This window comes from Amblyomma americanum, chromosome 4 (assembly GCF_052857255.1).
Source record: "Amblyomma americanum isolate KBUSLIRL-KWMA chromosome 4, ASM5285725v1, whole genome shotgun sequence".
NCBI lineage: Eukaryota > Metazoa > Arthropoda > Arachnida > Ixodida > Ixodidae > Amblyomma > Amblyomma americanum.
In genome coordinates, this window is record NC_135500.1 from 215,737,975 (window position 1) to 215,981,767 (window position 243,793).

The 243,793-nt window shown below is 48.9% G+C and overlaps 5 protein-coding genes and 1 non-coding gene across 11 annotated transcripts; 4 read left to right on the top strand and 2 right to left on the bottom strand.

The window, feature by feature from the left end:
- The first annotated feature begins 46,906 nt into the window (after positions 1–46,906).
- On the top strand, positions 46,907–53,302 carry LOC144130016 (uncharacterized). The gene is made up of 2 exons (XM_077664059.1): positions 46,907–47,198; positions 52,389–53,302. The coding sequence occupies exons 1-2, from the start codon at positions 46,907–46,909 to the stop codon at positions 53,300–53,302; spliced, it is 1,206 nt and encodes a 401-aa protein (XP_077520185.1).
- A 15,380-nt stretch (positions 53,303–68,682) lies between these two features.
- brat (tripartite motif-containing protein brain tumor) lies at positions 68,683–185,434 on the bottom strand. Of its 5 annotated transcripts, XM_077663359.1 has the most exons (7): positions 185,186–185,434; positions 129,638–129,805; positions 102,892–103,125; positions 94,020–94,220; positions 88,084–88,350; positions 78,226–78,516; positions 68,683–76,467 (listed from the first exon to the last, which is right to left on the bottom strand). In XM_077663359.1, the coding sequence occupies exons 2-7, from the start codon at positions 129,665–129,667 to the stop codon at positions 74,995–74,997; spliced, it is 2,496 nt and encodes an 831-aa protein (XP_077519485.1). In that variant the 5' UTR covers positions 129,668–129,805; positions 185,186–185,434; the 3' UTR covers positions 68,683–74,994. The 5 variants fall into 5 exon arrangements, with proteins under 5 accessions (XP_077519485.1, XP_077519483.1, XP_077519486.1 ...); XM_077663357.1 differs by lacking the exons at positions 129,638–129,805; positions 185,186–185,434 and adding an exon at positions 124,855–125,037; XM_077663360.1 differs by lacking the exons at positions 129,638–129,805; positions 185,186–185,434 and adding an exon at positions 123,600–123,923.
- Positions 114,183–200,687, top strand: LOC144129319 (uncharacterized). 2 transcript variants are annotated; one of them, XR_013313906.1, is made up of 2 exons: positions 114,183–116,063; positions 131,905–132,213. XR_013313906.1 is itself a non-coding variant. In XM_077663362.1 (2 exons), the coding sequence occupies exons 1-2, from the start codon at positions 115,918–115,920 to the stop codon at positions 197,234–197,236; spliced, it is 642 nt and encodes a 213-aa protein (XP_077519488.1). In that variant the 5' UTR covers positions 114,183–115,917; the 3' UTR covers positions 197,237–200,687. The 2 variants fall into 2 exon arrangements, 1 of the variants encoding a protein (XP_077519488.1); XM_077663362.1 differs by lacking the exon at positions 131,905–132,213 and adding an exon at positions 196,741–200,687.
- Positions 200,241–227,932, bottom strand: LOC144129318 (solute carrier organic anion transporter family member 4A1-like). The gene is made up of 12 exons (XM_077663361.1): positions 227,840–227,932; positions 226,451–227,478; positions 223,703–223,917; positions 222,127–222,223; positions 220,522–220,643; positions 212,502–212,663; positions 208,862–208,951; positions 208,100–208,292; positions 207,564–207,723; positions 202,220–202,419; positions 200,786–200,850; positions 200,241–200,455 (listed from the first exon to the last, which is right to left on the bottom strand). Exons 2-12 carry the CDS (start codon positions 227,473–227,475, stop codon positions 200,241–200,243), a joined length of 2,544 nt encoding a protein of 847 aa, XP_077519487.1. The 5' UTR covers positions 227,476–227,478; positions 227,840–227,932.
- Positions 223,352–223,424, top strand: TRNAT-GGU (transfer RNA threonine (anticodon GGU)). The gene has a single exon. It is a non-coding gene; the product is annotated as a tRNA-Thr (tRNA).
- A 1,521-nt stretch (positions 227,933–229,453) lies between the features above and the next one.
- Positions 229,454–243,496, top strand: LOC144127582 (beta-1,4-N-acetylgalactosaminyltransferase bre-4-like). The gene is made up of 7 exons (XM_077660564.1): positions 229,454–229,575; positions 230,670–230,997; positions 233,037–233,269; positions 234,324–234,511; positions 236,213–236,335; positions 237,521–237,616; positions 243,016–243,496. Exons 2-7 carry the CDS (start codon positions 230,700–230,702, stop codon positions 243,173–243,175), a joined length of 1,098 nt encoding a protein of 365 aa, XP_077516690.1. The 5' UTR covers positions 229,454–229,575; positions 230,670–230,699; the 3' UTR covers positions 243,176–243,496.
- Positions 243,497–243,793: the final 297 nt, after the last annotated feature.

Here is a 243,793-nt window from a genome sequence, read left to right on the forward strand (position 1 = left end):
CCATGCCAAACGTACCAGAGTTTTCGCTCGGCCTCCTCCCATCTTTTCAAAAAAATCTGCGGCTCTTTAATGAACCGTCTGAAGTAATAACCCTTTATACCTTCGGGGAAAAAAAACCTGGTCATGTGACAGCACTTTGAATTTCTCAGAAGAGCGCAAAAATTGGTCCCTCTAAGAAAATTACAAAACATCAAATATTTCAGTTCTGCGCTTGAAAAGTCTTTGGAGATAATGCATATGCATTGTGGTTTGTTTTTTTTTTTTTGTCGCGCAGCAAAGAAATTTTTAGCTCAAAGCTTTTCTGCTGTTTTAATGCATTATTTTTCCCAAGAAGCGCTTTTTTTACACTTTTTTCACACTCTTTCGCTGCACTGGTGAGCAGTATCATATGTTGCAGCCCTTATCTATAATATTTACTATCTCATTACATGGTTTAAACTATATTACAACACACCTTGTTCCAGGAAAAAAACCTCGAACTTAGAAATAAATGTGTTGTGCCGCGTTTTCGGCCGTAAATTTCGTACATAGGCATCCCTAATTAAAATATGGAATGTAGCCAGCCTAATTAACAGCTAGTTTATTGAAATTTCCCTCTGCGATTTTTATCGCAGCCTTTTTTTTTTAGCGAGAAAAAGAAATGTTGAAGTTCAGGGCCGCATCTCGAGCCATGGTTGCTCCGTACTGCCACTGCACTGCAGAACACGGCCGCGGCGCCACTCAAGAGTTCTATGTTGGGCTTAAACTAGCAATGGTATGGAAGAGAAGCATCAGATGATTCGAGGGTGCCTCAGCAATTCGCCTCCATCGAAATGCGACCACTCGAGGATCGAAACCGCGTCAGTCGGGTCAGCCGCTGAGCACCATAACCACTGAGCCACCGCGGCGGCAAGTGAAAAGAGAATATTGTGGCCTACATCTCGATCAGTTATTAATAGTATCAGCACCATAAAGTAGTGTTTACCGCAACTGCGGTCGTGTATTATCAAAGGGGGATTTTTCGTCATCGTTTTTTACCAATCCTTATAGTGCTTAGACAAAGATTGGTGACTAGCGGAGTCATACGCTGTTGATAACACGAGGCGACTGAATGTTGAAGCGGTAGCAACGGATGCTGCAATGAAAACACGCTGTTCTCTAGCCAAGGTTCTTCGCTTCGTGGCGTGTGGCAGCGGCACACCCGCACCATCGTACGTCGCGTCGCGACGAACACAGCCTCATGCAATTACCGTTTCATCTGTGGTCTCAATTACTTTTACAGCCGCAGGGTAACTGAAATATAGTGGCTCACCTCCGTGACTATTTTCAAAGGCCGCAGATTGACTTGTTTGCATAGGTTCTTGTGTTGTCTTCCATAACCACGGCCGAAGTCACGGAGTAGCTGCGTGTCTCACGGACAGCGCGCAGCCTACTAAAGCCGCCTTGCTGCCGCTATCAGAACGCCGCTTCTGAGCTGCCTATAGCGATCGGCCTGTGTAGCTGCGGTGACGACACAACTTCGTTCCCCTACGTCGTGCGTACTCTGCAGCCACTGTGACTATATAAGCCGTCGCGACGGCAGTCGTGGCGCTGTGGACCGATTTTTATTTTTCAGCCGGCCCACACACATGCTACGCTGACGACACAGAGCCCCCTGGAGCACTCTTATCTCTTTAATGCTTGCTTTGAGCGCGCTTCCAGGGCAGCGCATGACTCTCGGGAACCGGCGAAAGCATACCGAGCAGTGAAGTGGCCGTACGGGGCAACCATGGCTCGAGGTGCGGCGATGAACTTCAATTTTTTTTCCTCGCTTAAAACAAAAAAGGCTCCAAAAAATTGCTGAGCAAGAGAGAGAGAGAAATACAGAAAGGCAGGGAGGTTAACTAGGCAGCGCCCGGTATGCTACCCTACACGTGGGAAGGAGAACGGAGGGAGAGATAGAAAGGAAGAGAACAAATGGAGATGATCACTTTTCCACGTGTCCGTTGGTCATTACTTGCAGGGTACTTGCAAAATTTTTATGAAACTAGCAATCAATCGGGCCACATTTCATATCTTTACTAGGAAGGCCTCTGTGCGAAATTTATGGCAGAAAATGCGGCACAACATGCATTTTCTAAGTTCGACATTTTTTTTTTCTGGAATAAGTTGCGATGTAATATAGTTTAAAACCATCTAATGAGATAACCCATATTATAGAGAAACGCCGCAACATATGATGTTACTCACCAATCTCGTGAAAGAGCGTAAAAAAATAGCAAATACGCTGTTCCTTGGGGGAAAATAATCAATAACCAAATAAACAATAAATAATAAAATTATAACACTTTCCGGGTAGAAAACTATAATATTTGATTTTTTGTTAATGTTTTAGTGAGACCAGCTTTTGCACTTATTTGAGAAATTGGAAGGACTGTCACATCACGAGGAAATTTTTTCCCCAAAGTCAATAAGGCTAATTACTTTAGACCCTTCAATAAAGAGACACAAATTTTATGAACAAGATCTGGAGGGGGGGGGGGGGGGGGGGGGCATTTGTCATAGAATGACCCCTTAGTAATCTGCGATTCGCTGATGATATTGTCTTGCTAAGTAACTCAGGATACGAATTATAAAGCACAGTCAAGGACCTAGACAGAACGCTGGGTCTAAAAGTAAATATGCAGAAAGCTAAACTTAATATTCAACAGTCTTGAAAAAGAGTAGCTATTTACGCTAGGCAGAGAAGTGGTAAATATTCTAAGGGAATATAACTTCTTGGGACAAGCAGTGACCACAAATGTTATTCACGACAGATTAGTACCATCACGAAAATCACAAGAAGTATATTCACGAGAAATAAGTACCGTCACATAATTACTGGCGTCCCTGGGGCAGAAACGTCGCAGAACCAGGGGCAGAAACGTGGAAGCTAACGAAAACTGTTTAACTTTAAATTGAGGACAGCGGAGAGTTGTGAAAATAAAAATAATTGATGTTAAGAGACAGGAAGAAAGCGGGCTGGGTCAGGGAACAAACATGATCTAATGACATTCTAGCCGCAATCAAGAAGAAGTGGGCAGAACTTGTAATGCGAAGCCAAGATAACCGTAGGAGTCTAGATTCCTAGGTAAGGCAAGCGCAGCAGGAGACGGCAGATCAGCTTCGGAAGCTTGCGGAGATAAAGTGTCCGCAGCTGCACAGGACAGGGCTAATCGGAGAGATATGGGCAACGCATTTGTCCTTCATAGGCTGGTGATGATAATGCTAACAATTTCCGAAGCGGGTGGCTATCATATGATTATTCCGCCCTCTATTTAGCACTCTGTTTTTCGATAGCCAAGCTTACTGCATATTCGCTGTGCTCAATTTCACGCCTAGCCTGCTCTTATTTTTTTCTCTAGAAATAACGCACTTCACCCTTGCTACGTTCTAAATTGAAACTATGCCCATATTCTGCGTAGAAGTGAACATTTCAATAAAATAATGCCTTTTTTATCAGATGTGGGTGCCCGCATAAAAAAAACATGCAATAAACGACGCGAGGGAACGTACGCTGGGTTATAAGGTGTGGTTATAGGAGACCTAACTTAGCTGTTTCTTTGTTTATTTATTTATTTATTTATTCACGTTGCCTCAAAGGCTCCAAGCATGGAGTATTGTGTGAGGGGGGGATTACATAAATAGGGGTAATAACAGGAGCATGAATGACATGATTATATAATGCTGATTGACTGTTAGTACTCATTAAACAGTAAGAACATCATTATACAATAGTTATTGACGCGTCAGTATTTAGAAAAAATGGCTGTTATTTCGGTCCTAAAAGAAGCTGGATCATGAATGAGCATGAATGACATGATTATATAATGCTGATTGACTGTTAGTACTCATTAAACAGTAAGAACATCATTATACAATAGTTATTGACGCGTCAGTAATTAGAAAAAATGGCTGTTATTTCGGTCCTAAAAGAAGCTGGATCACGAATATTGACGATGTGTTCCGGAAGACCATTCCAGTGAACAATAGCCTGCGGCAAAGCGGATGAATTGAATGCAACGGTTTTACCTGAAAGGCGTTTGAAGCTGAGATGGTTGTTTAAACGGCGCGAGGTGCGGTGAGGTTGGGCAAGAGGGAGAGTCGAAAGATTAGTGCTATAGACTATCTTGTGAAATAAGCAGATTAGGGCAATTAATCTTCGTGATTGCAAGGTACAAAGAGAGAGCGATAATTTAATGTTTGTGACGCTTGAGTGACGGTCATAGTTTCTGGAGATGAAACGCGCAGCACGATTTTGGACTGATTCAAGGGAGTTAATTAAATAAGCCTGGTGAGGTGACCAAATGGATGATGCATACTCGAGTTGCGGACGAACAAATGTTTGATAGGCGAGCTTACGGGTAGTAGCAGGACTTCCATGAAGATTCCGTGCGACGCAATTGGAGTTGCGTTGATCGTGGAAATCGCCGACTTAAGATGCGAAGTCTGCACGGATTTTATCGCGCTACCTCCTCGCTATAGTTACTTAAAGCAATAAAGTCGGCGGTGCCCCGGTAACGCTTTTAGGGTCTTTTTTTCCCCGCATCCTTTGCGCAGGGATGGGAGCCCCGTATTTAAGACAGAAAAAAAATTTAAACCCGAAAGTGAAGAAACCGAAGGCGTAATCGTGCGAGAGTTTGAACTTAAACATTTCACTCGTGCATAAAATGTGTCCTTCCCGCGAGTCCATTTGCCTTCGATAAAAGGACTCCTCGGTGCAAAAGCAGAACGCCCAATGTGCACAATCAAGAGATTCTGCACCATTAAAGCCTACACCTGAACGGTCACTTCAGAGCATAATACGCCGCGCTTCTTGGCGCTGTCAATAAAGCAGCGCTCACTTTATTTTCAAAGACTTCCAACCGGGTCAAGCTGTAAAAAAGAAATGGCTGAAGCGAACGTGCCCTGCCTTGCGATGAGCTTCAGAGTTTAGACTGAGCACGGAGCTCTCGGTGAATAGTAGGTTGCGTGGAGACCCAGAAAGCGTGATGAGAAGCCGTCGCAAAAAGTCGCCCGAAGCCACGAATTCACTGCACCAGGTGCTGCTACGAAAATGTCATTCTCTATTTCGATTCTCAGCGCTTCCTTCTGTTACCTCCGCTTTTAGGCGATGATGCCTGGAACGAAATAAACAACGACCCTCAGCCAAACAGAGGTGTTTTGTGCTCAGTGCGGGGCTTGGCGGCATTACGATGTGTTTATGCGAACAAACGATTTTATAAGCAGCATTGTTAGCACTAACAACGCGCTCATCCTTAATAATAATTATGTCGAGCGTATATTTGGCATGACAGAAGACTTTCGGTTATTGATGTTCTCCATTTCATTCTCGATTCAGAGCATTGCTTATTCAGTGCTCTTGCATCGTGAGTCCTTTCGTGAGTTTCTTGATATCACAGTACAAGAGGAAGGGGAAGGTGACAACCTTGTTCTTCTCATGAATGGGAGTCTATTAAAAAAAGCTATAGACAAAAGGTCTTTTTGGTTCTTTTCCTAGTTTTACTGCGAAAGCAGTGCTAGCGTTAGACTTCCGATAATCTAACATCTAATGAAGTGAAGCCTCCAGCCCAAGCGAGAGGCTTCCACCCTCCAGAAGCGCCGCCCACCAGCTACCCTACCTACCGAGCACCTAGCTGGTGGGCTGCCCACCCTTCCACCGCCACCCTGGATCCATCGACCTACTCCACCCCCGGCCACCTTGACCCCTCCAGAAGCTTCATCCATCCCCCATCCACCTGCTTCGACCCTCCGCAGGGCTTCCACTATGTGCCCACACAGCAGCATAGCAAGAAAGCGACGGCCAATTAGAATTCAACGGCTCAGTGGGAAAGACAGTTGCACCCACCGCCACCCTCGACCCATTTCGGTCACCTTCACCCTCCAGATAAACTTTGTTGCGTGTGTCAAGCCTCGGCTAAGATTAAAACCATCAAATTAATAATCGAGTGTAAATCCAACTGCATTCGCAGAATTGCCGCATCTGATGTATCAGTTTCCCTTGATTTCTTGTTTTGTTTTTGCCACGAATGGTTGCACGCCCTCTTAAAGAGTCGCCAGTGAATATTCCCTTGCTTCGGTTCTCCATCGAAATGGTTCGTTCAAAAGCCAACACCGCAGATCCACCACAGCACCCCTTGCCCGAGGCCAAAGCAAAGTGCACGAGGTAATCGCATGCCATTCGCGTCAGCACAGGTATTGTGCCAGCTAACCGCTGATCTGTTGTCGCGAAGGGTTCGGAGTCTAACCTTCCCCAGCTCCAGTAGATGATTTAGGCTCACTTTCTCGAGGAGCGATTCGCTTTCAGTGGCGCAAAGCATGTTCGAAGCACTCCGTGTGTCAGCGACCTTCGAGAACTCTTTTTCTCGGCCATCACGACCGAACGCGTCGGCATCGCGAAACATCAATCACACGCAGCCAGCTCGTAGTCCAGCGCACAAAAAAAGAGGAAAAGAGAAAAGGAGAGCTCGACCGCAGCAAAAGAAACTCGTGTTCGGACTGACCAGAAAGTGCAGCAGCGCCAGCTCCACAAAAGGAACCCGGCGAGTGGCGCATAAACTCTCCTCGAGTCTTCGCCGCGCATTCAGGAGAGGTTGTGACGGAGGCTGAAGACCACCAACGCGCGAGCCATTTTACAGGATCACAAAAGCGTTCCCTCACCGTACTTCTCCATTCCGAGCCAAGGAGGGACTCATCTCTTTTTCTTTTCGGCGTCAGCCTGCCACAGCGCGTTGCTTCCTCGTCATGCATACGATGATATTTCCCGGGCCGGCAAGGCGCGCATAGAAGAACTGCCGTTCACCCGTCGGCACCGCGCTGTAGTTCGAGCCTTATTGGCGCTCGCACACATGCACACACCCGGCTGGGTATTTTTAGCGTACGCGCGGGGCATCTCCGGGAATGCCACGGAACACGCATAGCGCACGCTCTCCGGTCAGCGGCGACGATTAGCGAGATTAGCGGCGACCTTGAGGCAGCAGGGGTGGCGGAGAAGGGTACGGTGGCCTCTTCCTGCTTGAACCTCCTCGGAACAGAGCAAACGTGCTGCACGAGGGAGGAGATGCTTTTGCACCTCTTTATTTCCAACCCACTGCCGGGAAGGTCAGATTGCTTGTTGTGAGTCAGCCACCTGTGGTTTCGCCTCACCCCACTCCCTTGCAAAGTAGCGTACGCAGCAGCTGCGTTTTGCGTGCCAATGAAAGCGTGAGTGCAGCGCTCCACTGCTGTTCGTGACCACGTCGCACTTCCCATACGCATTCCTTTGATGCTGCTGCTGCTGCCGCCGCCGCTGTTGTTCCCAGCGTCGTCTCCCGAAGCACGTGAGGAAGAAGACGCTCTTCTCCAGTGACAGCAGCAGGAACGACGACGAACTACGAACGCAGAGAAAGCGTGCCATTGCAGCACGCACTGGGGCCCGTTTCTTTAAAATGTTTAAAGCGGCGCCACACGACGACAGTGCGCTCATCCTTTTCTGCCGTGCGTGTTTTTTTCTCTTCTTCTTCTTGCGCGCACCCCAAAAACACTCGCACAAGAATAGTTGCGAGAAAGGCACGATCGAAGCAAGCTGTCCGCGAGCAACGTAACGAGCGTACAGAAAAAGTGAGGACACGAGTTTTGAGGAAGAGAAGGGCAACTCTATTTGAGGCCAGCACTATACGAGTCTCGAGAAACGTTTCCTCGCCGTTTTGTGTACGTTAGTATATCCGTTTGAGTGTTCCGTTTGTTTGACTGTTCGCGTTCGGTGCACTTCTTGGGAGTCACTATCCGCTTGCTTTCGCTACGGGCCACGCGGAAGAGTTCTTGAACCGTGCTCGACAACTATCGGCACAGAGGTCTGTTATCAATACTTGCTGTGCAGTTTTCCAACAAGTGCGCTCAGTCGCTCACAGGCATGGTTCGATGTTTATTTTTTCTGCCAGTTTTCTTCGTGTTTGCAAAGGAACACTTATGCGGACAAGATGAGCGGGGCTGCGCAGTCAATCTGGGAACGTTTGCTGTGAAATAAGCCGATTAGAGGCAAAACGGAAGAAAATAAACGACCCTGTGACGCAGCTGAAAAAGCCATAAACCTTGGCATCGGGCGAAGTACATGTCGAAACGCCTCGTTCGTGGACTGTAGCCAACCGGTTCCGGCGCCGCTACCACAGTGCTAGCGCCTGGCGCACCCAACAGTCCAGCAAGCAGTATGGCGACGTCCAGGAAGCCCTTATTGCTAAGGTCTATAGAATCCTGTCGCTAACTGCCTGTTGTGAAAAGTCTTCGCAGTAAAAGATCACTTTTAAAGACGTCTCTTCATCTGCCTTCAACCAGTACCGCCTTTTAGTAAAGTGCCGGCAGCGTCGCGCAGCTCGCACAGTTTTGCGACTGTCGGTTTGACTGGGGGACTGTGTTGCATCCCGAGCCTGTTACCCCACCCCGTAAGCTTCACTTTCTTTCGTCGATAGAAATTGCGCACATCTCTTCAAAGCAGTAGAAGCGTCTGTTAAGGGTTAGTTCGGTGCCGTGGACGCGAAGCGGTGCTACGCTATTACTCAATTTGGGAAAGGGAACACTAGAGAATCATGCGACCACACAGGCTGCCGACGTATACGCTGCAGGCACTGCACTCAAGGCGGTACTGCTTCAACTCAAGTTGTGGTTCAGAGAATTATTTTCAGCATTTTACTTATTTATTTTCTGCGCTTTCAAATCTAAGAAATCAAATCATGGTACAGAGAAAGCTCATAAACTTGAGAGGAATAAAATTAAAAACAGAAAAAAATACAAGCAAATTTGAACGTTTCTTTGGTAAGACTAGGTGCGAAATGTACGTCCCTTAATCGAAAAATCGCTGACGGTTCAGGTTATCGGCATTTCTTTACAAAATTTTGGCAAAAGGCACAGACTTTGTGAGGCCAACAGCTTTACGCCAACGGAAACTGTACCCCTTCGGGGTTCGCATTTATATATTCTAACCTTAAGCAAAAAACCCGTGTCTTTCCATTTCTTTTTTTTTACATCCGTACAAGTTATATTAGCGCTAGCTGTATTAACTAAGTCGTGTACTCATAGTAAATATTCAGGTTTCTGGGCTGTTAAGTTTCGACGGAAGCGGTTTTTATTGAACGGTCACGCAAGAGTTAGGACTATCGGGCAAATGAGTGCATGCATTTCTTTCAGATAATTTAATTTTTGTATCGCTTAGTCCTTGCAGGCATGTAACAATCAGTTTATTTTTAGAGTTCGTTTCTTCATTCCTACTTTGCGGAGAGTTGTTTTCTGGTCATCGAACTTGCTTATTCTATCGTCAGCTGATAACAAGTGCACTGGTGTTGACGAGGAATTTTTTTAGATAAATTATTATTTGCACGTCCGTTGTGCCTATTTCTGCAAACCAGTAATACGTTTGATATATGGCAAAAAAAAACAGCATGAAAAGGATAGAGAGAGTAAAAGACATATAAAAACTATTGGGCTCTCATGAATGACCGACAAGAACAATACGAAAGCAACAAATATAAAGCATGAAAGAACATGAAAGACATGAAAAGATCCGGCTTCAAAAAAGATGTGCCACAGATATGTCCTTGTCTGCGCTGAAGTCTAATTATGAAGCCACTCCAATTCACCTAGTTCTGCATCCTCTTGTTTACGTCACAGATCGGTGTCGGTCTATAGCTAGGAACGCGGAAGAGAGTTCCCAGTGTTCTCTTCCTGCATCGTGACCAGCTTCAGAGGGGAGTTGGCAATATCTATCTACGTCGACCGCGTGGCTGCTCACTGCGCACACGGGGCAGCCAAGGTGCGGAGCAAACGTGCACTACATTGCACTGGGTTTAATGTGCTCCAACTGCAAGCGTACGCTTCGGTGCACACCACCTGTCAGTACCTTCGTTACTGAAGAATAAAGTCATTCTGCCAAATATGATAAATAAATATGGCGATATCTCGATCGAAACATGCAAGACGCAGCAATATCTGTGTGTGTCGATTGTCAGAGGAAAAGAAGTAGAAATTTCGCCAACAAAACTCCAGTTTCTGTCACTTATTCATCTTCTCATTTTCGACGTTGTTTAGAAACTCCAAACATTCTCACAAACAGGCAGTGTGAGCGGTAAATCCATCTCATATGTGGAAGAAGATCCATGCAGAACTTTAATTCTGCATGTAAAGAACAAAACCTTATTGTTATCATCTGACAAGAAATGCGCATTGCTTTACATATCGAGCACTCATTTTTCTTTATTGTCGATCCCGCGCTATTCACTGTTCTAGCTTTCATACCCTTTAATATGACGCTGGCGACGTCGATCCAGTGTCCAAAATGAAGGCGTTGTCTACAAGAAAAGCTCCATTTTGATTTTCAGATAACCGCGTGAAATTAAAAATCAAGCTAGTGGCTGCGGGCGTTGAGCGGCTTTTATTTATTTTACTCATTTCAGAATACTTTCAATCCCTTTTCGCGGATTTTACAGGAAGGGACAAGAACATATGGTACACACAAGTACAGCTTCATTGGCTACAGTTTGAAGCTTCAGCAATATCATGATCACATGCAACACGTGTGGTATAGACAAAGAACGAATCGTCATAAAACAAGAATGGAACTTGCATGTCATAAATGTGTTGGAAGAAAACGCTGGAATAAAGAAAGATAAAAATCAGATTCATGCCGAAGTAAACGTATACAATAACAGAGCTCTCAGCAAGCTCGATAAATTGGTCCATGGTTCACTGAGCTGTAATTTATGGGTCTAATTTATTCTAATATCGGACAGCTTCTGGAAAAAAATGAGCATCGGAAGGTATTATTGAAAAGAAATTTTGTTAAAGAGTGACAGCATGCTTGTGTTGAGCAACTCTTTAATTGTTAATATGAACGAAGTCTGTAGAGAACATCGTTATTGAGAATTGTTAAGCATTAAATACAAAAAATTGGGGCGGAGTAATTTAGTACGACTGAATAACGTATGAAGGACTGCGGGTTGTAAAATCACTGTGAGTGAATCTTTACGATGATAGCAGTTGAAGATAAACCACACGGTTTTTGTTTGCACCGTTTCGAGTGTTCTAACATTAAGTTTAGTCTAAGGAAACCAGGCTATTTTCGCGTATTACAAGACTGGTCGTGTAAGCGTGACATCAGTCAAAGGTTCGCATCACTTGTGGATTGTTGCAGGGCCCTTTTAAGGAAAAACAACTTGGTTATTGCTTTGCTGGTGCTGCTTTGAACACGCCCAGTTCACTTTAAGTGAGAAGTGATCAAAACACCCAAGTCACATTATTAAAAGAGTACACATAATTTAATTTGGACGTTTTCCTCGTAATCAACACAAAAATAGTTACCGAACTTGTCATCTGTCATTTTTTCCACCACTCTGCGGTTTTCCTACTGCACTGCTTAGCTTTGTTTGTTTTTTTTCTGGTGATTAGCGTCCTTTATTTATTGGTATAGCACGCAACTAGAAGCGAAGAGCCATATTTTTACTTCACTCTCGTCTGATATGTGGTTTAAAAAAGATGAAGAGCAGGAACTTCAGCGGAGCTGAAACTGTACCTTGAGGGACTCATGAAAGAACAGGAACTAAGTTTCAGGCGTGATGATCATATTAGACAAATTGATGGCAGTCATAGAGGAAATTATACTTTCACCGCAATAGTGGTCCGTCGCCAAATTAATTTAAGAGCTTAAACTGGACTTTTACATGAGAGATGCGATCTGAGGCCATAGGTAGATCTTAAAAAATGGCATCTATTTGGGACTTGAGATTTGAAACTTGAGATACTGCGCAAAATCGTGAATAATTTCTGCTAGTTATGTAGTCGTCGACAAGCCACTACGAAGTCCGTGTTCGCTTCAATGAAGTATGTTATTGGCTTCCACAAAAATTTTCATTAGTTTTAAAATAATGTGCTGCAGATGCCGCGGATGAAATACTGCCTGTCTTATGCACCGGAACTGTCTTATGCACTGTCTTATGCGACTTTTCACTCAGCAGGAAGGCGGCAGTCATCGACTGATTTTTTATATATTAGGCAGGCGTATTTACTGATAGATCGTCATACCGTTTCTTTACATTTCCTGTCATTAATGTTTAACAATATCGCAAGCACTCCAGCTTCTGATATTGTTGGTCTGTCCGTGCGTTTTCAGATACCCTTGCTTTGGTAATGTTAGTATAGTCAGTGTCAGTGTAAGCACCGTCTGGCAGTGTCTGTTAAACGTGTCTGCACCAATTTCTTTAGTGAGTTTTGTCTTACCGCCAAAGCGTTGGGAACCTATATATCTCCAGAACTATTCGGACGAGGTTTGAATGGACCAACTCCGTGTGGTAGTATACAATGGTGTAGTTTAGCAGCCTTTATTTTACTTCTTAGTGATTGGTTTAGAGCCCATAGAGAGAGTGCGACGGACCGAAATTGAGTGTGTCTTGTTCGATTTCCTTAATTGTTTGAGTTTACGTTTTATGTGAACCGCATCGCGTGTAATACAGGGTTTCCGTTTCATAGGGCACTTTTTTTTTTGTTACAATGGGGATATAGTTATCAATGCAAGTCTGACATAAGCCTTAAACTGCACCCATATCTGATAAATGGTTCATGATTCATTACATCACAGTTCAAAAGAGCTGGCGTATTCACGAACAAGAGATGTCATAATGGCTGCAACATTTGCCTCTCCAAATTCAACTATCTGTGTTCTGTCGCGTTTTGTTTTTTAAGGAACAGTGAAAGGCAATGTGCACAATATAAGTTTGTGGGCTGACAATCCTTCTAGCATTTCAACATCTATTGAGGCTGAGGAAAAATAATCGCTAATAAAACCCAGATCAAGCATCCAGCGGAAGGGACCTTGAACACGAATGGGTGTGCGGAAGAGCTGATTAAAGTTAAATGTGAATGTAATGTCTGACAGAGCAATATTATAAAGTGTTCTCGGGATTTGAAAGTTCCAGTCTAGCTTAAGAAAATTAAAGTCGCCGGACATAATTGTTTTGTTGCCTGATATGTGCCTCTGTACGTAATCAAGTACGGAATCCAGGTACTCTGCACCAACGTTTGGGGGCCTATAAACAGCGCCTACGTGTCCAGTGCATCCATTTATATTTTTTTACCCCAAATGCTTTCGACATTCGCTACATCAGGCAAAACCATGAAGTATATGCCAGTCCTGAAGAAAATAGCGACTGCACCACCTCTCGACGCTCTGTCTTTGCGCAGAATTACATAACCTGGCGGGTTAGTATCTTCTAATAAATGTCCTTAAAACTGGAAGGAGATAGTATTATCCGCTTCATATACGCCTTATCCTCATTAGGTTAACATGATTATTAGAAAGCTACATGTATCAACATACTTAACTTCGTTCCCTGTGTAAATCTTCTTTTCCAGTTTTTTCCTTTCTTCGTTTTTGTGTTTTGTACAAACTCCTTTCGGCAATACCTTTACGCCTTGTGCGGTTTGTGCCGCACAAAAGGAGAAATTTTTCCAAGCTAGTAATGCCCCACGACTGCTTCCGCTCGTCTTTAGACATAAAACTTCCTGATCACTGAAGGTCTTGAACCGCAGCATGAAGGCACATCTACTGGCGTGGCTTTCTTTAGACAAGTCACGAGTGACCGTGCGCAGCTACTCACGACGTGCGTTTCTTATTCTCCATCAAAAGCTCGCAAAACATCGCTCTGTTGACAACCTCCACAAAATGCGCAACGAAAAAGAAATAACGACACAAACAGAAGCAACCGAACGCCACACGCACAAAGCTCGAACAACTGACCCGGCCGGCCGCTTTTTTACGGCGCTTCAGTACTCGACCCCAAGTCCGGCGGAACTGGCAGTCGTGGGAACGGGGGGACTGCTCGTCTTCCCGGCACAGATTGGAGGAAAATGCGGGGGTCTTTGCTGTCAGACGCAGCCGGCCAAGTTTCAGTGAGGCGGCGTGGAGTCAACTGGCTTTTCCACGACACCGAGGGCCCCCATTGGACGTCGAACCGAGCCGGGAAGCCGGCGTGGCTAAGGCCAGCGGTGCTAGTTTCAGCCGACGGGAACCAATTGCACTCTTTTTATTTCTTTTACGTATTTCGTTTCATTCGCGCCGCTATGGTAGGCTCCACTTTTTAGTGTTGCAGAAAACTGGCAGTGTTCAAACCAGACTGCATGTCATCGCCTGGATAGAAATTACGTAATTCAAAAATATCTGAGAGGCGGATTGCGGTTAGGACGAGGGAAGCAAATTCTCACAGAGCCCAGGTTCATATTTACAGCGCGTGCTGCTGAACGTTTGTTGAAACCAAGTGGTACAATTCTACACGTAACAAGCCGCAGCGATTATCCTGAAACAATTTACGGGTCTCTGATCGCCTTGTAAAAACGAAAACACAGAGGCTGTAGGCAAACTTTGTAGCACTTCTACTAATTTCTATCATACAGATCCTTTTCCACCGATTTTGCCGTACTCTATTGGATTCCAGATTTGACGTGACAGATCGATATTTCGTAATGCCGACTACATGGCCAGATGAGGAAAAGGAACGGGGGATGTGTATTTCATTGCGCTACACATGTTCGGGGATAATGCAGACATTATGTCGGGTGGGCAACAATCACACATATCTAAAATTAAAAGGCAAGCTGCTTGCACAGTTTTTGCTTATTTGTTTTAAATGTTCCAGAAGAAACGTCACAGCTGCAGAAAGGGAGGTTGGTGGGCGTCATGGCCAATAATTTTATAGTCAGTAGTCGGACACCAGTAATCAGTCAATAATAATCTAACGATATTATAATAATATCACTCAGTTCGCGTCAATAGTGTTCTGGTAAACTTATGACCAAGCAACTTGGCACCATTTGTCATTCTATCCCGCGTATTTGGATTGAAGTCTTGTTCGCTATCATTTTCTACGTATACAGCATAGAACGCTGACCCATGTCACAGTGCGCTGCGTCATGACAACCTATCTTAAAGTGTCGATCAAGAGACAGACTATGACGTCCGGCTTTCTAACGTCGAAAGAGTGCGGGTAGTCTGCGAGAACTCAACACCACACCGTTGCCATAGCGTTGGCCGAAATTTCCGCGTGTTCTTGCTGACGCCTCACGCACAGTGTCTCCCTTAACATATACCAGAGTTCCATGTGACAAACTACGACTAAGCAGAGCGGAAGGACACATCCCTCTCTTCTGTACAAATCGCGGCTCTGTCGTGCATTTCCGACAGCCGGAGTGAAAGGGTCTCGCGAAAGGTCCGAGCTCCGCTTTGAGCAAGTCCCGATACATTCGATCCGCACAAAGGTCACGCGAGGCAGACAAGCAGCAACACGTGCGCTGTGACGCTTCCTCCGTCCCCGATTAGGTACAGCTCCAAAACATACGCCTTTTCCTACTACGTGCATCTCTCCCGCAAGAAATGCGCACGGGAATCGATTGTGAAAGGCGGCTATGTATGTGCCAGGCTCACCTAAACATGCACGCACGCACGCACACGCAGACTGGAGCGCTTTGTCGTCGTTGTAAGCGTCGATCGAGGAAAGGAAAAGCTTGTGGGTCGCTTACGGCAGCATCAAGCGCCGCCTGTTCGATGCCCATGCTCCCGCGATAGAGAGAGATGCAAGAGCAGGTCTGGCGTTTTCAGAAGCACGCTCGACGTAGTACGGAGAACAAGCGCCCATCCGCTCCATAGCTGCTCTCTCCGGATGCGGGTCGTTAGCTCCGAAGCCGCACTCCTCGTATACCTGTCATTGTCGCGTTACGCGAGCGTTCAAATACGGGGGAGCCCCCCTGCAGCTCGGCCGCGTCCGATTCGGACTGCGCGCAGTCACGGAGAGCGCGGCGGAAAAAGAAGCTGACAGCGCAGGCCAATCTTCCCCCGGCTGAGCGAGTCCCGCGCACGCAGCGCTTCGCTCTCTATCCCTCACCCACAACTGAGGCCGCAACCCCCGCTCTCCGGAAAGGCGCTCCTCCCGGAGAGCAACACCGGGGTGAGGGACCGGGGATGGCTTACGTCCCACAACGCCGCTGATCACCGTGATTACGCATCTTCTTCCTTCTCGCGTCTTCGTGCGCGAGTCCCAGCTCGTCTCGTGTGTGCCCGGGTAAATAAATCTTCATTGGGCGTGCGTAGAAAACAATGGAACGGGTCGACTGTTGGCTCACTCGCTCGCGCGCGCGCCAGCTCGGCCCGTCGGAGCGGACAGAATTGGGTTCCCTCTGCGACCGGGGTAGTATACTGCATAGAGAGCCCGCCGAATTCTGCGGTTATTTACGTGTTCTCGCGCCATCCCTTTACTCATTGTCTTGCGGTGTGTACCCTTCGATGGCGGCTTCCTCGGGAAAAGGAGACCGAAGAAAAAATGTTACATGGTCGGCACCAGCCAAGAAATGTTTTTTTTTTTTGCTGCGTTCTTTCTGGACGAAGCTAACGACGGCAAACGAGGCACGGTATATTGTGGGCACATATATTTGCGTGCACTTATTCGATATTCTCCTGTGGATATATAAACGCTAGGCGGGCACTGCTGTCGAAGCTTACCCTGTGGAACTACAGCACGGAGTGCGCGGGGAGACATTGTGTCGCCACGTCTCGGAGACGTTTTATGTGTTTGGAAGTTTCTTTGTTTCTGAATTACTTTCATAGCGCGTTTGTTTCCCTAGCATGCGTTATAATAAGCAACAACGATGTAGTCTGCCTGACCCCGATGCGGCTTTTGTTCACATACACGGGAGACCTCCTGGTAGCGAACATTCTCACTTATATAGTTGGCTTGTGGACCAGCGCGACTGAAATGTGTTTCGAGGATATTCTTCAGAAAATTCCTGTCACTCTGCACGTATTTTAAGCACGGTCATAATCAACTTGTGCGCGAGATATGCTTTCTCAAAGCGCAATGCGCGTCAACTTCGGTGCTTCGCTATCAAAGCAGATGCGCATTGTCGGACTAGTGTTACACCGCGATTGTTACGTGCCAGCACGCAAACGTGAGGTTGTAGCAGGTACTGCCACGAACAGCGCCGCAATGCCATGCAAACGATAGATGACGAAACGAAAGGCGTGAGATTAGGGTTCTCTGTTCCTTGGCCATGTGGAATCAGCCTGACATGCAGGGAGAAACGTCTCTCTCAAAAACTTATATAAATACTAAACCAACGTACAACAATCTGGGATGGAAAAACATTTTACTATGTGCAGCGAGGTTTCGCAAGGGGTAGAGAGAAATAGAAAACTTAGCAGCGAGGCAGCATTTAGAGCCGAAAACTTCCTGCGCCAGAGCCGCCAGGGTCAGATTGTCCGACGTACAGCTGCCTTTGACGAGAGTGTGTCATAACCCGGACCATGAGACAGAAATTGGAATAAGAAAGGATTGGGGTGCTCTCAGGTTACGAAACAACTTGTCAAAGCCCCTCGAAAGAAAAACGTTTGACCATAGTATTCCGCCAGCAGTCGTCTATGATGGCGAAACTTAAAAGGCTGACGGGAAAGGCTCGCAAATAAAACTAAGGACAGTGCAGCGCACTATGGAAAGGAAAATAGGGGTGACGTTAATGGTATGCAGAGAGCAACGCGGATGAGAAAGAAACTCGAGCGATCGAAATCCAGGCGGAAACGAACAGGAGGAAATATATATACTTAGCGGGACATGTGGTGCGGAGGGCAGATAAGCGATGGTCATCTGGGGTAACGGACTGGATTCCAGAGAGATTTTCTTGAACAAGGTAGGCATGGATGGGGCAGGACAGGGCCAGTCAGAGATAAGTCGGAGAAGCCTTTGTCAGGGAACGGAGTTCTTTGTGTCCATTGGAGTTAGCGTTGACAATGCTCTAGACCCCTATGATTTTGAGGAAGAGAAGGCGCATAACTGACTCCCTGGGGCAGTGGACGCCTAAATCGCGCTTTGAGGTACGCGGCGGTTGGGAGAGAGAGGTGTGGGCTTCATGCATTCGCGCTGACAACGTTGTGGTGGACACGCGCCACTGCAGCAATAAGCCGCAGCGTGCATTGGGTGACCAACCTCTCGTCATCAACCTTTAATTTAACTGCCACCTGGCAAGGTGGGCGCAATATTTATCCAGTGTGCGAAACGCACTCCACGATACAGAGGCCAAGCCGCGTCTGCGATACACCACAGCTTTCGCTCTCTCACTAGGTTCAGCAGTAGTTGAACCGCAGTAAATTTAAGGCGAAAGCCTATAATGGCCCATACTCGCGGCCATGGATCTGTCCGGCGTGCATTACATCCACCAACTCAATAAGAAAAGAAATATTTGTGCACGGCGGGATTCAAACCACCATCCTTTCGCTCCGCAGCCGAGCGTGCTAACGACTACGCTACTTGCTGCCAACGCATGTAGTTCTCCTTGTCCAGGACGCTGGAGAGTGTTTGCGGAAAGGCATCGAACCAGACGGATGCCTTAATCAGACGGATGTACTTAACCAATATCTTAGCCACACATCAGTGACACAAGCATCAACACCGCGCTAAAGGCTTTCGCCTCACCGCCTTTTGGGTCAACAAAGAGCGCCCCTGAATTTTTTTCTTTCTAATTACACACACTCGTCGGCTTTCATGAGTAGGAATAGTATACAAGGTGATGCACCATAAGGCACACAATTAGGGCCGCCTTTAATTAAGTCGAAAAGACGTGTCGAGGGGTAGCGCGCGTATGACTAGAAACACAAGGATCGTATGCTCGATTCCCAACTACTTGCGCCAGAAGTCCAACCTCTGGTCATAGCCATTCTGGTAGGGGACAGCAAGCACGTTTTAGTAAAAGGCATTCTTTCGACTAGAGTCGTCCTATTGTTTCGAAACTCCTTAACACAGTGGGAGTAAACGCAACCAAGGTTGAGTTGCGGCTCATTGTATACCGAGATACTGCATGCTAATCTCGGAAACGGGCTTCGTGTTCTCAAAACGCGATCACAAGAAAGTCCGACCCACGCATGACTGGTGGCTCTGATTTACAGGTAATGCCTACGACTCCGAACATTCAGGATACAGCCATTCACGAACTTATGGTCCCACAAGAATACGGTATCCTGACCACTTCCAGTTTGTCCTGACCTCCGCTGTCCCCCTGAAACAACGCTCTTTGAGCTGCGCCGAAAAACTGTGCGGCTGCTGTTGGCTGCAAATCTTTCCCGTAATGTACACTCCACCTTCTCTCCTGGTGCTATCTTCGTTGCCCTGCGGGCAGGAGAACGACAGTGAGGTCTCTCGAGATTTAAAGGTTTGTTCTGCATTTTTCAGATCGCCTCTAAGAAGTCACCAGATTCTTAGCCCTCTCTGATTATTTCGCCTCTTATTGGGTTCGTCCTGTGGCTTGTCAAAAACAGGTGCTTCCTAATTTTGTCTCGGAAGTAAAAAAAAAATTGGGAACTGCTTCAGATACCTGTGCAAAAAGCTCGAAATCGATAGAGCGGAAGATTCGAAGCTGACTTCTTAGGCGGAACAGACATCAACCGTCTTAATTTGTTGTGTGGACTTCACATGGTATTTGCAGACACACAAAAAAAGCAATAAGTAATTAGTCACTGACATCTACACAAGCGCAGCCATACGGCTACATAGGAATGCTACACAGCTTTCACAGAAACTTCGCAGTTGAAGAAAAATTTGTCCCGGTCCACAGTTCGAACCCTGGACCACCACCTCATCGGAGTAGTCACTCTACCAACTGAGCTAACCAGGAAGACTACGAAGCTTCTGTGGAAGCTGCATAGCTTTCCTTTCAAAGGTGTATGGCTGCTCTTGGGTGGATGTCAGTGAGTAATTGCTCCCTTATTACAAATCTACTCCACCTTGGGGCACTACCCTAAAGCATTAGACAACACAAAAAAATTTACGCTATACACACGTAGCTATAATAAGTGAGCCTGCGAATTACTTTCCCAGTCACTGGACTGACTGCGCGAACGACAGTAAACGTTTATTCTTGGTCGTGAAACCGTTGCGTACACAAGCTCCATTCCTCTTAAGTCTAGGCCAGCCATCATCTCTCAGTAAAGATTCTTCCTATGCCTCCTCGTTCGTAACTTGGTACGAACACTCAACCTCCCTTTTCCCGCATGATAACGTCATGTACGCTTGACTGGAAGCAGGGAGCTGCAGGCAGTTAATGCCTCACGCATTATTTCAGCCTATTCAGACAGATTTCTAAGACCGTGCGGTCCTCACGAATTCCGTGTGCAACCTCCGAATTACCCGCGGCTACTTGCGCCTCCGCATGCACAACATTGTTTTAGGTTGTCATTTTTTTTAACTTCTTGCGAATGTTTAACATCCGCGTTCCCGTCGCATAGTGCGTTCCCCAATTTTTTCTTGCACACGGCGCTCGAATATATAATGCTCACACTGTATCGATGCTGCAAAATGCGTTTTATTATGCCTAAACCTACACTCACACACCACACAAATGTTAAAGCCTTAAATAGGCAAGGTGATGCATTGAAAGGCTGGAATTATTTGTTACCACATTCACATCTATGAATTCTAAAACGGTAAACTATTTCCTGTAAGTTTGGCCAATTTGCGAAATCGTATGCACTTACTGATTGCCTCATGCCCTTCAGTTTACGCTCGTTTGATGATAGGCATGCCACGCTTTAGTTGCCAATAAGTAATGTAGTGAGTTGGTATATAATGCGCCCCCATGCATACAGCATCAACCGTCGCCATCTCAGGGCATGTGTTCCTACATAAGCAATGATCTGCGATAGCGCTTATCGCAGGTTCAACACAAAACTGCGGCCTCTTCATGCGTGTTTACGCGCGACAACTACGTATAGTTCCCCGCAACCTTGCACTGACAAGCGCGGCTGCGAGCGCTCGCGGTTCAAACCCGACGTTGAGCAGCGGCGAATAAACGTCCCTGTCGTTCGCTATCCCGCTTCCATGATTTTTCTTTACTGCCCCATCCTTCAACGCTTAAATAATCTGGCGTGCGCGTTCACTGCTCCGAAAGGCGCTCATAAAGTCCACAACGACGCCTTCCTCATTCTTCATCCTCGCGGTATCTCCGCACCCAGGCCGAAGAGCAGCAGCTCGTATGTAACTTTTTCCCAAGCGACAAATAACGGGAAAAAAGAATAAAACAATAAAGGGAAAAGCTAACAGCAGGCTCTAAAGGGAGGAGGAGGGGGTGCACGCGCGCGCGCGCTCCGTTTTTTTTTTTTTTTTTTTGTACGGCGCGTACTTGTGTCGAAAAGATCAATAGTGAGTGTCATTACGCCGCAAACCTCTCCCCCCTGCCTTCACCGCTGACCCTGTTCTCGCGGCGTTGTATTATTGGTGCTCGTCGGGCGGCTCAACCTATGCAGCATCATCGGTGCATGGCTGAGCCGTTGCGAGATCCCCTTCTTGCTTCGATTTCTTCCAGCGCTGCTCTGTTTTGGTCCTTGTCGGCGAGCGTCTGTACGTACCGTGAGGCCGGAGCCCTTCTCCTTCCCAGCGCGCAGGGTCGGAAAAACGCCAGTGTGACGGTGTGTCCGCGTGGCGGAAAAACAAAGCGAGTACATCGTGTGCAACGACATCAGCCATGCGTTTTATGTGGACGCCGCCGGTTGTTCGCCGACTGCGCGTATATAGTATTAGGAAGCACAGCTGACCCAGCGCTTGCCGGTGGAGATGCCTATGGATGTCATTTCGACGCACTAAGGAAGTGTTTCGGCCCCCATATAGTAGTAGGCAGGCAGTTTTGCTCATGTAAGGTTATCATCGCGACTGGGAATGAAAGGATGGCGAATGAGAAGAACTATCGTTTACAACGATAGCTCCAAAGGTAGTTTACAGCGATAGTTGCAATGTTTGGCAGTTTTTTTCTTCTTGCTGTCTACTGGAAGCACTTTAGAAAGAAAGAGAGAGAGAGAAAGAGAGAAAGAAAGGAAGGAAGAAAGAAAGAAGGAAAGAAAGAAAGAAGGAAAGAAAGAAAGAACGAGAGATAGAAAGAAAGAAAGAAAGAAAGAAAGAAAGAAAGAAAGAAAGAAAGAAAGAAAGAAAGAAAGAAAGAAAGAAAGAAAGAAAGAAAGAAAGAAAGAAAGAAAGAAAGAAAGAAAGAAAGAAAGAAAGAAAGAAAGAAAGAAAGGAGGGCGTTACGCTCCCTCGCTTAGGCTATCGGCGCCAGTCGTCATTAATGTAAATGTCGGATGCGGTCCAACATTTAGCGGTGATACGAAGCTGGACATGTCGGATACCAGTAAATGATTCGTGCCTACGAAAACTCTTCCAGGTCCATCAACACAGTGAGGGCTGAACCACATTTGCACACGGCGGCCACAAGTCAAAGTTTCTCATCGCTTATCGTACTCCTGAAGAAAAACTTTAACCGAACCAAAAAATTGGCAGGGCGGTTACCACTTTTGAACGCGATATTCAGTGACAGCTTCTAAAAGGATCCGGAAATTATTTCGATGGGCATATTCCAATGCAACATATCTATAGAGGTGGTCTTTGCTGATATTCGAGTCAAGTTTAAAGCTCTGCGTGGACCCTGTAATTTAGATTTTTTTTTTAAATTGAGCCCAGACTGCCAACTGACATCATCAGGGGGGGGGGGGGGTTCACCGTAATCGATTGCGAGCTATTGTAAGCGTCGATTTTTTCAAATTATATTTAAATCATAGGGTCCACGCAGAGCCTTCAAACTTGATTCGAATACCCGCAAAAACCATCTCTACAGATCTGTTGCACCAGAATATGCCTATCGAAATCATTCCAGGGTCCCTTTAAGGCGTTTATATTTCACGATATGTTGAGGCAGAGGCTAAGAGAGCGACTTCATACCTTTACAGCTCTGGGGCGCTATTTTCAGTTTTCTACGCATACTAGTTTTCGACTAGCTCTCCTCTCCATCCCGCTGCTCTAGGCGCGCAGTGCCACCCATGACCCTTTCCTCGGACGTCGCTTTTCTCAGAAGCTGTCGCAGATGGACCGAGCTACATTCCTCCGTTCTGGCCATACTCTCATTCCCCCTTCCGCGGTGACCACCTTCCGAATGGTTCCTGTGGCAACCAGCCTCCGGTTACGTATGCCAGTGCTCTCGCCATATCATATTTCCTCCACGGTAGCCGTCCTTCATCTCGTCCTTCCAGAGTAAGTACCCTATGTGCGGTCCCCGTGGCAACCACCCACTGGTTGCGCCTTTTTGCGCCCTCGCCGTACCCTCCTCCTTCCGTGGTAACCACCCTCCGGTCGGCGATTCTTCCGCTGACGCCACATGCAGCCCCTTCCGCGGTGACCGCCTTCCGAAAGGTTCTTGTGGTAACCAACCTCCGGCTGCGCCTTCCTACGGTCTCGCCATACCCTCCTACTTCGACAGTAACCGTCCTCCGAGTGGTTCACATATGGCAATGCACCAACCGGTTGCGCCGACGACTACGACATGCTACGACCATATTGCTACTACTACTACTACTACTACTACTACTACTACTACTACTACTACTACTACTACTACTACTACTACTACTACTACTGCTGCTGCTGCTGCTACTGCTACTACTACTGCTGCTGCTACTACTGCTACTACTGCTGCTACTACTCTTACGGCTACTGCTACTGCTACTACTACTGCTGCTGCTGCTACTGCTACTACTGCTGCTACTACTACTACTACTACTACTACTACTACTACTACTACTACTACTACTACTACTGCTGCTGCTACTACTGCTACTACTCCTACGGCTACTGCTACTACTACTTTCTATCGGTGCTGTGACGACAACGACGCGAAATCCAGGAACGGGCGTTTTACAGCTGTCGCTGTAAACTGCACATTCTCTAATTTTCCCATAGCAGGCTCAAAGTCACCGTTTAAATCTTTTTTTTTATATGACACAAATTCGCCTTTCGGTATGAAGTAAATGAAAAGGTACGGGTGGTTTTGTTGATGTATGCTCGCAGGAGTCTGTGCTGATGTCAATGTGTAGTTAATATATAACTATATTCTTGTCTCCTGAGATAAGGGCGACACTCTTATATGATCGAGTTTGTGCCGTTGTGGAATGATTCCCAGAATTTTATCCCTCAGTATGCATGCTTTCGCGATGAGCGCGGGACTTGCTGTGCAACCTGAGGATGTGGACGGTGATACTAAAAATCATCACTCGCGTTGTGTTCCCGGAAAAGTCCACGAACTGAGAGGCGAGAGTACTTTTGTTGTTTTTAGCTGGCGCTGGCCTTCTGAGGCAGTGTTAGGAGGTGGATTCATCTTCTGCTATGAAAATTGTCGCCATCCTCATTGTTGGGTTAATCCGGCCTGTATCTTGCCATCTTCACCGCGACCACGACAAGTTAACATATGAATCTAAAAGCTGGTGAAGTACAGTCTAACATATTGGCCAAAAAGCGACCCTGAGTCAGGGCAATCGTATCCATATCATCCCCAAAGCAAACACGAGTACAAATCGCCTACCCTTTGCCCTATCTGCATTCAAATCTTGTAAACGCTTCGCTCAAACAACCGATGGCCACGACATTCTCCCGGGCAGAGACCCGGCAAGGCCATTTCTGGCAAGCTGCCTTCGGGCTCCATTTGCATCGACAACCCCGATCCCCGTCTACTCCACCTCATCCAGGCAATACGCCCGCAGCACTGGCCCCTCCCTCCGACGCTTCCTCTGGCGGGAAGCGCAGACCAACACCGACCGACGCTGGTCGGCACACGGGGAAAGGTCACGGGTCCTGTTCCGTGTGCACAAAATATGCAATCACGCACCTCCCGCGTATGCGGGCTGCGTGAACGCGTACACCGAAACACGGACAACTCCACTCGCACACGTGCATTATACGGGGATGCCAGATTAAAGGTTCGCGGCTGGCACTCGCGGCCGCTGCGAGCGACTTTCGCCGACAGGTCTTCACCCGCGGTCGCCTCGTTGACCTCCGCCACCACTGGCCCCCTCCTCCTCTGGCCCGCCCGCCGACACAGCGCAACACTTCCCTCGCCAGCCACTTCCTCGTCGAGGGAGAGGCTACCGCTGAGTACGACGCGGGCTGACCCGAATTGCACCTCCTATAAGAGCACGGTGCGGCCGTGAAAGTGCTCCGACGGAGCGGACAGCCGAGGGAGTTCGGCGGTGTGGACGGAGAGCCCGACGGATCTTACGCACGCGCACGCAGGGAGAGATGGCTAGAGGCGGCGAACACGTGAGTGTGCAGACTGCGAAAGCGATCCGTCCTTCCGCGCTTATCTTAGCACACTTTGTTTGTTGAGAACAGGAATATCGAAGAATATTGCAGCACTGAAGGGACAGGGAATGCGTAATGTGCCTACGGTCGCAAAGACAACTGCGTGTACGCGAGGTTTAGTAAATAAAAACAGCGCAAAAGTATTTATTTATTCACGTTGCCTCACAGGCTCCAAGCATGGAGTATTGTGTGAGGGGGGGATTACATAAATTGGGGTAATAACAGGAGCATGAATGACACGATTATATAATGCTGATTGACTGTTAGTACTCATTAAACAGTAAGAACATCATTATACAATAGTTATTGACGCGTCAGTAATTAGAAAAAATGGCTGTTATTTCGGTCCTAAAAGAAGCTGGATCACGAATATTGACGATGTGTTCCGGAAGACCATTCCAGTGAACAATAGCCTGCGGCAAAGCGGATGAATTGAATGCAACGGTTTTACCTGAAAGGCGTTTGAAGCTGAGATGGTTGTTTAAACGGCGCGAGGTGCGGTGAGGTTGGGCAAGAGGGAGAGTCGAAATATTAGTGCTATAGACTATCTTGTGAAATAAGCAGATTAGGGCAATTAATCTTCGTGATTGCAAGGTACAAAGAGAGAGCGATAATTTAATGTTTGTGACGCTTGAGTGACGGTCATAGTTTCTGGAGATGAAACGCGCAGCACGATTTTGGACTGATTCAAGGGAGTTAATTAAATAAGCCTGGTGAGGTGACCAAATGGATGATGCATACTCGAGTTGCGGACGAACAAATGTTTGATAGGCGAGCTTACGGGTAGTAGCAGGAGTTCCATGAAGATTCCGTTTTAGGTATCCTAAGGTCCGGGATGCTTTAGCTGTTATTTTCTGTATATGAGTGGACCAGGACAAGTTACATGAAAAATGGACACCGAGGTATTTGTAAGAAGAAACCTGAGAGACTAAGCTGTTATCGAGCATGTAATTGAACGATGAGTTAGATTTTTTGCGGCTGAATGTCATTAACTTGCATTTTTCAGTGTTAAGTGACATTTGCCATGATGAACACCAAGCGGTTACATGATCGAGGTCCCTTTGAAGTGCAAGAAGGTCTGCAGGTGATCGGATTTTGCGGTAAATTATGCAGTCATCTGCGAACAAGCGAATGGTTGATGTAATGTTAGATGGCAGATCATTAATGTAAATCAGGAACAGCAACGGGCCCAGGACGCTTCCTTGAGGAACACCAGATAGAACATCGCTAAACGGAGATGAGTGGCCGTTAACAACCGTGAACTGTTTACGAAAAGACAAGAAATTCCTTAGCCATGAGGCTGTTAGTGAGTCTAGGTTGAGGGAAGTAATTTTACCTATTAAGCGTGAGTGCGCAACGCGGTCGAATGCTTTGGAGAAATCTAAGAATATGCAGTCTGTTTGGAAGTTCTCGTCCATGTTGTGTAGTAGCTCGTTAGTAAATTCCAGTAGTTGAGTCTCACAAGAGAAGCCTTTCCTGAACCCGTGCTGGTTAGAAAAAAAGAAATTATTACTATCTAGATGCTGCGCCACTGCTGATACGATGATGTGTTCGAGGATCTTACATGGGACAGATGTCAATGATATGGGGCGATAATTTTGCGCATTCGTTTTATCACCTGATTTGAAGATGGGGATAATTTTACCAATTTTCCAATCCCTTGGAATTTCACCAGTTGATAGCGACTGACGAAATATATGGAAGAGAATATTGCTTGAATGGATCACTGTGCTTTTGAGAATTTTTGTATTAATATCATCAATGCCAGCAGAAGTCGAAATCTTAAGATTGTTTATTAATGCTACAATACCGGAGACACTTATTTCTATGGGACTCATGTACTGGTAATCGGCATCTACTAATGGTGGAGTAGTGGAATGGTCTTCCTGTGTGAACACTGAAGAAAAATAATTATTAAATATAAGTGGGCATTCTTCTTCTATAACTGGAGCACCAGTGTTATCCAACAACGAAACAAGAACCGGAGTGTCAATAGGTGATATCGTTTTCCAAAATTTTTTAGGGTTGTGTGTCATAAGGGATTGAAGGTCATAGGAATAATATTTAAGCTTTGCTTTGCGGATGGCACTACAATATGTTTTTTCGGCGGTTTTGTGTTTCTGCCATGAAGCCGGTGTGCCAAGGCGTTTGGCAGCTTTGAATAGTCGCTTTTTCTTGTTTTTTAATGCATGTAACATCCTGTTGAACCATGGTTTAGACGCGTTCGTGCGGAGGGTGAGCAGTGGTATATGACGGTGTACTAATTCCAGTAAACTATTTTTGAACAAAACCCAGTTATCGTTGGCCGAACGCTGAGAAAAAGTCGGAAGATATGTGTCACAAAAGGATTGTAACCCGATATTAATGGCATTGTAGTCAGCGCGGTTATAATCAAAAATACGTTTATGTGTTTGTGCACGTGCGCATGAAGGCATGGAAATCGTGAAATTAAGCAGTTCGTGATCACTGAAGCCATCAGAATAAGAGATAGGGCTTATATTGTCTGGGACTGACGAGAAGACGAGGTCAAGCTTATTGTTTCCTCGGGTAGGTTTTTCGACTAATTGGACCAAAGAGAAATCGAGAGTTAGTTGAACAAAATTAGTGCCATCACGTGTTCTCGAACTTAAGCTCGGCCAGTCAATTTCGGGAAAGTTGAAGTCACCAAGTAGACAAATACTTGCTTTTGGAAATTTAGCTTTTGCTTCAGTTAGGTTATCATGTAGATCAGAGACGAATGATTGCGGACTATCTGGTGGTCTGTAACAAACAGCAAGAAGATGCTTGGAAGATGGCGATGTGATGCAAACCCACAAAATTTCTAATTTGCTAGGAATATCAACGGGAAAAGAAGTTATATGCTTTTTAGCAGCAATCAACACCCCTCCTCCCCTTCTGTCGCTCCTATCGTTTCTGTAGATAGTGAAACTGTTCACATCAGGCAAGACTTCATCGTTCCTAATATCTTTATGGAGCCACGTTTCGGTTAGTATTAAAATGTCGCATTCACAATTGTCAAGGTATGAACAAAGTTCGATGCGCTTAGGAAGAATGCTGCGTATGTTAGTGAAAAGTAAGGAGAGCTGCGATTGCGCGGTGTTATTGCGGTAAGATGTTTGTTCTTTCCTGATGACACGTGTAGCCGAGCAACACCTTACCTATGCGGAAGATAGTTTTACGGTGTCAGTAGCGGCGTCGTACACGTAAACACTATCGTTTATTCTCAGCTTATCGACATTTAGCTTGTACGGAACTTTTTGTGGTTTGGCAAATTCGATCAACTTCTTTCTAGCCAGTCGTGTCTGAAAGGAAAAATCTTCGCGCACAGCATAGTTAGTTCCTTTCAGCTTGATGCCGTTCCCAATGATCTGTTGCTTGTCCTTAAACAATGTGAATTTTACCATCACTGGCCTGCACTTTTCCGGGTCGTATTTACCAATGCGGTGTGCCCGTTCTATTTGCGATGAATCTACTGTAATGTCCAATTCCTTCTTGCACAGGTCAATCACTTTTGTTTCAGCACTTGGCCATGTCTCAGATATGTCATCGGAAAGGCCGAAAAAAAGCAAGTTGCAGCGTCTCAGCCTGTTTTCCGCGTCATTACAACGCGATTCAATAATTCTGAGCTGGTCAGAGATGACGTTGGAAACTGCACCCGGAGTATCAGCCGAAGACGCAGCGGGATTGTTTTTTAGATCTGAAACGTCCACTTCAACACTGCGAAGTCTAGAAGACAACTGCTTCAGTTCAATGTCTACTGACGCTTGCCACTGCTTCAACTCTCTCAAATCACTTCGAATTCCATCTTGGCCGGATTCGATCCTTTGTACAGTCTCCAGCACAGTAGCCAGGATGTCATTAGAATCAGGTCCGGGGTTTGTTTCCACATCCCCGGAAAGAATTAAGAATAAACTACTTAAGCAATGTTGCACAGTTTCCTCGCATGCTTCTAGGGCAAATAACCACTCTCTGGGGCACGACACCAAAAACAAGCAGCGATTCTTGCTTCTTAGGCAAGTGCAATGATCAAGGTAACTCACCTGGAACAGTGTGAAAGGTAAGTGCTCCATTGCCAATACGGCGTCGTGCCCCAGAGGGGCAGCAAGATGGTTATTCCTTCGGTGTTTGCACAGCCTTGTTCTAAATTTTTCATCACATGCAATCGCAAAGGCAGTCTGCGCTAAGCGCCAGAAAGGAACTGGTCCGCCAGCTGATGCACATTTCAGACATTTCTGAGTGAGTGGAACGAATGAAACCGAAAGAAAGACCAACGAAGGCGAAAATATCGAGCACCACAGCAGACTACACATCCTCCTATGTATGTGTGTGTTTTGTTTCGGCTGGTTCCAGTCTTGGCGGTTCCAGCCGTGAGACCATATCTTCCCAAGCATGGTTAAGGACGTTTTGGTGATTTGGTATCCAAGCACTTCTTACACTTTGCAAAAAAAAAAGTTAGGTACGCGCGAAAGAAAATAGAAATCAAGAGCGTCTGGCAACAGAGAACGACAGTAAAGAGCGCCGACTGCATATATAGTCAGTCAGCGATGCAATAAATAAAATGTGCAAAGCAGTAATGGTTATTCTGATGCAGAGCGACCGCAGATTGCTGTAACAGACTTACTCAGTGTGCTGCTGGTCATTATCCATACAGCAACGGAGTATTTCAATTGCGCATGATTTCCATAGAAAACTAGCTTTCTACATTAAAAAAAGAGTGGCACTGTGAACTTGCGCCCAACTAGATTATAGTTCAGCTATTTGCTTCACCAGTTGCGAGAGCACCAATTTGCCAAAGTGGATTATACCTTTTTGAAAAAAAAAAATGAGAATATCGCAGCAATGCTCCAGGGATTACAAGCAGTTTCCACTATGGAAGTGATTACAGTGATTAAATGTCATTTGCGATAGCTTCAACTTGTGGACAAAACTATTGCCTTGCATCGATATACGCAAGATTTTTTTTATTTACTTCGCGCAACCAGTCGCTCATTCGCGCAACCAGTCGCATCGGCTTTCCTGCATATCACTTCACTGTGCGCGCATGACAACGCGGTCAAAAAATACATTGCCGATTTGCAAGTGGCCGCTCCTACTATAGTTGAGCTATCACTCATATATATCATGAAAAAATATGAGTGTCAGTTTCTTCTTACTGTTTAATGTTATGCCTAAAATAATTATGCTACTCGGGTCATGTACTTCAGTTTAGCAATAAGTTGCGTTACTCTTTTCACCGTTCTTAATTATTATACGCATTTAAAACATTAAACTTAACGAAGAACGAGTTCTGTTAGTTTTCTGCTGCTCGTTGAAGCTGCTCGCATATCAGGTGGTGTTGATTTCATTTTATTGCTATTTTCTTTACGTAACTCATTTTGTATTGTACGTATAAGTGTACTTTTATTTTACAGTTGTTTATTAATGGTGCGCGGTTACGTTATTTCGTGTACTTATTGCGTGGGACCCAACGAGCCGCAAAATTAGCCCAGGTGAAATTTTCGCCCATTTGTTTGTTTGTTTGTTTGTTTTTGTTTACATTCTAAAACATGCAAAATGAAATGGCTTTGCAATTATCATTATGATGAACCACAAGAGATGAGTACGCAGCAGAACATAGTCCTCTCCCAAGGACACCCCAAAATATGTCTGCTTTGCGCCAGCCACTGCCCCGTTATTCCTAAAATTTCCTTAACTCGCAGAGGAGGAGGGGGGGGGGGGAATAGCCCTGAGTTCTAAAATAAAAAAATAAAGCAAACATTAGTTATTCTGGTTTATTCTAGTTCGCCCACGGGATGGAAACGCTGCCGTCATACGCGCCTCCGACGCTCAGCTGCGAGTCACAAATCGCGGGATGCGGCCACACCTATGACCTGGTGTGCGTGCATGTTTTGTGCGTGAGCCTGTATATCCCTGGTGTGAATGTAGCAGCCGGGAAACGAAAAACAAGAAGGGAGAAGTAATCGTGTTTTTTCCCGTGAAAGATATTCACCCCAAATCGCCTCGGGAGCCACGACAGCAGTGGCGCAGGCAACGACGGCTCATTTTATAGTTCCTATGCGCCCTCTCTATCGACCCTAAATCGAGTAATGTGCGGACTTCGCTTTATTTTGACGTGGTTGTATGTTTTCAGAAAGGCGGGCTTGGCCTACATGAATATTCGCAGCGTTATTGTAAACGAAGGCCGCTAGTGCAAAACACGCGAATATCGACAACTGCCTACCATTCGATAATCTTTAATGCAAGACACTAGGATTGATCTGCCTTATTTTCTTTCCTGAGTCCATGTCCTTAGCACGTAATGGTGCTATGTTATGTTTTTTTAAAGAAAGTAAATAAATGTTTACTTGCTTTCGAATTTTTGGAGAACCGACGTTTATGAAAGTTCTTCCTACTGCGCGAGCGAAGAGCCTGCTCGCCTATCTGCACGGAGTTAAATCCTCGCCGGTTGTTAACTGAGGTGTCCATTGCCGAGGTTCGTGTAGCAGCGCTGGCGGTTATTTGAATACGGCAACTCAATAGTGTGCTTCACTTCCCTACAGCGCACAAAAACGAACACGGGTGGTCAGAAAGCCAACACAAAACGCTGACTGCGACAAAATGCCGATCCTAGCAAGAGAACAATAAACGATGTGTGGCAGGTATTCAGGCTCTCTCACACGTCTGAAATTAGCAGGTGCACTTCGGAAGGTGTGGACCTTAGCGTTTCTCGGTGTCTTTCTGCCCGTATGTGTTCGTTTTGTTCGCTGTAGTGAAGTGAACCATCTGGAAACAACTCGCCCATTAATTCATTTTCAGTGGGGTGGTTATGTAGCGGCGCTGGCATCTCCACTACCTAACCACCCCATAAGCTACATAAGTTGGCGCGACCTGCCTCGCGCAAACCAGAAGCTCTCGCTCGTGCAACAGAGAACGTTTTCCCCAACCGGACAGGCCAGGAACGTCAACAGCCCCTTCCGCCGGCTCACCAGCCGCGGCTACCGAGACTCCAATTAAATGTGGACTTCCTACCACAGTTACATTACGTATAATGACATCGATAACACTGGTAACCAGCTAACGCACGGGGCAGTGACTCCTCCGAAAATCTGACATCGAGTGAATCTGGCGGAATCCAAGAGTCATCGGTTCGCCCCTCCCTTTTCGTTGCAACAATTTTTTCTCACCTTCAAAAATGCTCGAGTGCCCCACTGGCACTTTTCCGGGCGACATATCCTGAAAGCACCCGGTAATTGCAGCACGGCTAGCTACCTTCTTTTTTATTATTATTACACCGAGGATGGTTTATGAACACGTTGCTTTTTCATTCCTCACGGACGATGCTAAATTATTTGACTCTTGTCCATTCTGATTTCCATCAGTCACTCAGTCGCTTCTTCTGCATCATTATCATCACCCTGGCCGTCATCATCAGCCTTTTTGCGCTCACTGTAGGATATCATTCATATCCAGTTATCCCTGTCAGCTGTGACGACTCTATCTCAAACGTATTTCAAAATTGCATCTCCAACCTAACACTTTGCAGCAACCTGCAACGTCTCTCTTATCTATTCGGTTGTCCTAACCACACAGTTAGCCCTCCCTTCCCCTCCTGCATTACATATGCTAACCGAGCCAATTTCCTGCTCTTTATTACCGCTCATCATTATCAGCAGCAGCCGTCTAAAGTGCGTCCACTGCAGGACAAAGGCCTGTTCCACTGGCCTCCAATTGACCCACCCCTGCCCTCTCTTGTAACCCTCTCTGTTGCCCTATAGGGGACCATCGGTTATCTCGCATTTGCATTACTAAGCTAGGATATGGTTTGGTTTATGGAGGTTTAACGTCCCAAAGCGACTCCGGCTATGAGGGACGCCGTAGTGAAGGTCTCCGGAAATTTTGATCACCTAGGGTTCTTTAACGTGCACTGACATCGCACAGCACACGGGCCTCTAGAATTTCGCCTCCATCGAAATTCGACCGCCGCGGCCAGGATCGAACCCGCGTCTTTCGGGTCAGCAGCCGAGCGCCGTAGCCACTGAGCCATCGCTGCGGCCAAGCTAGGATATCATTAACTAGCTAGAATTTCCGCTAAAATAAACATTAGCTGGAGTTCGCTCTCGACGCTACCCCTGTCGTTTTCCTTTCGTCACATCTCTGCGCTGTCCTCAGTCTATCTTCAAGCCCTTTCTTTAATCCCCCAGTTCGAGAGCATCAGGGATGAATACATTAGGTTCTCATACACACTAAGGTTGCCCTACACAATAAGGTTATGTACCATGACATCAAGTGGATAGGTAAGTTTCTCCTGTGCACAATAAAACACACACACATTCACTTTGCCAATCATTTCTCGGCAGCACAATGAAAGCTTGCAAATCATGCGGCAGTGCTGTCACACACGTGGTGGCATCCATTCCCTAATCTTGTTTGATTCATCTGCTCCACTTATAACTCGGTACATTTACTACGAATTAGGCGCTGCTCTTTTTGACTGATCAATCAGAACGGCTCGCCACTGCATCAGCGCCTTGTTGCGAAGACTCGTACTTCCTTACAGTTAACTAAAATTGTAGTTTTGAAGCGCTACGCTTTCTGCTAGTTAAGCAAACCAGGCACGAGGGGTTGTAGCTGAGCTTATTTCTGGCTATGTTAGACTGCGCGCTCTGATATATATGTGAACAGGTTCAGTTATTTTCCTTCTGCACCCAGCACTTCCACCGGTGCCCTGCAAGGACGACTACCTGCGTCCGTTCAGCAAGTCCACGTGCCCACTCGCACACGCCATTGGCGTTCATGGCGGCTGACGCCGAGAGTAACTCGGGATAACGTACACAGAGCGAGCACCTAAGCACAGAAAGCTGCGACATGACGCCGCTTCAATAACAAGCAAACGATGAGGCAGACTATATTGCGCGCCGCCCGTCCCACTTTCACTGAATCGAGCGCTCGGGGAACGCGAAATAAATAGATGCGATAAATTAATAACAATAACAAAGTTCCCGACGTCTTTGAGTGCAGAAAAGTGGCGGCGTAGAAGCGCGCGCTCTCCGCCACCAATAGCTCCCGCGAGCAGCCGCGTGTTCGTGATCATCAATTTCGCAGTTTGACGTGCGCGTCAAAAACGAAGAAACAAGTCAAGATGTCCGATATAGCGAGCGGGCAGGCCTCGCTGTTTGTACAAGAAGAAGCCGTCAAGTCGGCAGCCAGGCCTAAATGTAGCCTTCCAGACGCAAGGAGGCACGACGTCCGACGCTTTCGCTGCCAAAGCGCTCCTCCCGCTCCCTCCAGTCCCCCCTAGCGCGCCGTTTTGTGCAACTCCAATCTTTTCTCCCTACTTTCGCCGCCAGGCCTGGACGAGAGGCGGCGGGACTCACTTAGGGGCCAGCTGTCGATTCATAATGAAGCTCCCTCCTCCCCGTCCTTCCGCGAGCTGTCGAACGCGGCAAGACAAACTCTTCGCTACACGCACGACGGTCAGCATCCTTATTGCGTTTCTCCGCTGTCGAAAAACAGAGGCAAGCAGACAGCGAGATGGACGTTGTAGGAAACCAGGAAGAAGGAATCCGTGACGAAAGAAAGCAACCCATTGACCCCGTGTCACACTCCGCCCACTTGTAGCTTTTAGCGAATGCGCTCGGCGGCGGCGGCCGCAGGTCAGAAGAACAAGCGTACAAATGAAAACAGCAGGGGAAATAGTGTGTCGGGACACGCAACATGCGTGAGCGACTGAAAGCCGACAGTCTGTTTCGGTTCCTCCACTCCGTGGGTATACATATTTGCATAGGGTAATAGCTTCGTAAGGCTATTTCGCTATATATGTTGAGAAGTTACGCAAAACAGCGTATACGCCTGAGTTCAAATTATATATAAACAACCCAAGTCCCACTTATATAAACAAGCCAATTTGGGTGTATATAAACAACCCAAGTCCCACTGGTGGCAGCGGCAGCACCTGCCATAGAAGGGCAGAGGCGCATCGCTTGACCTCCGCACCACTGCGCCCGGAGTGGCAGGAAGAACTCCAGAGATCTAAGAATGGAGATAATTACCAGTTCCGCATATATGGACATTAACCCACTATCGCCATCCGAACAACTGCCATCCGTAAACACTGTATATGAACGCCGAAACCGAACTGCTAGCGCACTTAATTCGCATTTGGCGTAACTATGCCAAAGGGATCGTAATTTTTTGTTTATTCACTTTCGTTTTCCGGGATGAATACTGCAACTTTTGACCGCCCCCCAGTTTCTGGACATTTTGCGAGTAGGTCTGAAAACGCAACACGCATTAGTCAGTTGACTGAATGATTGCCACTTTTTTATAGCAGCCAACAAAATGAATTAACTGCGAATGTAAGCAACCCAGACGCAGCAATTAGTCTCAGTTTCTATAGCTCAGCGATTGCGCTGTGAAGAATCACTTAGGCCTCAGTTGAATTCCAAGTGCAGTAGCATTGAAGGGCGCAGTTCTCCGAACTACGTGCGGTAGAATTTCGCTGAACGTCATCACTCGTCGGGCAGCATTCGGAATGAATGGCCGTCATGGCAACGGCAGAAAGGATAGCAGCAACGAGCGCTGGGAAGTACGAGATGCAGCACAGGTCCGCGAACCTGCTTTTAAGAGCCTAGGATTCGGCCCGTAACAGGGCAGCATTGTGAAAGTGCACATTCGTTTTTCTGTGTGCATTACGCTTATCAGTGGCTAGTTATTCAAATGAGACCAGTAGTCGAGCCAAAGAGCGAAGCCTAAGCGGATACAAGTTTGCACTGCATCCCACGCGGTTCATCCGAGGCGCAACTGGAGGACTACATCTGCAGGAAGGCCTTGTTTCCCATCCTTTCCCTTCTTCCTTCTCTATGTGCCCTTATCTTCCGTTCTTCTTTTCTCTCCATGAGTCATACCAGCCGAGTAGAGAAGGTGTCGCAGTAAACATACTTCTATGCCATATCCCGACTGCGTAGTTGTTTACGGCGAGATTGACATGCATGGCCACGCTGTGTCTGCTGGCTACCGCTGTGCGGCGCTGTAGTTGCTGGCTGTGCTCGAGAAGGTCGATAATAGGTTGCTTCTATCGGTAATCACACACTGCGCTCCACTGCACCGGCTGAGGGGGTGAACCACTTGCCCAGTCGTGGTCCATCTTTCTGTCTTCTTTATTTCTTGAAGAAAACGCTGTGGCTGTAAATAGTAAGTTAAAGGCATAGGCACTACTTACCATGTATTTTGAAGTATATGTAAAACTTCGTTTTCTCGGCAATTAATACACATTACTCATTCGGCATTGCTTCATTTTATTATTAATTGGTTTTTTGGGGGAAAGGAAATGGCGCAGTATCTGTCTCATATATCGTCGGACACCTGAACCGCGCCGTAAGGGAAGGGATAAAGGAGGGAGTGAAAGAAGAAAGGAAGGAGAGGTGCCGTAGTGGAGGGCTCCGGAATAATTTCGACCACCTGGGGATCTTTAACGTGCACTGACATCGCACAGCACACGGGAGCCTTAGCGTTTTTCCTCCATAAAAACGTAGCCGCCGCGGTCGGGTTCGAACCCGGGAACTCCGGATCAGTAGTCGAGCGTCAAATTAAATCTTGTGTTACCTGAACTAAAATTATTTTTGCAGCAATAATTGGCAGTTTCGTTATTTTTTCCCAAAAGCGGTAAGTGTTTTTCTATCTTTTTAGCATAAAATCTCTTCTAGAACAAAAACTGCAGAGTAGGCGTGTATCATTGTAGTTCTTTGGATGTCTCTGGGATGTAGTTCTTTAGATTATAGTGCTTTCAATGTCGTCGTCTTCATCAAGTTTAATATTGCGTGCAATGTATCGAGAAGACACCGCTAACGTGTTGCCCTCTTAAACCGAGCCCCGAATCGAAACCGAAGTAAAATTCGAAGTGCTAACGCACGTAATTCACATTTGATCTACCCACGCTAAATCCTTCGTTTTTTATTTGTTATGCGAAAGCATTACTAGTCCCACTGACAGAAAAGCCGCCGGCCTGTGTTATTGTGTGTAGTCGCAGATGGTACAGAAAATCCCATCGATGGCAACAAAAAATAGGGTGACGTCATCAAGGGGTCATAGGACGCACACGGCAACCCGAGCACCGTCATTTGAGACATTCACATGCATGTTGTTCTTATATATATATATATATATATATATATATATATATATATATATATATATATATATATATATATATATATATATATATATATATATATATATATATATATATATATATATAAGCAGATAAGTTAAATGAAATGAGGGGCCCGTTTGACAAACTTATGAAGGGAGCTAACAGTCACCGAAACCAAGGTGCATAGGGGAATTTTTTTTTACGTGCTGTGCTTATCAGTGGGATATTATAGTACTTAGATTAATAAATCGCTTAAAGAAAATTACTTATATATATATATATATATATATATATATATATATATATATATATATATATAAGAGCAGTCAATGGGGGTATGCATATATATATATATATATATATATTCTCCCCGGACACAGAAATGCACACACACACACATACACACACACCTGGGCAGGTTGTCACCTTCCAAAGGAAAAATGTTTTTTTTTTCATGAATGTGGGCTTGAGTGCTAGCCCACTAAAAATAGCGGTACGGCTACGAGCGTATAACTCGAATTTTTCAACTTTACCTGTAGTGTGACACCAAATAATTTTTAGCAGACATGTTCTGTTTCTTTCTCGCAAAGGCTGACAGCCGGACGCGAATTCGGACTTGCCAACAGCTGCAGTGATGCCCTGAAGTAAACTCCTTTCGAAAGATCGCTTGCAGCAATGACAGTTAACCTGTTCGTCTGTTTACACTGCTGCTTAGAGCGTACGAACTTGAACTTGAAGAACCGTGCGAACATGGTAACACGGAACACATTTGCAGGCTGAAGTGTTCAAAACTGGGTTTGCCTCTAAAAGGGCGCAGCGGGGTTTGGGAAGCCGGGCAACGGGCTGAGGGACGCTTGTGCCCATCCTGTAGTCCGGCGGTGGGTTTTGAATCAAGCACCTCCCGCAGCCGAGGCGGACGCTCAGGCCACTAGGCCCACCCGTCACCTTCCATCCGTTCTCTTCCCTAAAAGTAGAGGCAGATATTTTCCTCTCGCCCCTTTTCCACCTGCCAACGGGGACAGGTGGCGCTGCGGACACTGATGACGACGGCGGCGCGAAACTGAGGAGCGAGCTAACAGAACTAACACTCGAAAACAAAAAAAAAAAGAAAGCATAAAAAATATCTCCTCCTATAGACAGTGGGAAAAAGCGTTCAAGGTATTTTATTTCCTGCTCGCCGGTTCCGGCAACGCGCGCGAAGGCAAACCCACACATGCGTTGTTATGACAGGGCTTCTGCATTACAGTTTTCAGCGCAGTCGTTTCCTCTTGCCTGGACGAAAGATGCGTTTCTTTCTGCGCAGTTTACAGTTTCCTGCACGACATTCAGCTGCAACATATGCCATGCGAGTCGAGCACAGGAAGGAAGAAGACAGGTGCCAAGCTTTTTCTTTTCCGTTTCCTCTCATCTCGACAGCCCCCTCTCACTGCCTCTTTCTCTGTTCGACTGCAGGGCCATGCGAAAGTGACGAGACGCATCCGCTACCTTTTTGTCTCTCAAGGAACGAGCGTGGCACTCTCATTTCGTTTGAGACAGCGCGGCAGTACAAAGAACAGCACATCAAACGCAGCCTGAAGCGCGCGCCGTGTTGTGTGCCGCGGTTTATAAATAGGTGCACCTTGCCCACGGCGCGTGTCTGCGCGCGCTCTATTCACGTGGCATACAAGCAGGAAGCTGACCCCCGAGGTCCGGTCGCCGGCCGACGTCCGCTCCCTTCTCACGACGCGCCCACACGTTGCGCGAAGCACGCCACTGTCATTTGGACACACTCCGGCGGCAGCGGACCTCCCCGCGACCTCTCCCACGGAGGGAACCCGCCTTCGGGAGAAAGTTCATGCCTGCCGTCACCTCTCGGAGCTGTCCTCCTCGGCTATATTGCGCCGGAGCACAACATACCCGCAGTCGATCCGTTTCTGTCCGGCTGGGAAACTCGGAGTACAGCAGCCTACAGGGCATGCGAGAAACAGAACTCTCTTCCTTGTGGTTACGGGGCCGTCTGTTTAAAGTGAGCTCGCGAACGTTCATCGCAGATGTCTGGCGTCCACTCGGGAATCGCAGAGGCTCAAGAAATGCGGAAGCACCGGCATGACAAATTTAGAACATGAAAATTTGGCATTGAGGAAAGGAGAGGTGCAGTGACTGTCTCACTCTCGGTGGACCCCTCGACCGTCAAGGGAGAGATAGAGGGATTAAGAGAAGAGAGAAGCCTCACATTTAGCCGCGTCACCTTAGCCAGAAATGCTGCAGTGAAGAATCGGAGTCGCGAAAAGTGAGCAGGTGTTCTAGCTCGTGGCTCTTTGAACTCCAGAAACGAGGATCGAGTTTGCGAAGGATCAAAAGGAATTAGGAGGAAGAGGGGAGCACATTCATTGGCTGTCTCGATTTCAACATCCAGGATGTCGATAGCAAGCCGGGCCATGGCTGGCTGTAGGTCATCGTTGGTGACCCAAGTAGGGGGAAGGGAGTCAGCATAGTGGAGGGAGGTGAGAGCGACAAGATTACAGAGGGGGCAGTGTCCCAGGTCGGCATTAGGGAAGGTGGTGGAGGAAAACATTTATTTAAGGCTCTTTACAGGAGAGAGGGCCGACTGGCGTTAAGGGCCAGCCCCTTACAGATTCTAGGAGGTGTCCCTAGTCTGGGACCTCTTTAGCTTCCGCGGCAGCTCGGGTCCTAGCCACGAGAGCTCATTGGCTCTCTAAGGTAGAGCAGGCGAGCAAGACCTCCCAGCTCTCTCGGGTAGGTGAGGAGAAAGGGGAGTAAGCGGGGTTAGAGGGGCATGCCCACACCATGTGGTACATGTCCGAGAACGCGCACCCACAATGCAGTTCGGGCAGTGGGGCTAGCCTGGCGAGGGTAAAGAGTAATTTGATTTGTATCCTGTGCTACATGCGAGCTTCTTCGGATCGTGAGGGACGGGTGCAGCGGGATAAAATTAAATAGCTATAATCGCATACGTGTAGCTTCATTACCATCTCGATACCACTCCTTCGTCCACCGTCGGTTGGCTTCACTATGGGATCACTGATTTCGCTGGTGAGCTGATGTACCAGCTCATTAAGAGCGATTCCATATGGACGCAGGAATCCACCGATGGGTTTCAGGGCGCGGTTGCCATTGCACGATTGTATCATCTAGAACCGCGCGGTGGTGTAACGGAACGGTTCTACAGTGGAGAGCTCTGAGGGCCTCCTGAGTAAAGTCACTGGAACCGGAAAAGTACCGCATTCGTTTTCTCTCGCCGCCGCGCCGGCGGGCCAGCGCGCGCGCCCTCCCGATTCATTTTTCGCGGTGACGTGGTCATTCCCCGCCACAAATGATCCGCTCGCTTCTTTCTCGCGGCCGCCGGCACACCGATCGTCCGGAGCATTACGTAGCACTTGCTCTTGTGGGCCGAGATAAGCGTGCACAGCATTTCCAGTCGCGCAGTGACGCTTGTGCATTCATGCCTGCGTAGAGACTGCGCGCGGCCGTCGCTTCAGCGGCGCTGGACCAAATATGGCGGCTGGTTGCGGTACTTTTCCCGTTCCAGTGACTTTACTCCTAAGAGTCCATGCAGACTGTAGACTACATAGGTCGGGAAAGGGGAAAGGAAAAGACAAGATTAGATAGTGTGGATAATGACTAGGATTTCTAGCTGGAGGACATCAGGGGGTTCCGAGAGCGGGCCCCAAGAGGATCTGAGGGGACCGAATGATGAGGGGTGGTAGGGGACTGCTGCCCCAGGTCCACTGGCTATTGTGTGAAAGGCATTAGTGTAGGGCACCGTTGCTGCGCACACTGGCAGACGATAGTTGTATGTTTATGCCGTCCGAGGATGGTCGAGGACATGTTTCGCGGAATCGGGGCGATGCACAGGTTGGACATATGCGGGAAGGAGGGGACCTGCATGGGTTCTAGATGGGTTTATGGGGATTGTGGGACAATATCCGCCGGACTTGGTACATTGTGGAAAGTCGAGCTATCTACGGCCCCGTATATAGATTGGTGAGGGTTGTTGAAGTGTGAAAGAGACCGGTGTCGAAGAGACATTGCGTACATAAGCTTGTGGGGGGAGGTTGAAAATATATTGGTATTAAGTGTGTAGAGCTGAGCAAGGTTTGTCGTGCTGGGTTTATGTGAGTGATATGTATGAAATCTAGGTATTATTTTTCCAGCCATTCCAAATACTAACGAATAATATGCCATACAAAGACTACGGTCATCACGTGTAGGCAGCCTTTTGTCAGCCTGTGCTTGCACAGAAAGAAACACTGCATTCTCATCACGGGATCTCATCCTTCCCTATCTTTATCGGGACCAGCGCGATTTGAGCCAGGCCGTGCAGACGTCTGTCCCAGACAGTTTCCAAAGAAGAGCGTGTCTCTCTCGATCCCTCTCTTGAAAAAGAGAAAAAGTCAGCACAACTACATCAGCACTGAAATGCATTTCGGCAATAAAAATTATTTCCGCTTCATTTTCTTTACGCGCGATGTGCTTGCTATCATATTTGTGATTCGCTCGAGTCGTATCATTCCGTCGCTTGAAACTCGTGGGAATTGGAAGTTGACACGCAAACCTCCGAAACGACTCAGAGGCACACCAGCTTCTGCATCTCCATTGATCCGCAGCTCAGTTTCGTGTGCCTCATTCGCACGAACGCATCGGGTCGGTGCGCATCGCATCAGTGCAGCCAAACGCGGCGTGCTGCCCCCAGGGGTCTCCCCCGCGCTTTCTAGGCCCGCTGCTTGTCCCCGCTCTGTTTTTCTTTTCGCTTTTCGGTGGGCGGCGCGCAGTAGCCACCCCAGGAGGCCTTCCAACAATACGTCGACCCAATCAGCGTCGGCGATGTTGTGGAGGAGAGTGGCTATATATGGAAGCCAACTTTGAGGCCGCAGCGAGCGGAGCAGGGCTGACCTTCGCCCCCGTCGGCCACAATGGGACGAGCGGACGGCGGGACCTCCTCAGCGGTCACGACGCTCAACTCGCCGGTGGCAGCACAGAGTTCGGAAAGAATACCGCCTAGCGGGGAGTGGGAGCGACGGCTCCGGTCGAAGCTTAAGCGTGACTTTCTTTTTAGCCTCCCTCAGCGTTGAGCCTCCATGGCCCGGTGTTCTTCGTCATTAGGGGTAATGAGTTGCAGTAATTCACAGGCCCTGCCCGCTTTTGCCTCCAATGAAGATAGCGTGACACAGCTATAAAACCTGCCAAAATTCGCATGCGTTAAACTGCTACTAAGGTGATTTTTTTTTAGCGGTGGGGGGGCGGGGGGGGGGGGGGGCACGTAGATATGTTTATATCCCTGATGAAAGAGATGCTTATACTAAATAACAAACTGCCAAAACTGTAAACAGTTTGCGTGACCGACGAGAAATAACCACTGAATGCAAAAAGCGTCATCGCCGAACTGGGGATAGATACGGTCTTTGTCAGCAATATACAGCCCAACGGGTTTGCGTCTAGGTCGTGCGCGCATCAGGGAACGTCTTCTACCATGAGCGTTCCAAATCTCTCGAAGAAATGATTTCTTCGCGCGACCTCCTTCTGGCAAGACAGAACCGCATGCGTATGCACTCCATCGCCACTCTTCGCGAACTTTTTCTAGGGCTTCGTTATATGCTAGCCTGCTATTAGGCGTTAATGAAACGGGCGGAATAACAGAATTGGTGATGATGACGATGGAAACAAAGCTGAACCGACAAAAAGATGACGTCCAGTAGACGATCAATAATCAGGCAAGAATCTGCGCTTTCCCATAATAAATCTCTCTATTTATACTGTCCTAGCTAAAAGTAATAAAGGTCTTCAAAAAAGTTCGCGCAGGCACTTAAGACTGCTTACGCATGAGAAGGCGTAAGCCCGCCCGCTCACTGTGTGAACGCAGTCGCCGCGCGCTTTGCGGCGTGGTGTTACCCGATGCCACGCAGCTGGCAATTCTACCTCTGCATGGATCTACGTAGCCTCCGCCGTGACGCCGTCGCATCCCTTCTGATCTGCGCGCTAACTTCGCGAAGGTAGGCTACCGCTATACCGTGGCCCACACAAAAAAAAAAAGACACGGTAACTGTTGTTTCCAATTATCGACCGATTTCAATCACTTCTTGTTGCAAGTTTCTGGTGATCTGAACTCCTTTCTGGCTGACAATAACATCGTAATACCCGTGAAACATGAGTTCCGAAAGAGCACGTCCACTAAGACGCAGTTAATTACGTCAGTTGATGAATTTGCAACTGCACTCGATACATCAAGGCAGGTTGATGTACTTATTTTTACTTTCGTAAAGCATTTGATACAGTTCCACACAGTAAACTCATTTGTGAGCTTGAAAGCATTGGCGTCTCGGCTTACCTTGTTAAATGGATAAATGCCTACTTAAAACACAGGACACAGTACGTAGACACTAATGGCTGCAAATCTAAGGCACTTCCAATTACGTCAGGTGCACCCCAATGGCGAGTATTAAGGCCTCTGCTTTTTCTCATTTATGTTAATGATCTTCCGGCTGTGATTTCCGAGAATGTCTCTGTTAGGCTGTATGCAGATGACTGCATATTGTTTATGACCAAAAATGAAAATAATGTTGACTACATGTTACAAAATTCTCTTTTAGCTGTTCATACATGGTGCGTTAAATGGGATATGCAATCGAACCTAGATAAAACTGTCCTTTTGAGAATATCGCGTAAAGTATTTGAGTTCCTCCTAATACCGCCTACTAAATCATTCCATTACGGAAGCTACACATCATAAATATTTAGGCGCCAACTTAACAAACGATTTAAGGGGGCAGCCCATATTTCTGACATTTGTTCCTCCGCATTCTCCAACTTATTCTCCAACTTGTTCCTCCAGTTTATAGGTGCTCCAAGTAAGGCGAAACTTCTTGCATACAGAACATTTGTTAGATCACAATTATAGTACGCTGCGGTCCTATGGGATGCCGTTCATAAAAAAACATTTACAGACTTGAGATAGTCGAAACAAAAGCGATAAGGTTTACTTATAACAATTACAGGAGGCTAGACTCACTTATAACACTAATGAAAGCCAACAAAATCCCACCACTTGAAGTACGCAGACAGATGTACCGTTTATTGTTTCTGCATAACATTTTAACACACTAACTAATCATACCTGATCCCTAAATTCTGAAACAGCCATCGTCAACACGAACCCACCAGTCTGGAAGCCATTTGCTTGAACCAATTTTTGCGAGGACTAAGGCATTCTGCATAATTTTTTCGCGTGAACCGTGTCCGACTGCAACTCTCTCCCGGGTACCATATTCCAGTCCTTTCGTTTTAGTAAAGATCTAGAAAAGCATTTGTTGGTTGGAGTGACTGAGTATTGCTGTATTATTGATTGCAACCTTGTGAACTGCTTTTTCTTGTGCGATTATTTGTATACTGATTTACTTGCCCCCTGCATAGGTCATAAATGTTGTCCAGCAGTGTTTTGAAATAAATAAAAAGAAAACTCACAGGACGGTTACTGCTTTGTAACGCGAGATTCAGCGATAGCTGTGTAGGCATTTAGTTTTGGCACGCGGCGGTTCCAAAAACAGCAACCCGCAGGCACCCGCCGCGGTGGCTCAGTGGTTAGGGCGCTCGACTACTGATCCGGAGTTCCCGGGTTCGAACCCGACCGCGGCGGCTGCGTTTTTATGGAGGAAAAACGCTAAGGCGCCCGTGTGCTGTGCGATGTCAGTGCACGTTAAAGATCCCCAGGTGGTCGAAATTATTCCGGAGCCCTCCACTACGGCGCCTATTACTTCCTTTCTTCTTTCACTCCCTCTCTTATCCCTTCCCTTACGGCGCGGTTCAGGTGTCCAACGATATATGAGACAGATACTGCGCCATTTCCTTTCCCCCAAAAACCAATTATTAACCCGCAGGCTTATGCGACCCAGGTTGACCGTGATATAAGGTGAGTACGTTTATGAGCTCTGGGTGCGTTGATGACATCCACCCGGTGGGTGTCCCGGTAGGTGGATGTCACCCGGTGTCACCCACAATGACATCCACCCACCCGGTGGGTGAATGTCATTAACGCACCCACCGGTTACGCCGACGGCGACGACACGCAAGCCAGGGATGGGCTGTAAAAGGCCGCGATAGCTGATGGATTAATACCCATATATGCAGAATTGGTCTTTCTCTACTTAACATTCATAGATCCCTAAGTCCTCATACCACTCCTGACACAGTGGTGAAGCGGTTGCCCCGGGATGGCAGGTGCTGCCGCCGGTGGAATTTGTGCGATCCGGGTTGCTCTCCCCGAGCAACCTCGAGAGAGGTCCAATCACAATCGCCAGCTGCCAGGTTGCATGAGGACGTCATCTTTTATTAGCAGCACCGAGTGTTAACACACACACGCAGACGGGTTTTCGCTCAATGGGGCAAGTAAGGCTTAGGCCTTAAAAGACGGCGTGTCCTATATAGAGAAGTGAAATCAGCTGAGTGTTGTTGAGAGTCGCGTGGCCTCATCTGCAGTATTTCTTGTTCTCCAAACTTAATTAATAAAGCTAGCAACCCAATTATAAATACTGGTTTCGGAAATAAAGTGTTGATCCAGAAGCATTAGATCGTCTTGAAAAACAGCTGGCCGAATGCTTGAACCATGGCATCATTTCCAAACCTTTGTTTACTGGACTTAATTGAACAGCCCGCAAATACAAAAGCAGGCACGTGACAGCCGCTGACGTGTACCTTTCGCCCAGTGCGCACGGAAAGCCCCGTCGGTGCACTGTCATCGCACAGCACACGGGCGCCTTAGCGTTTTTCCTCCATAAAAACGCAGCGGCGGCTGCGTTTTTATGGAGGAAAAACGCTAAGGCGCCCGTGTGCTGTGCGATGACAGTGCACGTTAAAGATCCCCAGGTGGTCGAAATTATTCCGGAGCCCTCCACTACGGCACCTCTCTCTTCCTTTCTTCTTTCACTCCCTCCTTTATCCTTTCCTTTACGGCGCGGTTCAGGTGTCCAACGATATATGAGACAGATACTGCGCCATTTCCTTTCCCCAAAAAACCAATTATTATTATTACTATTAAACGCCGCGGAGAAAAGTGGGTTTTGTTCTCTGGACTCATCTTGGGGCACCGCTTGGGGCGTGGTAGGCTTTGTATAAACGCGGTAGCGTTAAGTCCCCCGTTTCCGTTTTGCAGAAAATCCGGCGGCGTCGTTGGCGTTGTTAGCCTTGTGAGTGAAAAATCACGAGTGAAGCAACCTAAATGGGCCACCTAGGTCACATGACCTTGTGGCGTCATCACAACTTACGCACCGGATAACTCGGATTCTACAAAGCGCATTAAAAAATTCTTGCTGGAGGATATTCGTGAAGCAGATTCCTTTAACATCCCAGGTATACCGCAACTTTAAGGCCTGTAAAAGTGTGTGTAAATGATACCTTGGCGCAAACATTTCAGCCGGCTGTTTGCCAAGGCGATCAAGAACATCCTTGACACTTAATTTGTGACGCCAATATTTAAGTTTCCAGGACGAAGAACTGGTCCATGCGTCTCTCAATAGCACTGGGCTGGGGCACCCGTGATCGCGCCACGAGGCGCTCTCTGTGAAATTCAGTCTGTAAATTTCCAACAGAAGCCTAAGTGTGGAAAGATCGCTAAGGAGTCCGTACTTTGATGACATTGCGGTTGCACTCTTCGGCCCCGCAGCAGTGCGCCGGCGCGACGCTGGGGGCGCTCCTGTGGCTGGTGTTGCTGAGCGGCGGCTGCGACGGCTATCCGGGGCCGTCATCGTGGCAGGTGCTGGCGCCCGGCGCGGTTCCCGCCGAGCCCAAGATGGCCAAGGCGTTCGTGGTGCACCTGCCCATCCACACGACACAGCTGGAGCCCGTCGAAGAGAGGCGGCCGCCGCCGTCGACTGCGGCCGTGACGGCACCGGCGGGTTTCCAGACGTACGGCCAGAACCAGGGTTCGTTGAAGAAGCGCTGGCGCCGGCGCCGCAGGAGGAAGTACCGAGCGCGCGGTCCCGTGCAGCCCGGTGCCGTGCGAACGACTCGAACGCGAATGAGGAACGCGGGAGGCAGCGATGGTTTAACTAGGCAGCCCGCGGAGCTCTAGACGCGTTCCCTTGCGGACGAAAATTTTGCTGCTGACTCACGGCGCGCTGCTTGTTTCGTTAGCCTACTTTCGCTTAATGATGTCGTTTCGCATGCTGAGCCGAAGAACACTATACTTGTCGGCATAGGCGTCTCTTGGGACAGCCAGCGATAGTTACGGGTGTGGCATGTGTCGCCCAGACGTTCCCACTGGCGTTTAACCAAGCTGTGTTGATTCGGGTGTAAGAGTGGTTGCTATAAGGAGCGAAGAAAATTTGTGCTTAAAATTCCCTTGCTAGTTGCTAATGTACCTGCCAAACAATGGCCCGCACGTAATTTTTAAGTGCTGACACTCTGTTCACGTCAGGACGATGATTCATTTGTGGAAGAGAAAGCCTTATTACACCAGACGTTAAGCAGTAAGACAAGGGACGTCAAGAAGAATTCTAACGCCAACAAGCCTGTACATGTCGTGCAGTCGCCGATATTTGCTAACGTTGCTATAGCTGTACCGATCACATTCATGCTTTACGGATGGTAAAAGAGTGCGCTAACCTTACCCTTCGCAACGTTGTCATAGAAGTGATTTATTGTGATCGTTTCCTGTCTACTTTTGCTATGATTATCTTTTCTCATGTCCGACAACATCTGACAGTATTTGGATGCACATTTACCCGTGTTGATCAAAGAGCGTGCTCTTTACTGTACGCACGGCGAATACAGAAATGATCCTTACCTTGCCCCGTATTTTCAGTGTTATCTTTTAGCAGGCATTTACCGTTCCTTACTTTGTTTAGTTATCCTGAAGCCTAATCGCGACATCGTAAATATCTTGTGCTGAACAATCATAGAGGCGTCACTGTGACATAGCGAAACATTTTTTCGCCCGTTAGCTGTAAATGTGTTTGCAATGGAGGCGAAATTCTAGAGGCCCGTGCGCTATGCGATGTCAGCGCACGTTAAAGAACCCCAGGTGGTCGAAATTCCCGGAGCCCTTCACTACGGCGCCCCTCGTAGCCTGAGACGCTTTGGGAGGTTAAACCCCCATAAGCAATAAACAATCAAACTTCTCCTGCAAGGCACAAAAATATCACAAAACGTCAATGATGAATGGCATAGTTTGCGCTTTTGCTCGGAGTGCAGTCCTTGAACTACCTCTTAGTACTAGGAAGCATAGATGCCTGGCCAAAGATTAATACATCAATAAAACTGCCATAAGCAATAGAGCATAATGCTTGGAATGTGGCCATGAGGGGGTGTTTGCGTGTGAGACCAGATCGTATCCACAGTTAGTTTTATTGCGCAGTTATTCATTAAATTTGCAATTGAATTGGCTGTTGGGGAAAGGAAATGGCGCAGCATCTTTCTCACATATCGGCGGACACCTGAACCGCGCTTAAGGGAAGGGATAATGGAGGGAGTGAGAGAAAAGGGAAGAAAGAGGTGCCGTAGTAGAGGGCTCCGGAATAATTTCGACCACCTGGGGATATTTAATGTGCACTGACATCGCACAGCACGCGAGCGCCTTCGCGTTTCACCTCCATCGAAACACAGCCGCCGCGAATTCGACCGCCGCGGCCGGGATCGAACCCACGTCTTTCGGGTCAGCGGCGGAGCACCACAACCACTGAGCCACCGCGGCGGCTCTTTCAGAAGAAGTCTTGATGGCTTGCGCTGAACTTAATTTAGAACTAAACTCTCCCGTCATACGAAGCATGCCACGACAAAAATCGCCGTAGAACCAGGCATTCGCATCATAGCATATCCCCGAAAGTATGCTGTACTGCTGCTCCATAACGACCTCGGTAAATGAACGAAAGGAAGTGCATTCATGCATTACATGCCTACACAAAATGCAATGTTCAGTCTGTGAAAACTGCCCCTGCGTTTATATTCAGCTAGGAAAGCTGGAGGGTAACTCAAAATGAAAATACATTTTAATCTGAACGATGAAAACAATATACTTGGCAAGGAAGAGATTTATGGAATAGTGACAAAATAAAAGAAAAAAGTGTACATACAGGAGTTCTCTGACGCGTCGTCCATTGGTGTAACAGTTCTATCCATATCACATGTAGATGGTGTGATGAGCCTAGGCCTCTACCACCGAGCGAAAACAGCAATAACTTCGTAGCGTACTGGAGTTACAGCTCTGGCCAGTACCAGACACACAAATGGTGTGGCCAATATCAACCTCTATCATCGAAAGAGTGTCATAAAGGCAATAATTTCGCAGCTCACTGGTATAACAGTTCGGCCGAGTACCAGACGCGCAAATGATATGGTCAACATTAGCCTCTACCACCCAAAGAAAGTGAGAAAAGCAGTTCTTTTTTAGCCTATTTCCACAACACCTCTTTCAAGTATCAGGCGCCCAAATGTTGGGGCCAACCTATATCTCTACCATCGACAGAGAGAAAACCAATAATTTCGTAGCCCACTGGTGAAACAGCTGTGCCCAGTACCAGGCGCAATACGGTGTGTGGTCAACTTTGGTCTCTACCATCGAAAGACAATGAGAAAGACAATTTCGTAGCCCACTGGTATAGCTCGACCCAGTACCAGGCGCACAAATAGTGCGGTCAGCATCGGCCTCTACAGTCGAAAGAGAGTGAGAAAGGCAGTTATTTCTTAGCCTAGTGCTGCAACACATCTGTCCAGTATCAGGTGCCCCAATATTGGGGTCAACCTATACCTCTGCCGTCGAAAGGGAGAAGAGCAATAATTTCGTAGCCCATTGGTATAACAGCTCTTTCCAATACTTGGCACATAAATGTTGTCAAACTCGGCCTCAGCTACCGAAATGGAGTGAGAAAAACAGCACTTTCGAAGCCTATTGCCGTAGCAGCTGTGTCCAGTATAAGGCGCCCTAAAGCTGTGGTCACCCTAGACCTATACCATCGAAAGCGAGTGACAAATGCAATCCCATTGGTGTAACAGCTCTGTCCAGTATCAGGCGCCCTAATGTTGTGGTCAACCTCTGACTCTACCACTCAGTGAGAAAAACAATGCCTTCATTGACCATTGGTGTAACAGCTCTGTGCAAACCCGGGCGCATAAGTGCTGCGATCAGCCTCGGCCTCTACCATAGAAACAGTGCGAAAGGCAACAGTTTTGTGGCTCACTGATACAGCAGCTCTATCCAGCACCTGGAGAACAAATGGTGTGGTCAACCTCGGTTTCTACCGTCGAAAGAGAGTGAGAAAGGAGATAATTTCGTAGCACTGTGGTGTAGCAGCTCTGAACAGTGTCAGGCGCCCTAATGCTGCGGTCAACCTAGACCACAACCACCCAGAGTGAGAAAATACTTTCGCAGTCCACTGATGTAACAGCTCTGACCAGTATGAGGCGTACAAATGGCGTTATAGACCTCGTCCACTACCTCCGAAACAAAGTGAGAAAATCAATACTTTCGTAGTTTATTGGTGCAACAGCTCTGACCAGTACAAGGCGCTCCAAGGCAGTGGTCAGCCAAGGTCTCTGCCATCGAAAGAGCGAGAAAAACAATACTTTTCTATCGGAATTGTGTAAAAGCTCTGTGTAGTACCAGCCAAGCGCACAAATGGTGTGGTCAACCTCTGCCACTACCATCGACAGTGAGGAAAGCAATACTTTCGCTATCGACTCGTGTACGCATAACCCCTGGGATTAAGCTGTTCCCTTCAGGACCAAAGAATCGCACGCTGGTGGCCTGCTGTCCAAAGGACGAGTGACAGGGGCCTCCAGGTGAGTTGATGCAGGTGGCAGTCGAGGTGAAGCAGAAACTCTCAATTCTCACTGCTTTTACTGCACACTCTGTGTTAAAGCCGAGTAACTGCGCGGAAGGTACTCCAGATTCTCCCATCATCTCCGTCGTATGAAAAAAAAAAAACTGGTCGCAGGTCGGTAATGTGCACATGAAGCTACCAAACAAGCTTGGCGGAGAACGCGTGCAAAAAACTTGTGCATATACTACACTCGAATCTCAACGTGGAAAAGATGCACAAGCAAGCATTTACCCACCAAGCAGAGAGGAGTCGGACTGATTGAATCCTTTGTGTCGATTTGAATTATATGCAATATGTGACCATCTTTTCTTCAAAAGTTTTTGCAGCATATTTGTTTTGTTGCAAAAATTAGTTTTTACTTATTTCTAAGTTACAAAAAATGTGCATAATGAAACACGCGTTTTGGTTTATTTTTCCAACGTTTCTTATTTTTGTTTAAAAAACAGGAAAACAATTTTTTCCTTGAGGCTAACAAGAAAATAAACAAGAAAGTGCGGCCTTGATATTAATGTCGCCGCTCTTGAAAGCAAGGAAAAGGAAGTGAATTGCAAGCCGAGCTTTATATTGGGCCGCTACAATGGTCCAGACCGAAAATCACGTGAAATGCGGAGCACGTTGAGGTACACGCAACTGAGAGAAAACACGCCTTCCGATTACCAAAGCTCGGTTATGATAACTTGTGCCGAAGGGGTGGTGTCATGGGGCAGCAGTACACGATAGTTGCGTCTCAGCACAGAAAAAAAAATCTGGCCAGATTAAGCTTTCCTGTATCTGTGTTAACACCTGCAATTCATGAATACCGTCCCGAAGTGCATGACACATGTAAACGTGTTGCGCGTTATCGACGAGTTTTATTTACATATTAAACCATTTTGACGTCGCGATTACAAAAACTGGCAGATGAACAGAAGATAACGAAACTATAACAAAGCTAGTGTAGCACTAGGCATAATTCCATGAAAATTATTATATTAATTATTAAAGAATGTTATTAACCTGTTTTTCATTCTTACACTTAAGCTACATCTGTTGAACAGGAAATGTGAACTCGCGCAAATGAGTTTTCTTTTTAATCTCAAAACACGTCGGCCATTGCTTCTCATAAAGTTTAAGATCGCCTGCATGCCAAGATCCGTCTCCCCACGCCCTCTTGTCCAGCCCGTCTGCTCGTTTCTTTTTTTATTTTATTGCGACGAGTGCGCCATTAGGCATTTGTAGGTGCAACATCATAAAAGAATCACATGTCCTCGTAACTCGTAGTAATTTCACCGCTTTTTTCCCTCTTGGGGTGGACAGTTGGCCGTGAACAGCTGCAGACGTCCGAAGCGGAAGAGCTGAAGAAGCTGGTGATCCTCGTGCGAATACCCCAGGAGCAGCCGGCGGCCTTTCAGCCGCCGCCGCCACCACCCGAAGTCAAGCGGCAGCCCGAGCCAGACAAGAGCGGTTACGACATCCAGGTGGACCAGAAGTTGCCCATCATCCTGATCGCCCTCGACAAGCCACTCGCCTCTCACGCCAAGGTGCAGTCGGTGGCCGCGTGGAAGGAGCCACTGCAGAGGAGACCGGCCACTTCCAAAGAGGATCGCGGCAGCAGCGGCAACAGCAAGGAGTCCTGGAGGCCCGTCATTTACCCCAAGAGGAGGCAGCACAGCACGCCCCTTGCACAGCGCCAGTGGTCCCGCTGGGGCGGGAACTTGGACCGGCGGGCGCTGTGGAGCAAGGAGCAGCAGACCACGTGGAAGCCTCCCAGCGCCGCTGCCGACGACGCCCCCGCAGCAGCGGCCCCGGTCAAGGAGAGCAACGAAGGCGGCTCCAACGAAGCCAAGCTGCTGCTGCTGCTCGTCCACGAGAACGCCGCCGGTGGAAGCAAGAGCTGGGAGCCGGCTCAACAGAACATGGACGCGCCGACGTCTTCGCCGTGGCGACCGAACAGCAAGCACCAGCAGCTCACAGACACGATGCACAAGCGCTGGAGGCCCGCGACGCCCTCCCCCGCCTCCTGGTCACCACCGCAGCACAGGAACTGGCAACAGCAGCAGCAGCAGCAGCAGCAGCAGCAGCAGCAGCAGCAGCAGCAGCAGCAGCCTGCGCCGTTCAGGCCGCGACCAGCCGTGTGGCATTCGGGAGTGGCCAGCAGCATGCCGCGCGGACCTTTCAACGGCTACGTGCAGAAGAGAAGCTACGACCCCTACGCCCTCCATCGGTACTGAGCGCGTGTCTTGCGGTCTACGGCGTGCCATGAGGGGTTTCTACCGGTCGTTGTACTCAGAGTTACCTCTGTGTGCGGACGTGGCTGCTATACTGATCCGAGCGTAACGTAATGCAATAACTGATGCCGCAGTCTGGCCCAGCACAGTAATGCAGTGCATCAGTAGGCAGCTACGGCAACTTGCACGTGGTGGCGCTTCACTAAGCATTTGCAGGTTCCTTTGTACATATCGAAATCATATCTGGCGGTGCCGGATTCACCGCACATGGTTACTTAAGACGTGCGCACGCAGCGAGCTCACTCATTCATGGCGTGCGACACGAACATCTTCTGCCCCGGTGTAATGGCTGTCATGTCTTTTGTAAATGAATACTTCATTGTAGTAGCTGACATGTTCTCATTTGAATAAAACACGCTGCCAACACCGACGAGCTGCTTGTTTGTGGCTGCATGATTTGATGTCCTTTATCGCCATTTTTCCAGAACACGCATTTCGTACTCCCTCCAAACGAAAAAATTTAAACTGGTTTTTGAGGAAAGGAAATGGCGCAGTATCTGTCTCATATATCGTTGGACACCTGAACCGCGCCGTAAGGGAAGGGATAAAGGAGGGAGTGAAAGAAGAAAGGAATAAGAGGTGCCGTAGTGTAGGGCTCCGGAATAATTTCGACCACCTGGGGATCTTTAACGTGCACTGACATCGCACAGCACACGGGCGCCTTAGCGTTTTTCCTGCATAAAAACGCAGCCGCCGCGGTCGGGTTCGAACCCGGGTACTCCGGATCAGTAGTCGAGCGCCCTAACCACTGAGCCACCGCGGCGGGGGGCGAAAATGAAGATTGGTTTTTGGGGAAGGAAATGGCGCAGTATATGTCTCACATATCGGCCGGACACCTAAAACGCGCCGTAAGGGAAGGGATAAAGGAGGGACTGAAAGAAGAAAGGAAGAAAGAGGTGCTGTAGTGGAGGGCTTCGCAAAAATTTCGACCACCTGGGGATCTTTAACGTGCACTGACATCGCACAGCACACGCGCGCCTTAGCGTTTCGCCTCAATCGAAACGCAGCCGCCGCAGTGGCCTATGCATAACGGAACGGAAAAAGGATATGAGCGCGGCAGCCAATACAAAATTCTAAAACAAAAAAAGGAAAACAACGAAAATAAACTTATGATCTAAATTACTTATCTATATGTTCACTCGAAACGCAGCGCCCAGAAAATCTCGTCCTATCTGCCTTTCTGAATTAATACAGGACCCGCGCGCTTCTCAGGTATTCCTTAGAAAAAACGGCCTGACTTGCCCGTACCGCCCACGCCTATTACTGTTAAGGAGCAAAATAGAGAAGTGGACTTCTCAATATCTTTAACATTATGTACCGATAGCTACAATACGGTAGCATTTCGAGCCGTTAGCATGGCGGCGCAGTGGTGGTGGCGGCGCCGCCCCGCTGTCACGTGGTTGGTTACGTGTTGCGGAGCAGCTGCCGGCGGCCTGACGCCTTGGCTGGTCACGTGGTTCGTCACTTGGTTGGTCACGTGAGCAGCCACGTGGTGCGGAGCAGCTGCTGCTGCCGGCGGCGTGGCGCGCCGGCGAAACCGAGCCGCCACACCTGTGCGCATGCGCCGTGTCAAGTGGGAGGAGATGAAGGAACGCCCAGAGAAACGGAGCGGCGAAACACTGACTTTGCAGTTTGACTGAGCGAGTTCCACTCGGCCAGCTGTAGCTATCGCGTCACTCCAGGTTTAACCAGAGCTAACCACCGCCAATTTTTTGTTATGTACGCTACACTTCTTATAAAAGCTCGTTCAAAGAAAGATGCGCGGGGAGCTTAAGTATAGCCTAAAATACCGAACATCAACTTTTGGCACCTCATAACCAAACGCAGCTGAAATGAATGTGGTAACGCAGTGCATGAACTTGTAAAAATTGTGTGCTATGCAGAGTAAAACAAAAGTAAAGCATAAACGCAATCCACTCTCGTTTAGAGTTGCGAAAAGTAGAACTTCTTGCAAAACACTTGCTCAGCTGCTTCAATGTGGGGCTCGTTCTGTACGATATGACGATAATTCAGTAAAACCTGACGTTAAAACTCTGCTTATTTGGTATATTTATGGTTGTTTCTATGCGTGAAATTTTATTTGTTTACATGAAAGAGCATAAACGAAGAAATAAGGAAAACGTTGCGTGACATAGCCGACTGTCTGGATTGTTACCAGGGAAATCAAGTGACCAGAAACACTAACAGAGTCTAAATGCGTGAAAACGCTTTTATCGGCATGCGTATGAATTTTTTTCTTGTAAATCAAGTTTAAGTGAGAGACAAGCGGGTTTTGGTAGCCACCTAAAGGCTCGAGTGACAGCTGCAGCGACCACACTGCGGTAACCACCTCCCCGCGTCGCGGAAGGTGCTGCTCCTCTCAGAGCTGCACCTGCCTCAGGTTCCTTTATCAGAATGCGATGAATGCCGCAACGGAAAGCTACTGCGACTGAATCTAATGCCATTCAAAGCGCGAAGGAAAGGGCGCTGCCGCTACTGCCGCGCAGGCGGCGTCACGAAGGAGAATGCAGCTAAGATGGCGGCATGATCGATTCCGGTATGCGCGCGCATGCTCAGTGCGCTTTGCGAAATCGGTCTTTTGTCCGGTCATGTGACACTCCTTTGGATTTTCCAAAGTGCAAAACTATGTCTCATTCAAAAATTTAATAAAATTAGTTTTCTCTCTGCACTCGAATTGTATCCTGAACAATGTAGAAGTATTGTACTTTAATAACAGACAAGAATAAACTGCCAGTCCAGAATGTTTTATATATTTCAGTTCTTTATTTTAGCCCCGAAAGTGCTATTTTATCGTTATTTTTTTTTCACAAAACGTACGCGACACTCGTGGCCAGTATAAAACGTTTTGTCGACTGTTGCGGACTTATACGACTTGGCACAAATTTCTGAGCTGAAATGCGACAGAATAAGTAGTAAAAAAAGTTCTGGATTTGCAGTCTAGTGAGCCTTAAATTTTATACTGAGGCGGCTCAAGTAAAAATACAATTATAGGCTCATTACACAGCTGATATGATTGCAATTGGGAACATGGACCCCAACCTCCACCGAGGGAGAAGAGAAGCGAGGGCCGAATTGATCCAGAATATATACGCTCCTCACGACACGACCGTGTATGCATACGCGTCCTCAAAATTGCAGCGGCCACGGTGGTCAACTCGTCTCTGCGCGAAATAACCTGCGCGTCTATGCGAGACTGCACGGTAGCACAGACCGAGGAAGTAGCCGTTGCTCTAGCGGTGGCGGCGGGCTATAGAACCGGGCGGTCGCTAACAATACCCACAGACTCTCAAGCAGCCTGCCGAAATTACATGAATGGCAAGATAGGTCGTCACGCGCTCCGTATACTCCTCGCAGCGAGCGACATAATTAAAAAGAACACGAAAGCGAAAACGACAAGGCCACACACAAAACTGTGTGGGTGGCGGGACACACGGGGGTGACAGGGAACCAAGAGGCCGACAGGACAGCTCGAGGATACAATACTTTCCTATAGCATCGGAAGAGATCGCGGAACTCATGCCAGCACCCAAGGAATACTCGGCCATACTACAAAACTACAGAGGCAGAAGAATCCGACATCCCCCGCCGCACAAATCTCTCAGCAGAGAGGAAGCTGTCACCAGGAGACAATTAAAGACAGGTTCTTACCCAAATCTACACATACTAAACAAAATGCACTCTACGATATAGGCGGACAAATGTTCATACCTGGTGCTACGAAAAACCCACACTATTTCACATCACATGGGCCTGTCAAAACATAGATGTGGTGCCCAAAATACAAAACCCAAGTGCGGAGCAATGGGAGAGACTGCTGTCCACCGACCGCTGTGAAAACCAACAAGGCCTGGCACAGCGAGCTCAAGGGGCGGCAGTGGCCAACGGAGCCCTGGACTGAGCGCGACCGACCACTGAATAAAATTGGACGAGCTCGACAGAGAATACTCCTGGGGGTACAACCAAGGAAAGAACATCTCTGAAGATACCCTAAAACCGCAGAGTAGAATGAGGTTTTCTCCCCCTCCTCCTCCTCCTCCTCCTCCTCAGTGATTTTTGTCATTTAGACAGGGGGAGGAAAGCGCGAGCAACTTCCGTCCCGGCTAATTGGAGAAACCTCAGCTGAAGCCATAAGTGGTCCGCCTAACGAAGGAGGAATTCGCGCTAGCGTCTGTAGCAAAGAACAAGATCCAACCGCAAGAAGGTTCTGAAAGGAGAATAGATGTCTCTCCCTTTCTACCCCTTTTGAATTTCGGACCGGTGCGACCGTTGCAACCGTCGCGCATACTTTGCGTGTTTCGGGAGCTCCATTAGTGGCGTTATACCGGCCTCTGTCGCCTGCTTTGCGGCGCCGGTCAAAGAGATTTTGGTGTCGTGTTCCTTCATGTGTTAGTGATGTCGGTGCTGCGACAACTACGCTGGTGTTTGATATTGTGCTGTGCTGGTGGCCTTCGAAATTGCGAATAGTGCAGCAGACCCGCACGTATACGACGAGAACCGCTACTTGCGCTCGCTTTCTTGGGAGCCACAGCTCATTTCGGTGCCATGGATCATTGACTATGATTTATAGTCACTGCTGTTCACGAAGAAGTCACCGTGTTTGGTCCGCAGAAGAGTTGGCACGTCGTGGAAACTGATTATGCAATTCTATGTTAACTGAATTTTACTGATGTCGCATATAGAGTTGCATGGACAGTGAAGGCCATTACGTGATAGTGGTTTGCTTCCGCAGTTTTCACAAATATTAATTTTTTTTGGCAAACATATATGATTGTAAGGTACACCGTGCGGGCAATAAATTGCGTGCACTCATCATACACAGAATGATCCTTCTGTAATGCGTAGACAGTATGCACGGAATGATAGCACATGTATTGCGTGAATGATGCCTGAAATGATGTACTGAAAATGTCAGCTGCGCCGTTTGAGGTACTTAACATCTCCAGTACATCGACACACATTATCTGTTGTACGAAATGCTTTACCAACACCAATCTTTAACATGCCCGAACAGCACAGAACGGGTGTACGAAAACCCAAGAAATGCGCGGCGCGCGCCCGCGCGCAGAGCCAACACCTCCTATACTTAACAGTTGAGTTGAGTTGAGTGGTTGTAAACTACCGGCGGGATTAGCCTTGCAGTAGCTGCCGGCAATTGCTCCACCGTAGCGACACTTAAATAGAAATCACAGAAACACTGTCCGCAAAAAACACAAATAGACACTCCTGAGGTCACCATGTGGAGGCCAAATCCGTGTCCTGCAGGTAAAGTAGAAGAAGGCGAGAAGCATCCCTTCTACTCGACTGGCTCCCGCGCGGGAAAACAATGTCCTGAAGAGAACTGTGAGGAACTCCTGCCTTCTTGAGGGATCCGAATAACACAGCCCGTTCCGCGTTGTACAAAGTACAGCACAAGAGGTAATGTTCTATGTCACCAAACACACCACACGTTGAACACAATGGTGACAACGCTAGGCCAGTCTTATACATCCACGCCGGCGTACGAGCAGAATCCGTGCGAACGCGGTGCAGCAAAGTGGCTTGGTACCTTTTGAGACCCTTGGTCACACATGGCTGATGAGGAGAGCTCCACAAAGAACTGAAGTGGCACAACACCACATCTCTGAACATTTGCTTGACTTCATGAGGGACTCCATGTACTGGAATCCCGGAGAGAGCTGTATGGGCGAGGTTGTCTGCTATCTCGTTGCCTAAGACACCTATGTGCGAGGGCACACATTGAAAACGTATAGAGAAGCCTTTGCTATGTAGATTCTGCACCAAACGTAGGGATCTAAGACTCAAGGCATCAGTGGGGAACCCGTACTCTAACCTTTGAAGGGCAGATTTTGAATCCGTAATTATGACAGTAGGTTGAGGCGTACAAAACCGTAGCTTCTTTAGAGCTGCCTCAATGGCAACGCTTTCGGCCATTGTGGAGGACACGACTTTAGTAAGACGAACAGACCAATCATACTTCAAAGACGGAATATGAAAAGCAGCTGCACTAGATCCTCTGACCTTGTCCACAGAGCCGTCTGTAAAAATTTGAAGATGACTGGCATATTCGGTCTCAAGATGTTCCAGTACGAGCGAACGCATTGCCGCTAAAGGAGAATTCCGCTTAGCGCGAACGTGGGGAATTGTCAAGGAACAATCGAGGCTCGGAAAGGACCAAGGTGGCTTCAACGTATTAGGTCGATCTCGAAGGTCGAGACCCAGAGAACGAAGAGTATTTAAAGCCAAGTACGCCCGGGACTCAGATCTCTTTCGAAGGCGCTGTAGAAGCGCTCTCCCGGCAACAGTCTCTCTGAGGCGGCCAATTTGCAGTAAAAGTCTTTGTGAAGCGGCTAGCCGAAGAGGTTTCGATTGAGACTCATACAGTACTGCATTGTTTGGAGCAGCCTGCGGAACGCCGAGAGCCCTCCTTAGTCCCATTCTGTGCAAAACCTCAAGGCGTTCCAGCTGCGATACCGAGGGGGAAATTAACGGGAGCTGGCAGAGCAGGCGGACAACGATGCATCCATCTATACCTCCCCTAGCGGGCCTGATTTTGGACCAGTCCGGGCTTGATGCAGATGCCATGCGAACACCTCCCACACCCGCGTGTTTCGGCCGCACGTTGTCATGGCCGCCAACCGTTATGAACGTAATTGAAGGAGGAACTGGCGCTACCGTCTGTAATTCGTGGCCGCTGGGAGGTATACGAAGTTTACCCCCCTGTTTCAGACGAGAAAAAATGCTTGAAGTTGAATGCCATCACCGCCGGTGATTGCTGTTCTGTAATGCCGCTGCACTGCACAACGCGGTGGTGGCGCTGCTCGGAATCCTAATCTGCCGGGTACACAAAACGTTGGTGTGCAGCCATCTTCAGGCGTTCATGCTCCCACATTCTTGCTCGTAGCCGGAACTAGCGCTCTGCCTTCTCTTGCCCCTCCCACCCCTCGCCCAGAGCCGAAGCATTTCGTCAGGCTACCGAAATAAGTAACAGCAGACATTCGCCTAATACAAAAATGCAATAAGCCCTTATTCCAAATAAAGAAAAAATGCCAGAACTGTCAGACTGTACGAGAAGCTTGCGCGGTTCGCGGAAATACGCAGGGGATAGAGCTCCTTTTGGGGGCATGTCTGGCTTCACATCACAAATTTATCGCGGAGTTTTAAAAAAAATCGCTTCGAAATTACGTATGCCATCTTTGTCTCCTTCGAAGCATTCGAGAACTGTTAAAAAGCAGGCGCCTCCATGGGTACTGTGTGAAACGAGAAAAATATTTCTGAAAATTCTGCTCACGTGTGTTTCTACGGGGCGCGCGCCCGGCCCGTACCCCAGCCGGGAATCATGACCATGGGCACGTAACGCGGTGTTCAAAAATACATCGCTTTTGAAATGACGTTTAATGCTTTCATAGTCTGTTCTGGTTTGTCTTAGAGAACGGACGACAACGTACACGCACTGTGAAATCAGAAAACTACTTTAAAAACTTTCGTTTAGCCGTATTTCTATGCGTGCTAACCCTACTTTTCACTTCCAGTCGTCCCAGCCGGTGACAGCAGTGACAGCAGCGCCACCGCATACGTCAAAGATCGGTGCTGGTCACGGTGTAAGAATAAGAGTTCCATGAACGAGCGCTCCACAGGCGGCACAGAACCCCTCGAAGTCCTGGGCGCTCGGCCAGATGGCGCTACACGACTGCGACCCGTCGAAGAACTTGCCAGGACACGTTCAGTTTTGAAAAAGTAGAAACAAGTATGAGACAACTAGAGGCTTTGTGACGAATGTCAAGGAAGTAGTGTAGAAAGGGGAAGAAAAATGGCAGTTAATCCGAGTATACTCAGCACGGTGGGAATTAATGGCTAGGTGACACTTGCCACCACTGCGATACAAAGAAGAGGATAATTATTATCTCGATTCTGAAGCCCTATAGTTTAGGAACGGCAAAATAAACTGAGCAGTAATAGACGTAGTAACATTCCTGTAGAATACAACTCAAGTCTGCAGTAAAGCTCCGCCCACATTCAAGACAGCTGCACAGACTTTCTCCACGACAAACGGTAGTGCATGGTTAAAACTCTTTTTTGTTGCCTAAACAAGAAGCTATAATCACAACAAAAAATTTTGAGCCAGAGAGTTTTGATACCTGGCTTGTTTAGAATAGTCAAATATTAAAAATCTGATTTCGTATACTGTTTTGGTTGCCCAGGGCAATAATACAGGACGCCGCGGCACCCTAGCCGCGGATTGTGGCCCAGTGTTGACGACTGCTGCTGTTTTTTACACTGTTACTATAGTGTTTGTACTATAGTAGTAGTAGTATACTATATACTATACTTCTATAGTAATCGATGGTAGAGAGAGGTTGCTCAGATGGTTTTTGATAATCACAAAGTGAACAAGGGAGGGAAAACCTCAAGGTGCTTGCCAACACAATAGCCAAACGGGCGAGTTCGTGGTACATATTGGTACTTATTGTGTAAATAGTTTGTACATATTACTTCTCCCCCTGTCCTCTATTCCTGTCCCCTCACCTCTTTCATTTCATTTCTCCATTCTGCCTGCTGTCCTTTATTTCCGCTGCCCCAGCTCAGGTGCTTCAGTATCGATGGCAGATGCCGGGGCTAGCAAAAATCTTTTCCTTCCTTTTTACTATTATTTTTAATAAAACCACTACCACCACCACCACATATTGGTGGAAAACAGCGCAACGACGCGGACAGAGTGGAAGAAAATACAGGACAAGCGCTGACTCACAACTGAAATTTATTTAAGGAAAGCAGTACATTTTATAGACAAAGTGGCCAACTTATCAGCTAGTACCTAGACAAAACCCAAGTTTCTACGTGGCATCGAGGTATGCAACCTCACTGTCATATAATGAAATAGATGGCTTACTGACACATAACCTTGTTTTTTTCTTCATGTGATACGCTTCCATAATCTCACGTGTTAATCGGGACGGGTGTTTGTAGAGGATATCACAGTAAGGCAATGACGGAAAACAAAATTGGCAGTCTCGAACATGGTCAACTAGATGATTAGATTTGTTAGCTTCCAGATTATTTGCATGCTCTTTCAAACGTGTATTGATGCAACGCCCCGTCTGCCCGATATATATTTGTCCGCATGACATTGGGATTTTGTACACAACCTCTTCTGCGCATGGCACATACATTGTTTCGTGCTTAACCCCACAAGTTGTTTCAGATTCTTTTCGTTGTTCAGCCTTTCTTTCCAAAACAGCACAAACCCTTTTAAGTTTCTTGGGTGCTGAAAAAACCACCCCTACGCCATACTTTTTTGCCACATTTTTAAGATTATGTGACATACGGTGTACGTATGGGAGAATGGCAAACTTTTTCCTTTCCTTCTCTTTTCCCGGACTAGGGACCAAAGATGGATTCCTAAGCTTTTTGGCTACCTTGTTACAGCCCAATAACATAACACCATCCGGGTATCCAGCTTCCTTCAACCTTTTAATTTGTTCGTTGAAGCTGTTGGTTGCCCTATGGATACAAGATTTTGATAATGAGGACAAAAGAGATGAGACCAGAATTCCTGCTTTAACTGTTTTGGAATGATGCGATTTATAATTTAACAGCGGTTTTCCCATCCTTGGACGATATTCCCAACAGACGTGCCCCGTCGCAACCTTCAAACTCAGATCTAAAAATTGTAGCTTACTACCGACCGTGACCTCAGTGGTGAACTCTAGACCTAGAGCATTTTCTTTAAATACTTTTAGTACATCAGTCATACGCCTTGAAAAGTTAGTTTTTTCTACAAAAATAAAGAAGTCATCGACGTAACGAAAGATGCGTGACGCCATTCCCGACAGATTTTCCTGGATACCACGATCAACAAAGGACAAAAATATATCGCTAACCACTGGTGCCACCCTAGATCCAATGCAAACACCCGCTTTTTGGGTATATAGTTTACTGTCCCATTCAACGAACATTGACTTTAAATAAAAAGACAGCAGCTCAAGAAAGCTAGCCACAGAAATGCCACACCCTCTAATAAACTGTTCTTCATCACTGTCAATTGTTACACATTTTGAAACCGCGTTCATCAATTCATTGTGAGGGAAAGAATAGAACAGATCAACCACGTCAATACTGAACACTGTACATGAGCCTGGATTTTCATGTCGCAGAAAATTTACCACACTTTTAGAGTTGCGAACTCTGAAAGGGTCCTTAATAGCCAAAGTAGCCAAGAATTTCTGTAGATACCCTGAAATTTCATATTGCCAAGTGCTCCTCTCAGTTACAATAGCCCGAAATGGCATGCCATCTTTGTGCGACTTCGCTGAGAAAAAATCTTTAAACTAAGTCCTTTAGCTTTATTGACACTTGCTTTAAGCCGGTCCAGGTTCATACCCTCCAGCAAGCGCAGAGCTCTGGCTTTTACTTTTCCCGGTTTTGTCGAAACCGGGACGAAGTTTTTCTGCACAGCCTCCATCGCTTTTAAAGAAAACATTGTTTTCGGAAGGACCACAAAACATCCTTCCTTGTCAGCTGTCAGTAGCCTCAAATTATTTGAATGCAGGAAATTGACTAGAGAACCGTATCCCTCCCTATATTTGTCAGTCTGTGTTCTTGACAAAACCGCGGTACACTCCTCAACGCATCTCGGTTGGTAAACGTCCTGAGCGAGATGCGAAATCGACCGGGCGATAGTCACCTTATCCTCTTTTCGCAGATGCGGCTTCATGCAGAACTTTGGTCCCATTAGTAGCAGGCTCTCGTGCTGCTGTGGAATAGGTGTTTCACCCAGAATGATGACTTTTCCTGGTTGCTGCGGTGTCTTCTTCCTTTTTGGTAGTTGTGGTCGCACCTTGGCCCACAGGAACTCCGTATACTGGTCCACAGTTGCACACCAGTCCCGGAAAAAAACGCAGGTGGCTTTGACGGTCTCCGCTCCGCTCACAGGAAACACGAAGTCGGTCTTTGAAGAATCTACTTTGATGCCACCATTCTGATGATAATATTTTGCACATGTCTAGGTACTAGCTGATAAGTTGGCCACTTTGTCTATATAAATGTACTGCTTTCCTTAAAAAAATAATTTAAGTTGTGAGTCAGCGCTTGTCCTGTATTTTCTTCCACTCTGTCCGCGTCGTTGCGCTGTTTTCCACCAATATGCTTGCCAACGTTTCGACAAGAGGACTTGTCTTCGTCTGGGTAGCCAACATTCCGACAAGAGAACTTATCGTCTGGGCCCAGACGAAGACAAGTCCTCTTGTCGAAACGTTGGCAAGCACCCCGACGGTCTTCAGGTTAGGTAGCGAGTGAGATATGAGCTGAGCAGAAGCTGTTTCTACGTTACTGTTCCTGCCACGAAATCAATGACACTCTTTACATGCTTTGCCTGGCATGAAGAATTGTTTTCCTTGCAAAACGGCTAGATTTAAGACGCTTGGATATCACTTCGGCAGCTTAAATTGATCTAGCGTGATTTGCCGTAATAGTATAGCAATCTTCACTGCCATTTCGTCAGCAACGTCTGCAATACTTTTCGATGCGACTCGAGGAGAAGGGACTGCACTGTCGTGTGATCAGGGGCTTTGATGCGCCCAACTTTCAAAACGTGCACACCTAGTTCTAACTCCATCTAGTTCGAGTCGACAGCAGCCTCATGAGTTCGAATGTAAAACATTCGGCAAAACCTCGAACAAAGAGCTGAAGCGACACGATGTGCTATCCTAGGGTGATTCCTCCGGGCACTGCTCCGCAGATAGGCCCGATTCGCCTCCTCCTCTTGAACACCGTCGGGCGCGGCTCTTGGTGTACACGATCGACGTTCCTTTCGTACCGGAAAATCGTGCCTAACAGCAGGCCTTTTTCGTTCCTTGTTGTTCTTCGACAGGTGGCAGTTGGGAAACCTTGCTGGCACCTTTCGCAAGACATGGTCGCCGCGGTGTAAAAGTCCGAGTAGTACGTGACCCCTCTAAATGGTCCGCGCTTTCGACATGAGATGAGGCTCAAAATGCTTTTCGCATTAAGCAACGAAGGTTGCAGCAAACGGCATATACATGGGGTGGCTCTTCGTCCTTCAGTAAAGAAAACAGCGACGTTCGCAAACCCCATTCGGCGATGTGCCGTGCGTGCACAGTGGGTGCCCGGTCGCTGCAGCATCGCTGGCAACGAAGAAGCTGAGTACCTGGCGACCGCTGCGCACCAACTACCTCCCAGCGATCTGCCCCTTGCGCTGGAGGACGTGCGTGCGGCCATCCACGACCATTTCCGAAAGCAGCACACCGACCCACGCATCGCAGGAGGTGAGCGCATCGACAGTATCACCGGCTGTCGTGCACTTACACGGTCACAACGTGCAATGATCCTCCGCGCACGCATTGGCTGCGTATGGCCCGGGGAACGACGGGCGCGTCACGGAATCGCGACGAGTGATGTGTGTGACGGATGCGGTGCAGTGGAAACACTAGAACACCTGCTCCTTCACTGTGCCACGTTCGCCGATGCTCGTCGCGATATGCTCGCGGCCTATAGGGCGCTGGGCATACTACCAGACTCCATCAAGACGCTATAGTGGCCGCAGGGCAGTGCGCGCACTCCTGAGCGAACTTTGGTGAGCCTCTGTGCATTCTTCGAACACACGGGCTTGACGTCCCGTCTGTTCTCCGTCAGGTATTTACACGCAGTGACCGAACGCGCCGCGAGTTCTACCTTGAACTATTAATAACTGGACGCCCCACTCCAGTTGTAGCCAACACAGTGCTGTGCGCGTGTATTTTAATTCCTCTAAAATGAACTAATCTCGCGCACAACGTGGACACATTTCTTATTGTGTAAATAGTTTGTACATATTACCTCTCCCCCATCCTCTCTTCCTGTCCCCTCACCTCTTTCATTTCATTTCCCCATTGTGCCTGCTATCCTTTATTTCCGCTGCCCCAGCTCAGGTGCTTCGCTATCGATGGCAGATGCCGGGGCTAGCAATCTTTCCTTCCTTTTTACTATTATTTTAATAAAACCACTACCACCACCACCTGTTACGTGATGCGCTGCACCGCGGTGTCTAGCGATCCTCCTCTTTACCTCGTTCAACCACACTGCCCACCGCGCCAGTCGCCGCGGTTGATCAGCGGTTAAGGCACTCGTCTACTGATCCGGAGTACCCGCGGGCTCGAACCCGACCGCGGCGGCCGCGTTTCGATGGAAGCGGAATGCAAAGGCGCCCGTGTGCTGTGCGATGTCAGTGCACGTTAAAGATTCCCAGGTGGTCGAAATTATTCCGGCGACCTCCACTACGGCACCTCATCCTTCCTTTCTTCTTTCAGTCCATCCTTTTTCCCTTTCCTTACGGCGCAGTTCGAGTGTCCGCCGAGATAAGTTACTGCGCCATTCCCCCCCCCCCACGAAAAAAAATTTTCTCTCCCCCTCCCCTGCCTCCGCGACGAGCGAGCAGCCGGGGCAACGGCAAGCCCGGTCACCGCTTTCTCTTTTGCCCTAGCCATCACGTGCGCGGAGGCCCGGTGTATAGTCAGACTCGAAAACTGCCATACTAAGTTATGCTCGCGGGAGAGTCCACGTCCCAGAATTTCGCATACTGAGCTCCCTCGACGCACACCCGGCCCGCCAGGTAATCATATGGGTGCCTGCCTACTCCTGGAATCCCGGAAACGAGGCTGGCAGTGCTTAGCCGGAGGTTCTCTCAACCGGGCACCGGCGGCCTCCGATCTAGGGTTCTCACGGGAGCGCATGCATTCATTCAGTGAACTGACGCAGGCCTGCAAAGTCGAGCGCCGACTCTAACCCCACTTACACACACGCACACACCCCTCCCTTGATTATCATCAAACACATTGCAGGCGGCCCCAAACACGCACCTTAACCTATCCTTATATACGCTCGCGCTATTACCAAGTCCACACAAACCCCTCCCGTACCCTCTGCCACCGCTCCAAAGCCACTCTCGACCATATATCCTTTTCCTCTGCCCGGCGGATCCTCCCCCGCGGGGCCTGGAGCACTTTACCACTTGGGAGGCTTGGGGGACCCTACTGCGCTCCGAGGACCCGGCCAAGCAAGCCATCGCCGCACGCCGGGCTGCCGTCGTCACGAGCCTCGGGACATGAACGTTTGAGTGCAGTGGGGCCGCGCGGGGGCCCGAGGCCCTGCGTGTCCTAAACGCCCGTTTCAAATAGTTTTCACCACCATCTTCCAAACCTGGTGGCGTGGGAAAAAGGAATGCGGTACTTGCAGGTTGCAGTCTCCCGTCGGCGGGAGAGAGAAAACGTTACGGCTGCCAATGTACCCCCAACTGGCCTAACAGCTTTCGCTGCAGAAAATTAAATAATAATAATAATAATAATAATAATTGGTTTTGGGGGAAAGGAAATGGTGCAGTATCTGTCTCATATATCGCTGGACACCTGAACCGCGCCGCAAGGGAATGGATAAAGGAGGGAGTGAAAGAAGAAAGGAAGAGGTGCCGTAGTGGAGGGCTCCGGAATAATTTCGACCACCTGGGGATTTTTAACGTGCACTGACATCGCACAGCACACGGGCGCCTTAAGCCTGTTTCACATGGTGCGACGGGACCGAAAAATTACGGCCCGGTCGCACTGTCGTTGCGACGGTAATCGCAGCCGCCGTTTCACATGACAACGATGAATTCAGTCGGTGCCGTCAGCACCAGCGCCCTAGCGTCGGTGCGGCCTTTCAGTGGGCGAAAATTCTTCGGCTGCAATAAATGTCAAACATCGTGGCAGGCGTTGATTTCGTAATCATGGGTAATAATATTGAGCTGTGATGTATTATTAAGTTCAATAAAACGTTTTCGAGATTTTCCTGTCATGTCGCTGAGCTCCTATTGGCTGACTACTGTGGCCATCGCTGCGACAATGCGACCAACTTGTTGAAAGTCTGTCGCAGTGGCCCTGCGACGCGAACGACGCGCATTTCTGTCGCACAGCGGCAGAAATCGCACTGCGCTGCGGCAACAATCGCATCATGTGAAACGGCCTTTAGCGTTTTTCCTCCATAAAAACGCAGCCGCCGCGGTCGGGTTCGAACCCGGGAACTCCGGATCAGTAGTCGAGCGCCCTAACCACTGAGTCACCGCGGCGGGGAGAAAATTAGCCGACGATTACGCTTTTCAGTAATGCCATTTTTGAAAGCAGCTGCTGCCTATGAGCTGCGAGGATATTCGTGAAGCAGCATCCTTTAGCATCCCAGGTGTACTGCAACATCATTGTGCGGCCCTGAACCCTCAGACGCGGGAAGTGACAACGCTTTTCTAGCGCATCGGACTTGGCTTTGAGGTGACGCGGCTACATGAAAAGAAGACAGCAGTCATGTGCTCACCAAAACAAAAATATTTTATTGTTGACGCGTTACCCATACACTAAATCTCAACAAAAAATGGGAGTAGACATAAAAAGTACAAACAAAGTTGGTCTAATAAGTTAGTTACATCACACACACGTGAGAAAAAGTCGAGGCCTGCGAGAATCGTATTGAACCTTGTACCAGGAAACAAACATGTCGTTATCCTGTTAGATTATTTTCAGAGCAGCTCGCGGTGCTCATGGGAGATCCAGCCGACGACGACAAAGGGGGAAAGGAAAATACCAATTTCCAAAAAGTCTGCGCCCAATTTTCTCGTGCCTCCTTCTGCACAGCACGAGGAAGGCACCAAGAACACTATGCGTCCATCGGCCAGCACTGGGCAGGAACTCGCAGGTGACTACGCTACAGGACACACCAAAAACCAAACTTCGAAAACATTTTGTCTTGGAAAACTCCAGGTGAATGCGTGAACGCTCAGTGAATGATAACACCAACCGAAAGCCCAACCAGAAGCGCTAACATGTCCGCAGAAACTTTTTTTTTTTTAAGGTGCCACTCTGCTTTAACAACTGACTGCGCGGGTACGTGTAATGTGGGGGCCGCGAGACTTCGCTGAAAAAACACGCCGTTCAAAACGCTTACTTTGTTCACCTGCCACTGTGGCCATTTTTTTTTCCCTTTCTACTCGCGCTAACGCAGTTTTCATATAAATTGTGTTCTTTTCAGCACCAACATAACAAAAACACACAAGGCTTAGAACCGCCGTACTCGTTACATCGAAGACCTGCAACTATGCGTCCAATTTCGGGTTTTCATCGAAGAGCCGAGCGGACATCGCTTAGGACCAGGACGCCTGCTGTTCACATGACGCGGTCGGCGCCTCTGATAGTACGATTGTCGCGGTGGTGACAGGTTTTCAAACTGCACGCCAGAGAGATCTGATTCGGGCAAGTAGCGGACAGGTTTGGCAAACGCCCTCGCACCGAGCCCCAACATTTCCCCGACGTCCACAGAGACTGCGTTCATCGAGAAGACATGCAGGGTCAGCACAGTCGTTCTGGACGATTACCGGTCGGCCACCACTCAGAGCGTTTGCGTATAAAAAATACTAAAAGATGTCCTCAACGTTTACTCTAGAAAACACACGCTAGACACCATTCGTACAGTCAAAAGCAGCTGATCAGCTGTACACAACACACAAGTATTTTTTTCCTCCGTGAAGAAGAATAAAAAAAAAGAGGTGAACACTGTACGATATATTTTCCCCCTCCTGGAGAGCAACAAATGTTGGTGGCAGGCCTGAGAAGGTCCCCCATTCCACAAAATGGCTTGAGTGTGCAAGGTCTGCTAAAACAGACATGTCAATACAAAGAAATGAAACAAAAGAATGGAGGAAATGTAGACCACAGCTCAGCTCTTACACCACTGGGAAGGGGACGCATGTGACAGACCACACAAACACTTCACTAGAAACGCACAAAGATGATGAAAATTCACACCATGGAACTCTTCAGTAGAAAAACTGCTTAACGTCAATATGGAGTCATGTTGGCCTGCAGCCCATTAACAAAGAACTCAAAACCACTGCCATTGCAGCTTCAAAATGATGAGGAACAAATAAATAACAGCTCTGAACAAGTGTTTGAGCACATCTGCTGGAAACAGAGAAAGGATGCAGAGACAAACGAGGGAAGGTGACAAACAGGAGAGAAAAAACTGCAACCTGCAACTAGCCGGAGAAACAGCCGCCGGAAACAGAAGTCGAACGTGACGGGAATGTACGGGCATTCACACAAAACACGGCCGGACAATACGAACAGCACACAACTCGCACAACTGCGGCCCTACATAAAAAAATATCGGGGAGAGCAGGACAGCAATGATGCCACATTGCCTTCTTTAGCACTGGAGCCTTCTTTGACAGCGTGTGCAATGAAAGTGGCACTTGACTAGGCACGTACAACCAGGAACCCATGGCAAGGCAGCAGCGTTCGCGCTGCTCCACCTCGCTGCAAGGCTCAAACTCCAAGGCCAAAGTTGCATGCCACGACTGGGCTGTCACGCAACACCAAACACACTGGAGAGAAGTGCCAATGCCAGCTCCCAATGCAACGTCTCTTCTGCCCTACGGGAAGGGCAGCTACAGAGGCGTCCATCCTCTTGGGCTGCAGCAATCGAGGCTCCAAGATAGTGGGCTCATCATCGGTGCATCGCCTTACCATGTCGGCAGCAGGGATGCCAGTGCAACATACGCCCCATAGCATCATCTGTGCATGTGTGTGCCTACAGACTAAGAAACAGCGCCTAGCTATGAAGAGAGGGAAGTGTTCGCAAGAGAGAGACAATGAGGTGAGCAAGTAAAAACACCTTTGAATAGGGCCTCTAAAGCATCCCTCAAAGGTCGAGTGTCAAGAAACAAACACTTGAAGCAACCACCCTCATCCCAAACAGCCCTCCACTGCAATGATAAATGCACGTTCACACAAGTTTCAACATTTTTTTTCCCACATACACGGTATAAATATACGCACGCATGCACACACGTATACACTTATATATATGTATACGCCATGAACATGGAGATAATATATTAAGAACGAGAAACTTCATCTCATGGTTTTTTTTCCTTAAATAATAAACCTTCCAAAAATGTCAACGCAAAACAAAACACGCGCATACAAAACAAAAAATGCAAATGAACCCATGTAACTGCTGTAAAGACATGTAGTTTTGTACTATATGAAAAACCTTAAACTCTTTCGACAAGTTGGCATCGTAAACTGGAATATGCAATCAACTGTGTTCCTTGATGAACCTAACTGGGAAAAATGTTAACGAACCTTGTGGCTTGGTCTAGAGCGAAGCAGATTCACTCCCAGAAAAAGATCTGCAGCACATGAATAGCATTAGAAGGTGCACAGAAAGTCTGATCATGTCCTCCTCATGGCCATATTGCTCCAGACGATTTCCCAAGTCTGATGAGAGTAAGCCATTGCGATGAGTTCGCAACAAAACTTTCTCAAAAAGCCTTGGAAGCCCTAGGTGCACTGCAACTACAGATACTCAAAGATGCAAGAGGAAGAAAAAAAAAGAGGGTGCTGGAGTCAGTGGAAACAACTTCCGGAATGTGATGGCACCAGTGACTGCTGGCAGGAGCTTCAGAAGCAAGACCCGCAAAACAGTGAAAGCAAGACACGGAAGCTTTAAAGAGTGGCCAATTGAGCTTTGCGTCAAGGCACATGCACGTTTGCAAAAGCCTGGGTGAAGCACAGCCAAGTGAACAGTGCCAGCAGCAGAACAACCAAGACAACCAATGGCAGCAACTACAAGAATGGATACAGTGGTCATTCAGCTTTTTTCCCCATGCGTACTTGCATAGTCTGGAAGGAAGTAAATGGATTGGGTCGAGTCGGGAGCTCTCAGCTAGAGAAAGTCAAGCGACCTAAGAACACCCCAGGCTTTTCTTCGCACCTTTGCCGTTAGCAACGACTTTGTTGTGGATATGTATAGACGGGGCAGCAGGGGCTGGGTGAGGGGGGGCCCTCCCTCTCATTTAGGCGGAACACCACACGTCAGACAGCACACGACCACACACACAATGCACAGAGAAACGACAACTCGCACACAAGCACCACTCACCAAACTGCCCAAGCTTAGAAAAGGCAAGAGTGCTTCGGTCCACACAGTGGCGGAATCGGCCATTATAAAGCCTGCAGTGTTCATTGTGCGCATGCACTGCACCAGACCCTGCTCGAAAGCCTAGAACCAACAGCCTTCGTCATCTAACAGAAGCAAGAGAGATTCCCGAAATACGTGCCGCAAAGCACGCTTGCATGCTTGCCCATGCTGGCATCCACTCACTTATTGCTGAAACAACAAAAATAGTTTATTCAACAGAATACCTCTCGTGGCTTGAATTACAACTGCAATCCTGTCAGGTGCAGAAATAAGTTACAGGAGTAAACAACATAGCATTCACAAACCTGCTGCCGAGAGCAAAAATGCACACTGCTGTAAGGTGGTCAAGACCTTGAGCATAACACGTCACCTGCTGTTTTGCATGCCAAGCTACATTATGCTGCCGCCAGCTGCATTAGCATTGCTGCACAAGACCAATACATTTGCTTTTTTTTTCAAACTACAAAAACAAGTAAAAAAATTACAATTAAAACAATAGACGAGGAGGCCTCATCCATGGCTCTGTGAGACTCTGCATAATGCAAGCTATGTGAATGGCAGTAACACATAAATGCAAGGGACTTTCAAAAGGGTGGAAAAAAAGGCTTCCAGAATACATGAAAAGAGAAGCAGTAGCAGCAGCAACAGCAAGAACAGCTTGCTTCCTTTTCACATTAAAAACAGAATGGTGCAAACTAAAACATTCGTTTTAAACAACGCAACTCAATTAACAAAAACTTAACTCTCATAAAAGCTCCAGACCAGACAACGAGGAGAGAGCTCTCTTAGCTTTTGCATGATTCTCGTTATGTTTGGTTTAGCTCAGCCCCTCCCCACATAGCTCAGTTGCATGCTACAACTCTTCTTTAGTGAGAAACCTTCAAATGCGAAAGTCAGACAGGGGAGAAACAACCCCTCAGATGGCATGCAGCCCCTGATGACTAGCTGCGGAAGGAAGTAAAAAAGAACAGCCACAGATGATAACCTGGGAGAATTCTATCTGGTACAGCATTGCTTCTTCACATTCAACAAGCTACCCCACACCTGGATCGCAAGAAATATGTCAACTACATACGGGCCCGGTGTGAGAACTGTGTGAGAGAAACTGGTGGAGAGGAGGTGACCTTTGGCTACAACTGCCGAGGAGAGCGACAGGCAGCTAAGGGATGATGGCAGTATAAATTGCTTACAAATAGGGTTGGGGGAGGGAACAAGAAAGCCCCTAGACCTTCTGTGGATTGTTGAGAACAGGAGATCCAGTACTGGACAGCTGAAAAGAAGCTTTCCCAGCTGTGAAAAAAAAGTCTCACATACCAAAATGTAAAAAAAGCTAGGAGTTACAGAAAAGAAAACGATAACAACAAAGGCTCAAGAGAGGGGAGGGGGTCATGACACTTGGCACAATTGCCTTCCACACATGAGCACATACAAGGTAAAAGATAATCATCCAAACTTAGCAGTCAAATGCATCTATTAACTGAGCACGATGCTAACATCAGGGCGCGGCTCTTTTCCAAAGGAAAAAAATGCAGGAAAGATGCAGAAAAAAGTAAGACAAAAAATCAACTCCTGTATGAGACTGGCCCCTTTATATATGCACATACGCTGGCATATCACACCACTCACAGCTGCCTTTCAAAAAAAGAAGCTGGTTGATGCTGACAGACTCGGCCATTTACGGCAGTGCAGCTAGCTCCCCGACCCGCTTCCTTCGAGACACCTGCCCAGGACTCCTCTCTTTGGCATGACACTGCTGTCAAATCTCGTTCTGCAGCACCCCCCATATATTTAATCTTTTGTTTGCGTGTGTATATGTATCGACACAGTCTACACTGCGTCCAAACAACAGATTTTGCTTTTTTTTTTCTGCTTGCTGCACCATTCACGGTTTATGACTAGGACCGTACACAAAAAGCTTGTAACCTCAAAAGCTCTCCTAGGCAACCCAAACAAACAAGATCTAACAGAGAGCGTAAACATCAAAAACAAAATACTAAGGGGGTGGGAGAAAGAAGGCAACCAAACAAAGAATGCAATAAACAGCAAACAGACTTAACCGGACACAAAACTAAATAAAGGGGAGCTTTCAAACGAAAGAAATAATCGCATCGGTTGACGAAATCCCACAAACCAAACAGTATAAAAAAATGTTGGGAAATGTAAAGAAAACAGTACAACAACTATGCTACTCAACATAACAAGAGCCTCTGTGTGTAGATTACATGATTTAAATAAACAATGACACCGTACACACTAAAATCCCCAAATAACTTAAGTAGATCAGATCGAAGAAAAAAAAAAAAAACATGGGCCACAATGACACCAGCGACAGGAAGCCTGTTGCACAAGAAAAAAGCGTGTCTAAAAGGAACAGTCACTTGCTAAACATTGTAAAGTCGCTTTATGGACAATGGCGAGAAGAGGCGAGAATACTGCACTTCTCTAGTAATAATAATAATAATAATAAAAAGCTATACAAGCTCTTCCCATGTCGCACATTTTCCAACCTGCTTTAAAATAAAGAACAAGGGGCATGTAAAAAATGAGGTCATATGACGGTGACAAAAATGCAACGAAAAGGGAGGGTGGGAGAACGAGGGCCTGTGCAAAAAGGGCGCAGCAACAAGGGCAGCCCCCTTCTCCCATCAGAGGCCTCCAGGACCTCCAGGTGGAGCTGAAGATGCGGGCAGCTGCACGTAGCGATAGACGTACAAGCGGTAGTCCTTGCTGGCCAGCACCACCGAGCCATCATCCATGAGGGCCACGTCGAAGCACTGGGCATGCTTCACCTTGGATTCAAGCGCGTTCACCAGCTGTCCATCCTGGGTGAACACGGTTACGTTGAAGTTGTTGTGGTTGTCTGCTACCAGGATCTCGCCCCCCTGGTTCATGCAAACCCCGATGGGGTAGTTGGTCAGGCCCTCGCCGCCAATCTGCCTCAGGAACACCCCGTCATAGTTGAACACCTTCACGCAGTGCGCCCGGTTGTCCGAGATGAAGATCTCCTGCCGGTCATTCACCACCACGCCATTGGGGAATTCGAGGTGCTTGGAACAGCCAAACTTCTGTAGCACGTTGCCGCTCTGGTCGAAGATGATGACCCGCATCACCTTGCACTCGACGACCACTACGCGGCCCTTGGGGTCCACAGCCACGCCGCGAGGGTGCTGCAGGATCACAGCACCGAACTTGCGCACAAACTGCCCGTACTGATTGTAGATCTGGATCTGGTGCGTCGGCGAACGTTCAGTCACCACAATATCACCCGACTGGCGCACCACAGCCACCCGGTTGGGGTAGAGCAGCTGTCCGTCGCGCTTGCCGCACTCGCCAAACTGGAACTTGAACCGCCCCTCCCGGTCGAAGATCTGGATGCGGTGGTTGTTGGTGTCAGCGACCACAATGTCATTCTGCGCGTTCACCGCCACACCAGAAGGCTCCGTGAACTGCCCCTCCATGACACCAAACTCGCCAAACTTGCAGTGGTAAATCATCTTTTGCCGCTTGATCTGCGACTTGAGTGGGTACAGCCCTACACCAGTGCCAGCTAGGTACTTGGACGAGAGTTCGGCCAGAGCACTTGGTGGTGGAGGCGCTGGAGAATCCTGGGGAGCACCAAAGTCCGAGCCGTTGTGAAAGATGTCGGCACCACCACTCGACCACTTCTCATAAGGGCTGACATCGGCGAGGCTGGTGGAAAATGGACCTAGGCTGTTCGCAGAGCTGAAACGCTTGGACAGAAGGTTAGACTCGAAAGGGGATGTCGGAGGTGGCGGTGGATGATGGCCATTCTGGTGCAGTGTAGACCCGCGGTCAGCGGGACCCAGGACGACACCATTGGGCCGAGCGATGGGTGGTTGCCGCGGAGCACCTTCAGAAGCTCCGCCTTGCTTGATGTAGCCAAACGTGTTGCGCACTCCTACTTGGATTGCCTGATAGTTGGACACAAACTCGAGGTCCATGCCATGGAGCCCAGACTCTGGCCGAAACGAGAGGAATCCCTGGAACTTATTCTCTAGCAGTGGCTTGAAGACCAATGCCTCAGTGCTCGTGGAAAATCGAGTCAACCGTTCCACGAAGGCACACACCTGGTGGATCCTTTCAATGGTATCTTGAACCTGAAAAATGAGAAGATGCGCTCATCAAGAGTGTGCATGTTCTGAGACCCGGCATTTCTAATCCTTGAACACCTTTATGAGGCCATGACCATGTGCGGGAGTATGGCTTCATAAATTATTTGCAGTTACCAATTTTTCTGGAGAAAATTAAGGAATGCTTACTTTTGCACGTCCCTGTTTGCAGCAACTAAGATATTTGATACCTTACTAACCGCAGTTTATTTTCCAGGCTCCTGCACTGCAACGTGGGACATCACAGCCACAGTTGTGTGGAAAGGCAAAAAAGCCTAAACACTTTCGAGAAGTAGGCGTTGTAAACCGGAATATGCAATCAATTGTGTTCCTCGTTGAACCTAACGGAGCAAAATGCAAATGAACAAGCTCTTCCCATATTACACTTGCCAAACTGCTTTAAAATAAAGAACAAGAGGCTTGCCTTGTAAATATGCAGGGGAGCACAGTCAGTCAGCAGAAGAAAGCATTTGTCTTATCTATTTATCATTTAAGTCATCAAATAGTCTTGAAAGTAGCCTCCTCAACCCTTCCCACATGCTGATGAGTAGGCCCGTATTGCAAGTAGAGCAGCTAAATTTGCTTCAGAAGCTAATCAGTATGTGACCAAAGTACTGAGTGGTGAGTGGGAGGGTGAGGATGCCCTCTATAGTGCCAGACCAAAATGCAGAGCCTCAGGACCGCAGAAAAAGCACACACTACTGTCGGCGACAAATTTTCTTTTACTAATAACCCGGACTTAAAGGCAAGCATGTAAATATTTGGATACTGTAGAGCCTAAAGTTCAATTTTTTGGACTACAGTAAACTACCATATCTACACAATTGCAAGTGAACTTATTTTACAAAATTTGAAAATTCGAAGTGGGGAAAGGTCGACTTACAATCGAAACACTAGCATGGCACTATATATAAAGGCGAGACGAACGAGACATCAGGCATGCTACAGAGTGGTTGCATTTTTGCTGCGCAACTACGTCACATCATTCTACGTGCTGGCCTTGAGCAGCTGCTGTGTCAACGCACAGAACCAGCCTCCTCTCCACATGTGCGGAGGCCAATGGTGGCTGTCGATAAGCAGCAAACCCACACCTGGCCCATACCCCACACATGGCTGTGGATAAGCAGCTGCTGATAAGCAGTGTCAGTAAAAAGTATCCACAAATTTTGTCCACATGATTATGTCGTTTTGTGGAGATAAATGAGCAAAAGTTGGATTGTGTTAGGTAGCGCGTGAGTAGATCTTGAAATGAGAAAGTTTTATTGATGAATTGTAATTCGTTAATTCAATTGAATTAATGAAAATAAATGCTGCGTTTGAAGCAGGTTTTATGTCACTGATTCGATGAAAAATGATGTAAATGCGTGAGAAGGCTTACTCAGTATAAAAATAAAATAACAAAAAGGAAGAAATTGAGTAATGAAAAATCAAACATCAAATTTCAAATAATTAAAATAAATGAAAAATGGAGGGAGAAAGAGAGCAAAGGAAAATGCTTTTGCATTTCCGCTCTTAAGCAGACTTGAAGTGCAATCCTGTATTTTTTTTTCCTTGCCATTTCATCTGCTCGCACCTTAAATATTATAAATTCAATACCTCTTGTTTGCAAGCGAATTTCTGCATTTCTTTTTCAGACTGCCTCAGCGATGCTTGGAAACCAGCACAATGTGCCTTTGTAATGGAAACTTCAAGCTGCAGATCTTGAAGGTGCAAACGGGGCACGCCCAAGGGAGGAAGCCTACGTACCTTTTGTCCAAGTAGACCAAGGGACACCATCTTGGCATTGTAGACATTCTCAAGTTCGCGTAGAGTCTCCTGCCGGCGCTCCTCAAGCATGGAGCGGTAGAAGTGAAAAGTGTCAGCCACCTCCCCCTGGGCTCGTTGGTATTGAGCTTGGAGCCGGCTGGATACTTGCTCCAGGGTCTTGAGTGCTGCCCGGAGGTCGTGTGACCTCACCCTTCCGTCCTCCACCATGTGCGACAAGCCTTCCACGTGCCGAGGGGCAGCCTCGCTCAGTGGCTCTAGTTCGTGCATTGCCTGAAAAGTCAATGACAACACTTAGCCCTTGCCAGGTTAACCACTAACAAACGCAAACATTCGTGCTCTGCGTTTCCTAAACTTTTCTAGCAAAGCAAACAACATTGCTTTCCACATACAGTAAAAGCTCGTTATTTCAAACACGGTTAATTCGAACTGACGCCCAGGTCCCGGCACAGCCCTGTATATTTCGATGAGGGAATACTCCCGATAATTCGAACAAGTCGGCATCCCCTATAGTTAATTCGAACTAGGAGCCCCTGGCTTACACCGCTCCTCGTAGATAGAAGTTAGCCCATAGCGAGTACAACACACTGAAAATTTACTAGAGATCACGTGGTGTAAACAATGCAGTACGGCGGTTTGGGCGCCACCGTCATGCTTTTTGTTGGTGCCACGAGCTACATGGACAGCAGTGTGGAGACGTTGGAGCCCTTGAGTGACGCCGATATAATTGAGGCTGCACGCTGTCAGCAGACACTACACGGCTCACGTGCTGTGAGCACAGCCGACAGTAACAAGTCCAACTGCGGCGACGAGCCTATGCCACTGCCAAGTGCATGCGAAGTAGTGTCTGTGCTTAATGTTGCAGCATGCTACTTCTCTGCCGATGAGATCTCGGACGTTGCGCTGAAGCTCTCGGGCAAGCCGCAGATGATGCTGATGCGAGTCTTGACAGAAGAAACGCAAGCAAATGCTCATCCCTGATTACTTTTAATTTTGACAATCCTTCCCTGTAAATAAACTTGTTTTGGAGCATAAATAGTGTCCATATTCCAGCAATAGAGCTCGCTGCTCACGAGAGTGCATTCCAGTACTTGTTTCAGGCGCATAACTGGCCGATCAATTTATTTCATTTGCCATTAGGACTGCATGAATTTAATTCCCAGAATCACCCGCCACGAATGTGTACTAGCAACTAGTTCGCTATAACAAGTCTGGATGTGACTGGTTCGGGTACTGCCCGCGCGGCGGGGTGCAATGACCGTTCATTCTGGCGCCCTTTCGATAATTCGAACTTCACTTAATTTGAACAATTTTCCTGTTCCCATAGTGTTCGAATTAACGAGGTTTTACTGTGTAATATTTTTTTTTTTCCCACAGAAGGAAACCTTGCCTGCCATGTAAACAAAGCAGATAACTGCAACAATCCAGTGCCCTGAAAAAGATTTGTACATGTTAGCATAAGTGGAGTTTAATGTCCCAAATCTGCACATGGGCTATGAAAGAATGTATAGTGGAAGGCTACAGATTAATTTCAACCACAGCGCAGCAAAAGAGCACCATTGCCCCCACTGAAATGTGGCCACGAACGCCATGATCACCGAGGTAATGACTACATAATGCACATGTATTCTTGAAATTGAAGAGGACTTTGTTCTTAGGCACAAACAATAAAGGCCTGCAGCTTTACTTCCAGCTCCTCGACAAAGACTAGCTGCTCTAGAATTTTATGCCTCAGGCCTTTTATTATCAGTCCTCTCTGTGGACACAGTCACAACAAATTACAGTTTAACCCCATTATAAGAGACATGGATGTAGCAGACATTCGAGAATAATGGACATTTTTCACTCGCTTGGTTGGCTGCCCTTTCTCTCCCATTAAGCAGACTTCTTTTGCAACAGACAACAGGTATAGACATTACTCGGTAAAAAAGTCATCTAACCTTTGAATTTTGATCAAGACTCTCGCTTATAAGTGTCATTTTAACTTCACTTCCCCGCTCCACAGATGTGGCGCCATTTCTCACGAACTGCAGTCATGTCCGTGCGTCACCAAGAAAGCAAAGCGTTGTCACTCATGTGATGTCAACCAAAACAGAATGGGCCGGCTAGATTTAAAACACAAATGAATGCACATTAATTGAGAGTGCTGCGTGAAGAACGCCTTTCAAACTACCAGCAGGGATACGGGCGTGAGTGTGTGGCTGTCTGCCCGCGCAGAGAATCGCGGGAGCGCGCAACCTCGAAGCTATACTTCATCTCAGAAGCTGTTTGCAGCACAATGAAAGGTAGAGCTCTCTCGTCCAATCAGGGCCAAGGAGGACAACAAACAGTCCTTTGAATATTTTGGCAGTGCTATGACTTTCTTTAAAACTACTATTGCAGTAATTGAAAAGATCGTTTGAAATGGTGTTTTAAAAGCACAGCAAGAGTTTCATTTGTTGGTTAAATTAGATAAGTCCGCATGAACACAGCACTGCAGAGGCTTGCTGCAAAGTGGTGTGCTGCCATTAGTAGACATGATGTCCGTAGAGTCAGCACATTCTCCTGCACGCAGCAGCTGTACACTGGTGTTCTTTCCTTCCCAGGGATGGAGCCACCAGTCACGCTGGAACACGTTTAGCAACGAAAGGCATTCCGAGTGGCTCAAATCGCTACAGCCTTAACATAACTGCACACAACTTGTGAGATGGAGTATAGAGGTGTGCAAATAATGTTTTTTTTTTTTGTTTAAAGCGAATACTTCCAATACTTCTTGCATACAAAAAGGTTCGCCGAAACAATAAATGATGTATTTTTAACACACAAGGGCATTACACGAAAAAAAAAGGGAGAGAGCATTGAAGCTTTGCCAAACTAATCACTGAATTTCTCAAAAAATTTTTATTTGAAATTGAGAGAATCAACATTCATTCGTTCGTTACATGTGGTGCCAACGTATTCATTGCTACTCTTGATTGCGATTGTGTCGTTGCGCAGTTGTTGCTTTTAAGTGGTGACTCCATGACACCTGCTAGGCATATCCACGGAGCGCTCAGCGCCACCCTGCATCAGGCGTGGGAAAGAGGCACCCATCTCAACGTGTCTCATGCTAGCTCCTGTTCGTGCTCGCGCTGTCAAGCTTGATTAGCGAATTTCATGCACAGAAGAGCGGCTGTAGTCAGTTGAGACTCGTTTCACAGAAGTGCGGGCGCGGACATCGACAAGAACAGATCTGGGCGCCACGCTTGTTAGCACTTGCTGACGTCTGCAGCCATGCAAGTATGCGGACCGACTCCTGCATAAGCGTGGGTACGCAGGCACGCGGCACATATGCCTAGCAGGCGTTCATGAAGTCAGGGCTTTGGCTGCATGCGCAATGTGGTGCCATGCAAAAGGAGGTATGCTGAATCAAAACAACATGAAGCAAGCGTTCCAGAAACGTTATTTGTTCACAAATATCTTGATATTTTGAATATTCCCGTACCCCTACAGGTGAACCCAGAAGAAGGGCCATCAGTCAGCGGTCTGCTTGGCACACAGTTACGCCACAAACAACCGAGAAAGCTTCTTCCAGTGTGCCGCAATGGATGACCCTCTCCACTTTTCTGTACTTGGTAAGATTTCAGCACTGTACTGATAGCTGATGCACGGCACCTTTACTCCTGGCTTCGAATAGCGGTTAATTTATGAAGGGGACTGTTAGAAGCCAACAGCACCAGTGGCTCGTTTCCCCCTTCCACTGGGAGCTGCCAACTTCACGAGGAGTTGAGGGAGGTCAGAACAGTGACAGCGCGTCGCACGCACTTCGGACGCTGTCCAAGGAATTGGGGCCAAATGAGGAGTGAGGCTGCGAATGGCGTCATCAGGGTTGCAAAGGGCCGACGATTTTTTCTATTGAGGAGGGACGAGCTCTCAAATCGGGGTGTCATTAAAGTTGGCAACTTCTCAAATGACTCTGCTGACCAGCTAAGCCATGGGTTTCTTGTTACTATCAGCGGAGACAGTAAAGCCGATTCCGGGGCGCCTTGATGGGATGCCGATGAAGAAAGATGCATGCGTAAAACCCTGCATGTTTCAGGAGGTGTGGGGTCCACCGAGTCTGGCTCTGGCGAGCCGTGGGCTCCACCCACTTGCATCTATGGTGCCACTGCACTGTTATTGGCCGAAACTGGGAGAGAGAACAGTAAAGCTCCACCCAATTATCGAAGAGTTTAAAGGGGCCCCGAAACACATTTTCAGTGCATTGTTTTGTCTGTTGGTTGCATAGAATAAGTTATAGTGATGCTATTAGCATCGGTCGTACCACGTATACTGCTGTTTTTAGTATTTTAATTAGCCCACTAAAACAAACTCGTGACGCTGAAGGTGTCACCATACAGTGGCGGTTTTTAGCAGTGGATATGACATCACTTAGTGGGAGGAGCTTGATGATGGGACAAAGAGTAAATATACTGCAAATTGTGTTTACAACTAGAGATACGTTTTGTCAAGTTTTTGCGTTTTATGTCACATTAACAAAACCAACTTGTTTGCCCTAGATAAAAGCACTGCGAAGCAAGTAAAACAAAAACACACCACTCTGGCTACTTTTTGCACCGAGGGACTTTGCGCCTCTCTGTAAACATCCTACGAGCTAGCACTCAACACTTATGGCTACTCTCTGTGTACTTGAGAGCGGCTTTGCGGAATCGATCCAATCGAGCCACTGCACTCTATAAGCTTTCACATTTAGCAGGCAGTGCGCATTGTCAGCTTGTGGAGGATCATCGGGCGGCGGTGCCAGATGGCGCCACGTTCCCGTCAACAGCGCGCAGTCCTTGCTCGTCGTGACCAACCAGCGCGCTAGGAGCGACGGGCGATGGCAGGCAGTAAGCAGTGGCGGAACGCGCTATGCTAAATGTGTCTGATATCTTGCGCAGGCTGTCACACCATCGCAGTATCTCGCACTCGAGTTCAGATCCATAAGTAAGGGAACGTCACTGATCAGTGTTCCCTTCTGCACCGTCGACGTGACGGTGAAGCATCGCTGGGTCAGCTGGGCATTCACATGGTTGTTGTAACCATGCAAACGGCGCTGCCAGCCTTGGCATAATGAGTTACAAAGAACAGGCAACCATGGAGTGCAAACTTCCGCCACGTGCTCAGATAGGCTGTTTTGATTGGTCGCACTGAGTGTCGTCATTGGGAGAGTAAAATGGGAATGGGAAGCTGCGCGAAAATAGAGTTGAGGGCAGCATTTTGTTTGCTTGTATTCTGAAATTTCTTTAGTGAATAACTCTCGTTACTATGCATCGATTCTCGTAATTCTTTGAGTCAGCATCTGTGTGACCTAAAGAATCCATCTGAAGTGTAACCAGCATCCGTTCAAGCAGTGTTTCACAGCCCCTTTAAAAACTGCTGAAAACAAAGAAGTGAAAGAGCGCGCAGAGTCTCAGCCTCTGCTGCTTTTAAACAGCTTTTCTTTTAAACCATCTTTTTTTCCCTCAAACTGCCTTCTATTTTGGTCCTGTTCATAATACTAAATCAGTTTTGTTTGTTAAGTTGGAGTTACTGCCCCAACTGGCAACATGCCACTGGATCAGGTACAGCGCAAAAAAGACAGGACTAAAGGAGAGGAGAGACAAAGGCGTTTTTTTTTTAGTCTTGTCTTTTTTGCGCTGCATCTTTAAAAGTCCTGCAAAATGTACTGACTAGCCCAGACGAATACCCTTTTGTGTCACTGGATGGGTGGACGAAAACCCAAAGTGCTCTTCATACTGCTAATCACCGTGAATACGACCACCGGCCAATGTGCCATAGTCAATCGTCGCTCGCGACGAGCATCCGATTAGGCCAAATCCGGATACCCAACGTCTGAAAGTTTAACTGAGACCTTGTGGAATTCAAAGAGAGGTTTGAAGAGAGTCCATTTTCCACGGCAACAACAGGTGTGCTAACCCAAGAGGGGACACTCAGGAAGAAGTGCGCCTTCAATCTACCTCTCCTAAGATAGAAGCCGAGCACCACTATCAGATTGAGCATGAATGAGTGAATGAGTTCTGTGGAATCATGCCATCAACCAGAGCACATACGAAACCTTTCTGGCAGTGATGGGAACCACTGATATTTGAGTAGTATGGGCGAGATCTCTCTCCTTGGACCTCACACTACTACCTACCTACCTACCTCATGGGACACGTGACTGCACTGTGCAAAAGCCTGATATATCAAACAGGATCCAATTTTGCAGTACTTGAGGCTTTTAAAAGCAAATTTTTCTTTGCATATGCATTCGCTGAGCTCGTTATGGGTGATGTTGGCAGCGCCGTTGAAGCAGGTAAGCAACACACGCACACACTAACAGTACATGTACTAACAGTAGGTGGTAAAGGGCTGGAAAGCGGAACAGGAAGGGTTAAAATTTCATACATCATCTTTCTCATCACAAGTCGGGAGAAGGAACAAGGTTCAAGCCTCTTCGCATTTGCTGCAGCTTGCGTTTGCTGGAACAGTATTTTGACTCAGCTTTGGCCTGGTTTATAGCAGGATTAATGCAATGGCACAGGTTGGAGAAATTGGCACAGCATTCCCCCCTCTGCAGAAGCAGCATGCGGTTCTCATAACTGCATTGCGCTTATCACTTTGAGGGCTTCCTTACTGTGTCCAATTGAATAACAGGAAAAGGCAGAATGCAAGCTTCTGAACGTGATCAAAATGCCACCAACAGAGGGAGTGATTTGTTCCTAATGTCAATGGCCATGTAAATAAATTCACCTCTTAGGGACAACTGCACAGGCAGTATGGCTCAGCCAAAGTTCTGCAAGTTGCAGAAAGGTGTTGGTATCACTGCAGGGATGAAAATCTGACTGATTTACAGCCACAAAGGCCTTGGCTAAAAGCGCGGAAAAGTTAAAAGCACAGCCGACAACACATTTGCAAGCGTGGGATGGCCAAAATAGGTTTTGGAGCAGCTCTTGGAACAGAAGAATATGCGTTCTGGAGCAGTTGTGGAGCAGAAATATTGGGTTTGGAGCAGTAATGCCGTATAAATGCGTGTAAGGGCCGCACTTTTTTTTTTGCAGACTTGAGGGCAAATTTTTGGGGTGCGGCCTATACACGCGATTTACGAAAAAAAAATTCTTTTGAAGTAAAAACACGCCAATCAAGAAATCAGCGGCATTTATTCTACGTTCAATCGCCACTCGCGGTGTATTGCCACTCAGAGCTGGTGCTGTGCTCCGGTGCACGCTCATCCCACAAGAACTCGCGCAGCACATCCGCTGTCAATGCGTAGCCGTTGTTCCGCGCTTCCATTACTTAGCAGAGCAGCTCTTCTTCCAGTTCAGGAAGGAAACTTGCACAGCTTGCCTCGGAAAGCGCGCTTTTTGCAGCTTGTGTTCCTCAATGCACCCCTTTGGTTGCACCATCGTCAGATGCACCTCTCAGCCACGTCGAATTTTCTGCCCACCACACACTTGCTGTTCGACAGCAAACTCCCAGCCGTGTAGCTATTAAGGTGCTTGCCTTATCGTGCTAAAACTGCTAAAACTACAACGCTCCACGGCAGCATGCGAAAGCCACAACCGACACCCATGCCTTTGACAGCAACAAAACGCTAGAGCTGGTGATACTGATGCCGATATGAATAGTGGGAGCCCGCGGTGAAGGAAAAAGTTGACGATGGTAATGAGCCACGGCCTCTGGCACCATCCGTGGGCAGCCCCTGGAAGCTTCTGTGCACATGCGTCGCCTCCGCGATGAAGCGCGCCGTTGCTCGCAGCCAGAGCTGATCGCGGAGGCCACGGCACGTGCATTTCAAAGGCTATTCTAGCATGGGTCCCGTGGAAAGTATGGGTGCGGCCCTTACAGGGATATTATCTTTTTTCTAATATTTCCTTCTGGAAAACAGGGTGCGGCCCATACAGGGGTGCGGCCCTTACACCTGTTTATACCGTAACAGCTTTTTGGAGCAATCAGAGAGAGAACAAAGTAACTCTTTGTTAAAACAGCCAAAATCTGTATATGCTGGAGCTGTTAGAAGTTCTTCATTAAGAACAATAAACTTGCTGAAAAATTTGATATACTGTGTAAACGCCTGTAAGGGCAGCACCGGTACACGGGCCGCACCTCGTTTTCCTCAAATAAATATTAAAAAAAAAGGTCAGTGTAAGGGCCCGTGCAACAAACTTTCCGCAATCCACACGGGAATAGCCTTCGAAATGCATGTGCACGGGCGCTTCCAGGTGCCGCTTATGGATGGTGCCCAAGGCCGCGGGTCATCATCATCAGCTATTTCCTTCATCGCGTGCTCCCGCTACCCATATATCAGCATCAGTATCACCAGCTCCAGCTTTTTGCGGCTGTCAAAGGCACGGGAGTTGTGGCAGCGTGGTAGTTCACTGCAGTTGTGGCTTTCATGTGCTGCTGCCAAGCATTGCAATTTTAGCACGATGGACAAGCACGAAAATTTTATTTCATTCATTGTCGTCACAGAATCAATGGGCGAATGCGAATGGCCTACCGGGCATTAAATAAGAAAAAGGGGGAGATGAGAGCATTGGTAGTAATAAACGTTAATCTGCAGAGCAATAACTTGAAAACAATCTGTAGGATAACATTACTGTGTTCAATAAAAAAGTTAAGACACTTTCAATTAAAGCTCAAGGCTCAAAGCTTGAAGGCCATCGAAATTCAACCGCTGTGGCCGGAACTTTCTGGCGAGAGATGCATTAGTTATCGGAGATGTCATCAGCGAGCAGACGACGGCACCCACTACTCTACTCTTAGACTGTCACCCATGCAACCATTCACATTCTTCGCTGACACGGCCACTCACGGAGTGCGTCACGGCCTATGATCCATGTGGCGCTGCAGCTCATTTTCCGACCAATGCCACACCAACTGCACTGGTTCTAGACTGCCACCATTAGCCTCACCACGCATGCTGGTTGCAGGTTTCATGAGAGAAGAGCAGAATAACTCATGTAACAAATGGGAGATGCTGCATAGACAATGCCATCTGGAATACACGATGGCTGGTAAAGAGTTCAGATAAACTATAAATCTAGTAATACCAAGAATTCAAATGGGTAAAAAACTTCGAATAACATAAGTGCAATGCAGATCAAATAGCAAGCACAATTCACGAACTATTCAACGCATAGAAAAGAACTGTGTCTGGCTCGCTTGGTCTTTGGTGCAGCTTGGTGCAATTTCAGCCAATTTAATGCTTTTGCACAGCCCGGAGCAGAAAATCATATCTGTATCAAAATGGAACAACTGGCACAGATGTCCCACCCCTGCATAAGCAACACATGCACAAAAGTGCAATGCCTCAGCCATTAAGCCACTGTGGTAGCTCTAAGAATCTGGCCCCTCCCCAAAGATGGCCCTAAAAGCAAAAGTCCTCTGATAGCCGTTTGAAAAAATCCCAAGCTGCTACAATCCTTTGCGTTGCCGACAGCTTGCAGCCTGTGCTATATTCTTCTCAAAACAGCTCTCCAATGCTAGTGCACAGTCTGAAAGATTCCATACTTTCTGCAAGAGTGAAAAGCAAGCAAGACGCAGCAGCTATGTCTACCCATCTAAGCCTTAGCATGGCATGAATGGAGCTCACAGAAAATGGCAGATGCATGAGGAACTTTGTATGGTAACTGGTAAGTGGAGGGCTCCGGACTAATTTTGACTAGCTGGGGGTTCTTTAACACGCATCACACAACACATGCGTGTTTTTGCATTTCTTCTCCAGTGAAATGCGGCCACCACATTGCTGGGCTCAGCAGCCAAAGGGCCAAAGCCATCAAGTCACTATGGCGGGTACGAGGAGCTTCCTCCTTGCTAATGACAAGCCCGTCTAGGAACCCTACTAGAAGCCAGCCCAACCTTGGGGTGATCGAGCAAGGCGCACTCCTTGCAGACAGGCAGGTCACACGATCGGCAGAAGTAGCGCAGTGCCTCCGACCGGTGGCGCAGGCAGGCGACTGGCTTGTCCTGGGGTGCTCGCAGCCCATCGCGCGTGCTCTGCAGCTCTCCCAGCGTCAACACCCGGTGGCCCTCGAAGCAGTGCATGAACTGGTGCGCCATCACACAGTTGGGGCACAGGAAGTTGGCACAGTCGAAGCAGCGGGCAACCGCGCTCGACTCTTTGCCCTGAGCAAATGGACAAGGGCCACCACACCAAAGTCAGCTTGGAAAAGAGATGAGTGAACACTATAAAACATACTGACAGTTGAATCAATCAGAGAAAATCGAAAAAAAAATTATCTCTGCCTAACCACCCGCTTCTTTAAGCTCAAATTTTGCACAGAGGTAGAATTTGGCAGTCAGTTTTTTTTCTATTACGTTTGGGTGGAGTACTTGCCTGATTCGGTCAGAATTAATAGAAAATCTCCATCGCCTGCCATGATGGTGGGCCAGAACAGCAAGCTTTCAGAGCAGTGGTACCAGTAACGCCATCTGCGCCCACCGGAGGAACGAGCGCTCTGCCGTTAGCTATCGTTGAGGCTGCGACGAAACGCAAGGTGGAGAAATTGGTTGCGCAGTTGGTTTGCAAGCGCTTTCTCAAGTACCGTATCAAAATTTGGCGCAGAAACATTGCACGTGACTGCCCCCCTCCCCGTACATTGCATTTCTCCACAGCCTCTCCGAACAGTACAATGCTCATTCATCCAGAGGGTGCGTGATAGCGCTACCAGCATCTCTGCTGCGACAGCTTGCTGTTTCGGTTTTCAGTCACCCCACACAATGGAGATTTCTGATTAATTTTGACTGAATCAGGTAAGTGCTGCACCCAAACATAATAAAAAACAAAACCAACCGCCAAACGGCACTTCTGTGCAAAATATGAGTCCAAAGAAGCAGACGGTGAAGCCGAGAGAATGTTTTTTACAATTTTCTCTGATTCAACTGTCGTTACGTCACTCGACAAGAAGAAAGACGCAGCAAGTAGAAAGAATAATAGAAGAGCATGCTTCTAGTGGGTGGAACAGTGGAAGAGAACCAGGAGCCCAAAACACAGCTTTATTGCACACAAGTGACCTGGTCTAGCTCTTTACATTAGCGATCAATAAGTAGAGAATGGAGGCAGAATTAAGGACTGAAGGAGATGTGAATAAGTTACACACCGTGGTTGCGCAAATCTCATCAAACAGTTTTCACGGATTAAAGGTGACATTTTACAGTCACCAATTTAAGCCGGAAAAGAGAAGACTCAAGGAAGGTCAGACCGTCACGTCTGAACATACCGTATTTTCCGGGCTATATAGACAGCGGACTAAACATGCTTAAAAGCGAAATTTCAGAATTGTGCTGGCTATCCATGGGTGCGGACTATACAAGATTTACTTTTTAAGATTGCTTGGGAAAGCAAAAGAAGCCTAGCGTGGCAATCGAAGTAAACAAAAATATGTGGCCCAACTGCGCCTGCGACTTTTTACCCCGCTAAATCACAATAAAATCAGCTCCCATATGCAATCAGCTTCGATAGGCAAGCTAATGCTGCTCGTGATGGCTGCTTTTTGATCAGAGCTTATATATGCGAGCACAACTGCGAAACTTCAATGAATAATGCTAGGGACGAAAAAGTAGTTCATGAACGGCTGCACAAAAGCCAGACTAGAAACTGCTGCCGCAAAGGTGTCAGTTTCTGATGGCAATGACGACATAGACGAGGCTTTGTCAAATCCAACACGCTCGACTTATTCCGAGAGCCCTGGGGAATGTGATTTTGACAGGTTTTAGACCTGACTTCTATGCGGTCTACAAAAGGCTCAGAAGTTTACTGCTTGACAAATAAATTTTTGCTTATTGATTGTACATTGCATGCTGGCAATCTGAAGAAAACCTATTTTCAGCCAAAATTCGTCCCTGTGGACTTTACACCGGATGCGATCTGCCTAAACAAGAATTTTTACTTGAAGCCAAAATCTGCCCCCTGCTGCCTATGCACCGTGTGCGAACTAATTCGGAAAGTAAATACAGTAATCATACTGCAAGGTCACATCTTTTACAATGCCAAACTGCTGCACTTTTACAGAAACCATTTCGTACACTATAAAACTGGTCAGAGAAGCAGAACACTGGAATCTACGCTGCACTATGGCCCAGAGGTGGGATGGACTTCAAGCATGTGCCCAGCAGCAGAAAATGTCTTTGCAGCTGTAATAGCGGTACCTGCTTTTTTTCAGCACGGTTCTATTTGTGTATGGGATAAGAATCTTGCAGTGTAAAGGGGTGAGAGCACATCATAACTGTGTTTTTGAATAATTCCAGAATGTGCTGCCCCACGCACTGCCTCGCTTCATCAAGAACCCCCCTTGACTCGGATTTGCTTGACGTTTTTAAACGTATGCTAAGGACAACTCCAATTTAATAGCCAGGCATCCATGCAATGCACGATGAAGCTTGGACATAATCCACAATGCCATGTTCTGTGGCTACAATATGAACTTTTTGCTTAGCACTTCTGTCCTACAGGCAGTCAGCTTCTAATTTCAGTACCCTCCCAGAGTAGCTGTCCAAAAAGACTGACTCCTTGTTGCTCTGCCATGCAATAGTGCTACACAGAGGCGTCATAGCCCTCATAACAAGTCCCTGCATCCATGTATTCTCACTGCCCTATTGTTAAACACCATCTTCTACTCAGCACTCTAGGCAGCAGCTGCAAGTTATAATGCAGATGTTCTCTGTCACATTCGTACAAGTTGGCTAGCAGTCGGCAACTACACCAAGGTCGTGTCGGGGGTGCAAATGAAGCTAGTGGAGAGGTGAGCTTAAAATTGTATCCCAAGACACACATAACGTGTCTGGAAGTGCTCAAAGAAGTTTTGACAGCCTCAGGGGCTTCTAGCACTATTTCTAATGGTGCAAACTGAACCAGCCCGATTTATGACTCAAGTGACCCTGGATGACACCACAATATCTGTTTGCTCGTTATTGAATCATGTGCAGCAATAATGAAAAAAAAAAAATCAGAGGAGCGGTCTTTATAGGAAGAATAAGTAACACATTAGTATTAGACTACCATAAATTTCCAAGCAAGTCGAAATTATTGGCAAAGTAGTGGGGGGGGGGGCTATCCCGGAATGGCGCCAAAATTCAAGATGGCGGCAACATTTTCCTACCAGAAAAAAAAAAAAAAGAGCAGTGCACATGGATTTAAAACGTCCTGCCGGTCTTTCTCACTCGAAGAACTCGAACAGTGCATCATCCACGTATTCAATAAACACCGGCGTACCTTAACTCAACTTTCCTCAAAGTTTTGCTTTCCCGTAGCAACTTCTCGAAATTCTTGTCCCATTCCCGTATAGGTTTCCGGTCGAGCGTGAAGTGTTGAGTCGTTTGGTGCACGTTCCTGCATTTTTCCCGATGCCATTGTATGACCTCAATTTCCTTCGCCACTTGTACGAATGCACTGCCGACTTGGCAACGCCGAAACAAGGCAACAAATGGTGCGTGGCGAGCAAGTATGCGAATGGCTTGAAAAGCAGGATTAGATTGGATTAGATTCTTCGACTGGATAGTGTAGGCCAGTGTTGCCTGGGCGTGGTGCGTGATAAGGGCGCAGAGCGGCGGGCGGGGTGGGGGGCGCTTTCCCAGAACGGCGCGGAAATTTGAAATTAGCAGCGAAGTTAGGGGGGCCCTTGCATGGGTGGGGGGCGCTTGTTCAGAATTTTACGGTAGGTCGTGGAACTGATGTGACAAAGTAAATGCACTGTCCTGTCTATTCTTCCTACTTTATTATTGTTATTTATTTACATTTCTGGTGCCTGCCACCTTTAATTAAGTTCACCAGGGTGTTTTAAAATGCCAAGCATTGTGGACCGATCACACAGGTCTGCAAGCATCCTAATGCTGAGCAGCACAGCTGCAGACAGCAATGGGTTTTGCTTCCTCAACCAATAATGGCTGTCTACTCTGTATTACTTAAAAACTGCACTGAATAGATGAGCCAATCCCCCTGTTACAAGTCACACAACAGGCTTTTTATTTGGAGCAATGGCTGCAATCATGGCAGGCAAGATACCTGTCATAAACTTTTGACTGCCACAGCTTGCCTGAAGGGCAACTGCGGGGAATTTTCGATGATGATGTTGTTGCGAGTCATTCAATGTGTTATCTGCAATGCTGTCAGAACGACTGGGGCTAGCAGACCAGTCAAGTTGCCCTTTTTATAAACATTTGATTCGAAAAGTGACTCTGGCTATAAGGAATGTTGCAGTGGAGGGCTCCAGATAATTTTGACCACATAGGGCTCTGAACGTGCACTGACATCGCACAGTACACAAGTCTAGCATTTCGCCAGTATCAAAATGCACCCACTGAGGCCGAGATAGAACTCACATCTTTCAGGTCAGCAGATGAGCACCATAACTATTGCATCACTATAATGGCTATGCTCAGTTTTCATAGCAACAATCATCCCACAAGCAGAAACGAAAAGCCTTCAAAGTAACCCTTGCAGAAGGAGGCAATAGGTGCTAAAGATGACATAATCGACTGCTCAGCAGCATTTCCAAATTCCTGTGCCCGGCACAGGAATTATGTACCTAAAACAATCAGGCATCCAGCACCCTTTTTTCTTCCTTGGACAGAAAGCAGCCCTCATCTCATTGCTAAGGGAAAGTCTGTGGCTTAAGAAGACATCTGTGAAGATGAGTAATGTTCACCGCCACTGTAGTAACAGTTCACTTGGACCTCTCATAGGAAACACAGCCTTTTGCGTTACATTTGAAAACATTGCTGAAAGGGGCAGTTCATGCACTGCCCTTTACCTATTCTATTCCCTGCCAAATGTGAAGTCAAATGCCAAAACGTTGGACTATGTGTGCTCACTTTCACTACTGCTGCCTGGCACCAACAGAGCTGGCTCAAACCACCTCCCACACTCTACCTACTCACTTGAAATATCGGTTTATTCTGCATAAATACATGTACTCAATAACCTGAATCTTAACTGATCACTCATTGAGGTGTAATACATGTTCGCATCATCAATAACCCCACTCCACGGTGGCGAAATGATGGGGAGCATTTTCCACCTTAATCGTTTCAGATACCACTAAGCGTTATTTGTATTTAAAAAAAAAATTATTTCCCATTTAAGCACTTTATGCAGGCCTAAAAAAAAGTGAATCACTGTCTTGAATTATGAAACACTAGATGTTAAATTTCCTTTAGATGCACACAGAACTGTGTAAACTGTGTCAATAGAATTCACAGCTAAAGTATGGTTCTGAGAAATGAATGAAACAGGCACTCGATGGACCGTGCAATAATTTATTTCCCTCGCAGCAGAAAATGTAAGAAGAAAAAAAACTAAAATTATTTCATATGGCTATGTCGAAGCACTTGCTCCCAAGCTCGCTGTGCCGAGAAATATTTGATGATAGTGGCAGAAGGGCAGCTTGACCATGGCACAAGGTGTTTGCAGTCTACACAAGATGGGGTCAAAGACGCATTTCCCAAGCATTTCACTATACAAAATCCAAACACCGGGCAAAGGAAAAAGCTTGTACCTATTGTATAAACAGTGGTTACCTGGCAGCACTGGGGATCGAACCTCCCACCTCTTATATACTCAAACCTCTAGGCCACTGCTATGGTGGCTCCAAGAAATGTTCACTGCATTTGCTCGCTTATAAAAACATCCCTGTTATGAATTGTGCTAAAATCTTCCGAAACAAAGAAGTCACCACAAGATGTACCACACTTAGCAAATGCCGAGAGTTTGCTCTGTACACAAACTGTGCTTACAGCATATGAAAAAGTCAAGCAACACACGATCGCTTACAATGACTGTCAGTGGGCCGCTCACTCACCTTGCAACCTGTGCACCCAAGGCTGGCACCTTCGAGGGCCGCAGTTTCTAGGATGTTCGAGACAGCATAGTCTGATGGAAGGCCAGCTGTGCCTCCTGGCGGCAATGGCGTGTCTTGGCTGCACTGGGGGCAACGAATCTTGTCCCCTGTGCACTCCTTTTCCAGGCACGGCTGACAAAATGTGTGCAAGCAGTTTAACACCTGCAAAGAGACCACAGCAGCAGATTATAACAACGGGTTATAAGACAACCACAAACAAAATGATGCTTCTCAATCAGCATCAAAAAAAAAAGCTACTGTTCACTGACTGCTTCACCACAGCTGAATGAGCTCTAAAACCATTACATAGAAAGAGGTGCTGCAGATGCTGCGCCAGCCTGCTGCACAATACAGTGCTTTTAGTGGCTCAGTCTGCAAACAGCAGCGCATCACAGCGATGCTGTTCACAAGGCATCGTTTCACATGTGTCATCTCCGTGTGATTTCTGTTGCTGCAAAGCCTAACATGCACTAGCATTCCCGCACAATTTCTCTCCTCGTCACGTGGCTTTCCATTAAGCCAATATCAATGAGAAGCAATGCCATCACGCTGCTGCTGCCAAGAAATTACAACTGGTCCGAACCATGCCACCCTGGCCACTTGAGCCGCCGAGGCCACTCGAAATAATATTTTGCACCATAGCAGCAACTGCGAGCAATTTCGCTTGCACCTGTAACGGCCTTAAATACTGCTAATGCTAATGATCGTAGCTATAACCACTTATCTGGCTTTAGCGTTGCTTAATTTGCGACAAAATTTCACCCAAAGGCAACGATGCCAGATGCTATAAGCTATGATTCTATGCATCGTATATACGCGTGTAAGGGCTCCACTTTTTTTTTCCAGATTTGAGGGCCAATTTTCGGGCTGCGGCCTATACACATGATGAGCGGAAAAAAAAAAAATAAGAACACACCAATCAGGAAATGAGCGGCATTTATTCTACGTTCAATTGTCACTCGCGGAGTCTTCCGACTCTGAGCTGGTGCTGTGGTCTGGTGCACGCTCATCCCACAACTAGTGGCGCAACATGTCTGCTGTCAACGCGTAGTCGTTGTACTGCGCTTCCATCATTTACTGCGCTTCCATCACTTAGCAGAGCAGCTCTTCTTCCAGTTCAGCTCGAAAGCGCGCTTTTTGCAGCTTGTGTTCCTCAATGCATCCTTTTGGTTGCACCATCGTAGAATGCACTTCTTGGCCATGTTGAATTTCTGGCCCGCCGCACGCTTGCAGTGTTCGACAGCAAACTCCAAGCCATGTAGCTGTTGAGGTACTTGCCCATCGTGCTAAATCTGCAACGCTTAGTGGCAGCACGTGAAAGCCACAACTACGGCGGACTAACGTGCTGCTACGTGCCTTTGACAGCCACAAAAGGCTGGAGGTGGTGATACTGATGCCGATAAGGATAGCAGGAGCATAAGTCGCGGCATCAGGTGCCATCCATGGGTGGCACCTGGAAGCTCCTGTGAGCACGCGTCGCATCTGCGATCAAGCGCACCGCTGCTCGCAGTCGGAGCTGATCACAGTACGGCGAACTAACGTGCTACTACGTGCCTTTGACAGCCACAAAAGGCTGGAGGTGGTGATACTGATGCCGATAAGGATAGCAGGAGCATAAGTCGCGGCATCGGGTGCCATCCATGGGTGGCACCTGGAAGCTCCTGTGAGCACGCGTCGCATCTCCGATCAAGCGCACCGCTGCTCGCAGTCGGAGCTGATCACAGAGGCAATGATGCGTGCATTTCGAAGGCTATTCCCACATGGGTTGTGGAAAGTTTAGATGCGGCCCTTACGTAACTTTTTAAATATATATCTTTCGGAAAAACAGAGTGCAGCCCATACACCGGTGTGGCCCTTACAAGCGTTTATAGGGTATGCATATTTATGCACACTGCTGCTATATACAGTAAAAGCTCGTTGATTCAAACTTCACACGACCGGGAAAAAAGTTTGAATTATCTGATGTTAGAATTATCGAATGGCCTCGAAAAAACTGAAAAGAACCATTTGCATTACGGTATATGTACCGTATTTACTCGCGTAGCGAACCCACTCGCATAATGGACCCCCCTTCCCATTTTTGCCTCAGAATATGAAAAAAAAAAGCTCCCCTTCGTTTCGCACCATCACGGTTCACAACTTCACAACTCACTTCTTGGCAGTGCACCAAGGTGCTGTGCAGCGATAATATCACTATGTGTTTACCTTTTGATGTTAGCTCTAGCAAGGGGGAGAAGCGAACTTTGCAGAGTGCCAGCGCTTGTCCACTTGTGCAAGCTCGTTTTCAGTATGTTCGCCTTAAAGGCGACCCACATGGAGCAAACTTGCGCTGGGGATTCTGAGACCGCTGCAGCCAGGATTTAGAAATGACGTGTATCCATATGCTTAGTAAAATGCTGAAAAGAACAGCTGTGCATTTACAATTAGGCTATTATTTATTCAATGACGACAAAGAGGACGAATTATTCTTTGTGACCCCCTTCTGAACCCAAATAGTTAACCTGTTCGAACCTCCCGCGCTTTCTGATGTCAACCTACCCGTAGTGGCTAAGCTTAGAAGCTTTGAAAATCCAGAAAAATTTTGAAAATCTGGCGTGTTTCATCGCTAAAATTTTGTGCTGCGGGCATCTTCAGACCCGCCGTAGTGGCTCAGTGGTTAGGGTGCTCGACTACTGAACCGGAGTTCCCGGGTTCGAACGCGACCGCGGCGGCTTTTTTAGGGGGCTTTACCCACTCTTCCACGGCTTTATCTCATTCCATCTTCTGTCCTTGTTTAGGACGTGTGCAGCCTCTAACGATGCGGAGGTGCTTTTTTTTTGCCAAGCCACCCAGACGTGGCGGCGGGTAGTTCGAATTATCCGTAGTAGAACAGGCTCGCTTTCGAATTAACGGGCTTTTTTTATACACAGATCTCTAAGGAGCTTGGTCGGACCAAGTAGTGTACTTCGAATTATCTGAAAATTCAAATTAACAAGCTTTCACTGTAATACTAATTACACCTGCACAGTATTCAGTGAATCTTTAATACATTGTTTGAGAGCCTTGAACACTGATACAGAACAGCTTATGCAGCCAGAGCACAGCGTTAACTCAAACTCAGCTATCTTAAGATATCAGTGATGCTGAAATTTTTTCATGATGCACAATAAGCTTGTGTAGGTATCAAGTGCCTGTGACTACCCTCATGCAATTAAGTTTTCGCAGCAAAATTTGGATATCCTGAAATCTGTACTGTGAATACTCAACAAGGCATTAGCCAGTGTTTTGCATAGACCACAGATCATGCCATGATGAACCACACCATGAACCTAAGTATGATACTGCACTAGCGCACCACAATGCATGCCCCTTGCCAATGCTCTGGAGGCCCTGTACTTCACGAGATTCCAGCTGATGGGTGTTGCCTCTGCTCCTAACTCAAAAGCTTGGAGAACCATGGTGGTAACACGAGATGAGGACAGATTCCGTTTCCCACAGCACTGACAGCTGGACAAGACTCTGCGGGCCAAGTTTCTTGAACTGCCATGCCACTACAAGTAATTTGCATAATTACATTTGCAATGCAAAACAAGGCCAGGTAGGAGGCTTAAAGATACACCGAGGTCAACTCCATCCAATTTTTTTTGGTCTAAGAACTACTGTTAGGCTCTTTGGGGCTGTGCTGATGGCTTTTTTGGCAGCAAAAGACATCTGTTGGCAAGAAAATAGAAGGTCATAATGGGCATTTTTTTCTTCATGCCACTTGATTCAAACTTGTGACGTCAATGCCAAAAAAGAGCGCGTGACCGTTTCAAAATGAATGACAGTGTAACCTAGGCTAATAAAGTTGTGAAAAGAATTTTATTGACGTCACTGCAGTTTGCCTGTGAAAATGGGTGTTGCAATGATACCTGCATTTCACTTCTTTTGAAAATAGAAGGTCATAATGGGCATTTTTTTCTTTATGCCACTTGATTCAAACTTGTGACGTCAATGCCAAAAAAGAGCGCGTGACCGTTTCAAAATGAATGACAGTGTAACCTAGGCTAATAAAGTTGTGAAAAGAATTTTATTGACGTCACTGCAGTTTGCCTGTGAAAATGGGTGTTGCAATGATACCTGCATTTCACTTCTTTTGAAAATAGAAGGTCATAATGGGCATTTTTTTCTTTATGCCACTTGATTCAAACTTGTGACGTCAATGCCAAAAAAGAGCGCGTGACCGTTTCAAAATGAATGACAGTGTAACCTAGGCTAATAAAGTTGTGAAAAGAATTTTATTGACGTCACTGCAGTTTGCCTGTGAAAATGGGTGTTGCAATGATACCTGCATTTCACTTTTGAAAATAGAAGTTCATAATGGGCATTTTTTTCTTCATGCCACTTGATTCAAACTTGTGACGTCAATGCCAAAAAAGAGCGCGTGACCGTTTCAAAATGAATGACAGTGTAACCTAGGCTAATAAAGTTGTGAAAAGAATTTTATTGACGTCACTGCAGTTTGCCTGTGAAAATGGGTGTTGCAATGATACCTGCATTTCACTTCTTTTTTGGCCTCCTCTAGTTAATAAAAATTGTTTTCAGTGTATGCAGAATCTGCCATTACAATTAGAACGTGGTAGCCTATTGATAAAGGCTAACTTCAATTTGTCTTCAGTGTCCCTCCTACGATCCACAGTCAGTACACTGAATTTTGGTACTTAGCTTGTCTAGATACTACTTGTCAAAATTTTGATTATTTACAATGTTTCTGAACACAATTTTACTGAAGGCAATCTGGGGAGGAGGAAAATACTCTCCAACCCCATACACTGGGCGTTAACAGCCATTTCCGCAGCCAACAGCCGCATTCTTTACGAGTTTGGGTTTATGAGGGTTTAACGTCCCAAAGCGACTCAGGCTACGAGGGACGCCGTAGTGAAGGGCTCCATAAATTTCGACCCCCTGGGGTTCTTTAACGTGCGCTGACATCGCACTGTACATGGGCCTCTAGAATTTCCCCTCAATCGAAATTCGACCACCGCGACCGGGATCGAACCCGCGTGTTTCGGGTCAGCATCCAAACGCCATGACCACTCAGCCACTGCGGCTGCATGCATTATGAACTGCAGAGCAGCCTTTTTCGTCAAATTTTTGCTGTTTGAAAGATTTATATCCCTTTATCAATGCCTTTCTCAGTCACAAGGTTTTTGGGACAACACTTGTGATGGCGGACTACACAAGTAATCAAAGAAATCTGAAGCGGATCACCAAAAGCGCATGTGGGAAGCGTGTAAACACAGTACCAATGCGGTTGAGAGATATTTCTGCTACACTACTTTTCCGCCGAGCAGGAATTAAATTTCCAGTAAACGTCTTGTGTAAACAAGAACTTCTTCATAGAAATTACAAGCTCTCCGATATAGTCAACCAATTTCAAGCATGATAGGCTTATGGAAGAGAGTCTGATACTCATGTTGAACCTCAGGTACAAGCATAAGGCAAGTGGTTTTTTCTACTTTTATTGTTGCTTTGTTTAACAGTTGTTTTTGTTACCATGAAATGACTGAGACCCTGTCGTAACTGCAATGGTAAGTTTACCTCCGTTTTGTGTTAAATTTGACCTGGTTATCAGTGGTGTAACCACGGTGCCACACCAAGATTTTAACGCATTGTCGGCAGGTCCGCAAATGCGAACTCTGTTTGTATGTTGCAATAGCAATATCGTCACAATATGGGTACTACAAATTTCTGACCACTCCTTGACGTTACCCGCCAATTTGATGGCTTCCAGCGGACGTGTGTATGATGAGCGATCTTGGAAAAAAGTGATTAAAAGAAAGAAAATCATGCAGTGAAAATAGCAATGATTTTTTAAACAAAACAACACATCCAACATCTCGGCACAGTGAACATTCCCACAGTGCACTCAAACATTCATAGCCTGACTTCGCTACCCAATTACCCAATCGCATTGCTTGTTCTTCCCCAACGTCCGTTAAATGGGAGAGTTTCCGCGGCTGCCGCTTAGCGCGATCATAGATTTCTATCAGGAAGAGATGCGAAAATGCTCGTCAGCACACATTCAATACCCAGAGATGGGCAAGATAAATCAGTAGTCCAATGCCATGGCACAGCCCAGCAGATAAAAGGCACAACACGATTTTATGTCCACCGAGACAGGATATCAAACCCCATAACAACAGTGAACGATACGCATGTGACTTGATCTGCTTGACTTCAAATTCTTTTGTGACAGGCGCCATCAGGAGATATATCCATGTAACAGGCCGCACTGCGCGATGCAGGTGTACTGCGGAAAGCCATAGTACAACTGCATCATGCGATCGGTAGCTGCATATTCGGTTCCTTCACTGTGCTCTTGTGCGCAGAGTTGCAATTACAGTTAGTTACAAATCATAATTACAAATCATAACTGCAAATATGGGCACCGCAAGAGATAAAACATAGGCATCTCGGTAGTAAGCGGAGCGCGGCCCTTCGGCATCACTCTGGCCACTAGTGGTGCTTACAACTGCTTATGCCATACAGCAGTGACGATCTCTTACTCTGATTATGTAGTTTGTTGGCTCACTTAAACAATACCAGCCGTATTCTCCATTCAGGAACACTGCAAAACACCAAGCTGTCGGGCAGTGTTCACAAGCGCCACGCAGTAGCCGCTGCATCATCTCCATACGCACAGCTCGAGATGGCTCGCTGGTGCTGGCTTTTATAGGCTTGGTTCATACGGGGCACCACCAGCAGAGTAGGATGGAGGTGACCAGGCATCGAAACTAAAATCATCTATAGTTAACAAGGGTTTACTGTAATATATGTTCCGACCATATCACGCATGGTGGTGGGGACCCAAGATATTAAAAGTTTCCACAAGGGCAGCTGACAAAGCATAGAAGCCCTGCTTTGTCAGTCGAAGCAGATATGGGAAACAAATAGCTAAAGGTCACCTTACACTGACAATATATTGACAGGTGCACTGAAAACAATCGGCAAACAAGAACTGGTAAAAATACAGTGACAATTATGCTTGATGCTATAAATTGATACCAAACAAACGTTTAACACTGCAGATTTTCACACAGTATATAATCTGTGCCTCGAAAGTAACTGGCACTTGCGATCATATTGCCAGTGAGGTAATTCTGCCATGATCACAGACATTTTTAAATCAGCAGACCCATTCATAAGATAAAAACTTAAACACTGCAGAAATGTAAGGCATGGAAATCTTAATGAAAACAATGCAAGCACATATTGTAGTGTCCCAAATGTTGTGTTTAGTTTTAAGTGTTCTTTACATGTGGCAAAAGAAGTAAGCAGAATGAATGCAGCATTCACAAATTTGTCGTCCTCTACCATGTCTTCACATAGTGCACCAGCAGCACCATGCAGAAAAAATGATATTCAAATGTTCAACTGGGACCTTGATATGCTTTCCACAGCAAGAAATTAATATTTTTGTTAACCACTACTTATTAACGCCCCTAAATATTGATGACAGAGAGGCACCTACACCAAAAATTACCTTTTCAGGCTCAAACACTTTAGAACAGCATTTCTTCTTTAATCACCAGGTATGACCAAGTATGATGTTAATATCAGAAACAACAAAGGCTCTGCAAACAACCACCATGGTGATTTTTCTTAAAAGCAAAGCCAATTGACTATATTGCCGATTTCGCTAAGCTTGGGGAAAATAGTCTGCATGGGTCTCACAAACACTTTTGCATGTGTTAACTGGGATGGTGTAGACCTAAGCTTGTATTTGCAGACGAAGCATGAGGCAAAGTTGCATATTTCCCAATGAGCAAATTTCCTGCAAAAAAACAGCTACTACGTTCCTTTCCATGTCAAAAATTTCATCACTAAAAGTAACTGCACTGCCCTTAAGTGCACACAGCAAACTGTTTCATGATGCAGAATACAGAAGAGGAAGAAATGCTTTTCTGGCAAGGCACAACAATGTCAAAAGTGCCTCAAACTTCTCGAATCCAATTGCTCCTCAATGACTAGACCAGAAAAAAAAAAAAAAAACTGTCCCTGAGCACCTGTTGCATATTTGGAGTAAAATTTTACCCAGGAATTTATTAGTTATCAGCAAGCATCCAGCACACAATGGTAGTCTCTGGTTTTCATTAAAGGCAGGAAGCCTGAATTCTACACCTATAGAGAGTAGACCCTCAAAGTTTCTTGTGCGATTTTATCTGGCTGCCTTCTCGCAACTGTGCCAACAGAAGTGAAATCCAAAGTTTGACGAAAACTCGTCTGGTTGGGTAAAAGATTCATGTATAAAGAAGGGGAACGCCAAAAAAATGTAGTTGTCAATACGAAAATGTTTCGGCTTCCGTATGACGTTTCGGCTTCCGTATGGAAGCCAAAACGTCTTCGTATTGATATGGAAGCCGAAACATCTTCGTATTGACAACTACCTTTGGTCGGCGTTCCCCTTCTTTATACATGCCAGCAGCAGTAGGTGTTCTCAACATTTATAACCTCGGGAAACTCCAGCAAATCAAAAAAGGTGCTTAGGAACCTCTGATGTCTTATCTTTCATCTCTACTAGCCTAAAACATCCACAAAAAGAACATGCAGATGTGCAATTACCCAGAATGCCCTAATTTAATGCAATGATCGGCTGTGTCAAAAACACGTCTGGTGTAAGCAATTACAGTATGATTAGCAACAAAATAAAGTTGGTAAAAGAAAGGTGGGCACTGAGGTATGCATGCATGGACTTGGGCTAAGGGAACCTAAAAAAAAAGCACCCCAAGAAACCTTTCACTAGAACCCAGTTTGAGGAACCATGACCTACGGGGTACTTTCTCCCAAATCTTTCTAGAAACAAACGACGCACCTTGGGAATGGTGAAGGTGTCATGGCAGAGGCTGCACTTGGTGCTTAGTTGGGGCAGAGCTGCACTGCCCGCAGAACCGCCATCCGAGGGGCTGCCTCCGCTGCTGCCTTCTCCACCGGAACTAGGTGCCGTGAACGCCTCGGGCAGTGAAGTGGGCGAGCCCAGTTGAGAGCCCGCCGTCGTTCCAGACCCACTGAGCGTTGTTGGTGGGCTGCTGCCCAGGGACAGCTGAACCTACACACACAGACACGGAAAACAATTTCAAAACATGCAGCTCAAGATCGTAGCTGTACTAAGCACATTCAATGATACCCAGATGGCATTAAAGGGACAGTGAGGACAAGTTGAAGCTGGTTTGTATTAACAAATTACTAAATGAGAAAAATGCTACTTTCATTGAAAACAGCTTTTATAACTTAGAAGAAGTTAAACCAATAAAGTACAGTTGTCCTCATCACCAGCTAGTTTCAAAAGCAAACTGCGGTGAGTCAAGACTTGCTTTACGTGGACCCCTGGGGCTAGGCAACACCGCCATTCACTTCGATTCGGTCTTGACGTCATTAATTTTGATTGAATGACAAGAGGATTTTTAGATCAAATTTCCTTGGCAATAATGTGCTTGTCTAACCGGAAAATCACAAAACTGCCACAAAACAAATTTTTACTAAGAACAACACAGTTGGATGAAGGTGTAATTAGCATCCCTTGAACTTGTTACAATTGCAATTGAAGCGCAGCTTAAGTCAACGGTTCATGACAGCTAGCAATGGTCTTGCTAGGCGCAAGTAACCAGTTTTTCCCAATTCGTGGGCATGGAAGCCATTAGCAAAGTGTTTTTCAAAGAACTGAATGTCTCTACTGCACTAGGATTTTTCTGAAGAAAAAAAATGTTCCTACAGAAGAAAACTTCCACAGTGTGTTGAAATACTAAATTATCAATACCTTCGGACACTGTCAAAGATGGCAGTATGCATATATACTGTCGAGCATTTCCCTCAAATCATCGGAAACACCATGGGGCAGAGATAAGACTATCCAGGCTCAATGTAATGTGCTAAACTGCACCATTATATACAAACTGACAATCAATCCCCAGAACTGAGTTAACACACAGAAAAGCAATGCTGACTCGACATGTGGCACACTACAAAAGCCTGCGCTGTCATGCAGTGCTGTGTTGCAGAGAGATGTTGGCCTGGACGGCCGCAAGAAGTGAGTCGAGACTAAGCAGAACATGACGAATGACGTTTTATTAATGGCGGGATGGGTTTTTATATAGAACGATCACATGACAATCCAAAGTACAGATGCACATAGACAAGGCCAAATCCAATCAAAGTAGGATGAAACTGAAACCCAAGACACGCCTCTATTATGGTTGACCCATGAGCTGCCCACTCCTTTAGATTGTTCCCCTATAGTACATGCATATCCCAAACCCAAAGCTGGTGAAATTGAGAAAGACAATGCCAAAGCAGCCATAAAGGCACATTCGAGTGAAAACTAAACCTCAGCAAGGAATGCCTTCTTCCTGCAAGTGGAAACAGGATTTATCAGCCCCAATGATAAACAAGGCAGCCTTGTATGCTGCCAGGATTTATCAGGTATCGCCTAGATGTAGGCATGCACTTTTGTGTAACACATGTCCACATGTAGGCAATATTGAGTGCAATATTTCGAGAAGTTGATTAAAATGGCAAAAGGAAAGTGCTCGATATGTAAGATACATAGAGCAAAATGAAAAGCTCCTCAACTGGCCAAGTGTGCAATCAGCTGAAAGAATGACTGCACGAAGACGACAGCACTTCATGAAGCACACAAGGTCAACCACGACATGGTGTTTTGTTAGTACACTATCGCCCACCCAACTACACTCACTGCAGGATAAAAGACTCAGACTGATTGCCAATCAATTATGTCAAAGCGCTTCCAGCTACAGCCACCCTACACTGCTCAATTTCCTATTCCCATTTGTCCACCTGACTGTAGCCACTTGCTACTTTTGCCTTCCCTTGGAAATCCTAAGTTGTGGGCTTTAACGTCTCGAAGCGACCTGTGGGCTGCGAGAGACTGCACAGTCGAGGGCTGCAGATTAATTTAGACTACCTAGGATTCTTTAACTTGCGCTGACATCACATAGCACACGAGGGTTTTTGCATTTTGCTTCCATCAAAATATAGCCGCTGGGCCTAGGATCAAAACCACGATCTTCGGATCAGCAACTGAATGTGAAGTCACCGTGCCAATGTGGCGGCTCACATTCCCTTGGAATCCTCTCAGTTAACCCAAGAAACAATCAGTAGGAGCACTCTTTACAATGTACTAAAGACCACCTGCACGAAAACTTTTTATGCCATAAAAACTGCATCCAGTTAGCATTTCTATTAGAGAAAATGATCAGTATAAACTGCTTCGCCTGAAAAACAGTTGTCACAAAGACTAACAGTTCGAACATCAAAAACTAAAGCCATTACTCATCACTGCCAGTGAGAGCCTAGAAGCAGCCCAGCTGAATTCAGCCTGTGAACTCGATATGCACGCGTGACGCTGCCATGCTCTCTGCTACAGGGCTACTGTGCCTTCAAAAGATCATGAAAATGCCTTGTGATGTGTATATAGTTAAATACATGCATGAAAAAAGCACATTTATATCTAAATTACAAATCTCACAGTAAAGCCTGACAACTTGGGAGCAGTTTGGCCGCTGGGAGCAGAAAGCAGATTTAGACAAAACAATGGTGCCCCTATTGTTACAGTTCATAAAAAGCTGGCTCCGTAAGAGCAGAGAGTACCCTCAGACATCCAACAGCACATAGGCTACAGAAATGACGAGTTTATAAAAAATTCGGTAAAAGACAAATGTACACTATAATGTATGCGGCGTCTGATGAGGATATGGGACGGCTCCTTTTCATTTACCATGACGAGGGACACAGGAGCAATCCCTTGCTGCCAAGGTGGTGAAAGGCATGGCAGTAACTAACCTGCTGTAAAGCCACAATGCATTAAGGATGATACAAGCCCAAAAACGACATGATACAGCGATAATACAGAAACACTACCAACATGCTACTCCCCCTTCAAGGTCAATTATGTGATGTTTTTCCAAAACAGTTGAAGACATGAACAAAGCAACATTAAGCCATAAATGTTATATAACTGCAAGACCAGAAAGAAAGATGTCTACAGTTTATTTTAACGAGATGACTCTAAATGCACTGGGCCATAATCAGGAGATAAATATTAATTCCAAGCAAATAATCCTGCATACCAGCAGCCCAACAAAGTCCGAACCCAGAAATTCACTACCGAGTGTTTTCCATCAACATAAAATTTATGCTGAAATTACTAGTAGTTCTTCACTCTTTCTACTACCCCAAGGCAAGATCTACAAGAATAAACCATAATTTTTTTCCCATCTCCAACAGCCGAACTGACCCATTAAAATGTGCCTCACGAAAAGCAACAGCCATTTGCATTCCTACCAAGCAACTTGACAGCCTTTTGAACATACGACAATGCATACTTTCCAGTGCCAGCAGCAAAGGGTACAAGCAAAAGCAGAGTTGTAAACTGATAACCATTACACGGCGGCAAATCAAATAAGACTGCAAAGTGAATAACGGCAATGACACGATTCTGGAGAGGAATAGGCCTAGTATGAGCGCAGTTTCGCACCACTGCCCGAATCGTCCTCTTCTGTATCGCAGCAATCCCGGGTGTTCAGAGACCATCCCGATCGATGATGGCAAGCATGGAACAGATGGTGGTAAGGATGACATGACGGTGGACATGAGCAAAGAAGAGAAGAGGGAAAAATGGCTTGCCACCATGATGGATGAGATGGCTCTGGTGAATTTTGGCCCAAGGAGCTTCAGGTCAACCGGTCACTAACCGCAGAGTGACAAGCAATGCAAGCAGGGGCTGTCTTCTTGCATGCCTTCTCAAGGTATCGGCACCACGTCATAGTGGTCTGGTCGCTGAAGTGGGCTTGTCTTCATATGGACGCCAGGCCTTATAGTCTGTGATGATGACCAACTCCAGAACTTCCACCAAGCGTTACACAGCAGCAAGTCAAAGAAGGTCCCGCATTGAAAGATGGGAATGAGACGATATAGCCCGCAAGTGCTTGCTCCCACGTCTTAATCGCAAACAGTATTCAGGTATAGAGATTACGGAAAACGAGTGAAAGCAAACAAACTATGTTTATGCCTATTACCTTACCAGTCCTCATTCAAGGTAAGCGTTTTGCTCGAGCCAGGTCAGTGTAAAATGACTACCACGGGAACATCAAGTATCCACCTAGTAACCATTGTCCTCACACATAATGCAGTGCAATATGCTTGTGCTCTGAACAGCTGACAGTTTTTCCCACTACAATAAATAATACAAGCCAGTTCTATGTGCATCGATAGCTGGCACAAGATGGAAAACAACTTAAGGAAACCAAGTGCCAGTTACTGAATGCCATTCCTGATTAATACACTGGAGTGCCAGACAGTGGGATAGTGGGAATGAATAATAGCTCTCAAGGATTGTTATGAATATGTTGCAAACAAGTCCACAAAAGGTTACAGGAGGCTCCTTGAAAGAAATGAAATGCCCCTCCGTTCTTGGGTTAAACCAAGTACGAAGAGTGCTGCAGTCTGCTACCTTGCACCAATGCCACATCATCAGATATCACATTGCACAGCCCATGTCAGACGCTATTACAATTTGCAGCGGTAATTAGGCACTTGACACGCATCAAAGCCCTCCCAAGTTACACACGCTCAGGATGTCAAGGTAAGTATCATTCAAAGTCAAAAGCATGAGAGTATCTTCAAAACGTTGGCTGCCGGTGTTCCATTGTCTGCATTTTGGACTGAGCTTGATCTAAAAACCTGCTGCGCAAATTCCACACGTAACATCATGAACTAACTGCCAGTGCCGGCAATGGCACAAATGGCACACCTGAACACAACATACATCATGTGTAAACACACCTCATCACTGTGCAAAAGTAACAAGTTTACAATAGCCATTTCAAGCCCCTCATTACCTGCTCCATGATGATGAAATGAGTCAAACAAGGCTCAACATCTGTGAAAATATAAACCCGCTGTTAAAAGTTCTTGGTGCGCAAATTTGAATAAGAATTCTTGAATAAAAAGCAAAGTGCATCATCTGATTTATAACAATGCAGTGGGTAAATGACCACTCAGAATTGCGCTGCATACAGGATGTTTCACCTAAGACTTTACACAATTTTTAAAAATAGGTTTTTTGAGTTAGAAAAGCACTTTTTTCGGCATAGCATTGATTGTCAGCAGTGTAGTAGATCAGAATACAGCTAAAGTGTGCCATCTAGAAGCCTGGTTAACTAATAATGAATAGCTAACTTATAACTATTCCTTTTAGACTCCTTAATTACTTAGAAGCATGTGATCCACCATAACTGATATCCATATCAGTTTTAGAATTTCGAAAACGCGGTTACCCTCGGCGCTGTGGTCCAACAAATTCTGGCTATTTCAACGAGTTACGTGCACTAGAGAGGTTCCTTTGCCTGCAAGTTTCTCAAAAGCCTGTGTATTTTGGCACAATGTAGCGAATATTTGTTGCATCACAGTACCGAGAAACACTGAGTTTTAGAAATTCTAAAAACTGATATGAATATTAGTTGCAGTGAGCTACACACTTCGAAAAAAATTAAGGAGCCTAAAAGTAATAGTTAAAAAGTTGACTATTCACGATTAGTTAACCCGCCTGCTAGTGTTAGCACGTCTTAGCTGTATTCTGATGTACTACATCGCTGACAATATTATGCCGAAAAAAATGCTCTTCTAACTCAAAAAGTCTATTTTTAAAAATTGTGTAAATTCTTAGGTAAAACACCCTGTATGTCTATTCTAGGCTGTGTGCAAAGATGGCAATGAGATTTGTTTTTTCGTTACTCCTGCATTGCATAAAATTCTTACCGCAGGTGCACATATTCATATCTAATATTCTGTGCAGAACATGCAACAATTGTGAACGTTACAAAGCAGTACTGTCAATCTATAATATGAGAGGCAAATTCGACTACACTACATGGAAAATGCACATATTTAACTGTCCACTCTCCCTTCCAAGACCTAAATAAAGGACACAACCAATGCATAGGGCAGAGTAAGTTAATGCAGGACTTGATGCTATCAATACCTGTTCCAGTTTACTTCCAGCGAATGCCAGCAAGGCCCAGAGTCCCCCCCCCCCCCCCCCCCCCCCCCCAAAAAAAAAACAGTATCTAAAGCATACTGGCGTTTGTGTACCCAAAGGCTGTGCGACATCTTGGCAATGTGCCAATAACGGGTGCAAAAAGCTCACACAAGATATTTTAAAATGCGAAGCCTCAGCCAGACAGCATGCACTAAAGGGACAGAGGGATGGCTTGCACTAACTGAAGACGATTCCAATACTGACATGACATCCACAAAGGAAATGCTAAAACTGCAAGGTGCATATTACACGGTCTATGCTCTTATAAATTCCTTTGGTAGGGAAATTGCATGCCTAAAACCCGTGCCATACGGACAAATTTAATACCATTAACTGCCTTCTGCTTTAAGTTTTGATGCCATTCGTACGATGCCATACTCGGATTTAATGGCATTAGCCTTAGTGTCATCCGCAACCTACTGAGTTCACCACAACTCATTCGCCCAAGCAATGCATACTCTCGTCTCCATCCCACATGCAGAGAAGCATGCAACTTTTTAGTAACAACTTCCTATCCAGTAGAAAATGGTTTGTTCATAACTTTCAGTCATCTAAGGCACCTTTAATCCATTTTCAATACGAAGGGCACAATTTTTAATGGCACTTCTGCCATACATTTGGCTTGTGTGCTCACATGCAACGTTTATGGCGACTGTTTCGACTTAAGCAAGAACAGCATCGTTTTCTGCAAGATCATTTTTGCATTAATTTGAACAAGATTTTTGAGACATAGTGCTCATTCATCATCATCGTAATCAGCCTGACTACGTCCACTGCAGGGCAAAGGCCTCTCTCATGTCCCTCCAATTAACCTTTGCCAGCTGCCGCCACCGTATCCATGCAAACTTCTTAACCTCACCCGCCCACCTAACTTTCTGCCGCCCCTGCTACGTTTGCCTTCTCTTGGAATCCACTCTGTCACACTCAAGGACCAGAAGTAAGCTTGCCTTCGCATTACATGCCCTGCCCAAGCCCATTTCTCCCTCTTGATTATGACTAAAATGTCATTAACCTGAGTTTGTTCCCTCACCCACTCTGCCTGCTTCAGGTCTCTTAACCTATCACTTTTCTTTCCATAGCTCTCTGCATTGTCCTTAACTGCGTTGCTGTCCTTTTCGTTAGCCTCCACGCTTGTGCTCCATAGGTGAGTACCAGTAAGGTACAGCTGTTGCATACTTTTCTCTTGTGGGATATAGGTAAAACTGCCATTAATGATCTGAAAGAACCTGTCATATGCACTCCACCCCATTCTTATTCTTTAGATATCGCCCTGTCATGATCCGGATCAGCTGTCACTACCTGCCTTAAGTAGACAATCCCCTACCATTTCCAGCACATCGCTACCAACTGTGACCTGCTGTTCCCTTGAGAGACTGTTCAACATTACTTTGGTTTTCTGCATGTAAATTTTAAGACCTAGTATTCTGCTCTGCCTGTCTAACTTCATTGATCATGCTTTGCAGCTTATCTTCTGAGTGACTCCGCAAGGCAACACCATCAGCGAATTGCAAATTACTTAAGTATTCCCCATTAACTCTTATCCCCAACCCAAGCATCTGAGCGCCTCCTGTAAACAGGTGGTGAATAGTATTAAGACTTTATACAGAGGTAAAATTTCTGACTTCCTTGCAGTAGCTATCACCATGACCTTCGTAACAAGGCATTAAATCTGGACATGTAGCACAAACACCAAAAATAATGGCATTAACAAGAATTTGCAACCATTTCTTGTGCATGTGTGGCACGGGTATTAGAGCGCTGCATTTTTATGCTAACATAACACTTACATGCCTATGGGATGAACTCCTGCAAGGGCCCCACTTTTTTTTTTAATCGGGGTGTAAATTTCGAGGTGTACCCCATAGAGGAATTTTAAAAAAGTGTAGTACCATATTTTTTTTCTCAATTATAGAGTACAAACCAAAGGGTGTGGCCTATACACAGGTGCGGCCCTTACACAAGACATGGCAACAGTTTTACGATTACAGCCAGTTATGCCCAAGTACTGCTGCAGATGGCCTACAAAGGATTAAAACCCCTAAAAGTCAAGACAAATGCCTCTGGGATGTGGATTCGTCTTAGTTTTCCTTCAGCTGACATCCTGCAAACTTCTGTCTATGACTGTGCAGGTTAATTCAATTCTACAGCCACCTCAAGACAACAGCAAGCAGAGACAGCATACATCATAAACTTTATAAATGACAACAGCATCTTACAATAAGTTGCTTGGTTGCAATGTACACCAACAATGGAAGAGGTAGGTCTACAACAAAGAAGCATAGATTTCTCTACTAATAATATGTTAAGACCAAAGTTTGCTGCTCCACAGAATGGGTGAGATACCATGGCACAGAAATGGTCAGAAATGTGACACAGTGAACATATGTAATGTGCACGGTACGTGCACATATTCTATTATGTCATGACCTTTTTCACCTAGTACAATCTGAAGCATCCACTGTCCACTGGTAACAAAAGTTATACAATGCGACCATAAAGTGGCCATGTGCTGCCAGTTATTCGATATGTTTTTGCTCAAACTCCCTAAGCCTGCCCCCACATACGACAGTTCGGAACGATATGCGCTGTCATACCTTTTTAAACGAGCGCGGCCCGAAACAGCGCGCCGACACCGACAAAGGATCAGTCTCGCGCCAAAATCTTGACCATGTCGAGTGCCGGCCGGAAAGCGCACCGACTGCGGCGGCACTCACGAAATGGGCGGAAATGTCCGCGGCGGGTCGGAGGCAGCCCCACATGGGCGGCCCCCCAGACGCACTTCTGGCGCGGACCAGAGGAGGATGCTGGCAGCCGGACCGCGCCAAGCTCGACGAGCGTGCGCGGTGACGGCAGTTGTCAGGCGCCCCGGGGGCCGTGGCGGACGGCGGGCGGGCTGGCTGCGCACGGGAGCCCGTTAGAAAGCTCCTCGAAAGCCATAGAAGCTCGGACAAAGCCGGTGTCGAACCAGAGGGCCATTTGAACGGCGCTGCCGATGGCGCGCCGGCCCAACGGGCACACCGGCAGCGCGAGCAGCCCCCTCGGCGCGAGACATGGCGCCGCCCGACGGCCGTTGGCAGAAACAGCGAAAATAGCGGCCACCGCGGGAAATTCAGATGCATAGGACGTCGACACCTGGACGAAATGGCGTACAAGTACACGCGATGGGAATCCACCATGGCGTGGTTTCCAGTCGTCACAGCGGTCCCATGCGGATTTCTCTGCCTCTCCAGGCAGCCCAAAAGACATCATTATCAGCACTCGCAGTCAGTTGAAGACAATCCAGGTTCGTAACCTCCGACCATCATTACAAAGGGACACCAATTGCCCCCTGGACAACCTGTTGCCCAACTCGAGTCCCACACTCCGCCTCACCGCATTAAACGAGTGCTTTTCGGCGGAAAGTTGCCGCCAGCAATGATTGTCTTTAGGTTGTTCGTAAGAGGGCCGCAGCTCAGCAGACCGATAAGCTATGAAGCTATCAATAAACCGACACGGTTTGGGAGCAGAGGTCGTGGGCGGTGTCAGTTGAAGCAACTGCAGCCCATGATCGAGTAAGAGAACGACGGCAAGGGAGATTTTAGGCAAAAGCACTTAATGCGCGAGCAGAACCTATCTGTGGATTATAAAAAAGCGCAAAGGAAAATATTTAATTAGTCGCCAAACGCAAGGCACGTACTGGCTCCCTGACGCCTCGCCATCGCCGTGCAAGCCGTTGTAAAATTAGTTGAGGAAACGAAAGGCGCAGTAACTGTCCATTCTTGTTGGACACGTGCGTGTAAACTGCGCCGCGAGGGAAGGTTCGGTTTGGTTTGGTTTATGGGGATTTAACGTCCCAAAGCGAGTCAGGCTACGAGGAACGCCCAAGTGAAGATTTCCGGATAATTTCGACCACATGGGGTTCTTTAACATGCATCGACATCGCTCGGTACACGAACTTCCAAGCATTTCGCCTACATCGAAATTTTCGGGTCAGCAGCCGAGAATCATAACCGTGAGCCACCGAAGGAGAAAGTGAATGAGATGAAAACGAAAATTGATTCTTTGGGGAAAGGAAATGGCGCAGTATCTGTCTCACATATCGGCGGACATCTCAACCGCGCCACGGAAGGGATAAAGAAGGGACCAAGAGAACAAAGAGGCGCCGCAGTGGAGGGCTCCGGAATGATTTCGACCAACCGGGGATCTTCTACGTGCACTGACACCGCACAGCACACAGGCGCCTTTGCGTCTCGCCTCCATCGAAACGCAGCCGCCGCGGTCCGGTTCGAAGGAAGATGGAAAGGGATGGCAGTAGTACCTTTATTTGTAGGAATGGTTTAGATGATAGAGCTTGAATGGTGTCCTGTCTGCTTGTCGCTCAGGCCTTAATGACAAGGTTCCTCTGGCTGTCGAGGTTATAGCTGGTCAGCACCTACTGTCACTGCTCATAATAATAATAATTGTTTTTTGGGGGGGAAAGGAAATGGCGCAGTATCTGTCTCATATATCGTTGGACACCTGAACCGCGCCGCAAGGAAACAGATAAAGGAGGGAGTGAAAGAAGAAAGGGAGAGAGGTGCCGTAGTGGAGGGCTCCGGAATAATTTCGACCACCTGGGGATCTTTAACGTGCACCGACATCGCACAGCACACGGGAGCCTTAGCGTTTTTCCTCCATAAAAACGCAGCCATGTGTCGAGTTCGGCATTTTCGGTATTGGTTTTTTTTTTCTTTTTTCGCATGACCAAACTGTGCTCCAGATAAATTTCAACCACCCGGGGTTCTTTTAAACTAACATCGCGTAGGCATTTGATCTCCATCGAAATGCGGACGCCGGGATTAAACCGGCTTCCTCGGGCCCAGCAGCCAAGCGACTTAAAAGGGGCACTGCGCAGGGTTTCTTATTTTCGAATATTCGGATCACGCCTGTCAGACCAGTGCGGGAAATTACACAAATCAGAATCTGCCACTGAAATGCTGCTGTCAAGCACGCGTGGGAGTCGCTCGCTGCAAGTGTGTAGAGAGACGGAGACTGGGTCCTCTACAAGCTAAACAGAGCGCGACGCAGACGAGGCTCAACCTCTTTATTCTCCCCGACTATAGTGTCCTGAGAAAAAGCGGCGCAGAGTCGATGACGGCCGCTGCAGGGCGACGTTCGCACAATTTCGTTTCGCAGCTCGCTGGCGTGCTTACGTGGACCTCGCTGGAACTAACGCCGCTGCATTCGAGTTTTTCTACATGCCTCGCGCGTAGTCTGCAACGCCTCCGTAAGGACAGGCGGCGCCCCCGTCCTGCAGGTAAATTTTTTTTTTCCGCCGTGAACAAACAACAATATGGTCTAGCTGGAGTTGGTACATGGTGAAAATACCACGCTGCTTGGAGAACACAACGGTACAAACGCTGAGGTTGGGACGAACGGCATGGTACTAGACACTAGACAAGGCGCGCTTCGCCTTCTTACGTGTTGTGTGGCATGCCGTCAGAGCAGTTTAGTTTTTCACCGCGTTTTCTTCATCGGATAACTTTTTCAGTGTACAAGCATCAAGCTGCGCACCACCATGCCACATGCTGATGACGCGAAAGTTAGGCGCTGCAAAGGTAGGAGATACACCGGTGCTCCTCCGAGTTCCTTGGCCTAACTTCTGAGAGTGCTGCCTTCACAGTGCCAGGACCTTGCCCTTTTTTTCTGCCACGCGAAAGTTGTCTGTGATGAAGTTTCCGACTTCGTCGCCTGCTCATGATCAAGAATTGTCTTCACAACTGCAAATATTTAAGCCACCTAGCTACTTCCATCAGGATTCTCTCAAGGTCCGCGACGGAGGCTGCAGTTTTCAACAGCTGCTTGTGCAGCTTGCAGCCATTGACGCCGCAGCTGCCGTCTTCTTGACAACAGTCTTCGGAATTATTAGACGGCCTGCAGCCACAACCACACACCTTCCCTGTCATTTCACCGTGTCCGTAGAGGGTATCGTCACAGGAAAGCGGCGCAAAGTCGTTCGGAATGAGTGCATACGAACGGCTCCCTTAAGACAACAACGCAGTACGTACTCTCGGTGCAAGGATCTCCGAACTTATATGGCTTTCGTCTGCAATGCACGTTTTCTGGTTTTCAGATTCGCTACAGAAGACAGGGAAGGAGTCCATGGACGGCACCGTGCAGCGCACAGGTCCCGCGAAGAAGTCGCACCTCTTGCTCGTTTAAAACGTGCTTGTCTCCTTGATAAATATCATCTTCAAAATGACGCACATATACGTTAGACGTGTGAGAGACAGCTGTTCTTGCGACGCAATATCTGCTCCCACCTTTTAAACTGGCTGTCATCGCGAGGCGGTGTGGAGAAATGATGACCGGTGGCCACTTGCACAGACAGGCGCAAAGCAGGATGGGTATGTGCAACACGCGCTTGAAGTGCACAAATTTCACATCAAAGAAGTTTTCACAATCACTACGAGCACCATTCACGCGAAGGCCAGCTTGAAAATCCGACCAGCTTGTCGTTGCTGCAGTCAACAAAACTCCCGCGACGACAGACGATGTCTATAGAAGTGCTCGACTACAGCGCCACAAGTTCTCGCGACCGCCACCACTTCATCCACCTCTCGGGCACAGCTGCGAAACTGAAGCTGTGTAAGGGCACGGCTGGCCGGCGAGCGGCCTGGCCAGCATCCGCTGCAGATCGGTCGGCAGCGCGGCGAAGAAGATGGCACGCTTTTTCAAAAGGCGACGCCGCTGATCGACCTCCATGACGGCCGGGCGAACCAGCCTCCGACGCTGCGTGGCCGGAGGAACTGCGGGATAGGTGGGTGGATGGACGACCCCGCGCTGCAGGGACCTGGACGCCAGAGTCGTGACGTCCGCATGGATCCCGTCCGGGTTCGCCACACTGTAGGACGACGAGGGAGACTGGGTCTCCTACAATCCAACCGGGACGAGGCGAACAGGCCGAGCACCAGGTAGTACCTCTTTATTCTCCCTGGCGCGTGTCGCGTCGCGAGCAGAGGCGGCGCAGCGCAGATGATGGCGATAGCGCGGCTTGAACCGCACTCTGCCAAAGCCAAACGACGCAAGTGGAGTGTCATTAGCAGGAAGAGCCTGGCACCTCTTTCGCTCCCACCTTCCCTCACGACGCGGTTGAGGTGTCCACCGGGAAGCGAGGCCGTTGCCGCACCTTTCGTCTCCTCAAAACCAATTTTCACGGAATGCATCTCGCTGGCTCGGCGTGTAGCCTATACAGCCTCGCCAGCAAGTTAATTTTACCTGTTGTAACACTGTTTATAAAAGATTTCTTTGTTTAGAACGAGGCGAAACAACACAACCATGAACTTCTCGGCACCCTGCTACAGTAACGCTTCCACTTTTGTTGCCAGATTTGTGGACGTGCGGGCTAGGAACTCAGCTTGGCTTTTCGTTGATTCGTTTTAGAGCGCAGCTCTTAGTTACTGCGTTCCACGTCGGAGTAACCGGTTGACCAAGCAGCAGAGCGAAACGCCACCTGGACAGCGGCTGCTACAGGAAGATCCCGAACGGTGGACAGCAGCGTACAGCTGGCGTGTGAAGGACTGCGCTCAAACTTCGCATCGCCGACTAGCGTAGTCGTCTCAATTTTTTTTTCTTGCTATCAATTACATTTTACGTGTGCTATCACGTCACAAAATCGATTTTCCAAAGTTCTTGCTTTTCCATCTACTTTAAAGCAATTCATTTCGTTGCCTGTCGCCATTTTTGTACCACTGACACTGCTTTCGCGTTTAGCACCGACGTTATTTCTCTGAAGTGTCAGTCGGTGTGACAAGACGATCAGAGCCGCGCCTTGCGCCCACGCAGCTGAAGCTTGCGTACCATTGTTGACTGCCCAAGACAGCGCACAACAGTGCATTCTGACGGCGCCGTTCCGCATACACACACAGCAGCAAGGCTTCCCGTCCCTGCGTGTCATCCCTTAGGCCTTAGTGTTGGAAAGGTATACCACCAATCCGCCCTCCTCCATGGAGGCAAAATACAAAATCGCCTTCGCGGTGAGCGACGTCGGCCGATATAAATTCAACTGGCCACTGCGACGTCCCCATAGCCCATGTGTAACCCCACAATTTGCAATTTATTTCTGTTGGAAGAAACTTCGCCTTAAAAGTTTCTTCTCGCAGCTAGCCACCTCTTGTCCAAGGTTCAACCCTAGTTTTTCATCCGTCCTTTAAAAAAAAAAATCGCACGGGCGCTAAGACACCCGTGTGCTGTGCGATGTCAGTGTTAGTTAAAGACCCCCCACGTGGTCGAAATTATTCCGGAGCCCTCCAACTACGGCACCTCTTTCTTCCTTTCTTCTTTCACTCCCTCCTTTATCCCTCCCCTTACGCAGCGCGGTTCGGGTGTTGGCCGATATGTGAGACACTGGCCGCGAGAGGTTGCTCCTCCCGAACAACCTGGGTCGCACAAGCCCCACCGGTGGGTCGGCACTAACTAGCCCGACAACTTGTCCTATTCAGGTTGTGATGACGCCACAAGGTAGCGTGACCTAGTTGGCCCATCTATCAGTAGTTCCTTGCAGCACTACCAAAGCTGCGATGAATGCACATGCGACGTTCCGACGCTGCAGCATGTAGTGCTATTATAAAATGGGATATGGGTATATCATATGGGATAGCGTGCTTTAAAGTGCGCCTGTGCAAAACGCTCTTTCATACAGAGCTTCAACGTACGCTTGCGTTAGGTACGCAATTTCCCGAGTTTAGCGGTGAGCGGCTTTCACGTACGTTCAAACATCGTTTCCAAAATGGCGGCCCCTTTCGAAGTAGGGCCCCTCCCCTCTGACTGAATTCGTCGGTGGTGGTTACTGCCGTTTTCAGCACGTTCAGTGGCCGTAAATGGGCCATCGGGCTAGTTTCGTCTCACCTTGCCTCTTAACAAAAGACATGAGCGATAAATTCTCTATTTTTGTATATAGACGGACGATTCAGCGGCTTTTAGTGCTAAGAAGAGAGTCGGTTTGTAGACAAAATGGTTTCCGTTCGAACAAACAGATGGCGCCACTAGTCCGAGCATATCGTCTCTGTTTGCATATGCTGAACTAAAGATACGATTGTGACAAATGGTATAACATCCCACAAAATGCTTGTGTTTAGCGTACGTAAGCGTGCATACGTTTACGGCACGTAAACTGCGTCGATTTAAGCTGCGTACGCCGCGAGAAGACGACGAATCGCGGAGGAACACATTTAACGCGCTCTCCTGATTGGCTGAAGAGGTCTCTACCCTCCACAGCGCTGCAAGGAACTTGTAGACAGAGTATAGGTTGCCGCAGAGGGCGGTTGCTCCGGCTGCGAGGGTTCAAACACGCGTACGACAGACGATTTTTTCCGACATGGGGGTATTAAGGCTCTCGCGTTAAAAATCCACATTTCACAGTAACAACGATGACGCTTCCAGATCACATTCGGGCCAGTGACATATGTCCATTAAAATGCTTATCACTTATGCAAATCTCAACAAAATCCATTGCAGTGACGCCCGCCCGACTGAGAGCGCATGTTTAATGCGAACCCGAAGCTCAAGCATAGACAACCTGCCCCGGCTTGTGTGAGCACAGTGTCAAGCGTGAGCGATGGCTAGTTGGTTCATCACGGAAAATGAAAGCACCGCAAACAAAACGACGACAGAGTCAGCGCGTTTTTGTCTTTCTTTCCCTGTCACCGTCGTTTTGTATGCTTTGCTTTGGTTCTCCGTAACGGTGGTAGTGGGTAGTGACGCTGATGAGGACGTGCGGTGTTGATACAAGCAGCTGCAGGAGGCGCTCCAAGCGTTCCCTGCAATTCCCTAGGTTCGCTTGCTCGGCACTGCCTAGGGAAAAAGCGGAGGGGCCTCCGTAATGCAGTATCGCACGCTTTCCGCCTATCTGCTCGGCGAGGCCGTATAGCAAGTTGAAAAACGGAAATCGAAGCAATGTGGACGAAATAAAAGCATGACGGGGGAAAACAAAAAAAGCAGCTGATTTTTGCAAGAAAGATGAAAAGAGTGCACCTCAGCAGCAGAGGAACGCGGAGAGTTGAGGAATACACGAGGAGAGGGGATGGATGGGTGAGAGAGTGCAAGCCCGCGACCACGCACTCTACCGTTGGAGCAGTCCAAGGTGGAGAGGAGGCGGCGAGAGAAAGAGCCGCGCTCGGCAGCTCTCCAAGTTCAAGGGCAAGCCGGGGAAAAGGAGAGCGCGAAAGACGCTCTCGAGAGCAAGGAGGCGCAGCCACTCTTGCGGAGGAGGAGAGACAATTTAAAGAGCCACAAAAGCGGAGACAGAGGAGAGGCGCCAAAGGACCAGCGGCGGCCAATGCCTAGCGGAAGAGAGGGCGAGAGCAGGAAAAAAATGCTTCCAGCGGAGCCTGAGAGGCAGGGACAAACGGCGAAGACAGAGCGGAGGACGAGGCGGGGGAGCGCGTTCCCCAGACTAGCGGAGAAACGCGGAGAGCGCGCGCTGGCTCGGCGGAGCGGGAGCGCCAGACGCCGATCGATACTCGCCGGTGCCGTCGACCCCGAGGGAGGCGCGAGGGCGAGGGAGGGACGTACGAGAATGAGGAGGAGCGCGCTGCGGGGAAGGCTCCTCGGCCGAGAAGGAGACGCGCTCCCGACTGAACCCTTCGCAGCGCGAGAAAATCGCCCCAGGAGCAGCGCTGACGGCTCGCTCAGGACCGACGTTGGCCCAGGAAGCGAGCCAGCCAAACCTGGCCCCGGTATCGCCGGCGGTCACCGCACGACGAGGGCCGGTCCCTCACCCCGCGCGCCTCGAGGGCATTGTTGCGCTAGCGGGACGAGACGACGCGCGCGCAGTCAAACAAAGCCGCTCCGGCAGCGGGGGCCATTACACAACGGCGCAGGCGGAAGCGCGTAACCACCAGTGCCACGCCTCGGGTTTGCGACATCGCGCCAAAGCGCGCGTTTCTGTTTTTAACCACGTAAGGAAGAGGAATTGACGTGTTGCGCAAGGAAACAAAACAAGGTCGTCAACGAATGCGTAACACGAGCTGCACTGTTCGTCTCGCGTAGACGACGGTCCGGAGCGAAACGGCGCGGGATAGCATATAGTGCTCGCCTTAGATTGGAAAGGAAAAAAAAAAAACGCTGACGTAACAGGTCACGCACACAAAAGTGCTCCCAGAATGACCATGCTTGCAGCCGTTGCATGCCACTCCGTTACACGTCTACTCAGTGCAATTTACACGAATAGGCTGATAATAGAAACCAGTCATTACGGCTTCAAGTGCAGATCAGGCGTAGCTTAGCAGCAGCACAATGAGAAACCACCGCAGTTAGAACTCGGGTGCCTAGCACAACGGGCGGGTGCACGGAGCAAGAGCCCACGCGGTCCCACACACTCAGAAAGGAATTACAAAACAAGACCGGCAAGCAGAAATTCCGAGAAGCAGTGAAAAGGATAGGAAATAATAAAAGTAAAGAAATAATCAAACTAAGGAAAGCGTACGCCGAAGGGAGGAGCAACGTTTTGGCAGCTGCGGCGGCGGGGCAAGAACCTGCAGAAAAACCTGAAGAAGTGGAAGCAGCGGCCGTCGTCCGGAGGGCTCGGGGTGAGAGGAGGAAGAGGGGGGGGGGGGCTTAAGCTGTGCGCGCAGCAGCGCCAGTTCCCAAAAAAGGTGCACGACCAGCAGGAGAGAGCAGTGTCAAGGTCAACCGAAGACGCTCCTCCCAGGCCCCGAGGGCATCCGCTCCCCTGCATGCTCGAGTTCCAGCGATCGCCGGCCCTCCGACCAAGACGCACAGCAGAGGAGGCCCCTCCGCCCGAAAGGGGGCGGCCGCGCTGTTTGCACTCGCCACGATAACGGGCCATTGCCGCAAGAGGAAAAGCCCCCCGCGCGTAATGGCAACCGAAATCGCGGTTGTGACCATTCTTCGAGCCCCGTGTTTCTGGGCGCGTGGCGCTCGGGACACAACCTAAAAACGAAGCTGCAAATGCCCCTTCGGCCAAAGGCGTCGACCGATTTGCATGATGTCGCGGTCAATCCCTTAGCACCTGCCAGCCTCCTGCGATGTCACGCTACCAGGTGCAAGGAGATTAACCACGATGTCACGAGACTCGGTCGACGCGAACAGCAGAAGGGCCTCCTCTGAGAGGAATTTCCGCTTGGTTTTTAGGTTGCATTCGCCTACAAGTCACTAAAGCAAACTAGCAGTGACCCAGACCAGCCATGCGGTGTCTCCTATCGTGTCCAAACAAGATGGCTGACAACGAAGCTAGCGAAGAGGCTAAAAGATAGGGATGCAAGCAATGCAAAGCACGTTTGAAGTCATGGGACGGCATAGGGCCAGTGCGGATTGGAGAACAAATGCGGGTTGATACCAGAGCAGCACCGAAACGGACTAGTGAACTTGGGCACATCGTGTAAATGCGCAGAATAGATAACTGCTCGCCGCTCAAGGGCGCATATCAAGGAAAGAGCCCGATGAAGTTGGGCAGTTTGCCGGCATACGGTGGCCGCAGCTGAAGCAAGGCGCAGTACCGGAGCTCACTTAAAAGGATCGTTGTTTTGTGAAGGGGCAACCTTGCCGAGGAAGATAGTTCTGACAGCCTGTTCAAAGGGGTCCGATCATAAATCACCAACGGCGTGTTCAGAGGGCGCCGAAATTTGTTTTTAGGCGAGACTTTCAAGCAGCAAAACACAACACAGAAAACTTGAGGCCGCAGCGATATCTACCTTCAGTGCATTTTGGCTAGCAAGATGCCACAGTGTTTTTGGCTGCACACGTGACATTACCTGTTCTGGCTACCAATCAATCTTTTTCATGTGTTTTTCAAGTAATATGTCTGTTTTGTATCTTTTTTTTCTCTGTATCCCGACTCCTGCATGGGCCCGAGATGGGCCTGAGGTATACGTAAACAAATATAGCATACCCACTTCAATCATATCCCTAGTGCGCGCGCGCACACACACAATAAAGGTTCCAGGAAAACAGCAGGCCCGACAGTGCAAAACGCTACACGACTCTGAACCGAAGGAGCTGGTGCAGCAAGGTGGCTATCTTGCCGAGCCGAAAATAATACAAAAAGGCAATTTATCCGCACACCCTCCGCCCTCGTTCCTCGACCACCCCGAATGATCCGCGACGGCTGCGCAGTGGAAACCGGGCGCGCGTGCTCCCAACTGGGGCGGCCGGGGGAGTGACCGCGAAGGCGGCGGCGGATCCTGAGAGTTTTAGCGCCAACTCCTGCGCCCGAAACCTACGACGTACTGTGTGGCGCCAACACGACTGACGACAAACATGGCACCAATGCTCTCGCTCGCACCAAGTGGCGGAAGTTTTGCGCCCCAAAGTTGCACTGCCGGCTCTGGCTGAGACGGGGCTTGTAGTGGAGGGCTGCTCCCGTACACATTCCGGTCTCAGGGTACATACGTACGAGCGCGCCACTAAATTTCAATGCATAAAGACGCTCAAGAGCAACGGTGCCCTCAATATGCGACCAGGTATCGAGTAGGCCGTATTACTCCTGGCACCAGACGCCATCGGAGCGTGCGCGTCGAAGTGAAACGTGGCAGTGGTGAGCGAGATGTCGGCCGGGCTGGAACAACTCCCAGCAGAGTTCCCTGGATTCCAAATGCAAGGTTCTAGGCAAGCTTGTATGCTTTCTTGCGCACCCGGCAGACACTCAAGCATTACGTCTCAGACGAACACGCCTACGATTCGACACGTCATGCAGCTTCTTGCCCGCCATGGCAACCTTGTAACAGCAAGCACTCAGATGTGCACAAAATAAAAAAAGTGAGCACCCTCTCAGTTCAGAGACTCTGAAATCGAAGCTGCCACGGCGGCAGCAGGGTGACACATCTGCGATTCTCCAACCGCAACTGTAAAGAGCCTCAAAACCCGGCGGCTTCGTAAGGCCCAGCACACCAAGACCGGGCGTGTCCCCCTCCAAGCGACTGATGTAAACAAAGCTTGCGGGAGCGCCCCGCTATCGCCGGACAAAGCAGCAGGCGTGCGTACGACGGGCCAGTTCAGAAATCTAAACATCATGCGCGTTCTCCCTCTCTCCCCTAACCCCCTCGCCAACGGCGCGCCCTGCCTTCACGTCCCGGAAAATCGGGCAACAGCCGCGCAGTTCGTTGGGCCGCGCGCAACGGCGAGCGTCGACCTCGCGCGAGGGTCGACGAAGCCCGCGGCCGGCCAAGGTCACTGTTCCGCACAAGGTCACAATATCCTTGACCCGAGCCCGCGCGAGGTCAGCACACGGCAGCCGCCACTAGACACGTCCAGGCAGGCCGGCTGGTTTCCCAGTAGGCCCGCCCAGGTGGCGCAAGCCACCTCCAAACACGTCCCGACGGTCAGGTGGACCAATGCGGTCCGTCCGTTACGAACCGCGCGCGGACAAAGGGCTGTGACCGCCCGACGCCGGAAGCGTCGGCCGAGCCGAGAGCTCCAGAGGCGGACGCCGCCCCGGCACACAACAGACAGGATCAGCGCGAGGAGAGTTTCGGCACCGGCCGCGAACTTACCATGAGGTCGACCTCGGAGAGCATGTCCTCCGCGTCTCCGGCCTGGTCGCACAAAACGCACATACAGGGCAGAAGAAGCACACACGGTCTTGTGCGCGAGTCGCGGTGTCGTCGCCACCAGTCACCGCATCCGCGTCATCCTCTGCTCGCAGTGGCGGCGACACATCCTCGTCGACGCGAATGACAGCCAGACGGACTCCCCGTTCCAACTCTCGGGGGCGCGACACCACGTATGCGCGCGCGGGGACAAACAACGACACGGGGCCCTTCTTCCGCGCGGACGTGCACCTTCGAACTGCCACTCGGCCGGTTTCAACTCCCGCCGAGTGGAGAGGAGGCGGCCGCGCAAGCGCGTGGGGGGTGGACGACGCGCAGCACACGCACCGACAACGCCTCGCGCCGCATCTCTCCGCTCCGGCCGCGCGCAGGCGGGGGTCCTCCTCCTCTCCCTCTTCTCACAGGACCGCTGCGGTGGCGCCCTCTACCGGAAGCGTCCCTCGGCAAACACCGGTGGGCCACGAGATGGGAAGTGACGTATGTTGTGCTCGACCCTCCCCTCTCCTGTTCGCGCTCTGGCCGCTTCAACCGACCCCGCCACCAGAAGCTTCACCAGCGCACACAGTCACCGCTCGGTCCACGATTACGAATGCGAAAATCTCCCCTTCACTCCTAGTGTCTCTGATCTCTGCCTGCGCAAATTTGCCCTTGCAGCCGCCCGGTCGCAATGGGGCGTCGCCCCGTTCAATTTCTGCCCCGCCGTGCGAACGAAGTAAACAATGCGGCGTGTGCCTGAGCAAGCTCCAGATTAGAACGGCGCAGAACGGCCGCTCAAGTTTACTGAGAGCACCGCGCAACTTTTTTTTTCTTCAGGACGCCACGTCACTTCACCAACATGTATTACGCCTCGGACAGCATGTCAACAAGACCGCCAAAAGCCCAACCTGCACGCTTACCGCGCCACGCTTTACAAGTTCAATGGCACAAAGCTGCAACGACGTGCTGCGTAGATCTTCGCTCGTTAAGGTTACACGCATATTTTTTTCTTTCCGCCCATATCGCCTGCCTGTTAATGTACGCTGCAATGACAAGCGGGTGCCACAGGCGCTTCGTTACTAGGCAATTTCCGGCCACCTTGACAGCCGGACTAACGTGCAATCTTGCCATCATACCAATTCCACGCGGTTCATCTGGCACCCCGTTACGTGAGCAGCCCTAAGCAGTGCCAGCGCAAATGTGCGAGGCGAAGAGGACCCACCAACAACTGCTGCAGCCGACGCTCCGTCTCACGGTCCCAGTGGGGATGAGGATGATGAGGATGGCAGGCAAAGAAGCGTGTCATCCCTGTCGCTACGACACACCAGTCGCCGTCACTTCCGGTGCGCGCACAGCGCTGCTACGACGCCAAGCGCAGGAGAGATTTGAGAAAAGCTTTCTGAGCGCCACCCATGCAGGTGTACCTACAATGGATGCAGAACGAAAGAGAAATGTTCGCAAGTCGTAGAAAATTACAACTCGGGGTCTGATACACGAATATAATAGACAGCATCGGATACCCACGATAAGAGTACTCCATAGACGCGAGAAGAGAAACGCTCAATTTCCCCCCGCATTCTGGCTGGTCGCGCTAGCTAAGGTCGCTTTCTGTTTCGAATTTACAAAGCCCTAACACCAGGCTAAAACAAACAACGATAAGGCGTGACAGAAAGGCGCCAACTGCAGCGGAACTGAGCACGGCGTCACAATGCAGCCGTTGTAGCACATTTGCAAAGGGTGCAACGCAATAATCTCTAGTGACGCTCACTCTGGGCTCACGCTATCAATTACAGTTGCAAGGCACAGGAGTAATAGGTCTTGAGATCTTGTTCAGCGAACAGTTTCTGTTCGGAGTTTGGGGAACACGAAAAAGAGCGCAATGTCTGGCTGGTTACACAAGACGAAAAATTACAGCAACCACAACACCGAGTATTCACGACCTAACGAGAGAAAACGGCTTATCTCGCCGAGAACATGGCTGTGATGACAACTAAAACTGCACTCAGACAACCGGTAGACCAGGCGCATCGCTGACGGAGACTTCGTACTGTCTTTAAATCGTCACCCTACGTGGAAGCCATGAGGACAAGACGAAGACTAAAGGCTAAAAGCTAGGTATGGGATATACTGCAAGTTGTCTGAGCGAGGATGTGACGTGCCGACGACGGAAGCAACGACAGCCTACACGCTTGCCTGCGCATATTCGGGAACCAACGTTCGAGTGCGGACTCACAACTACAGCCAGAACGTACCCTAAAAGCACACCGCAGTCGTACATCTGTGCATCGATGATGCATCGAATAAGGGCCTCACCTGCATTTACAAACGCCCCGCGCTAACAGAGCCTGCGGCTATACGGCAAGACCGCTGCCACGACAGACTCATAGCACGCACATGTAGCGAGGGACGCTTTGCAAATCGCCAGTTCCGAATCGCCAAGCTGGGAAGGTCACTGGTGTAAATGATCTAGAAAGCAAAATGGGCACTTGCGTGCGAGCCCAGCCTTACCTCTCCGCACAGCGTCGTCGCGGGGGCTGAGAAGAAGAACGTGCGAGTAAAAAGGCGGGTGTTCGAAGACAACCCTCCAGCTGGAAAAAAAAAAAAAAGCGCGCGGCCTCGACACGCGATGTTTGCAGCAACGTCCGAGGGCGGTCGGCAGATACGAGCGCTGCCGACAGAGTCGAGCCGCATGTGTATGGGCGCGCGGCGGCGTCGGAACCCCTGGCGACTGACGCGCGAAGAGTCCGATGACGAGCACTCGGCCCGTCCGGGGGACTCGGGCCCTGAATCACCGCCGCAGCAAGCAGACCGCAGGCGCGGAGTTTTTTCCCCGCGTCACGCGTGGTGCGATCGAAGGCGCCTGGCCGGCAGCCTCCGCTTTCCTTTCGCGATCATAGCGGGCGCCGGAGGGCGGCCGAATATACGGAAACGCGGCGCTATCGATAAGACGGAACTTGAAATACTCGACCGGAGAAGTTTCAACAGCCGCACGTTCCAAGGTGAAAGTTACGCAAATGCGAATGTTTTATGCGGAAAGGGAAGGCCGCACTCTCGGAGGACGCCTCAAGCACGCCGTGGAGAAAGGGATGAGGGAAAGAAGAGCCGCCGTTGTAGGGAGGGTTCGGGAACAATTTCGACCACACGGCACTGCGCTCCATCGAAACGCGACCGGGATTCGAACCAGTGGCCTCGTTCGTGCTCGCCACAGCGCCAAAAATAAGCCCGTGCGCGACGACGACCGAGCGGCAGTTGCAAAGGGGACATGATGCCGCTCAGCCGAGGAGTATAGCAATGCCCGCGTAATACATCCACCAGCACACGGATCTAGTGGCGCATTCCAGTGGGCGAACAGGAGTAGTCAATAGTACTCGCGAGCGGGGATCTCCATCCAGTGGCAGAACATGAGCAGTTACACTGCAGAGAGCGCATTCGAGAGCAGTCCAGGTGTGCGCGGTGGTCATGCGACATTAAAATGTCATGTTCTTGCCTTCCGCAGGGTTCGTGTGCGCGATTTTGGGCGATTATGGAGAGCGAATTCACAAGTTTTACCCAATGCAAATGGTCATAGAGTATTGCTTTGACAATGACCTGAAATGTACAACCTCTTACACCGCAGGATGCACATGCCGGACGCGCCGTTGTGACACAGTCTGCCGAGAAATGCTTTAGAACGGCGGTAACAGCCGTCTTTGTCGTCGCTTGTGGACAATAAACTAAGCCGTTTCAGTTCATGTAACCGGTCACCGAACGTACTTCTGGGTTTTGTGGATAAAGTGACTAAATCAATTTAAAATCACTTTATCCAGAAAAAGCAGGTACAATTAGAGAGAAACGGCGGTGCTATGCGATGTCAGCAACCCGGCTAGCCAGCGTTTCCCACGAGGGCGATTGCATCGGCGGTCCCTAGAACTGTCGTACTGCGTAAACAAGCAAGGGTGCAACCGACACAAAAAAAAAGAGAATTAAGAGATTATTTAACGTAAGTAAAGCACAGCTTGCGTTTTATGTCATTCACACGAGTACTGGCTGCTTGCACACAGCAATGTAAAGAAAAGCACTGGTGTGCAGTCGTCGTCATCGGCTCATTCCCGGGGAAATTTCGTGCTCACGCGGTAATTTCTGAATGGCATGCTCTTATCTTGAAACATTCACTTAGCCAGTCGCTAAACAAGCAACAGAAAAAAAAATAGCGAGCAGCAGACATCGAAATCAACAGCCACGTACAGAGCCGAAGCAGTCGCGCGGCCGGATGAAGCGACGGCTATTAGTCGGCGCTCACTGTCGTCCTGTGTCTGCGTCCTTGCGCTGGTTTTATTTGTTCGAAATATGCACCAACTCGCTCAGCTCTCCGCTCTACTGTGTTCGCGTTTCGACTGAACCGAATGCCTTTGAAAAACTCCCCTGTAGCAGCGCAAGTTCGGCAGTCAAGTCGAATGTCATGCGGTTCGAAGTTATTTGAAACGCCCAGCAAACAGTGGGAACGCAAGCGTCGTCACGTGGCATACTGCTTTGCGCGATGACAATGTTCCATTTCTCAACGCGTTCTCATCACAGCCAGCAGTGCTGTCACGGAACGCACAGGGCAAGCCGGATGAATCCCCGAACGCTAGTCCAGCTGCTCGAACATTTACTTCTTTCTTTATTTTTTTTATTGAGAAAGCACTATTCCGATGGGTAAAGCCCGAGCAAGATCGTGCGATGTTTGTGGGTTTGTACCATCACTGCCGATGGTGCCGCCATCCCACAACATCGTTTACACTCCTTGCGCCCCCGTTATTCCGATACTCGCGCCCACACCGCGTCGCCGACGCGCGAGAGCCATCAGCGCCGGAATCACGCGGAGGCGATGGACGCGCGATGCTCGTGCCGTCTTTTCACGCGGTTGCCGCTGAGGCGGTGTTCCCTCAAGTGATTTCGCTCGTCCAACTCGGTTTAACGAAGTGTTAGAACCCTGTCATTTACTACACGAAAATCACTGAAGCGAACACTTCAATTTTCAACACTAGAAAACCAAGAGTAAAGTAACAAGACAAGCCAACGTTCATGCAGCTCTGCTTTCGCATGTTTATAGAATTTAGGCAAAAATTCTCAATTTTTTTCCTCTGGGGATAATGACATCATCAGAACCTTGCAACAATGATGATATAGTAGGAGATGAGACGGCGTAACCGACTATACGAATAGCTCATACGAAGATCAAGGAATCCACTACACGCTCCTTCGTGACAACTCAACGAACACGTCAACCACGAGCGACATTACAGCGCAATCGACTCCGCATAAACAGTGACGCTTCTCTCAAACGGGCTTGCCCGCAGCACTTGCTCCAATAGAAATGACGTCCAAGCAGATGAAGACACACAGATATAGTTTTTTTTTTTAACATCCGAGAGGGCATGATAACACAAAGAAAACCGAAGAACACGAGGTCTCTGAGATGTTAGAAACACCATGATTCAGAGCCGGCTAGCTCAGCTGCAACCCCTCGTGGAGACAGACACTACCGCCATTGCCCAGGTTTTCTTCGTCCCTTGTCGAATGGACAAATCACGTTGTTCCAAAGCGTCCGGAACGGTCGAGTCACACAATCCGTGTGCGCAGTCAGTTCAGGAGAGCCAGAAAAAGAGCGCCTTGGAGCCAGCTATACTGCGGGCAAAAAAATTGGCGGAGGGGAGGCAGGAACAGGCATCGGAAAGCGCCTGCCGATAATTCTATCGCCTAACGCTTGAGGACAACGCAGCAGTATCGTTCTGACGCACGCTGATTGGCCCAACAAACGTCGAACATGGGCACGGGGCGACCGGATTCGTGGATACCCCCGTCACCGGACAGTCTCCGATGCCCCGAGCGAGCGCGGTGACTCTTTCCTCGCATTCTGGCCGCTTTCCTTGATCGGGCGGACTCTCGCGATATCGTCAAAACCGAAAATGGTGGTGAACGTGAAACGGTCGTCACCAGAAGGGGGCCCTCGACCGTCGGGCTGCACCACGAGGAAGGAGACCCACCTCTCGGGAGGGCTCGAGCAGCGCCTCCATGAGCGCGTCGCTGGGACGGGAACCCGTGGCGCCACCTCCTCCTCCCCCACCGAGCTCGACGAGTGGCGCTCCTCCCTCCAGGTTCCTCCACCTCCTGCGCTGTGCTGCTGCTGATGCTGCTGCTGCTCACATTGGAACCTGCAGGGAAGGAAGAACATGATGGTGACCTCATCGGCATCCCCTTCTTTGCGGTGGCTAGCGTCAGATTGCCTAGCGAATATAAGCGTCGACCTTATTTAACTCATTTGGCAGCCGCCGGGGTGGCTCAGTGGTTACGGCGCTCGGCTGCTGACCCGAAAGACGCGGCTTCGATACCGGCAGTGTCGGTCCAATTTTGATGGACGCGAATGCGTGGTGGTCGAAATTATCCTGAGCCCTCCACTGCGGTGTCCCGGCATGCAAATAATTGAAGGTGCATACGTCGTCGGTTCGAATCCCTGTCGCAAGCTAGCCTCCAAATGAAAAGCACATGTAAGCTATATGCAAAGACATCGTATGAAACCATCCGGAACGCTGTATGACGAACGGTTCCTAAAAAACTGGAGAGGACACTTAAGCTCCGCCTTAAGAGTATGACGCGATAGCACAGGGGTTCCAGCGGCTTTCCATTCTGAGCAGTTTGACACCTTTGAACGCATTAATTTTTTTCAGTTGTTTCAATTATTAATTGATCAATTACACATTAACTTTTCTTGATTACCATCATCAAACATTTTCATTCTGAGCATTTCAACACCTTTCAACCCCCTTTTTCTTTTTCATTTAATCAATCAATTAATTACAATGATTCCATTAACTCGTCATCGCTTCACACACAAATTAATCATCAATCACTAAAAACACAAATTACCATGGCACGATTTTTTTTTTACGCAGCCCTCGATTATTTCCGACACGCGGTGCCGACTACTAGTATACGTCGACGGCTTTTCGACCGAATTTTGGTACGAATGTAGTCGGGAATGCTGCCACCACATTGAGGTCAGCTAGTGGTGGGTATACATGAAAAAAAAAAAATGATTGTCTGAAACTGCGGCGCTCGGCATGCTGTGTGCATCCTATGGCCGCTTGATGACGTTACCCCCTTTTGTTTTTGTTTTTTTTTGCGATCGTTATGATTTTCTGCACCATGGGGCTTGTAAGGCTTTCGCCTTAAATGGCGCCGCCACAAAAGCAATGCAACTGTGGCGGCGGCGAAGCACGACGTTCACGCACGTGCTACGTCATTAGATATGTGGTCTACGTTTCTGAACATCTAGGGTGCCTTGATGCCCGCTCAACTTCCGCCCTAGAACAACATAGGGAAGGGTGCCCTCCTCCGGACGCAAGCGTAGCGCGGCGTTAGATCACTTCCGCGTAAACTTCCGGCGGTTGCGTCAGATTCGCGCGACGAGGCACTATTTCCCGTCTGGGCCATCGGCAGGCTCCCGCCGTCCGCGCCTCAGACGAGACACCGCTCCTCCCAGAGAAACATCTCCTCTCTGGAGAACGCGACACCTGCAGCGATGGCGCGGAGGCGCAGCAGCACAGGAGGCAGAGGAAAGGACCACCGTGCACAAGTGCTGCGCCAAGGAGACGTCCTGCCAAGCGGCACGTCCACCAACTCAGGGGGCACACCCTCCGGAGGAAGCCCGCAAACGAGACCAGTGTGGGTCTCAAAGAGACAGGCTAGTTCTGTCGCGTGCAGCCAGCCTGGCAGACTGGGCGAGTTCTCCGTAATTATTTTTAAGGACAAAGAATCCGGGCCATGCACGTCCTTTTTATTCTTTGTCCTGTGCTCCGCGCCAGCAGCACAGGAGGCAGAGGAAAGGACCACCGTGCACAAGTGCTGCGCCAAGGATACGTCCTGCCAAGCGGCACGTCCACGAACTCGGGGGGCACACCCTCCGGAGGAAGCCCGCAAACGTGACCAGTGTGGATCTCAAAGAGACAGGCTAGTTCTGTCGCGTGCAGCCAGCCTGGCAGACTGGGCGAGTTCTCCGTAATTATTTTTAAGGACAAAGAATCCGGGCCATGCACGTCCTTTTTATTCTTTGTCCTGTGCCCGATATTTTAATTTAAAAAAAATGTGCTGCACAAGCGCCATGAGGGGACACCACAGATGACTCCGGAGTAACCCGGGGTTCACCGACACTGCACTGCGTTCCATCCAAATATGACAGGGCGAGCACTGATCGGTGCACTGATCACGCACAAGTAATGAGACTGATGCTTGGGTCTGTTGCGCTACTTTTCAGGAATACTCCTTCCTCCGCCATGAAAAACCAACGCTGTAGAAGCTAATGGGTAGAGCTGCGCACGGCCCGCAATTTCGAGCCCGGGCTCTACCCTACCGACAGGAGGCCTGGCCCGGCCCGACAATGAAGGACCCTGAGCCCGCCCGAGCCCGACACTGGTCTGGTCTCTGAGTTAAGGCCCGGCTCGGGCCCGGCCCGACCAGCAATAAGTGCAGTTGAAGCAACGACACAGAAAAAGATAACTTCAGGAAAATGAGTCTGTTTAGTTAGTTATATTGATTTTAATGGCGCAAAAACAACTGAGGCTATCATGCGCCAAACACACGGTTAGAGCTTTTGTTAAAGGTTACGCTTTTATATCTAAAGTTTGTTTAAAACATTGGCTTCTCTGAGAAACTTTAAAATGCTTGAAAAATCAACCAGTGCTTGATCTCCCAAAAGTAACATGGGGCGTAGTGGGATGTATTCACTGTAGAATGTTGCGAAATATTTTTTCCTCAGTTGTTCCAGTTTTGTGCATAAAATTAAAATGTGGTTTACCGTGAGTTCATCGGCACACATTTCACAGAGAGGTTTGTCTTTTTTTGTCAGTAAGAAGTTGTGTGTAAGGTGTGTGTGTGTGTCCAATGCGTAGTCGACACAAAATAACTTCTGTAAAACGTTCCTGATGTTTACATGATCTCCATTCTCCCAAAACGGGCTTTATAGAATGCAGTTTGTTGTTTGTCTGTTCGTCCCATGCACTTATTCCTGAGTTTACTGTGCAGTAATTTAGAAAAATCCCTCTGTGGTATGCTAACTTGTTTCATACGACCAATTCGAGTCTGTGCTGCGCAAGCATCTGCTCTCTCATTACCTAAAATTCCAACATGGCTAGGGACCCAGCAGAATATAATGTTACGTTTTTGCTTTGTGATTTTAACTATGTTATGTATGATTTTTCCTATTATGGGTTCAGCAGCATTTGTAGAGTGCAGCGCTTTGAGCATACTCAGTCTGTTTCAATGACATTTAAATTTTGACTTCGCATTCCAGACGAAACTTCGTGAATATAGACAGACATAGCGCATATAGGTATACAGTTATCACTCTAAGTTACTATGCAAGAACAACAAGTCGTCCATTAGTGATGGCTTGAGGCAAGTGCGGCGGCCCTGCGAACGCCGACGTCCCTGCTTCTGCTATTCAGAGGAAGGAAGGGTGCTGTGTTCACTTCGCTGACAAGCAACTATGGCGATTCGGCGAAACACCACAGCCAAGCCTGCACCGGAAAAGTACGAGCCGTGGCGGAGGCGCCACCAGTGGCATTCTTTTACCGCCATTCATGTGGTGGTGGAGGGAGAACCGCCTTGGCGCTCTTGCCCGCGACTGTTGTCAGCCTCCCCTGCCAGAACTGGAGGGAGTAGCTGCTGCAGGGTAGACGGACAAGAGAGGAGGCAGTGGGTGCTACGGTGCGTTTCGAAGAGTCTTTGGCAGAATGGCAGCACAAAACGTCCCATCGTTCCCTTCCGACATACCGACAGCGGTGAGTTGAAGTTCACCCTTTCCCTGTAGGCAGTGACGTATTCCTCTCTTCGACCTCGGTCAACGACCAGTCTTCAAGCAATACCGCAGTTTACTAGAAAAGATTCCCCCGCGTGCGCCGTATGCAGCCTTACCTTCGCTTCCCAAAAGCTTCCATTCTTCTTACCCTACCTTACTGCAAGGCACCCACAACCGGTGGTTTTCGCCCAACGTCGGTACTTGCTAGAACCGAAAACGCGTTTCGAGCCCCAACTAGCTTTCGTTTGCTTTTTTTTTAGCGTTCGTACTTTCCTTTTGTCCTTCTACATTCCCTCCTGGATGATCTAGACACAAAGCACTTCCTGCTGTGCATGCAAGACACACAGCGCAACATGGCCATATTCGCACTTCCGCATACCATACAGCCTTTGTCCAGTTTAGAGCCGTGCGGGTTTGGTTCTGAGGAACACTATGTGGCTCGTAATGCATTCCCAGAGTTACAAACCTCCTGAAGGTAAGATTTCTAATCCTTCCCCCTACAATGGGGCAGGACTTCCACGAATGCTACAGAAGCCCCACTACAACGCTTAGAAGCAAGCCCCCTGGGCTCTAATAAACTTTTGACCAAACGTGTACTCGCGACTGCGAAGCCCGGCCGGCCCGTCCAAGAGAAAATATACCGTGGCCCGGGCCCGACACGAGCCCGGGTCACAGGGCTTCCGAGGGGCCCCTGCCCGGCCCGCGGGTCGGGCCGGGGACGGGCTTTCGGTCCGGCCCGAGCCCATGCACAGCTCTAAGCTAGGGGGAGACAGGGAGACCGGCACAATGCCGAGCCGGCACGACCCCTGGAACATTCGAAAGGTTGACCCCACACGTAGGGGCACCGCCGGAGGGCGCGCGCAAAGCAGCAGCATCGTCAAGAACGTGCACAGCATTCTTGAGGCCCTAACGGAGGCCAGGATTGTGAATCCTTGGCCTCAACTATCAAGGCGGTCCCCAAACACCTGACACGGGCTTGATAGTCAGGCTGTACACTCAGCGTGGGCGTCCTGTGTTCGTCGCGGCCAGGTTCCACACTTCGGAATAAAACTATCTTTCACCCCTCTTCCTCTCACTCCCTTTATCCCCATTTCCCACGCGTGGGGTAGACAAACGGAAATGGCCTGGCAAACCTCCCCTTTTTCTTTCTCTCTATACAGGCAGCAACGGAGCGAGGCTGATGTCCAATGCAACAAAGAGAAACTTTCCTCAACAGCAAATTGCCGTCCCGCAGCAATGGACAAGCGTCCTCTCAGCCCAACATGCACGAGCAAGGCGCCGCGATCCTCAAAGAGCGTCTTGATGCGCATGCTCACGACTTGAACGCGCCTCTGTGCTTAGAGATTTAAAAAAATGGAACTGTAAACAAAGGCTTTATCTAAAGGACCTTCGGTACTGCGTAGCTGCACAGGGGTCAAGGACTGGAGGCTCGCTGTCGTCTTTGGCAAAACGACCCTCGTCGCTCTGTTCAGACAGCAAGGCCTTTCGCCCTCCACGCGAGGTGGAATTCGCCAACGCCAAGAGGTCTCGAAGGGTACGAAAAATGTCTTCGTACTTGGCGGCAACATACGTATACACCTCTAGTTAAAGCTCCCGAGTTCAGTTCAAATACGAGCAAAGCTTGCGTGATTCGCAAGAGGTACGTCTAATGAACACAGAGTGCATTAATCGGCTGAATGACCGCACAGTCACAACCCAGAAGAATTCTTCCACATAAAACTGCAACGAACGGCCATACAAAGAACCACGTGAAACAAGCAAGGCGTGCCAGCAGCTCCGCGTTACTAACCGAAATTTGCCTCGTAAGTCTCTTATAAAAAAAAATGTAAAGCACGTTTTCTGTACAATTTAACACATCGGCCAAGCTCGATCCTTCTTGACCTTTCATAATCCCTTTCTGCCTGCGCACCCAGCAAAGCGCCGATCACATCGGTCCATGATAACCCTTTCGTAACGTTTTAAACACGGATGCACGTTAACTCGACGCACAAAGGCTTCCGGACAGCGCATCAACGACGCGGCATAACCACCTAGAAGCTATAACATCAGCGCAGTATACACCGGCAGCGTCGAAATTGTTCCGTAATTTTCTCGCGCTAGCTAAACTCGATTGGATTCCCTGGCATGACAAGCCGGTGCACAAAAAGGGAAGCAGAACAACAACAACAACAAAAACGCGCGCCGAGCTGAAACAGCGAGCACGAAATTTTGTCCTCCCTAGTAGTTTCCATGCGATGTTTCGTAATCGAACGGAATTTCGTTGAATGAATTCGTGTGCTCCGACCGTCGATTCTTCGGAGCTGCGTGTATTGATTGATTTTTATTATTATTTGCGGCGATAGCTGCGCACGAGGGCTTCCTGTGGGATAAGCAGAGTCGCAGTCGCCGTCGTACGCTGAAAGGAAAACCTCTTAAACGCTGAGGAAAATTAGAGAAGTTCTCAAGACAACTCTAGAGATCAATTCTGATTAAATTTTTCGGAGCTTTCATGTTCCATATTTTCAGCTATAGAAAAAAAAATATACTGGCATCGCTACCACAGGTTGCTTTCACAAGCAAGCTGCGATGGCGTCAATGGATATTTATTTAGCTGTGGGTCTCTGCGGTTAAACCTGTTAGAAACTCACGGCTTGACGGACAGTTAATTGCACACGTGGAAAACCACAAAAGGCTATATTTACAAAGAAAACTTATTTCCAGACTAAAATGCACGCTGACAAATCCGCACATCTCGGTCGCGAACTCGAGCACCGCACACACACACTGCCTTTACTCTCTCGTTCACCCTGCAGGGAGGCCGTGCTGCTCAGTCCCCAGCCAAAGACCCTGGTACCTCGGGCAGTGGAGCGAGCCAAGGCCGCTGAGGACCAAGCGCTCTCGGCCATCTACTAGGCCGCAGTCTCTTTCTTGACTGACGAACGTCTTCTGGGCGCACGTGCAGGGGCGCACTTTCTGTGAAACCCCGGGGTCCGCGCTTCGGCGTTCAGACGAGATCGGACACCCGACTTTCAGGACCCAACGAGCGCGCCGCCGCACCGATCGCAAACCCCTCGGGGACGACACCCACGGAAACAATCACGTAAGCGAAAGGGGCGCTCGGCTACTGATCCGGAGTACCCGTGTTCGAACCCGACCGCGGCGGCTACGTTTAATAATAATAATAATAATAATAATAATAATAATAATAATAATAATAATAATAATAATAATAATAATAATAATAATAATAATAATAATAATAATAATAATAATAGGTTTTGGGGGAAAGGAAATGGCGCAGTATCTGTCCCATATATCGGCGGACACCTGAACCGCGCCGTAAGGGAAGGGATAAAGGAGGGAGTGAAAGAAGAAAGGAAGAATAGGTGCCGTAGTGGAATGCTCCGGAATAATTTCGACCACCTGGGGATCTTTAACGTGCACTGACATCGCACAGCACACGGGCGCCTTAGCGTTTTTCCTCCATAAAAACGCAGCCGCCGCGGTCGGGTTCGAACACGGGAACTCCGGATCAGTAGTCGAGCGCCCTAACCACTGAGCCACCGCGGCAGCGTTTCGACGGAGGTGAAACGCTAAGGCGCCCGGGTGCTGTGCGATGCCAGTGCACATTAAAGATCCCCAGGCGGTCGAAATTATTGCAGAGCCCTCCACTACGGCACCTCTTCCTTTCTTCTTCCACTCCCTCCTTTGTCCCTTCCCTTACGGCACGGTTCAGATGTCCGCTGATATGTGAGACAGATACTGCGCCATTTCCTTCCCCCCACCCAAAAAAAAAAAAACAATTTACCAATTTATATCACTCACAGAGCACATTATCCTCCCAACAGTGATCACGGAGTCATCAATGCACTCGATGTCACCAGCAAAGTCGGAAGTATGAACAAAAAAACAAAATGTTCCATGTTCAGTTCCAAATTTTTCGGTAATAAATACGACTTTCGCAGTCACAAAAAGGCCCAATCAATGAATTTTTGCGAAGAAAAACGATCGGATGGAGTTCTTCTCAGAGTGTCCCCGTAAAAATGTCGTTCCACTACGTCTGCCCCCCCAAGAAGTTTTCACGTGACCCACTCCAGGTAGTGCGCGATACGAAACACCTCTCGCTGAAGCTTCTGCGCAGGTTCGATGAAATTTCTGTGCCGCCAGTCGGTCTTGTGTTCGCGAGGAATGCCGCACCCGCAATGTCATCACTTCAACCAGCACCTTGGAATTGGCCAACGATCCTCAGTAATGATACCTTTTTGGACATTCAACTATCCCAGAGCTTGTTATGAACCTAAACAAACAGTACTATAGCGAAATCGTGTTCGTGTCTGGTGAATGTTTTTGCTCGGCGACCGATCTCGCGACGACACGGTCGGCAGACCGGTTTTGTCGGTGTCGCGGGCGTCAAAGCATGTCACACTACGGAGACATCTGGTCGTCGGACGAGTAGGTGTCGTTGTCGGCCTAGTGTGACAGCTTGGTCTGCCACAGACAATGTCTGCCGACCGGGTTGGCCGATCTTTCTTGTCTTTGTCGGGTCGGCGTCGGCGGCGTGTCGGGCTAGTGTGACAGGGCCCTTAGCCTCAGAGGGACACCCGATGGGGATTCGGCGGCGGCTGTATTGTGATCAGCGCGTCGCCAACAAAGGGACCCCTCCCGCCCCTGCCTCCCCTTCTTGCAGCGGATGCCTTTGCGTTCTTGCGTCGCCACGGGCATAAACCGTCTTGTGAAGAAGCATAGGCAGGTACAGCGATGACATTTGTGCGGCGTCAAGGAGTTGCCGAGAAATCGGGAATGCCCGAGATACGTCTGGGTGACCTTCATAAGCGCATTCTTCCCTTGACTTTTTTTTTTTTTCTAAAAGAGCCGAACTTGAGTGATCGTTCCTTCGGCGTACGTTTGTCTCGCGTGCACGTGTGCGAAACAAACAAATTAGGAATGTAGTAACTTCTTATAATAAACGGCACATCTCCAACCAAAAATGTTAAATTTAACCCAACGTTTGGAAGCCGACTCGGCTCCTTCATCAGGGGTGACTGAGGGCAGTAGCTAGCGTCTATTAAGTATGGAGGGGAGGGGGGGGGGGGGCGAACTTCCGTGCAGTGGGAAATGGTAGACGTGTATGTGCTGTTTGCAGTGTTATTCTTACACAGTCTCTGCTTGTGTGTTTGCAACCTCTCCTTTTCCAAATGTTTGGCTGGTCGAGGGAATTGCAGAGTTCTGGCTTTCTTTTCCCCCACCATTGTTTAGTTGATATTCTTTCCCCAAACTGTGATTAGTTGGCGGAAACCTTATTTTCCCTTCCCTATCCACTGATAGGTGAGGCGGGTCGCTTGTAATCTTATTGGTTGCTGTCCCCACTAAGGGCAGAGACAGAGGGGTTAAAAGTAAGCGCTCTGGGTTAAACCGGGCTGAATTCGTCTGATCAACGGTTTAGTCATGTTGTAAATAGTTTTCTCCTTGCTCGTTCCTTCTTGTTTATGTTGTAAATAAATAGTTAACCTTCTCCGTTCCTCGAGTAACGTGAATGTTTGCGAGTTAGAACCACCGGGTCATTAAGAAACCCCGATTCCATCATCAACAAGGTGTTCCCTCTCATCGCCACCTGAAAGGGATTGCGACTGGCGCAGTCTAAAGAGGGGAAACTCAAATTCATCTTTCGGTTTTGTTAATCCTCTTGTATACACTCACAGCTGGCGTATACGAAATTTTGCTGCTTTGTGTGGCCGTTTCGCTGCGTGTTGTAGGATATACTCTAATAAAAATATTTAAAGCGACACAAAAGACTAACTGAAGTTGGCCTGTATCGAAGGGTACCACCGTTCGATTTAGGAAGTAAAATGCACGCGTAGGCACCAAACTTTTGGCGCGAAGTTATGCTACACCACCATCCGCTTCCAAACGGTTGCGACCCGTTCTCTTCGACAAGGACGTCAAGAGTTTGACTCAACTTCTTTTTTATGCAGGTTTAACGTCCCAAAGCGGCTCAGGCTATGAGGGACGCCGTAGTGAAAGGCTCTGGAAATTTCGACCACCTGGGGTTCTTTAACGTACACTGACGTCGCACAGTGCACGGGCCTCTAGAATTTCGCCTCCATCGAAATGCGACCACCGCGGCCGGGATCGAACCCGGTGAGCCACCGCGGCGGCAGTTTGACTACACTGGCGGACAGATTTGTAAATCCAATCTTCTCAGCGATAAATGCACCTTTGCTATGTCTCGTGCCAATATTGCCCGAAGAGAACACTTTTTTTGCCCAGGACAATAACTGGATGCAGTTTTCCTCGGTGTCCCTTGTTCGCGCACAAACCTCCAGCTGCCTCTGCCCACCATCGGCCTACAAGACCGTAGGTGTCTTTGTCCATGAAAGGCGTCTCCGCTTGTACTCAGTAACCATTATTACTATTATATTTGATTATTTTATATTCTGTTATAGCGCCTTACTTATATATTATCCAGTCAAGTGTAATTAAAGGATTACAAACACCAAATGTTCGGTTTCGTGTTTTCTCCTTTCAGTGATAGACGTTAACATATCTGGTTCACCACGTGATATTCGACTACGACCGCTAAATAATTTATAACTGAATTTCTTCTTGATTCTGTTCCGGTTTCAGTTTCATCAGCCGAACGATGGTTTGGTTTATGGGGGGTTTAACGTCCCAAAGCGACTCAGGCTATGAGGGACGCCGTAGTGAAGGGCTCCGGAAATTTCGACCACCTGGGGTTCTTTAACGTTGTTCGTTTTTCAATGACGTACGGGAGAACGATACTGTTAAAAACAACGAACGAGGATTTATTTGCAACTACACAAAGAGAAAAGAAACACTGGCCAGAGAGCGTCGAAACAAGAGCCGCGCTTCTCCGGGGTCCCCTCGTCCCCTCCGCGCAACTGGCCGTCACACATCGACACCGCTCTCCCTCGGAGGGACTAATGGGCGCTTCCCAACTGTTCTTAGAAGCAGCCGAGGCCTCCTTCCCTCAGACACAGTGGGCGGCTCGCAATGTTGTGCCGTGAAGACATCTTGGGGAGGGGGGGGGGGGGGGGTCACTGTCTCAGAATATTTAACAAACGTGCACTGACATCGCACAGTACACGGGCCTCTAGAATTTCGCCTCCATCGAAATTCGACCGCCGCGGCCGGAATCGAACCCGCGTCTCTCGGGCCAGTAGCCGAGCGCCGTAACCACTCACCCACCGCGGCGGCTAACCGAACGATGGCTGTGACGTGCAGTTGACCTTCAGGTCACACAGGAACGAAAAAACCTGCGATATAAACGCTGATGCGTAGTTTTGATCTTAAACCAACCTGCTCCAAGAGCTCGAATGACAACAAGCAACCTAGTAGCAGTTATATTGCCGTTTTAACCCGATAGCATTAGGGAGCCCGTGTCGCAGAAAATCCGGCGTCGCCCTCGTGGGTCACGTGACATTGCGGCGTCATCACAGCCTACCCACCGGATTGTGAGAAAACTGCCCACCGTGGCTGGTGGCAGTTAAATTAATGATTGGTTGCTCGGGAAGAGCAACCTGGGTCGCACAAGGCCCACCGGTGGCAGCACCCACCAGGAAACGGCAGTGGCGCATCGCTTAACCGCTACGCCACTGTCCCAGGAATCGCATGAAGACTTCCAGCGATCTATGACTGTAGAGAGTGGCCAATCCAGTATATTTAGGCATAAACCGATTAAACTTAAGTATCCCCTTCAATTTTTTCTTTTGTGCCTTAGGTGTCCTAAAGGTCAACTACGCGTCACAGCCATCGTTCGGCTGATGAAACCGAAACAACATGAGAGAAGAAATTCAATTATAAATTATTTAGCTGTCATAGGCGAATATGACATAGTGATTAATGCGTAGTAGCGTCTTCCGCATTATTTAAGAGATGAAAACATGCCACCAAAATTAGGTGTCTATACTCCTTTAATATTCTCCTATACCATCCTTTATTTGTGAACATTTGAACACCGAATGCAACAATGCTACAATATGTTCGGTTCACCTTCGAGTCACGCAGGACTGTTCGACAAGTTCGGATAATTTCGATGCAATTAACCGTCCCGCCATGAAGAAACCTCACATCACAAGAAAAGGCGGAAACCCAAGTTCCAGCGATGGTCTGGATGGTGAAGGGACACTGCAACCAATTTTTGCTCGTAGTAAGAATTGATTCATGCCTCTTTCTGGCCATCTCGGTAACACGAACTCACTGCTGAAGAAATAGAGTTTGAAACTTTCCCCGCAAACGTGAAGACCGAAAACGACTAAGTGACCGCCGTCTGAAAGTGAATGGCGAAGTAGCCCAGCCTCTGTGATCCAAGCGCCAGAAACTGCCTTGACGCTCCGTAGTTTGAGCCGAAAACAGCAGGTGGTGACATCTGTATTTCATGCTTCGACCTTTTCCACAGCGTGAAAGTGGCCCCTATATCATCATCGATACAAGCCAACGAACACAACTGTCCGTGGTGCCATGAGAAAACCTACACTATATCACATAACATGGGCATGTCAAAAAGTCGACGTCGTTCCAATTATACCGAACCCAAGTGCGGAGCAGTGGGAGGGTATGCTCTCCAGCGACTGCCGCGATGACCAGATCGGTCTGATTCGGCGAGCTCAGCTGATGGCAGCATCCAGCGGAGCCCTGGAATAGGGGAAACCGACCGTTGCGGAGATGGACTCATCTGAACCGCATAAAAGCAGTTGCGCTAGAGCTAAATAAAGTTATCCTATCCTAGAGCTAAATAAAGTTATCGTATCCTATCATATATATGCTATCCTAGGATATGCTATGCTATCTTATCCCCTGTGTGAGGGATGTTAACCCGAAGGGTGTTGTGATTGGCTACCCTGCACTGGGGAAGAGGAATGACGGGACTGAGAAGGGAAAGGGCATGGCCAATTGGTCCAGTCGCTCTCAGGAGGCTAAGTGCCTTGTAGGCAGGCCACGGTCCTGGGATCTTATCCTTCCCCGGTGTCCCTTTAACAAAAAGCACGAGGCGTGCTTCAAGTGCCGTGCTTTACGAGTTCCTTTTTGTTTTCTCTCGCACTTAACTGCACTCGTGCGCAAGCAGTGGTGGGCAGAGAGCAAACAGTACACACCACTCGTGCAGATAGCCACGGTTCACGCGGCCTTCCACGACAATAACATGATAGCCCACTTCCAGCGCGCCCCATTCCAAAGCGCAACCCATTCTTGGGGGCCACAAAAAAACGACGACAATAACGTGGTTTCGATGTGATCGATAAACACGCACACTAAAAAGTTCACAAAAGTTGCACTACAAAGTTCGCAAACTAGTCTCCTGTACCGATCCCTAATGTACTTTGTGCCAGGTCATGTCCTAGAGGTGCGCTTTCAGTGGATACCAGGGCACGGTGGCATTACTTCAAATTCGATGGCCGATTCCTTAGCGAAATCAGCCATCAATGGGCCTGTTGCCCAAGTCGTTCCGAACATCACCCTTCTGACCACGTCCAATTATGAACGTTACCAAATACACCATTACCTGAGCCATGAGCCCATCCTTGGTACAGCGGATTTCAAACATTTGAAATTCCCATGGAACGTTCCTGCGCATCAAGACAATGTGAAGTTTCCATGACGCTGTTGCACTGCAGGATTCCTCGCCTTAATCTATATTTATGCCGTTCCGGGTTCACGCCGTCCAATCTATGTGCGTCATGCGGGGACGTTGAAACGATAGATCATTTCATCATCTACTGGCGGCGGTTTGCACGGCAGAGAATTCAGTTTTTGGAAAAATACTCTCGCTCAATTGGGGCTGCCGTTTACTCTTCCCGTCCTCCTCTCCTTCGGTGCAACCGTCAAAGAGCATGCCATTAGGCACGTGTGTCAGCTTCTTCACAAGTATATCATTGAAACCGGGAGATTTTTGTGTGAACTTCCCTATGCCTTTACTTTCCTCTCAAAATTATTTCCTTTCTGATTAATTCTTAAAATTTAGTTATTCTACTCGCACCGCTTTCTTTCCTTGATTTTCATTTCGATTTCCTCAAGCTCTCGATTTTCCTTTTCTCTCAGAGTCATCTCAATTTATGAGCCGCTTGAGACAAACCTGGATGAGAATTTTCCTGTTTGTATCTGCACCAAACCCTGGCCAATCCCCCACCGTGGGTATGTGCCATCGTATTTGAGGCAACAACAACAACAAACACGCACACATATCGCAGTGCTGCACTTGTACCGCCCTAAAAAGTACCAAACAGCACTGAAGAATATTGCTTGGCCAAGTTCATTTTCTATACAGATTGGAGTCCAATGTGTCGATTTTTTTCCCTTTCTCAGTTGACGACAGGGAGATATTCGAACGGAATACTCGCATTCACTTCGGAGTGCAAACCACTACTGGCATATACCGCCACGAAACAGCTTTTACAGAAACAATCTTATACCCCGGTCACACGGGCACCCTAAAGGCACTTTGAACTAATGCTCCTTTACGCTCCCAAAGGAACACTACTTCAAGGGAGTTCGTCTGTGCTACACGGTCGCGGAACGACCTTCGAAAGAAGTTTTTAGCGCCCTCATCGGCGAAAAGCGTTATCAGAATTGCAAACCTCACTGCACATGTAAATACAGAAATGTCACATTTTTTTTATTAAATTAGTTTTATAACCGTATTATGTTAAAGCAACGCAATTTTAACTGCAATAATGACATGATTTTCCAAGTACAGAGCATAACATCACAGTGCTGGCCAAACTGAGCCGTGGCTACCGTGACGCTCGTATATCTGGAACGAGAGTATGGCGTGGTGAGACTGCCGCAAAACAAATGATCTTATATTTTAAAACACCACTAATCTTATGAAGTGAATTTATAAAATTAAAATTGAACGTTTCTTTTCTCAATTTATTTATGCTGTTAACTCGCTGGGAGAGAGAGTACTCCCTTGAAGCCTCAAAGGACGAACTCGAGCTGCCTTGTTTCGAAGCTCCTTTGAGCTAGGTGTCCTTTGGCGCGTCCGTGTGGCAGCGCGCGTTCGTCCTTAGAGTAATGGAGCATTAGTTCAAAGTACCTTTACTGTGTCCGTGTGACAGGGATATTACAGCGCTCCCAGAGCGCCGAAAACTGCCACGTGACCCTGGCAGGCGAATGACTGCTCCTATCTTTCTCTGAGTCTGCTAATGTTGAACTTCAGAAAAAAATAATAATCTAGAAACTAAGGCCCTTTCCAGGGCCTCGTTAAATGAGTCGCCGACTTTACGACGGCCCTCGACATTGTCCAATATATCGAAAACTAGGACGAAGAAAAAGGATTGATTGATTGATTGATTGATTGATTGATTGATTTAAACAACTTTTATTTCCACCAGAAAAAAAGGCGCCTCCCTCCCCGACCCGCACATCCTGCACGTCGCAGACACGAGTCCATAACATTCCTATGACGCCACCAACGCCCGCTCCGCCGTGCACTCGACTGAACTCGAGGAACTGACCTTCATTAGCGCCAAACCCCTCTCGGCCAATCGTATTCTTCGTACGCATCCGCCAAGCCGCGGACTTTGAAGAGGACGCTGTAACGTGAGGCGCAAGCCAGCTGCAGGTGTCGTCAAACGGCTGAAAAGCAGCTCGTGACGCGCGAACGCTTTCTTCTTCCCGGTCGCCGAGAAGAAACGAGAGCAGCTGAGGCGATCTTCCGAAGGCAACGCAACGCCGACGAAACGTCGCTGTGCCCGAGGTTGCAACCGTGCCCGAAAGCGGATTCTGCGAAACTCGACGTCGTTAGTTTGCCGTGGCAGCGGGGTTGCTGGGCTGGCGCCACACGTCCCGCACCTGCGCGTGCCTCGTGCAGGTGGCGAGTGTTCGCGCACTCGGCCGCCCGAATCACGAGCGCGCCGTGACCTCCTCTGCTTTCAGGTTGCACATAAAATGGTCCTGACAGCGCGTGCGTTTCCAGACGGTCGCGCCCTGGCCGCCTTTTCTTCGCCTCTCCCGATAAAGGCCTTCGCTCGGCGACGCCGAAAGCGACTGAGTTCTTTTGCAGAGGTAGCTGCATGTGGATGATGCTGTTAAGCACGGCGCAAATGAAAAAAAAAATGAAAACTGGTTTTTGGGGAAAGGAAATGGCGCAGTATCTATCCCACATATCGGCGGACACCTGAACCGCGCCGTAAGGGAAGAGATAAATGAGGGAGTGACAGAAGAAAGGAAGAAAGAGGTGTCGTAGTGGAGGGCTCCGGAATAATTTCGACCACCTGGGGATCTTTGACGTGCACTGACATCGCACGGCACCCCGGCGCTTTAGTGTTTCGACTTCATCGAAACGCAGCCGCAGCGGTCAGGTTCGAACCCAGGAACTCCGGATCAGCAGCCTAGCGCCCTAACCACTGAGCCACCGCGGCGGGTAGCAGAGTAGAACTTCAGCGAAGGAGAATCGGAAAAGAATACAATACAAACCCCACCATGCATGATTGCCAAACGCACCAACATTACCGTCGTAATATATGGCGTAAAACCAAAACTCTCTCGCTCGCTTTCAGTCTGACGGTAACATTAACCGAGGTGGGCCTGGGACATGTGCTAACTGTGGTCGCGTGGTCCCGGTGACCTGGAATGAAGAGGTCTCAGGTCCAGCTGTGCAGCTGTCGCTCCAAGTTCGCCTACCCGGAAGGGTCGAGAGAGTCCAGGTGTTGTTCACTGCTTCGACAAAAAGGCCTTAGAAACAGTTCCTGTCGGATCGGCATGGCTGATTTGGGCACTGAGGCCGCTATACTCAATTTCCCAGGAAAAATCCAGCTATGCTCCATTAAAAAAAAAAAATATGCAACTGTCCCATGCGGCGGCTTTCGTACACAGCCTGGAGGCTGGGGCTCCGCTCTGTCCAATGGACTCAAGCACTCATCTTCAAGAAGCCGGTGAACAGAGCACCACTGAAGGAGGAAGCGGAAAATGCCCTTCAAAGGAGGCCCTCCAACCACAATGGCGTCGACCAGTTGTCATGACGATCCCTGCACTTGCTAGCCACCTGCGATGCACGTGCACAGCAGGTGCAAGGCAGTTGACGTCAAGACAACTGGCCGATGCCATTGTGGTTGGAGGGCCTCCTTTGAAGGGCATTTTCCGCTTCGTCCTTCAGTTGTGTCCTAGGGCCGGCCGAGGCGAGGCTGTTCCCTTCAGGACTGGCGAGCGAAGCGCTCTTGATCCTGAACGGCCGCACCGTGGACTTCCGCCTCGGCGTAGCTGCGCCGCAAAAGTGCAGAGGTTGGCTTTCAGCGATGTCCGCCCTATCGCCACTCTCCCTTCCGCACGGTTCACTTATTGGTTGTTCGGCAGCTGCTGGAAAGGAGCATTGACTGCACGACTTCGCGGGCACGTGGCGTCACGCGGCGGCCAACCCGTGTCCAGTCCAAAGTTCAAGTGCCTCTCCCCTCGCGGGAATTAGCGGCGGCCCGCGAAGATGCGCGTGCCAGCTCTGGCAACCACCGCTCTTGCCAGTATTTCGGCTGCCGCATTTCGCTGAGTGGCGTTGAGCTGGCGCGCTGTTTTGACAAGCTGCACTGCGTTCGCTAGCATGACCGTTCGCTAGCAATTGATCGACTCGGCTAGCAAGACGGCCCAGGCCATTGAGGAATTGGACGAAGGGCCGCACCTGCACCACTCAATCGCAGTCGTGGGTTGGCATGAACACGTGATGCGCGGGCCGCGGGCGTCGTGTGAATCGGCCAAAACTCGACCGCCACAGTAGCCACCATCACGAATGGGAATGCTCCACACGGTCAACACCGAACTCGTAGGATGCGGACCGGTAAGCTTCGCTGTTGCGCAACGCAGACCCCCCCCCCCCCCCGCCCCTCCATAAGGAGGAGGAGGAGAGGATCCTCCTCCATAGAGAGCCCCCTTCGTATAATAGATAGTAGTCTATTCAATAATAATGGCAACAATAAAAACACCCGGAGACTGCCGCATATTCATCGGCCAACTCAACCACAGCCGACGGAAATAAATGATAGGGAAAGGTGACAGGAATAAGAGAAAAATGGAAAAGACGGATAAAAAGAAAAGGAAATTAGGCCGAGGTTAAACAGAGTGAAAAACAGGTGATCATACGATGCGATGCTAGTAGTACTAGTTGTACACTTCGCTTTTACACTGACCGCCTTCGACCGACTTCGAATTCGCTTTTTCGTTCAACTGCTGCACGGACTTCTGGCGGGTCGAGGCTTCCAGAGGGTAAAGGTGGGTGGAGCTCGTAGGTGGAGTGTGCATTTTTACCGCTGGGCGCCCGGAGGTGCCCCATCGGAGGGTGCTCAGGAGGCGGCACCTTCAGTGGTGCTTTAGGTGCGCTGGGGCGGATGCTTCGCACACAGACAGGGACCACGGCAGTAACAAAAACGACATCCTCTACATGCGCTCGTACAAAACACGAACGAACAACGCAATGACACTCGCGGGTATAAGCGTCCCGACGAGCAACAAGGATGAAAGCGCCCTGTGACTCTTGTCGCACAGCCTTGCATGGGCGTTTTTCGGCCATCATGAGACACATAGAGGCCTTTCCATCGGCCGAGGAGAATGTCGATACGCATCCTCTCTGGGCTCTTTCAAACCGGTTCGGCTGCCGCTTCCACCGCACTAGCGCGGGGTGCAGCACGCAACAAACAGCCCTGCGATCAATGTGGCCAGGGAGCCCTCATTGGAAAGGTCTATATTGAGCACACATGCATTCTTGGCCACCAGCAGAAAATGGAGAGTTGTTGGCAATATTATGACGCCGACAACGGGCGAACACAGCCTCAAGAATGAAGCGCCAGGCGCCCCTCAAAGGATACCCTCCAGCCAATGGCGTCGGCCGATTCTAATGCAGTCGCGGGTAATGCGATTAAGCCGCGGTTAACACCCTTTCCCCCAGCAGAGTCACGCTAGCAGGTCCAAACGAATTAACCGCGACGTCGTGAGAACCGGTCGACGCCACTGGCTAGAAGGCCTGTGAGGGGCATATGACGCTTCGATCTTGAGTTGTACCCGACTATCGTATAGGTACCATCCGCTTCCTTAGAAACTAGCAGTCAAAAAGTCCAGCCAGCCAGAGTCGCGCGCACAGCCGGAAGATGGCCATTCGGTCGCGTATTGTCACCACTCCACTGCGGCAGGCCCCATGGGCTCGACTGGGACCGATGGAGAGGAACACGTGCTCGGCGTTGTTTGCAGCCACGTCGGAGATAGGGCCGCTAAAAAGCTCGCATAACTCACGCTTCGCGTGCGAGGTCGGACAGGGGGAAGAGAACGGCGGTGGAGGGGGGGGGGGGGGGGGCACACCAGCCGCCGCGGCGCAGCTGCCCGCCCTCTAAGCGCACTCGCGCAGGCCAATTACCGACAGCGAGCTCCCGTTCGACGACGACGCCAGATGGCCGACACGACGCGAGAGACGGGCCCAACGGCGCGGTCTGGACCAGGGGGCGGAACGAGGGACCGTTACGCGGTGCCCCCTCCAAGCCTCGATCGGCTTCTTTCATTTTTTATTTCAAAGGAACGGTAAGAACGCAGTGGTGGCAGGCGCACACAACGGGAGCGACTATAGCGTGCCTTTAAAAAGCCGCCACTGAACACCGAGAAATAGCAATAACGGGGAGTGTTGCCGCAGCCAGATACCGTTGTCCGACGCCATCCACGCGGGTGGCACACAATATGTAGCATGGGGAGCATGGTCTGGTTTCCTGTTTGTTGTTTTTCTTTTTCGACTGGTATTTCACTTCATTCAATACATATTAGAAAAAATAGGAAGTTAAGCAATGCGACGTAATTAATCAATTTCACGGATAATCTCCAACAAGGTATCAGGCTATAGCGCCCAATGACCCAACTTTAGGAGCGGCACTGTCTAGCTACTACAGCCATGTTCTTTCTGCAAGAAAACAGGATGCACTGATTACATTTAAGCACTCGTTGTGTGAGCAGTTAGCCGACTGCATCAGCAAAAAAAAAAAAGTACGTGCTGTGAAGTTACCTTTCCTATTTTTCTCTCTGCTATTCCTATTACAAGATGCATCAGCGATAATCGTTCCCTTAGAATTAAAGAAAAAGGAAACAGAAAAGGGGGGGGGGGGGTCGAGAGGCACGACGACAGACGGACAGACAATGCGCCGTAAGCACGGGCGCGCCGGTGACATCTCGAGACGCTTCCGCGATCGGACGTCACATTCACGTTTTTTTTTCTCATAATCATTTTTCTTCCCGCTCACGCCCGTCAACGGCAAAAAGTCACGAATGACATATACACACACGCGCGCGATCGCACAGTGCGTCGCGGTGGTTGTTCCTCGCGCAGACTGTCCGGCCAGGCCAGCCGCGCGGCGGCGGGGATCACGTCTGGCGAGTTTAATGACCTTCCTCGCCGGCGAGGCCCCGCCGAGCCGCCTACGCTCGCGCTTCCTCATCGGCGCGGCTCTCTCTCATTGGCGCACACCGCCGCCTCCGACGGCGGCTGGGCGTCGCGGCTTGCCTCGGCGCGCCGCTTTCGGATACCCGACGACGACCGGCGGACACACGTGTTTTGAGAAGCTACCGCGGCAGCTACGTGAAATGTGCACCCGAAGCGCTAATGCGTTTCGATTGTAATTAATTTAAAAAGTCCCGGGCGCTTAACGGTTGCATAACCTTGGGCAGAGTCGTTAAGGGTACTGGACAGCGCTGCGAGCTGTGGCAAGGAAAGCGATAGGTGCAACGATAAGCGGACATTGAGGAGAAATCCAAGTTGGCTTGTATCGATAGAATACCAGCTCTTGAACACAAAAGCGCCACCCTTTCTGAAAACAAAGCTCTTGTAAGGTAGAAGAGAGCAAGAACTAAAATACAGGTATCGACGCCACAGGCCAATCTCGCAACTACAAGCGCGATGATGAAATAGGAGAAAATAAACCACAGATCTCTGAGGCTAAAAAAATGTGCATGAAGTTTACGTGTCTGATCGATATTGAAGTACGTAAGTTTTGTTTTGAAACCACTAGTGCGCTTTTATCAAAGACGGAAAAAAGACGACCTTAATGTTGGAAGTTGAAAAAAAAATCCGCAATTGGCGGCGAAACAGGCAGCCAGCTGAGTTCCAGCATGTCTTTGGGTGCTTCGCGGCTATGTGTCCTGCGTGTCCGCATGGTTTCGTTATGCTCCTCGATTTACAAGGCCTGATCAGCAGAGCACCTCCAAGCGCGTCTCTAAGTGCTCCTCGGACGAAGTTCGTGCAACGGCACGCAACTGCGACGAGGAAATTGAGCTGTGTATACACTTTGATCTTAGCCAAAAGGCCGAGAAGCACCTCCTCTGCACGGACTTTGATCTTAGCCAAAAGGCCGAGAAGCACCCGTGCAGAGGAGGTGCTTCTCGGCCTTTTGGCTAAGATCAAAGTGTATACATACCCGTGCAGAGGAGGTTGCGCTTAGGAGGATCCGGGTCGCGGTTGCCCTCACACCAGCCATCACTCGGAAGTGGCCTCAGTACCGAGAATTGTTTCCTCGGCCAGGGTGTCCGGTATGTAAACACGAGGACATTGAGGCCGACATTCATCACTTACTGTGGGACTGCCCAGCTCTCAAGCCTACAAGGATCCGGCACCTGATGGTAGCAGGTCAAGCAACCCTTCTTCACACATTGCCTGGACGCAGGGACCGTACCATCGTTCTCTACTAGGACTTCATCAAATCAGCTAACCTTTTTCCCTTCATTTACATCATTCATCACACCTTCACCCATCATTGATGCCCTGGGGCAATAAATTTCGCTTTCAAAAAAAAAGATGTGTGTACGGCCAAAGTTCAACGCGCCTCCTCGTTAGCAAACGCAGCGCTCGGCGTGGTCGCTTCGGCAACGAACCAAGACGGTGGCCTGCATAACCAGCCCTACGAGAATTATTATTACAAAGTTCAAATATGCCCGTACGTACCAATCGTTACACACGAGTCGTGACGGTGGCTCGGCGGTGACAGCGACGCTGCCGACTCCTCGGCGCTAGGATTTCCTCACCAGACCAGCCGCCTCAGCCCTCAAAAGCATCCCACTCTGTGTGGGGTCGAGGTCGCAGAATGCGAGCCACAGTTCTTTACGAGAACTTCTTGTGCTGTTATCCTGACTCCACTTTAATTCTTAAGTTTAGACGATATATCTCAAACCGTCGAACAAATGACAATCAGCACAAGTATATAACACCGTAGTGCACGATAAAACCAACAAAATGCGCTCCTTTTCCAAACGCACACAACGCTGTACCATTACCACATTTACCATAGGAGACTAGCCCTAAACGCTTAGACCACCTTGGGGTCATTTGTGTATATCCCAACTGTAGCTTCAAAACCTTTCTCAAACCTACAAGGACCCATACGGACAATGAGGCAAGCAACATTCACACTAAGTTTACAGCCAGATAATTCCCCAGCCGAAACCTGGCATTCATCATTACACAAAGAAGGGGGGAGGGGGATCGACCGACTACAAAAGAAGGCATAAGGAAATAAGGAGAAAAGAAAGCAACAAATAGCGGTGAAAGAGAGTGAAAATGGGGAGGCGAAAGTAAGGAAAGAAGACGGAAAGGCAAAAAGGAAAACCCGGAGTAGACATCGGGAATGAAAGCGCGCACGCGAGCGCCCGCAGTAGCGGACGAAAAGGAAGACAGGGCCTCGCAAAGGCCGCCGCGTAAACAAGAGCTTACAGAAAAGGGAACGAGCGGTGGGAGCGAGGATGGGTGGTCGTGGGGAGCGGCAGGAAACAAGGGAGTCGGCGCGGAAGAGAGGAGGGGAAAACTTGGCCGCGCGACGGGAGGCGAAAGATCGAAGCCACGAGTGGCGGCAGGGGAGACCGGTTGCACAGCCGCGCCCCGGGAGTCGAGCGGTACAGAGAAGCTGCGGATCGGTCCGCGGCGCTGGCGTTCCGGGAACGCTGAGGGAAGGACCCAACGACGCTACGCGCGCACGCACAAAAGCCGCTCGCGCTTTTCGCACGAGGCTGGGAGAAACCCCGCATCTTCCGCCGCCCCCTCCCCGTCACCCCTGCACTTTTTCACCGCTTGCCGCCTTCTCCCCACGCACACCCAGGCAACCTTCAAAATTGGGCACGCGCCCCACACGCGCTCCCTTTCCCCACAACCCAACGGTTCGAGGGAAAGTACAGCTTCGAAAGGAGCACGCGCTTACCTTCTTTCCCTCTAAGTCCCCGCTGCCAGTCTGACGTGGCGCGGGAGAGGACAGGGAGAGGATGGGCGGCAAATGGTTACCCCCCCCCCCCCCCCGACCACCTCGCAACTGCCTCCAGCGAAAGGCGCCAAGTAAGAACAGACAACTGGGCTCCGACACGTGCGTTTACGCGAAGGAAAGGGAAAAGAATAGCGGGGGAAGGGCAACAATTGCGCGGGAGCATAAACCTCGCGCAAAGAGAATAACGCGAGGTAGCAGGCCAAAGGGCAGATGAACATGGCTTGCTGCCAGAGCACACGCATCCCCTCCTTTCTTTGTCTGAACAAGCTGCACTCCTTTTTTTTTTTTTGTTCTCAGAGCGCGGAGTGATCCCCATACCGGCCGTTATGGCACCTTGTTGTCCTTTCTTTTTTCTCTCTACACGGGGCAGTGCGGCCGAAACCGCCGCCGTCTCACATCTGCCGCAGCTGATGTGGCCTGGCGCTGAGAGGGGGCGAGAAAAGCGGCGGGGATTTCAGGGACCCCCCCTCCCGTCGCCCATCACAGAACCCCGATGTAGGCAAAACTCTACAAACGCTCCGGCGTATCGAGCACCAGACGACCCGCCGAATGCGCCGCACACGTGAACCAGCGGTCCCGAACGCGTGCATTCAACCGTCGAGTCCTTGGAAATCCATTAGGCACCGGAGCTGACCGAGGTGCAAATTTTCTCTCGCCGCTGAGTCCTGGCCGCAGTCGTGCGGGTTTCCAAAAAATACGTGCTCCTGTTTCGGATTCTGCAATAATTAAAACCTAGGCGAGGGGAAAAAAGCAACAGGTTGCTGGGCTAATCCGTACACACGTACGCAACTGACATCAACGAAAACTTGGACACAAGGCGAATCCAGGAAAGGGCTGCTGCCCACTACTTCTGTGCAGTGGCAGCCACCAAATTCGTAAGAGAAAAGCAAGGCATCTCCCCTGCCCGGTGTGGAACACGACTCGGTATAGATGAGCTCGTCTCGCCGTTCTCCCCTCGTGATCGCCCGTTCCCTTCAAAGCAGACGGGTCACCCCCTCGCTGGTTGCGCAAAGTAAGACTAGGGGGGTCAAGCCAATACCACCTAGACTAGCTAAGTTATCTAGGTAGTATTGGTCAAGCGCGACTACACAGCCGCTGCGACCGGAGCGTCCGAGCAGCGGCCCAGCATTGGCGAGACCGCCGCCTCTAACTTCGCCGAAAAGAGGTCGTCAACAGGATCGGCGGTCTGTGTCGTGACGACCTTGCGCGGCGCACGCCAGCAAGGGCGAAGGCGGCGTACCGCGAATCACTTCTTATCTAACGAAACAAGAGCTGGCGCGAAAAAAAAAAAGGGGGGGGGGGGGGGGGTGCCACCAGGCTCGAAGGAGCGGCATTCCCGGAAAGGCGCTGTCCTGCGTCGCCGGGGTCTGGCAAAGCAGGCGACTGTTGTGCCCCGTTATACGAACAACTGACCCCTACCAGGGACGAGGCGTCCGTCGGCCCTTCGGACGCGTACGTCCGGCGCGTGTGCTTTATCGGGCACACCCAACATAGTGAACTGTTCTCTTATCTGTGAAATGGTTGCTTGACTTCTGTTCCCGCTGTATGGCTGAGCAATTAATTTTCTTTTTAGTTCTTTGACTGCCCCTCCTCCTCCTTGCATTTAATGAACATTCCACAGACTATCTTACTTTTATCAATAGTTAAGTCAATAACAAATTACACATATACCTAAATGCACAAGTAAAGTAATTACGTCGTTTTAGCCAGGGAACACAAACACAGGCGCGCGCGCGCGCGCATACGCGCACACACAAGGAGCGATCGCTTACTACGGACAAAGGAGGTGCTGCTGTAAAAAGTATTTGGGCAATGGCGCTGTCTCTCAGATACAACGAGCAACCATGGCCGCGCCATTCGCACCAACTATGGCCCTACTGTATAGACTCAGAATACGATACTCTCCTACTGGGACCGTCGCGCTTACTCTCACGGATGAACCCTTTAAATCAGGCGGTGGCTCACGCCACCTAGTCATGACTCGCTAAATTTCACTCTTGTCTTGATTTTAGCCACCAATCAGATAACCTTCGCTTGGTTATTTTTAGCGGCTTAAAATCTACTTTTACTTCACTGTCCTTAAACCCCAATGCCTTGGATAAATCAGCCCCGCTGCTTTCCGCTGTCGAGTGAAGCCGTTTACAGAAATGTATCGACTGTTCAGCCGTTTCCTCCTCTTCACACGCACCGCACAATGTGTCTATCTCTTGGTACTCGTCGATATGTCTTCGTCCGCAGAACTCCAGTCCTGGCCTCGAACAACAAAGAGCTTCCCACAGAATTATCGTAGATATTTACTTTCGCGATTTCCTGCTTAAAGATACTGTATGTTCCCAGCGCCGATTTCGTCAGCATCCCTGTGATAATTGCTGATTTGACCCCAACTTGTCAGTTTTCTAGTTCGCTTTCTCCATTTTGTGCCGACATTCCTCATTGACAGGTATCAGAAAACTTTCCTAGCCCAATGATTTTCCCCCATTTTTCTCAATCGCTCCTCAAATTCTACCTTACTGCTAGCTTCTCTGTTCTCGAATGACGCCCATCCCACATCACCCTGTTCCCCCTGATTTGGTGTATCGCCATGTGCTCCCAAAGCAAACCTCCCTACTCCGCGTTGTTTTGATTTCTAACCTTGCTTGAACATCTGGTCTCATGCACAGGGCCGAATCACCGAAAGTCAGGCTAGGGACCATCACCCCTTTCCAGATCCCTCTTACCAGTTCATACCTATTGTAATTCCACAGTGCCATGTTTTTTTATGACAGCTGCATTCCTACTGCCTTTAGTCATTATTTTTCATGCTCCGTGAGATACTCCGCACCGCTATTTATCCACACACCCAGATACTTGTACTTATCCACTACCACTAGCGTGATCTCCTGTATTCTATGCTCACCGCCCTCATTATTAAATATCATGACTGCAGATTTGTCCTTACTAAACCTGAAATCTAATCTATCTCCCTCTGTAGCGCAGATGTCTATCAACCTCTGCAAATATTCCTTGTTGTCAGCCATTAGCACTATATCATCCGCGCACATCAGTCCCAGTAATTACTGTTCAATCCATTCGCCTTGCTTGAAAAAAAAAAAAAAAACGTCGAAGCCTAGTCCGCTCCTATCTAGAGTTTGGTCTCTGAACCTTGTAGGTACCACATGAACAACAAAGGTGACAGAGAACATCCTTGCCTAAACCACCGCAGTATCTCTATAGGCCCCAATACATTTTCCCCATTTCATAAGCACTTGGTTACTTTTTATAGATATATTTAAAAGATTGATTACTCCATCTTCCACATCCAATGTGCCCAGTACAACCCACAAATCCTCTTGAATAACGCTGTCGTAGGCTCCCTTGATATCCAGAAATGCTCGTCGTAGGGGCCAGTGCTCTTTTTCGGCAATCTCGATAACACTGCATCAATGAGAACAGATTGTCCTCCAACCTCCTTCGTTTCCGGAGCCCATTTTGCAGCCCCCCTGGTACCCCATCGTTGTTCTCTACCCATGCCTGCAGTCTGTCCTTTATAATCTCCCTCACCATCCTGTAAACCAGAGACGTCACTGTTATGGGACAGTAGTCGTTTATGTCAGCTTTGTCCCCCTTTTCCCTAATATGTAATGCTCACCCTGCTTAGTCGCCATACATCAGGGACTTTCCCATACATTATCCTCAAACCCAGGCATCAGCCGCCATCTTTCGCCGGGCTGTCAGAACGAAAGAAGCGGCGCGTTCCACGGCTGCCCATCCCGCGGTCAGCCGTCGACTCCGCGATGACAACCGTGACCGCCGCCCACATAGCAAGAAGACGTCGACCCTGGCCGCGCGTGGCAGCGGTAGCAGAGGCGCGACTTGACTTAATTCAAGCCAGGGCCGACGACAGCCGAGCTGTGCAATCAACGTCAGCACAGCGGCTAATGTCGAGCTACAGCCAGCCAGTCCGACGTCACGATCGTCGGGGCGGAAGGAGACCGCGACGCGCCGCGCCCCGCTCTGAGGAGGAGGCCAACCCGTTTCCTCGGGCCATCCAGCTCACAGGAAGGATGCTCGGAAGAACAACGAGGCGCGAGGGCAAAGAGAACAGAAAGCAGAGCCGGCGGACAGCGGCGCGTCCCGTGACCCAGCCGCGCGGAGGAAGGCAGACCGGCCGAGATGCCCCGATACGCGGAGGAGGAGGGGCCCAATGGACCGGGTTGTTCGGCCCCGATAAAGAAGGCGCAGCACCGGCCCGCCAGCTCGACCCTGTCGGTCGGACAGTCTGTTGTCGGCCGCAATGGACACTGCACTCTGCACCGATCTGCACGAAGCTCTCGCCCACCAAGGCCCGCGCCGACGGCGATGGTCGCGATTATCGCTCGAACAAGCAACAAACGGGAGGAGAGGTCAAGGGCTCACTCGGCGAGTCTGCTTTCCGGCCTCACAATTTTGGCCACAAGCAACTACAAAGCCTTGCGTGCAGAAACATCTGAGCTACGGGCAACAACTTGGCCGAAACAAAAATCGCGCCGCAAGGAAGCGAGAATAATGAGGGCGTCCTACCTCACGACACTGCACGCGTAAGGTGCGAAACTGCAAATAGTGGCTGGGGAAAATTGGAACCAAGTCCCGGCAGAAATGCGAGCTGGGACACTCAGCCACGATTAAATACCGCGGCGCCTTTGAGAACTAAGCCACCCAAACTGACGTGTCCAGACACCTTTCTGATAAGCTGCAGGAAACGTGCAGGAAATTCTGCAGGAAATGTGATCTTGTATTGCACTGGCATGATGCTAATCGTAGCCCTCGGGACGTAACTGCACTATTCGAAATGCATGCTATTTAATGACACGCAGTTATGTCCAAGCTTGTTCCCCAGTGTACCCCCGCCTGCGCTAATAGGTGGAAAACTGTATACGTTGCTCACACAAACGATGGCAGACAGACGCCTGCTCCGCCTCGTCCGTTTATGCGGGGAGGTTTTTCATCGCTTCAATGCGGCAATTTTTTCGACGAAGTTCGCGCAGCGGCCGGCTGGAGACACATGGAGCGAAGGCCGCTGCGTATTCCTCGACGCGAAAGCCACCACTGGCAAACACCATTGAGCGAGGAGGTTTTTGACGTATATAGCAGCGATGCTGACCTTTCTGTTAAAATCTCAAAAGTGCTCATTCCGACACCGCTGCACTAATTTTAGCACGCACGCACAGGTGTTCTCGAATGCATGAAGTACTCGCGTCCCTTGGCATGGCCGCTCAGCCCCGGATACCAACCAGCAGCGCCGTTTTAATGCGAAAGCATGATATGGCTCATGGGACGGAAAATCCGGCGCCGTCGTTGTCCACGTCAGACGGCCCGAAAGCCCACGTGACCTTACGACGTCATCGGCAGTGCCTACGTAACCAGGAAAGAAAAACAAAAATTGTTAAATAAAATTTTTCTCCCGCAGTGGGTTTCGAACCCAGGACGGCGCGAAAAGATCAGCTTAGCACACCATCGCCGCAACCGAACACCCTGAGTGCATGCTTTCGCATTCACAGCACGTAAGCAGTCTTAGGCGCCCTACTTAATTACTCTTCGACACCTCTCGTTTCAGCGAGGAAACACAGGTATTTCGATCCCCCCAACAATACGTAGTGTCCTCTCAACATAGCGATATATAACGCTTGATGAAGCGTTTATTTTCGCGACAATAACATTTCCGCGCCAAAATCACTGCGCAGCTCGCCGACCACGGCGGTCACGTTGGCGGCGGCAGGCGCAAGCAGTCAAACTGGAAGAGCGGGCTCTCTGGGCAGCTATACTGGCCGCGTCAGTCACCGCTTCCGGTCTCACCGGATGCCGCGTGTCAAATATCTGGCGGGTCCAGATCGACGCAGGCCGTCGCGCCCTTCAAGTCAAAATCGCCGACCTGCCGACCGTCGTAAAAACGCAGCTCCATGCATCCCAGGCCGGCCCCGCCGCGGTGGCTCAGTGGTTAGGGCGCTCGACTACTGATCCGGAGTTCCCGGGTACGAACCCGACCGCGGCGGCTGCGTTTTTTATGGAGGAAAAACGCTAAGGCGCCCGTGTTCTGTGCGATGTCAGTGCACGTTAAAGATCCCCAGGTGGTCGAAATTATTCCGGAGCCCTCCACTACGGCACCTCTCTCTTCCTTTCTTCTTTCACTCCCTCCTTTATCCCTTCCCTTACGGCGCGGTTCAGGTGTCCAAAGATATATGAGACAGATACTGCGCCATTTCATTTCCCCAAAAACAAATTATTAATCATTATTATCCCAGGCCGACATTACAGGCCGACCCACACAGAGCGATTTTCCTGCGAAAAACTCTCGAACGCCCGGCGGCGTCCGACCGGCGGCTGATCGCCGTCGATGTGTTCGCCGGGGTGGTCAGCCGCTCGGTGGAAGCAGCCAGTGCGGACTGGCAGCGCGGACCAACCAAGGCGCGGCCGCGACTGACTTCCGCCCGCCGCATTTGACTCGGCTAGCTGGCTAGGGTGAGCGCTGCGCGTACGATGATGTATCGGTAACAGCCGCGCAGATGTGAAAATTGGTTTTGGGGGAAAAGGAAATGGCGCAGTATCTGTCCCACATATCGGCGGACACCTGAACCGCGCCGTGAGGGAAGGGATAAAGGAGGGAGCGAAAGAAGACAGGAAGGAAGAGGTGCCGTAGTGGAGGGCTGGGGAATAATTTCGACCACCTGGGGATCCTTAACATGCCCTGACATCGCACAGCTCACGGGCGCTTTTGTGGCCGCCGCGGTCGGTCAGTAGACGAGCGCCCTAACCACTGAGGCACCACTGCTAAAGGAGAAAACAGAATACTGGAAACTCACAGCCCATGACGTGGCTGTTGTCTTCATTTATTTCACGAGCCATCCACGTAACACGCTGTGCCATGCCCACACTGCACCTGCTTCCCCACCTAAATAGCACCCACCGGAAGCAATCACAGAGAACGGCACTGACAGCCACACAAGGAAGAGTTGCCGCAATTCGAGCTGCGCAGCGCGTTACAAAACAACGCGGAGCTTCGAGGGTAAACACACACGTTCACCGAGGCTCGTAAACGACGTTGAGACAACAGGGGGCGCGCGCGAGGGCCAATATCTTAATTGTTATTTTTTCTCGGCAAGGTCGAAGCGCGAGCAAAGCCGTCATTCGCACAGCGCGAACGGATACGGAGCGTTTCCTTTTGCGTCCGTCTAGCGCCGGCAAAAAAAACGAAATCTCGAGAAAAATCCATTACGTAACAGTCGCAGCACCTACACCGTGTCCGCAACGCAATCACGCATGCGCGCGCACACACGCATAAAAGAAAACCGGGCAGGGAGGGAGAAGGAAGGAAAGGAGGCCGCGGTAAGCCTACACCGCGGCCAGTTTGTTAAGCCCCGACCGGCCGCCTTGCACAGGCAACAGCAGTGCACAGCCAATGTCAAGGTAGCGGCCCCGCGGAGTAAACGACCCGCTGCGGCCGCCGTGGCCTCGGGGCCGGACGGTGACAACATGACGCACGACCGCGATTGCAGCGGCCACGCAGCTCGGATTTCGAGCTGCCACCCAACACCCCCTCTCCCAGTGTGGAGAGCAGTGCGCCGGCAGGGACCGACTTCTCCGCGGTTAGGAGGGAAGTCGGCACTGCACAGGAGGAGATTGCCACACGGACACGCCGCTGTTGCACTGCTGTTGGTTAGCTGGGGGCCAACGCCCACCGAACACCCCCTCGACATCGAATGCCCCGGTTATGAACGCACGGTGCTGTGCCTCTCTCAACTAACAAACGATTTATTGACATTATTATTATTACTATTAGTTTAGCAGTATTAGAGCAAACAACACGATCCGAAAAAAAACAGCTTTGAGTGAGGTGGTGGAGAAGGAGGAACAAACTTTTATTTGTCAGATGACAAAGAGGGTAGGAGTTAGGGATAAGGTTCAGACAAGCGCGTGGGCCCGCGGGAAGGCGCTAGGTGGCTTGATGACCATGCTTCTTGACGACCACCAGGGCCCAGCCCACTATCCGGAGTTGTACCTCCGGGTCAGGGCTGAGCAATGCAGTCTCCCATTGGCTTATAACAATAATAATAGTTGGTTTTGGGGGAAAGGAAATGGCGCAGTATCTGTCTCATATATCGGCGGACACCTGAACCGCGCCGTAAGAAAAGGAATAGAGGAGGGAGTGAAAGAAGAAAGGAAGAAAGAGGTGCCGTAGTGAAGGGCTCCGGAATAATTTCGACAACCTGGGGATCTTTAACGTGCACCGACATCGCACAGCACACGGGCGCCTTTTGCGTTTCGCCTCCATAAAAACGCAGCCGCCGCGGTCGGGTTTGACTTTGGTTTGAAATTTGGAAGCGCAGAGGTGGTGGGTCCTCTGGGCACTTTGTAGGATGTGATTGCGTTAGAGTGACTGCAGAGCTTGATTTAATTTACTTTAAAAAATAATTGGCGCACGGTGCTTTTAACTGAATGCTTTAACTGAACATAAAAAATAGCTGGTACATGTTTTGGAGCACTCGATTAAGGTAAGTTCAAAGATAGTAATTGGAAATATTTCCGCTCCCTTCATAAAATCTAGCACTTTTTCATTTCAGTATATTTTCTGGCAATTGGAACAAAAAAACCTAAACACAGCATCCTACCTCTGCAAAAGGCATCGCTACATTGCTCTCTGGAATGTTCAGCACGCATCTTTCCACTTGCACGCGCTTTTGCCCGTAAACGCGGTTGCGAATGCTTTGACACCACTCAATAGACGACACAAACGGCAGATGTCGCAACAGGGCGACAACGGCTCGATCAACAGATGATAAACCGCGAACCAAGCGGTCAGCAAATCGCACATGCCAATAAACTGAAAATGCTACCCATCTAGCAGCATAAAAGGCATAAAAAGCACCTCGAACTGTTGAGTAGACGCTGTTTTTACTAACGTCGCGAAGGGTTAAAAGCATGAACTTTTTTTGGCAACAGTAGGCGACCGTACACTGCAGACGGACACTATGTTTGCATGAGCACAACTAACGAATGCGTTGACGCAACCTTCGCCACGGCATACAACGGATGGCCGCCACGCGAAACACCTAAGGGGCACATGTCGGCCCATGGTTCGTGCTCGTTTAGAGCTCGATATACAAGGTTTCCAAGGACCCGCCAATATTTTTGCAAAGACGAACAAACACAGCGGCTTATCAGAACAATATTTTCTACATATCAAGACTGTAAATCGAATCTCACAAGGAACTTCTACCAATGAAACCGGATGTAACTTTCATGAAAGCCGAGCTTGCTCTATTTTCGAGCTCAACTTTTATGCTCAGAATGCCTTACACTTTCTCTTTAACAGCGTTCCACAAAACCGTTTACCTTTGTCACCCAAGTCAAGCCATTAGTAGATTCTGTCTTGTTACTGAAGCCAATGAACTACACAACTCAGAAAAGCAAGCTGCTTTCCCACTTTTTTTTTTGTCGTATAACTTCAATTTCGTCACCAAGACAATGCTCTTTATGCATCTGCTTCTTAGCAATTTCAGCCTCCTGCTTGTTTCTAGCTTCCAAAAAAAAAGGAGGGGGGGGCACAATAATAATGCCTTCCCGAAGCCATAAACGGCAACAATTCCTCCCCTGTGATATGCAAGAAATTCCTTTCAAATTTTCCACGCTAAATTGCCGATTCATTCTCATCTCCAGCTCCCATTCCTTGGCTCAGGAAGAGCAACAGTTGATCTCCCAGCTGCGTTTGCCTTCCCTTGGAACCCATTTCGTTACCGACCACTGCTTGGTTATCTTCTCTGCTCATTGCATGCTTTGTCGATCCCCTTTTTTCTTCTTCTCGAATTGAGCTCAGATCAACAACTCGCATTTGTTACCTGACCTACTCCTGCTCTCTTCCTGTTTCATGACATTCATCATTAAATAAAAAATATACGTCATTTATACACAAGAAATTCAAGGGTTTTCAAAGATCCGCACAACTTCCAGGACTCTCAAGGCCCTTGAAAACACCTTTTACATATGCAAGGATTTTCAAGAACGAACCCGCATGGACCAAGCGGGCGCTCCTCCACGGCACGCGTTACGAACAGGGAGGGGCGTGAGTTAATTACGTAAACCCCACCGAGCCACTATCAGACCCTATCCATGCAAAAAAAAAAGAATAAAATAAAGTACTGCAAATGTGGCTTACGGTACACAAAGTTGTGTTTACGCGTGCCGAAACCCCGCCAGCATCCAGACATGACGGTCAAAGATCTAAAAAATGCCTCTACGATTACGCTTTCTCACTGCTGCGTTTGATCTACGCTGTTCGTGCTTTTGCAATCTGAAATGAAATCAAGAAACTCCCCAAACACCTGTGCGGAGAGCATTCGGACGGTTGGCTACCCGCTTCTGGCAACTTTACGGCTGCGCAAAGTCACGTGCCCATCTCATGGTCACGCCGACGACGCCGACGACGAAGCTATCGCCACAAGTGAGGCGCTAACAGCTGGGCTGAAAAGGTTTGAGCCCAGAGGCAATGCCCGGCTGTTTCGATGGGTGGATGCACTCCATACAGGCATCCCTTCTGAACCGGGCCGGTGACTGAACCCAACTTGCATAGCGAATTAATCCTATCCTATCTCCTATATCGTGAGCCATCACTGTGCCCAGCAAGAGCGGCGTGCTCGGTTCTAATATACTCCAAGCTATTTGTGATCTATTTTTTACGTAAGGGCTACAAGCAAGCGTCACCCAGTGTTGCCGCATTGCCCAGTTGGCTTTTCCCAGTTGTCGGATAAAAATTTCCCATTTTTTCCCACAAATATATATATTGGCGCTGAAGGGGAAGAAGAACAGCGGCTTCTGGTCGCCCAGGCGGTCGACATGCTCGGCCTATAAATTATGGTCGAATAAAAGTCTTTTACTACTACTACTACTACTATTTTTCAAAATATAGTAATTTTAGAGTGAATACAGCCAATGTAATAAATATAAGAATGAGTTAAATAAAATAAATACAATGCCCATTAATAATGAACATCACGGCTGGATTGTTCATCACATCCTCGTCAATCACCACTTCCTTTTTATTAGTTTTTGCGTTGGGACGGGGACCAGCTCGGCTACTTCCATTTCCTTTCTAGTCTCTCCTGTATAGGCAGTAGAAATTTTCAGGAATTCCTTTTCAACAACATGCGTACATAGGGGATTGTGTGACTATACAGCTGGGAGTGGTTGTCAGCAATTAATGGAAGGGTCACTGCCACTATAGCTGGATGAAATCCAAGGACGCAGCACTCGAAGCCTGAATGAACCTGAATGGGCCAGGGCTCTGTATCCAAGGCTAGGCAGCAAATTAAAGGGAAAATTCAAGCCAAATTTCTTCTCGCGACACTAGTCAGGCTGCCATGGTAACAGCATTTTCCCTTCAGACAGATACTGCGCCATTTCCTTTTCCCAAAAACCAATACAATCTCTGCACATTTTCCCGATAAACCACATTCAGAACACCGGTCTTTAGCGAAACCAAAATTCCCCACGTTTTCAGCGGGTTAGTAAACAAAATTCCCTTTTCCCCTCAGTGGCTTTATTTTCCCACGATTCGGCAACACTGCCGCCACCTTGCGCCAACGTACAGCAATTCACAAACAACGCCGCAAAGGCATTTCCATCCCTTCTATTCATTCCTTCCTCTCTCCTCCTATATTTCTAATTAAAGCACATGGAGCTTCCCCGCACCGAATATTACAGCGCGATTCCCCGTGTTTCACCAACTGAGGCTAGCGCCTTGGCACGCAAGCGTCACCGCAGTTACGGCAACGGTGGCAGCGACACACCAGAACGCGCAGCGCTTAGACGACGGTGACCACAAAAGGTGCAAACTCGTTCCTTTCCCACCGACTCAGCTTAAAAGCCCCCTCCCGCAAACAAAGCGCTCAAACATGCAAGCCAAGAAGCGCACACACACAGGGCACGTGCATGCACGTGAAAAGAGAGAGAGAGAAGGAAAAGAAATCGGACACGGCATTGTTCCGGCCGGCCGCTCAAGTTCGTTCACCTCGGAGCCGCTCGTCCGAGCGCCAAGAGATGTGCGCGATTCCTTCCTCCTCGTTGCCGTTCCCAGCAGCGCACCCCTTTTCTTTGCTCCGAGACGTAACAACCGGTCGGTCATCTATCGCGCAAACCGGTAGCCGGTTCACCGCGGCCCAACACGGGCACACCGGGGCCACGCCAAGAGACCGGGGCTATACACAGCTGTACCAAGTGCGAAAGGCGCGGAAAGGCGTCGACGACCCGGCCAAATTTAACGCCGAGAACATCGCACACAGGCGGGAAGGAGGCGGACAATAAAAGACCTCGGTCGTTATCATCTAAAAGCACACACCGCGAGTGTACAAACAGCAAGCGGACGCGACAAACAAGCAGCAGATTACTGCCGCCGAAACACATGCGCTGGGCGAAACGGATGTTCGGCCTGTCACTTTAGACAAAGCATGGCCTCCGAGACGTGCACCAACGCCTGGGTGGTGGTCTCGGAAGCCGTTAGCCAGCTTACCGCCACATACACATAAGTTGCATAATAAAGTGCATTTTCTCTTCCGCATCAGAGCGTTCAATTTCCGCACCCAAAGTTAACGGAAGTACGGCCTACGTTTGTGAATGCTGGCCGCACTTAAGCAAGTTTGATTGGTCACCGAGAGCACCGTACGTATACGCGTACGTTCCGACTGACAGTCATCCGCGAGTGTCGCCATGGTCGCTGATTCACGGACTTCTACTATCGTTGGATACAACTCAAGGACGCAGCGGCGTTTCCCTTTCAAAGGACCTGCTTGCAGCAAATAGCGTCGGCTGATTCTCATGACCCTGCTAGCGTGGCAACGCAGAGAACGGCGCCACAATGGAGATAGAAGTCTATCCCTGACTACAGAGAGAAGGGATTATCCCCTTTCATCTACCACTCCCCGATTTGTTACACGGGCAGGGTCACGAGAATCGGCCTACGCCATTGGCTGGAATGGGGTCCCTTGACGGGGAAAAGCCGCTGCGCTCTTGAGTTGTATCCGACTATATTAGTCAGCGAGCACGATGGATGCCGTCACGCGTTCGAGCTAGCGCGAACACGCCATACCACTTCTAGACGTGCCATAAGTTCGATCCGCTTATAGAATGCCCGTTTACTACCTCGACACACCCAGACAACACGGTAAGAAAATCTGCCCCTTTAAAGGGGCACTAAGGACAAACTGAACTTGGAAAAAAAAAACAGTCACAAAAGACAAGGGACATGAGAAGGAGTGTTCACGCCACAACGACTGGTGGTATCCCTTGTCCGTTGTCGTTTGTTACTCAGCCGCTGTTGGGGAATTAGGAGCGATGGGAGTCAGTCGGCCTCTTGTGCAGAACTGGAAGCAGGCCGCTCTCACTATCGTATGCCACGATGGCATGCTGTGTTGAGGTGCTAGACCGTATCTGGTGGTCTAGGGTGATCATGTCGTCACGTGGTACAAGTGCCGAATTTTGTGCATCCCTCGCGAGAAAGATGGGCAAGATGTAGATCCGCTTTACAGTGTTCCTGACAGCGGGTGTATTTGTTGTGTTTAAGTGTTTCGTCTCTGGCGAGAGGCCATGTGAAGTATGTGTGGGCTGTGCGCAGAGTTTGCTGTCTTTGTTTAAGATCTCTTCTGGACGAGTGAGCTCTCCCTTAGTGTCAAGCGCCAGCGCTGGTGTTCCGCTAACCGATGCCTGCGGTCTGCTTTCCCTTTGGTGCGAACGCAGTTCACATGTGCAACGCCCCACAACTCGACCTGCTGCAGAATCCGGCAGATCGAGGTCCCTATCGAAAACGGTTCAATGAAGGCTCCCCCAACACAGCACACACGCTCTACGTTCGCACCAAAATAAGAGCACTCAGCAGGCGTCGTTTATCAAAAGGAACATTAGCGCCGGTGGTTGACACTAAGGGAGAGCTCACTGAGCGGCAAGAGTTTTTAAACAAAAAAAGTTTTTTGAGGAAAGGAAATGGCACAGTAACTGCCTCACTTCTCGGTGGACACCTGAACCGCGCCGTAAGGGATGGTGTTGGTGAAAACTCTATTTGAAACAGGGGAGTTTAGGACACGCAGGTCCTTGGGCCCCCGCACGGCCCCACTGCACTCAAACGTTCATGTCCCGGAGGCTCATGACGCTTGCAGCCCGGCCTGTGGCGATGGTTGCTTGGCCGGGTCCTCGGAGCGCAGTAGGGTCCTCCAAGCCTCCCAAGTGGTAAGGTGTTCCAGGTCCCGCGGGGGAGGATCGGCCGGGCAGAGGAAAAGGATAATATGGTCGAGAGTGGCTTTGGGGCGGTGGCAGAGGGTACAGGAGGGGCCTGTGTGGACTCGGTGATAGCGCGAGCGTACATAAGGGGAGGGTAAGGTGCGTGTTTGGAGCCGCCTCCAGAGTGTTTGGCGATAATTAAGAGGAAGGTGGAAGCGAAGAGATAAGAGGTGCCGTTGTTGAGGGCTGCGGAAAAAAAATTACGGCGGGCACTAACGTACGTGCTGTGAATGCGAAAGAATGCACGCGGGGTGCTCGACTGCGGCGATGGCGTACTACTCTAATGCATTGGCCAGCAAAGCTGACCTGTTCGTGCCGCCCGAATGGATGACGGTGGTGAAAGACTTCTATTGCCTCGAAAAGAGCACGCGCAGGGAGGTATGACTGGACCGACACTTACGAAAGTTAGTGACGACGAGGATACCCAAACACAGCGCGAGTGGCAGTTCAGCGCGCGGGGTGTTGTGCTGCGGCGCGACGCGGTCTAGCTCTCTCTCACTATTTGCGCGAGAGTGTGTGCCAATACCGCAGCAAAAGCTTGTTTCTTCTATGGTCGGTTGACGGCCAAATATGCCGCAAGCCGGAAACCACAGACCACTTTTTTGAAGCGAAAAGCTTCACTAGGCTCGTCAACACCGGGCTTCGCGTAAGCCACACTACAGATTTGCCACAGCTGCGCATGCGCGAAACCGAGTGACGTCACGCGGAGCGCAGGTGGCCGCGTGCTGCCTCCGTCGTCTGACCTTTCGCCATGGAAGGAGGAGAAGAAGACCCAGACATGGTAGCGTGGGAGTTGGCTCAAAAGCAGCGAAGATATGAAAAGTGCAAGGCTAGACAAGCGGCTGAAACACCAGAATCACGAGGCACGCCTTGCTAAACGTTTTTCGCTTCGAGATATCCAGGCTTAACACTTTAGCTAAGCCTCAGCGCAACTTTTTTTTTTTCGTTCACTGCTGGAACGCAGTATTTCTCCGGGACGTCTAACAGCGGATTTAAAAGGGGGGGTCTGCCAGTAACGCCGTAGTAGTAAGTGGTTTTATTAAAAATAATAATCAACAAGGAAGGAACGGATTTTTTTCTAGCCCCGGCATCTGCCATCGATCCTGAAGCACTTGAGCTGGGGCAGCGGAAGTAAAGGATAGTAAGCAGAATGGAGAAATTAAATGAAAGAGGTGAGGGGACAGGAAGAGAGGATAGGGGGAGAGGTGATGTACATAAAAACTATTTACGCAATAAACCAGTCACACCGTATGGTATAGGTTTCTGTAGTTTCTGCCTGTCGATAATGACGGAGTTGTGCCATGCGACTTAAATATTTAAGTCCATCTGCCTCCACGGTGTATGGAAAAAGAGAATGGCTGCAAGACGCCCTAATGAGGACGCTCGCTCAACGAGGGAGTACTGCATCGAAAGTGCGGCTTATCAAAAAAAAAAAAGCGAGGAACCTCAATGGATGCCAGTGTTATCTGGTAAACTTGTATATATATATATATATATATATATATATATATATATATATATATATATATATATATATATATATATATATATATATATATATATATATATATAATTGGGTTTTTTTTTGGGAAAGGAAATGGCACAGTATCTGTCTCGTATATCGTTGGACACCTGAACCGCGCCGTAAGGGAAGGGATAAAGGAGGGCGTGAAAGAAGAAAGGAAAGAAGAGGTGCCGTAGTGGAGGGCTCCGGAATAATTTCGACCACCTGGGGATCATTAACGTGCACTGACATCGAACGGCACACGGGCGCCTTTTGCGTTTCGCCTCCATAAAAACGCAGCCGCCGCGGTCGGGTTCGAACCCGGGAACTCACGTTTTTGAATCACAGCGCAGCCTCAACTGCGGCTGCCCCTTTGAACACTATATTATTGTTATATTTCTCTGTCGCTGTTGTACCTTTTTTTTTGAGCATGCACAGAAAATAAAGAAAAAAAAGCGCTGATGGCGCAGTGCTCTATTGAAGTGGAAAGCGAAGCTCATCTGTTCGCGAGACGGCCTGGCTTCGAAACACACTTGGGGAGTAATTTCAGTTAAGATTTTCTTTTTCTTTCCTTCCTTATAATGTAGGTACTGCCGATGACGTCATGAGGCCACGCGGGTTTTCGGACATTCTGGTGCGGACAACGACCAACGCCGGATTTTCCGCTTCACGAGGCTGATAATGCTTTTGCAGTGATAATTTCGACCAACTGGGGATCTTTAACGCGCGCTGAGGTCGCACAGCACACGGACACCTTTTGCATTTCGCCTCCATCGAAACGCGACCGCCGCACCAGGGTTCGAAGCAAATAGCAAAGCAAGTATGCACGCTGCCACGATTCGACGGTGCTTGTGACGCGCGGTGCCCGCATGGCGGCGGCACCAAAAAGTGGCGACGATTTCGACGTACGCATGAAGAGCTCGCGGAGGTTAGTCAGGCGCCCTTTCAAATTCCTCATTTGCGTAGCGACGGCCTCCGAGGCTCCCTCGCCGCGCAGCCGGAGGCGGACTGTTCCCACGCGGCTCGAGAGGCGGCGCGCGGCAACCCTTTTGGCGTCAGCGCCGACGTGACGAGCTTGGCGGGCGGCGGGCGGCCAGCTGCTCGCGGCGAGAGGCCAAGGAACCCCGCGACTTCCGGGAGTCATTCACCAGCCGCCGGCGGGAGAGGAAAAAATGAGTCTTCTCTCGCACGCCGCGGGGACGACGAGTCAATGGGTCGACGCGCGCAAGTGTGACCCTGACCTCAGCCGCCAACGCACACAGCCAGCAGCACCTCGCCGGCGATCGGCAATGGGCTCGCTGGCGGTTGCGCACGCTGCGCACATGACCATCGCCACAGCAGGCCGCTTCCTCGACGCGGTCGCGGCCCCGAAAACCGGCCGCCGGCGGGACCGCTGACGTGTGCCTTTGTCCTCCGTCGTCGCCACGACACATTCGTTACCGCTGACTGTGCGCGCTGCAGAATGCATTTTGTCCAGATGAGCCGCCAGCAATGACGCTGATCAGTGGTGATGGCGTGAGGGATGATTACGATGGATGAGTCACTGCGTAACGAAGATCCAAACTAGCATTATTTTCACCTCACCTTAGCTATTATCATCCATGCCATTCAAGTGTAATCAGCGACTGAAAAGTGACATCTTCAGCAAGACTAGATTAAATTTACGAAGGTACCCCCAAGGTGCATTTATTACATTTATTAGGAGGACTCAAAGAGAAGGTACTTTTAGAAATTTCTCTTCGAAACAACCACCGCGGTACTCAGTGGTTAGGGCGCTCGGTTACTGAGACGGATGACCTGGGTTCGTACCCGGCCGCGTTTCGATGGAGGCGAAACGCAAAGGTGCCCGCCCGTGTGCTGTGCGATGGCAGTGCACGTTAAAGATCCGCAGGTCCTCCCACCACCTTCCCCTTCCCTTAAGACGTGGTTCGGGTGTCCACTGAGATTCGAGACAATTACTGCGCCATTTCCTCTCCTCAAAAACCAATTTTCAATTTTTTTTTTTTGCCTTTCTCCTCTCCCTGTCCTTTTCTTTATTCCCAGTGCTTGTCGCAGCTCAGGTGCTTCAGGTTTCGATGGCAGATGCCGCAGATAGCAACATCTTTTCCTTCTATTATTTTATTAATAAATAGCCACTAACAACAACAAAATGCATTTAACGATTTTCTGATTGACAAACGCTGCCTACGTCGGCTCGTGGCGTATCGTGCTTCCTGCGTCCGCTGCTTACGAGTGTTGGATGGAGACGCTTCACGAATGCTACGATAAGCAGCCCTCCAGTTGTTCTCATGGTAAACAAGTGCTACTTCGCTCCTGGGAACTGGGCAAACAGATGATGTAAAGGAAAAATCGGCCATAGCTGCGTTTGTTCATGAATACTAATTTATGGATATTATGCATGACTGCGAGTCTTTGCACTGCCATGAACGGAGTCAGATGAGATTGAACCAAGAAACGCGGGTGTTCCACGAAGCAAAACGCCGACACTGCGCGCGTGCGGTGCACCACCGACAGCGTCTGTGTGTCCCACTGTCGCGTTGCATTATTTCCGCGCACTGTTCGCGTCAGTTGCGGGAGGACGGCCGAAGGCGTTGGACGCCGCTTCGCTCAGTCGTGCGGTGTGTGAACGTACTGTGCAAAGGACCCACCCACCGAAGACCTGTGACAACACCTGGGAACGGCTGCATCACGGCAATAACGGCGCGTTTTCATTCAGGTCCGATCTTCCGAAGCGACGACGAACTGCCCCGTGTTTCCTGCCCGGAAAAGTATTGCCGTATGGTGAGACCATTCGCGGCTATATTTCCTTTTGCTGGTCTGATATGTGCCTTTACATGTGTAAAGGCACATCCTCCGGTTCTTAAAAGAGCACAGACACCCAACTTTTGGGTACGTGTTTTCTTCTTTGTAATGATGCATTATGTATACATGCATTAACCACGTGGTATTTTGGTTTATTGTGGTTTAACGTCCCAAATCAACTCAGGCTATGAGAGACGCCGTAGCGAAGGGCTCCGCAAATTTCGACCACCTGGGGTTCTTTAACGTGCACTGACATCGCACAGTACACGGACCTCCAGAATTTCGCCTCCATTGAAATTCGACCGCCGCGGTTAAAGGCTGGCTGGCAGTCCTTGACTGGTAGCGGCCTCTTCCGCCAGATGGATGGTGGTGCGCTGGAGCTCAGGGTCCTGGCTTCTTAGCAGGGTCTCCCAGGCTTCTATACTATCAATTTTTTCGCCCGCCCGGGAGAATTTGGGCACTCCCAAATTGTAATCGAGGGTGTGTGCATCGATCATCCTCGGCTCTGGGTACGCGAGGTAAGCACACACCGGTTCACAAATGTATTGGTTTGTAGCCGCTTCCACGCGGCAGCTTCTCTATTGTTTAATATTGGTCCTGGTGGGGGTACCAGCCTACATCCCGATTTGTAATGGTCAACAATTTCCCCGAAATTTTGCAGGCGCTCTTCTTTCCCCCAGTACTCGTAATGTAGAAGCAGAGATTATATCGCAGTTTTTCATGCCTCACGTGATCAATAAATAGACGTTGACGTCACAGTCATCATTCGGCTGTTGAAACCGAAACAGCATGACAGCAAAATTCGACTATAAAATATTTGGCGGCCGTAGGCGAGTACCACGTGGTGATTCATGCGTAGTGGTGGTAAAAGCATTTAATGGCCAAACAATGGACTGGAGGTATGCTTGGGTCAGCACGCAAGGGACCGGTCCTTACAAACACTAGGTGGAGGCCCCTAGTCTGGGATTTATAGTGTCGGTGGCCGCCGCTCGGGCGCGCCCGACCAAGGCTTCTTGGGCCTGTAAGTAGTGGCAGCTGAACAGGGTCGCCTCCCAGTCCTCCCGGGTTGGATTGGGGATAGGTGACCGAAGACACCGCACTACAGTGCGGGCAGCTGCCGCTAGAGGGGTCAAAATATTTAGTAGTGTCTTCCGCGTCACTGTAGAGAAAACATGCCACCAAAATGAGGTGCCTATGCTCCTTTAAGCCTAAGGCCAAGGATGCTTGTACAGTCGTCCACAGACATCTCTTGTAGAGCCACTGGACAAGTTATCCAGGGTTTATCCAGCGCGCGGTGGAGGCCGCGACATCCCAAGGGATCCCCTACGACCTCCTCTAAGCCAGAGCAACTGGTCCTTGGACTGGCCCCCTGGTTTGGGGGCGAAATAAAGAGTTCCCCACCACCAGGGATTCCACTGTCTTGTGCGCCGCGCTCCTCTGTGCTCTGTAGCGTGCGAGCGACGTGTGGTGGAAGCGCGTGGTTCGAGATACTGCATGTCTGGCGCTCAGAACATGCTCAGATATGCGCACGGCCGGTCTCGAGAGGAGCGCGCGTGCCCCCTTCGAGACCGGCCATGATATGCGCTATCTCGAACCAGGCGCCCCGCTAGACGTCGCTCACGTACTGTGGAGCACGGCGTCCGAGTGCTCTTGACTGTCTGTGGACGACTGTAATACGTGCGCAGCATGGTGGTTGGGAGGAAACCTACGACGATAAGCCGTCCTACCATGGAGCAAAAAAAAAATAAGACTAGGAGGGAGCGTGACTGACGTCACACGCTCAGCCTCCACAAGCCATCCTCTTCCGACGCCGCTTCCTTCTGTCGCCGAGGGCTCTTTCGACCAATGAATCTTCAAACTTCAAATTTCAAGCGCAGATATTACGGTGCGCAGCGAGCGAAAGCGAAACCCGACTAGGAGCTACCTCTGCCTTGTCACGTGAGGGGCTCTTTACCATGACGCTTTTCATTATATTTTTTTCAAAAAAATGGCTTCAAAAATGTCACGAAATGCTTCCTCCTAGTTTTCCCTCCATGCTTCCTACGCAGAACGAGACTGAATTTCAAGCTTCAAAGTCATATCCAAACTGACTGTGCCAAGGTTGTAATTAACGCAACTCAGTGAGCAACAATATACCTCACGCCACCTGTTGTCAATAATGTTATGCTTGCAAGAATTTTTCTCGACAAGTCGTACATGTCGTAAGGCGGAAAACATGCAGGTCGATCTCATGTAGTGCTAGAAACCAGAAGGGTGCTGCTGCGTAGCCATAACGAGGTGCCAGCGTAGACTGGCAGCAGCAAGCTGCCGCCCCACTGTCAAAGAACCCTTATATATGGAGAGGGATTGCTGTGTTAGCACTGTCGTGAAGGAAGCAATAGCTTAATAAAGTTGAGCATAGCACAGAATATAGTTTGGCAGCAGAGATCAATCTTATTTTTCAAACAGACAAGGCGTAATTCTGATAAATGTTCCGTAGTAGTTTTCCGCATTCTACGAGATAATGGTCAATGGCTAACGTGTTTGGTCCACTTCAGGTGGAGTCAAAGGCCCACTTACATGTGGTGCCTCGTGGCGAGGCACCCTACATTTCCTTAAGCATTTCGCTCCCGAGAAGCCAAGCATCAAAATCTTGTTCTTGCAGGAAAGCTGGCAGGTACTTAGCTGCACCAGGCGACCACTGTGGTGTTCTACAAAACGGCAAAAAAGTGAGTAGCTGTGTGTACTAAATTTCCAAACTGAAGGCTGTGCCCTTGATGTGATCACTCCAGGTGCCAGACCTAGATCTTACCAAGCTCTCTCACCACATTACACAGAAGTTTCAGGACCAGTAGGAAGGTATGAGAAGATTGTGGCAGTATACTGCGGTGCCACTGTTCTTGGGCTATACCTTGAGTTAGCAAATGCAGAAATCCACTGTAGTAGCAGATTACATGTTCTGAGCATTACATTGCAGGTCAAGTGATATGAGCGTATGTACAAGTACTAGGGCAGACCTGCCACAAGCTAGCATGCTCATGTAAATTAAAACTGATTACATCACAAGTATTTGTGCCCACATGGAAAAAGATTACGTTTGCAACACAAATGACCCATGCACCCACATGCAAATGGAGACATATCAGATTTGATTTATTACAGTGGATGCTCTAATATAGCACCACAGAAGTGGCCTAGTGGATATATAGCACACCCGCTTCATATTCGGCAAGTTCTGGTGTCTTATGTCAGAGCTGCATTTTTTAATTTTGTGAGTAGTGCCCAAAGGTGCAGTTTTACTCATGGGAGATACATTTTTTTACCAGTGGGTGCTGGGAGGTGTATTTTCACCAGAGGACTACGCGGACAGCGCCCCAACAGGCATTCCCGCCAGGCCATCACTTTTCAGCGACAATGATAGAAGCTCATATCCATCGTGTTCAATCATCAAAGGTCATCCTCACCATCCCAGTGATCACAAAGAAACCAAGGCATATTAGAGTTGATACATTAGTGTGCATGCTCTAACCACTCGGCCATCATACCGGAGGCCTTGGAGCATCCACCTCATACTCGAGAGGTGTGCGCAGCTTGGGGCTGGCTGCCGTCTGGGTGCCCGGCAGCAAGCTGTGCGAACATCGCTGCCACCACATTTCTGAGCAACGAGTTAACAGCTAAAGCTATTTCTATTTCTAAATTACACGGTCCATGCAGAGCCTTCAAATTTGATTCAAATACCCACGAAAACCACCTCCACAGATCTACTGCACTAGAATATGCCCATCGAAATCATTTCAGTGTCCCTTTAAGACTCCTTACGTGTGAGAAGGTGTAAGCTACCCGCTCACTTTGTGAATGCAATCGCCGCGCGCTGCCGCATGATGTAACCCTATGCAACGCAGCTGGTAATTCTACCTCTGCATGGCTTTATGTAGTCGCTGCAATGCACCTCTCCTGGTTTATATGCTGATCCACCTTAAAGGAGTATAGACACCTAATTCTGGTGCCATGTTTTCTTCTCTACAATGATGCGGAAGACACTGCTATGCAAGAATCACCATGTGGTATTCGTCCATGACCACTAAATAATTTATAATCGAATTTTTCTGTCATGCTGTTTCGGTTTCAAGAGCTGAATGATGACTGTGACGGCAAAGTGTAGTTATATGTCACGTGAGGCATGGAAAAGCGTCGATATAATTGCTGCTTCTTCGTCTTAATTCACTACAGAGCTGAAGTCAGCCTCCCTCAAGAGCCGGAATGACAACGGATATAAATGCAGCAATTATATTGAGGTTTTTTCATGCATCATGTGACCTATAACCACACAGTGACATCACAGTAATCTTTCGGCCGTTGAAACCGAAACAGCCTGCGAAAGAAATTCGATTACAAATTATTTAGCGGTCGTAGGAGAATGCCATGTGGTGATCCATGTATAATAATGCCTTACTCATCACTGCAAACAAAAAAACATGCACCTAACAGCTAGGTGTCTATACTCTTTAAGGGCATGATGCGATAGCTAATGGGTCAATTCTCATATATCCGGAATTGGTTTTTCTATATTTAACATTCATAGATCCCTAGAAGTCTTCATACCACTCCTGGCACAGCGGTGTAGTGGTTAAGCAGTGTGCCACTGCCCTGGGATGGCAGGCGCTGCCAGCAGTGGAATTTGTCCGTAAGGCCGTATAACTAGCAGGGAAATCTCAACTTGTAGTGGTAGGCGATTTCAACGCGCAACACCCGGCCTGGGGATACCGGATAGCGCATGTAAAAGGAACGGCGCTATGGCAGTCCATACAAGATGAGGGTATGACGATCCTTAACGATGTCAAAGCGCCTACTAGGATAGGCAATAGCGTCAGCATGGGCACAACCCCCGGTCTTGCCCATAGTAAAAACAACTCAGCCATGTGGACAAATAAAGGTCTCACGTTAGGAAGCGACCACTACATAGTGGAAACAACCTTCGAGACGCCCCATACAAACCTCCCCCGTTAAAAACGAGACTCACAGATTGGGACCGCTTCTGCAAAATTTGGGACAAAACCACTCCGAAAGAAATCGGCAACCTGAACGAGTGGACCCGCGCCTTGAAGGAAGATGTAAAAGCCGCCACAGAGGACACAGAGGCAATAACCTCGCAACACACAGCCGACCCCAAATTGAAACACATGTGGGAAGACACCTGAGCTTACAGCTGAAGTGGAAAAAACAAAAACGCAATCGCGCCCTCAGAAAGAGGATAACACAGCTGCAAAGGAAGATAGAAGCGTACGCGTTCGAGCTGGAAAGACAGCAGTGGGGACAGGTATACGACAGCATGAACGGGCACCTGGGTAAGAAAAACACGTGGCTTCTGCTGCGACACTTACTCGACCCCACACCGACCAAATCGGCTCAACGCAACAGACTTGCTCAAGTAGCACACAAACATGCAGGTAACACAGAAGACTTGATCAAAGAACTCAAGGGTAGATACCTAAACACCACGCAATCCACCAACCCCCTTCCCTGGTATAAGGGCGAGCCGAACCCAGAAGTAGACCAGGAATTCAGCACGGCGGAAGTATGGCAAGTCATGAGCCAACTAAAACATCAGCCGCAGGACCCGACAGCGTCACCAACAAAATGTTGAGAAATCTAGACCTTACGTCAGTGACTGCCCCAACTGACCTAATCAACAAACTTTGGCAGGAGGGTGAAATCCCTCAAGAATGGAAACACGCCAGAATCATCTTTATACCTAAACCAGGCAAGAAGCTAACGGCCGAAAACCTAAGACCCATCTCCCTTACATCTTGCTTAGGGAAACTAATGGAACACGTGGTTCTAAACAGACTCCAGGGATACGCGGAGGATAACGACTTCCTACCCCCCTCCACGCTAGGGTTTAGAGCCCAACTGTCCACGCAGGACGTCATGATTCAACTTAGTGAAGATGTAATCCCCAAAAGCAAGAACACAAGAGCTATCCTCGGATTAGACTTAAACAAGGCCTTTGACAACGTGTCACACGAGGCCATCCTCACTAACCTATCGAGGCTAAATCAAGGATTCAGAACCTTCAATTACATAAGATCGTTTCTGGACCAAAGGACGGCAGAGATATCGCTCGGTGGGGTGATCTCGGATCCCATACGCATGGGCTGTCGGGGGACCCCGCAGGGCTCGGTACTCTCGCCGTTCTTATTTAACCTGGCACTCGTAGAACTACCGAAACACGTCGAGGCCATCCCTAATCTCAGACACACTTTCTATGCCGACGATATTACCCTCTGGATTACGAAGGGAAATAATGGGCAGATAGAAGAGACCCTACAAAGGGCAGTCGATACCATGGAAGCCTACGTTAAAACGGTAGGACTAGAATGTTCTCATCCCAAATCGGAGCTCCTAATTAAAAAGAGACATTCCGAGAGGACAGAAATCCAGCCTCCCGTCAGCCAACATAAGCATACAAGTGCAAGACAAAGTAATTAGACAAGTGAGTTCCGTCTGAATCCTTGGAATGATAATACAAGAGAACCGCTAAAATACCGAAATAATCGAAAAATTAAGCGCCTCAGTTCACCAAACCATTAGACTGATCCAACGCATAGCGAACAGGAAAACAGGAGTTAAGGAAAAAGATCTATGTCGGTTGGTGCAAGCCTTTGTCATCACCAGGATGAATTACGCCCTCCCCTATCTACAGTTATACAACGCTGAGAAACTCAAAATTGAAGGTCTCATCACGCAGGCCTGCAAGGCAGCCCTAGGCCTACGGTACCAGTCAACACCTCCACTGAGAAGTTACTGCAACTCGGCCTACACAACACGCTAGACGGACTGACTGAGGCCCATCGTAGAATGCAAGAGCTCAGGCTCACTCGAACCAATATGGGTAGAGAAATCCTAGAAAGGCTCGGAATAAACGCGGATACTCAAAAAATCCCGTCCAGCCTCCGAAGGACAATCACGGTAAAACCATTACCGAAAAATATGCACCCCGTCCATCATGAAGGAAGATGCAAGGCCAGAGCAAAAGCCCTAGCTAAGAAACTTGAGGGTTGACAGGACGTAGTCTACGTAGATGCGGCAGCTTACCCAACACACGAGAAAGCATTCACGATAGCCGCGGTTACCGCGGAAGGCCAACTCATAGCAAACGCGACAGTACGCACCAACTCTTCAGAAACAGCCGAAGAAGCGGCAATCACCTTGGCGTTGACAAACCTGCGAGCAGAAATGATTGTCAGCGATTCAAAAGCAGCCATTGCCAATTTCGCCAAGGGCAGAATATCTCCCATCTCCTTGGGAATTCTCAGGAATTACCCGAAAGACAGGACAGACGTGGAACTGGTTTGGTTACCAGTTCACTCGTCAAACCCAGGGAACGAGGCAGACCACGATAAAGCTCGAGGATCTATCGGCCGAGCTGTGGATGCGAACTCGGACGTCGAAATGATGAGAGACGGCCTTAATACCTACCGTGAGATTACTCAGCATTACAGGCTAGAAAGGCTAACCTTCCCTGCTCCGCATAAAAGCCTAAACAAAGAACAGGAGGTACTGTGGAGACAACTTCAAACGAAAACTCTCCCTAATCCAGCTGTCCTAAGCCATGTGTACCCGGATATATTTAAGCCGGAGTGCAGAAAATGCGGTGGCAAAGCCAGCGTAGATCACATCTTCTGGGACTGTCCGAGATACCCCACCAATATCGCTTAAGAGGCTCGCGCCCCCAGGCCCGTGGGAGACCTTGTTGCTCAGCTCCGACCTGGAAACCCAATTACAGATGGTGACGAGAGCCGAAGAGGTTGCCGCCAGTCTCCACTGACGGCCGCCTAACAAGGTCAACAAACCCATTTATAGCTCAAGCCAATAATAAACGTTTTCCAATCCCAAAAAAATGTGCGATCCAGGCTGCTCTTCCCAAGCAACCTCGTGTGACCAATAATAAATTTAACTGTCATCTGCCAGGTTGCATGTGGACATCATCTTTTATGGATACCATCAAGTGTCACCCCACACATACACGTGCACACACAAGCGCGCGGATTTTCGCTTACTTGGGAAAGTAAGACCTACTACGCCTTAAAAAGTCAGCAGAGACACTTAAGACTGCTTATGTGCGGGAAGGCGTAAGCCCGCCCGCTCAGTTCGTGAACACAGTCACCGCGAATTGTGGCGTGATGTAACCCGATGCCATGCAGCTGGCAATTCTACCTCCGCATGGTTCTATGTAGCTACCACCGCAATGCCGCTACACCTCTCTCCTGGTCTGTGCGCTAACTTCGTGAAAGCAGTCACCACCGCACTGCACCCCGTGCTCTGCCTTAAGGGTATGAAGCAATAGCTAATGGGTTAATGCCCATATATGCAGAACTGGTCTTTATCTACTTAATATTCATAGATCCCTGGGAGTCCTCATACCACTTCTGGCGCAGTGGAACAGAGGTTAAGCAGTGCGCCACTGGTCGAATTTGTGCAATCTAAGTTGCTCTTCCCGGGCCATTGCCTTGGGACGGCAGATGCTGCCACCAGTGGAATTTGTGCAATCCAGGTTGCTCTGCCCAAGCAACCTTGCACGACCAATCATTAATTTGCACCTTGCACGACCAATCATTAGCATGCCCTCTTTTATTGAGTGTTAACACACACACAAAAACACACATAGACGGGTGTTCACTAAATGGGGAAAGTAAGGCTTACGCCTTAAAAACCTACTGGCAGTGATCAAAAGCATATTGGCTTAGTGTGGTCTATAGCTACACATCTCATGCACTCTAATTACAGCCCCGTGCAACTTTAAAATTCAGGGGCCCCAGAAGTGCCACCCAAACTCCAATTACTGTTGTCTACTGCTTCTCCACAACATGCAACCAGTAGCCTTTTATGCTAAGCTTAAGTATGACAAAGTTCACACCATGACAAGCACCAGAATCGCTTAAATGTGTGAGTTAAAAGGGCTTGCATTAAACATTTACAGTCAACAACAGATGCGCTGTACATTTGTAAGCACTTCACTGACTATCGTGGCTCCACTGCCAATCACCAGCAATGCAATTTACAGGCAAGGCATGTCCTCAAGCTTTCTTTCTCTTCTCTGCAATTGACCTTCCTCAAAAAAGATTTGATGCCACACTAAACAGTACTCAGGAAGTGAAATAAAAGCAGCGGAAAAGCAACACAGATCTCACCGTCAACAAGACTAAGAGGCACAACTGATTGGCCAGCAAGACGATACCACAACGCTCACTGGCATGTTTGTCAACTGTCAAAATGCATTTTCTCACATGCAGCTAGCTGTGGCTGCTAGCAGCACATATATATCTTTTTGGAAGAGCTACTGGAAACTGATTATGTGAAAAATCGGACTGCAAACTTCGAAATTCATGACAAACAATGTTCCAGGATGGGAGGTCACCACAGAAGCCTTTGTGGTTGAAAAAAGTGCTTGATGGTAGCATGAATACAATATCACAAAGAAACAACATGTTATTCACTGGCCTCACCATCACCATTCGTCATCAATCATTATACCCTTAAAGGCCCAGAGAATTAGATAAGGGGGTCATAACAGAACACAGGAGGTGGGACACAAATGTCACCCAATGTCACATGGTTCTTAAGAAGTTAATAAAAAAATATGTTAAAGAAAATGACAACTAGAAAGATTCAAGAAGGCTGCTGATCACAGACAACATAGCATTGATAACAGAACAGAATAAGCCAACCGCTGTATGCAGCAGCTTTCCAGACACCCCTCTCATTCTTTGACATGTCCACATTTTTCAACTATCCGCAACTCCTTCTGCTACTCCCTTCTTTCTCCCCACGCGATTCTTGAGGAGTAGTTACCAGGCTCATCCAACATCCACAGCCTGGTATGTCTCACCTTTGAATTGAAATTCCTTGGCCACTGCACCATCTCACTAACGGAAAGTTGGGCTATTTGGGGAAGATAGCACCTGCCTTGCCTTATTCTCTGTAGTCTTCGTTGTTTAGCGCTATGATGTATACATCATCTCACTGATCCCCCTCTATTAGAGCCCTGGATATGAAAATGGCCTATGAATTCATGTTTCTCTCTCTCTTTGAGTCACACACACAGACTTATTACCTGTGACAATTATGGAAGCATTAAGCTGAAGGACAAAGGGGAGCCATTTGCAACTATACTATTTGCCAAGCCTGAAATTAACGAGAACCATAGTCGCACATAGCTTGGACTCTACTTATGTTCTTAGATTAAGAAGTACTTTGGTTTGAGCTAGTTGGTGCATAGCTTTTTGAAGATGTCAGGACGGCACGAAAACAACAAGGACCAAAGAGGCACACGAACACAACAGGACAGGCGCCTGTCCTGTTGTGTTCGTGTGCCTCTTTGGTCCTTGTTTTCGCGCCGTCCTGACATATTCGATTAAGAGTGCAACTATTGATCAGATGTTCGAAATAAAGGCTAACACTTTAGCTCATAATGTTCTGTAGCATGTAGGAGTTGTAACCAGGCCACGCCACAATACGCCTGTCCCTTGCAGCCAGAGGTGGCGGCAAAGTTAATGCGAAAGATCTCTCCAAAAGTAGACTCAAAATGTTTAAAAATGTAGCTTAGCACCAAGCAAGTAACAAAAACTATGAAATGTGAAACAGGGTGTGGGGCTACCCACAAGTGACCCTGTGTCAATCTATTGGTTTCATTAAGAAGTCACAACCACAGGTATCATGCTGTCCCCACATAATGCTGTCCTTCTGCACTCAACCATTCCACTGGAATATAAAGAATAAATAGCCAAAACACCACATCTGCTTCACAGGCAACCATGATTCAATGCTTAAGTGGAAAACTATGATTAATTACCACCATGAAGACAAAAAGCAAAAGTAATAATTGCCGTTGCAAACTTTGACTGTCCACAGAAGTTTCCTATATATCCAGCTGTGTGGAAACAGTAATGGCACCTTCAAAATACAAGTTTTCATTATTAAACTTTACATCTGGAATTCAGCATTTGGAGGTTCACGCATGTCAATCCTATCAACAAAGTGGTTGGACACATGCAATAAGACCCTCATTCCGAATGCTATCGTAAATAGAAACTAAAAACTCTATTGCCACCAAAAGACGCAATGGCCCATTCAGAGCATTATTATGAAAAGATGCACTGAGCCACACCATGTGGGATTCTACATGTGCTTCATAAATGCTTCTTAATTGTTCAGTAATGAAATTTAACCCTTCACGGTGGCTTTGCCATTTGGCTGCTGATCCCAAGGTCGTGGTTTTGATCCCAGCTGCAGTGGCCATATTACGCTGGAGTCGAAATACAGACATACCCACATGCTATGCGATGTCAGTGCACATCCAAGAAGCCCAGGTGGTCTAAAAATTAATGCGGAGCCCTGCACTACTTCGAAATGTTAAAACCCCACAATCCGCAATACAGTCTAAAAACGAAATTTGTAATAACGTTAAGTATGTATTATGAAAGCGCAACTTTTTCAGTGATTAAGTCACAGCACGCCTTCTTGAAGCTTTCATGTTGTCAGAGAAGAAACATTAGAAACAAAGAAGAAACAGAGAAGAAAAAAAGTCATTGCAACTCCCGTAAAATGCAGCACAGTCTACTATGAACTGAGAAAGCATTACTAAGCCTTCCAGAAGACTCAACCTTCACACTTGCTTTCTGGTAATCAATGTAAGAAACAAACTGCAATATTTGCCTCCCTATGAACAGACTGCAACTGCAGGCATTAAGACAGTCATGCCTTTTGCAGACCAGGCACATGTTCAATCAGTATATACAGTTTTTTTTCAGCACGAAGAAAGCAAGGGACTGCTACACATTCCGACACACTGATCAGATGTGGTTGAGGTCCACCCATCAGGCATCACTACTGCAAAGCAGGGATACTGTGTACAAATATAGCAATGGTAGTAAAAAACAATAGAGGAGGCAATATTTTAACTAAAAATGCTACTTTATATTGAAACTGAGGTAAAGTTTAAAGCTTTGAATATGTGCAATTACAATGCCTACCTCTTAACTGACACAGCTGCGTGGTGTCCATACTGCAGACATACCTATGTTTGCAAATTCATCGATGACATGAAAGATGTCTCTGATTGTCAGAGTTTATGACTAGTTATAATCTTTTCAAGGTTAATTCCTCTTTTAAGCTTCTAATCCTCACTAGAAGAATGACGAAAATGATTATGTAGCAGTACTCCAGTCCCAAAGACCCAAACGCGACCAAAAAGGCCAACATAACAAGTGTTCGCGGCCAAGTGCATATTTTTTCTTGCTTTGTCTGCAAAATACATCTTAATCAGTGATGACACACATAATCTGTTTCTCAACCCAGATAGTGCTCATTGCAGATAATCGCATGGTGCAGGCAGACAGCTGACCCACAGGCGGCAAGTGTCAACTATGACGCGAGCAAGATCCCAATGGTTCGAGCTTCGCAGTATGTTACAAAACCACATGGCCTTCACGAGCAAACATACATGCAAGATTCAGGTGGAAATGACATGGGGACAGTTACAAAACACACTTACGTGCTACCAAGGAATGGCCCAGACGCACTGCTTGTGCAATCAGTTTTACGTTTATGCAATCAGCCAAGAATAGGCTGCACCTCCCAGTGACATAGGCAGATAGGCCCAGCAAAGAAGCGCCTGTTGCATGCCTGTGAACCCACTGTAGTGTGCAATAGGGCTGATGTTGCAAAAGCCAGGAACAGGCTAAGAACTTTTGGTTGCATTCCAGTAAATAAAAATTACCAGCTTGTAGTGATTCAACAGTGATGAAAGTGATGGTACTATTGGTGCTGGCAGAACCAGTTATCTGTATCATACATAAAGCGAAACCTGCGCCATTAGCCGAAATTCGCACTTGCATTCTGAACAGACTAGGATTTCGAGAATTGATGCATAACCATGAACAGAATAAAAGAAGGCGTGAAACTGAGAACTGGACTCAAGAGCGAAAAGCTGTTAAAAAGGTTGCAGATATTCACGATGGAGCTCCATAAAAATAAATTCAAGCAAAAACGTTTCTGCGAGCAGCATGGTGCCAGAATTAAGCGAAGCGCTGTACTCTGTATACAGATGTGCATGAATAGTCAGGAGGGTTTGCCACATTATTCCGCTCTAAGAAACATTGTGTCGATCGAGCTTGGCAAGAAACCTCGGCCCGCTACTCCGACGAAAGCGCCAAAGTCACAGTTTGATATGTCCGACGCTCTGCGGCCGGCGCTGAAAGAAATACCTAAACTGCAAGCGCAGTCGGCCACTGACCCTTGGCCAAGTGGAGTACCGCCGGTAAGATCGCGAGAAGCCGCGAACGGAACACCCAACCGAAAACGAAGCGGCAGCGGAGGAAATGTCTAGAAGCACGAAAAGAGGTCTCGGCAGCCGCCGGCCAACATCTGGAAAACAACTACGCACGTACGGACTCAGTGGCCGGCAAACAATGGTGCCGCGGTCGCTCCGTCCGCGCGGCACGGATGCGCGGAATTAGTTCGCGAACCGTGCCAAATGTCAACAACCGCAGTCCTGGAAATGAAACAAGCTCGTCGGTGACGCCATACGAACAGCGAGCGGCAAGGGAAACGCAGTGGAGAGAGATTGTTGTCAGACGCCGCGCGCCGTCAAAAATATTCCCGCGGGTGCGAGGCTCGCGATGCCGCCCGACGCCACCGCAAATGACGCTGGTCGCCACCAAAGTTACCATCACCGCCGCTACGAACGTGCGCGAAAGGCACGACAGAAATACGGCCGGTCCAAGTCCTACGGCACAACGCCGGCGAACGCCATATTGGCGAACGACGCTCCCACAAAACTGACAAAGGGCGGGCACACGCCGGAGATTGGGCGTGCGGCGCCGACGGTTCGTAAAACCATCGTTAGCTCGATAGCACGTGACAATCAGACCCGCCGTTCGCGCAGACAGTGCCGCTCTTCGGAAAAATGTCGAAAACACGTACTCACCTGTCCGGACCGAAGAAATCCGCGCGTTCTCACGCTGGCAACGCACATGTGCGTCTGCTCGCAACCGCCATGTTTGAAGATGACAGCCCGCGTCGGGCGGCGGCAGGGCACCCAAACGGCGGTTGCTACCGGCGAGAGAAAAAAAAAGCTGCGCGCGCGCGGAAAGTCGGTAGAACTTTGTCGCTTCAAAGACGCGTGGAGAGTCTGTTTTCAGTGACGCCTCGTACAAGATTGGTAGTTCAAAATTTCTTGTGCGGTATCTTTGTTTGCTCTTTCCTTAACTGTGACGGAACGAATGAAGCCAGAGCAACGACCGTGGCTACCGGGGTGAACTCCCGAAGTGTCAACACCCCTGCCAACCGGCCATATCTATGTGCGGCTGGTCGCTAGCGTCTTCTGACCTTGACTTTGCCGCTCACTGCCTGAAGGGCTTTTTATCATTCTAGAAACAGGTCCTGTTGCACATTGCGTTGACCGCTAGTAAGTGTGTACTAAAACTGTACGCCACATGATCAGTTCCTCACCATTACTGCACACCTTTTCTTCTTTTGTTAGTTCGTTGAGTGGTATGAATTTATTTTCAACAAACGTTAGAAGTTGCAAAGATAAGCTTTGAATTTTTTATTTCATCGCGAGAAATCAGTCGGTAATTAACTGAAGAGTCCCCGCAATAAACTTGCTTTTGGTGGCGAAAGCGGTTTACAGCCTTATTTTAGACGGCTGAACAATCGAAAGCAACTATGCGGAAGAGAAAATGTGTTGCGTTCTTATCTCTTGCTGTGCACAGCATTGTGTTTACCCATGCATCGTCATGAATGTGTATATACCCAGTGAGTGTCAATTGATCGCCGTCGCTACACACTACTACGCCGTATGTATATGTTCATGTCCCATGTGGGTACAGTCCTTGCATGTATTGTCCTTGCTTAAGGCTCCAAGCTGTCCGCATAAGCAGAGTACAGGACTGCGTTAATCAGTGGCACTGCGACACGGGGACGGGTTCGTTCCGTGCGGTGAGAGCTAAGTACCAGGTAAACGAACTTTCTTGAGCGCTGGCGCCATCTCTTGGCAATGCCAAACACTAAGGTGCAGTGCGGATTCCAGTCCTTTCGATGTCAGCATGCAGCACTACTAGCAGCGCCTTTCTCGCTCTGGAAACTTGCTGGCAACGAACTACTCACTATATATAAAGTTTATTTTAAAGAATGCATGAACTAAGTGTGCGTAAATGTCATTAAATTTGGTGTGCAGAAAGAACTAAATTTACCGAACGTCTCATGCCGATCATATCCATTGAATATCAGCCAGTGACCATTAAATGTTATCTTATTCAATCAGTATACCTGTACTGATAGGCGCATATTTGATAACTTTGGGCATTCCTGCGAGTAGGAGTCCGCAAACAGCCCTCTCTTGCTGCCGATTTGGCCCTTGGATGGGATTTTGCTAGAAAGCAATCATCACCTATCATCAGCAGCCCAGTTACGTCCACTGTAGAATAAATACGCCTCTTGGCCGTTTACCTCCAATTAACGCTGTCCTGCGCAATCTGCGGCCGCCCGTGCGATCGCCCGAACCAGAAAAATTCATTCTATCTATACACCTGAATCTCTACCGCATCTTGCTACTTTTACCGGCTTCAAGAAACTGCGACATGCTGGGGGACATAGCTGGGTGGACGGGAGGCCTGTGCCTAGGGAGGAGAGCTTGAAAATATTGAATACCATGATATGCCAGAAAAAGGAAGCTGTGAGTGAGGCAGCTGTTAGTTGCTAACACGCTACCATCGTCACCCCACACCGCACTCTCGGGTTGATGCTAATGCTATGTTCTAATGCTTGGAGCAGTGCTTTCCGCTTATGTCACCCTCAGTTTTCTTTGCGCCGGTATTCGCGCATTGGAACGGTCACCATCGCTTTAAGAAGCTGTACTTACTAACAATATACACTCCGTCGCAAAACTTGCTCTCAGCAGAGTAGAATGCTGCTGCGAACGTCAGGAGCAGGCTTCCGGAATTGCGCGATAAAAACACACTTGTAGGAGCTGCACTGTGCGCTTGTTACATATTTCACGCTGCTGCGAAGAAGTTGTGGGACAGAGTATATACAGCATTCCTAAAATTCGGCGGGAAAGTTTCTTGCCGTCAACACAGCTCCGCTCACAAGAGCAGACTAAAGGAGGCGTTGCGGCTTCCAAAACTTGCCAACGTGTGAAGTTCGCAACGTACGAGCGAAAACAAAAACGTGCAACTTTATAAACTGCACATTTGTTAAATTTTATAAACAAGTCTAAAACTGCATCATTTAAGGCGTAAAATTTCATAAAAAAAGCATAACGCAATCGATATAATTCTTTCTACATAGTGGCAACATAATACACTATATAGAAACAATCAATTAACATGCCGACGTTCATTGTGGCAAAAAAAGACGTGTGCGCATCACAACTGCTGACATCCAAAACGTCAGAGCACGCGCTGAGGCACGCACACTTTTTGTAAACAAGAGAGAACGTCGCGTCCGGAGACGAAGCCGCGGGCGCGAGCTACCTGCTCGGATCGAACCCAGGGCGGAAACTCTAGGGAAAACGACGGCTGTTCTAGGGAAAAGCTCGACTCAATCCTGGGCGCCGCCGGTTCCCCAGCCGCGGGTGCGCATTGTCCCCGACCGGGAGGACTTTGAACTTTCGAGGTGAAGGGCCCGGGCATCGACAAGATGACCGCGAAATGACTCCAACCGGGAGGCGGAGGGTGGACGGAGCGCGGTTGTGAGGGAAAAGGGGGAACAGGAAGCGGGGAAACGGTCGGCGAACGACGAGCAAAGGGGAAAACTCCTCCTGATCGTTGCGTATACTATGCGGAAACTGTATGCGATCGCAGTGCGTCTGCCCAGCGGTGCCTATAAAAAGGGCGGAGTGACTCGGTTATCTTTATTCACTTTGGCTTTTGCTCTCCTTCTACCACCAGTGTTTTGCAGCGTTTACTTCCGCAAAACGAAACATCATCCGGGTGCGACGTGTCGGAAGATGAAATCCGCTAAAAGAAGGCATCGCCATGGAGAGGTCGTAAAACGCTTCTCTTGATGTTCGGTGCTGTCTGACAGGCCGCTGTTCCCTCGATCTGGAACGACGCTTCCTTACATCTGCATTCTCAATAGGCTTTCGAGTTCACATCATGTGAAATAAATAAAAAGAAAAGAGATTATTGCCCATTTCCACTGGTTATCATGAGAAACAGAAGTTATACCCCACGTGAGTTTCTTAGCCAAGGTGTCCGTGCGGCAGTGTTGGCTGCAGTGATAAACATCAAGAATTTAGGCCCTTGTCAATAGCAAAAGACGTATTAAACGTACATATAATAAATTAAAACATCACACTTTTAAGCAGTGCGACGTGTCAATAGATTTGCTGATTAAGCGAAGTGTCGACGGCAGATGTGACAGCCGAGACGCGCCAACTTCAATTCTCTATTGTCATTAGAATCGCTGAGACCAGAAATCCTCCGGTAAAAGAGGGACATCAAGCAAGAAAGCGTTTCTTGTTGTCTCGGTGCAAAAAAAGAAAAAAACTTTCTATCGCTTAATATCAAAATGCCATGCATACACTGCCACAGTTGATGGGATGCACTTTGATAGCGACTGAATTTAGCAGCGGCTTCTCCAGAAAATACAGAACCGTATCAGCCAAACATACAGCCGACTTGGTTGTACGGGAATATGCCAAAATTAGACACCTTTTTTTCCCCACTTCAGCTTGTTCTAGATGCGTTTCTTTGGGGCCTCCTGCCTGCGCGCGTCGCTCGCCAAAGCCAAGTGTTCCCGGAGCAGGAGAACGTTCTTCCAGGAAATCTGCGCGACGCCCCAAACGGGATCGATCCCTGGCCATCCGCTTCCTAGTTTTACTTCTTTCGTTCAAGGCTCAAAGGTGCTACGTCGTCGGATGGAGAGGCCGCACTGGGATTTTCACCCGCTCGGAAGGAGAGGTCCTTGAACTCGGCGCGCCGTGATTTGTCACCGAAGGCAATGGGGCGGACTTGGAGTGTACTTTTCCGACTAGGATCTCTGCATTTCTAGATGTGCTCATTGTTTTGTATCCTGCATTACTTCTGGCATAAGTGCATTTGGACCGTTTTCAGAAATGATAAGTCGTCTTCACAACCCTGATTCGTGCCCAAGTATTAGTGGAAATAGGCAATTTTAATGCAGCAAATGGAGATGTGTCATCCACGTGTTTTGTGACGTAGGAGGTGTTTACGGTACTTGATTACCGTTACGACACCACGCGCAGCTGCAAAGCGCTGGCAAACACGTTCCCTCGTCTCCATCTGACTGGCGGCCTGCGATGCCATTTGTTGATGAATGTGCAACAGGGAAAAGCCAACTTAAAATATCTGAAAAAAAAAAGGTCCAGTCCAGTCACCGATAATTAAGATGAACAGAATGCGTGCTAAAACGTCATAAGATTAGGCAAGATCAATAAGTATCTTTTTTCTCTTCGTTACCTTCACGGGAATTAGACTTCGCTGGAAACTTTTACAGTAAACAATTACTGCGTCATTTCTTTTCCTAAAAAAACAGCTTTCATGTTTTCATTTTTTTTCAGCACCGTGAGGAGTACATAACGCGGTCAGTAACCAGGTCCCAATCGTGGAGGTCATCATACTTAACACACACACACACACACACACACACACACACACACACACACACACACACACACACACACACACACACACACACACACACACACACACACACACACACACACACACACACACACACACACACACACACACACACACACACACACACACACACACACACACACACACACACACACACACACACACACACACACACACACACACACACACACACACACACAGAGAAGTGATTGCGGTAACTTTTACGTATGCTTTGACTGCACAAAGAAGTCACCGACGTGTTATTTTGTTTAGCTATTGATCCAGATAACGTGCCACGTTCTGTTGATAAAATCCCACCAGTGTGTGATTTTTTTTTTCGCCTCTTTCATTTTGTAAACGACTTCGTAACAAAGACAGAGTACTCTAAGGTGTGCTATAATCTTCTGGCCACGGAGGCGAAGCTTAGGCTGCCATTCTAATTTTTCTTAGCTGCTTTCTTAATGCGACAGCATTACTAGCCCCATTGCGAGAAAAGCTGGTGACTTGTGTAATCCCATGAATGGCAAGAAATATACGGTCACGTCGTCAAGCAGCAGTATGACGCTCACAGCAAGCCGAGCATTGCCACTTCAGACAGTCCCATATGTCGTTCGTCTATATATAATCACCACTGGCCGACCTCCATGTGGCGCCAGTTTTCCTCACAACATTTGTACCAAACTTGAGACGCAACCGTTTGTCATACAGTTTTCCGGGTGGTGTCATACGATTTCTCATTGCATATAGGTTACATGTGCTAGTCAAGTTGGAACCTAGCTTCCGGAAGAGGTTCGAACCGACGAGATATGCACCTTCAATTCTATGCCTTCCCAGACTCTTTACACCTTCTTTTAAGGCGCATAAAAATTGTGATGCACCCGTTTGTTGTATAACGTTCCGGGTGGTGTCATACGCGCGCGCGTGTGTGTGGGTGTCAATGCACCCAGGGGCAGTAATGGTTTCTCATACCCACGCGTAAGCAGTTCTAAGTGTCTCTGCCGATTTTTTTATCCTTAAATAAGGCGATCGTAAACTGCGCAGCCTCATTAGCTACGGCGCCTTTCGAACCCGTGCACGGGTCAAGAAAACCGCTGGTCAAACTCATGCATATGCTGAAGACAATCACGTTCAGTATGCCATGCGCAGCGAGCGGAGGGGGCTACTTTCACTGCGGTCTTTACATCAATGTCAAAGCAGTTCGTTCCCGCCACAAAATATGTGAGACTGACGTGGTGCAAATTGCGTCACATCTCGCAAATTTTATTCATTTGTTATCGCTTAGTCCCCGGGCAATTAGCACGCTTCCCGAGACTGGGTTCATTAGGAGAAAAACAAAGTGCCTTTTCACAAACTCGAATTCCCGCAATCAGAGGCGGCAATCCGCTACCTAAAGATGAAATGGGGCCCCGGTTCAGAGCCGCCTCGGCACCCACCAAGGTGCGCTTCCGTGTCACTCCGCTCCAGTGGTGCTCTGGTAGCCTTCGGTCGCAGCAGTCTTTCTTTTCCTCGCACCACCTCCTCGTCTGCACCATCCCCTTCCCCCTTCCCGACGCCGTCCCTTTCCGCGGCGGGTGTTTCGGGAATAGTCGCGTTTCCCTCCGCCACGGGGCCAATGACCGCCAACACCGGTTGTGACGTCACGAAGCAAACAGGGGAAATGCGGTTGAGATGGTCGCAGGGCTTCGGCTTGGCGGCGAGAAGGAAAGGAACGGGAAAAAAAATGAAAGGAAAGCTTCTCACTTGCCTTTCCTTCTCTTTTTTTTTCTTACTGTCGAGCTATTCTTCCTTTCTCAGCATCGCAATGCGGTGTTTGTTTGCTTCCGAGGGGATAATTCGAGAAACTTGGTGCTGCGGTTCTACTTCTCGGTCGCCTGCTTTCTTTCTTGCTTTCTTAATCCGAGGCTGTGCATGTTGTCAATAATTCGCGCAGTAATGAACCTGCGTCTCCGAAAGATATCAGAGAGCCTCGAGATAGGGATTACTCGCTTGATTCCGTTTGAAAGACGGCCAAGACTTTATTCGACAAGAGAAGTTGTTGGGCGAGTTTTTACCTTTTCTCTTCGTCATTTTTCACAGAGCTTTTGTAAATATGCCTGCAGATATGGCAGTTTTAGAAACTAAAAATAAAAACTGCGGAAAACAACCGAAAAAAAAAAGAGAGGACATTCATGTCTGCAACTTCCCTCAAATCGCTTTCCACCTGGGTCGGGGATCGTCGCTAGAACGCCGTACTTCGCTGGCTTGTTGCTCTTCGCTCCGCACTCTCAGTTGAGCGGCCGCTTACGGCGGCTTGTAATGTGCGCAGTTATTTAATTAACGGCTTCTTCCATCTCCGCCTTGATTCTCGTTGGTTTTTCGTTTCCACTCTTTCGACGTGGTAGGACCGGTTGCGGTGTTTGTTGCAGCGATAACTAATTCGGTTAAGCAATACTGTGGTCTGGAAAAACAGCATAATCAAGGGACTAAAATTATCAAGGAAGGTTGAGAGTTGAAAAAAGATAAGTTTGAAAAAAAAACTTGGCGAGGTTTCTTGGCACGGATAAGAGTGCTGTTTTCGGACCGCAAATAATACAACTCTACGGACAGCGCTGAAAGGAACATATGCATCACTGAACCTTGAGAAGGCGTTATTAACGCCGGTTCATTACCATACTAACTACCAATCAAATAAATGTACTAAAAAATAAGCTTGCACTTTCTCAATTTTGGTCCGCAACAGACAAATTCGTCGCTGCAGGTTAGTCTTCACTTGAACATGTTGAAGCCTCCATCGTACTGACGTCAGGGGTTTTGTTCATTGTCCAAAAGTTGAAACTCACATTCTCTACGACACTTGCGCTTCAATAACAAAGTAGGTCAGCACATAGTATGGTTTTCTTACTAAATATGTGCTACGCGTCTTGAAACGGCAGTACTTCTGCTCACACACACAAACACACAAAAAGAAGGCTTTGGCGAACCAGTCGTTAACTGCCCATGACACTCGCTCACGCTTTCTAACACACGCAGAAGCAATAACATCCGATACCAGAGCCTGAAAGACAAGCTGCTTTCATGTTCAAGCCAACACACACGTCGTTTCTCGACGTTTTATAGCCCATTTGCATGAGGAGCACGGATCTCGGAGGTTTCTAACAAAAGAGCACGGTTTCGTGAGCCCTTTTACTCTCTCCCATCGTATGTAGGACCTCTATCTTTACGCTTTACGGTTTTAGAGTTTTCTCACTTCTTTCTTCTCTTTCCTCCAGCTCGCAGTGGCGAGAACACAAAAGCTGGGAGCGGCGGGAGTAGTGCAAATGCTCTTCCACCAGCGCCGACCCGAAAGAGAAGCTTGCTTTTCCGCAGGATGAGTCATACTGCGGAGAAGCCCACAGTTTCCCTTCGGGCGCATTGAATGAAACGGTGTGCGCGGTGGGGTTCAGTGAGGAGAATTCTTTTGTACAGCGGCCACTACCCCCCCCCCCCCCCCCCTCCGAGCTCCCATTTTTCGCACTTTCTTTACTTTGCTTTATCAATTCCTCCAATGTGTGTTTGCACTTTTTTTTGCATTCGAATGCTTCTTGCTAACCTCTGGACTGCGAGTGTTGCCATTGCATTACGGGCGTGGCGAGCGTGAGGGTTAACATTGAATGATTGAACATGCTGGGGTTAGGTTCGTAATGTGATGAGGTCGCAATGAAAACGCATCGAATAAAGTTATTCTTCGCGCCTATTGGAAAGTGCGCTATTGTCTCACACGCCGCAAATGAAAGAAGGGAAGACAGAGAAGTTGCTTGTAGACAAAGGACACCCGAATGTGATTCAAACGATACCAAGCGACGATGCGAGAAAAAAAATACTCTCTGGGACTGCGACCTCCCGCTGTATCATGGACTGTCTGCTTTGTACTACTTTAACCTAATTGTGAATTAACGCGGAGTTAAGGCATTAGTGGCTAACTTTGCGTCTTCTCTCAAACAGTGCGGGTTCTGCTGGCCATTAAGAGGCGTGTGTAGGGTGGCCAAAAGCCTACAAATGGTCCTTAGAAATTTCATTCTTAAACGAATCCACCCAAAAAAGACGCTGCGGTGGCTCAGTGGTTACGGTGGTGGTGGTGGAAACTTTATTGACAACGATGATGTAAATGGTGGAGGCGAAGCCCCCTACATGGCACTTGGATGCTCCCTCACTGTGATGAGGCACCCCTACAAAGCGAAGGATAGCCCTTGGAACGAAATCCTTCTCAGAGAGCTGGAGATGAGCCGGCGCTTGTCTTGAGAAGCTTATAAAGTTAAAGAGAAGAGTTTAAGAAGATAAAGAAGTTAAAGAGGAGAAGCACATGCCGGCCTCCCTGGCAACGAGGAGGCTCATTCCTTAGCCCGAGGTCTCACATTCCGCGCGGGAGTCGAGCCCCTTGTACGGGGCGAGGAGTGTCTGCTCTCCTTCCGGGAGATTCTCTCGTACTACAGGGAACAAAGAAGGGAGAACGCACCCCTAGCCCCATCCCTCAGCATAGCGCACACTGGCGGCGACTACAAACGCGGACTGCTCCATACCCCACACTACTACATGCCCGATACCCAGACCAGTTCCTTTCCTCATGCAAACTTTTCGGCAAACCAGGAGACTTTCTACACACCCTGCCCACATGCCCCATCTTCCCTCATTCCCCATCACCGACCGTGGCAGAGTCTTGCTGGGAGAGACTTATGACAGTGGTTAGGGAGCGTGGCTGCTGAGCCGGAGCTCCAGAGTTCGAACCTGGCCTAGGCGGCCGCGTTTCATGGCGTTTCGATGGAGGTCAAACGCAAAAGGCACCCGTGCGCTGTGTGATATCAGTGTTAGTTAAAGATCCCCAGGTGGTCGAAATTATTCCGGAGACCTCCACTACGGCACCTCTTTCTTCCTTTCTTCTTCACCTCCCTCCTTTATCCCTTCCCTTACGGCGCGGTTCGGGTGTGCACCGAGATGTGGTGAGACAGTTACTGCGCAATTTCCTTTCCTCAAAAACCAATTTTTCAACAAATAATAAGTTTAATTCGTGCATGTTAGTACCTTGCCGCTGTGTGTAACCTTCGAGCTGACACTTCATACTACCACACTGCCGCAAAACTTTGCAATATTTATTTATTCGTTCATCCTCAGTGCCACCGGCACGCGCTGTATCACTTCGTTTGTGACACAAGGTGCGACCAGATTTATCTCGAATGATCGTAGGCAGGCGGAACAGATTCTACGTTGTTCGAGACTGTTGCGGCTACTTTGCAAACCTTATATCGAACGTTCGTTGTCAGCTTTAAGTTGAGCACGGACGAGAGTGGCGAGCATTCTGTTCGACGACCAGCGAGCATGGCTGTTGCTATCGCCGCCACCGAGTCATTCAGTTCTTTTGCGGACGCAAAGAGTTTCTTTTGGAGGCCTCTTCGCTGTCTACCTGACTGCCGTCACCACTACGTGACAATATGCTGTACACAATTCCCACAATCGTATAATCGGTAGAAAATTGTAAAGGACACTTAAGCTCCGCCTTAAGAGAGTGACGCGATAGCGTACTGGGTTAATTCCTTTATATGCAGAAGGTTATTCTCTACTTACATTTACAGATCCCTGAGAGTCCTCATACCCCACCTGGCGCAGTGGTGCAGCAGTTAAGCGACGCGCCACTGCATTGCGATGGCAGCTGTGTTCCCAGCGGTGGGCCTTGTGCGGCCCAGGATGCTCTTCCCGAGCGACCAATCATTAACTTAACTGCCACCTGCAGCGGTGGGCAGGTTGCGATGACGCCGCAGGGTCACGTGACCTAGGTGGCCCACCTGCCTCCTAGGTTGCTCTCTAGGGACAGAGCCATGTCCGTGATTCTTTGCTCACAACGCTCGGCAACATCGACACCGGATTTTCTGGACAACAGGGCCTTTAACGCTATCGCGTTAATACGCGCATTTTAATGCGAAAGCATTACTAGTGCCATTAAAAGGAAAGGCGGCGGCGCGCGCGCCTGTGCGTGCGTGTGTGTACTCGCAGATTGAGCAGAAAATCTAAGTGATGGCAAGAAAGAATGAGTGAGGTGATCAAGCGACCGTATGACGCACACAGCAAGCCGAGCACCGGCACTTCAGACAATCGGTGGCACAGTGGTTATTGTGCTCAGTTGCTGAAGCAAAAGACGCGGGTTCGATCCCGGCCGCGGCGGTCGCATTTCGATGGAGGCGAAATGATAGTGTCCCGTGTACTGTGCGTGGTGAGTGCACGTTAAAGAACCCCCGGTGGTTGTAATTTCCGGAGCCCTCCACTACGGCATCCTTCATAGCCTGAGTCCCCTTGGGAATTTAAACCCCATAAAACCAAACCGAAGAATCCTATTCATGTCGTTCATCTATATATATTCCCCACTGGCCGATCTCAATGCGGCACCAGTTTTCCCAACAATCGTATCAAATTTGACACAACCGTTTGTTGCACACCATTACGGGTGGGGTCATAGGATTTCTCGTTGCATATTATAAGCTTACATCTGCTGGTGAAGCTGGAGGTCATAGCTTGCGACAGCGATCCGAACCGACGACATATGCACCTTCAATTGTACGCCTTCCCAGACTTTCGTACCAAAATTGTGATGCAACAGTTCGTCGTACAGCGTTCCGGGTGGTGGTATAAGCGCGTGGACACGACCCGGAACGTTGTGCGACGCTGTGGCTTTCATAAACTCGCAGAAAAGAACATTAATGCATGTACAAACATTACGCGTAAACAATGCACGCAGGGACAGCAATGCTTTCGCATTCCGACACGTGAGCAGCCTGCAGTGTCTCTGCCAATTTTTAATTACGTACTCTCTTTGCCCGCTTCTATACGTTGCCCAGCAATGTCACTATCAACGTATGCATCTTCTGTGCAGGAATAACGGCCGTATCCAGCTTTCGGCACCGCCTGAACTGCGTGGCCATCGCCGAAGGCCGCAGGACAAGCACACTGTGGCTGATGCCGTTCCGCGGCAGCATCGCATCAGCAGCGGTGCAAGCAGCAGGTTAAGGTCGGCATCGCGTAGCGGGTCGCAAGCAATGGCATCGATTTTTCCCATTGACCGAGAGAAAGGGCGCTCGGGAAGAAAGGTAATACTGGAGACGGTCCCCGTCGCCACGGGTGGGGAGGAGGCAGTGCAGCCGCACGCTCCCCCGAAGCTTTTCACAACCAAGTGCCCACCTTCCCCCTGCACGCAGACCCGGCGGCCGCCAACGACAGAGCTGGGCCCGCAAACCCAGCGTGCGAACCACGCGAGCCGGAGAACCCGAAAGGAAGATGAAAAGGAAAAAAAAAAGGGGAACGGAAGGTGTTTGGAGCACTGCGCCGCGGCCGCTTTCCCTCTTCCCCGCGAGATGCGCGGCTCGCGATGATTCATCCACGTGGCAGCCAGCAGCACACGCGCAAAGGGGGGCTATGGCTGCGTGTACAACGTGCACGGTCACACTCGGAAAGCACCGCTTCGTCTGGATGGCTCAGCCGTCCGCCGCACAAAATCAGTCGCTGCCGCCTCAAACGAATTGCCCCGGCGCCCGAGAGTTTTCTCGTTCTATTAGAGGCGGTATCCAAGCGTTGATTACCTCGCCTGTGCTTGCTTCACATTGACAGACATGCAGACACGCCGTGCTCGGAAAGGGTTAGGACAAATGTTAAGCACTGAGCGCGATTCCCCTAGCGAGAAACAAATGTGAAAGGCGCGGAGGCAGAAAAAGCGTGATCTCGAAACGATAGCGCAAGTTGTTGAGATTACCGTGCGCGGGATCGGTCATAACGCGGTCGCCGTCATTGTTTGTGAAAACGAGCGCGAAGTCGTCCCTCTTGCGGCCATTATACGCAACAGGTTAGGCATTAGAATATGCGCTATGCAAACGTCGATGCAGTTTTGTCAGCGCCTTTTCGGATGGACGGGCATTGCTAACTGTGCGTGCGGAAAGCGAGAAATAGCATAATAAAATTCCAATCTAAAATAAGCCTGGCGCTAGGAAATGCGATTGGGTGCAAGCGCAGAGGAATAGGATATTCTTGAACAAACTTGAGTTTACTAAATTCAGACTAGTCCATCGCCTCATGCTATATTTGCTTCCAGTTCTGAAAGCAAGGTGGCTTTGGTTGTATCGCGCATACTAGGAGGGGGGTGGGGAGCCCACAGAATTGCACTGGCGCATTAAGGCAAAAACGAACGAACGAGCTTATCACGGTTCCGGGGCCTCACAATGCGGAATATTTGTCTTTCTTCGGCGTTTATGATGGTGCAATGTAGCCACTCACATTTTTATCTTCGGCAACGACCGTGAAGCGGCCCTGGCCATCTACCAAACGTCCAGGCACAGAGGCAACCCGCGGACCAGCGCAGCGGCCTCTGTTGGCTCAGGATTCGTAGCCACCGCTCTCCGCTCTCAGCAAATCGAGCGACAGGTAGAAGGAAGGTAACGCCCCTTTCGGCAAGCGCATTCGTCGGCCGCGGATCGGGATTACGGCCCGAGCGCATTTGCAGCACGGGCAGAACGCCCTCGCCCACGGTCAATCGAGTACTGTACAAATGGCGCCCTCGGCCCGTTCACCTATACGCTGGAGCGAAGGCTCTGCGGCAGAGGCGGATAAGGGCCTGCAGAGTGTGCACAGGCGGCTCTGTCGGGATGCTCGCTCTCGCCACTGATGCGCGCCGCAGCGCGAACTGTGGATGCTGGACGAACGCGCATCCGACCGTTCACAGAGGAACAGCGGGCGATTGGGAGAGGGCGGCCCGCGAGGAGTGTAAGGCCGCGCACACGTAGGCAACGTTCGGCTACGAAGCTCGAAAACTGCAGCAGCAGCAGCGGGACAAGGAGCACATAAACGGCGAGCAGCCGAAGCACAGCCCTCTTTCTCTCCTCTCCACCCTTCGTCTGGCATTGATCGCGTCAGAGCCCACCTTTGGTATACCGTCCCCGTTGAGGAGCGCGAGCCGCGGCTGCTGCTGCTGCTGCTGCTGCTCACACGGCCATGCGCGCGTTTCCCTCCATGGCAGCGCGCAGGCAAATCGGCGGATACCGCTGCTGTTTGTATTCGAACACCACGCGATCACGCGTCGGTTTTCGTAGTGGCCGGACACTTGCCTCTGGCAGACGAACAATCGTCAGTTCTTTCGACGCTCCTTATCTCCCGCCAACATACCAAACATTTTACGCGGAATGATGTTACCCGGAATGTTAGTCGCGCGATACTCGCCACTTTCGAAATATGCCGCTCAAGGCAATCTCGCTATAATGAAAACTTGGGCTAGAACTGCACTCACTGTATTAAAAAAAGGAAACGAGGACAAAGCGAACAACTTGAATGAAGCAAGAATCAGTCCCCGGCCTTGCTTCGTCAGCGCACGTTTTACTCAAAAAACCACTGCCATTTTTCTCCAAAAATCACTGCTAGCAGGGCGCTGCCGTTTGATTCTTCTGTTTCTTAATTGCTCATTCATCTGGTCCATAATGGTATTTTCCCGACAGTTCGCTCCTGACTACATTAATTTCGTACAACTCGCATAAGCACCAGCAAAGCATATTCACCGGGCGCACCGCGTTAGTGCATCGCATCATTCTTCTACAGCACTCGTGTTCAGTGGCGTGCGCACAGTTGGGGGAGGTGACCTTCCTAATAGTCATGGGGGATGGGGGCGCAAATTTTTTTTCTTTGTTCTCTGCTACCGAGAAGGCGCCAACAGGCGCTGCAATGATCATTATGCCCCTTATGATGAGACCTGTGCACGCCTATGCCCGTGTTGCAATGGGGCCGGCCGGTGCAGATCTGGAGAAGCGTTTGGTGCGGTTACGGTCCCTTGCGCGGGGTTGAGGCGCATGGCCGGACGTCAACACTGACAGTATGTGCGAAGGGCTCCAATTCTTGATAGTGTTGATCTCCGGGAAGGAAACTAACGTACGATGCGGTTATCGAATGAACCAGCAGCGCCAAAAGTGGCGCACGCCAAACCGACACTATATATATTGTCCTCTTGGAAGGAGGTAGGACGGTGCCGCCATCTGTAGGAATGAAACGGCACTTCCTGTGCACGTGCACAGCAATCTGACGCTCACCGCAGTGATGCCGCGGATTGGACAACTTCGTCCACAGATTGCGCGAAATGCACGTTCACATTCCATATCATAGGTGGCTGTCTCTGCAAACACGCTGTGGCGGAATACTGCTCGCCACCTTGCAACGGTGTACTGCATCGGGCACTCAACGGTTCCATTGTAGTCATTACACATCAATTTTTCGAGTAAAAGTCCGCGTTATACCGGTGTGGGCCGTGAATATTACGAGAATTAAAAAAATGAAGTTCAGCAGGTCTTTGGGCCCGCAGGAACGCGCCGCACGGTGGCACGAAGATGTCACGTGACAGCGACATCACTCGATGCCTTGGTGACTGCGCAGCGCGGTGAGAGCCCCGTAGTAGAGCAGGATGGAGCAGGTCTTGGCGGGCACCAGGAACTCTAGCATGCTGAGCGCCAGAAGTTCGTTGTTGTAGAGGAGGCAGGCGCCCCGCTGAAAGCACACCTCTTGCCAGAGCAGGCAGGAGCCGTCGATCACGGAGCCCAGCAGCAGCGGTGCCGGGATGTTGCCTGCACGGGACCGGGAATGAAGACCACCGAGGCTGGTTGAAGCAACATGATAGTCAGCCGGACCGACTGACTGACCGGATCGATTATAGACTCACCGGGCCGACAGAACTGAACGACCGACCGATAGAAATGAACTCATTCGGCTCGAGAGAAGGCATTCTGTGCCGACGCATGCGCTTAACCGGCCGCCGTGTAACAGAGCTTTTCAATAAAGCGTTTGTTCTCTCCGCTGATTTCTGGTAACTACTTTGTAGCGGTTATTTCAACACACGGATTGGACGCTGACGCAGCCGGCAGAACTTAACGCTGCTGGTATATATATATACGCACCGACGACGCGAATAGTGACCCACTTCACGGCGAGGCCCACTGCTCTCTCCTTCTCTTGCACGCAGCTGCGGAAAGAGAGAGAGAGAGGAGGGGGTGAACAACGGAAGGCTGCTTCGCAACCAACTAAAATTAAGCCCTACTAACCAGGAAACGTGGTAAGAGTTCACGCTGAACATATGACGCGTATGAATAGAGCATATGAGCCCTATGAATAATGTTCGCGCTACACTGCAACCTCTGTTGACTTGTATTACTTCTAATAAATTACATTTTCTGGAAATTTGTAATGTATTGATTACATTTTCCAAGCTGCAACGTTCTCCGTAATCCATTTCTTCAGCATTTAACATATCGAGAACCAGAACTCGGTTACGAACACTCGTGTAGCACGGAAACGGTCGAACTACAGAGAAGCCGCGCGCCACAGGACGCCCGCATATTCAAATCCCAGCGGTCTGCGCTTCGCATCGTATGTTAAAGCAACGCACTTTTCTCTAGCGCGTACATAGAAATAAGCCAGTGTCGCTACTGATGTGTTCACAAGAAAGCGCGAAAAAAAAATGCCCAAGCAAACTTTGAAAAACAAATGCAGGTGAATTTACCGACGTATGCACCGAAACAGTATACATCAAGCAAGACGCAGCTGAGCATTCTCGTTCCTGTATATTTGTGTTATGCTAATAACAGGTGGATGAAAAGTAACGCCATAGTAATCGACTATACTTCTCTGTAAGTGTTCAGTTAACTTTTTAAGGGCTGTGATTGATTACATTGATTACACTGAATAAAAAAAATCAGTTACATTTCAGATGGACTACGTGTAATTTTATTCGGTTGCTTGTTTACTATAATGTACTGTAATGTGAGTTTTGTACTACTGTACAAGACTGGCTGTCATGGACTCGAACACAGTTTCCTTAGCTTGAAAAATGAATAAATTTTCGCCTTCTTCGGATCGCGAAAGATAAAGATTTGAACACAATCGACGCAACGTTCAGTCGAATTCTACTCGCACATTTTCCAGACGGTTATTATTATTATTGGTTTTGGGGGAAAGGAAAATGGCGCAGTATCTGTCTCCTACACCGTTGGACACCTGAACCACGCCGTAAGGGAAGGGACAAGGGAGGGAGTGAAAGAAGAAGGGAAGAAGGAGGTGCCGTAGTGGAGGGCTCCGGAATAATTTCGACCACCTGGGGATCTTTAACGTGCACTGACATCGCACAGCACACGGGCGCCTTAGCGTTTTTCCTCCATAAAAACGCAGCCGCCGCGGTCGGGTTCGAACCCGGGAACTCCGGATCAGTAGTCGAGCGCCCTAACCACTGAGCCACCGCGGCGGGTTCGACGGTTCGACGTGGCGAACGCTAGTAGCGCGAACCGGCTTTTTCTGCAGCGGGTGCCCCGCAAGCACCGAGGCTCGGCGCTGCTTACCGCATCATCACTGTTATGATGGGACCCGAGTTGAAGAAACTGAAAAAGACGCAGATGAAGATGACGACCATGTAGATGACGAGCAGGTCGCAGTCGGTCGGGCATTTCAAACGCGTCGCCTCGAAATCGTACGCAGACGCATTGCTGGGCGCGCCCGGCGGGATCGGAACGCAGGAGCAGTTCTTGTACACTTGCATCTCCTGCGAACAGCCGAATGGGAAACATTCGCACATGCACCGAAGCGTTACAACGGTTATCTATAGATGGGCCACCTATGTAACGTGGCCTTGTGGCATCATCACAGCCTGTCCCAGGGACCCCGAACATGGGGGGAAGGGGGCGGGCGCCCCTCCCCCTCCCCTAGCCTCCAATATCTTCCACTTGGGTCAGATTTCTGACAATTGAAACACTTCAGTCCTAGGACTCTTTTAATGCAAATCACAGGGGGCCTGAACTGCTTGGTTTCGTAGCCAGTTGTAAAGCATTTCGTATATACGAGTAACCTAAACCAGTCATGTCCCAACAAAAGTCGACTCTCTGACCCGTGTACATGACCATGATTAGCAGAACTTAAACAAATTATACACAAACTTTCTAATGCAGTTGATCACTCCCCGTGCGTAAAGCTTCCCATTTCAATTCGTTCTATATTGCCATGAATCTTTGTACCGTTTGTTCGTTTGCACTCAAAACCGCCGGCACGCGGCTTTATCATTTTGTTTTGTAATACGGGATGCGACCAGACCTATCTCCATTGATCGTGGCCACGTGGAAATACTTCCACATTTTCCCACATTGTTGTAGTTGCTTTTGGTTCTTTATCTCGAAGGTTCCTTGCCAGCTTTAAATTGAGGGCAGCCAAGAACTGCATGCATTCAGTTCGGTGACCGCCGAGCACGCTTGTGGCTATCACCGCCGCCGAGTAATACCCCTGTCACACGGACACTGTAAAGGTACTTTGAACTAATGCTCCATTACTCTAAGGACGAACGCGCGCTACCACACGGACGCGCCAAAGGACACCTAGCTCAAAGGAGCTTCGAAACAAGGCAGCTCGAGTTCGTCCTTTGAGGCTTCAAGGGAGTACTCTCTCCTAGCGAGTTAACACCATAAATAAATTGGGAAAAGAAACGTTCACTTTTCATTTTATAAATTCACTTCATAAGATTAGTGGTGTTTTAAAATATAAGATCATTTGTTTTGTGGCAGTCTCACCACGCCATACTCTCGTTCCAGATATACGAGCGTCACGGTAGCCACGGTAAATATGCCGCCATGTCGTCCATGTTTTCTCGCGTCGTCGCGTGGATCGTCCCTCATTTTGATGGAGACCGCCGAACACAAGGCACACCAGAAAAACGTGACCACAAAAACAACGATCGCAGAGGTAAAAGAACCAAAGGGAACAACCGAAGGACGAAGCTGGGCCTGAGCGAGACTGAGCGAGTTGGGCTCAGTGTGGCCAGCACTGTGATGGTATGCTCTGTACTTGGAAAATCATATCATTATTGCAGTTAAAATTGCGTTGCTTTAACATAATACGGCTATAAAACTAATTTACTAAAAAAACTGTGACATTTCTGTATTTACATGTGCAGTGCAATTTTAATAAAGCTTTTCGCCAATGAGGGCGCTAAAAACTTCTTGCGAAGGTCGTTCCGCGACCGTGTAGCACGGACGAACTCCCTTGAAGTAGTGCTCCTTTGGGAGCGTAAAGGAGCATTAGTTCAAAGTGCCTTTAGAGTGCCCGTGTGACAGGGGTATAACTCAGTCCTTAGTGGGCGCGAGAGAGCTCCTTAAGGTTTCTTTTGGAAGCCTTTTCGTTGTCTTCTTGACTACTGGAGTGTCATCACCACAACGTGACTGTTCGCGTCAACCTTTCAACATCGAAAAATAATAAAATAATATTTTAACATAAATTAGCATTAAATACAAAATAAGCTCGAAGTCTTACCCCCCCCCCCCCCACCCCTCCCCAACTAAAGAAAAAGTTCCGGAGTCCCTGGCCTGTCCACCAGATTGTGAGCAAACTGCATGACCACCGTGGAAGGCGGCAGTTAAACAAGCCCCACCGGTGGCAGCACCTGCCATCTCACCTCAGCGCCTGCAATGATATGAGGACATTCCGCACATACATGGGCACTAACTCATTAACGCTATCGCGTCATACAGTTAAGGCGGCCCTTAAATGTCCCCTACAGCTTTTTTCAGGACTCCACTCGGTGACGCCGTCCGGCCTCGTATCTAGGTGGTGGTGGTACAACCCGCCTTATGTTTGCGGGCTTTCGTCCCCGGATACGTGCAGTGCACGAGGGACGTTTAGAATAGCTTTGCGGCGCCTCAGGAGAGCGCGTCTCACACGATGACGGCAAAAGTTGCGCGAAACGCGAGGCTCAGGGTGCGTACGCGGGGTGGACGCGTGATCATGGGTGAGCGCAGCCCCAACCAAGGGCAGTGAAGTTATGCGGGGCACGGGCAGGGAGCGGTCACGGGATCGGCGTGAGTGGACACACGCGTCGACATCGGGGACGTTGCAGGCACAGCTAGAAAATCGAAGACTTCTGTGTGGTTACGACGTCCGGGAGTCCCTATGTGCACCTAGTAAAAGAGAGCTGAACTAATGGCATGTCCAGAAATTCAGCACACTGCGGGTGCTTTTTGTTACAGCAATAACTATTCTTCTACTCGCAAGTTGTTCGCAGCACTGTGAAGGTAGAGCTCTCTCGTCCAATAAGGGCCAAGAAAGACAACAAATAGTTTCTCAAATATCGGACCAGTGTTGTGTCTATTTTTCAAACAATCGTCGCACTAACTTAAATGGCAGTTCAGGATCATGTTCTGGAACTACAACAAGCGTTGCGTTCACTGGCTAAAATCCCATGTGAATGAAGTTCTGAAAGGCGCAAAAGACACACACAGGAAAAAAGGGGATGACACAAATGGCGCTCTTTGTGTCATCCCCTTCTTCCTGTGTGTGTGTGTCTTTTGCGCTTTTCAGAACTTCAATCATGAACCAACTAGCCCCAAAGCAAGTTCTTCTGCATCCCATGTGAAGTCTGCACGAACACAGAACTGCGGAGGCCTGTTGCGAAGTGCTGCACCGCGCGTAGCAGCTCCTGCGCGCAGCAGCTGGACCCTGGTTCTGTTTTCTCCCCAGGGATGGAGCCACCAGTGGCGAGGTGAAGGGCAAGGGGAACACGTTTTGCAGCACACACCATTCTGAATGACTCACATCGCCGCGACCTTCACAGCGCTGCAAACGACTTGTGAGTGTCATACATCAGGTGAAACGCTGTGAAAGGTACGGAAGTAGACCGGACGGGAAAATCAAGGGAGGCGTGTTACTCCGCGCTTGTTCTGTCCTCGAGTGGTCTATGGCACGAGGAAGCGACAGCGCGTTGTCAGCAATAAGAGTGCATTTAATCAAGATAATGACAACTGTGTCATGTGGTAAGCATTTACTGTTTCGCTGACCACAAATAACGCACTACTTTAAACAAGAGCGCTAGCTTTGACACCGTTGCACATGATGTTAAAAACGGAGTATAGAACCCACGGTTTCGCGTAGTCATCGCAGTCGTCACCGTTCCGTACACATTGAAAATGAAAATTGGTTCTTTGCGGAAATTCCCAAGGTGGTCGAAATTATTCCGGAGCCCTGCACTACGGCACCTCTTTCTTCCTTTCACTCCCTCCTTTATCCCTTCCCTTACGGCGCGGTTCACGTGTCCAACGATATATGAGACAGATACTGCGTCATTTCCTTTCCCCCAAAACCAATTATTATTATTAACTTTGCGGAAAGGAAATGTCGCAGTTATCTCTGATGTATCGGCGGACACCCAACCGCGCCGTAAGGGAAGAGATAAAGGAGTGAGTGAAAGAAGAAAGGAAGAAAGCGTGCCGTAGTGAGGGCTCCGGAATAATTTCGACCACCTGGGGATCTTTAACGTGCACTGACATCGCACAGCACAGCACACGGGCGCCTTAGCGTTTCGCCTCCATCGAAACGCGGCAGTCCTTGGTCGGGGTCGAATATAAAAAATGTTTTGAGGAAAGAAAATGCGCAGTTCGGCGGACACCGCAATCGCGCTGTGTGGGGGAAGGAGGGGGTGAAAGAAGGGCAGTAGTTGAGGGCTGCGAAAAAATTTCGACAACCTGGGGTTCTTTGACGTGCACTGACATCGAGTGGACACATGCGGAGCGGTTGTGCTGCGACTGTCGAGCAGACGACGAGCTCTGTTAGGATGCTACCGGCAAACAGTGCGCGACAGGATTCTCACATGGCCAGAGCCATAAACCCGAGCCACGTCAAGCAGAGGACGGACGGAATGGTGCGCGTAGACGCGCTGTGCGAAGCTTTTGGTTCAACCTTCCCATGTAATAAGCGAGTCGTCGTATCGGCATGCGTGTTGTCACTGCGTCAATCATTTCGTGAACCAGTCGGCGAGAGCTGTGTTACGAAGCCTCTCCCGTCTGGTTCCGCGTGTAGCTCGCGACGAGCCGGAGCACAGCTGACACATTACATAATCGCTAAAACATCGCGTGGTGGAGCCTGGGTGCCCGTCGCGCCATTTACATGAGGCAGCTGCTTCCTCTCCCGCTGGCCGCGGTGGCAACGCACAGCAGCGCTCCGTGCGCGACGGCGGCCACGCTGCCCCTTAGCGACAATGACGTCCGGTGATTTATCTGCCGCATAGGCAGAATTGTGAACGACTTCCGACACGCTTTTTGCAATGCATCTGGGATACACGTGCCTCTCCTCTCCTTCCCGTCCTCCGTGGCGCAACTGCATTTCTGCTAGTTCTGCGGGCGACTCGCCGCTTGAGGATGCTCGGCCGCCGCTCTTCTTAATCGCATTCTTAAGAGCACTAACGCGCTAAGCTGAGCTGTACCAATTTTACTGTGTTAGCAGTTGGCCCTCCTTTCAAAATCTGTTGTGTGGGCGTTGTGAACTGGGGGTTTGTGGGCGGAGCGAAAGAGTGCGAGATGGAATGACGAAGGTGCAATAGCGCCCCCAGCGGGAGCGCGAGGATAAAGCGCGCTCGTCGGATGAAACGGGGGAGAGTGAGTTGGAAAGGGAGCCGAAAAGGTGTTCGACGGGGTGCGAAATCTGAAGGACTCAAACAATAGGCACATATTAAAAGCGAATTCGAAAAGTCTAAAATTGAAGTCCTACTGCTGACACAGAAATGCCGCATCACATGGCACGATTGTGTCATTTTTTTTTCTTCTCTCGCATTCCGTTCTCGTTTCCATTCTTCGCAGGTACAGTTTTAGAACAGCTGATCTGTTCACATCCTTGATGAAAGCGACTTCGCATCGGGCCCTGTAAAGTTCTCACCCAGGTACCGTCGTAGGGGTTCGGTATGACCTCTCTCTCAAGGCAGCCGGCGAAGCAGGGGGACGCGTAGACCACGTTCTCCACCGAGCATATGGGGTCCAGCAGCTCCGCCCGGCAGCGGCAGTTCTCGTTGCACTCGCTGGTGAAGTCCACCGTGCGGCTGCGCACCAACGCAGCGCTCACAACGCGTTTCGCGCAAACGAGTTTTCGGGTTCGTCGCAGCTAACGGTCACAGGCAGCTTTCCGCTCGCTCACGAGACGACGTTGTTAACTCTTGGGACGAGCGCTTACTCCTATTCGATCGAAGCCTTGTGTGAGGCAACAGGCAAACGGCTTTGTTGCGTAACGTTGTCAGAGGCGTGCTCATATCCCACGGGTCCAGTACAAAAGGGAGCGCCCAGATAGCATTAAATGAAAAAAAAAGGTAATCCTTCTCCTTTGTATAAAACCAAGTAATTCTAAAGACCAGACGGTACGAAGAGAACCTGGCTGTAGTATACATGCACGCACACGAACAGGATGTGGGCTCGGCTCACTTGCTACTGCGGACCTCCCCTCGGAAGAAGGTCGGGTTTGGGCAGTGTAGCGCGAAGACCCACATGCAGAGCCAGGGGATGATGCTCATCGCGCAGCACATCTTCAGTATGGTGCGTATGGGCAGCTCCATCTTGGACACCAGCGCGCCGCCCATCACGGTGCCCCCGATGCCGGCCGGGATCAGGATGCAGCCTGCGCGCACGTCGCCGCATGCATGGTCGGAAAAACACTCTCACAGGGTGGGCAATAAACGAGAAAAATAACGTCCTGTCCGCACCGCTGGCTGGCCAACAATGAACACCTCTAATGACCGCTGGAGGAGCAACAGCTGAGAGCGTATCGCTTCGCCGAACGCATCTCCAGTGGGTCCAGGAACGTGCCTTTTAGAGGACGCGTAAAAAGCGCCTCGTCCCCTTGCTTAGTTACTTAAAAGGCTCTATTTTCGATGCCGGATTTAATAAGCAGCGAACGGGGAAGGCATCCGCCCCCTCCTCCAAGAGAGCAATTTACTGCGAAAAAAAAAAGTGCACCGGCGCCCATTCTTTACACAGAATGTAAAAAAAAATGCACTGTGTGTGAAAAAGTACATGTCGCAGGAACTAAATGGAATCCCAAGCAATCATCATCAGCGTAAATATACACCCACTACAAGCCCCTCCTATATCCCTCCACTTAACCCTGTCCTCATCTGTCCATCTTGCTCTCAGCTACCCCACCCCCGGAACCCCTGAGAATAATGAGAGCCAAACGCGGCTTCTTACCCAGGGCTGCGGCTGTTTTCGAAGGAGTCATTGAGAATTCGGCCTCGAAGAACTTCACCGAAAAGGCCGCAACAGCCGTACCCACCATGGCTGGGAAAGAGCAAAGAAGCAAATACGGGTGCATATTTATCTTTGCTTTTGAAGGACCGAGAATGTGTTCCAAGAACATTTTCGTCAATGAGGCAAGAGCCGAAAGACGCACTGTAGATTTTGATCTGGACTTTAATCGGACCTTGTTTAAAGCCACGCTGTATTGGCATACTAACCATCCATCACACAAACTGTTGAGCACACAAGGGCAGTGGATTGAGGGGCTCATTACAATGTAAATATGAATGAATCCAAAATCACTGAAACCAAGAAAAGTATAGGTGAACTTTTTTGGTCAAAGTTCCACTTTTATGTAGATAACCAATAAAAAAAATCATTCCCCTATGCTCTAATTGGTTTCGATTACTGTTGGCTTCTTTCATAAATCCATTGTCCGAAGTGATTTAAATTAGGCTGCGGCGAAAGCTACATCAGACGAACCCGGTACAATATTTTCCCAAGTACGTCGCACTGACCCGACCAGTGTTATTAAGGGTGTGACTAAAGGTACAGTCTAATTAAGGCGATTTGAAAGTGGTCACTCGAGTTTTAACCTACTCTTATTAAACTCCTCTAACACGCTTTATTTTCGCAAGAGAGCTGCAACGAATACATTAGTTTAGCTAGCCGCGGGATTCTTCTATCCTGCACCGTCAGGTCTGCTGCGGGATGAGTGATCGTCATGCCAGGAAAAATTTGTTGGCCCGTTTCAGCCGGAACGAATCTGATAACCTTCAAATGGCAATGGACTGTACATCGGAAAGACCCTGTGCATTTTTTCCCACTAATTCGTGGGTCGGTTGGATGTGGCCAGTGTCGTTTTGATTCTCCCTCAGCAGTCTGCTCAATTTTCGCCCCTTTTGTTTTTGGTTCAAGGATGTTTACCCATCGATCGGAATGGGGCGATGGACACTCTGTGCGCGTACTTCGAAAGCACCAGGAATGAAATGCTTGTTCTGCTATGCGCATGGCAAACTCCATGTCCTCTGCACAATTTGCCACCCGTGGTTTGGTTGCAGCGCTAGGGCTGCAAAGCATATACTCCTGCATATTTCCGTGCCACCATGAGGCACATGTGCTTGTCTGTCGACTGCCGCGATCCGCTTCCCGAACATGAAGGCTTGTTTCCTTGCGGCATCGGTGCTTCAAGTTCATGCATGCACGGCTTGAGGCGATGACTGAGCGGGGTACTCGCGCTAAGCTTGAACCCAGGGAAAAAAATTAAATTGAGTGTCGAAAGACCAAACTACGAGCTGGGTACTTTCCTCGCCTTCCCCCCAAAACGTCGCTGTCTGTCGGAAGTGGTTCATACGTGCTTCCGGCTTCCCGGCTGGTACCGCGCGCATTGCGGTGGAGCACGTCTTCGCATCGCAGATCCGGCCTGGTCATCGCCGCTGTGTCGCCGTAGTAACCATACAACAGCTTTTGCAATAGCTGTGAGGCAGAATCGAAATATTTTAAAGATGAACATACTGTTTCCGGGTGAAGAAAAGGTAGCATGAAAATTTATTGCTTCTTACGGACGGGTGCTTTGCAGGGCGAGATGTGTGCTGTGATGCGCCGGGTACGAACGCTCGATCCCCAGCCCATGTCCAACATTCTTGGACAAAAAATGTTGAATATTGGGGAATTTTTCAGGTACTAGTATAGCAATATTGAAAGCAATAGTATATTCTTCCGAAATGTCGCAAAATCTTTTATACTACTTCCATGGCTCGCAACGAGGAGTTAAGACTATGACAATTGGGGAACGCTTTTGACGACAGCAAAAACGTTAATAGCAAAAAAAAATGCAAGCCTGCAGACGGGATATCTGCAGAGATATATATATATATATATATATATATATATATATATATATATATATATATATATATATATATATATATATATATATATATATTGTTATAGTGAAATAAATGTGTGAAAAAATTGCGCTCACAAATTTTTTGCCGTTCAAAACTGCTTTTGTGCAGAATTGTTGAATATGAAGTATACCGCTGCTCCTACAGGTCGGTGCAGCATTTCCAGCGGCACGAGTGCTGCGATAGAGCTTGCTTAAAAAAACTATCAGAACGAGGCAACAAGTTTACGAAGCGTGTTTACAAAGCACCGAGCGAGTATACGTATCGCTGCTCGCGTCGCCTGCCTCCGCCTACGCCGATTGCATGCGACGCAAGCTCAGCCGTGCTTGAAGATGCCATTCTCGATAGCGCTGCAGGTGGGTCTCGCTACTTATGTACACAATCGTGCACTTTCATGATCGCGGGGTCTTTGTGCAAGTCAGTGTTTTTTGTGCAAAAGCGTCGCGTGACGAGCTGCATACGTCGCCGCACCGCATCGACCGACCGACAGCCGGAGATATATCTTTGGAAAGTGCGGGAAGCGCGTGTAGCAAACAGCACTCGCACCATGACGCTCGTCAGTTGGACGTGGCTTTGGCCACGGACCTACAGCAACGTCCGCGCCATACCTTTAATGAGATTAAACTGATTCCGTCGGATGTATCTTTAGACACTGCATTTAAATTATGCTGCGACCACAAAGCTTGTATATACAGTCGTAGAAGTGGTGCCTATGAAAAAATGCAACCGAACGTGACACGGGTATGGGGGCTCTGCCACGGGTAAAAAAATGCATCGAATTCCAGAAGAAGTAATAACAGGAAAATGTTTTACTGTGTATACCTCCCGGAACCAGTCCCAAAAAAGGCCCTCAGTGATGAGCGAGACTTTAGGATCCAAAGAGGACCAGGAGTGCATTGCTGCAGGCCAGGAAGTGCAACAAATTATGTTCAAAGCTGGTGGGTGCAAGGCCGGTCCACGCCTGCAGCGCCCGGTCTTCATTTCATCTTAGAAATTATTCCCGTTTCATAAGTTACATTTCTTCACCCCTCATATTAAGACAAGTTGCGCTTTTTGGTGCTGCAGTTATACTCATGCATTTCCGCAGTCATCGAATTTCTTTTCCCATGTTTGTATACCAGCCACTTGTCTGTGCAAACCGTAGTATGGGGGCCATGCTGAAGGCCATACGTTCGAATCTGAAAGAAAACTAACGGGAGTTAAAACTATAATTGTTCTCTAATTGAACGGAGGTCGTATGCGTCGTCATTCTCAGTACAGTTTAATAATACACAGAACAGTAAAATACCAGTGCAACAGTATAAAATAGTGTGAATCAATCCAACTGTAACCTCGCCAAGGCGTCAGAGTGGCTGGCGCCACACAGCCTCGAAAGGCCCGTCTTTCAACCAGGGGGAAAGCGTAAATGATATCCTCTGCGAAACTAAAACCATCAACTACAGATGCGAAGCGAAAGCGTGCCTGTTAAATATGACCCAGCTCGTCATTCCTTGCAGTTAAGTGGAAGCTACGAAAGCATGGCACTGACTTTCACAGCTTCGCGGTTGGCTGGCGATCGAGTGAGAACAGCGCACTGATGGAAGCTGGCACCCCGCGGTCGTAGCTTCTGCCGCACAGCAACTGACATTGTGAAACGGACGTCGGTAGAGTGCAGTTCACGCGCGACCGCGAGGCGCCGTACGCACCTTCGGAGGCAGAGGCGAGGGTGAGCATGACGAAGGGGATGTTCCTGAGGAGCGCCAGGATGGCGCGCGGTATGTCGCTGACGTACTGGCCGTAGGCGGTGTCCTCGTCGGCGCCCTTGCTGCACACGTGCAGCCGGCGCACCATCTGGCACTGGTGGAACGCTGCAACACACACGCTGTGTTAGCGCCCACCTGGCGGACAAAAGACTGGTGGCTGGCTGTAGCTGGTATACGTCATGGGACAGCGCTAGGTTTCACAAGGCTGCAGCGACTCGGAGAAGGGCAGAGACCAAATAATAATAATAATAATAATAATAATAATAATATTAATAATAATAATAATAATAATAATAATAATAATAATAATAATAATAATAATAATAATAATAATAATAATTGGTTTTGGGGGAAAGGAAATGGCGTTGTATCAGCTGTCCCATATATCGTTGGACACCTGGACCGCGCCGTAAGGGAAGGGACAAGGGAGGGAGTGAAAGAAGAAGGGAAGAAGGAGGTGCCGTAGTGGAGTGCTCCGGAATAATTTTGACCACCTGGGGATCTTTAACGTGCACTGACATCGCACAGCACACGGGCGCCTTAGCGTTTTTCCTCCATCGAAACGCAGCCGCCGCGGTCGGGTTCGAACCCGGGTACTCCGGATCAGTAGTCGAGCGCCCTAACCACTGAGCCACCGCGGCGGGTGACCAAAGAAACCAAAAATTGGTTTTTAGGGAAAGAAAACGGCGCACTATATGTCTCACAATCGGCGGACACCCGAGCCGCGCCTTAAGGGAAGGGACAAATGAGGGACTGAGAGAAGAAAGGAAGAAAGAGGTGCCGTAGTGGAGGGCTCCGGAATAATTTCGACCACCTGGAGATCTTTAACTTGCACTGACATCACACAGCACACGGGCGCCTTAGCGTTTCGCCTCCATCGAAACGCAGCGCTCATCCCGTTTTGCTATCTCACCCGCGCCGCTACAGCTCAGTGGCTGTCGCGCTCGGCTGCTGATCTCAAGGTCATGGGTTCGATCCTTGTCGCGGCGGCTGCATTTCGGTGGAGGCAAAATATCAAAAACCCTCGTGTGCTGTGCAATGTCGGCGCACGTTAAAGAAACCCAGGTGGTCTACATTAATCCGTAGTCCTTCACCACGGCGTCACTCATAGACCGTGTGTCACTTCGGGACGCTAAATTCCCCACAATTGACAATTTGTCTCTAAATCTGGTCAAAACTTGTCAAAGTTAGCGCTGCCTGATAGAAGGCCATTCAGCACGTGACAGATCGCTCCGTGCGCACAATGACGGCTGCGGCACGTACACGTACGTTCAGCCACCATGTGGCACAGTGGGACTCCGGAGGAGCAGTTCCGGGAGCTGCGCCGGAAGAGAGCACGGTGAGCGTGGCGAGTCGATCAATGGTGGACAGTAGTGAGAGTTGGCGGTGTGACTGTGTGGCGGCCGAGACTAACACCGGCGTGACAGAGCGTGAGCTGCAGCGCGTGGGAGTCCTACGCGCCATTAAATACACGAGGGCGGTTTAATGGGAACACTTGAGCGAAGGTGGCCTCGTTAAGTGTGGCTCAGCCTGTATACTTTCGCCGTCGCTTTTAAGAACATGCATGACGACTTTGCACAAGACGCACGAATTAGGAAAATTAGACTACCAGCCCCTGTCGAAGGGCGCCAAAATTTTGTTCCAATTTAGCAGAGTTGTAATTAATGGAGCCCTTTTTTCTGATCAGCTTGATGCTGACAGGAAACCAAAGCATCAGTCTGAATGAAGCGCAAGTTCGAACTAAGCCTGTTCGAATTAACCAAAGTCCAGTGTACGAGAAAGAAGGCTGGTCTGGTCGTGTCGCGCACAGGTGTTTGCACAGGGAATTCGAGCTCTGTGAGCGGCAGAGATAAGAATTTAAAACGCTTTCGTGTCAAGTGCGGCCGCAAATGTATTTTTAGAAAATGGCTCCTATAGTCCAAGCTAGTTCGGAGGTTGACCATGGGAGTGAACAGCATGAGCAACGAGACGGAGGTAATGGATGACATATGGATGTGTTGTTGACGATATAGCGTGCGGTTTCATTGCTCACAGCTCAATTCGCGTTTCTGTTTTGTTTTCGTTATAATGCTTTCCGACACGACTAAGGCCAGCTTTCAAGTGAGCATGGCGTTTCTCATTATGTTACACATACCTGGACTACACATACGCGACGAGGTAGTGTGCGCGCAGTGTGGAAAAATGCGGAAATAGCGGTAGCGGAAATAGTAAACATACGCTCGCCAAATATTCTTGAAGGAAAAGGAAACACGACATTTCGGGGCCCGTACAGGTCCCTCTTGATCACGCGTAGGGCACTGCATGGAATGACGGTGGCTTAAGTACGGTTAAAATTGCGCAGTGGCAGATTGTAGATTTCTGTAAGATTTCCACGTGTTCTGTTAAGAGCATGCTTCGTGTTATGCATGTATGAGGACAAACGACGACCTACATTAAGGACTCTCGTCACTTTGTGGAAAAACTAAAGCAAATATCGATTGAAGACGATGATGTTATGGCTTCATTTGACGTGAAATCGATGTTCACGTGCGTCTCAATAGACTTCGCTGTACAGAGCTGCAAGGAAGCTCTTTGCGCAGACGCCACATTGTCTTGAAGGACTCCGTTAGACGCGGATGATCTATGTCGCCTCTTGAGATGTTTTTCTCGACAGCACGCATTTTGTTTTCAACGGAACCTTCTACAGGCAGCGCATCGGCATCGGAGCCTCTATCTCCGTGGTCTGCGCTAACCTCGCTTTAGAAGCCAGTGAGAGCGCAGAATTTTCCGCGTTCCAACCGGCACCCAAGTTATTCCTGCGCTGCGTGGACGGCTGTTTCAGCACTATACGTCGCGAAGACGTGCAGCCTTTCCTACGACATCTGACCTCAATCCAGCCAACAGTGCAATTTACCGTGGAAGAAGAAATCAGCGGAAAATACTATTTTCTTGATGTCCTCGTCACAGAGAAAAAACACCACGCTGTGTATGGAAAACCGACGAACACTGGAAAGGACCTGAACTGAGCACATCCTCTGGACACAAGCGGTCGGTCACCAAATCGCTCTTTAATCGCGGGTGCACCCTATGTTCGATCCCGGAAAAACGCCGCTGCGAAATCGACAAAGTGAAGCAACATCTGAAAAACAACAGACACCCTAAAAAAAAAAAAACAAGAGCGTACGTCACCCGCCGCGGTGGCTCAGTGGTTAGGGCGCTCGACTACTGATCCGGAGTTCCCGGGTTCGAACCCGACCGCGGCGGCTGCGTTTTTATGGAGGAAAAACCCTAAGGCGCCCGTGTGCTGTGCGATGTCAGTGCACGTTAAAGATCCCCAGGTGGTCGAAATTATTCCGGAGCCCTCCACTACGGCACCTATTCTTCCTTTCTTCTTTCACTCTCTCCTATATCCCTTCCCTTACGGCGCGGTTCAGGTATCCAAAGATATATGAGACAGATACTGCGGCATTTCTTTTCCCCAAAAAACCAATTATTATTATTCCGAATTCCTAGTTGTCCGTGGGGCGCGGTTTCGAGGCCTGTTTCGCTGCAACCAGGTCTCGGTGCGACCCGTGGCGTTTCGTGGCTTCTTGGCAGTGCCTCGTTGCCGGATCAATACAATGGCCCGCCAGTCGACCAGTCGTGCCGTGGGGCATTGAATACGTGGTGCTGCTCGTTGGCGACCCGTGGGCTGGTTGACTTCGACCGGTGTCTCTCCGGGAGCCCTGCGCGGGTGCTCCCTGCATGAGCTGCTCGTGTTACCCCGTGGATTCTCTGGTTACGTTTTAATGTCCACTGCAGCGCCTCTCTCTTTCATGTCATCCCTTCCCTCACCGCGCGGTTGAAATGCTCACCAAGAAGTTGCAGTAACTGCGCCATTTCCTTTCCTCAAAATGAATTTTTCCTTCAACTTGTACCCGCCGCAGTGGCTCAATGGTTAGGGCGCTCGGCTACTGATCCGGAGTTCCCGGGTTCGAACCCGACCGCGGCGGCTGCGTTCTTATGGAGGAAAAACGCTAAGGCGCCTGTGTGCTGTGCGATGTCAGTGCACGTTAATGATCCCCAGGTGGTCGAAATTATTCCGGAGCCCTCCACTACGGCACCTATTCTTCCTTTCTTCTTTCACTCCCTCCTTTATCCCTTCCCTTACGGCGCGGTTCAGGTGTCCAACGATATATGAGACAGATACTGCGGCATTTCCTTTCCCCAAAAAACCAATTATTATTATTCCTAATTCCTAGTTGTCCATGGGGCGCGGTTTCGAGGCCTGTTTCGCTGCAACCAGGTCTCGGTGCGACCCGTGGCGTTTCGTGGCTTCTTGGCAGTGCCTCGTTGCCGGATCAATACAATGGCCCGCCAGTCGACCAGTCGTGCCGTGGGGCATTGAATACGTGGAGCTGCTCGTTGGCGACCCGTGGGCTGGTTGACCGACCGGTGTCTCTCCGGGAGCCCTGCGCGGGTGCTCCCTGCATAAGCTGCTTGTGTTACCCCGTGGATTCTCTGGTTACGTTTTAATGTCCACTGCAGCGCCTCTCTTTCATGTCATCCCTTCCCTCACCGCGCGGTTGAAATGCTCACCAAGAAGTTGCAGTAACTGCGCCATTTCCTTTCCTCAAAACGAATTTTTCCTTCAGCTTGTACCCGCCGCAGTGGCTCAGTGGTTAGGGCGCTCGGCTACTGATCCGGAGTTCCCGGGTTCGAACCCGACCGCGGCGGGTGCGTTTTTATGGAGGAAAAACGCTAAGGCGCCCGTGTGCTGTGCGATGTCAGTGCACGTTAAAGATCCCCAGGAGGTCGAAATTATTCCGGAGCCCTCCACTACGGCACCTCTTTATTGCTTTCTTTCACTCCCTCCTTTATCCCTTCCCTTACGGCGCGGTTCAGGTGTCCAAAGATATATGAGACAGATACTGTGCCATTTACTTTCCCCCTAAAACCAATTATACGGCTCCCGCTTCAAGACTTGGCCAAGAACGAAAAAACGCAGAAACCAAGCGAGACGTTTCCGGGGTCAGCGATGCACTTTCACGCATCTTCAAAGGTTATAGCGTGCACATTTCTCATGTGCCTGCCAGCAAGTTAAAACGACGGTTGGTCCGGGTAAAAGGCCGTCTAGATCTCTCAACATACCCTGGCGTGGTGTACAAGGTACCGTGTTAAGGCTGTGAAGGCAAAACGGGAAGCTTCAGACGAAGGCTCAATGAGCACCAGAATGACGTCAGGAACGGCCGCTCTACATGTAGGATAGGATACACTTTATTGCTCTAACAAGGTCTTTCGGTCACACAGAGGTCTTCATCTTCAAGCAGATGTCTCCCTCCGTCTTGCAGAGGTCGGCGCCCCTATTACAGGGCACCGCTGAGTATGGCCGCTCGCTGGGCATGGATGACCAATCCTCGGTTGGGTTGGCGCTGGAGAGCACACTCTCCCACTAATCCGCACTCGGATTTTCTGAGCCATGGAATGCTTTGCTTCTGCCACATTCTCAAGTAATATGGTATAGGGTGGGTGTTGCACCGTACCATGGGCAGATGTCCCTGTATTGGTTCGGGAACATTTTCCTAACGATGTGTAAATTGGGGAAGGTTCCGGTTTGCAGCTTCCTCCATTAAACTGCTTCTAGTTGATTTAATTTGTTGTGGGGAGGAGGATACTTTAGTCTCGTCCCTCTGTAATAATTTAGAATGTCAGAGCACGTCGCGATTACCCAAGAAGTCCTTCGGGTCTTCGTTGATGAGTGCTCGGTTAGAGTGCGCGCGAGCGACTCTATGCGTTCAGCCGGTGCGGCGTGAACGCATAGGGCTCGATGCCCATCGCGGCCGTAAGAGCGAGCAGTCGCGCCTCGAGGTCCGGGTCCATTACTGCTAACTACATCCCGACGGGCGCCGCAATCACGCCGCCGACGCTGCTGCTGGGGTGCTAGGAGCAACAACCGGAAGCTGCAAAAGGAACGTCAGCGGATGACGTATTCATGGTCAGGGCCCAGTCCCAGAGTTGTTTTCTTTATTTTTGTCTGGTGCCCGCGCGTACGGGTTGAGGAGGGAGAGGAGGAGCGTAATTTTTAATCGTCTATATCTTCGTTGTTATTGATGCTAGCTTAAAAATTCTTGCGTTGGGGTGACGAGTGATGAAATGCCTATCTCTCGTCTGCTTTACGTAATCTCAATTTATTGCATAGTCTATTTTAGTCACCGTCGTTCCATCTCTATCTGATCAAGTGACCCGTACGGGCCCCGAAACGTCGTGCTTCTTTTTCCTTCAGGAATTTTTGGCGAGCGTATGTTTACTATTACGGCAATGTTAGCTCCTAGCGAGACGGTATTCCGTCCAACCCTGGACTATATATGCATATAGGTAGACGTTCAAGATGGCATTCCTTGTCTCTCGTGTGTCGTGGATACAGAAGATGTGCTTCCAGCGCCTCCTCCACCTTGACGTAGAAATGCAAGTGATTCGCAGGTCTGACCTCAGCTCAACGAAGCACAAACACTACCTACGTAAGCGGTGGAGAGTGGCTGCAAGAAAATGAATAGTACATGGGCCTGTTGACTGGCACCCACCTGCCAAACAGGAAGAAGCGGGAGGTGGAGAAGAAGCTTGGGGGCCTTCTTAACCACATGTTCTATCATGTCTGATGAGTGTCTACTGTTCTTGCGATTTTCCCGCCAGAACTCCGGTTGGAACTGGTTCAGTTGTCTTTATATGGCATGCATGCATGAGTCCACTTTCTAGTATGTACGAATACCTTTCATTGCGTTATCATATGGAATTATACTAATCCGACCCACCATCAACCTTAATCCACTTTCTGGGGTGGGCCCACTTCCAAGATTGTGGGGGTTCTCACATTTTTTGGCGGCGCTCTATGACTGATACACTGGTGGTCCCGCGGGGTTGATGATGTCGCGATCCTTTTAATCGCATTTATAGATCGCTGGGAGTACTCATGCCCCTACTGGCGCAGTGATGCAACGGTTAAGCGATGTGCCACTGCCCCGGCAGGCAGCTCTTTCAAATACAGCCACCAGTGGGGCTTGTGAGACACAGGTTGCTCTTTCCTATCTCCCGTACCTATCATGCGGAGCGCCACGGTGGGTAAGTGGCAACTGAATTGGATTTGGCAATGGTGTCAATTTAGCTCACAATTTGGTGGGCAGGTTGGCACCTTCAACGCTGGGCACGTTGTGATGACGTCACAAGGTCACGTGGCCTCTCTCGACCAATCAAGTAACTTCGTAGGGAATATCTAATTCCGCGGTGCTCTCTGCTTGGTCAATCGGACCCACGTGACCCCGATGACGTAATCAGGGAACTTCGTTACGGAGAAGCAGGAAACTGCTTGGTGACAGCCTGAATACTATCGCATTAAATGTGGATGCCGTTGCAGCATTTGTGAGTGAATGGCATAAATAGGATCGCGGAAAACGTCTGATCGGCTTTCGTAATGCATTCATACAACTTTGCCGGGCGTATGTGCGACTCCTGCAAAGTTCTAGCATGTTCTAAATGCGCGGAAAAATTCGGGAGGGAAACAGAAGGTAAAGATCACTCCGTCATCGCAGGGTTTAACAAAAAAAAAACGATCAGGACAACGCAGTAGTCGGTTAACATTTTTATCCTATGTGATTTAGGACAAACCCCACCAAAACGGGCCCGAAAGTTTGCATGCACTGTGTACCTCCTAAAAATTATGCACGTTACCATTTAAACCTCCCGATCGACCCATGTTTTCAAGCCATGTTTCCTTCTATGTGGCTGCCCACGTCGCCCATGTTATGATGCCACTGACATTAGGCGGATACATCTATACTTCTCATCAAGAAAAAAATAGGCCCAGGTTTGCCCCTTCAAAAAAAAAAAAGTACCGGAGCTGATTAGCGAACGAACTAGCGATTCACAGCCCATGCAAGAGCCGAGTGAGCGCTTTGATCTCGAAACCATTTTCGTCAATAAGAAGCAATCGCATCTTGCGATATGAACTTACACGGCAGGTGCTTGGGAAAAGCGGCCATTGGTACGCTGACGATGGCGCCCATGACAGCAGCGACCAAGAATCCGACCCACCACGCGCCGATCCACATTGAGCTCTGACTTGTCAGACCAATTCTGTGGAAAGCAATAAGAAGTGAAAGGGAATTCAATGAACTCGCGCTTTGCGTACAGAGCTAATAAGAGTGATTTGAATGCTGCTGCTGATGATGGGGACGAATTTTTATGGCGCAAGGGCATTTGTGGCCAAACAGCGCCATGGCACAAGGTTGTTTCATCGACTCAAGGTGCATGCAGTCACAGACACAGGCCTATTTCTCAAGCATTGCACCCTAAAGAAGCCGAGCACCAGGCATGGGAAAGCTTGTACCCATTGTATCACCGGTGGGTACCGGCACTGGGGATCGAACCCCGCACCTCCCGCATGCTAGGGGGATGCTCATACGACTAGGCCATCGCTGCGGCTTGAGTGATTTCGATGCTGACAACTTAAAAGCGGGACTAAGATGGATACTTCGGCTGGCAACTGTTGTTATACCGCGACCGTGGCCAGGAAAAAACAAAACAAAAACGGCAACGGACGAAACAACGCGCTCCGTCTGGGTAGCGCTTTCTCATATTCTCTCGCCGTCGTTTGTTTTACGTCGGTGAAGACAAAGCCTGTGACGCAGGAAAACGTAGCTCCCCCCCCCCCCGACCCACCCTTCCTCCCTCGCACACATGCACGCTAAATGGCGTGAAGAATTGGTTATACATGGTCCGACCTGGCGAACCTCAAGCAATGGTGAGCTTGAGCGTCCAAGGTTGCGTATCTATAGATAGAACCTCACTTGGGCAGCGATACTGAAAGCTATTCAAAGCCCATTAATTATGGCGCCACCTCTCTCCAGCAGGGTGCACCGTTTGCGTGCTGATGATCTATAATAGCGTGGCTGCACGACTCGCGTCGATACATTTGCATTCTCTGTCTCTATCAAGCACATTTTGAACTAAGCCCCTAATGTAACCTGATTACGGCGGTAAAGGGAGGTTTAAGCCTACACACCAATATTTATTTGTTTGTTTATTTATTTATTTATTCAAGGTACCTACAGCGCCCTGAAGGGAATTATTGTAAAGGGGGGGGGGGGGGGGGGGGTGCTGAGTACATTAACGGTAAGTATAGAAAGAATTCAATACAGCAAAACAGAACAAAACAAAAATAACTGCAAATGTTAAGAATTTCCAATAAAGACAGCAGCATTGTAAATACACCTGAGACGCAGAACCAACACTGAGAACAGCAAATATCAGATTATTACATTTTCAATGATGGCCTGGAAATTCCCACTGTCAAACATTTCATTACGCAGGAGGTTTCAGTCATTTATCGTATAGGGAAAAAAAAGGAATACAGGTGTATTAATCCGGCAGTTACCCTTCAATTTTCATAGTATTGTCCCTTCTACTCGCAACGTATTGAGGCTTCCTTAAACAGACGCTTTTATCGATTCCTGTTTTTACCAAGACACCGTTGAAGAAAGCAGTTCTCGTCATGGCGCGCGTGCACGCACACGAAGCCCACGTGCGGTACACGAATACGAGGCGTGACGTCACTCACGAGCTGACGTCTTTCAAGTCGACGAACACGGAGAGAAAGTATCCGGACACGAGGAAGCCGAGAGCGGGTCCCAGGACGGCCATGGCGCTATACGTTCCTTGGGGATGGGGACGAAGAAAGAGAAAGGCACGGCGTTGCATGCACGAAAACGCGTGAAACGCTCTTTTGCGTGCTAACTACCTCGCTTTAGCTGCAACGGTAAATGGCTGCGCTGGTTCATACATAGCAGGCAACGCTGCCAAAGATAGTGTGCAGCTCCAAGACCGGGCTCAAACAGCAGTTCGACATACAACCAAAGTAAACACAAGCATATTTCGCTGACACAAACCTTAAGTGCAGCGCGGCTAGCACCTCCTGGACTTCATTTCACCTCTTCCCACATTTTCGTCCTGAGGCTCATCGAGGCTTCGCAGGTAAAGAATTATAGTATGTGGCGATATGATGCACGGTTGGTAGGGCGAATCGCTGCTCTTGCTCAATCCGCGCCGAAAAGTAGTTCACACTCAGCGAAAATTATTACCAGAAGGCCCGAACAATGAGCGCATCACTGTTTCGACCGTGATTTTAAATGCTACAACATCGTTTTATACCGCTCTTTGTTTTTGTCCAAACACTCACCGGAGTTTCAAGCGGAACGAATGATACGGGGGCGGAGTAATACGGTTTCGCGGCCGCACTACTTCTGCAGCCTCAGTGTTGCCCAGAGCAAGCAACCTCTTACCGCTTACTCGTCGCTGATTATGTAGTCCGAGCAACTGCGTGCATACTTTTGACGAACAGGATCTTAACTTTGACCAATATTTCTAGGAGTCCATTTACTAACCACATTACATCAACCAACGGGCGACACAGCTCTTCGCTACGGTGTCAGCAAGTATACGCAAGTTCAGCTTGGTCAAACAAACTGCACATCTAATGCTTGGTCTCGTGGCAAGGGCTGCGCTAAGCTGAAAAAGCTCATGTCGAAATTTCAACTCGATGTTCTCGCATCTGAATATTAACCACACACTCCTAATTTGATTCGACGTTTTTTATATAAAAAAGGCAAACTACGCTATGTCTCACTTGCCAGTACGTTCTTTATAGTTTACTCATAAAGCCTACAAAGAAATCTACAAATCTACTCCGCCCTGGGGAATCCCCCCCTAAAAAAAATAATGGACCAACACCGTTGCCACTTGGATCGTTATTGATCACTTCGCTGTCGCCCTGCCATATGCAACCGTCCCGGTTAGCTCAGTTGGTGGAGCGACGGCCCGGTAAGGCGGTGGTCCCGGGTTCGAACCCCGGACCAGGACGAATTCTGCGTCAGCTACGAAGTTTCTCTGGAAGCTGTATAGCTTTCCTTCGTAGCTGTATGGCTACGCTTTGGTGGATGCAATGAGCAATGACTCCCTACAAGTCTACCCAGAGAGCAGTGGATATAGAAATAAATATCATTTAAGTATGGTATGGTATACTGGGTTTAACGTCCCAAAGCGACACACTGGCTATGACAGACGCTGAGCAGTAAACAGTAACACCAGCCGCACACACTCTCATTGCATCCTCCCGGTTGTTAGACGGCGCCACTGACCGAGGAAGCAGGAGGTGTAGCGGACGGGCAGGTTCTCGTCCAGAAAGGACATGCCGAGCGTGTGGAGCGGCGTGGCGCCCGCGCCCTGCAACATGCTGCCGATGATGAGCAGGAAGCGGTAGTGGCGCATGTTGGTCCCCGTGGTGCACGTGCTCATCGTCATGTTGGCCGGCGGTGGCGTCGTGTAGCACAGGTCCAGCAAGTCGGTGCCGTAGCTGCGGCGACAGATAACACGGCGCGATCCTCTCTGGCGAGCGGAAGACTTCGGCAGAGTTAATACTTGGCAGCGCGCAGACGCTGACAGTGGCGAGGTCTTTTTCTTTTTACAAATCTGTTTATTAGGCTTTGGACCTGTTTATTCCACTGGCTTGCAGACCGCGATAAACGTCTTCAAGCTGCATACCTGGCATATAATTAGCTCTAATTTTATTAGCTGATAAAATTGAAGAAGCTACAGATAGCGGTAATTTTGCTGACGCATTGTTCATTGATCTCTCAAAGGCATCTGATTCTATTAATCACGACATCCTTTTTGATAAATTAAGCACCTTTGTAGTACCTGTTCCACCAGTGACATTTATTTTCAGCGTATTAATTAACCGGGTTCAAGCAGTTTTGATCTCAGATTATGATAATTTTGATGGCGCAAGGGTAGTTTTGGCCGAAGAGCGCCATGGCACAAGGTGTTTTTTCGTCCACTAAAGGTGGGGTCAAAGACCCAAGCAATTCACCCCAGATATGCCGAGAACCAGGCCCCGGTGACGCTGGGGATCGAACCTCGCACCTCCCACATGCGAGGCTGATGATCAAAAATCTAGGTCAAAGCTGTCGTGCATATCAGGAACTTTATCTGCACCCACGACTATACTAACATTGGTGTACCTACAGGTTGCGTCTTTGGTGCACTTCTGTTCCTAATATGCACTAATGATCTGCCATCATACCTTAGCTTTTCTCAATGTATACTGCATTGAAAGTCACAAAGAGGGTAACAGTATAGTACTCGCTATGCGAGACATTTCAACTGGACTATGATAGCACGAATTAGTTGTTTTGTTCCCAGTTGATTAAGTCCGGAAACCTAATTCGTGCACGGTTCTCCATCTAAATAGCACACTTAAATGCGCTTTTTTTCATTACTGAAGAAGTTCAGTACGTAAGGTTTTATGCTTTGCTTCGTTTGATGTGCATGATAACGAGTGTCGAGCGTTTGAATCGAATGTAAACGTAAACATCCAGGAAGCCGCACTGCCATCAACACAGATGCGGTGCGTCTGTACAGCGTGGAACAGTACGTACTACGTAAGGACCCGCACGCAACGAGACTGACCACTCTTGACGAAGCAATAGTAACGTATCAAATTTTGATTATTAAGTTGAATGCTCTGTTCATTAATAAAATCCAATGCGTCTTTTCGAAGCCCGGCAATAATTTTCCGTTGATAAGTTTTGTTTGATCTGCATAGTTTAGACCGCAAAGATTGCCCCGGCATAAAGTTCTCCGGACGGCCTTGGAATCAAGTCATACACATTGTGACGTTTAGCGATTTTGTAATGCAGTATTAAATACTTACTGCACGCTCATAGCAATCTAGAAGTCATCCATGGTTCCTTATTCTTTTGGCATTCTGATCTAAGAGTTCACAAAAGGATAATTCCGATAATTAAAAGCATCAAGCTTCGGCACCAAGGCGTCACTCGCTTCTTATGCCCCAAAGACATCTTACTACCGACGGCTGAAAGTAACTGTAAATTCACAGCTAAATTTTATGCCACGTTTTTGTGCAATTCATACGATTTAATATGGAGCATTCATGTAACACTCATGCTTGCATACGTAATTTTAGTCGAGATTATTACGGAGCTCTTCACTACGGCACCTCTTTCTTCCTTCTTTCACTGCCTCATTTATCCCTTCCCTTACGGAGCGGTTCAGGTGTCCGCCGATATGTGAGACAGATACTGCGCCATTTCCAACCTCCCCCCCCCCCCCAAAAAAAAAAAAATTCTTCAATCCCGCCGAGTAACTTTTTATTGATAAAGACTAAGGTGCACACGCCCATATTTTTTCCTCTGTGTATACATTTATATTATACTTCTCCAGATTCTGTTTCGTTCATAGTTTCCATCGTCTTGTATTTTTGCGTAATTCAAGATCTTTTATGCAACCGTTAAAAGTATTTTTCCGCTGCACTTTTCGAAGAAGAGATCCCCTATGCAGCCGTTGGCTTTGGGAGCTCCTCCTGTCTCGATTTTAACAAACTCATTCCGATTCATATTGTGACGCTTATACAGCCTCACTTTCGCCTTGTTCCCGATGCACTTCTCTCAGCACTGGGAGTGCCATGCATGGATTTTCGCCCCGGTGACCTCGCCCGCACCGAGCGCTGTTGTTGAGGGCCCAAATCGCACAGGTGCGTGTTTTCGTTTTCGCTTGCTGGTCAGCACACTGGCAGGAGCCTCGCGATGGTGGCCAGGAGGAGCCTAGAAGCGCCAGGGTTACAGCTGCAGGGCTGAGAAGACTGATGAGCTAATCTGCTTCAAAAGTTCACAGACAAAGGCGCCGTTGACCCAGTATTGAGCGGGTGGTCGTACTACGACGCGATGATGGCTGCCACTCGCTAAGCACTTTTGCTAGCAAACACGCCGAGAACCGATTCCGCTGTCGCTCACATGCGTGAAACCGCACTCCGGCCGAAGGAAACTTGTGCAGCAAGTGGTATATGCGCATAAGAGCCAGGCACTCACGCGTAGGAGGGCGCGAGGGCGTAGGCCAGGAAGAAGGCGAACGAGCCGGCCGACGCGAGCGCCATGCCGGAGGCGATGATCGTCGGCTTATTGCGCGTGCTGCCCAGAAATGCCACGGGCACGATGAACACGCAGTTGACCAGGTTGAACGCGCTCAGGATGATGCCCGTCTCGAGGCTGCTCAGGTTGAAGCGGCGCTCGATGGTGGGCAGCACCACGCTCAGCACTCCGCTGTTGACGAAGCTTTGCGTCAGCTCGATGGCGCACAGGCTCACCAGGACCCATCCGGGCTCGCGGAAGCGGCGCAGCCACTCCGGCCGGAACCGGAAGAAGCCGCAGTCCTCCGATTCGTCCCGGCGCGGGAGCAGCGGCGTGCCCGGCGGATTCCTGGGGGACGCCTGCACCAGGTCGTCGTACTCGGTGAAGCGGCCCAGTTCCAGGACCGGGTACATGGGCCTCTGCTCGCCTTGGGCATGAGGTGACGTCAGCGGCGCAGGCTGCCCGCTCGGGCGTACGCGGGCAAGCCACCTCGACGGTAAGGCCACGAGCTCGGGTGATCCGCCTGGCCCGATCGCCATGGGATGCAGGAATGGCGAAGGCGTCCCGTGTGGATGCCTTCTGACGCAGACGCCCGCCGGTGTGCCCAGGCGCCAGTCTTCGCCGCCCATCGGCATCAGCGGTGGGAGCGCGGCCAGTCGCAGCTTGGGAAAGCTGCGCACCGGAGTGGGCGACGCAGCGGCGACCGCCGGAGGGAGCTTCGGCACCGGGGCTGCTGCTGCAACCGCCGGAGGCCTGGCTGCTGGCGCTGTCGCGGCGGCGGGAGCAATTGAGACGCGCTTCGGCTCTTCTGCGGCGACGACGACCGGTGGATACACGGGTGGGCTCGTCGTCGACGTCGCCGGTCTGACGGTCGGAAGCGGCGTGCTCTGCGACACCCCTGGCGCAACGGGAGCGGCTGCTGTGGTGGCCGGAGCCGGCTGGACTCGGCTCGTTTTTCTGGCCGCTAGCGCCTCACTGGAAGCCATTTTCTGCATCGATGTCGTTAGCAAGCGATTACTCGTTGTTGCATTCCTGTTGGGGCCGAAAGGTGGGAGGCGCAAAAAAGCAGTTTCTCTTATCTCGTTCCCGTCTCTGACTCGCAGATTACCTCCGCGCATAATGAGGGACAGAGAGAAACACGCAGCGCGGATGTTTCTTAGCCAGTTGCGGCAGATACGACTATCCGCATCACGTAGCCGACCGGTCCCAAACAAATGAAGCCAACCGATCAGAGTGATGCTACCAGTGTCACCGGCCTCGCCAACGTAAAGCTCCTGACGGAACATATAGCGCTAAGAAACCAGGACGAACAATGAAAGGGACACCACGAAGGCGTAGGCCAGCTCCTACCTTTGAAAACGAGGCGTTCGCAGAAAGCCTGAAGCAGGGAAATCGGAAGACTACGAGAACTGAAACAGGACAAACGATCTCATCATGGCGCCTCGACTATTAGAAGCCTACTGCCTGTCCCGCTCAAGCGTAGCGCGTGCTCGAGCGAGCCAGCCGCACGAGCACCTGCGGTTGGCTCTTTTTTTCGTCGCACAAGCTGGGTTTAATTTATTATGCTACCGACGTTCATGCGGAGAATATTAGCTTCAAAGTACTAGTCAGGTCTTACTGCAATAAGCCAGTGCACTTAGTGCACGGGCAAGATGGCGGGCACATTCTTGGGCACATGTTGGACCTCACATCAGGTGTTCTAGATGTTGGTCAGCGTTGACAGCAGTGTCGCCAGCGGCTGACTACGAGTATACTATTCGTATACTTGAGACCCCGTAGAATATCTGATACGGGTCCCAATTGGACTTATTTTTGGTAATGTGGCGGAGTGCTTGAAGGTTGCTTCACTTCCGCCACCGGTTGGCCCGGTATTGCACTGCCTCCGGGATCGGCCTGGGTCATTATACCGCGCGTCTTTTCTATCCTGTCTTTCTATCTCATCTTTGAACTCTCCTACTACCTGCACGTGGTAGCGATTGTGGCTCGACTTGAGCCAGTGGACAGGCCTGTGCACTTTCCTTTTCTTCCTGGCAACAACAGACAGACAGTTGGATCAGAATGGGCCCAAGCACTGTGCTGCCTAAAGTTGGTCGTAGTATGCTGACCATGCAAGAATCCTCGTTCCGAATTTATGGGTGTAATGACCTGTCCGCAATGTTCCGCGCTACTGTTGCGGCATTGGGCGCAGTGCATGTTCGCCCAGCAAATGGACGGCCGTTGGTTGAACAACGACTGGTTACCTTGATGTGCTTTCAGACAAAGGCGCGAAACTGAAGGTTGTTGGTGAACTGTCGGCACCGCAGCGTGGCTCCCACTATTCAGAACTCGAATGGCATCTGTTGCCAATTACGCATACAACTGAGGCTCATGAGATGAGCGCTGCGGCAGGAAGTTTTCTTTATGGTAAATGTCCTCCGAGGAAGAGAGAAAAACTTTATTTGAATGGTAAGAAATCCAATTTCAGAATGGGTAAACCGAACCCTGAGTTAAGGTGACTGTAGTATGCATCTGACAGCTGAAGCTGGACGTAGATCTCAGATTTCATGACCGGGTGTTTTTAAGGCTGTTGCTATGCTCTTATTTTTTTAACGCCAATCCTTTAAGGCTCCTGTTCTGCTGAAAATTCGGCGCCGGCGTTGTGAGCGAAAAAACAGGTGGCCCTTTTGCCGCCCAGGTAAGTCGCGCCACCTTGTGACATCATCGCAATCTGCCCACCGGATTTTGAACAAACTGCCCACCGTGGCAGGTGGAAGTGAAATAAACGATTGGTCGCGAGCTGTTGCTTGGCGAGAGCAGCCTGGGCCTCACACCCACTGGTGGCTGTTTCAACTGCCGGAATGGTGGCGCTTCGTTCATGATCAAAGTGGCGCAGTCCCATAGCCATCACCGTGCCACGAAATGATTAGAGATCCACGCGGTTCGATAGCAAAATTCGATCCAATCCAATCCATGAGCCGTTTTTTTTTCTTTTTGGTTCTAAGGTATTCTAGGGCAACGTTAAAACAAGTAGGGTTCCTCCAGGAAGCCTCTGTTATTTGCTCTGTATCAATCCAAAGAGCCGGTCTGTTCGGAAATAAGCCGCTGAGGTAAGCTGGTTTTTTTTTTAGTGGATTATTACGGAGGCCAATATTTTTCTGCCTGTGCTTCTGCCTTGCTCGAGGTGACGCACGCGGCACTGTTAATGTTTTCGCCGTGTACGCTACATGTCTTCTCCCTGTGGGCTCGTGAACGGCAGGCGTTGGTTCTGCCCATAGCTGTTGAAGCCAGGACATTGACTGCGAATCTTGCACTAAACTGAACCGCTTCTCAGGTCCAAGCTGCACTTAGCTTTGTGCAACGCGAAACGTGGATGAGGTGCCCGGTTTATATTCTAGCTTCTGCTCTAGCCCATCATAATTCCTGCCTCCTTCATCTCTTTTCTTTTTCAAAGGTGTAGTTACTAAGGGGACTCTTTCCTGGTGATTATTTGCGCATTGCATTCTCGCGCTTTTTTTTCTGGTCGAAATAAACGGGGTTGGAGTGAGTTTCTCCATGAAAAAAAAAATTGTCTCCCTTTCCTTTTAAATTCACCCCTGCTTCATCAGCGTCATCTTGTCTTATTTGGCCGCGCAGAGAACAGCAGTGCAGCGTCCTCTTTGCCAATAAATGTACCCTCTCTCTCTCTTTATACGCCCTGCTGGCCATTTAAAGCACTAAAGTACGCCATCGGAAATATGCTGCAGATTGAGTATGGGCTCTTTTATCCTCCGCGTGTCAATAAATGGTCAGCGCCACAAGTGTTGAGGGAACACCGTAAGTGGTTCAAAAACGTTGTCTCCTGACCCGCCGCGGTGGCTCAGTTCCCGGGTTCGAACCCGACCGCGGCGGCTGCGCTTCAATGGAGGCGAAACGCAAAAGGCGCCCGTGTGCTGTGCGATGTCAGTGAACGTTAAAGATCCCCAGGCGGTCGAAATTACTGCGGATACCTTTTCTTCTTGTTCTACGGCACCTCTTTCTTCCTTTCTTCTCTCACTCCTCCCTTCATCTCTCCCTTACGGCGCGGTTCGGGTGTCCACCGAGATAGGTGATACAGTTTCTGCGTCCTTTCCTTTCGTGAAAACCAATTTTCAATTTCGATTTTTCCCCAAAGCAATTTATGCATAAAAATCCCAGAATCATACGACTGCCGGGTTCTTTTCAGACCGCACATAATTCCTCTCCGGCGATCGAGATGTGGGTCATTGTGCTGAGGCACAAAAAAGCGGCGTACCTGATCCTGCTGTGCTTCGGGGCGGCCTTGTATTTACTGGCGGCGCTGCTTCCGGTGGGGTCTGTCCAGCAGCCCTCTACCGTGAATGCCAACAGCGACGCCACCGCAACCGCGAACACCAAGGCGGCCTCGGCTGCCGCGGAGCGCTCGCACAGCTCCGAAATCGGCCACAACGTCCTCGGGTCCAACTACACGCTGTTCGACAGTGCGAGTGCAGTAGCTCCAAGGGAGCTGTGCGCGCCGGAACCACGACGCCTCGGTAAGCAGTGACGATGGTAACTCGGTGACTGCACTGACTGCTCTCCTTCTTAAGAGAGGCAGAAATGCATTCTAGAAACCGCACGCCAGATTTTCGGGGCAGCTCGGCGTCCGCACTGCACAGAGCTCACATGGGCAACATTCGAGGTCCTACAGCTTACCTGGATAAATGTAAGAGCACCCTTGCGTGTGAACGAATGGCCTCGTGCAGCGTATGTGTAGGAGGATAGGTTATCTATGTTGTCTAGGTGACCTTGGAGGAAGAGGAAGGCACACTTTGGTTGTCGTGACATGATCCAGCACGCTACAAAGGCGAAGCAGTGTCAGCATCAACAGGGGGCTCCCGTAGACGAAGAGCAGCAGTAGTCCGTCGCAAGAGCAATCGGTGGGGATGCGTATCTGCCGCGGTTGCAGCCCGCGTCTGGTCGCGTTCTCTGCTCCACTTCTGCCTTTTCCCTCGCGGTGCGCTTGAGGTGTCGGAAGGTGAGACAGTCGCGGTGTCTTCTGCAAAATCTACGGCTCCCTCTCCTCTCGTGTGGGCGTGGTCGTCACAAAAATCGGCGCTCATTTGGAAAGCCGGCACGGCACGACAAATACACCTCGCCTACGTATAGACGACCCCCCTTTACCGACGCAGAGCGCGTAACCTTGAGCGTATACTGGATTACTCCCTCTCCACTTCGCTCGCGCGCGACGGTGCCGGATCAAAAAGAAGCGACTCGAACCTTCTGGACACTTCTCTCGTCTGATCAACGGCGACGCGCGCACGGCGGGAGGATGCGAGAGCGTTCGTACTGTTGATGCGAAGTGTTTGCGCGCCTGCCTTGGCGCGAAGTGACAGACGCGGCGCGCACTACAGGGAACGACGCTTAGCACCGTCGGTCATCACATGCCGTAGTTGTAGCTCCGAAGGAGCGATCCCGGGTCAATTCCACGCGCACAGCCACGGTCCTGCGAGGCATCGCGTGCCTATCTTCGGGACAACCTGGCATCGTGACCTCCCGGTCGTCGGACTGCCGCAGTGCCTGGTGAACAAATTGTGTTTTTCTGTCGCTTGCCTATCTCGGGTACAAGCGCAGCTTTTTCGCAAATGTCTTGTATTGTAGCCTCTCCCTAGTGTTACTTTGCACGTTTTGATTTGAATCCCTCTGTATCGTTTTTTCGCTTTATAAAGCTTGTTTTGTTTGTGACCCTTTGGCTGCGACCCATTATATGGCTTACGAACGGCGAAAGCTGGGCCCCAAACGACCACCCCTTATGTCACATGGTGGCCGATTCCTGGCTGAGCTTGCTACGCTGAGTCGAGTGCATCTCCTGAGAAACCGAAACAGCTGCCCCTGCACGCTCTAAGGTGGTCAGGAGCGCACCCAACATGTACGCTTTTAGTGACAGTGGTGCTGCTGTGGGCGCTCCCATGCATTGTGGATGGAGTGGACCCATCGGGTCGCTTCGCGTCGTATGGAGACGAGAACTCTCGGAGTGCTCATGTCATCATTGTTGCCACCAGCCTACGTCCGCAGCAGGACCAAGGCCTCTCCCATTGACCTCCGATTAACCCTGCCGTGTGCCAGCTGCGGCCACATTATCCTCGCAAACTTCGTAATCTCATCCGCCCACCTGACTTCCTGCCGTCCCCTGCTACGCTTGCCTTCTCATGGGAATTCATTCCGCTTGCACGAAGGCACCATCGGTTATCCTGCCTTCGCATAACATGCCTTGCCCATCCGTATAAATGCGGCCTATATATACGTATATGTAGTGTGTGTGAGCGTGTGTGTGCATACAAAGGAGTATTGAAAGCTTTGCTTCGCGGAACCGCGCTCATTTAACGCAATGATTTAACGGCGCACTTTTAAATGATTGGGCCAGCTTTGAGAACACATACGCAGGAGGCGCCGCCGTACATAAAGGATTACCGAGAAAGGCAAAGAAAGGTCCCTCTTCAGCGGCGCCGGTGTGGCCTCACTGTGAGCAGTCGCGCGTCGGAGAATAGTGATATCTCCCACCTGCTGGGTGAAGGGCACGCACCGTGATTTTCAGAAGGCCTGGTTCCCGTCATCACGAAGGTACCCGAGCTGGCCGAACTGGAGCGCGTATTTGTACACGTCAAACCCGGCGGCCGCTGGACGCCGGGCCACTGCGTGGCTCGCCACCGCGTAGCCGTCATAGTGCCCTACCGGGACAGGCCCGACCACCTGCTCATCTTCCTGCACCACATGCACCAGTTCCTCCGCAAGCAGGAGCTCGACTACGGCATCTACATCATCGAACAGGTATACGAGGACGTTCCTTATGGGAACCGCAGCATGCATGCGGCGGCTCAGTGTGTCACTCAGCCGTTACTCGAGCGGCCTTCACTTGGGTCTCCCCTCACACAAATGGACTAGGACAGTCTATAGACTTCTTATAGACTCTATCGCCTCCCTATAGATATTTCTTTTTGTCTTCACATAGTCTATAGACTGTCTATAGTCTACTAAAAGTCTACTAAAAGTGTATTGCCCTAAATCTATAGATTAATGTCTATAGACTGTCTATAGATAGGTCTTGTACTGGCTATACACTGTTCGCTAGGGTTTGTCTATATTCTATAGACTTTATAGACCGAAGTCTATGGACGGTCTAGAGACCGTCTAAAATTTTGTAAGGGTCGTGCTAGTTGTAGAAACGGCTGGTAGCGGAAGTGTTCATGATATATTTATTATTAACCACCGGTTTACCTGGAATTTCATAGTATGGATGAGTATAGGTGCTCCATACAGCGAAAAACAACAGGCTTGCATCGCTGTGTTTTTGCTGTCTTGCCTGTGTCTCGACATTGGCGCAGTTAGCATGGTCCTCGTAAACCGAATAGCCTACCAATTAGTCGCGCGTTAGCGTGTGCGTGCTCCCGTGCATCTTGAGCGTCCCTAAAGTTGCTTGCAAGGGATTCGGAAAAGTGTAATAACGGGTCGTTTGACCGTAGTCACTGCTTTTGCACGGCCTGGGACCAAAATTAAGTTGGCCACTTTGAGAATTACCGAATGAGTCGATGCCGCCAGCTTGCCCAGAAGTTATACCGGCGACCCTCCACGGTGCTTGGAGGCGCTAAGAGATCGGTCTGCATCTATTTGCTCTGCAGACACTTGAAGGGCGTGGTAGGGCCCTGGCTAAAACCCCGGTCATGCCAGTGCGGTCACTTTAAGTTTTGCTTCAGCTATTAAAGAAATGGGCGGAAGCAGACCTTGGAAGGGACTTGTACAGTTGCTGCTAAACGTGATCGTTTGCTAGCTTGTACGGCAGTGGCAAAGCTGGGCGTGCAGTTCGCCAAATGCGCATGCCGCCCAGAGTGCCGGTGACGACTTCAACCGCGCCAAGCTGCTGAACGTCGGCTACGAGGTGTCCAAGCGCCTGCACGACTACAACTGCTTCGTGTTCCACGACGTAGACCTGATACCGGAGAACGACCGGAGCATCTACGCGTGCCAGGAGCACCCCTACCACCTCTCGCGCTGTCTCGACGTCTACGGATACGTGTAAGCTTTCGCACCTTCCTGTGCCGAGCCGGGAATCTCTACGACAGCTTAGGGCGCACAGTGCACAGGGCTTGAACGTCTTTCTCACTTTCTCATATAAACTCGCGGTTGCGCCATTCGAAGAGCTCTAGCATAATGTTAAGGATAATAATGGACAACCGTTGCATGGACAACCGAAACTTGCTGTTTTACAAAGTGCATCGAAGCAAGGCCAAGAGGCACGGTAGCAAATGTGATGGGCATCATGCATAAGAGATCAAACTTGCTCAGATCAAGAAGTCGACTCGGGAAGGAAAGGTAGTGCGAGAACAGGGAGCAAAAGTATGAGCGGCGTGTGCGCTGAGGTAAGAGGGGCGATCTACGCAAGCACGAAGAAACGGTGGGACTGACGCCAGTAAAAATTGGAGGACACTTAAGCTTCACCTTTAACAGTGGAATGCGACAGCGTGTTGCCGCACTGCCAGGGAGTCCACGGAACGCCATCGCCTGTTCGGCGCGAAGCCTTGTCCGTTAGACAAATCGCTCTGCTACGTGCGGTGAAACGGACGCTCAGAGCGGTAAACAACGTAGAAGCGCTGCCAGGCGCCTTGCCGAAACGCGCGGGACTCAAGTTGAAGTCGTAGTTCGTCGGCACATCGTTCTCGACAAACCCGATGCCACGAACGCCAGCATAGCTTCCGCGCCGAACGAACGGGCAGCAAGCCGCAAGCTTCGTGGTGAACGCGCTTTGGATGTGCGCTGCGTTGTTCGCCGCTCACCGCGTGATTCCTGCGTGCCCACACGGCGCTACTGCGCCCGAACGAGACGAGCGGGAGGCGCTAGTATTCCTATATATGCTCCCTCATCCACATTTAAATCGGAAGTTGCACCTCTAGGAACCCGCTGCGGTGGCTCAGTGGTCCGGACTACTGATCCGGAGTTCCCGGGTTCGAACCCGACCGCGGCGGCTGCGTTTTTATGGAGGAAAAACGCTAAGGCGCCTGTGTGCTGTGCGATGTCAGTGCAGTTGAAGATCCCCGGAGCCCTCCACTACGGCACCTCTTCTTCCTTTCTTCTTTCACTCCCTCCTTTATCCTTTCCCTTACGGCGCGGTTCTGGTGTCCAACGATATATGAGACAGATACTGCGCCATTTCCTTTCCCCAAAAACCAATTATTATTATTACGCCCGAACGGGACCTATGTCAGACGCGTCACTTCCTTTCCTTAAAATCAATTTTCATTTTCCTTCCCTTACGGCGCGGTTCGGGTGTCCAGAGAGATGTGAGGCGGGCCTGACTTCCTTTCCTTAAAACGAATTTTTATTTTATTTTCCTTCCCTTGCGGCGCGGTTCGGGTTGCCCACCGAAATATGTGACAGGCGTCCCTTCCCTTCCTTGCGCTGTCATCGCGCGCTATCTGTTGGGGCAGTGGCGTACATTGCGAGGAGGAGGAGGAGGAGGAGGAGGAGGAGGAGGAATTTTTCGCTCACGGCCGACGCCGACGACACGAGCTCCTTAACGCTGCCGCGAGTGAAAGCAGCTGGAAATGTCTTTCACCAGCAGCGGACATGATGCGGCGATGACGAGGGTTATGCGCAGCCTTCCACTGCTGCCGCCAGCAGTGATGGTGAATCGTGTCATTTGTAGGCGAGAACTGTCACTCTCTTCCACTCAACTTTGTATTTTAAAACTCCCTCTTTCTCACTTCTCTCTAATGACAGGCCGTCGTACCCAACCATCTTCGGCGGAGTATCTGCATTGCGCGAAGATCATATGCAGAAGGTCAACGGCTTCTCAAACGTTTTCTGGGGCTGGGGAGGAGAAGACGACGACATGTCGGTGAGGTGAGCTGCAGCACGTTGGAAACCACCTCGCACACGCGACTGTCAGGCCTTAATAGGAGGCGAAATTATGCTTGTAGACTCATTTGTTCGTTGCGTGCAATGTGTTTCACATGGTCTCAAATTGATCTGATGCCCCAGTACCGAGTGCCATTTGTTGCTGCATTGATGAAGTTGTCGCTATTAGAACTCGTATGCGATGCCACAGAGCCTTTGACTATCATCCTCTGGTGGAAAATTTGCTATGCTATGGTGGTCACGAAAAATTCTGAAAACTTTCATCGACAGCGGAGTGAAAGCCGCCACACTAACACTATTTCGCCGCTCTTATCGCTGCCGTGCCGTCTCTGTTTTAATTCTCTCAGCCACCACGGCGACTAGCACTCACACGGGAAAATTTCCTCTCTCCTCCGCTTTTATACGCAACGAAGAAGAGAGAGAGGAGTGATTCTTATTTAGAAAGACATGCAGGGGGGACTGGGTGGTTGAAATTATTAAGGGAAGCGTAGCACTGCCTCCTTTTGAAGGGGTCACCGCAACTGGGCTGCGTTAGGTAAAGGTAATGAAGAAGAGAAGAGAGGAAGCGCAGCGAGCAGACGAGGACGCAACGTCCGCCATTCGCCCGTAAATCAGAACGATGCGGACCAAATAAATGTTTAGGGACTGGCGCGCCACGGATGCCAGCCGAGCGGACGAGATTGGCTTTGTCGAGAGAGAGCTCTAACGGCCGGGATTTGGTTTGAATTCTCACTGCCTTTCGGGGAACGCAAGGCTTCAAAATTTTACAGAAAAAATCATAAATGCAATGGGCTTGCTTTAAACGTCGAGACCTTTTCAGTGGTCCTTCGAGGTGATGACATTTTATCTCTGTATATGAGAACCGACAAGCAGTCAGTTCTTACACATCGCGACGCACTTTATTGATATATTAATATTATGTTACGGTGTACAAAAGAATTATCTGCTTCTTACATTTTTTTTTTGAAAAAGTAGGTATCTTCGTTAAGTGGGCCAAGTGTAGGCAACAGCTTTTGCAATCACAGGCCCGCTGTTTAAGATGGTACTGCTTGCAGTCACCAATGCTTTGGCTCGTTCTTATAGATTCTGTGGACGAGAGTTGAGAGTTTGAGCATGCGCGTAGCCAGCCGAGTGTTGAGCGTGATAAAGAACTCTTGCAAATGGTTTCAGGGTGCGCTACAGCGGCTACAAGCTCGTCCACGCCAAATGCAGCATTGGTCGCTACATTGCTCTGAAGCATGAAATACAAACGCCAAGCGAAGCAAGGTGATGCCATCGTTTTATGCTGCTCTATATACACCTTAACACCTACTGTGTCTGGCGCCCGAGAAGCGCAGCAAGGACACTCTATTCCTGTCCCCTCACCTCTTTCATTTCATTTCTCCATTCTGCCTGCTGTCCTTTATTTCCGCTGCCCCAGCTCAGGTCCTTCAGTATCGATGGCAGATGCCGGGGCTAGCAAAAATCTTTTCCTTCCTTTTTACAATTATTTTTAATAAAACCACTACCACCACCACCACTAGATTTAGAAGCGACTAATTTTCAGCGCCCGCTGAAGCGCGTGTGAAGTGGTTTCTTCATCGATGAAGGAAAAATTGTAAATCGTGGTCCAAACAGCTTTGCGTCTGCTATCCCCCTAATAGCATCATGCCCAGTGTTACTTTAAAAAGAAAAAAAAGTGAATCGTAGTCCAAACAGCTTTGCGTCTGCTATCCCCCTAATAGCATCATGCCCAGTGTTACTTTAAAAAGAAAAAAAAGTGAATCGTAGTCCAAACAGCTTTGCGTCTGCTTTCCCCCTAATAGCATCATGCCCAGTGTTACTTTAAAAAGAAAAAAAAGTGAATCGTAGTCCAAACAGCTTTGCGTCTGCTATCCCCCTAATAGCATCATGCCCAGTGTTACTTTAAAAAGAAAAAAAAAGTGAATCGTAGTCCAAACAGCTTTGCGTCTGCTTTCCCCCTAATAGCATCATGCTAAGTGTTACTTTAAAAAGAAAAAAAAGTGAATCGTAGTCCAAACAGCTTTGCGTCTGCTTTCCCCCTAATAGCATCATGCTAAGTGTTACTTTAAAAAGAAAAAAAGTGAATCGTAGTCCAAACAGCTTTGCGTCTGCTTTCCCCCTAATAGCATCATGCTAAGTGTTACTTCGAAAAGAAAAAAAGTGAATCGTAGTCCAAACAGCTTTGCGTCTGCTTTCCCCCTAATAGCATCATGCTAAGTGTTACTTTAAAAAGAAAAAAAAGTGAATCGTAGTCCAAACAGCTTTGCGTCTGCTTTCCCCCTAATAGCATCATGCCCAGTGTTACTTTAAAAAGAAAAAAAAGTGAATCGTAGTCCAAACAGCTTTGCGTCTGCTTTCCCCCTAATAGCATCATGCTAAGTGTTACTTTAAAAAGAAAAAAAAGTGAATCGTAGTCCAGACAGCTTTGCGTCTGCTTTCCCCCTAATAGCATCATGCTAAGTGTTACTTTAAAAAGAAAAAAAAGTGAATCGTAGTCCAAACAGCTTTGCGTCTGCTTTCCCCCTAATAGCATCATGCTAAGTGTTACTTTAAAAAGAAAAAAAAGTGAATCGTAGTCCAAACAGCTTTGCGTCTGCTTTCCCCCTAATAGCATCATGCCCAGTGTTACTTTAAAAAGAAAAAAAGTGAATCGTAGTCCAAACAGCTTTGCGTCTGCTTTCCCCCTAATAGCATCATGCCCAGTGTTACTTTAAAGAGAAAAAAAGTGAATCGTAGTCCAAACAGCTTTGCGTCTGCTTTCCCCCTAATAGCATCATGCCCAGTGTTACTTTAAAAAGAAAAAAAGTGAATCGTAGTCCAAACAGCTTTGCGTCTGCTTTCCCCCTAATAGCATCATGCTAAGTGTTACTTCGAAAAGAAAAAAAGTGAATCGTAGTCCAAACAGCTTTGCGTCTGCTTTCCCCCTAATAGCATCATGCTAAGTGTTACTTTAAAAAGAAAAAAAAGTGAATCCTAGTCCAAACAGCTTTGCGTCTGCTTTCCCCCTAATAGCATCATGCCCAGTGTTACTTTAAAAAGAAAAAAAAGTGAATCGTAGTCCAAACAGCTTTGCGTCTGCTTTCCCCCTAAAAGCATCATGCTAAGTGTTACTTTAAAAAGAAAAAAAGTGAATCGTAGTCCAGACAGCTTTGCGTCTGCTTTCCCCCTAATAGCATCATGCTAAGTGTTACTTTAAAAAGAAAAAAAAGTGAATCGTAGTCCAAACAGCTTTGCGTCTGCTTTCCCCCTAATAGCATCATGCTAAGTGTTACTTTAAAAAGAAAAAAAAGTGAATCGTAGTCCAAACAGCTTTGCGTCTGCTTTCCCCCTAATAGCATCATGCCCAGTGTTACTTTAAAAAGAAAAAAAAGTGAATCGTAGTCCAAACAGCTTTGCGTCTGCTTTCCCCCTAAAAGAATCATGCTAAGTGTTACTTTAAAAAGAAAAAAAGTGAATCGTAGTCCAGACAGCTTTGCGTCTCCTTTCCCACTAAAAGCATCATGCTAAGTGTTACTTTAAAAAGAAAAAAAGTGAATCGTAGTCCAGACAGCTTTGCGTCTGCTTTCCCCCTAATAGCATCATGCTAAGTGTTACTTTAAAAAGAAAAAAAAGTGAATCGTAGTCCAAACAGCTTTGCGTCTGCTTTCCCCCTAATAGCATCATGCTAAGTGTTACTTTAAAAAGAAAAAAAAGTGAATCGTAGTCCAAACAGCTTTGCGTCTGCTTTCCCCCTAATAGCATCATGCCCAGTGTTACTTTAAAAAGAAAAAAAGTGAATCGTAGTCCAAACAGCTTTGCGTCTGCTTTCCCCCTAATAGCATCATGCCCAGTGTTACTTTAAAGAAAAAAAAGTGAATCGTAGTCCAAACAGCTTTGCGTCTGCTTTCCCCCTAATAGCATCATGCCCAGTGTTACTTTAAAAAGAAAAAAAGTGAATCGTAGTCCAAACAGCTTTGCGTCTGCTTTCCCCCTAATAGCATCATGCTAAGTGTTACTTCGAAAAGAAAAAAAATGCAAATCGTGGTCCAAACAGCTTTGCGCCTGCTATCCCCCTAATAGCATCATGCCCAGTGTTACTTTAAAAAGAAAAAAAAGTGAATCGTAGTCCAAACAGCTTTGCGTCTGCTTTCCCCCTAATAGCATCATGCCCAGTGTTACTTTAAAAAGAAAAAAAAGTGAATCGTAGTCCAAACAGCTTTGCGTCTGCTTTCCCTCTAATAGCATCATGCCCAGTGTTACTTTGAAAAAAAAAAGTGAATCGTAGCCCAAACAGCTTTGCGTCTGCTTTCCCCCTAATAGCATCATGCCCAGTGTTACTTTAAAAAGAAAAAAAAGTGAATCGTAGTCCAAACAGCTTTGCGTCTGCTTTCCCCCTAATAGCATCATGCCCAATGTTACTTTAAAAAGAAAAAAAAGTGAATCGTAGTCCAAACAGCTTTGCGTCTGCTTTCCCCCTAATAGCATCATGTCCAGTGTTACTTTGAGAAGAAAAAAAAAGTGAATCGTAGTCCAAACAGCTTTGGATCTGCTATCCCCCTAATAGCATCATGTCCATTGTTACTTTGACTCCCTTTAAGAACGTGCTCATAACTGCGACAGAAATAGCTCTCGGGCCATTCGCTTTTGCGGCGCATCCGCTCCCTTTTATCCGGCCTCGAAGTTGAATGCCGTATACACTCGACTAAGGGCCGCACTTTTTTGGTTACAGCTATGGCGGAGTACGGTCCCTATACACGGAAGCGGCATTTGTCAGTTCGATGTTCGAACTCGTCATGCGTCGTTATTATGGACACTGGCTCCCGAGAAAAACTGTCCTTATAAGGACAGAGCGAAATGTCTGTAATAGTGAATCGCGAAGAAAAAATATTACATAAACCAGGGTCTGCTTCTGTGCATAGTGGTGGCCAGTGAAATTTAAATTACACAAATTATGGGAGGTACAAGACCATTACCCTGGCCGTTATTATGCTTGAAATAATGCCCTCAGTCGGCGGACTGCTGATGTAAAGGAGGGAGAGAAAGGAGAAAGGAAGAGAGAGGTGCCGTAGTGGAGGGCTCCGGGATAATTTTGACCACCTGGAGATCTTTAACGTGCGATTTCAGTGCAGGTTAAAGATCCCCAGGTGGTCAAAATTATTCCGGAGCCCTCCACTATGGCACCTCTCTCTTCCTTTCTCCTTTCACTCCCTCCTTTACCCTTCCCTTACGGAGCGGTTCAGGTGTCCAACGATATATGAGACAGATACTGCGCCATTTCCTTTTCCCCCAAAACCAATTATTATTATTGATGAATACGTCTTTACAAGCGGCACAAGCTGCAGTAAAGGTTTTCTTCAGAGCCGTTCCTTCAGTACGGAAAGCGTTAAGACGGTTCGACTGGGCAACTTTGCACTGTAAAGCATGAAGCCAGAAAAGAGAAGGGCCATAACTCAGTCATTAGCCCTTTTCACTCCATTCCTTTGGTGTTCTGCACTAACAATGCAGAAAGTGAAACATCTTGTTGGGTCAGCGGAAACTTTGTTCTCCTCAACTTCCACATTAACGCGGCAACAATACATGGCCCTAATGACCTCTGTGTATTTTCACCTTGCAGTCCATTGTCCAAACAGAGAGCTTCTATATTCACGAGGCGTAAATACCTTCAGTAGGTTTGGTCCCCTGTCCGTAATTCGAGTCGTCCATATTAGTCTGATGCTATTCACGGTGTTCAACCCAAGAGCACGTGACACCTTGTCTGATGTGCGCTCGTAGGCTTGGCTCTAGCTATTTGCGATCGCGCTTTGGCCCGTGTGCAGCCCCAAAATTGCTTCCACCGCATAGACGAAGAGAATGGCATTTGCAGAAATCTAAAAATGGATTGCGTTCCAGATTCCTGCAAGTTTAAAACATCCAACAGGGTCCGGGCATATCACACGACACGAATTAAAAATCCACGGGAAGACGAGCCGCAGTAATGGTCTTCTTAGCCGTTGAGTCGCCGTGACATCGGGACATTTTTGGCGTGGGTATGTGCCATGTTTACTAAAGAGAAGAAGAAGATGATGATGATAGTAATAACAACAGGCAGTCATCAGGCGAGACACTAGGAAACTTATACACACGTGAAACGCTGTTGCTGCTCTCTGGGAACTTTTTTTTCTAAATTATTTGCTCCCAAGTTGGCGGGAGCAGCACTTAGTGAAGGATACGCGGTATATTTGAGGCAAAAGTGAAGGCAAAACACAGCTGCTTGCGACAAGCAATAAAACCAAGAAGAAATAGTGAGGTTTCAAACCTTCCCTCAACTAGATATAGCATCTGATAATTGCCGCGCGTATTACGGCATCTCAACGTCGCCCCCCCCCCCCCCACTCCCACTCCCCCCATAAAGCAGCGTACTACCTTAAACCCCCCGAGCTAAATTCCTTGACCTTCCTCACGCCACCTTAGCCTAAAATATGAACTCTCTGCTGTGAAAGAAAGCCCGTGGAAGTGAATGATCTGAACGGCGAGGAGGTGCCATTACCACAGCGAATGGCGCACACTTAACTTCTCTGAATAAACACCCTGGTTAAAAAAAAATAAAAGAAAGACTTGCTGGGACTGAAATGTTCTGCCCTTCAAACATGAATTGAAAGTAGCTCCGAATTCTTACAGTGAGGCCCAATCTCATGTTGATGCAGGTACCGGCTCACGAGACGGAGTTTCTTCCGCATCTACAAGGACGGCCTCAACAGCCTCAAGTACCGGGTGCTCGACATCGTCTTCAGGAAGCTGTTCACCCATGTCATGGTGGACCTCTTCCAGCACACGGTGGCCGAGGCAACGGCGCACAAGCCATGAGCCGCCGCAGAAGACGCGAGCACACGGGGCGAACTTTAGCGCGTTTTGTTGACCGCTGTTTTACACGCGGTGGATTTTGCACCTTGTTTCGATTGAAGTGCGTGCATCGGAATGTTGGATATGATTGCTTGTAATGTTACGATATAAATTTGTACCAACAGGCTCTCCAATACGAAACAACTCTGGACGAGCTTTTCGTTCTGTTGTGCGCTCACCAGGTGCCGCACGTGATTCGAAAGTTCAGGCTTTCTCTCGCATGCGTACTGGTACACTTGTACACTTTCTTTTTTTTTTTGGTGAGGCCAAATGGAGTTTTTTTTATGCCAGGGAGGTGGGGCTCGAGTCTTCCCTTGGATACGCGCCTGATACCGGGTGATGATAATTCTGAAATGCATTTAATGGCTGCGTTTTTGCCTCTCCTTGTCCGAACTTTTTTTCAATCTGTGCAGATCTATTTTAAAAACCATAAGAGATACGTCAGTGCCGTTTGTGCGTGTGGATCGTACAGGAAGGCGGACATATTGAGATAATAATAATAATTGGTTTTTGGTGGAAAGGAAATGGCGCAGTATCTGTCTCATATATCGTTGGACACTTGAACCGCGCCGTAAGGGAAGG

What these genes read in the sequence shown, in the direction of transcription:
- LOC144130016 (XM_077664059.1), top strand. Translation starts at nt 46,907, where the DNA reads ATGACATTGCGGTTGCACTCTTCGGCCCCGCAGCAGTGCGCCGGCGCG. An exon ending in GACGTACGGCCAGAACCAGG is followed by an intron (nt 47,199 to 52,388) that starts GTTCGTTGAAGA and finishes TGGGGTGGACAG; the next exon opens with TTGGCCGTGAACAGCTGCAG.
- brat (XM_077663356.1), bottom strand. Translation starts at nt 111,890, where the DNA reads ATGTGGGGCTGCCTCCGACCCGCCGCGGACATTTCCGCCCATTTCGTG. An exon ending in GGCCGCGCTCGTTTAAAAAG is followed by an intron (nt 103,126 to 111,725) that starts GTATGACAGCGC and finishes CTGTGTGTGTAG; the next exon opens with GTTCAGCTGTCCCTGGGCAG. An exon ending in TTGGTCTACTTGGACAAAAG is followed by an intron (nt 76,468 to 78,225) that starts GTACGTAGGCTT and finishes CTCATTTTTCAG; the next exon opens with GTTCAAGATACCATTGAAAG.
- LOC144129319 (XM_077663362.1), top strand. Translation starts at nt 115,918, where the DNA reads ATGGACGACCCCGCGCTGCAGGGACCTGGACGCCAGAGTCGTGACGTC. An exon ending in GCGAACAGGCCGAGCACCAG is followed by an intron (nt 116,064 to 196,740) that starts GTAGTACCTCTT and finishes TCTTCTGTGCAG; the next exon opens with GAATAACGGCCGTATCCAGC.
- LOC144129318 (XM_077663361.1), bottom strand. Translation starts at nt 227,475, where the DNA reads ATGGCTTCCAGTGAGGCGCTAGCGGCCAGAAAAACGAGCCGAGTCCAG. An exon ending in GAAAACAGCCGCAGCCCTGG is followed by an intron (nt 208,293 to 208,861) that starts GTAAGAAGCCGC and finishes ACGTGCGCGCAG; the next exon opens with GCTGCATCCTGATCCCGGCC. An exon ending in GGGGAGGTCCGCAGTAGCAA is followed by an intron (nt 207,724 to 208,099) that starts GTGAGCCGAGCC and finishes GTTGGTGCGCAG; the next exon opens with CCGCACGGTGGACTTCACCA.
- LOC144127582 (XM_077660564.1), top strand. Translation starts at nt 230,700, where the DNA reads ATGTGGGTCATTGTGCTGAGGCACAAAAAAGCGGCGTACCTGATCCTG. An exon ending in GCATCTACATCATCGAACAG is followed by an intron (nt 233,270 to 234,323) that starts GTATACGAGGAC and finishes CATGCCGCCCAG; the next exon opens with AGTGCCGGTGACGACTTCAA. An exon ending in CAAACGCCAAGCGAAGCAAG is followed by an intron (nt 237,617 to 243,015) that starts GTGATGCCATCG and finishes ATGTTGATGCAG; the next exon opens with GTACCGGCTCACGAGACGGA.